Source organism: Artibeus jamaicensis, unplaced genomic scaffold (genome assembly GCF_021234435.1).
Source record: "Artibeus jamaicensis isolate MK-2021 breed Jamaican fruit bat unplaced genomic scaffold, CSHL_Jam_final contig_1410, whole genome shotgun sequence".
Lineage (NCBI taxonomy): Eukaryota > Metazoa > Chordata > Mammalia > Chiroptera > Phyllostomidae > Artibeus > Artibeus jamaicensis.
This window is the reverse complement of record NW_026521281.1, coordinates 1,524,070-1,774,772: the sequence shown is the minus strand read 5'-3', so window position 1 is coordinate 1,774,772 and position 250,703 is coordinate 1,524,070. Positions and strand designations below refer to the sequence as shown.

Genomic DNA, 250,703 nt, shown 5'->3' with positions numbered 1-250,703 from the left:
GGATGCTTGAGTAAGCTTGGGGGGATTTGAAGGGGCATCAGAGCATGCTATGGAAATATTGCCTATTAGGTATTTCTGAATACTTCACCCAGCTTGGGGGAGGGGCCATGGGCAAGGGGAAGGGAAAATCAGGGTGCAGTGGAAATAGAAAACACACCCAAATCAGCTTGACAGGCGGGCAGAGGAGATGGGTGGTGGCAGGTAAGAGGAAGGACATGGTGAGGCACGACAGAAATTCAAAAGGTGTGACTGTGAGAAAATTCTTGGTGATGTGACAGGGGGTCTGAAAATACTCCTGGAGTAGGGGCAGAGAGTAAAGAGGGAGACAGACACAAAAGGCAAAAGGCGGCACGGACTTCAGAGGAAGGGCGTCCTTCGCTGAACCATTAAGGTTATGTCAAGGGAAGTGGAGAGAAAGAAATGAGACGACGGGGAAGAGGTGAGCAGGGTCTAGAACATCAGAGGGTGGGAGTCATGGCTGCGTATAATGAGAACACAAATGGTTAATAAAAATGAAAATCCTGGAATAAGAAAAATGGCTCCTCCCAGCAAAGCACAGACGGAGTCTTGGATGAGGCAGAGACAATACTTGAAAAGGTGGGCCATCTCTGAAAGGTAACCTGGCATTTCTGTCAGGAATGTCAGGTTTGTGAGGGTGTACAAATTGTTGTAAAAGTGCAGTGTGTGTGTGTCCAGGGGGTAGGGCAGAATTAGCACTTTGTCTCCTTCAGCCAGTGTGGTACATACAGGGGGCTGTCTGGCAGGGTGGTGGTCCATGGCATATACTAAGTCATGTGGCATCAGGTTTCTTCCCACTTCACTGTACCAAGGAGTAGTCAATGCATTCGTTCTCACCTCACGGTACCTAGGAGTTCCATGCCCTTCCCATCCATTCTATCACCAGGGCCTTTGGAAGACTCTGCCTCGCCCTGCCGCAAGTGTGGGGATGTGGGAGTCATCCCTCGCACTCGATTCGGCTACAGGCAAGGAACACACGCAGGGATCCCTGGACACCCCCAGACTGACCGCATTCAGCTCTGGAATCAACACTTGCTGAACTAAGTGCACTCAGTAGGAAACACCAAGGAAGGGTACCTCCCCTAGCTTCGTGGGGCTCAGAGGAGCAGCTGTCCCATGCAAAAGAGTGGCCAGGGTACTCTGCTTCCAGCCTTGGGCAAGGTAAAGTCCCCCGGGGGCCAGGGATGGCTAACAAATGACTCTGGCAAAGGCTCAGAGACCCATAGCCATACAAGCCTGCGAGTAAAGGAGGCTACACACAGAAGTAGGAACTACGACCTCTCAGCAGCTTCCAACCCATTCAGCCACCAAGAAAACAGAGAAAGCCTTCTATGATTCAGGCAGAGTGACAGAAGCTGGGCTGCAAAAAATCAAAAGGACCATGTCTGGCCCTGCGGGGGCCATATTTGTCAATACCACCTCCAGAGGTAGTCAGGTGTGAATCTGAGGCTGAGGTCACCCAGGGGCTTTCCTGACTAGGGCCCCGGGGCGGGGGGGGGGGGCAACGGACCTCTCCTAGACAAGACCCTGAGTGCATTCCATGCAAATCCAGAGGGCTTTCCTATAGGCCAGCCTGCGGTCCCTCTCTGCCTGCCAGTGAACTCACAGGGTCTCTGTTTTCAAAAGACACTGGTGAAGGCAGTGGCACAGGTCTCAGTAAGCCCCACTGCAGCCTCAAGCCCTCTGGGGGACAAGGCTGACTTTCAATTCTGCCCCTTTCATAGGAAGAGGCTCATCATAGAAGTCAGACCCCTCCAGCACAGTCACTTAGGAAGTAAGTGAGAGGCCTACACACCAGGGATGCGGTGAGCCTCTCCCCTGTCCCGAGGTCCTGCCACATACTATTTTCTGCCAGGTCAGTAACATTACACCCCTTTCCCCGCAATTTACAGGAGGCACCAGCTAGCTCAGGGGAAGAAATAATGTCCTTCTAGAACCTGTCAGAAGCCATGTTTTCTTTGGCTCTGGTGGGGAATATCTGTCCAGTGGTCTAGAATGGTTATTTGCTAGTGGGAGTCCAAAAGCTTAATCCAGGTAGAGAACCAGCACAAAGGGAGAAAGGCTGGGAGAAGATGCCAAGCTGCACTGTAAAGCGATGGCTGCTGGAACTGGGAGGGCTTCAGGCGGGAAGCTCCACAGAGCAGCACAAAGGACTGGGTGGCCTGGCCTGACCCAGCCAGAAAGCAATCCGTGCCCCAGGCTCATTCTCCCCCTACCCCCTGGCCTGGAGGTTTAGTGTCTCCCACCCCCTCCCCAGCCCCAGCACACTGAACTGGTAGTGCAAACAGTTAACTTTCATTTGATTAGCTCAGGACTAAACAAGGGCTGGCTTTCCAGTGGCCATAAAATGGATGACGGGGCCCAGGGAGAGGCAGATAAAGGGGCTTGGGGAAGGCGGCGAGAGGAAGAACATTCATTGTTTCTCTTCCATAAATCCTTGGAGCTTTGTGCAGTACCTAGCAGGGACACCTGCTGGCCTCAGGCAGGGAGCCTCTTGCTGTGGAAATCAGCAACCTAAGCTGCCCCCACCCACCACCCAGCAGTTTCCACAAAGTGAGTTGAAAAGCTGCAGTTTTCCTTGGCCAGCATTCCTCCTGAGCAAATGGAGTTTCTGGGTCCTAGAGCCCCCCAGGTGTTTAGGAAGCTCAGGAATACAGAGCCCTGAAGTCCCCAGTGCATAGCAAGACTGGCAGCTGCCATTTGCTGCTTGCCTAAATTGTGCCAGACACTTTGATGGCTGTTTTCACGCATTGTCCCTAACTTTTGCAGCAGTCCGGCACAGTAGGCCCCACCAGGCCAAGTTTGCAGAGGACGAAACTCAGGGTCAGATGACAGAAGCAGGTGGCTAGCGTCACCTGGTTGGTCCCTGAAGCCTTGGACATGAACTCGGGGCCAACCAAGCCTGAAGCCAGCACTCTTTTACGAAGACAGCAGGCTGCATCACCAGGACCCCTGGGGCTCCTCCCAGCCTTTAGGAAGACTTCTGCCTTCAAACTCCACCGCCACCCAGGGTCCAAGTGAGAAAGAGCATGCTGGGCTGGGGTGCGGAGGCTTGGGAAAACAAAGTTAGTGATCCATGCGGGGATTACATGTGCATGTCCCTTCACACTGATCTGTCCCAGGCCTCACCACCAGGTATCCTTGAGGGGTTGCTATGTGTGGGGCCAGAATTTCCTTGCAAGACGAGTGTGTCTCTCCTGTCATGGCACATTGCCCAGAAACTTGGCCACCCTGAACACTCCACCAGTCCTCGAATTCTGGGCCCCGGCTATCGCACAGCGGATCAACTGCACAGCAAACTCTCTGGGCCTGTGACATTGTCCGCTGGTCACATTTTCGATCCAGAAGGTACCAGGGGCCAGCAGAGAGCTTACCTTGGGCCAGGTAGAGTGCCTGCGGCAAGACGCGGGCCCTGAGCAGTGGGTATCAAAAAGATAGGCTGAGGGGTGTCTTCCTGGGGCCCATCGTTGTGGCCTTGGCCTTAGCAGTCAGGGGCAGAGTGGACCTTAGCCCTGGTGAAGGGCAGGTTTGGATTCTGCCTGGGCCTACTCGGCCACTCCTGTGAGGTGGGTAGTGGCCAGGATCCCTCCGTCTCCTCGTTTTGGCAGAAGCACAGAAATGCAGCTTTCTGAAGGAGATGACTTTGCCATAGCGGTGGTGTTGGAGAATAGCGCTAGGTATGAAGGTGTGCCGAGCTCCGTATTCAGGTTACTCCAGGGCTTAGAATCCGTGAGACAGTTAAACACCAAAGAGCATCAAAGAAGAATAACGCCTTGGTGGAGCCATCCAAGGCTCAGAGGAAAGGCTGTGGAGGAAAAGTGGACCCTGGGCCTGTATCGCCCAGCAGGCATGACGCTCACACAGGGGAGTGTAACGTGGAAGGTGGAGCCCATAGCTAGCTGGTGAAAGTCAGGCCTGGTCCTCGACGGGTCACATTCTGCCTTGGCTTGTGACCAATGGAAGACATCCTTGCAAATGTCAGCACAAAGGAAGCGATACGTGAGAAGTGCCTGAAATCCCCCCTGTAACTCTGACCAAGGAGGCTCTTGATTCATTCTTGGCCTGCAAAGTCTCCAAAATAGCTGGGTCCACGTTATTTTGGATTTTGAGATTATCTAACAAGCCACCCATTCACTCATTCGACACGGGTTTTCAAAGGTCTATTTGTGCCTGCCAGTCACGGTTCCCGTTGCCTGGGAAACGTATATGAACAGATCGCAAGCTCCGTTGCATGGGAACAGCAAATAAAAGGTAAACCTTTTCAACACCAAATGACACAGGGCCTTAGAAGGTGGCGAGCACTCTGGTTGGTTGCAGTGGGAGTAGTAAGGCCGCAGAACACAGAGAAAGGTGCGCTGGAAATCCCAGGAGAGAAAGGGAGTGCTAACTTCAAAGCTAAAGGGTGGTCGGGGTGGTCCTCACTGGAGGGGGGGCACTTCAGCTAAGAAAGGAAGAAGGTGAGGGGGTTCACTTTACTGCTATATCAAGGAAATAGTGTTCAGGCAGAAGCACCAGTGAGTGCCAAGGCTCCATGGCCCAGATGCATCAGGTTTGAGGAATGGTGGAGAGGCCGGCGTGACAGACGTGGTGTGAGCAAACAGGACCAGAGATGCAGATGAGGTCAAAGCGATGAACAGAGTCGCAGGTTATGTTGGGCCTCATAGGCCATTTTAAGAAACTTGGCTTCTGATGGCAAGGGAGTGTAGGGGGCAGGAGGAGGGAGGCAGGGAGGGATGGAGCAGAGGAGTAGCACCATGTGACGTACCTTTTGACAGGATCACTTTGGATACTTACTATATTGAGAATATAAGAGTGGAAGCAGGCAATGGTTGGGGCAGGGAGACCAGTAGGAAGCTAGAGCTTAAGTCCGCCTAGACACGATGCTCATTTGCCTGGTCCTGGTCACAGTAGATATGGTGAGAGAAGTGCTCAGTTTCTGGATATACTTTAAGGTTGACTCAACAGAATTGCTGCTGGTTTGGATGTGGAGTGTCAGAGGAGTCAGGGATGACTCCAGTTTTTTTTCCTCAAGCAACTGCTAGAACGGTATGACGGTCCACTGATATGGAGGAAGGCTGTGGTTAGAGTAGATCTTGTAGTTGGGAGTGGGGGTCAGGAATTCAGTTTGGACATGCCGAAGTAAGTGAATGTCTCTTTGACCCTCATGTGCATGGAAGAGCAGCTGTGTACAATTCAGTGGTGTAGCAGTCGGGAATTTGGCTGAAAGGTGGTGCCTAAGAAGCCATGGGACTGCAGGTGGTCAGCTAGGGGGTGAGTGTACATAGGGAAGAGCAGAGGAGAAGAAGGTCATGGACAGTTGCCTGCAGCATAAAGGCATCAGGGAGAAGATGGGGCACCAGCTGAGGAGAGTGAGAGGTGTCACCAGTGCTAAGGACAGGGAGTGAAGTGCCCTGGGAGCCATGTGAGGCAAAGTGTATCAAGGGAGAGCCGGTGGTCAGCTATGCACAAAGGGCTGATATGAGGTGAAATAAGGGAGAGGGGGGAGAAGCGACCACTGGACTTACTGAGGCACAGGTCCCAGGTGACCTTGATGACTGAGCAGCTTCATGGGAAGGTTGGGTGACAAAGCCCGCTTTGGACAGTTTAAGAGAGACTGGGAGGAGAGGAGCCAGCAAGTATAGACATGTCTTTAGAGGAGCTTTGCTGCAAAGGGGAGGAGAGAACTCAGGCAGTGCCTGGTGGAGGAAGAGGCAGTCAGGAAAAGATTTATTTCAGATGGGAGAAATAGCGTTGTGCTGGAAGGAGGTGCTCAGTGGAGAGGAGTGAAATCAACAGCACGGGGCAAGCAGAGAGAATTGTTAGAGCAGTCACTGTGAGTTAGCAGAAGGACACTTGGGCCTCGCATGAAGAGAAGGGCTACAGCATGCACAGGGCGTGGCAAAGCACGTCCTTACTGGATCGTGGGGACGTCACCCAGGCTTTCTGGGCCCCCTGATCACCTCTAGCCCAGGTCTGGCACCTGCACATTTGGTGTGCCTCCATGTCTGTTGAGCATCGATTATGTGCCAGGCACACCTCAGAGCCCCTTAGTCACATTTCATACTCCCCACGAGTCAGTGTAGGTTATATGGCGATCCCCATTTTGCAAGCTAGAGATGTGCTGCACGAGGAGGTCAGAGGGACGGGCAAGGGCACTTAGCCTAAAGGTCCCAGCAGCAAAGTTTCGAGCCCAAACAGGCTGATTCTCAAGGCAGACTTAGAAGCACAGGCTTGGACTTGCTGGCAACTCAACGCATGCAGTTACGCTCCCTGCCCCTCACCACTGGTCACAGGCCTCCCCACTGAACCACAGCTGCTTCCAATGGCCGTGCGATAGCCCGTCTGCATGTCTGAACACCTGCCTCAGGGGTGTGCATGGCCATGCCAGAACTCCATAGAGCTTCAGGGCTGGGGCTCTATGTTGGGTCTGAGACTGAGGGTGGCAAGGCCCCCGTGATCTTGACTTGCTCAAACCAGACCCCCTCCTCTGGAGGCTGGCCCAGCTCCATGGGGACCTGACATCCCAGAACCACAAAACTGTCCTCTTCTTGACTTTCAGAACATGCTTCTCACAGGAAGGCTCATTGCCTGACCAAGCCAAGACAGGAATTCCCTGGGAACATTAATAACTCTGATCACATTAAAAGGCACTGTGCCATTTGGGACACTATTCACTAGACTGCTGGGGACAATCTCTTGGTTCACCTTTCAGGGCTTTCTCCCAGGCTTCATCCTGTTGTTCATCCACTCCCTACCACAGCTGTCTGGCAAAAGATCCCATCTGCTACCCCCTGGAGCAAGAGCTTCACTCTGAGGACAAGGCCCATCTGCAGGGGAAGCCAGAGGCTAAATAGATAAGTCCTGCACTGGACTGGGTCTCAGGTTACAGGGTCCAGGCCTCTCCCTGGAGACGAATGATCACGTGGCTGATCCGAGCCAGTGGGAACCAGTTCCCATTCCCTGAGAAAGAAAGGAAGAAGAGGTCTCTTGGGGGCCATCAGAGACCCAGATTTGGACGGCGGCTTAGTTTATAGATGAGCTCTTGCAAGGCGCCCGCCCACCTTCTACCCACTCCAGTAGCCCTGACCCAGCAATGGCGATCAAGGCCTTAAGGTGCCCAGTCCTCCACAAGTGGACATTTAGGATCATCTTGCTGTGTTGTCCACTCAAACAGTGCTTTAGCGAACATGCTCGAAACTGTGTCCCTCCTTCCAGAGAAGAGCTCCTCCGAGATGCTCCCCAGCCCTGTGGCAGCGGCTGCAATTCGGGCTATGACTGAGCTGATCCTGAGGCATTACTGCCCTGTTTGAGGCTGTGAGGTGGCGAGCAGCCACCAGGATTGTGTCATAGGCACTTTTGAAATCCTGACAAAATAAACAAGTTCTGGTCCTGGCTGGAGTGGCTCAGAAGACTGACTGCTCCTAAGAACCAGAGGGTCACAGGTTCCACTCCCAGTCAAGGCACCTGCCTGGGTTGCAGGCCAGGTCCCCAGTAGGGGCTGTGTGAGAGGCAAGCACACATTGGTGTATCTCTCTTTTTCCCTCCCTCCGCCTCTCTCTAAAGATCAATCAATAAATGAAACTTTAAAGAATAAATAAACAAGTTCTGGGCACCAGTGGAGCAGCAGCTGAGGTAAACTATGCACGTTGAGTGGGAACACGCTGGTCCCGAACCCAAGGAGTCTACACAACAGCTTGGGGGCCACCTAGTTCACATTATCTAACTGGTGTCAGCTTCCGTAAAACCACTGAAACCAGGAATGGTGCTTCCAGCGTTAAGGACGCCTGGTGGAATTCAGTCAGCTGATGGTCACAAAACCCTTCAACTGCTGCTTCTCAAACCATCTGTGGCTAAGGACGAGTATTTGTTCTTTACCAGGTCAGCCACTCACAGATCAACACACTTGTACAACGTAAGGAAAACAAAACGATAGAAACAAGAAGAAGGACAACGTACAGGTCCTCTAGACGTGTTTGAACATCATAGAGACTCTCACCACATGCTATGGAATTCTGAACATGAACTCGCAGATTCTGTACATACAAGTGCCCCCCCACACACACACACAGACTGTGGTTTCATCCCTTCTGCTCTGGCACACCGCCTGGCCTATCAGAGACGTTCAACTGGTGGTTACCATGGCAAGGGGATTCTTGCGCAATATGGTCCTGAACGTGAAGATGATTCCATGACAAGAAATTGCCAGGAAAAAGAAGAAATACCAAATAATTCGATTGCTGACAAAGTGTCAAGAGTTGTGTGCACAGGAAGTGGTAGGACAGGAGCTTAGCAAAGAAGCCACCACAGGGTTGAGACTTCTGCTGGGCCTTAGCAATCAAGGAAAGATGAGACTGACCTGGTTGCTTTTCCTTTCTCATGAGTGTCAGGAGCTTCATGCTCATCGCACACATTTCTGCAAGCCCTGAAAGCATGAAGAGTTTGGGAACTATTTGGCCTTAATTCCAACACGCAGAGGTTACCTGCGCTAATATTTTGTGGGTGTACTTTCAATGTGTAGGCAAGAAGATAGTAATAATGAATAAAGTAGAAATGGTAATAACAGCTATATGTATGTGTGTATATACTGAATGCCATGGACACATATTTCTAAGCATTTATATCCGTTTTCTGTGTATTGATACAAATATGTACCATGATTCAGAGTCCCAGTCTATTATGACCGTTGACCTCATCGGCCCTCTTGGCAAAGATCCCCACAGCTGTTGAGTCTGGGAGTCCCAAAAGGGTGACGCGAATTCCCATCAAGACGTTTCTGTTCATTACAGTCTCCCACGAGCAATTGGCAGTCCCTGAGAGAGTTTCAGTGGAGCCTCCAAGGTAGGGTGATGATGACTCTGCTGATGTGTCCCCAAGCATTTGATACAGCTGCCAGGGCCCAGATGCCAGTGCCGAGCTGCATTTTGTGTGGAGGTGAGTGGCCCAGCCCTGTCCAAAACCCGGTACAGAAATGTGGACTCCAAAGCAGCTCTGCCAAAGCCACACTGCCCCTCTCAGAATACCAGTCGCCCCTGCCCGTCTGACCCAGGTTGTCTGCAAACAAGTCTCCCATCCCGACACAGTCAGTGCACTACCAGAATGTTAAAAGGTCTAAACTTCGGATCCGGGCGGTTTGCAGAGCATGTGCCCCTGTGTGCCCACACACACACAAGCCCCTACTCTCACACATCCACGTATTACTGCCTTGCTGAGAAGGAACTGCCTGGTTGTGGAGGGAACAGTTATCATAGCTGCCCCTTTCCACAGGTACCCGGGGAAGTTCAGAGGAACTGGCCGCTCCCAAACCCTGGTCTCCACACCCTTGATGCAGAGGAATCCCCTCACGCCTCAGCTCATACAGGACACAATTATCATTTGCCTCAGGGGACTGTCCTAAGCGGCAAAAAGAAAAACCAAGCATTGAGCAAAATAAGACCCAACAAACATCGAGATAGAATTGCTCTTTGTCTCAAGGCACATCACCACACTCAGTCCACATATCACCTTAGGCTGGTGAACTTCTCAGCCACACACAGTGGGGACTTGGCGTGGGGCTAGTCCATGCAAGTTGGATCCTCAGGCAAAGGTTAAGTGAAGGGTGGCACCAGACCCTAGTCTGTGTGTTGGGGGGGGGATCTCCTTTTCCTCAGAATCTGTTTCCTTTTCTGCTCTTTGGAGGGCCACCCCGCCCCCACTGCTTCTCTGTACCTGGCCTGCAGCACATCCTCCTGTCCACTGCCATGTCTGATCTTTCTTCTGGGCCACCCCTCTTACCCTAGTCCCTGAGGCCACTCACAGAAGCCAGGGTATCATGGGGCTGCTGTAGCACCATCACGCTTTCTCAGGACATGGGTTGCTCTGTGCTCCCAGTCCTGGAAGACTGTCTGACTGTCCTTTCTTGTGTGTGCTCCTCTGACCCTGTTGACCCTCTGATTCCCTTCCTGTTTCAATAGCCCCACCTCTCATTCTCAGCGGATTGATGAAGGAGTTCTCACAGGCATGCCCTGGGCTCCCAAAGTGATGAAATCAGCTTCCTTTCCGGCAGGCAGGTGACATCTCCACCTTGCCTCTGAGGTCATACAGATAGGCATCCACCTGTCTGTACAGATGCGCACAGAAAGCCCGTGCTCACAGGCAGCCAGGTGTTCCGACCCCCCTAGATGACCCATTATCTCAATCTCCACTACCGAATATGTGCTAACAGGCTTACATTCTCAGGCAGGCAGACACAGACCCCAGGGCACACACACAATCATGGGCCCACTTGCTATATGTACACCCCACAAAGACCTGACATACACTTCCAGGCCAACAAACATGCCTAAAACATGCACAGGCACCTTATACTTACAAGGGGACACACAGGCACACAAATATATACACACGTGTGCACACAAGGACAGAGAAACTCTCGGGGGGTAATGATGCCCAGAAACACCCCTAAGTGCACACGTACCTAGAAACCAACACGCCTGACAAAAACAAGTAGCAAACTTAGGGGCTGTCGCTTCTCTCGTCATTTCCTAAAGCAGAGAAGTCAAGGTTGGACTGGCGGCTAAGAGTTCCTTGTCCATATCTACCCCCCAGTCTCACCCCAGCTCTGGCAGACTACAGAACGTGCTCGTTTCTTAACAAGCACATGGGTAGGAAACAATATCCTTCCCTGTACCACAGGTTCACAAGTGCAGACCTTACTGCCACTGACATCTCTGCACAGCACGAGAAAGCCTTGGGTTGGACACACATCCTGGTGCTTGGGGATGGAGGTCTTGGACCCTCGATCCTCAGATTGGTGGAGCGAACCAGCAGGCCGTCAGGTATGGTACTAACTTCCTGACTGTGGGTGGGAGCCCCTGGAGCCGAGGAACCATCAATACTTGCACTGACACAACTGCCTTTCATGCTCTAACACAGAGTTCCTATTTGGTGCACACACACACATGTGCGTGCACATAAATACCCACACCCTGCTGCCAACAACCTGGTCTATGATCAGCCAGTTTCCCAGTCCCCGTGGGTCGGGGCTGCTGGTACTACTTACATCCTTTGGGAAAGATTGGGACTTGGCATCAGAAGGTTTGACTACCTCACTTTCACTGGGCTGTGAGACAGTGGACAAACCTTGCAGGTTTTTGAGTCTCAGCATCCTCAGCTGCAGGGTGGGTGTAAGAATGATAATGCCTACTCAGTGAGATGGCTAGGCAGATTAAATGAGGGCCGGTGCCTGCCACTGCCTTGTAAAGTGCAACCGGGAGATAGGCAGATATTAGGAGTCCCATCATTGCTAAAGATAAAAACAGATTAGGGCCCTGGCTGGTGTGGCTCAGTGGGTTGAGCACTGGCCTGCAAACCAAAGGGTCGCGGTTCCATTCCCAGTCAGGGCACATGCCTGGGTTGTGGGCCAGGTCCCCAGTAGGGGGCGTGTGAGAGGCAACCACGCTTTGATGTGTCTCTCCCTCTCTTTTTCCCTCCCTTCCCCTCTCTCGAAAAATAAATAAATAGAATCTTTAAAAAATAAGTAGGAAAGAGTACTATGACACTGGTCCACATTCCCACCAAGGTAGGGGAAAGAGCCTGTCTGTGCGGTCTGATTCCTCTGGAAAGCATGGCAGAGTCTGTGGCCAGAGGATGAGTCCAAGGGTCAATCCTCTCACCATCATTTTACTGGAATGCAAGCTGCTCCAGGTCAGGCTTTTTTTTTTTTTTTGCTTCATTCACTGATATAAGCCAGGTGCCTAGAGTGGTGCCTCGGGCATATTCAACAGTCCAAAAATTCTAGGTGGGTGAGTCAATGAGCCCTTTTGAGCATCCGGTGAAAAAAGATGTCAATGAGAGTGATAAGAATAAATACTTTCCAGGTGTTGAGGTATTCCCACCAAGGAAGCTGAGAGCAGAATATTACCTCACTCGTGTGTAGATGAAGGATATGGAAGGGTTTCAAAATATCAAGACCACTGAAGCTGAGGGGGCCCTGCAATGAATCATTCTCCTGAGGGTGGATTGCACAACAGCAGGACCAGGGATGTTGCTAGGAGGCTCTGAAGGTGGTATGGGATTCTCCCCCCACCCCATCCTGGGACAGATTCTTGAATGGGGAAGGAATGGGAGATTCACAGCTGCAGCCGACAGTAATTGAGCACCTATGGTGTTCTGGGTGTGTATTTATATTATAAAATGTCACCCTCACCACACCCCTACTGATAAGGTTTATAATGCCCCATTTTCCAGGTGACGAGCCTGGAATTCAGAGAGGTTGGATGGCTTACAAAGGCCCATGAGAGATTTCCATTTAGGTGGCAGACCGAAGATTTAACATCGGGTCTCTCCACGTCCAAAATATGTACTTTCCTCTTAAATCTTAAATGGCACCGCCCTCCATTGTCCGAGAGCTGCTGCAAACTGCTAATGTAGGATCTGCCAGTTTTTAGGTGAACTTTGAAACCATGAGAGGGATTTAGACACAATAAATGGATAGGGAGGCACATTTTCACAGACTATCTATTAACAAAACCTCAAACTGGAACACGGTATGCTCCGTTGTGCAAAGACTACTTCTTGGTTTTCAAAAAGAATCCTACTTTGCCAGTACACACTTCAGTGGGCACTGAAGGTAGACAGGGGATGGCTGCTTCCGGTCATGATTAAAGATTGGTCAGGCTCTTCCAGCTCGGCCGCTTCATCTCAGGCAGTTAAGGGGTCAGTTCAAAATTCTACTTCTCCTTCTCGTCTATGAAATGACGCCTGGGGATTGGAGGGAAGGGTGTGGCTTACATGATACTGATACAGTGGCAGTACAAAGAGTCCCTCAGTCTCAGTGCTGTTCGTTGGATTCTGTCAGTGTGGCTCTGCAGTTGGAGTAGTTGTTTCTTACTGGACTGTCCTCCCGCTAGACTTGTGGGCGGGTTCCCTTGAGGTTGGTTGCAACTCAGAGTTGACTCCAGTGTGGGTGCCCAGGGTAATATTCATTACAACAAGGACCTCTGGTCTTTTTTCCTTACACATTGTGCTGGGTTGAGTAGCATGCTCCCAAGAGTCATGTCTATCTGGCACCTGAGAGTATGACTCTATTCTGGAAAGAAAGCCTATGCTGATGTAATTAGTTGAAATGAGGCCATGCTGGACAAGGGAGGACCCTAAACCCAATACAACTGTTGTCTTCATATAAAATAAAGGACACACAGAGACACAGGTTGACATGAAGGAGCACAGCATACAAGGACGGAGGCAGAGATTAGAGCAATGCATGTGCCAGCCAGGGAACACCAAGGATGGCGGCAACCACCAGAGGCTACGGAGAGCAAGGAAGTGTGGGCTTACCAATAACTCGCTTTGGACATCTAGCCTCCAGAACCACGAGAGAATATGTTTCTGTTGTTCTGAACCACCCAGTTTGTGGGACTTTGTTACAGCAGCTCTGAGAATCCAATACATGCAACCAGCAATCAAAGGTTTTGAGCACAGAACTCCAGTGTGTGTATATTTAACTTAGCATTTATATGATGGCGACACTATATTGGTAGGAGTATGTAATGCTCTTCATAAAGCATACACTAAAATTAGAAGTTGAAAAGGATGTGATAAAAGTAAACATGCTTAGAATTTCTAGTATTTTCTTCCTACACCTCAATAGCTCTTACCCACCTCATCCTTGTGCACACCCCACTTTGTAGACCAACGTGCTCCAAGATCTGTTCATCCAAGTTGGAGTGACTCTGGTGTGCTCAACAACAAACACTAAGCTCTCTTCAGACCCTTACACGAGGCTGCTGACATATTTTCGACCTCCTCTAAAGCAATGGCCGCTGTGGGAAGGTTCAAGAGTTCAGGGTCTGAGCTCTCCAAATCCCCTCCGAGTAAAGCGTCTCCACAGATGGCAAGAAATCTTTTGTTTTCCAACAGTCGTACTGGTCCCATTGCTGTTGGCACGTGCCAACTCTTTGTCCAGCTTTCCCATCCGTCTGTAAGGACCACTTACAGGAATTGTCAGAACATAATATCTGGGCACATATATGTTAACTAGTTGTCTCTTCTCTCTCCCCTTCCCTTCCCACACTTCTTCTGAGAAAAATAAACACTTCATTTGGCTTTTCTTTCTAAGAGGCAATGACCTCATTCTCCTATATGCCAAGTCATCCTTCTTCCCAAGGCTGCATTGTGCACTTCCCCTCTCACCCCAGGACCCTTAGGACTGTTGGGAGGCAAAATACTTATTGAAAAACTAAGGACAAATTCTTACATATGTTACTTCAAACTAGTGCCCCGTCATACAACATTGCTTCTGGAAATTACACCATGCGGAGAGAAGCAGATGGTGTGACTATCTCTTGGATGGAAAGTATTAAGATGGCACTGCTCCATGCTTGAATATAATTCAAGAAGAGGTGGCAGGAAGCCCCAGAAGTGAAGGTGGTAACAGATACACCAGGCTCCAACTGCCACTATTATTTCCTGGAGAACCCAGTAGGATCCTCATGGACTGGGTCCAAGGAATCTTTATTTCCTGGGAATATGCAGGGACATGTTTAAGAATCTTCCCTCTTGAGTAAAGAAGAGCAACCTTTCCAAGGGCTCCTGCCAAGATTTACCACAGTTCTTCTGGAACACTTCTTACTGGTAAGGAAGGAAAGTGACTGGGACAGTTCCCAAGACTGGCGTGTATGCTTGCAGGTCAAAAATCGGTGAGGAGAGATGAGTCCTAATTCCTATGAATGGAATGTAGAATAGGTGCCCATCCACAATGATGACAGAAACCAGGGCACATCTGATTGAGGATCTTGGCTTCCATTTACTTTCTTATTTTTCATGAATGGGTAAAAGTTACACCCATTAAGCACATTGAAGCAAACTTTTAAAACAGAATAAAGAAGGCAGGTATGACCCAAAAGCTGCCCAGACCCAACCCTCTGGCCAGGAAAACCACGAGTGCCATTGTGCCCCAGCCGAGTTTCTCAACTAGGACCCCCTTTGTTTCTCCAGTCCTGGCAAGAAGTGAGCAGATGATATTTTCTTCAACAAAGAAGTGGCCCGGAGAAGACGAGTTGGGAAAGGCACTGTACTAAGAGCTCCCAGGCAACATATCGACCACCTGCAATATGTGGAACTCTTAGGATCCTAATTTGACCAAACAAATTGTGTAAGTACATTTAGGAGACCAACTGGGGAAACGGAAACGTTATTGGGTAGCAGATGCTGTTAAGTTAGTATTAGTCATTGCCTTGAGTGTGATATTGTACCATGGTTATGATAAAATGGGTCCTTCTCTATTAAGGTGTGTTTCTGGATGATGAAATGATGCTTACACTTTGCTTCACGGTACTGCAGAAAAAAATGTGTGTATGGGATATACTGGAAGCACAAATTGAAAAAATTTAATGATTGTTGAAGTTGATGACTCTTGAACTTAATGGGTACAAGGGAGTGTATTATATACACTATTCCTTCTGCTCTTGTATGTTTGAAATTTTCCATAATAATAATAATAATAAATGAAATACTTGAATTACTAAAGGGAACATGGGGGCAAGAGGGGAGGAACAGAAAAATATCAAATACCCACATACATGGGAACACAATAGCAAGTGAAATGTGAAAATCGCTGTGAGCTCTCAGTCACATATTCATAGATGTCATGCCAAGATGTCACTGCAGATTCAGGCAGATATAAGCCATCCTTAGCATCCTTAGACAAATGGTGCTGGAAGTGACCCTGCAGTTTGAAACAAAGTTTATTTACCCAGGAAAGAACATTGGAACAAGGGGTGATCTTCCCACTTTCTTAAACATGCGTATTTCTTTTTCTAAAACAAATATATTTTATTGATTGTGGTGACAGTTGTCCCATTTTTTCTCCCCTTTATTTCCCTCTGCCCTATACACCCCCCACACACATACACCATCATTTCCCCACCTTAGTTCATGTCCATGGGTCATACATATAAGTTCTTTGGCTTCTCCATCTCTCATACTACTCTTAACCTCCCCCCTGTCTATTTTGAACCTACCATTTATGCTTCTTATTCCCTGTGCCTCATCCCCCATTCTACACCCTCCTCCTCCCCATTGATAACCCTCCATGTGATCTCTATTTCTGTGAGTCTGTTCCTGTTCTAGTTGTTTGCTTAGTTCATGATTGTTTGTTTTAGGTTTGGTTGTTGATAGTTGTGTTTGTTGTCATTTTACTGTTCATATTTTTTGATCTTCTTTTTCATAGAGAAGTCCCTTTAACATTTCTTATCATAAGGGCTTGAGGATGATGAACTCCTTGAATTTGACCTTATCTGAGAAGCACTTTACCTGCCCTTCCATTCTAAATGAAAGCTTTGCTGGATAGATCAATCTTGGATGTAGGTCTTTGGATTTCATGACTCCAAATACCTCTTGCCAGCCCCTTCTTGCCTGCAAGGTCTCTTTTGAGAAGTCAGCTGATGGCCTTATGGCCACTCCTTTGTAGGTAAGTGTCTCCTTTCCTCTTGCTGCTTTGAAGATTCTCTCCTTATGTTTCATTGTGGGTAATGTAATGATGATGTGCCTTGGTGTGTGCTTCTTTGGGTCCAACTTTCTTGGGACTCTCTGAGCTTCCTGGACTTCCTGGAAGTCTATTTCCTCCACCAGACTGGGGAAGTTCTCCTTCATTATATTTTCAAATAAGTTTTCCATTTCTTGCTCTTGCTCTCCTCCTTCTGGCACTGCTATGATTCAGATGTTGGAACGTTTCCAGTTGTCCCAAAGGTTCCTAAGCCTCTCCTCATTTTTTTTGAATTCTTGTTTCTTCATTGTGTTCTGGTTGAATGCTTCTTTCTTCCTTCTACTCCAAACCGTCAATGTGAGTCTCGGTTTCCTTCCCATCTCTGTGGGTTCCCTGTGCATTTTCCTTTATTTCACTGTGCATTTTCCTTTATTTCACTTTTCATAGCCTTCACTGTGTCCTCTATTTCTTTTTTTAAATTTTTATTTTGTTGATTATGCCATTACAGTTGTTCTATTTCCCCCCTTCATTCCCCTTTTACCCTGCATCCCCCACCCCCACCATTCTCTCCCTTTCGTTCATGTCCATGTATCTCAAGTTCTTTAGATTCTATATTTCCCATACTATTCTTGCCCTCCCCCTATGTATTTTCTACCTACTGTCTATGCTACTTATTTTCTGTACCTTCTCTCCCCTTCTTCTTCTCCCACTCCACTGTTGCTAACCCTCCATGAGATCTTCATTCCTATGTTTCCACTCCTGATCTAGCTGTCCTCGTAGTTTGCTTTTGTTTTAGATGTGGTTGTTAATAACTCTGAGTTTGCTGTCCTTTCACTGTTCATATTTTTTTATTTTCTTTTTTTTAGATAAGTCCCTTTAACATTTCATATAATAAGGGCTTGGTGATGATGAACTCCTTGAATTTGATCTTATCTGAGAAGTACTTTATCTGTCCTTCCTTTCTAAATGAAGGTTTTGCTGGATAGAGCAATCTTGGATGTAGGTCTTTGGATTTCATGACTTGGAATACTTCTTTCCAGCCCCTTCTTGCCTGTAAGGTCTCTTTTGAGAAATCCGCTGACAGTCTGATGGGGACTCCTTTGTAGGTGACTATCCCCTTAGCTCTTGATGCTTCTAGGATTCTCTCCTTCATTTTAATCTTGGCTAATGTAATTATGATGTGCCTTGGTATGTTCCTTCTTGGGTCCAAGTTCTTTGGGACTCTCTGAGCTTCCTGAATTTCCTGAAAGTGTATTTCCTCTGCCAGGTTGGGGAAATTCTCCTTTATTATTTGTTCAAATAAGTTTTCCACTTGTGGCTGTTCCTCTTCTCATTCTGGTACCCCTATAATTCAGATGTTGGAACGTTTAAAGATGTCCTGGAGGTTCCTAAGCCTCTCCTTTTTTTTAATTCTTGTTTCTTCATATTTTCCTGTTTGGTCATTTTTTCTCCTTCCTTCTGGTTTACTTTCTTGATTTGAGACCCAGTTTCCTTTTCATCACTATTGGTTTCCTGTGCAATTCCCTTCATTTCAATTAGTGTAGCCTTCCTATGTTCCTCTAATTTGTGACTAAAATCAACCAGTTCTGTGAGCATCCTGATGACCAGTGTTTTGAACTGTGCATCTGAAAGTTTTGCTATTTCTTCGTTGCTTAGAGTTATGGGCTCTGGGGCTTTGAGATCTTCTTGAGCCATTTTTGGTCTGTTTCAAGCCCGTTAGGTATGAGGAGCGAGCCTTAGGGGCGGGGCGGGGCCACCAGGGCGAGGTCCCTGGGTTGTGATGCTGTATGTGGGGGGCGGGGTCAGAGCGGGAAAATGGCGGCCCTGTCTGCTGATGCCTGTCGCTGGGGCCCTCTGGGACCCCCTCAGTCCCATTTCACTGCCCACTCCCTCGCTGGTCTATCTGCTCAGGAATGTACCACCACAGTCAACGTGCCGCCCAGCGCCCTCACTGGATCCTCAGGTCGCTCACTGTGTCACTCACTGGGGTCACTCACTGGGTCCATCCTTTGCAACCACACACCTGGGATCTGTGCACCTGAGTCCGTCTGACCTAGTTTTCTTGTGCAACCCCACTCTGCCAGCTGCTGGTTTCGCCCCTCTTACCGGTCAGGCTGAAGCATTTGTTATCAGACTTCCAAAAAGTTCAATTTTCTGTGTTCTGGCTATGTTTTCTGTTGCTAATATTTTGTTGTCTAAACTTGGTCATGTGAAAAAACACGGCATCTCCACCTATGCCTCCATCTTGGTGGAAGTGTTTCCTCTATTTCTTGACCATACTCAACTTTTTCTCTGAGCATCCTGATTACCAGTGTTTTGAACTCTGAGTCTGATCAGTTAGCTATCTCTTCATCGCCTAGTTGTATTTTTTCTGGAGCTCTGATCTCTTCTTTCATTTGGGATATATATATATATATATATATATATATATATATATATATATATATATATATATATATTTTGTCTCCGTGTGCCTGTTACATAGTATGGGGCTGTGCCTTAGGTATTCACCAGGGTGGAGCAATCCGGGTCTCAGTGTTGTGTTGCTGCATGTGGGGGAGGGTTCCAAGAGGGAACAATGCCACTTGCTCTGCTCTCAGCTGGCTTTCATTCACTTCCTCTGCAATCCACAAGGAAATTGGGCTCTTTTTGTTCTGATTCTTTGGTGTGTGGTTTTGTGTACATTCTAGCACCCTGTAGTTCTCTCCCATGAACTCTCCTGTGTGGCTGGGAGTTTCTCCCACCACCTCAACTTTCACAGGTTTTTTTCAGTCAGAGGTTGGAGGTTTTATTTCTCCACACAAGAGCCCTGGGTTGCACTGTCTGTCTCACTCCCCAGTTGTCCCTCCCAGTTTATCCACATGCAAATGTGCCACCACCCACTCTGCCAGCTGCTGCCTTGCCATCAGTCCTCTCCACCCCAGCTGCCCATCTTCACCCCTTCTACAGGTCTGAATGAATGTTTCTTCTTTAAGTTCTTGCTTGTTAGTCTTGCATACAATTAGATTTTCTGGTAGTTCTGATTATTCTTTGTTTTCAAAATTGTTTTGTCCTTCTTTTGGTTGTGTGAGGAGGCAAAGTGTTGCCTGAACCTCCATCTTGGCAGGAAGTCCAAAGTTTATTCAAAAGCTTTTTCCTCTGTGTTGAATGAGTGTTAGTCTGGGAACTCACACTGAAGATTACAAATGCTGAAGTTGCACATTCAAGTCACATCACTCAAAGTGCTAATATGATGCCTGATTCATTAATGTGAACCCCAAATCATGCCCATCAACATCAATAGTCAGGGCAAAACAGCTCAACAATTAGGGAAGGTTGTAATCCATGTGGTATCCATTTGACACCAAAAGCACTGTTGCTTTCAGCCCTTGTCTTGGGAGCTGCTCTAAAAGTTCTGTACTTCCCCCTCTTCCAACCTTGTGCACAAATCATGAAATTCAGGACTTTTCATGTCCCAGAAACAGGTTCCCCAAGACACGGGGTCTTTGGTGCCAAAATAAGGATACACCTGGGTCAATCAATTGGTTGATTGTCCTTCAACTATTTCAAAAAGCTTTGTAAAATTTTAATTGGAATGTGAACTTTGAAAGGCACACCACCTAAAATAACTTATCAGATATTATTGTGTTTGCTTGGGAGAATGAAGTTAATGACAAAATACTCAGGTGAACATCTATTGGATTTGAAAAGATGTTACCAGAGTAATGGTAGAGAGTCTGGAATGTTAGCTCACCTGTCAGGTAATTTCACAAATGGTTTAGTTTTGCAGTAAGTCATTATGTTCAATCACGCGTGGCAAGTGCATAAAAAGAAGTAAATATTCAAAAGTCTTTTCCCAGTAAACTTTATGTTTACCAACCTACTTCAAATAACCATCAGAGAAAATTAACACTCTGGCAAACTAGATGTTGAAATAAAAACAGGATGAATACTTGGACCACAGAAACCTCTCTGTAGGGACAAAGGTGAAAAAGAGTTTAGAAGTAATATCAAACAATGCCTACACACTGTAATAGATATTGGCTGTTAACCTGTAATTTATTCAGGAGGCAACAATGAATATATTTGAATTTTTCACTTAAATGCTGATGAATTAATTGATTTGAAAGACCATACCATTTGCAAAGTATTTTTTTTACAATTCAATAACATTTATTATACCTAATTTGACAGTCATAGTGAAAATCATACCTCTGTTTTATCATTTCCAGCACATATGTCACAACCATTTCCAACTCCTTAGGGAATTTTAGAAAATTTCAGCTCAAATATTAGAATTAAGGATGACAAGCACAGCCAGCACTAAAGAAGCTACATTCTACATTAAAAAATGTACAAATAATTAACTAAATAAAAATTTTAAAATATGTACAAATATTGATTCCACAAATACTTTGGTGGAAAACATAAATATTATAATTATTGTCAGTGGCACAAGAAGGGGTCACAAATCATGGTGGCAGAGCTCTCTCTAGGTGATATCTGATAGTGCCTGCAGGAGAGCCAGTGCTGATTAAACACACACATTGAGTGTTTGGCTGTCTCAAGTTCACTGGATTGCTGATGGGCATGCTGCATACTCTGCAGGAAATTCTATGAAGACCTGATGTGAGGAGGCCAGACATGTCACTATCAGTTTTACTTCATCATCATTGATGATTCTGAAGACTGTGTCCACAACTATCTTATACTCCATGATGGGCCAGATGTTAATTCTCCATTATTTGGACTGTATTGTGTCACAGATACTAAATAGCAAAATATTTTTAATATCATCTTCACATGTACATGGTCTCATGTTTCTTTCCCATGCAGGCTCTCATTTAGAGGTGGAAGGGATTCTGGCAATCAGAATAAATTCAGTTTCTTCCTCATCTTCTCGTTAGAATATCTCCTATTGTATTTCTCCATTTTTAAACATTTTGAGTGCCCAGGACCACTGGTTGGCCCACTCTGTATGAGCTGGATGGTAAAACAAGCAAGAAGCTCCAGTGTTACATGACAACCCTAAACCATTTTCTTTTCCTTTCCTCCTGCCAGCCCCACCTCAGAGATTGCCAATGATTAACAGACTTGAGGCTCCTTCCATTTGCCATCAGAATCCACCAGACCTATGAAAATCAAATGCTCTGAATTTTCAGGGAAAGGTCTGATTACATCTACTTTTATAATTTAGGAATTGCAATTTGTTTAATGTGTGGACAGAATAGATACAATATTTTATGTATTTGTGAGGACTCAGGCCTACATTCAGAAATCAAACTAAAGTAAAAAAAGAAGGACATAAAATCCTATTTATTATATGATTTTTAGCCATCTAAAACATACATATTAACAGAACATAAGAGTGACACAAATATATTGCAATACAAACAATGGGAATTTATGGTGACAAGGAAATATTCAACTATCTTTCTTCTTTCTTTGTTTCTACAACTTGTTATTATGTGCCTATGTTATATTTTCTTTTATTTTTCACAGTGAGAAGATATTTTATTACCCATGTATTTATGAATGGGTTTTGGGTTTTTTAACCTAAAAATTAAAACCTTGTAAATTTGTATTATAAAAAAATTAATAAAGACAGGTTAGCTACTCATTGCTAATAAAGTTGATCATTCATTTATAGAACAAATGATCACCAAAAACTCACAGAGCACTCTATAAATGTGACTTCACTGAGCTACAAACCACCTGGACAAGGAAGGAACACAGCACCCCTGAGGGCTTAATGAACCCTCCTAGGATAGGGGAAGGAGAAAGCAGCCTGGATTCCAGCTTTCTTATCCCAATCCCACACCCAGTTTCAGCTTCTGGACCATAGGGGCCAAGTCTTTGAAATATGATATCCCCTTGGAAGCACTTCAAGTCAGCCTGCCTGGAGGCCTCATCCCCAGATATTCACCAGGCAGGGACCCAGGAACCTGTCTGTGTGAGTTGGAGAAAAATCACATCTCTCACACTCAGAGGTTGAGGAGGACTGGCCTCCCTCCTGTCTCTTTTCCTGTCCTACACTCCAGGCAGTTAACCTACTGTTGAAGGAGGAACTCAACAGACTGGTCCAGCTATGGAACTCAAGCATGGAATTAGTCCAACAAGATAGCTTCTCTTCAGTCTCACAATTTAATATACCCCCTCCAACCCATCCCCTTCTGTCATTGTGTCCTGGTGCCCTGCATGGAGCAGGGCTTTTGTGTCTGGCAGCATGGGTGTGGATTGCAACCCCATGTATCCAACTTTCCTTAGCTGTGAATTAAAATTTTATAGTTGAGGACACCTGGTGGTGCTGTGAGGACTTCCAGAAATGAAGTATGGAAAGCACCTAGCTCCAGTAGGCTTCCCCTGCCATGAGTGGGATTTATCTGTTATTGGTGGTGCCAGAAGTCGTGATGTTGGTCACAGACGCAGCACCAGAGGCTGAATCTCAGACCACGTTGTGACTTTCAAGAACACTTCCTTGGCAATAAAAAGGATACGGTGCTCTGTTGATCCCTACACACACACATCCATACATAAGCACTCTTGCCACACTCACATACACATATAGACCCACACACATGCCCGCACACACCCACATGAGCAAAGAGCATTGTTCCCTCATGCAGTACCACAATGCAGCAACATGGGTTGCCCTGCCCTGGCGGATACCTAACATTCCACCCCTTACTAAGTAACAGGCACATGGAGACAAAGAAAAAATATATAGCCCAAATGAAAGAAGAGATCAGAGCTCCAGAAAAAATACAACTAGGCGATGAAGAGATAGCTAACTGATCAGACTCAGAGTTCAAAACACTGGTAATCAGGATGCTCAGAGAAATGGTTGAGTATGGTCAAGAAATAGAGGAAACAGTGAAGGCTATGGAAAGTGAAATAAAGGAAAATGCACAGGGAACCTAAGTGACGGGAAGGAAACCGGGACTCACATTGATGGTTTGGAATAGAAGGAAGAAAGAAGCATTCAACCAGAACACAATGAAGAAACAAGAATTCAAAAAAATGAGGAGAGGCTTAGGAACCTCTGGGACAACTGGAAACGTTCCAACTTCTGAATCATAGCGGTGCCAGAAGGAGGAGAGCAAGAGCAAGAAATGGAAAACTTATTTGAAAATATAATGAAGGAGAACTTCCCCAGTCTGGTGGAGGAAATAGACTTCCAGGAAGTCCAGGAAGCTCAGAGAGTCCCAAGAAAGTTGGACCCAAAGAAGCACACACCAAGGCACATCATCATTACATTACCCACAATGAAACATAAGGAGAGAATCTTCAAAGCAGCAAGAGGAAAGGAGACACTTACCTACAAAGGAATGGCCATAAGGCCATCAGCTGACTTCTCAAAAGAGACCTTGCAGGCAAGAAGGGGCTGGCAAGAGGTATTTGGAGTCATGAAATCCAAAGACCTACATCCAAGATTGATCTATCCAGCAAAGCTTTCATTTAGAATGGAAGGGCAGGTAAAGTGCTTCTCAGATAAGGTCAAATTCAAGGAGTTCATCATCCTCAAGCCCTTATGATAAGAAATGTTAAAGGGACTTCTCTATGAAAAAGAAGATCAAAAAATATGAACAGTAAAATGACAACAAACACAACTATCAACAACCAAACCTAAAACAAACAATCATGAACTAAGCAAACAACTAGAACAGGAACAGACTCACAGAAATAGAGATCACATGGAGGGTTATCAATGGGGAGGAGGAGGGTGTAGAATGGGGGATGAGGCACAGGGAATAAGAAGCATAAATGGTAGGTTCAAAATAGACAGGGGGGAGGTTAAGAGTAGTATGAGAGATGGAGAAGCCAAAGAACTTATATGTATGACCCATGGACATGAACTAAGGTGGGGAAATGATGGTGTATGTGTGTGGGGGGTGTATAGGGCAGAGGGAAATAAAGGGGAGAAAAAAATGGGACAACTGTCATAACATAATAAAATATGTTAAATTAAAAAAATTAAAAAAATAAGAAATAAAGAATACATATGTAGGTATTTGATCCATTGATAGATAGGCAAGCATGTGAAATGACACTGTACAAGTATATTCTTTGCAGCTTTGGTTGCAGTTAACAAAACTAGAAAACAACCAAATTATCTACTTTAATGGAACTGGGTAAAATTATCAAGGTAGGGATATTATGCATCTATTCAAATATACAGCAGCCCTTTAACGTCCTTTTAAAAAAGTGTGCTTTATCTGGTGTGGCTCAGTGGATTGAACACAAGCCTGGGAACTGGTGTCGCAGGTTCGAATCCCAGTCAGGGCACATTCCTGGGTTGTGGGTCAGGTCTCCAGTAGGGAGTGCTTAAGAGGCAACCATACACTGATGTTTCTCTCCCTCTCTTCCCCTCTCTAAAAAGAAATAGCGTGAAAAAATCTATAATTACCACACTACCTTTCTTAAAAGAATGATCTGTTAAATGAGTATTATATATATTTAAGGTATAGAACATAATGTGTTGATTTGGATATTGATTTGTACTACAAATTAACGTATCTCTTCAATTACCATTTGTGTGTATGTAATAAGAGCACCTGTGTCAGCTGTCAGCAAATTTCCAGTATTTAATGAAGTTTAATTAATCATGGTTATCAACTATAATAGATCTCCAGACTTATACATCCCACACAAAAGTGTAATTTTGTAATTATTTGTGTTCCGATGTGGAATACTTCTTATGACACATTGTTTGTTAAAAAAACCCTTTGAAGCACAATGTTTATTATTGCTGCCACTTGTGTTAAAAATAACTAGACAGTACTCATTTGGATTTGTATTTCCATAAGGTAATTCTGGAAGTATACACATGAAAACTAATAAAAGTGGCTATCTCTGGCATGGAGAAGATGGAAAATGGGGTCAGGGAAGAAAACATTTCACTACATACAGTTATGTCCATTTTGAATTTTCTGCCTGTGCATATTATCTACTTAAAATACAATTTTTCAAACCTGGTACATTAAATAATCTGCTGCTTCTTAAAATTAAACAATTCAGTAGATTTTCACATCAAGTGTATCTACTCTTAGTTTTTACAGAATATTACACTATTGAAAAGATGATACAAAGTACATTTTTTTCACAATGCTATGAGATGGACCCAGCACTAGTTCATTTGTGATATTATATCTCTTTTACTCTCCCAGAATTCCAGAAGATTCATTGTTCTTTCATTTAACATAAAAGTTTAGATAATTGTCCAAAATTGGTGACCTCTTAATTTTGCATGTTTTTGCTTTTTTAATTTAAAAATCTTTATATCTTAGATTCAAAATATTGTACTCATTGGCAACTTCAACAAGAACTAACACAAACTGAAAAGAGAAAATCAATGTGAAAGAAAATTAGTAGTAGCAGTTATGTACTTTAAGGATATGAAGTAGTGACTTGCTTTAAAGCACTGAGTACTTCATAAAGAATGGAAAACAAACCTGCACTTGCTACCATGAGACAGGTCAAACCTGTAGTCAATAAGCACAGTGGATGTTTCTCAGATGTCACAGTAATAGGATATCCATTTAGCAGAGGTCAGCATGACATGTAATGATTTATGTGACAATTTACATCATTACTTTACCACTACTCACAGGTACTATTATATATACTTACTGACATGTAAATATTTCAATATTTTTTTAAAGTATGGTTATCAGTGTGTACTGTCTGTATAGAAACTCCACATTCTTGCCCTTCTGCTGAGTCCCCAGGGAAGCACCTCTCTCAGAGTCTCTGCATAGTCAGACCTGAGGGAACTCTCCAGATATGGCTCTAGCATTCTTAGTACTCCCCTACTGGGACATGCAGTCTATTGGCTTCTTCTGTGAATGAGGTTTCCTGACTCCCTCAAATACTCAGTAATTAACTGAGAATTGTGTGGAAATGGTGTAAACTGAGCACATGCCCCAATTATATGCTACGCTATGAAGAGGTAAAGCAAATAAATGATAAGGAGGCAGAATATATAGCCCTATGTCAAAAGTTCTGGAGGCTCCAGGACCAGCACTCTTGGTTCTCATCTGTGGGATCTTGGGTCAGTGTGAAATGATTCCTCTGTTTTCCCAACTGTAAGGTGTGAATAACAATGTCTACCTTGCACCACAAGTAATAGAATACATTTTAATGGGTGTAGAAAGAAGAGCACATAATATGCACTTAATAGATGCTTTGTAATAATGCACTTGCCCACTATGCAAAGTGCTCAGGGCATTATGAAGCAAAAGCAATCAGAAAATGGAATTCAGAGAGGTCTGTGCAAATGGATGGGAAAAAGACCTATCTTTATTTTTATTTACTTCTCACTTAAATCGAGCATGCTCTGCAATTATGAACCTAGGCAAGAGACCACAGAAATATTAGTATTACATGTGACAATGTCACCAATAAAAATTTTCATTTTGCATAACACTGTTTCACATTTCTCAAAGTATTGTATTGTTTATGCCCATCACTACTTTGAAATTGTGGTAGTTACATCAATCACTAGATACTGTTATTTATTGGGTTAATAAGTACATGTTATCAAATCACAATATATTTTTAAACATTTAAAACCACATTTCAGTATAATAAATGTTATAATCATATACATTTACTTTTATACATTTATTTAAAAATATTATTATCTTAAGGGAACCACAGGCTACATCCAGGTGTCAAAGGGACCCAAGGAGCCAAAAGTTTGAGAAGGCCTATGCTTAATGTTTTGAAATGGGAATCCATGGGAAAGGAAAGGAATTGGGCTGACATGCTGGGTGTTTTCACATGTTATCATACAGACAGGAACAATACAGAGGCTTCTGTGGTTGAGACACTAGAACCATGAAGAGTACAGAGTGAAGTTGAGGTTGGGTATATTTGGGGGGTGGGGGAAGTTGAAATAAGTTGGGCATCTTTTGCACTTTAAAAAACCAAGAGGCCAAGCCCTGGCTGGTGTAGCTCAGTGGATTGAGCGCGGGCCTGTGAATAAAAGGATTGCGGTTCGATTCCCAGTCAGGGCACGTGCCTGGGTTGCAGGCCAGTTCCCAGCAGGGGATGTACAAGAGGCAACCATGCATTGATGTTTCTCTCCCTCTCTCTTTCCCTTCCCCTTTAAAGATAAATAAATAAAATAAAATAAAAAAACAAAAAACCCCACAAGAGGCCAAAGGAGTTATCATGGGCCAGTGAGCTGGCTAGGAATTGGATACAGGGAAGAAGAAGAGAAGTAGGGATCCAGAAGGGGAGGGGCCAGAGGCTGGTAGGCAATGTGAGTCCCAAAAGACCTGAACCTAGTCCACAGTACTCTCCCTGCAGACCTAGTCAGGAGCAGACAATGGCTGCAAGTCTGCCCGTTGGAATGCTGGCCCCAGAGAAGTGAGGTGATTGAGAAGTGGCCCGGGTTGGAAGAAAGGTGTTGCATAATGTTGCAGGGGACCTGTTTTAAAGGTCCTGAGGCATCAGGAGTGCAGAAGCAGGATTTTTCCAGTTCTTCCCTTTCCTATTCCACTCCACCCCCAAACCTGCTGCGGTTAGAAAACCATAAGGTCAGATGGCCTTGACCCGTGGTTCTTAATACATTAACCCACAGCAGTGGCTCTCAAAGTCCAGTCCCCATATCAGAAGTACAAGCATTGAGCACCAGCATTAGCAGGTAAATAGTCACAAATTTAAAGTATTGGTTGGGCCTCACCCTAGTTACACAGCGAGCAAATGACTGAGTCAGCATTTCCATCTAGGTCTGCTAATCCAAAATGAGCAGCTCTTTTGTTAGCTGTGGCTCAGCAAATGCCCTTGTCTTAAAATTTTTTAAGGTATTTTTCTATATAAATTAGTCTACAATTCCAAAAAGCTTTTCCTCTGGCACTTCTTTTGTAATTGAAATATTTTATTGTTTATGCTGTTACATTTGTCCCAATTTTCTCTCATTGCCTCCCTCCACCCAGCCCTCCCCCCAACTCCCATACTCAATCTCCACACCATTGTCAACGGGTCATTCATGTATGTTCTTTGACTAATTCCTTCACCTTCTTTCAACTAGTCCTCACCTTTCCTCTTACAGCTTCTTACAGCTGTCAGTCTGTTCCATGTTTCTATGCCTCCAGTTCTATTCTGTTCATTAGCCTATTTTGTTCATTAGATTCCATTTATAAGTGAGATCATATGGCATTTGCCTTTCACCAACTGGCTTATTTCACTTAGCATAATAGTCTCCAGTTCCACCCGTGCTGTCACAAAAAGTTAAGAATTCCTTCTTTTTTTTTATCGCTGTGTAGTGTCCCATTGTGTAAATGAACCACAGTTCTTGGACCCATTCATGTACTGATGGGTAGTTAGGTTGTTTCCAAATCTTGGCTATTGTAAATGGCACTGCTATGAGCATGGGGGTGCATAGGTTCTTTTGAATTGGTGATTCAGTTTTCTTAGGGTGTATTCCCAGCAGTGGAACCACTGGGTCAAAAGGTAGTTCCATTTTTAATTTTTTGAGGAAATTCCATACTGTTTTCCACAGTGGCTGACCAGTCTGAATTTCCATCAACAGTGCACTCAGGCACTTCTATATGATTAAGATTTGGACATGTTTTCTAGTAACACTTCTACAGGACATCTTTTTTTTTGTGGGTGGTCTTTTCATGCAAGCATCCTTTTGTTGAAAAATGGGTCAGTGTTAGGAGAGGGTGAGGGACTGGACTAGGGTCCAAACTGAGGGATGCTTAAAGAGGCTGAGTCCAGCAGGGTTCTGCCTGCGTAGTGCTACTGTACTCTGAGGGACCACCTCCAGATCTGGGGGATCAGAGAAGGCCTCCTGAAGGAGGTAACACTTGAGTTGGGTATAAAGCAGGGGAAAACCAGGAGGGAGACCAGATCCTTGCATATGGGTCCAGACTGAAGCCAACTCTGGGGATACAGTTGGAGCAGAAACTGTTGGGTGACTTCCAAGTCATCATGGGATCCTGAGGACTTGTTTCCTCTCCCTGTTGTAGCCCTGGGAGCTCTGCTGTCAAGAGGTGAAATGAAATCACAAGGTTTGACCTGGAGGGAGTAGGCCACAATGTGGGGGCGATGACTGGCTCTTTGTCAGGTAGGGGTGGCACTCCCAACCTGAGTGGGACTCCCAGGGCCACTGAGTTTTCCTTACCCCACTCCAAATTTCTGCCAAAGGAGGACCATTCAAAACAAAGCTAAAGAACTTATGACACATGGACATGAACTAAAGGGGAGGGAATTTGAGGGGAGGGGGTGAGCAGGGTGGAGGGGAATGGGACAACTGTAATGGCATAATCAATAAAATATATTTTAAAAAACCCAAAAAACAAAGGGTAATTCAGCTAGAGGGAAGGAAGTCAGGGAGGTAGAAGGGATGGCCCCTCTAGCTGTCAGAGGTCTTCACCTTCCCCTGTGTCACCTACCCACTCAGTAGCAGAAAGGTATGCCATTTCCTCCTCTGATCCTGCCTCCCCTCAAAGTCCTCCTGAGCTTCCACTGGTGACTCCATTTCTCCTTCTCTCACTTACTACCACTTTCTGTGTGTGCTACTCTACTCTCTGGTAGGATTTTTCTAAATCCCACATCTAAATCACTAATGTTTACACAGGTCCAAGTTTCATGGTGTTGGAAAACCCTGCTGTCCTTGTTACAATTATTTTACCAAAAGTCCTTTGAAAACTCCAGAGGAGGAAAAATCAATGTGTCAAAAGGCACTGCAGTTTGATCGCATTGTTCCATCATTTGAGGCTCTTTCTCAAGTCTCCTGTACTGAAAACTTACCTGCATCCAGAGAAACTAAAAATTCTACCCTGAAAACAGTAAGCCTTCTTTCTGTTATGAGGTTGTGGCAGTTAGAACCAAGAAAGTGGAAGTGGCCTTTCCAGTCAACTACATGACCCTTAGCTCACTTAGCAACCAACTATCTGTGAACTGGAAACCTCATTAGGATTCCAAGTTGCCATGAGTTTATGGTAAGAATGCCTAACAGGTCAAACCAGCTCTTTTCTGACTTGAGGAAACTGAGTTTTAAAGATGATATGTAGCTTGCTTAGTTTGCAAACACAGCTACTAATGATTTCTTTTTAAATATGAGAATTGCTCTCACCTCCCAGGGAAATGTTCCTGAAAATATATTCCTCTAGAGACACATTCCTCTAGAACCTCTCAACCTATAGCCATTCTGGGCTATGCGGCAATTATGGTGTTTCTTCCTTCCAAGATCACTCTGAAAATTCATATAGATTGACTCTCTTTGACCTCCTAAAATCACTGACATCCATTTTAGGAAGGCACCTACAAGATGCCACTCTTGGGCCTGAGAAAACTGAATCCAAATCCTGAGGTTTAGAAACATGGTGCATAACTGTCCTGGGAAGATTAAATGTATCATTAAACATTCTCAATGATAAGCAGAAATATTCTCGGGATTGGACAGGGAGGGCAACAAGTCCTGGAAGTAGCAGTTTTATTACCGGGGAGAAATTTGCCTGTTCCTCAGTTCTCATCTCTCACAAGAGACAAATTCAAGTGAGAGATACATATAGTGGAAATGGGATAGCAAGTTTATTTATGAAATACATAGAAACACAAAACTGCAAGCAGGCATCTGGCTAGTCTGAATGCCCCACATGTAGAGAAAATAAAGTTATTAAGTTTGTTTCATACGCTTTAGCCAAGGCTAAAAGTGGGCACTCAGCTAATGAGTGCACCAACTATTGGGATTCAGGGGTCATGTGTCTTAGTCAGCTTCTAGATCCCCCTTCCTTCTTCCCCTTTTAAACCTTGGGAATAATATACAGCCACAAAGCCTTTCTTTCTCAGCTAAGTAAAGGTTCTTTGTCTTAGTGAAATTGCTACACAGGATCTCTTTCCCAGCACAGTCTCAAGGACTCCCCTCCTCCTGCGCTATCCCTGCTTGTGACATTCGGAACTCCTGGCAATCTTATCCAACCAGGCTCAGGACTGCTGATTCAACGGGCATGTCTCCCTCCTCCTCCCCGACTTAGTTTACTCCCTATCATATCTAACAGTTTCGTGGGGGTTGTGTCCTTGGATTTGTTAAAAGGAAAAATCTGAGCTATGAATTCCTGGAGGTTACCAACTGTTTTACTCTGCATCTATCACAGCACAATGTAGCACAGTAGTACAGTTAAAGGATCCGGGTACATTTGTTGATTGCATGCTTAGGTATATGACCTGCTTAGCAGGGATAATCCAGTTAACTGAGCAATAAGTTTGAGAGAGTTTCAAAAGAAAGAAATGTTCCTTTCTGCTATACTTTTAAGTATCAGGCATTATGCTATAGGCTAATTATAAGGTGGGGACTGAAAAAGAGAGATGTAAAAGATAAAGTTTGTCATAAAGATCCTTTAGTTTATACATAGCGATTTAGTGTTCATAACCAATTAGGATTATTATTTCCATTTTTGTTTAGCAAATGATACAACTAAGGCTCAGAGAGGCTTAGTGTTTTATCTGAGCTCACACAGCTAGCAAGTTCCCGGGTCTCTCCTGAAGTCCTTGCTTATTCTTCCTTTCCTCACATTCCAGAATAACATTCCTCTCTCCACTTAACTCCTAGATATTCGACTCTGATGGGTCCCTGAGGGATTCCTGCCAGGCAGTTGCTATCTCTGCACCCTTCCCTCCTCCCCACCCCACCCCCCGGAAAGAATCTTTTTTTCTGCGGAGCGCCGGCCTGTAGCCAGGTGAGGCCAGAACCTCCATTTCAGAAGCTTCCTCTAGAATCCGTCGCTGTGGTTACTTCCAGTAGAATGTTTCAGGAAGAGGTTTGTCTGCGCGGGACAGCAGCGCCATTCATCACTACAGGAGGGCAGAATCCGGGGCTGGGGGCCGCACGTTGAGAGGGGAGGGGCCAGGGGGCGGCCCCCTTGTGACCAGCCCTGAGGAGAGGTCAGGAGAGAAGGCTGGCTGGCTGAGGAGCGCCTGGACAGCAGCAGCTGGTGACGCTGTGAATCACGCGCCTGGGGCCCAAGGTAACCCAGACCTTTAAACGAACAGTGGGGCTGGGGGCTCTGCGGGGGCGGGAGCGGGAAGGGACAGGGATTTTATGAAGATTAAACACTGAAGATGGGGGCGGCGAACGAGTGAAAGGCGTGTGAAGGATTCCGAATTCTCGGAGGAGTCACAGGGAATGAGGGTGCTGAAGCAAGAAGCGAGGTGTGAGAGGGAACACAAGCGCGAAGGAGCGTGAGAGGGCGCAAGAGTGTGGCTGACCAAAAGACCTCTTGGAGGTGGGGGTAGAAGGTGGAACACAGCCCCAGAAGCATAGGTAAGGTGGGAGCAGGGTGCCATTTTCTTTCCCGAGTCCATTTTCCATAGGTGGCCCCCTTTCAGCCATTTGTAAGGTAAAATATTGACCCAAGTGTGTTTTAGGATATAAGGAATTAACGTCAGAGGAAGCTGTACCAAAGTGAGGCTGCTAAAGGCTCAGGAAAGGCAGTCAGAGGGTGGCGCCTTTTTTAAAGATTCCATCTCTTTGCACCCTAAAGCTCAGGCCGTACCCCCGCCTCCACCTTTTCCACCCTCCTTCGGTCCCCCCATCCCGCCACTCCGCACCATCCCCCTCCACCCCGGGCACCGTCCCATCGCCTTTAAAGCAGGTAACCGCCTCCATCTGTCCTCACACTAGCTTGGGAACCTCTGAATAGAGAGGGTGGAGTCTGCCGCGTCCGCGGCTGAGCTTAAGGGCTCGTGGGAGGGTCCCAGGGCGCTAATGGCCCTCCGTGGCTATGAAGCTAGCCAGATCATTCACCGCAATCCCGTCTCATTCCATCTACAGTTGCAGCTCGATTCCAGACGCCTTTCTCTGCCTGGCGGTGAGCTGATGGCCCAAATTCGAGAAGCTTCCTTGCCCTCCGCCTCTTTGGTCTGCTGGAGCTCGTGAGGTGGGGGAGGAGCCTTGCCAGAGGAGGCGACTGAGAAGGCGGGGGAGATGGAGGACGAGGAGGCAGCGGAGGGGGCGGCGAAGGCTCCTGCAGGCCAGGAAACTGAGGAGATGAAGCTGGAGCCATCACAAGAGCGTAAGCCTGTGCCAGAGGAGAACTTGACGTGGAGCAGCAACTGCGGAGATAAGAAGGTGCTCCCTTCAACGCCCCCTCGCTGGCAGAGCAGCTCCTTGTCCCTTTGCCCACGCCGCAAGCCCCGCCCTCGGCCCCAGCTCCGTGCCCGCTCCCGAGGCCCGCCCGGGCCTTCAGCCCCACCCCCGACCCCTCCCCATCTTCCCCCACTACCGCTGCGGCTCCGGCCCTGGCGCAGACCTCTGCGTAGATCCCGGCAGGCGCCCAGGCCCCCAGCGCGGCAAAGCTGTTTTGGTGACATAGGCAGTTCTGGGGATCGAAGTGGCTTTGGGGACTGGCTGCTGGAGGTGGAGTTTGATCAGGGTCCAGCAGGCTGCTGTCATGTGGAGAGTTTTAAAGTAGTGAAGAACTGGCAGAAGAACCTTCGACTCATCTACCAGCGTTTCGTCTGGAGTGGGACCCCAGAGACTAGGAAGCGTAAGGCAAAGTCGTGCATCTGTCATGTATGTAGTACCCATATGAACAGACTCCACTCTTGTCTCTCCTGTGTCTTTTTTGGCTGCTTTACTGAAAAGCATATTCATAAACATGCAGAAACAAAACAGCACAATTTAGCTGTAGACCTCTATCATGGGGTTATATATTGCTTTATGTGTAAGGATTATGTATATGACAAAGATATAGAACAGATTGCCAAAGAAACAAAAGAGAAAATTTTGAACTTATTAATTTCCACCTCAACAGATGTTTCTCAACAACAGTGTATGGAATCAGGTGTTGAAGAGAAGCAATCAACCTGTGAGTTAAAGGATCAGGAGCCAAAATTGGTGAAGCCCAAGAAAAAGAGGAGAAAAAAGTCAGTCTATACTGTAGGCCTGAGAGGGCTAATCAATCTTGGGAACACCTGCTTTATGAATTGCATTGTCCAGGCACTTACCCATATTCCTCTACTGAAAGATTTCTTTCTCTCTGACAAGCACAAATGTATAATGACAAGCCCCAGCTTGTGTCTTGTTTGTGAAATGTCTTCGCTTTTTCATGCAATGTACTCTGGGAGCCGAACTCCTCACATTCCCTATAAGTTACTGCACTTGATATGGATCCATGCAGAACACTTAGCAGGGTACAGGCAGCAGGATGCCCATGAGTTCCTTATTGCAATATTAGATGTGCTGCATAGACATAGCAAAGATGATAGTGTTGGGCAGGAAGCCGGTAACCCCAACTGCTGTAACTGCATTATAGATCAAATTTTTACAGGTGGCTTGCAGTCAGATGTCACATGTCAAGCTTGCCATAGCGTCTCCACCACAATAGATCCATGCTGGGACATTAGTTTGGACTTGCCTGGCTCTTGTGCCACATTCAGTTCCCAGAGTCCAGAGAGAGCTGACAGCACAGTGAGTAGGAATGACCACATACCAGGAATCCCCTCACTCACTGATTGTCTACAGTGGTTTACAAGGCCAGAACACCTAGGAAGCGGTGCCAAAATCAAATGTAGTAGTTGCCAAAGCTACCAAGAATCTACCAAACAGCTCACAATGAAGAAGTTACCCATTGTGGCCTGTTTTCACCTAAAGCGGTTTGAACATTTAGGCAAACAAAGACGAAAGATTAATACTTTTATCTCTTTTCCCTTGGAGCTGGACATGACTCCATTTTTGTCCTCCACTAAAGAGAGCAGAATGAAAGATGGCCAACCACCAACAGATTGTGTGCCCAATGAGAATAAGTATTCCTTATTTGCAGTGATTAATCACCATGGAACTTTGGAAAGTGGACACTATACCAGCTTTATCCGGCAACAAAAGGACCAGTGGTTCAGCTGTGATGATGCAGTCATCACCAAGGCTACCATTGAGGACTTACTCTACAGTGAAGGATATTTACTGTTCTATCACAAACAGGGTCTAGAGAAAGACTAGTCTTATCAGACCACTTACCAGAACAAAGAAAGAGAAATAAATAGGCAAGGATCCTGCCGTGAAACAAACCTGCCTACCTATACAACAGTGAGCACCTCTTGAAATATCACAAAAACCTCCTGAAATGGACAATGACAACAGCACCTATATTACAATTGGTACCTTGATATAAAGAACATTTTACCATGGCCTGTGGGAAAAATGAATACTAGCTAGTGACCAGCCTTAAATGGGAGGAGGGAGGAGGGAGGAACGGTTGAAAATGGTCACATATAGCATAATTAAAATGTTTTAGGTGGGGAAATTGTGAATAGAGATGTTTTGGCGCTACTATGTCATTTGTTCTACAAAACTATTGTGATATTGTGGGAAATTGGGGTATTCGTCAGCAAAAAGCTTCACAATTGGTGTTCCAGCTGTTGCTGACCTACTAGTTTAGGAAAAAAAGATAGTATTTTGAAAGAAAATTTTAAAAGCTTTAAAAGGAAAACTTTTAACACATTTTTTATTTTAAAACAATGTTTTTAAATGTTGAAAAATTTTAAGTTAGATATTTTTAAATGTTATACAATTGAAGTTTTTTAAATTTAAAACTTCAAAATTATTAAAATAAGACTTAGAACATTTTAGAAATTCTTAGTTCTAAAAAGGTAAAATGAATAAAACAAGGAAAAAGATTAAAAATGAAAGTTTACTAAATATTAGAGAAATTCACCTTTAAAATTCAAAAGTTATAAAAGAAGGAAACTTAAAAGTTTAAATGAAATAAAATGTTAATATAAATAAATACTAAAATTAGAGCACAAAATATGTTGAAAATCATAGGTTAGCAAAATTCATGAAAGTTTATTAAGAAATAAATTTTCAAATAATAAGAATGGAATAAAAATTTAAATTTAAGTTTAGAGAAAAGTTTTAAAAGGGATGTTTAAAACAATTCAAGACAAAAATACAAAATTTATTAAAAAATTTAAAATGTAAAAATCTAAAAAGGATTATTAGAGAACAGAGGATTTAAAAATATATAAAGAACTTTAGACAATTTGAGAGATTTAAATAAAAACCTTAATATTTAAAAAGGATAAAAAATTAAAACCATTAAAAATAACAAATAAAATCAAATGGAAAAGTTAAATATATTTAAATAGAAAAATGCTAAAATTAAAAAGCTTAAAAGTGTTTTTTTAACTTAAGCATATGAAAATACGGGTATGAAAGAAGTAAGTGGAGGAGACAGGAATAATAAGACAAAGGTGTTTGTAAATATATATTTTTGAGTTTTATGTTACACATAAACAGAATTTTGTAAAAAAATGGACATTATAGTAACCATCTTTTTACAATTAAGTTGTGAGTTCACTGCAAGGCCTCAACCCTAGCCCGCCTTCCTCTTCTACGTTCCACACCCCATCTGATTTCCTGAAGGAAGTAGAGCTATTTCTTAGGCAGAATCAACAGCATCTGAGAAAGATGAATATAGTAGGGACTCTCTCCCCTTTAGAATTACAGTCGTACAAATTATTCCCTTCTGAAGAGGGGCTTTTGACAATTTAATGGCTTAGGGATATTAGATTACAACTGTGAAGCTCTAGCCTTGGTGTTTGAGCCCGGTGGCCTGATTGAGGAAGTAGCAGGGTTCCTTATTTTAGGACCTCCTACCCTGCTTTCCCTCTTCCCTCTCCATGGAGAAACAAGACCTTTAAGTTTCCACAGTAGAGCTATGGGTTTGTGCTTGACTATTCTACTTACTCCTTACTTTCTCTTCCCTCTTATTCCATCATTCATGTCTGGTTCCCTGAACCCCTCATTTACCTGACGTTATCTACATCTCTTGAGTCCCAGCCTGTAGGACTCCTTCACTGTTTACTTGGCGGCTTCTATTCCTCCTTCAAGATTCAACTCACAAGTGACTTCTCTGGAGTCTTCCCTGAATTCTGTAAGCAGGTATTAATTGGAAAATTGTTTCTCCCTTACCTGTGTAATCCCTCTCACAGTGCCTCCAAAGTACTTTGTCTGTGAGTACCTCAGTGATAGTACTTATTCTACTGTGATTCTACTGCAGCTTTGTGATTGTCTGCCCCTTTGCACCAAGCATTCTGAGAACTGGGGCCAAGCCTTATTCATTTCTGTGTTAATAAATTGTTGTTGAATATGGAGATGAGTTCAGTTATTTCTGCTATTCACACTCAGTACTGTGTTCTCACCCATTCATCTATCACGCCCTCATTAAGTGCCCAGTGCTCTAATACAGTGTGATCAGTGTTGTATTTTCCTCAAAGACAGTGTGTCAAATACTACTCAGCTTCAGGGAGTGGCTTAAGAGAGGAGGTACTCAGTGAGGAAATAACCATGTTGTATGTTGAGAGTCTCAGGTACAGTGCAAGGAAAAGAGCACAGGCCTAAGAATTGGTAGTCGTGAGAGATTGGGAGGGGAAAGGGAGAAGCAGCTGAAACACAAAGCCGGGTTCTTTGGTGCATGTGTCACAACACTGCCCCTCACCAGTGTCTTGTAACTGTGTACCACATCTCTCTTCATGGTGTACCATGTTTGTTTATCTTCCCAGGAGAACATACCTAACCATTTCACATTGTTTTATAGCACACAGCACAGCATGACTCTGTGTAACAGAAAAGTGATGTGTGGCAGCTGTGTTTTGAGGAGACCTGTAATTTGCTTAGCACTGTAGTCCTTTGTAGTTTCAGTGGGTTTAGCAGTCACTTTGCCTTGCTCCTCACACCCCTCCTAAGAGTTGAGCATATCACTGGTACTAGGCCAGATTAGAGTTCTCAATTCCTCCACTTCTCCACCCACATTTCCCACAAGAGTGATTCTTCTGAGGATGGCCATAGGACCCAACAGGGTCCTGTGCAATCAGAGTTCACTGCTAAATTGGATATGTATAGACACTGGGAGAAAGTAGAATTTTGCTCCTTACCTCTGCTCCCCACTCCACACCCCATACTGGAGTCTCTAGGCTAGGATGGCATGAATTTGGGACTCTGAGGGGTCGACATCCAAACCACAAGGAGAAAAGTAGAGTTGGATGGGGAGAAAGTCTGGAGAGCATCATTTGAACCTCGTGGATCTAGCTGTTCCTGAAACCCCAGAGTTCTCAGTTATGTGAGCCAATAAAGCCCTTTGTTTTGCTTAAGTTAGAGGCGGGATCCTGTCACTTGCAGCCAAGGATTTTGAACATACTAGCTAAGCTATATGGTTATTTGGGTGCATCCTGTTTTTAAGGCCACAAAAGTGGAAAAGGTAAGGAAGAGTGACCTCAGACTCCATCGCATAAGATTGACAAGTCAGAGCACATCTGTGTGTGTCTAAGAAGTAGGTGTTAGCCACTGACCTGTGGTAGGTTTCAAACCTTACAGCAATGACATAGTATTCCCAATTAAAGAGAGAAAAGTGCAATAATGTTTCATGAGTACCAAGGCACTGTGGTAACTGCTTTACCTCTACTACCTCTCTGAGTCCATATAGCAATCCTGAGACACAATCATGACTGAATATACTTCTCAGATTGGGAAAAGGAAACAGAATGAACAAGTAATTTGCTTCAGTTCACTGTAGTAGTTTAAGTAGTAGAGCAAGTATTCAAACCACAGTCCCCAAAGTTCATGAAGTTTTCATTACAATCCAGTAGAAATAATACATTTTTTTTTTGCTTTTCCTCATGTTGCTATGGAAGAGAGCACATACTAGAAGGATGCAGAAAGCAGACAGCTTTTCACAAATCCGGATGCAGATAACATGGAATGAGAGACCTATGAACTGGTATCACATAATTACCCATGCTATAGGTGAATGTGCATCTATGCCAATGGCTGATTTGGATAGTCACATCAGGCTAAAAGACTTTCCTAAGGATACCCAGGATGGATGAGGCCAAAATCCTTCTCCATTACTAAACAGCATCACTCAATGCCTTATATTTGGCAGAGCACCAAGACCTGGTTGTCAGACATCACCTTCTTACTGTCTGTGAAACCATCACTTCTCTTATTACACTGGATTTCCTTTCTTGCTTCAGCATTATGGTTGGTACATTGATTGTCACTTTCACCACTCATATTCCATCCGGTCTTCCAGGAGTGCCCACAATAACAGCCCCTCAACCACAGATCCATCCCAACTGCCTGATGGGGAGCAGCTTGCCTATTAGGTTTTGGTTCCTAGGTGATTCAATGTTGATTTACAATGTCCAACTTCTGTTGTTTCTGCACTACCTTCAGTTCCTTAATATTGAGTCCCTGGCAAACACAGTAGTAGCTACTATGGGCCATGGATGTAACTATGTGTCTGTAAATCTCTCAGGTCTACTACAGTATAGGGTAAGTACTTACCCTAAACTTAGGGTAATGTGCTACTGAATGAATGCATGAATGAATAAAAAATAAATACTATCCTACCCCCAGCTTTAGTAGTTGACTTAATTTTCATTTCCCTGAAGGAAAAATATGCATAAGAATGCCTGGATTACCCCCACCACCTATATTAACACACACTGTCTCTATCCATCCTCCTCACTTTTACTGTGGTTTCAGAGAAAAAAAGAATCCTACAACTTATCATGTGCCTATGTTATATTTTCTTTTATTTTTCACAGTGATAAGATATTTTCTTACGCATGTATTGGGATTTTATAGCTGAGGACACCTGGTGGTGCTGTGAGGACTTCCAGAAATGAAGTATGGAAAGCACCTAGCTCCAGTAGGCTTCTCCTGCCATGAGTGGGATTTATCTGTTATTGGTGGTGCCAGAAGTCATGATGTTGGTCACAGACGCAGCACCAGAGGCTGAATCTCAGACCACGTTGTGACTTTCAAGAACACTTCCTTGGCAATAAAAAGGATACCGTGCTCTGTTGACCCCTACACACACACATCCATACATAAGCACTCTTGCCACACTCACATACACATATAGACCCACACACATGCCCGCACACACCCACATGAGTAAGGAGCATTGTTTCCTCATGCAGCGCCACAATGCAGCAATGTGGGTTGCCCTGCCCTGGCAGATACCTAACATTCCACCCCTTACTAAGTAACAGGCACATGGAGACAAAGAAAAAATATATGGCCCAAATGAAAGAAGAGATCAGAGCTCCAGAAAAAATACAACTAGGCAATGAAGAGATAGCTAACTGATCAGACTCAGAGTTCAAAACACTGGTAATCAGGATGCTCAGAGAAATGGTTGAGTATGGTCAAGAAATAGAGAAAACAGTGAAGGCTATGAAAAGTGAAATAAAGGAAAATGCACAGGGAACCTAAGTGACGGGAAGGAAACCGGGACTCACATTGATGGTTTGGAATAGAAGGAAAAAAGAAGCATTCACCCAGAACACAATGAAGAAACAAGAATTCAAAAAAATGAGGAGAGGCTTAGGAACCTCTGGGACAACTGGAAACGTTCCAACATCTGAATCATAGTGGTGCCAGAAGGAGGAGAGCAAGAGCAAGAAATGGAAAACTTATTTGAAAATATAATGAAGGAGAACTTCCCCAGTCTGGTGGAGGAAATAGACTTCCAGGAAGTCCAGGAAGCTCAGAGAGTCCCAAGAAAGTTGGACCCAAGGAAGCACACACCAAGGCACATCATCATTACATTACCTACAATGAAACATAAGGAGAGAATCTTCAAAGCAGCAAGAGGAAAGGAGACACTTACCTACAAAGGAGTGGCCATAAGGCCATCAGCTGACTTCTCAAAAGAGACCTTGCAGGCAAGAAGGGGCTGGCAAGAGGTATTTGGAGTCATGAAATCCAAAGACCTACATCCAAGATTGATCTATCCAGCAAAGCTTTCATTTAGAATGGAAGGGCAGGTAAAGTGCTTCTCAGATAAGGTCAAATTCAAGGAGTTCATCATCCTCAAGCCCTTATGATAAGAAATGTTAAAGGGACTTCTCTATGAAAAAGAAGATCAAAAAATATGAACAGTAAAATGACAACAAACACAACTATCAACAACCAAACCTAAAACAAACAACCATGAACTAAGCAAACAACTAGAACAGGAACAGACTCACAGAAATAGAGATCACATGGAGGGTTATCAGTGGGGAGGAGGAGGGTGTAGAATGGGGGATGAGGCACAGGGAATAAGAAGCATAAATGGTAGGTTCAAAATAGACAGGGGGGAGGTTAAGAGTAGTATGAGAAATGGAGAAGCCAAAGAACTTATATGTATGACCCATGGACATGAACTAAGGTGGGGAAACGATGGTGTGTGTTTGGGGGGGTGTATAGGGCAGAGGGAAATAAAGGGGAGAAAAAATGGGACAACTGTCACCACAATCAATAAAATATATTTGTTTTAGAAAAAGAAATACGCATGTTTAAGAAAGTGGGAAGATCACCCCTTGTTCCAATGTTCTTTCCTGGGTAAATAAACTTTGTTTCAAACTGCAGGGTCACTTCCAGCACCATTTGTCTAAGGATGCTAAGGATGGCTTATATCTGCCTGAATCTGCAGTGACATCTTGGCATGACATCTATGAATATGTGACTGAGAGCTCACAGCGATTTTCACATTTCACTTGCTATTGTGTTCCCATGTATGTGGGTATTTGATATTTTTTCTGTTCCTCCCCTCTTGCCCCCATGTTCCCTTTAGTAATTCAAGTATTTCATTTATTATTATTATTATTATGGAAAATTTCAAACATACAAGAGCAGAAGGAATAGTGTATATAATACACTCCCTTGTACCCATTAAGTTCAAGAGTCATCAACTTCAACAATCATTAAGTTTTTTCAATTTGTGCTTCCAGTATATCCCATACACACATTTTTTTCTGCAGTACCGTGAAGCAAAGTGTAAGCATCATTTCATCATCCAGAAACACACCTTAATAGAGAAGGACCCATTTTATCATAACCATGGTACAATATCACACCCAAGGCAATGACTAATACTAACTTAACAGCATCTGCTACCCAATAACGTTTCCGTTTCCCCCAGTTGGTCTCCTAAATGTACTTACACAATTTGTTTGGTCAAATTAGGATCCTAAGAGTTCCACATATTGCAGGTGGTCGATATGTTGCCTGGGGGCTCTTAGTACAGTGCCTTTCCCAACTCGTCTTCTCCGGGCCATTTCTTTGTTGAAGAAAATATCATCTGCTCACTTCTTGCCAGGACTGGAGAAACAAAGGGGGTCCTAGTTGAGAAACTCGGCTGGGGTACAATGGCACTCGTGGTTTTCCTGGCCAGAGGGTTGGGTCTGGGCAGCTTTTGGGTCATACCTGCCTTCTTTATTCTGTTTTAAAAGTTTGCTTCAATGTGCTTAATGGGTGTAACTTTTACCCATTCATGAAAAATAAGAAAGTAAATGGAAGCCAAGATCCTCAATCAGATGTGCCCTGGTTTCTATCATCATTGTGGATGGGCACCCATTCCACATTCCATTCATAGGAATTAGGACTCATCTCTCCTCACCGATTTTTGACCTGCAAGCATACACGCCAGTCTTGGGAACTGTCCCAGTCACTTTCCTTCCTTACCAGTAAGAAGTGTTCCAGAAGAACTGTGGTAAATCTTGGCAGGAGCCCTTGGAAAGGTTGCTCTTCTTTACTCAAGAGGGAAGATTCTTAAACATGTCCCTGCATATTCCCAGGAAATAAAGATTCCTTGGACCCACTCCATGAGGATCCTACTGGGTTCTCCAGGAAATAATAGTGGCAGTTGGAGCCTGGTGTATCTGTTACCACCTTCACTTCTGGGGCTTCCTGCCACCTCTTCTTGAATTATATTCAAGCATGGAGCAGTGCCATCTTAACACTTTCTATCCAAGAGATAGTCACACCATCTGCTTCTCTCTGCATGGTGTAATTTCCAGAAGCAATGTTGTATGACGGGGCACTAGTTTGAAGTAACATATGTAAGAATTTGTCCTTAGTTTTTCAATAAGTATTTTGCCTCCCAACAGTCCTAAGGGTCCTGGGGTGAGAGGGGAAGTGCACAATGCAGCCTTGGGAAGAAGGATGACTTGGCATATAGGAGAATGAGGTCATTGCCTCTTAGAAAGAAAAGCCAAATGAAGTGTTTATTTTTCTCAGAAGAAGTGTGGGAAGGGAAGGGGAGAGAGAAGAGACAACTAGTTAACATATATGTGCCCAGATATTATGTTCTGACAATTCCTGTAAGTGGTCCTTACAGACGGATGGGAAAGCTGGACAAAGAGTTGGTATGTGCCAACAGCAATGGGACCAGTACGACTGTTGGAAAACAAAAGATTTCTTGCCATCTGTGGAGACGCTTTACTCGGAGGGGATTTGGAGAGCTCAGACCCCGAACTCTTGAACCTTCCCACAGCGGCCATTGCTTTAGAGGAGGTCGAAAATATGTCAGCAGCCTCGTGTAAGGGTCTGAAGAGAGCTTAGTGTTTGTTGTTGAGCACACCAGAGTCACTCCAACTTGGATGAACAGATCTTGGAGCACGTTGGTCTCCAAAGTGGGGTGTGCACAAGGATGAGGTGGGTAAGAGCTATTGAGGTGTAGGAAGAAAATACTAGAAATTCTAAGCATATTTACTTCTATCACATCCTTTTCAACTTCTAATTTTAGTGTATGCTTTATGAAGAGCATTACATACTCCTACCAATATAGTGTCGCCATCATATAAATGCTAAGTTAAATATACACACACTGGAGTTCTGTGCTCAAAACCTTTGATTGCTGGTTGCATGTATTGGATTCTCAGAGCTGCTGTAACAAAGTCCCACAAACTGGGTGGTTCAGAACAACAGAAACATATTCTCTCGTGGTTCTGGAGGCTAGATGCCCGAAGCGAGTTATTGGTAAGCCCACACTCCCTCTGAAGCCCGTAGAGGAGGGTCCTTCCTTGCTCTCCCTAGCCTCTGGTGGTTGCCGCCATCCTTGGTGTTCCCTGGCTGGCACATGCATTGCTCTAATCTCTGCCTCCGTCCTTGTATGCTGTGCTCCTTCATGTCAACCTGTGTCTCTGTGTGTCCTTTATTTTATATGAAGACAACAGTTGTATTGGGTTTAGGGTCCTCCCTTGTCCAGCATGACCTCATTTCAACTAATTACATCAGCATAGGCTTTCTTTCCAGAATAGAGTCATACTCTCAGGTGCCAGATAGACATGACTCTTGGGAGCATGCTACTCAACCCAGCACAATGTGTAAGGAAAAAAGACCAGAGGTCCTTGTTGTAATGAATATTACCCTGGGCACCCACACTAGAGTCAACTCTGAGTTGCAAGCAAACCTCAAGGGAACCCGCCCACAAGTCTAGCGGGAGGACAGTCCAGTAAGAAACAACTACTCCAACTGCAGAGCCACATTGACAGAATCCAAGGAACAGGACTGAGACTGAGGGACTCTTTGTACTGCCACTGTATCACTATCATGTAAGCCACACCCTTCCCTCCAATCCCCAGGCAATATTTCATAGACGAGAAGGAGAAGTAGAATTTTGAACTGACCCCTTAACTGCCTGAGATGAAGCGGCCGAGCTGGAAGAGCCTGACCAATCTTTAATCATGACCGGAAGCAGCCATCCCCTGTCTACCTTCAGTGCCCACTGAAGCGTGTACTGGCAAAGTAGGATTCTTTTGAAAACCAAGAAGTAGTCTTTGCACAACGGAGCATACCGTGTTCCAGTTTGAGGTTTTGTTAATAGATAGTCTGTGAAAATGTGCCTCCCTATCCATTTATTGTGTCTAAATCCCTCTCATGGTTTCAAAGTTCACCTAAAAACTGGCAGATCCCACATTAGCAGTTTGCACCAGCTCTCGGACAATGGAGGGCGGTGCCATTTAAGATTTAAGAGGAAAGTACATATTTTGGACGTGGAAAGACCCGATGTTAAATCTTCGGTCTGCCACCTAAATGGAAATCTCTCATGGGCCTTTGTAAGCCATCCAACCTCTCTGAATTCCAGGCTCGTCACCTGGAAAATGGGGCATTATAAACCTTATCAGTAGGGGTGTGGTGAGGGTGACATTTTATAATATAAATACACACCCAGAACACCATAGGTGCTCAATTACTGTCGGCTCTAGCTATGAATCTCCCATTCCTTCCCCATTCAAGAATCTGTCCCAGGATGGGGGGGGGGAGAATCCCATACCACCTTCAGAGCCTCCTAGCAACATCCCTGGTCCTGCTGTTGTGCAATCCACCCTCAGGAGAATGATTCATTGCAGGGCCCCCTCAGCTTCAGTGGTCTTGATATTTTGAAACCCTTCCAATCCTTCATCTACACACGAGTGAGGTAATATTCTGCTCTCAGCTTCCTTGGTGGGAATACCTCAACACCTGGAAAGTATTTATTCTTATCACTCTCATTGACATCTTTTTTCACCAGATGCTCAAAAGGGCTCATTGACTCACCCACCTAGAATTTTTGGACTGTTGAATATGCCTGAGGCACCACTCTAGGCACCTGGCTTATATCAGTGAATGAAGCAAAAAAAAAAGCCTGACCCCGAGCAGCTTGCATTCCAGTAAAATGATGGTGAGAGGATTGACCCCTGGACTCATCCTCTGGCCACAGACTCTGCTGTGCTTTCCAGAGGAATCAGACCGCACAGACAGGCTCTTTCCCCCACCTTGGTGGGAATGTGGACCAGTGTCATAGTACTCTTTCCTACTTATTTTTTAAAGATTCTATTTATTTATTTATTTTTCGAGAGAGGAGAAGGGAGGGAAAAAGAGAGGGAGAGACACATCAAAGCGTGGTTGCCTCTCACACGCCCCCTACTGGGGACCTGGCCCACAACCCAGGCATGTGCCCTGACTGGGAATGGAACCGCGACCCTTTGGTTTGCAGGCCAGTGCTCAACCCACTGAGCCACACCAGCCAGGGCCCTAATCTGTTTTTATCTTTAGCAATGATGAGACTCCTAATATCTGCCTATCTCCTGGTTGCACTTTACAAGGCAGTGGCAGGCACCGGCCCTCATTTAATCTGCCTAGCCATCTCACTGAGTAGGCATTATCATTCTTACACCCACCCTGCAGCTGAGGATGCTGAGACTCAAAAACCTGCAAGGTTTGTCCACTGTCTCACAGCCCAGTGAAAGTGAGGTAGTCAAACCTTCTGATGCCAAATTCCAATCTTCCCCAAAGGATGTAAGTAGTACCAGCAGCCCCGACCCACGGGGACTGGGAAACTGGCTGATCATAGACCAGGTTGTTGGCAGCAGGGTGTGGGTATTTATGTGCACGCACATGTGTGTGTGTGCACCAAATAGGAACTCTGTGTCAGAGAATGAAAGGCAGTTGTGTCAGTGCAAGTATTGATGGTTCCTCGGCTCCAGGGGCTCCCACCCACAGTCAGGAAGTTAGTACCATACCTGACGGCCTGCTGGTTCGCTCCACCAGTCTGAGGATCGAGGGTCCAAGACCTCCATCCCCAAGCACCAGAATGTGTGTCCAACCCAAGGCTTTCTCGTGCTGTGCAGAGATGTCAGTGGCAGTAAGGTCCGCACTTGTGAACCTGTGGTACAGGGAAGGATATTGTTTCCTACCCATGTGCTTGTTAAGAAACGAGCACGTTCTGTAGTCTGCCAGAGCTGGGGTGAGACTGGGGGGGTAGATATGGACAAGGAACTCTTAGCCGCCAGTCCAACCTTGACTTCTCTGCTTTAGGAAATGACGAGAGAAGCGACAGCCCCTAAGTTTGCTACTTGTTTTTGTCAGGCGTGTTGGTTTCTAGGTACGTGTGCACTTAGGGGTGTTTCTGGGCATCATTACCCCCCGAGAGTTTCTCTGTCCTTGTGTGCACACGTGTGTATATATTTGTGTGCCTGTGTGTCCCATTGTAAGTATGAGGTGCCTATGCATGTTTTAGGCATGATTGTTGGCGTGGGAGTGTATGTCAGGTCTTTGTGGGGTGTACATATAGCGAGTGGGCCCATGATTGTGTGTGTGCCCTGGGGTCTGTGTCTGCCTGCCTGAGAATGTAAGCCTGTTAGCACATATTCGGTAGTGGAGATTGAGATAATGGGTCATCTAGGGGGGTCGGAACACCTGGCTGCCTGTGAGCACGGGCTTTCTGTGCGCATCTGTACAGACAGGTGGATGCCTATCTGTATGACCTCAGAGGCAAGGTGGAGATGTCACCTGCCTGCCGGAAAGGAAGCTGATTTCATCACTTTGGGAGCCCAGGGCATGCCTGTGAGAACTCCTTCATCAATCCGCTGAGAATGAGAGGTGGGGCTATTGAAACAGGAAGGAAATCAGAGTTCAACAGGGTCAGAGGAGCACACACAAGAAAGGACAGTCAGACAGTCTTCCAGGACTGGGAGTACAGAGCAACCCATGTCCTGAGAAAGCGTGATGGTGCTAGAGCAGCCCCATGATACCCTGGCTTCTGTGAGTGGCCTCAGGGACTAGGGTAAGAGGGGTGGCCCAGAAGAAAGATCAGACATGGCAGTGGACAGGAGGATGTGCTGCAGGCCAGGTACAGAGAAGCAGTGGGGGCGGGGTGGCCCTCCAAAGAGCAGAAAAGGAAACAGATTCTGAGGAAAAGGAGATCCCCCCCCAACACACAGACTAGGGTCTGGTGCCACCCTTCACTTAACCTTTGCCTGAGGATCCAACTTGCATGGACTAGCCCCACGCCAAGTCCCCACTGTGTGTGGCTGAGAAGTTCACCAGCCTAAGGTGATATGTGGACTGAGTGTGGTGATGTGCCTTGAGACAAAGAGCAATTCTATCTCGATGTTTGTTGGGTCTTATTTTGCTCAATGCTTGGTTTTTCTTTTTGCCGCTTAGGACAGTCCCCTGAGGCAAATGATAATTGTGTCCTGTATGAGCTGAGGCGTGAGGGGATTCCTCTGCATCAAGGGTGTGGAGACCAGGGTTTGGGAGCGGCCAGTTCCTCTGAACTTCCCTGGGTACCTGTGGAAAGGGGCAGCTATGATAACTGTTCCCTCCATAACCAGGCAGTTCCTTCTCAGCAAGGCAGTAATACGTGGATGTGTGAGAGTAGGGGCTTGTGTGTGTGGGCACACAGGGGCACATGCTCTGCAAACCGCCCGGATCCGAAGTTTAGAGCTTTTAACATTCTGGTAGTGCACTGACTGTGTCGGGATGGGAGACTTGTTTGCAGACAACCTGGGTCAGACGGGCAGGGGCGACTGGTATTCTGAGAGGGGCAGTGTGGCTTTGGCAGAGCTGCTTTGGAGTCCACATTTCTGTACCGGGTTTTGGACAGGGCTGGGCCACTCACCTCCACACTAAATGCAGCTCGGCACTGGCATCTGGGCCCTGGCAGCTGTATCAAATGCTTGGGGACACATCAGCAGAGTCATCATCACCCTACCTTGGAGGCTCCACTGAAGCTCTCTCAGGGACTTCCAATTGCTCGTGGGAGACTGTAATGAACAGATACGTCTTGATGGGAATTCGCGTCACCCTTTTGGGACTCCCAGACTCAACAGCTGTGGGGATCTTTGCCAAGAGGGCCGATGAGGTCAACGGTCATAATAGACTGGGACTCTGAATCATGGTACATATTTGTATCAATACACAGAAAACGGATATAAATGCTTAGAAATATGTGTCCATGGCATTCAGTATATACACACATACATATAGCTGTTATTACCATTTCTACTTTATTCATTATTACTATCTTCTTGCCTACACATTGAAAGTACACCCACAAAATATTAGCGCAGGTAACCTCTGCGTGTTGGAATTAAGGCCAAATAGTTCCCAAACTCTTCATGCTTTCAGGGCTTGCAGAAATGTGTGCGACGAGCATGAAGCTCCCGACACTCATGAGAAAGGAAAAGCAACCAGGTCAGTCTCATCTTTCCTTGATTGCTAAGGCCCAGCAGAAGTCTCAACCCTGTGGTGGCTTCTTTGCTAAGCTCCTGTCCTACCACTTCCTGTGCACACAACTCTTGACACTTTGTCAGCAATCGAATTATTTGGTATTTCTTCTTTTTCCTGGCAATTTCTTGTCATGGAATCATCTTCACGTTCAGGACCATATTGCGCAAGAATCCCCTTGCCATGGTAACCACCAGTTGAACGTCTCTGATAGGCCAGGCGGTGTGTCAGAGCAGAAGGGATGAAACCACAGTCTGTGCCTGTGGGGGGGGGGCACTTGTACGTACAGAATCTGCGAGTTCATGTTCAGAATTCCATAGCATGTGGTGAGAGTCTCTATGATGTTCAAACACGTCCTAGAGGACCTGTACCTTGTCCTTCTTCTTGTTTCTATCATTTTGTTTTCCTGACGTTGTACAAGAGTGTTGATCTGTGAGTGGCTGACTCGGTAAAGAACAAATACTCGTCCTTAGCCACAGATGGTTTGAGAAGCAGCAGTTGAAGGGTTTTGTGACCATCAGCTGACTGAATTCCACCAGGCGTCCTTAACGCTGGAAGCACCATTCCTGGTTTCAGTGGTGTTTACGGAAGCTGACACCAGTTAGATAATGTGAACTAGGCGGCCCCCAAGCTGTTGTGTAGACTCCTTGGGTTCGGGACCAACGTGTTCCCACTCAACGTGCATAGTTTACCTCAGCTGCTGCTCCACTGGTGCCCAGAACTTGTTTATTTATTCTTTAAAGTTTCATTTATTGATTGATCTTTAGAGAGAGGTGGAGGGAGGGAAAAAGAGAGAGAGAGAGAGAGACACCAATGTGTGGTTACCTCTCACACAGCCCCTACTGGGGACCTGGCCTGCAACCCAGGCAGGTGCCTTGACTGGGAGTGGAACCTGTGACCCTCTGGTTCTTAGGAGCAGTCAGTCTTCTGAGCCACTCCAGCCAGGACCAGAACTTGTTTATTTTGTCAGGATTTCAAAAGTGCCTATGACACAATCCTGGTGGCTGCTCGCCACCTCACAGCCTCAAACAGGGCAGTAATGCCTCAGGATCAGCTCAGTCATAGCCCGAATTGCAGCCGCTGCCACAGGGCTGGGGAGCATCTCGGAGGAGCTCTTCTCTGGAAAGAGGGACACAGTTTCGAGCATGTTCGCTAAAGCACTGTTTGAGTGGACAACACAGCAAGATGATCCTAAATGTCCACTTGTGGAGGACTGGGCACCTTAAGGCCTTGATCGCCATTGCTGGGTCAGGGCTACTGGAGTGGGTAGAAGGTGGGCGGGCGCCTTGCAAGAGCTCATCTATAAACTAAGCCGCCGTCCAAATCTGGGTCTCTGATGGCCCCCAAGCCACGTCTTCTTCCTTTCTTTCGCAGGGAATGGGAACTGGTTCCCACTGGCTCGGATCAGCCACGTGATCATTCGTCTCCAGGGAGAGGCCTGGACCCTGTAACCTGAGACCCAGTCCAGTGCAGGACTTATCTATTTAGCCTCAGGCTTCCCCTGCAGATGGGCCTCGTCCTCAGAGTGAAGCTCTTGCTCCAGGGGGTATCAGATGGGATCTTTTGCCAGACAGCTGTGGTAGGGAGTGGATGAACAACAGGATGAAGCCTGGGAGAAAGCCCTGAAAGGTGAACCAAGAGATTGTCCCCAGCAGTCTAGTGAATAGTGTCCCAAATGGCACAGTGGCTTTTAATGTGATCAGAGTTATTAATGTTCCCAGGGAATTCCTGTCTTGGCTTGGTCAGGCAATGAGCCTTCCTGTGAGAAGCATGTTCTGAAAGTCAAGAAGAGGACAGTTTTGCGGTTCTGGGATGTCAGGTCCCCATGGAGCTAGGCCAGTCTCCAGAGGAGGGGGTCTGGTTTGAGCAAGACAAGATCACGGGGGCTTTGCCACCCTCAGTCTCAGACCCAACATAGAGCCCCAGCCCTGAAGCTCTATGGAGTTCTGGCATGGCCATGCACACCCCTGAGGCAGGTGTTCAGACATGCAGACGGGCTATCGCACGGCCATTGGAAGCAGCTGTGGTTCAGTGGGGAGGCCTGTGACCAGTGGTGAGGGGCAGGGAGCGTAACTGCATGCGTTGAGTTGCCAGCAGGTCCAAGCCTGTGCTTCTAAGTCTGCCTTGAGAATCAGCCTGTTTGGGCTCGAAACTTGACTGGTCGGACCTTTAGGCTAAGTGCCCTTGCCCGTCCCTCTGACCTCCTCGTGCAGCACATCTCTAGCTTGCAAAATGGGGATCGCCATATAACTTACACTGACTCGTGGGGAGTATGAAATGTGACTAAGGGGCTCTGAGGTGTGCCTGGCACATAATCAATGCTCAACAGACATGGAGGCACACCAAATGTGCAGGTGCCAGACCTCGGCTAGAGGTGATCAGGGGGCCCAGAAAGCCTGGGTGACGTCCCCACGATCCAGTAAGGACGTGCTTTGCCACGCCCTGTGCATGCTGTAGCCCTTCTCTTCATGCGAGGCCCAAGTGGTCTTCTGCTAACTCACAGTGACTGCTCTAACAATTCTCTCTGCTCGCCCCGTGCTGTTGATTTCACTCCTCTCCACTGAGCACCTCCTTCCAGCACAACGCTATTTCTCCCATCTGAAATAAATCTTTTCCTGACTGCCTCTTCCTCCACCTGGCACTGCCTGATTTCTTTCCTCCCCTTTGCAGCAAAACTCCTCTAAAGACATGTCTATACTTGCTGGCTCCTCTCCTCCCAGTCTCTCTTAAACTGTCCAAAGCGGGCTTTGTCACCCAACCTTCCCATGAAGCTGCTCAGTCATCAAGGTCACCTGGGACCTGTGCCTCAGTAAGTCCAGTGGTCGCTTCTCCCCCTCTCCCTTATTTCACCTCATATCAGCCCTTTGTGCATAGCTGACCACCGGCTCTCCCTTGATACACTTTGCCTCACATGGCTCCCAGGGTACTTCACTCCCTGTCCTTAGCACTGGTGACACCTCTCACTCTCCTCAGCTGGTGCCCCATCTTCTCCCTGATGCCTTTATGCTGCAGGCAACTGTCCATGACCTTCTTCTCCTCTGCTCTTCCCTATGTACACTCACCCCCTAGCTGACCACCTGCAGTCCCATGGCTTCTTAGGCACCACCTTTCAGCCAAATTCCCGACTGCTACACCACTGAATTGTACACAGCTGCTCTTCCATGCACATGAGGGTCAAAGAGACATTCACTTACTTCGGCATGTCCAAACTGAATTCCTGACCCCCACTCCCAACTACAAGATCTACTCTAACCACAGCCTTCCTCCATATCAGTGGACCGTCATACCGTTCTAGCAGTTGCTCGAGGGAAAAAAACTGGAGTCATCCCTGACTCCTCTGACACTCCACATCCAAACCAGCAGCAATTCTGTTGAGTCAACCTCAAAGTATATCCAGAAACCGAGCAGTTCTCTCACCATATCTACTGTGACCAGGATGAGGCAAATGAGCATCGTGTCTAGGCGGACTTAAGCTCTAGCTTCCTACTGGTCTCCCTGCCCCAACCATTGCCTGCTTCCACTCTTTTATTCTCAATATAGTAAGTATCCAAAGTGATCCTGTCAAAAGGTACGTCACATGGTGCTACTCCTCTGCTCCATCCCTCCCTGCCTCCCTCCTCCTGCCCCCTGCACTCCCTTGCCATCAGAAGCCAAGTTTCTTAAAATGGCCTATGAGGCCAAACATAATGTGCGACTCTGTTCATCGCTTTGACCTCATCTGCATCTCTGGTCCTGTTTGCTCACACCACGTCCGTCACGCCGGCCTCTCCACCATTCCTCAAACCTGATGCATCTGGGCCATGGAGCCTTGGCACTCACTGGTGCTTCTGCCTGAACACTATTTCCTTGATATAGCAGTAAAGTGAACCCCCTCACCTTCTTCCTTTCTTAGCTGAAGTGCCCCCCCTCCAGTGAGGACCACCCTGACCACCCTTTAGCTTTGAAGTTAGCACTCCCTTTCTCTCCTGGGATTTCCAGCGCACCTTTCTCTGTGTTCTGCGGCCTTACTACTCCCACTGCAACCAACCAGAGTGCTCGCCACCTTCTAAGGCCCTGTGTCATTTGGTGTTGAAAAGGTTTACCTTTTATTTGCTGTTCCCATGCAACGGAGCTTGCGATCTGTTCATATACGTTTCCCAGGCAACGGGAACCGTGACTGGCAGGCACAAATAGACCTTTGAAAACCCGTGTCGAATGAGTGAATGGGTGGCTTGTTAGATAATCTCAAAATCCAAAATAACGTGGACCCAGCTATTTTGGAGACTTTGCAGGCCAAGAATGAATCAAGAGCCTCCTTGGTCAGAGTTACAGGGGGGATTTCAGGCACTTCTCACGTATCGCTTCCTTTGTGCTGACATTTGCAAGGATGTCTTCCATTGGTCACAAGCCAAGGCAGAATGTGACCCGTCGAGGACCAGGCCTGACTTTCACCAGCTAGCTATGGGCTCCACCTTCCACGTTACACTCCCCTGTGTGAGCTTCATGCCTGCTGGGCGATGAGCAGTACAGGCCCAGGGTCCACTTTTCCTCCACAGCCTTTCCTCTGAGCCTTGGATGGCTCCACCAAGGCGTTATTCTTCTTTGATGCTCTTTGGTGTTTAACTGTCTCACGGATTGCAAGCCCTGGAGTAACCTGAATACGGAGCTCGGCACACCTTCATACCTAGCGCTATTCTCCAACACCACCGCTATGGCAAAGTCATCTCCTTCAGAAAGCTGCATTTCTGTGCTTCTGCCAAAACGAGGAGACGGAGGGATCCTGGCCACTACCCACCTCACAGGAGTGGCCGAGTAGGCCCAGGCAGAATCCAAACCTGCCCTTCACCAGGGCTAAGGTCCACTCTGCCCCTGACTGCTAAGGCCAAGGCCACAACGATGGGCCCCAGGAAGACACCCCTCAGCCTATCTTTTTGATACCCACTGCTCAGGGCCCGTGTCTTGCCGCAGTCACTCTACCTGGCCCAAGGTAAGCTCTCTGCTGGCCCCTGGTACCTTCTGGATCGAAAATGTGACCAGCGGACAATGTCACAGGCCCAGAGAGTTTGCTGTGCAGTTGATCCGCTGTGGGATAGCCGGGACCCAGAATTCGAGGACTGATAGAGTGTTCAGGGTGGCCAAGTTTCTGGGCAATGTGCCATGACAGGAGAGACACACTCGTCTTGCAAGGAAATTCTGGCCCCACACATAGCAACCCCTCAAGGATACCTGGTGATGAGGCCTGGGACAGATCAGTGTGAAGGGACATGCACATGTAATCCCCGCATGGATCACTAACTTTGTTTTCCCAAGCCTCCGCACTCCAGCCCAGCATGCTCTTTCTCACTTGGACCCTGGGTAGCGGTGAGGTTTGAAGGCAGAAGTCTTCCTAAAGGCTGGGAGGAGCCCCAGGGGTCCTGGTGATGCAGCCTGCTGTCTTCGTAAAAGAGTGCTGGCTTCAGGCTTGGTTGGCCCCGAGTTCATGTCCAAGGCTTCAGGGACCAACCAGGTGACCCTAGCCACCTGCTTCTGTCATCTGACCCTGAGTTTCGTCCTCTGCAAACTTGGCCTGGTGGGGCCTACTGTGCCGGACTGCTGCAAAAGTTAGGGACAATGCGTGAAAACAGCCATCAAAGTGTCTGGCACAATTTAGTCAAGCAGCAAATGGCAGCTGCCAGTCTTGCTATGCACTGGGGACTTCAGGGCTCTGTATTCCTGAGCTTCCTAAACACCTGGGGGGCTCTAGGACCCAGAAACTCCATTTGCTCAGGAGGAATGCTGGCCAAGGAAAACTGCAGCTTTTCAACTCACTTTGTGGAAACTGCTGGGTGGTGGGTGGGGGCAGCTTAGGTTGCTGATTTCCACAGCAAGAGGCTCCCTGCCTGAGGCCAGCAGGTGTCCCTGCTAGGTACTGCACAAAGCTCCAAGGATTTATGGAAGAGAAACAATGAATGTTCTTCCCCTCTCGCTCGCCTTCCCCAAGCCCCTTTATCTGCCTCTCCCTGGGCCCCGTCATCCATTTTATGGCCACTGGAAAGCCAGCCCTTGTTTAGTCCTGAGCTAATCAAATGAAAGTTAACTGTTTGCACTACCAGTTCAGTGTGCTGGGGCTGGGGAGGGGTGGGAGACACTAAACCTCCAGGCCAGGGGGTAGGGGGAGAATGAGCCTGGGGCACGGATTGCTTTCTGGCTGGGTCAGGCCAGGCCACCCAGTCCTTTGTGCTGCTCTGTGGAGCTTCCCGCCTGAAGCCCTCCCAGTTCCAGCAGCCATCGCTTTACAGTGCAGCTTGGCATCTTCTCCCAGCCTTTCTCCCTTTGTGCTGGTTCTCTACCTGGATTAAGCTTTTGGGCTCCCACTAGCAAATGACCATTCTAGACCACTGGACAGATATTCCCCACCAGAGCCAAAGAAAACATGGCTTCTGACAGGTTCTAGAAGGACGTTATTTCTTCCCCTGAGCTAGCTGGTGCCTCCTGTAAATTGCGGGGAAAGGGGTGTAATGTTACTGACCTGGCAGAAAATAGTATGTGGCAGGACCTCGGGACAGGGGAGAGGCTCACCGCATCCCTGCTGTGTAGGCCTCTCACTTACTTCCTAAGTGACTGTGCTGGAGGGGTCTGACTGCTATGATGAGCCTCTTCCTATGAAAGGGGCAGAATTGAAAGTCAGCCTTGTCCCCCAGAGGGCTTGAGGCTGCAGTGGGGCTTACTGAGACCTGTGCCACTGCCTTCACCAGTATCTTTTGAAAACAGAGACCCTGTGAGTTCACTGGCAGGCAGAGAGGGACCGCAGGCTGGCCTATAGGAAAGCCCTCTGGATTTGCATGGAATGCACTCAGGGTCTTGTCTAGGAGAGGTCAGTTGCCCCCCCGCCCCCCCCGGGGCCCTAGTCAGGAAAGCCCCTGGGTGACCTCAGCCTCAGATTCACACCTGACTACCTCTGGAGGTGGTATTGACAAATATGGCCCCCGCAGGGCCAGACATGGTCCTTTTGAGTTTTTGCAGCCCAGCTTCTGTCACTCTGCCTGAATCATAGAAGGCTTTCTCTGTTTTCTTGGTGGCTGAATGGGTTGGAAGCTGCTGAGAGGTCGTAGTTCCTACTTCTGTGTGTAGCCTCCTTTACTCGCAGGCTTGTATGGCTATGGGTCTCTGAGCCTTTGCCAGAGTCATTTGTTAGCCATCCCTGGCCCCCGGGGACTTTACCTTGCCCAAGGCTGGAAGCAGAGTACCCTGGCCACTCTTTTGCATGGGACAGCGGCTCCTCTGAGCCCCACGAAGCTAGGGGAGGTACCCTTCCTTGGTGTTTCCTACTGAGTGCACTTAGTTCAGCAAGTGTTGATTCCAGAGCTGAATGCGGTCAGTCTGGGGGTGTCCAGGGATCCCTGCGTGTGTTCCTTGCCTGTAGCCAAATCGAGTGTAAGGGATGACTCCCACATCCCCACACTTGCGGCAGGGCGAGGCAGAGTCTTCCAAAGGCCCTGGTGATAGAATGGATGGGAAGGGCATGGAACTCCTAGGCACCGTGAGGTGAGAACGAATGCATTGAATACTCCTTGGTACAGTGAAGTGGGAAGAAACCTGATGCCACATGACTTAGTATATGCCATGGACCGCCACCCTGCCAGACAGCCCCCTGTATGTACCACACTGGCTGAAGGAGACAAAGTGCTAATTCTGCCCTACCCCCTGGACACACACACACTGCACTTTTACAACAATTTGTACACTCTCACAAACCTGACATTCCTGACAGAAATGCCAGGTTACCTTTCAGAGATGGCCCACCTTGTCAAATATTGTCTCTGCCTCATCCAAGACTCCGTCTGTGCTTTGCTGGGAGGAGCCATTTTTCTTATTCCAGGATTTTCATTTTTATTAACCATTTGTGTTCTCATTATACCCAGCCATGACTCCCACCCTCTGATGTTCTAGACCCTGCTCACCTCTTCCCCGTCGTCTCATTTCTTTCTCTCCACTTCCCTTGACATAACCTTAATGGTTCAGCGAAGGACGCCCTTCCTCTGAAGTCCGTGCCGCCTTTTGTGTCTGTCTCCCTATTTACTCTCTGTCCCTACTCCAAGAATATTTTCAGACCCCCTGTCACATCACCAAGAATTTTCTCACAGTCACACCTTTTGAATTTCTGTCGTGCCTCACCATGTCCTTCCTCTTACCTGCCACCACCCATCTCCTCTGCCCGCCTGTCAAGCTGATTTGGGTGTGTTTTCTATTTCCACTGCACCCTGATTTTCCCTTCCCCTTGCCCATGGCCCCTCCCCCAAGCTGGGTGAAGTATTCAGAAATACCTAATAGGCAATATTTCCATAGCATGCTCTGATGCCCCTTCAAATCCCCCCAAGCTTACTCAAGCATCCCTTGGTTTGTCATAGCACCCTATGATGTCCTCTTTTTTGTCCCAACCCCAAGGCAGGTCCCATTTGCTTTTCTCTATTTTCGTGGCACCCCGTGCTCATTCCTGCTATAGCACTTACCACACTGCCAGTTTACATATTTGTGTCTCCCGTGTAATCTAGGACATTCTTTAGTGCCGAGGACTGTGTGCTAAGGAGCATTTTCAGAATGTACACTGGTGCTTCACACATACCTGGTGGTCAATAAATGAATAAGGTGTCTTCGTCATTATGCTTTTTTTCCCCTATATTTTGCAATAACTTAGGAAAATCATGGGAAATGTGAACCTTTATACAAGAAACATTATGAGGGTATAAAAATTACACAGAAATAAGCTTAATTTCTCTCATTTTATGTCATTTAAGGCCATATTGTTTTATTATTCTTCAATTCAAAATTCCAAAGGCCAGTATCTTCAAATACTATGTAGGATTTACTTTATAGTATGGAATACAATGAAAATATTGTTTTTATTCAAAGCCGATAAAATGCTTATGGAGAATTTCAACCTTAAAAGCAAGTCCAGTTTCCAAAAATTGTTAATTAACATTAATAAAACTTATGAGGGAACTTTGAACTTTAAGCAAAAATTTGTTGAAGAATACAGGCTGCAAAACTCCAGAAATTAAAAGGTAAATACCTTTATCATGCAAATAATACATAAATCCTTAAATTATGCACACAACCCTTATCATAAATTACAGCTACATTATTTTCTCCCCCTCTTCTTTCCCTTTTTATGTCAGTAGTACACCTTGCCTTGTGAGAATTCTGGTTGCCTTTCTTCACCAAATGAGTTATATGAACTGTCTTCACTACCTGCAGGGTGTGTTACTGGTACTAGCACTGAAAGCAGAAGTGAAATTACATCTTGCTCAGGCACTGGCAGGGACTTGAATTCTGGCAAGGACTGGGGCATAACTTAGTGCTCTGGCTTGGCCCTAGCTCTGGCTTCCATCTGTTTCACAGTTCCACAGTATTGTGATGGTTAGTCCCAGGATTCTGTATTATGGACTTTGGCCAGAAATTTAAAATGTTCATGTGCTGTACTCTCAGTTGGCTCTAGGTCCCCAGAAGAATGTATACTTCCCTGGACTGCCATGGTTTACTGGTTTATACCACAGGTACACTTGCCATACAAACTCTTGGGTGATTATCTTCTTTAGTTTCCTAACTATCCATACTTCTGCCTCAGCTGCACTGCTAACTTGTGCAGAACCTCTCAGGTGAAGTTCTCTTTAGCACACATGTCCACCATGAAAATGATGTCCAGCATCACTGTTAGGAAACCTTTTCTAAAGCTCTTCTGGCATTTGATGTTATTTGGGGTCCTTGTGATTTCCCCGACCCTCCAGATACTCCAAGTGTTTGAGATTTTTTGTTCCTGAGAAATGCCTGAGGCTTCTGAGGTGGTAGAAATCTCTGACATGCTGGGTTCCTCTGAGATACCAGGAGCCTCGGAGGTGCTTCCTGGTACTTAAGGCTTTCAGCATGATCGGGGCCTCTAAGGTGCTGAGCGTCTTTATGCTGGTAGAGACCTCAGAGGTGCTTGATGCTTTTGATACACAGGGGCTTTTAAGGTGGCAGGGATCTTTAAATACTTCGGATCTCTGAGATACTTAGAACCTTTGAGGTACTGACTCTGAGCTGTTTGAAACATTCAATCTGTGAAGGTCCTTCAAGTGACTTGAACCCCCAGACATGTTGGGGGCCTTCAAAGATTCTAAGGGCCTTTAAGGCGTTGAATACCTCAAAGATGCTGGGAGCCTTTAAGGTCTCTGGAGCCTCAAAGATACACAGGAATTTCGAGGGTTTGGGGGCCCTCAGAGGTTCTTAAGTCCTTAGAAACTCTTAGGGCCTCAAAGTGCTGTGACCCTTTGGGGGGGTCTCAGCTTTCAAGATGCTTGCCACATACCCAAATGTCACAAGTTTTATTTCCAGTCAGAGCACATGCCTGGGTTGCAGGCTCTATGCCTGTCCCTAGGTGGGGCACTTGCAGAAGGCAACCACTCAGTGTTTCTCGCATTGATGTTTCTCTCCCTCTCTTTCTCCCTCTCTTCCCTTCTCTCTAAAAACAAAATAAATTTTAAAAAGGATGCTCGGGGTCTCAGAGGTGCTGGTTGCCTCTGAGGTGCTAGAATCAATTGATAGATGCTTGCATATGCTTGGGTCCCTTGAAGTGCTGGAACCTGTGGATGCATTTTGACCACTGGAAGTGCTTTGGGGCCTCCCAGTCACTCAGATCTTGTAAAGTGCTTGGGTCCTCCAAATTGCTCAGATCCCAGGAGATGCATGAAATATCTGAGGTGCCCAAGCCTTGTGAAATATTAGGAGTCTGAGAAATACAAGGGCTCTATCTTCAAGAGGTGCTCTAGGTTTGACAATTATGCCATCTGTGAGAGCTCATGCAGTCTTGTAAGTTGCCATGACTCCCTTGAAAGAATTGTCCCCAGAATTTGCTTGGGGCCCAAGATTGGGCTAGAATCCACATGATACAAGCAGTCTCAGATGAGCTCTGGCCCCATGGATTACCATTAACTCTGGGAGTTCTAGGACCTCATTGAGTGCTTATGCTCCACCAGTTGTTAGAGGTCTGCTCGGTGTTTGGGACACTCCAGGAGTTCCATATCTCCGAGGGATTAGGTCCCCAACGAGTACTCACACCTTCCCAAATTCTCAGGCTCAGCAAGGTACTTGTACCCTTCTAGGTGGCTTGGTCCAGTCAGGAAGTTGGAGTCCCCCAGACATTGGCCTCTGCCAAGCTTTGGAACCCTTTCAGAGAGCTGAACCCCATCAGGAGATACTTAATCCTTGTGAAAATCTCAGCCTCCACTAGGTATCAGGACCCCAGTTCATGCTCTTAGTAGGGCTGGGGCAAATCAAATAGGGACACAGGGTCTCCAAGTTGTTTAACATCACCAAGGTGCTTGGGCTGAGGAAGGCTGTGGAGGTCCTGGAAGCCCTTGGCTGTTGTGAAGCCATGAGATTTATATGGCTGCTGGCATCTCAGATCTCTACCACACCCTGTGAGCTGCAGTGAGGCTCACTATTCTGTTCTTAAAAGCTCGTGTCCATCCAGGCAGTGATTGGGGGAAGGGGGTTGCTCAGGCAAGTTGGAAGGGTGGACACAAATTACAGTGACCTAGGAAGCAGGAAAGACTAGTACACTATAGAGCAGCATTAGAAACTTGTCTTAGGCTGAAACTGCTCTCACTGATTTTACCACTTCTTCTATGACTACTGTCACTACTTTCTCAACCATAGCCTCTGTCCCTCTACCTTCCCTACCTCTGCCACCACAGCTGCACCCATTTTTGCCATCACTTCTACTGCTGTGGACAATACTGTTCCTGTCACAGGGCAACAAGGTACCACATTTAGCTCTTACATGGCTAGCTCCAATGAAGCTGCTTCCTGACTAACCATGACTGCCTCCAGCCTTCTTGATTTCCATCCAAGAAACCTTCAGCAAGAGACTTCCCCTCCAATGCTTCACCTGGCCCTACTTTCAGTAAGTTCCCTTGGACCCCTGCAGAGGAAGTCGGGCTGTCCATTTTTGCCAGCTTTCTAGGGCAGAGGAAATAGGAACAGGCAGTCAAGTGGGGAAGAGTAAGTAGCAAAGAGAAGGATAGGGGACTGTAGGCCAAGGGAAAATGAATGGGTGCAGGTCCTTGCATTCTATAATTAGGAATTGGCTTGTCTTGGGAAAGACTGTATCTCTACCCCATTCCACATAAGGTAGGCTGGGTATTAGAGGGAGGTGGGAGAGAGAGAATACACATTAAATGAGAGTGTATTCATAGCAATAATCATCTCTCCTTTCCTATCATGGTTTACAGAGCACATTCATTCACTTGACCACTTTTCAGAAGGAATTTATGTGTGTACTAATTAATTCAGGGGCCCATTTAAGACAGATAATATGGTGATAAGAGGAGACAGAATTACCAAAGAAAACAATGTGTAAAAGGTGCAGAGCCTTTAAAGTGTTATATATTCACAGAATTATTAAATGGGGCACTGACTGGATGGGACTTGCATTTGTACAGCCTTACAGAGGAGCAGACTATTGTTTGGCAGGTCACTTAGGAGGCAATTAGAATAAGAGGAAAGAGGGAATGAAAATGAGCCTTAAAGTGGTTACTATGGTGATGAAGAGGCAGAAAAGCATTTTAAGGGTGATGCCTGACAGGCTTAGAATCTGGGAAAAAGTAGTAAGTAGGGAGAAGGTGTAGGAGTGTAGGTTGGCTCTAAGGTCCCTAGACTTCAGTCTATCCAAATACCTGATTTTTCTCTTTCTTTCTTTCTTTCTTTCTTTCTTTCTTTCTTTCTTTCTTTCTTTCTTTCTTTCTTTCTTTCTTTCTTTCTTTCTTTCTTTCTTTCTTTCTCTCTTTCTTTCTTTCCTTCCTTCATTCCTTTCTTCTTTCTCTTTCTTTTCTTTCTTTCTTTCTTTCTTTCTTTCTTTCTTTCTTTCTTTCTTTCTTTCTTTCTTTCTTTCTTTCTTTCTTTCTTTCTTTCTTTCTTTCTTTCTTTCTTTCTTTCTTTCTTTCTTTCTCTTTAATCTGAATGTAATTCAGAGCATATTCTGGACTTTATCCACTCCAGGTTTTTGCTCACTGTTTCCACTGCCTGAATTGCCTTTCCTCTCAGCTCTGAGTATCTAAATTCCATCTGCCGGCTCACAGGCCTTTCTGTCCCTAAAGTTTGTCTTGGTCTGACCAAAAGGGCAGTGAATCAATTTTTGCTCTCTTGAGAAAGGAGTGTTTAGGGCAAGGACTGTGCATCTTTCTTTAAAAAAGTTTATTGAATTTATTTGAGTGACATTGGCTAATAAAATTATATAGGTTTCAAGTGTATAATTCTATAATTCATCATCTGTATATTGTATTGTGTGTTCACTACCCAGAGGTAAGTCTCCTTCCATCACCATTCATCCTGCCTTTACCCTCTTCCACTTCTTCCCACCCTCCTTTCCCTCTGGGAATCACCATACTGTTGTCTGTGTCTGTGAGGTGTTTGTTTTTTGGTTTTTGGTTTTTGTTTTGCTTAATCCTTTCACCTTTTTCACCCAGCTCTTCAAATTCCTCCTCTCTAGCAGGGTCAGTCTGTTTCTATTTTTGTTTATCTGCTTGTGAGCCTCCCTATCCTCATCTTTAACGTGAGGTCAATTAAGGAGCTGGTCTCACAGGATTGTGAGAATTAAATGAGATAATGAGTGAAAAGCACTTATCACACAGGAAGAACAGCCTTTGCCACTCAAGGACTTTCAGCAACGTGTGAGAGTGACATTTAACAAATGCACATGGGAGGAATACATGATGGAAAAGATTTTGCACATGTTTTTAGCTTTTAACATGTTAAAAGCAAGTGAATACTCTTTACCAATTTTGCTGGAAAAAATTAAATGCTTGCTTGTCAGGACTCAAGAGTAATCCTACTGAGGGAAAGATTCTTGTCTAGCCCGTTGATGTCTCCCAGCCCCTGGTAGAGTTTCTGGAATAAGTTCTATGCTTGGCAAACTAATTCTTGGGTGGGGCAATGTGACCTGTTTGGAAAGCAGAATGGCCAGCTGAACTGCACCAAACGAGGCCAAGTTCTCTATACCTGTGTAGAAGGGGGATGCCTCATATAGAGGCATGGGTGCTGAACTCAGACCTAGGAATGTGAATTTTGGCCCAGCCTGTGTCACTTACAAACTCTTTGACCTTGATTATTTTCCTAGCCTCTCTGTCCTCTGCAAAAGACAAAAAAAAAAAAAAAGAGAAGTCTAATAGCTCCAGTCTTGTCTTTCAGGTTTGTTGTGAAGCTCTCTGGGAATTTAACAGCACATACCAGTGACTCCGGGTTAGAGCAGATTCCTTTGAGTTCAGCTTTTTTTTTTTTGGGGGGGGGGTCGGCGGTTAGATATTTGTTTTATGTTTGCTCTTTGTAAATCTGTGTGCCTAGAGGACTGCAAAATTACCTGTTATTTCAAATAGCTTCTCCATCCTGATGGGATTTTATGGGAATATAATGCAGGAAACGAATTTTCTTCCCAACAGTCACGTTCTAACTGCAATGTTCTTTATATCCAGAGGTTACTGATGCCTCCTGCTGGGGAAGCCTAGTCATAATCCAGTCTGGGGCAGTGCATGCTTGTTGCTGCATTGCCTCTGCTCACCAACCAGCTGACTGAGGATAGGAGCCATTTCCCAGTTACTGCCTTCGTATTGGTAAACCTTTATTTCACTCCATAACAAGGACAAGACAGCTCTGCAAAGCACCCTGAGTACATCAGAGCCTTTTCTTAATAGTATACAACCTAGGGCTATGGCTTTCAAACCATTTCCTCAAAGGAGTAATCAGAAACAGGTTTTAATTTGTGTGAGCTGCTCTCAGTGTTCCCAAAAGCTAAACAGAAATCACATTCATATTAGGCCACAGAGATTACTAGTCTATAAACACCACGTATTTAATAGCCAGAACATCACAAGGCATGTTATTAACAGGAAAAAATCATAAAACCATGCCCTGGAACATTGTGATGACAGAACTGTTTGAAGTAAGTAGCACATGACAAAGCAAGGGCAACTGGTTTGCAAGAGCCCTGTGAATACAAACAAAGGAGGGAAACTAATGTTGTGGTATACTATGTGCCCAAACTAACCTCCAAACTGGACTCTTTACAACTTTAGGTTACCAATGAAGTTAGAGAAAGTGAACTCTCTTACTTAAGGTCATAACACTGCTGGTGAATGTGAACAGCTGGGTTTATATCTTCAGATCCAAGCCCTGGTTTCTGCTATCACATACCTCACAGCTGCTCCAATTGAGTGCATGTTTGGTGGTACAAAGAAAGTCAACATGCAAGGAAATGGTTTTGCTCACTTCCGATAGGAACAGAAGAAAGACAATAAAAGGGTCAGATTTAGAGAAGAGCAAGGCAGGAGGGCATTAGTCACCTTACCAAGGTTTTCATACTTAGTTCTGCCCCCTCTAAATTGTCTCATGTCCAGCATGTCACTTAACCTTTCTAAGCCTCAGTTTCTTAATCTGAGAATGGGTATATATCACAGTGGTATTGTGAAAATCAAATGGAAATGCTCATGCAATATAGTGCAGGCTGAAAAATTCTCCCCAGACTCCAAAGATGTCCACATCCTTTGCCCATAACCTATAAATATGTTGTCTTATACTACAAAAGGGAACTTCACAGATGTAACTAAGTTAAGGATCTTTAGACTCAGAGATTGTCCTGGATTATCCATGCTTTCCCAAGGTAAACACAAGAGTCATTTTAGGAGTGGGGTAGTAGAATTAGAGTCAGTTAATGATGTGAGGATAGAAGCAGAGATCAAAGAGGAGAGAAGATGCTAAACTGCTGGTCTTGTAGATGCAGGAAGAGGATTTGAGCCAAAGAATGTAGGGGCCTCTAGAAGCTGGAAGAGACAAGGAAATGGGTTCTCCCCTAGAGCCTCCAGAAGGAATGTAGTCCTAGACACATTTCAGAGTTCTAACCTCCAGGACTGTGAAAAAATAAATTTGGTTGCTTTAAGCTACTAAATTTATGATACTTTGTTGCATCAGTAAAAAGAAACTAATGCACAAGGTATAGTTGTGACTCACAATAAGGAATGCCTAATTAATAAGAGCCATGATTATTATTAATGTGGATTTATTGTAATGCCATATTTTCAGTGAAAGTAGTGGGAAAGATTAGGGTGGGATACAAGATTAGGCTGGATAACTTGACAGCAGTTCTTGTGGGTGTTCTTCCTTGAGACTGTCTGCTAACTCACCAATCCCAGGCACTGTCCTGTCTGTATGTCCAAGTTTCTATAGACATTGATCTCACCATTGCCACAGCCACCACCAGTGGTAAGTGCTGGGAATGATATAGGGAGGGAAGTGCAGGAATCAGTTTCACACTACCCTTGCTGCAATACACTAATTGACCACCTTTTAGTTACCTGTGGGCTCTGTTCTGATTCCAGCAAACATCTCCCAGAGTATAGATCACTCTTGGCCCAGTCACCTCATTTGCAACATTTGTACACATTGTGGAACACAGCTTACTCAAACAAGTGTGTCTGACCCCATCTGCTGTCCTCCTTTCAGGGACTCCTTACTATTACCAGTCTACAGATGATTCCTCTGAATTATTTCAGAGTCCAAGTTCAGACTTACTTTATAACTTCCAAGAATTAGGGTCTTGCGAGGAAGTCTGTAGCATGTGCATTTTTACTGTCATAAAAGAAAAGTCCTGTGATAAATTTTGAGGTTTGTTTTCTGGGTTTTAGGATAAATTTTTTTTCACTGAGAATATACTTCAAACTTAGGGAAAAGAATAAAAATTAATATTACAAAGACCTACATAAGTAGTGCTCTATGTCTCAAACTTAAAAATTAAACCTTACCTCAACCTATCTTTTACTTTATGGATATGGTCAGGCCTTCTGTTTACTTCTGCCTAGATCTCATGCCACTCTCTCTTCCTCACTGAGATCTGCTATCATGAATCCAGTGATTATTATATCCATGGAGAGTTATACATATTTTCTAGCTATTTCTGTGCCCATACATATTATGTAAGATATATACTATATGACCCAGCAATTTCACTTCTGGATGTTTATCCAAAAACACCAATTGAAAAAGACATATGCACCTATATATTCATTGCAGCATTATTTACAATAGTCAAAATATGGAAACAACCTAGGTATCCATTAATAGATGAGTGCATAAAAGAGACATGGTGCATTTATACAATGGTAAATTATTCAGATATTAAAAACATTGCCATAAAACATCACCATTTGCAACACCATGGATGAAGGTAGAGAATATTATGCTAAGTGAATTAAGTCAGACAGAAAAAGTCAAATGCCATGTACTTTCACTTATAAGTGGAATTAAAAAAAAACAAAATAACTCAACAAACAAAACCAAACAGAAACAAACTCATACATACAGAGAAAAAACTGATGGTTGCCACAGTGGTGGGGGATGAGCGAAAAAGGGGTTGAGAAGTACAAAGAGCCAGTTATAAAGTTAGCCACAAGGATATAAAATACAACATGAAGAATATAGTGAAAAATATTTTTATAATTATGTATTGTTCCACGCAGGTACTAGTCTTATTGTGATAATCACTTCATAAGTTATATAAATCTTTAATCACTGTGTTGTACACCTGAAACTAATACAATATTGTATATGAACTATAAATTCAAAATAGATTTAAAAACCTTTCCACAAGATAGGCCTAGGACCATATGGTCTCACTGGTTAATGGTACCAAAAGCTTAAATAAAAATAACACCAGTCCTTCACAAAGTCTTTTATTTCCTTTTCTTTTTTTTTTATTGTTGTTCAATTAGAGTTGTCACATGTATTTCCCTGTTGCTCTCCCCTATCCCACACTCCCACTCCCACAGTCAATCCCCTGTCCATGGGTCCTCTATACATGTACCTCAACTTGCCCACCCCCTTTCTTTCCCCTATTATCTCCCTCTTCCCTCCCCTCTGGTCACCATCAATTTGTTCTTTCTTTTTGTGCCTCTGGTTCTATTTTGTTCATTTGTTTTGTTGATTAGGTTTCACTTATAGGTGAGATTATATGGTATTTGTCTTTCACCACCTGGCTTAGTTCACTCAGCATAATATTCTCCACTTCCATCCATGCTGCCATGGAGGCTAGGACTTCTTTCTTTCTTTTTTTTTTAAATTTACTTTTTAAGTATATTATATTGATTATGCTATTACAGTTGTCACGTTTTTTCCTCCACTTTATTGCTTTCTGCTATGCACCCACCCTCCCTCCAGAATTACCCTTTACTTCATGTCCATAGGTCATACATATAAGTTCTTTGGCTGCTCCATTTCCTGTGCTATTCTTAACCTCCCCTTGTCTATTTTGTACCTACCAATTATACTTCTTATTTCCTGTACCTATCGCCCTATTCTCTCCCCATACTAACCCCACTAGTAACCCTACATGTGATATTCATTTGTGTAATTCTGTTCCTGTTCTAGTTGTTTGCTTAGATTGTTCTTGGTTTTATTTTTAGGTTCAGTTGTTGGTAGCTGTGTTTATTATTATTTTATTGCTCACAGTTTTGATCTTCTTTTTCTTAAATAAGTCCCTTTAACATTTCATATAATAAGGGTATTCGCCTCCTTCTTTCTTTCTGCTGTGTAGTATTCCATTGTGTAAATGTACCACAGTTTCTTGATCCATTCATTTACTCATGGGCACTTACTCGTGGGCACAGCTAAGCTGTGCCTAGCACTTGGCTATTATAAGTTGTGTTGTTATGAACACTGCGTGCATAGGTTTTTTTGAATTGGTGATTCAGGATTCTTAGGGTATAATCCCAGCAGTGGAAGCACTAGATCAAAAAGCAGTTCCATTATATTTTGAGGAAATTCCATACTATTTACCACAGTGGCTACACTAGTCTGCATTCCCACCAACAGTTTACTGTGGTTCCCTTTTCACTACAACATCACCAGCACTTGTTGTTTGTTGATTTGGTTATGATGGCTATGAAGTGGTATCTATTTTAATTTGATCTCTCTGATGGCTAGTGATGTTGAGCATCTTTTCATGTATCTCTGGACCCTTCGTATGTCCTCCTTATAGAACTGTCTATTTGGGTCCTTTGCCCACTTTTAAATCAGATTGTTGGTCTTCCTGGAGTGGAATCGTGCAAGATCTTTATATATTTTGGAGACCAAACCCTTGTCTGAGGTATCATTAGCAAATATATTTTCCCATACAGTTGGTTCCATTTTCATTTTGTTGATATTTTCTTTGGCTGTGCAGAAGATTTTTATTTTGATGAAGTCCCATTTGTTTATTCTTTCCTTTATGTCACTTGCTCTAGAGGATATATTGATGAAAATATTGCTGCATGGAATATCTGAGATTATCATCCTTATGTTGTCCTCTAGTACTTTTATGATGTTGTGACTTACATTTAAGTCTTTTATCCATCCTGAGTTTATTTTTGTGTATGGTGTAAGTTGGTCAGTGGTCGAGTTTTTTTTTTTTTAATGTAGTTGTCCAGATCTCCCAACACCATTTGTTGAAGAGGCTATTTTTACTCCATTTTATGCTGCTGACCCCTGTGTCAAATATTAACTGACCATAGCGACTTGGATTTATTTCTGGGCTCTCTGTTCTGCTCCATTGGTCTGTGTGCCTCTTTTTATGCCAGGCTGTTTTGATTACAGTGGCCTTGTAATATAGTGTGATGCCAGGTATTGTGATCCTTCCTACTTTGTTCCTCTTTCTCAAAATTTCTGCAGTTATTCAGAGTCATTTATGGTTCCGTATAAATTTTTGAAATGTTTGTTTTATATCTGTGACATATGTCATTGTTATTTTAATAAGAATTGCATTGAATCTATAAATTGCTTTGGGCAGTATGAACATTTTGATGATGTTGATTCTTCCAATCCATGAACACAGTATATGTTTCCACTTATTTATATATTCATTAATTTTTCTCTTCAGTGTTTTGTAGTTTTCTGATACAGGTGTTTTATCTCTTTGGTTAAATTTATTCCTAGGTACTTAATTTTTCCTTTTTCTATAGTAAACAGGATTAGAATAAGAAACTAGAGAATGGCAAGATGGCATAGGAGTGAATGGAAGTCACATTAACCTCCTCCCAGGACCAATCTGTAATTACAACTAAACTGTGGAGAAATCACCTGGGACAAACAACTGAACAATAGGGAGACACAAGCCTTATAACCTTGGACAGACAGAAGAATCAACTTTAGCACAACCTGACTGGTAAGGACTGTGGTGGAGACTCAAGAAGGCTGGGTGGGAGCCCACAGGCAGCAGAACCAGATGGTTAATTAAATTGCAGGTTATATCCCCCTGAGAAGACTCTCACAAACAATGGAAAAACTAAGACACACACACCAAAGAAAGGAAAGGAGAAATCCTCATAAATAATGCTAAATGCAATAGAGCAAGTCTACTATCAGATATTTAGTTCAAAACAATGGTTATAAGAAAGTTCAATGAGTACATTGAGAATTACCAAAAACTATGGAGAAATTATGAGGGACTTACTGCAAACTATATCAACATGTAAAAGGAAATAGAAACTATCAACAAGATCCAAGGGGAAATGAAGAAAACAACTTCTGAATTTAAGAACACAGTAGAAGGAATCAAAAGCAGGCTAGATGAAGCAGAGGATCAAATCAGGAAGCTGGATGACAAGGCAGAAAAACACTCCCAGAGAGAACAAGAACAGAAAACAGACTCAAAAGGAATGAAGAAAGTTAAGGGAACTTCAAAACAACATGAAACAGAATAATATGCATATAATAGGGATACCAGAAGGAGAAGAAGAAGACCAAGGGACAGAAAACATGTTTGAAAAAGTAATGAAGGAAAACATCCCTAAATTGATGAGAGAAAAAGTCACACAAGTCCAGGAAGCACAGAGGGTCCCCCCAAAATAATCCAGTTGGATTTCCACCAAGATGGAGGCGTAGGTGGACACACTGTGCCTTCTCGCACAACCAAGTTTAAAAACAATGTTTTACCAACAAAAACGCAGCCAAACCACAGAAAATTGAACTATATGGAAGTCTGACAACAACAAACCCTTCAGCCAAACCGGTGACAGGGGCAGAGCCAGCAGAAGAGCAGGGTCAGGCAGGAAATATCCACCGGACCAACCCAGGTTCATGACCCAGGTGTGCTGGCAGCCATGGGTGGATCCCAGGTATGGAGTAGCAGGCAGCCCCACTAAGGGCCCAAGGCAGTGGACCCACTGAGGGCTGACCACGGTCACACATTCATGCGCAGATAAACTGGTGAAGGAGCGAGCAGTGAGACGGACTGCGCAGACCCCAGAAGCGAGAAGCAGCAAAGGGGGCCGCTATTGTACCTCTCTGACCCTGCCCCCATATACAGCGTCACAAACCAGCGACCTGGGTGGCCCCTCCCTGGTAAACACCTAAGGCTCCGCTCCACTCCTTGTATGTAACAGGAACGAACAGATCAAAACATGGCTTAAGAACATCTCAGAGCCCCACAGCCCATAAATCTAAGCGACGAAGAAATAGCCAAACTTTCAGATGCACAGTTCAAAACACTGGTGATCAGGATGCTCACAGAACTGGTTGATTTTAGTCACAGATTAGAGGAACATATGAAGGCTAAACTAATTGAAATGAAGGGAAATACACAGGAAACCAATAGTGATGGAAAGGAAACTGGGACTCAAATAAATGGAGTGGACCAGAAGGAAGAAAAAAATGACCAAACAGAAAAGGATGAAGAAACAAGAATTCAAAAAAATGAGGAGAGACTTAGGAACCTCCAGGACATTTTTAAACCTTCCAACATCCGAATTATAGGGGCACCGGAAGGGGAAGAGGAACAGCCACAAGTGGAAAACTTATTTGAACAAACAATAAAGGAGAACTTCCCCAATCTGGCAAAGGAAATAGACTTTCAGGAAATCCAGGAAGCTCAGAGTCCCAAAGAAGTTGGACCCAAGAAGAAACACACCAAGGCACATCATCATTACATTAGCCAAGATTCAAATGAAGGAGAGAATCCTAGAAGCAGCAAGAGATAAGGGGACAGTCACCTACAAAGGAGTTCCCATCAGACTGTCAGCAGATTTCTCAAGAGACATTACAGGCAAGAAGGGGCTGGAAAGAGGTATTCCAAGTCATGAAATCCAAAGACCTACAACCAAGATTGCTCTATCCAGCAAAACTTTCATTTAGAATGGAAGGGCAGATAAAGTGCTTCTCAGATAAGATCAAATTCAAGGAGTTCATCATCACCAAGCCCTTATTATATGAAATGTTAAAGGGACTTACCTAAGAAAAAGAAGATAAAAAATATGAACAGTGAAAGGACAGCAAACTCACACTTATTAAGAACCACACCTAAAACAAAAACTAAGAGGACAGCTAGATCAGGAGCAGAACCATAGAAATGAAAATCACATGGAGGGTTAGCAGCAGGGGAGTGGGAGAAGGAAAAGGGGGGAGAAGATACAGAAAATAAGTAGCATAGATGGTAGGTAGAAAATAGGGGGAGAGCAAGAATAGCATGGGAAATATAGAATCTAAAGAACTTGAGACACGTGGTCATAAACTAAAGGGGGGGAATGGTGGGGGAGGGGGTGTGCAGGGTGGAGGGGAATGAAGGGGAGAAATAGAACAACTATAATGGCATAATCAAAAATATATTTAAAAAATGATAATCCAAAGAGGCCTACTCTAAGACACATCATAATTTAAATGGCTAAATTCCAAGGTAAATAGAGAATCTTAAAGGCAACAAGGGAGAAGCAGAAAGTAACCCCAGGAAACCCCTCAAAGACTAGCAGGTGACTTCTAATCAGAAACACTACAAACCAGAGGGAATAGCAAGAAATATTCCAAGGAATGAAAAACCAAGGCCTGGCCCTGGCTGGTGTAGCTCAGTGCATTGAGTGCAGGCCTGCAAACCAGAGGATCGTGTTTCAATTCCCAGTTAAGGCTCATGCCTAGGTTACAGGCCAGTTCCCAGCAGGGGATGCATGAGAGGCAACCACATATTGATATTTCCCTCCTTCTCTCCTCCCCTTCCCCTCCAAAGATAAATAAATAAAATCTTTAAAAAGAAAAACAAAGGCCTGTATCCAAGACTACTACTCTGTTCAGCAAGGGTCTCAATGAAAATGGAAGATGAAATAAGGAGTTTCCCAGTGAAAATAAGGCTAAAAGAATATACCTCCACCAAATCAGCAATGCAAGATATGATAAAGGGATTTCTTTAAGATAAGAAGAAAAAGAGTGAGGGAGAGGAACACAGGTATGAAGAGAGTAAAATGGCAATGAATAAGTACCTATCAACAATAACCTTAAATTTAAATGGATTAAATGCTCCAATCAAATACATAGAATAGCTGCATGGATAAGAAAACATGACTCACACATATACTGCCTACAAGAGACCCACCTCAGAAAAAAAGTTTTAGACAGTCTGAAAGTAAAGGGTTGGGGAAAAATATTCCAAGCAAATGGATAGGGGGAAAAAAAGCTGGGGTAGCAATACTTATATCAGACAAAAGAGTCTTCTTTAAAACAAAGGCCATGAAAAGAGACTTGGAAGGACACTTCATAATACTCAAGGGAAGAAACCATCAAGAAGACATAGACATTCTAAACTATATGCACTGAACATAGGAACACCCAAATATATAAGGAAAATTTTGTAGTACTTTAAGAAAGATATAAACAGCAACACAAATATAGTAGGGGATTTTAATACCCCATTATTAAAATGGATAGATCTTCCAAAAAAATATGAACAAGGATACTGCAGCATCGAAAAATGATGTGGATCAAACTGACTTAACTGAACTTTACTATATAAACTTTCATCCCAAAGAGGCAAAATACACATCCTTCTCAAATGCACATAGAATATTTGAGAAGATAGACCACATGATAGGACACAAAACCAGCCTCAACAAATTCAAGAAAATTGAAATAATATCACGTATTTTCTCAGGCCACAGGGTCCTGAAATTGAAATCCAACCTAAAGGAAAAATTAAAAAAAACAAACAAACCTTAAACTCATGGAGATTGGATAGCATGCTATTAAACAATGAATGGGTTAATAATGAGATAAAGGAAGAAATAAAAAATCTTTCTGGAAACAAATGAATATGAACACACAACAGTCTAAAACTTATGGGACACAGCAAAGGCAATCTTGAAAGGGAAGTTCATAGTGGTACAGGCCCACCAGAAAAGATAGAAACATTACAAATAAATAATCTAACTGGAAAAATACAAGAACTGGAGGAACAACAATAGACAAAGCCCAGAGCAAGTAGAAGAAAGGAAATAGCCAAGATCGGAGCAGAATTAAATGACATAGAGACTAAAAGATCAATTCTAAGGATAAAAAAATCCAGGAGCTGGTTCTTTGAAAGGATAAACAATATCAACAAGCTTTTAAGCAGACTCACCAAGAAAAAAGACAGAAGACCCAAATAGACAAAATCAGAAATGAAAGAGGAGAGATTACAACTTATAGTGTAGAAATACAAAGGATTGTAAGAAATTACAAGGAAGAACTATATGCCCCTGGCTAGTGTAGTTCAGTGGATTGAGCACGGGCCTGCGAACCAGACAATCGCGGTTCAACTCCGGGTCAGGGCACATTCCTGGGTTGCGGGCCAGTTCCCTGCAGGCCAATTCCCAGCAGGGGACGCACAAAAAAGGCAACCATACATTGATGTTTCTCTCCCTCTCTCCTTCCCTTTCCCTCTAAAGATAAATAAATAAAATCTTTAAAAAAAAAGAAATATATGCCAAGAAATCTGAGAACCTATGTGAAATGGAAAAATTCTAGAAAAATATAATTATCCACAACTGAATGAAGAAGTAGCAGAAAGCCTGAAGAGACCAATAATAGCCAATGAAATGGAGGCAGTATTCAAAAAACTCCTGGCACACAAACACCCTGGACCAGAGGGTTTTACAGCAAAATTTTACAAAACATTTAAGGAAAAACTAACCCCTATCCTTCACAGACTATTCCAAAGATCTAAGAAAACAGAAGACTTCCAAACTCTTTTTATGAAGCCAGCGTCATCCTAATCCCAAAACCAGATAAAGACACAACAAAGAAAGAAAATTACAGGCCAATGTCAATATCACTGATGAACATAGACACGAAGATCCTCAACAAAACATTGGCAAACTGCATCCAGCAATACTTTAAAAAGATCATACACCATGATCAAGTGGGATTCATCCCATGGATGCAAGGATGGTACAACATTCACAAGTCAATAAATGTAACACATCACATAAACGAAAGGAAAGATGAAAATCACATGATCCTGTCAATAGACGCAGAAATAGCATTTCATAAGGTACAGCACCCATTTATGATAAAAACACTCAGCAAAGTGAGAGTACAGGGATCCTTCCTCAACATGATAAAAGCCATATATGAGAACCCTACAATCAACATCACACTCAACAGGCAAGAAGTAAAAGTTTTCCTAATGAGACCAAGAACAAGACAAGGGTGTCTGCTTTCACCACTTCTATTCAACATAGTATTGGAAGTCCTAGCTACAGTGATCAGACAAGAAAAAAATATAAAAGGCATCCAAATTGGAAAGCATGAAGCAAAACTGTCATTGTTTACAGATGACACGTTAGTGTACATAGAAAACCCTATAGACTCCACCAAAAAACTAATCGACTTAATAAGTGAATTTGGCAAAACAGCAGGATCAAAGCCAATATTCAGAAATTGAAGGCATTTTTATATACCACCAACAAAATATCAGAAACAGAATTCAGGGAAAAAAATCTGCAACAAGAAAAATTAAGTACCTAGGAATAAAACTTACCAAGGAGGTGAAAGACCTATACTCAGAAAACTACACAACACTGAACAAAAAAATTAAGGAAGACACAAATAAATGGAAGCATATACCATGTTCATGGATTGGAAGAATCACTACCATCAAAATATCCATACTACCCAAAGCAGTTTATAGATTCAACACAGTCCCTGTTAAAATACCAATGAAATATTTCACAGATATAGAACAAACATTTCAAAAATTTATGTAGAACTATAAATGACTCTGAATAGCTGCAGCAATTTTGAGAAAGAAGAACAAGGTAGAAGGGATCACAATACCTGACATTACACTATATTACAAGGCCACAGTAATAAAAAAACTTATGCCAGTAGTCTGGTATTGGCATAAGAACAAACACATAGGTCGATGGAACAGAATAGAGAGCCCAGAAATAAATCCATGTCTCTATGTTCAATTAATATTTTACAAAGGGGGCAGAAGCATAAAATGGAGTAAACATAGCCTCCCCAACAAATGGTGTTGGGAGATCTGGACAGCTACATGCAAAAAAATTAAACTCAATCACCAACTTACACCGTACACAAAAATAAACTCGAGGTGGATAAAACACTTAAATATGTTATAACATAACATTCTAGAGGAGAACACAGGCAGGAAAATCTCAAATATTCCATGCAGCAATATTTTCACCAATATGTCCCCTAGAGCAAGGGACATAAAGGAAATAATTAAAAAATGGGATCTCATCAAAATAAAAAGCTTCTGCACAGCTAAAGAAAACATCAGCAATTGAAGAGAGAACCGATATGGGAAAATGTATTTGCCAATGATACCTTGAGCAAGGGTTTGATCTCCAAAATATGTAAAGAACTCAGATGACTCCACTCCAAGAAGACAAACAACCCAATTAAAAAATGGGCAAAGGACTTGAACAGGCACTTCTCCAAGGAGGACATACAAAGGGGCCAGAGACGTATGAAAAGATGCTCAGCATCTCTAGCCATCAGAAAGATGCAAATTAAAACTATAATGAGATACCACTTCATGCCAGGTCAAAATGGCCATCAATAACAAATCAACACACAGCAAGTGTTGAAGAAGTTGTGGAGAAAAGGGAACCCTAGTGCACTGTTAGTGGGAATGCAGACTGGTGCAGCCACTGTGGAAAACAGTATGGGATTTACTCAGAAAACTAAACATGGAACTGCCTTTTGACCCAGCAACTCCACTGCTGGGATAACACCCTCAGAGTCCTGTAACACCAATTCAAAAGAACCTATGCACCCCTAGTTCCATAGCAGTGTTGTTTAAAATAACCAAGTGCTGAAAACAACCTAAGTGCCCATCAGTAAATGAGTGGATCAAAAAATTGTGGTACATTTACACAATGGAATGCTACACAGCAGAAAGAAAGAAGGAATTTGTACCTGTCTCAATAGCATTGATGAAACTGGAGAATATTACACTAAGTGAAGTAAGCCAGGCAGTGAAAAGACAAATATCATATATCTAACCCATAAATGGAACCTAATGAACAAGCAAGCAAAATAGAACCAGAGACATGAAGAACAAACTGACAGTGACCTAAGGGTGTAAAGAAGCGGGAGTGACTTAGTCAAGGAACATATGTGAATGACCCATGGACCTGGACTCCAGGGTACTGATTGACTGTGGGAGACAGGGGTGGGGCAGTGGAGTGTAATGGGATGAAAATTGGAACAACTGTAACAGAACAACAATAAAATTTTCAATAAGAGATAATTTCACCATTGAGAATGATGCTAACTGTTGACATGGCATATATGGCCTTTATTTGTTGGGTTACATTTCTTCTATACCTAATTGTTCAGAGTTTGCATCATCAATATATATTAAATTTTGTCAAATACTATTTCTGCATATAATGTTATAATCATTTTTATATTCATTTTATTAATGTGATATATCGCATTTAATGATTTGTATATGTTGAAATATCCTTGAATCTCAGGGATGAATCCTACTTGATGATAGTGTATGATCCTTTTAATGTGCTGCTGAATTTGGTTTGCTAGTATTTGTTGAATTTTTTGTATGTATGTTCATCAGGGATATTGGTCTGTAGTTTTTTTTCTATAGTGTTCTTATCTGGCTTGGTATCAATTTAATAATTGCCTTGAATATTATTTTGAGAGTGTTTCTCTTTCTTCAGTTTTTTTCTTGGGAGAGTTTGAGAAGGATTGGCATTAATTCTGTAATTGGTAAAATTTACCAGTGAAGCAATACAGTTCTGGATTTTTATTGTTGTTGGGAGGTTTGAAATGATTAATTTGATCTCCTTACTCATTATTAGTCTATTTAGACTTTTTATTTCTTCTTGATTTAGTTTTCATAAATTGTATGTTTCTATAAGTTTATCCATTTCTTCTAGATTGTCCAGTTCATTAATATATAGTTGTTCGTAGTACCTCACATGCTCCTTTGTATTTTTGTGATATCAGTTGTAATGTTTCCTCTTTCATTCATAATTACACTAGTTTGGGTCCTCTGTTTATTGTTTGCTCCTTTTTTAGTTAGTGTAGCTAAGGATTTGTCCATTTTGCTAATCTTTTTAAATAACCTACTCAATTTTGTTATTTTTTTGTACTCTGTTTCATTTTTTCTGCTTTAATTTTTATTAGCCTCTTCTTACTTTTGCTAAATTTTGGCTTAATTGGTTCTTTTTCTAGTTCCTTTAGGTCTTAAGCTGAGCTGTTTATTAGATATATTTCTAATTCCTTCATATAGGCATTTATTGCCATAAGCATTCTGAGCAGACCTGCTTTTGCTGCATCCCGTAAGTTTTGATGTACTATATTTTCATATCTGTTTGTCTCAAGAAACTTATTTATTTTCCTTTTATCTTGTGATCCATTTGTTGGTCAGAAGTGTGTTGTCTTCCATATATTTGTGATTTTTCAGTTTTTTTCCATTACTGATTTATATTTTTATGTCATTGTAGTCAAAAAAAGATACTTGGCTTTCTCTAACCTTTGCCACACAGAATTGTTGATATATTATCTGATTTAATCATCACAATATACCTATGAAATAAATATAATTAATCAATTTAATAAATGAGGAATAGGAGACACAGAGACATTAGGTTACAGACTACACTTCAAATTGTTAATGAATAAGCAAACCTGGTATGTGAATCTAGGTGTACTTGATGGCACAGATCTTATTTTTACCACTAAACTGTAAAGCTTTCTGACATCTGGCATTCTGGTTATTTTAAAAACAAAAAAATATAAAGAAAGAAAACAGTCAAAAGTAGAAGGATTAAACTTTGTGCAGAGACTAGGATATTCCGTTGCCAAGAGGCACAGCTACATTTGACTGGAGACAAAATGTGTAGACAGTATAAAGAGAAAGTAGTTGGATGATGAATGTGATTGCTAAGCAACAGTTTATGAAATCCAGGGAAACCATGGCAACGGAACACTGTGGTCCCAGCCATGCACTTAATTTAACATTCAAGAGTAAAAGCACAGTTATTGGAAACATCTGGTAAAAAAAATCAGGAGGGCTTTGGAAATATAAAGCATCATTATCATCATTATTTTTGTTGCTATCACTACTGCACATGAAGAAAATAATCCAAGCAACTTCAGTGCATATCAAAAAATAAATGGTCACAGACTTTTAGAATTAAAAAATCATTGCCACATATAGAAAATGTAGGATTTTCTCTACTATCACATTCTCTGGTTATTTTTACATACGAAAGGTATTGACATCTGCATGTTTATTTTATATGCTTCATACCTAATGAATTCCTTATTTTTTTAAGTTTAATCACTAATTCTCTGGAGCAGAGTTTCTCAATCTTGTAACTACTGGCATTTGAGTCAGGTAATTATTTTGTGTGTGGGTTGGGGATGCTGTCATGTAAATTGTTGGATGTTTAGCAGCATCCCTGGCATTTATTCACTAGGTTCTAGTAGTAACCTACACTCTCCAGCTGTGACAACAGAAAATTTCTGCAGATGTTGTTAAATATCCCCTGTTGGAAGGGACATGGGATACTGGTATTGTGTCAGTTAATGAATGAATCAATCATTTTTCTATCTCTTTATTCCCTCTCTCTCCTCTCTCTCTGTATCAGGTCCATCCTCCTTCTCTCCCTCCCATTCTCCCCTATCACTTCTTTTTTAAAAATCTAGGCATTTTGGTTCCTCAAAAATAATTTTATTAAGAGTTTGAAAAGTCATAATTCTTATTCTTTTATTTATTTTACTTTTTTGTTTTTATTGATCTGTCTAATCAAGGACACTCACTACACAATTCTACTTGCTTTTTCAAAAAACTGTTGTTCAACTACACTTGTCCCCATTTTCCCCCCACTGCATCCACCCACAACTCCCACACTCAATCCTGTTTGCTGGCTTTGACCATGGGTCCTTTATACATGTTCCTTGATGACCCTTCCCCTTCTTTCCCACATTATCTCCCTCACCCCTTCCCTCTGGTTACTGACAGTTGTTTTTCTTTAAGATTTTATTTAATTATTTTTAAAGGAAAAGGGAAGGAGAGAGGGAGCAAAATATCAATGTATGGTTGCCTCTCATGTGTCCCCTGCTGGGAACTGGCCTGTAACCCAGGCATGTGCCCTGACTGGGAATCGAACCATAATCCTTTCATTCACAGGCCCATGCTCAATCCACTGAGCTACTCCAGCCAGGGCACTGACAGTTTGTTTTTTATTTCAGTGTCTCTCATTGTATTTTACTTGCTTGTTTGTTTTGTTCATTAGGTTCCACTTATAGGTGAGATCATATGATATTTGTCTTTCACTGCCTGGCTTACTTCACTTAGTGTAATATTCTCCAGTTTCATCAATGCTATTGAGACAGGTACAAATTCCTTCTTTCTTTCTGCTGTGTAGTATTCCATCGTGTAAATGTACCACAATTTTTTGATCCATTCATTTACTGATGGGCACTTAGGTTGTTTCCAGCACTTGGTTATTTTAAATAACACTGCTATGGAACTAGGGGTGCATAGGTTCTTTTGAATTGGTGTTACAGGACTCTGAGGGTGTTATCCCAGCAGTGGAGTTGCTGGGTCAAAAGGCAGTTCCATGTTTAGTTTTCTGAGTAAATTCCATACTGTTTTCCACAGTGGCTGCACCAGTCTACATTCCCACTAACAGTGCACTAGGGTTCCCTTTTCTCCACAACTTCTTCAACACTTGCTGTGTGTTGATTTGTTATTGATGGCCATTCTGACCTGGCATGAAGTGGTATCTCATTGTGGTTTTAATTTGCATAGAAAGAGTTTGGGAGTCTTCCATCTCCTTGGATTTGTTGGAATAGTCTGTGAAAGACAGGGGTTAGCTCTCCCTTAAAAGTTTTGTAAAATTTTGCTGTGAAATCATCTGGTCCAGGCTGTTTGTGTGCTGGGAGGTGTTTGTTTGTTTGATTGATTACTGCTTTGATTTCATCAGCTATTATTGGTCTGTTCAGGCTTTCTTCTTCACTCAGCTTTGGGAGATTATATTTTTCTAGAAATGTATCCATTTTATTCTGGTTTCAAATTTCTTGGCATATAGTTGTTCATAGTAATTTCTTATAACCCTTTTTGTATCTTTGTGGCATCAAGTTGTAATCTCTCCTCTTCCATTTCTGATTTTGTTTTTTTGGGTCCTCTGTTTTTTTCTGCATAAGCCTGGTTAAGGCTTGTTGATTTTGTTTATCTTTTCAAGGAACAAGCTCCTGGATTTATTGATCTTTTGAATTGTTCTTTTAGTTTCTATGTCATTTAATTCTGCTCTGATCTTGGTGTTTCCTTTCTGCTATTCACTCTGGGCTTCGTTTTTTGTTTTTTTTTTTGTTTTTGTTTTTGTTTATTTTTTCCTTTTTTCATTCTTCCAATTCTTATACATGTAGGGTTAGGTTGTTTATTTGAATGTTTCTGTCTCTTTTAGGTAGGTCTGTATCTCTATGAACTTCCCTCTCAGGACTGCCTTCACTGTGTCCCATAGGTTTTGGGCTCTTGTGTGTTTATTTTCATTTGTTTCCAGAAAGTTTTTGATTTCTGCCTTTATCTCATTGTTAACCTATTAAATAAAGATATTATTTAATAACATGTTATTCAGTCTTCATGCATTTGAATGTTTTTGAGTTTTTTCCTTGAGGTTGGTTTATAGTTTCAAGCCATAATGATGTGAGAAGATGCTTGATATGATTTTAATTTTCTTGAATTTGTTAAGGCTTGTTTTGTGTCCTACCATGTGGTCTGTGTTTGAAAATATCCCATGTGCATTTGAAAAGAATGTATATTTTGTTTCTTTAGGGTGAAAGTTTCTGTATATATCAATTAAGTCCATGTGACCTATAGTACTATTCAATGCCACAATATACTTGTTGATTCTTTGCTTGGAAGATCTATCCATTGTTGACAATGGCATGTTAACATCCCACTATGGCCCTGACTTGTGTGCCTCAGTGGACTGAGCGGCAGCCTGTGAACTGATGGGTTGCTGGTTCAGTTCCCAGTTGGGGCATGTGCCTGGGTTCTAAGCCAGGTTCCCACTTGAGGAAATGTGAGAGGTAATGGCTTGATGTTTCTCTTTGTCTCCTTCTTCCTCCTTTACCCTCTCTCTGAAAATAAATAAATATAAAAAAAATTTTAAATGCCCTACTATGAGTGTATTGGTGTTGATATTTTTCTTTAAGTCCTGCAAGATTTTCCTTCTATACTTGGGTGCTCCTATGTTGGGTGCATATATCTTTACAAGGTTTATATCTTCTTGATGAATTAGTCCCTTAAGCATTATGAAGTGTCCTCCTTTATCTCTTTTTATGGCCTGTGCTTTGAAATCTATTTTGTCTGACATAAGCATTGCTATCCCAGCTTTCTTTCATGTCTGTTTGATTGGAATATTTTTTCCATCCCTTCACTTTCATTCTGTATAGATATTTTGTTCTGAGGTGACTATCTTGTACACATCATGTATGTGGGTCCTGTTTTCTTATCCATTCAGCTACCCATGTCTTTTGATTAGAACATTTAATCTATTTATATTTAAGGTTATATTTGATAGGTACTTATTCATTGCTTTTTTTTTTTGCTCTTGTATCTCTGTTCCTCTCTCTCTCTCTCTCTCTCTCTCTCTCTCTCTCTCTCTCTCTTTCTTCATCTTCTTAAAGCACTACCTTTACCATCTCTTACGATGCTGGTTTGGTGGAAATGTATTCTTTTAGTCTTTTTTTTCTGTCTGGGAAACTCCTTATCTCACCTTCCATTTTAAATGTGCACCTTGCTAGGGAGAGTAGTCTTGCTCACAGGCCTTTGCTTGTCAGTACTTGGAATATTTCTTGCCATTCCCTTTTGGCTTGTAGTGTTTCTGTTGAGTAATCAGCTGATAGACTTATTGAAGATCACTTGTATGTTATTTCCTGCTTCTCCCTTGCTGCTTTTAAGATTCTCTCTTGGTGTTTAAATTTAACCATTTTAATTATGGTGTTTCTTAGAGTGGGACTCTTTGGGTTCCTCTTGATTGGGACCATTTGTGCTTCCTAGACTTGCATGACTTATTCTCTCATCAATTTAGGGAAGTTTCTGTCATACTTTTTCAAATAGATTTTCATTCCTTTGCTCCTCTTCTTGTCTTTCTGGTACCCCTATGATACAGATATTATTACATTTTGTATTGTCATGCAGCGCCATTAACCCCTCTTTGTTCTTTTTTAGCCTTTTTTATTTTATTGCTCTGTCTGGGAACTTTTTTTCTACCTTGTCCTCGAGCTTGCTGATTCGATCCTCTGTTTCATCTAACCTGCTTTTAATTTCTTCTACTATGTTCTTCATTTCAGATATTCCCTTTTCATTTCCTCCTATCTCTCTTATTGATAGTTTCTATATCTTTTTCAATGCTGATGTAGTTCTCAGTAAGTTCTTTGAAGCTTCCCTGGAGTTCTTTGAAGTTCTCACTAAGCTTCTTGAGCATTCTTATAACCATTATTTTGAACTTGATGTCTGATAGTTTGGTTGCCTCAATTTTGTTTAGTACTCTTTCTGGAGCTCCCTCCTTTCTTTTTGATTGGGTGTTGTTTCTTTGTCTCCCAATTTTAAGTGACTCTTCTTGCTTGTTTCTGCATGTTAGATTGATCTGCTTTGAGTCCTTGTTTTCAAGGTATGATATTCTGTGGTAGGAGACCAGTAGGGCTCAGTGGTGCACTCTCCTTAATCACCTGAGCTTGATGATCTTTATGTCTTTATGTAGGCTCTGACCTTTATGCCTTTTATGTAGGCTCTCTGGTTGTAATTTGGTTTTGGTTGTTGTTCGCTCATCCTTTGCTGTTTTTTTCTCTGGCTGAGTGACTAAGAGTCACTCTGCCTTCCTCATCTTTTTTTAAAGATTTTATTTATTTTTAGACAAAGGGGAAGGGAGGGAGAAAGATGGAAACAACAGTGTGTGGTTGCCTCTCACGCACCCCCTACTGGGGACTGGCCTACAAGCCATGTATGTGCCCTGATCTGGGAATTGAACCTGCGACCCTTTGGTTCACAGGTTTGCACTTAATCCACTGAGCCACACCAACACAGGCCCCTCCGCATCTTATATACTGTTGTACAGGTGCTGCCGGAACAAAAATCCAACAGCCCGGGAAACAGACCCACACCCACAAAAATAACCTGCACTCACTATTACACTATCAACAGCAAATGAGCCAATGTTAGTAAAGATATAAAGAGTTTCCGACTATTATAAGAAAGGGAAAATGAGTATGAATCGACTAACTGAAAGAAAAGATATTTTGTGTGGGTAGAGGGAGGGGCATCAATAAGTGTAGGGAATAGAGACAAGGCAAAGCTGGAAAGAAGATAAAATTTACTTCATAACTAATAAGAGGCAGTGGGAAGATGGAATGGAGTGAAAGAAGGGTGGCATATAGTATTAGGTTATATCTTTCTAAAGAAAAAATATATATGTATATATTTAATGAGAAAAACATATATTTTTTCATATATATATATATATATATATATATATATATATATATATAATTGCAGAAAAAGCTCCACCACAGAAACATCAACGACCAACGAGCTATGATTTATATAGGTGGGATGAGAATAAGAGGGCAAAAGGAAAGACAGAAGAGCTTAGATGTCTACAGGAAAGAGAAGTTATTTTGAGAGAATAGAGGGAGAAGGAATACTAAGGTTTAAGATGAAAACCTGGCTAAGTCGTGGAAAAACTAATGCTTAAAACAAAATAGGAAGGGGCAGGAGGAAGGCAAAATGGAGTAGAAGAGGGGAACAGTGAAACTTGAGATTTGAAATACAGAGATAGTCACTATCTAGAAATAAGATTGAAGAACTATAACAACAACCACCTTGTCCACAACCTACGAGCAAAGATTGATAAAGGCCGAGAAAGAATAAGGGTATTTTAAGAACTAGAGAAGGAATGTGAGATGACTAATGACAATCACAAATGGTTCCGAGAGGGTAGAGGGGGAGCAATAGTAAGATAGTGGAATAGAAACAACTCATAGCAAAGGAGAAAATAGAACTTACAACAAATATATGGAGAGGGAGGTAAGAGGTAATATGGAATAAGAAAAGGAAGAACAATATGTGAGATTTGAAATAAGCTATATTATAAATCCTGGTGCCATATTATACCCAAACTCGAAGGATATGAAGTGAATGTTAAACAGCTTTGCAGGAGAGAAGATAGCATCTTATGCCTATCTCTATTTTCTCTGCTCTGATGGGTTTAGTAAATTGGGGCCGAAGGAGCTGTGTAGCTCATAGTGTCTAGTGAGTAGTGTCTGGCAAAGGGCTCTTTATCAGCACATTTTCTTCTTCCTCCTACGGCAATATCTGCAGCAGGAAACTCCTGAGCCTGGCCTCCCTAATCTGCCAGGCCAATCTCCCCTCCCTCAGGTGGGGGTCGGTTTGCCTATCTTTGAAAGACTTCCTGATTGCAGCAAGTCTCCCTCAGGCATTCACCTTCTGCCTTTCAAACTGTCTCCCCAGGAGGTTTGGCTTGAATATTCCACTGTGAGTTGCCCTCTTTGCTAGTGCCATGCTGGGTCAGATCTTGTGTGACTTTTTTCTTCAGCAAATTAGTGAAGTTTTCAGTTATTATTTCTTCAGATAGGTTCTCAAACCCTTGCTCACTATCTTCTTTTTCTGGTATTTCCCTGATGAGGATGTTGTTACTGTTCATGTTGTCCAAAATGTTTCTTAAATTCTCTTCATTTTTTTAAACTCCTTTTTTCCTTTTACTGCTCTGCCTGGGTGTTTTTTCCTACCTTGTCTGCCAAACCATTGTTTCTATCCTCTACTTCATTTAACCTACTGTTTATTTCTTCCAGTGTATTATTTATTTCAGACATTACATTTGTTATATCAGACTGGTCCTTTTTTTATGGTTTCTATGTCTTCTTTCATGTTGTTGAGTATCCTTATATCCTTATAATCATTACTCTAAACTCTATCTGATGAATTGCTTGCCTCCATTTCATCTAGTTCTTCTGGAAAAATCATTTTTTGTTTCATTTGGGGTCTATTTTTTTGTCTTCCCATTTTGGCTGCTTTGTATTTTTTGCCTTGGTTGTTAAACTAATCAGCCAGTAAACTAATTACTTTGATAATCTAAGTGAGCTTTAATCAGCAGACTGGCTTAAATACCACAAGGGGGGGCAGAGTATTTTCTGCAGGTGGGGCTATTGCTTCCCCTTAGGCTGATGCCATTCAAACAGTGCTCTAAGAGAGATGGCTCCTGCAGTATGGGGGATGACTCAGCACAGGGATCCTGGTGGCTGTTCCCTCAGTTCTCTCCCGAGAGCCACCAGCCCCAGACTCTCCTCAATCATCCCTAGTCCACTCTGCCCTCCCTTTATTGGCATGCAGGGTGAGTGGCTACTAATGAATTTTGTGCTCTGGCCCTTTAACAGGCTCTCTGTGTCTCCAGCCCTCTCTCCCTGGCAGAGAGAAACCCTGCCTCTTTTTATAGCTGGATGTTATCCGGGTTCCTTTCCAGCACTGGTACTGTAGGTTGGGGAGCCCAAGTTGGGGTTTAGACCACACACTTCTCAGGTAGAACCCTCTGGCCACTGAAATATCCCTTTAGCACTTCAGCTGCTGCCTGTGGGAGCCCAGCCAGCCCCCTTGCATCTCCTCTGCACTCACCAGTCATTTTGTGCAGAAGTAGTTTCTTCTATCTGTCTGTAGCTATAAGGCTTCTGTACAGCTAGTGTTCAGTTGGTTATTCAGGATGATTTTTCTATAATTTAGTTGTAATTCCAGATTGGTCCTGAGAGGAGGTTAGTGTAGCTTCTACTTACTCCTCTGCCATCTTGGATCCAATCTCCAATTTTGTTTATTTTTTAAATGTTTTTAGGTTTATTGGGGTGACATTGGTTAATAAAATTATATAGGTATCAAAGTGAACACTTCTATAATACATCATCTATATATTGCATTGTGTGCTCACCATCCAGAGTCAAGTTTCCTTCCATCACTTTATATTTGACCCCCTTTACCCTTTACTACTTACCTCCCCCACTCATTTTTCCCTCTGTAACCACCATACTATTATCTGTGTCTATGAGTTTTTGTTTGTTTGTTTCTCTTATTTGTTGCTTTCAGTTTTATATCGCACATATGATTGAAATAATATGGTTCTTGACTTTTTTCCATTTGATAATTTCACTTAGCATATTTTTATGACCCATCTATGTTGTCACAAATGGCAGTATTTCAGCTTTTCTTTCTTATTCTGTTGTACGGTATATATGTACTATAATTTCTTTAGTTTACCATATATGGAAGGTCAAAATTTTTTGATAGATAACCAAAAGAAGGATTGCTGTAGCATATGGTAACTTTGTTCTTAATTTTTAGAGGAACCTCCATAGTGTTTTCCATGGTGGCTGCACCAATTTATATTCCCATGAGCAGTGTATGAAAATATCGTTTTCTCCACATCCTTACCAACACTTGTTTATTGATTTATTGATAATAGCTATTCTGACAGGTGTGAGGTGATATTTCATTGTGGTTTTAATTTGTATTTCTCGGATAATTAGTAAAGTTGTGCATCTTTTCACATATATTGGCCATCTGTATGTCCTTTTTGGAGGAATATCTGTTCAGGTCCTCTGCCCACTTTTAAGTGGATTATTTGTTTTCCCTTGTTGTTGGGTTGTATGAATTCTTTATAAATTTTGGATGGTAACCCCTTATCAGAGATGTAACCCCTTATCAAATATGTTGTTTGCAAATATTTCTCTCATTTGGTTGCTTGCTTTTTGTTCTGATGGCAGTTTGTTTTGCTGTGCAGAAGCTTTTGGTTTTGATGTAGTCCCATTTGTTTATTTTTTTTAAATAATTTTATTTATTTATTAGATTTTATTTATCTTTAGAAGGGAAGGGAAAGAGAGAGGGAGAGAAATATCAATGTATGGTTGCTTCTCATGTGTCCCATGCTGGGGACTGGCTCCTGCTGGGAACTGTCTTGCAACCCAGGCATGTGCCCTGACTGGGAATCAAACCACGATCCTTTGGTTCGCAGGCCTGTGCTCAATCCACTGAGCTACACCAGCCAGGGTAACCATTTGTTTATTTTTGCTTTTACATCTCTTGCTTTTGAAATCAAATTAATAAAATCCTCTTTAATACTAAGGCCCATAAGTTTGGTACCTATGTTTTCTTCTATATATTTTTTGTTTCAGGTCTTATATTTAGGTTTTTTATTATGATATCCTTTTCCTCACCCACAGCCAACTTGTCCATTGTCCTCTACACAGACTCAAATTCTCTCCATTTATTAACACCTTCAGATAGAGTGCTCAAAAGAATTTTATAATTTTCTTTTTCTAAGTTTTCCACAATTTCCATTAAGGTTTATCAATATGTTATTTAAAGAGTTATTTAAATCCTCTTTCCTTTCTTAGATAAACAGTCATATGCATTAAAATCAATAGTGTTATTTGTCAGCTAGTAACACAGTGTTTATTTCTCATAGTTTTTACAGTATGTTTTTATATTTGCTTAGGGTTCACGTCATTACTTTTATTCTCTTCCAAACAATACTTGTTTTGCCTGTTTTTTGTTGTTGTTTATTTTCTTTTTTAAATAACAATATTAATGTTACTATTAATAAGATTACTGAGTGATTTTTCCTTTTCTCTCTCTTTTTTTTATTGTTGTTCAAGTACGATTGTCTCCATTTCCCCCCACTGTTCCTCCCCACCCTAGCCACCCCACATCTCACTCTCAATCCTTTTGTTGTTTATTTTATATTCTAAATAATTACATTTATGATTAGAAAAAGGACAGTAAATGATTGCATAAATGTGCTTGATGTAAAACTGTATAGAGAGCATGAACTCAGCAGTATAAATTATACATATATCCACAGCTGCGCATAAAGACAAATAAAGGATTGAAAGAAAAATGTTTACTTCCCCTTTCTCTCCCTAAAAATAAGCAAATAAAATCTTTTTAAAAATATGACAAGAATTCATAGATTATCTTTAATCATGTGAAGTCAATTTTACTACATACGCATCTATTAATGAGTTGGATGATGCCTTGGCTAAATGTATTTTCCTGATACCAGTATTTAAAATCATCCTTTGTCTTTTAACCAGGAGGTTTTTATACTCTGGTACAATACACCTTTTGCTATATATGTATGATAGATCAGGCAAAGCCAACTGGACTCAGTGTCAAATATTATATTTCAGCAATTTTGGAAACAAAGAGAAAAAATTGTAAAGATTTTATTTATTTATTTTTGGACAGAGGGGAAGGGAGGGAGAAAGAGAGGGAGAGAAACATCAATGTGCGGTTGCCTCTCGTGTGCCCATCCCCAGCCCATGTACATGCCCTTACTGGGAATCAAACCAGTGACCCTTTGGTTCTCAGGCCAGTACTCAATCCACTACCCACACTATCCAGGGCAGAAAAAGAAAGATCTTCTCAATCACAGAAGATGTGGAAAATGGTTATGTGTGAATGCTATGTTGGTAATTCTTCTTTCTTTCCTTTTTCCTTTCTTTCTTTCCTTCCTTCCTTCCTTCCTTCCCTCTCTTTTCCTTCTTTCTCTCCTTTCTTCTTCTTTTCTCCTTCCCACTCTCTTCTCTTCTCTTCTCTTCTCTTCTCTTCTCTTCTCTTCTCTTCATCGCTTTCTTTCTTAAGTATGGTCAATGTTCATATAATTATATATATGAGAAAACTGAAGCTCTAAAGTCTAATGGCAAAATAATGGGGTAAATAGGCGGCAAATTTCCTCAACAAGTTTTGTAAACTCCCACACCCATTGGACAGAACTAAGGGAGCAGTTGGCTCTCCCCAAGGGGATAATGAAATAAGGTTACTGAAGCACAGACAAAGCAGGTGGATGTTCTGCACTGCTTCAGTGAAAAGCTTAAATGACCTTTAGTGTACAAATGGTAAAATTCTAGAAATGAAAGCTACCACCCTATTTAAGCCCTCCATCATTTCTTCCTTTGTTACTAAAATAATCTTTTACCTGCTTCACCCCAAACCCTTCCATTCTTGCCTTTTGCCATCTGTTCTGAGAAAGAGTTTGTTTCCATACCTGCCATCTCTGTTTTCACACAATAAATGGAGTTTAAAATAATCCTCATGCCTGGATGACATTCAGGCCTACTGAATCAGAATCTTCAAAGATGAGTCCCTGGGAATTTCTCCTTTTGAAATGATCAATATTTGAGAGGAAGAGATGATCAGAGCACACTCCCAAGGACCTCTCATCTACTCTAGGAAGAACAAGATATCAACCAAGGACCTACTGGGCATGCAGAAAACCTAAAAGGCCAGGGTTGAGGTATCTGGGCACCATAAAGCTTGGTTTTCAGAAGCAAGCAAATTAATTCATGTAAAGCACTTAGCACAAGGCCTGGCCACTAAGATATGTTTGGTGAATATCAGCTGCAATTACATTAGCACAGTTCCTTCCCCTTAAGGAGCCAGGCAGCATAAAGACTTGCTCACCAGTGGGACCCCAATTGGATTTGTAGGCAGTGGCCTAAAATGGTGGGATTTGTAGAGCACTAACCAGATGCCACTGCCTCAAAATCCCTTCTCCAACCCTAAATGTCACAATACCACATCTCCAGTTAGAAATTCCCTCTTCATAGGATAAATGGAAAATATGTAGCACTTGTTCTGAGGACCCCACCTCCTGCAAGCAGAGTAGCCATCACAAATGAGGCACTCTGTCCCACTGAACCTAGATAGAACCTCAGATAAGGCTTCTTTACATGGTACTCTGGGCACAAATTGCCAAAAGATCTGAGGTGACCTAGGAGTTTTACAACTTTGTTCCCCAACTTATAGATCCTTTAAAAAATCAGATTTTATTTCATAGTTATTTATCACTGCTTATAATATATTTATATTGAAATATTTATTGAGATAATTGTAGATTCACATGCAGATGTAAGAGATTATACAACGATATCTCATATACCCTAAGGCACCTCCAAGGGTAACATCTTGGAAACTGTAGTACGATCAAGATATTAACATTAGTATTGTTTTTTTTAAAATAAATTTATTTTTTTTAATTAATTATGCTGTTACAGTTGTTCTATTCCCCCCTTCATTCCCCTCCACCCTGCCCCCCCAACCCCACCATTACCCCCCTTTAGTTTATGTCCATGTGTCTCAAGTCCTTTAGGTTCTATATTTCCCATACTATTCTTGCCCCCCCCCATCTATTTTCTATCTACTGTCTATGCTACTTGTTTTCTGTACCTTCTCCCCCCGTCTCCTCCTCCCACTCCCCCTTTGCTAACCCTCCTTGAGATCTTCATTTCTATGTTTCCACTCCTGATCTAGCTGTCCTTTTAGTTTGCTTTCGTTTTAGGTGTGGTTGTTAATAACTGTGAGTTTGTTGTCCTTTCACTGTTCATGTTTGTTTAACTTCTTTTTCTTAGATAAGTCCCTTTAACATTTCATATAATAAGGGCTTGGTGATGATGAACTCCTTGAATTTGGTCTTATCTGAGAAGCACCTTATCTGTCCTTCCGTTCTAAATGAAAGTTTTGCTGGGTAGAGCAATCTTGGTTGTAGGTCTTTAGATTTCATGACTTGGAATATTTCTTTCCAGCCCCTTCTTGCCTGTAAGATCTCTTTTGAGAAATCTGCTGACAGCCTGATGGGGACTCCTTTGTAGGTGATTGTCCCCTTACCTCTTGCTGCTTCCAGGATTCTTTCCTTCATTTTAATTTTGGCTAATGTAATTATGATATGCCTTGGTGTGTTTCTTCTTGAGTCCAACTTTTTTGGTACTCTCTGAGCTTCTTGGATTTCTTGGAAGTCTATTTCCTTTGCCAGATTGGGGAAATTTTCTTTTATTATTTGTTCAAATAGTTTTTCCACTGGTGGTTGTGTCTTTCCCCCTTCTGGTACCCCTATAATTCGGATATTGGAGCGTTTATAGATGTCCTGGAGGTTCCTAAGCTTCTCCTCATTTTTCTGAATTCTTATTTCTTCATTCCTTTTTGTTTGATGATTTTTTTCTTCTTCCTTCTGGTCTACTCCATTGATTTGAGTCCCAGTTTTTTTTTCATCTCTATGGTTTTCCCGTGGAATTCCATTCATTTCCCTTAATTTAGCCTTCATATGTTTCTCTAATTTGTGGCTATAGTCCACCAGATCTGTGAGGAAGCTGATGACCAGTGTTTTAAACTGTGCGTCTGAGAGATTTGCTATTTCTTCGTCACTTAGATTTATCTGTGGGGCTTTGAGGTCTTCCTGCAACATTTTTGGTCTGTTCTGGCCCTTTAAGTGGGAGGAGCGGCGCCTTGGATTCCCAGGTCGCTGGGTTGTGACGCTGTATGTGGGGGCGTGGTCAGAGCTGGGAAATGGCAAGGCGCCGCCGCCGGTCCAAGTGCTCACTCCCTCACCCGCGTGCAACCAGGCAACCTCAGTCAACTCGCTGCCACCGCCTCCCCACTGACTCCTCCGTAGTTGCTCACTAGGTCCAATCCTGGGTTTGGAACCCGTGCGACTGGATTCGCGCGTCTGGATTCCGCGCCGGGTCGACTCCTTTGTAACTCCTCACCTGACGCCGGTTTCGCCCCTTACCGGTCGGGCCGAAGAATTTGTTGTTAGCGGACTTCCGAAAAGTTCAGTTTTCCGTGTTCTGGTTGTGTTTTCTGGTGCTAATATTTAGTTGTCCCTCAACTTGGTTGTGTGAGGAGGCAGGCACATCCACCTTAAACCTCCATCTTGGCGGAAGTCCATTAGTATTGTTAATTACTAAATTATCCACCAAGTTATTAACATTAGTATTGTTAATTACTAACATTAACATTTGTTAACATTAACATTAACATTTGTTAATTACTAACAAATTATTAATATTAGTATTGTTAATTACTAAACTATCCACCAAATTATTCACATTTCCCCAGTTTTACTTGTACTCGTTTATGGATGTGTGTATATGTATGTGTGTAGTTTTATGTAATTTAATCAGATATGTAGGCTCATGTATCTATCACCACAGTGAAGACACTGAGCCATGTCATCACCACAAGCATCTTTCTTGATGCCTTTTTGTAATTACAGACATTTCCCTCCCAGTCCCCAACCCCCATTCCTAATCCTTGGCAGCCACTAACTAACCTGTTTGTCATTTCTTTAATTGTGTCATTATGAGAATGTTATATAAATGAAATAATATGGTATGTAACCTTGTGGTTTTGGCTCTTTTTATTTAGATAATTCCCTGACAGCGCATCTAGATTATTGTGTGTATCAATAAGTAATTCATTTGCATCACTGAATCATATTCAATGGTGGATGTACTATAGTTTGTTTAACCATTCACCCATTGCTTAACTGTTTCTAATTTTTTTTGATATTACAAATGAAGTTGCTATGAATATTCATGTAAAATAAATAGATAGATAGATAGATAGATAGATAGATAGATAGATAGATAGATAAAACCGTTCAATAGGAGATTCTGATATACAACCAAAGTAGAGACTCACAAGCAGGCACTCCATTTCATCTTTCTTGATTTTTTCCCAGTATATCCTATTTTATATAATTTAGAAATATCTTTTATCTTAAACCCAGTTTTTTATCATCTGTGTATCCAGATGGAGTTAGATATGGAAGGAATGGGGAGAAAAGTGGAGTATGAGAAAGAGATTGAGTACCTGTTTTATACTAACTTCCCATGAAAAATAATTACAGATGCCTTTTAAAAAATAACTGTAATAAGATTTCTCTGAGCTCTTGGGTTTTTGATGGTTTGAGGCAGACTGGGTATCCAGAGCATGATGAAACATAGCACCTGAAATCCAGAAGAAATTACTTCACTCGGTTGCTTTTCATTCAGGACACCTCAGGAAAAAAAGGCATGTACAGCTCCCCTATTTAGATGTCAGACTGTAGGAACTTTTGCAGTCTCCCAATCAGAGTAAACCAAATTTAACTTGCACCAACAATGTACCAAAAGTCTCAGCCACTGTCTTGGCCCTGATGTGATTTTGCCTCCTAGTCCCTAGATTTCCTTTGGCTACTGTGCTAGGATATAATATTCTGGACTTCTCTGAACACCATTTGATTTGAACTCTTACTGTAATTTTCAGTCAATATATACTCTCAGAACTCTCTCTCCCAGTCTCTCTCTCTCTGTCTGTCTCTCTCTCTCTCTCTCTCTACACACACACACACACACACACACACACACACACACACACACACACGAAATTAAGCCATGGACTTGTCAGGCTTATATCTCTCTAGTCTATATTCCAAAAATCCTTGCTTGGCTCCTCAGTACCTAAGACTATTTCCATGATTCATAAGACAGGTTCAGGAGATGGCAAGGGATATATAGTAACCAGGCTTTTAGACATGTCCAGAAAGAGAAAATGAATAATACTCTTTAGGTTTTCACCATAAGGTGCCCTCATCTATAAAAGATTAGGTAGAAATGAGGCCACTCATTTATTTGATATTCCATATAAAGATTCTATGAACAATTCTAGTAAGAGCTTCTTGCATAGGGATCCTGCAGCAATTCTGAGATACTGCTGAGCATAGAGATGGCCAATAAGAGAATCATCCCACAATGCTACAGCTTGGTGTTTCCTGCTTTTTCGACACAGCTTTTCAGATGCACACCTAGGCACTTGATTGGAAAAGTCAATTTCAAGAGGAAAGAGGACAGACTTCTTATGCAGGAAGTTCATCCCATATGGGAAGAGCTGCCTTGTAACAAGGATGCAAAGTTGGCAATTATCTCAGCAACCTCACACCTTTCTAAGGACCATATATTTCAGAGCATCTCGCCAAGAATCTATGTGGAGTGCTATAATGGGACATCCCACCAGTCTTTCTTGGCTCCTATACAATGAAGTATCTTAATGAGACCTCTTTTGTTAGTCTGTGAAAAGCTCTGTAAAGATACCATATACCCAACCAATTGCACATTAGTAATGTTTAGATGAAATGAACAGTGCAAATTATTTCATACTTAGTAGTGTTCAATAAATATTGATGCATACAAGTTCCTACCACCCTCTTCTTATCTCCTCTACACACACATACACACACACAAATTCTACTCAAACGTGTTTTTTGTTTTCTATGGAAAATCCTCCAGTCTTAGAAGAGATTACAGACATATATAAATACCCCCTTTTTGCTCCCTTCTTAAACTTTAAGGGCAGCTCACTTTAAATTATAAGGTCTCTGTGGAGATCACATGATTATAACCCAGTTGACATCCATGTGAAATTTCTGAAATCATTTCAGAGTATACAAGCAGAGAATGGTTTGTATTAAAATAAGTTTAACTTAGACTATCAAAAAGCAGCTGCCACAGAACAGAATCTATTTTACCATCAGAAGAATATTATGGCCAGTGGTAGATTACCTGTTTCAACTCTGTAATCAAGAACTTTAACAGGCTTATTCAACTGTATATCTGGAAAAATACAGATACTAGGCTAAAATTGTGTTAACAACATTGAAATGGAAAAACTGCTCTGAGCTGCCTGCAGCTGTCGACAGAGTACAGTCTACGTTTTTTACACTAGGGGCAGCAACATGTAAGGAATAGTACTGTCCTCCCATGACATTGCCAATAGACTCTGATATTTCACCCAAAACAAATACATATTAATTAGACATGGAAAGACTGATATTTTGGGACCAATTTTCATGGATTTGAGGAGGACCTCTAGGGAAAGATATTGATTTGTGTGGTATGTAATTTTTTGCTTTAAAAGTGAGTTAAAATGATGCCTTCTTTGCCTCTCAGCATGAGACCTGGCAGCATGGGGCCAATTAAGAGAGTAGAAAACAACAAAGGCAGGATTCAAGGCCATTCCACAGAGTGAGTTTCAACTAAATTTCTTAAACATCCCTGTTTATTTTTCTGTGTTTTTATTGTGTATGTAAAAGAATTATAAGGATAACTGAGTCTGTGATTGTTTGGCTAAAACCCATCTTCCAGGTAACTCATGTACTGCTTTCCATGGGGGCTATACCAATCTGCGTTTCCACTAACAGTGCATGAAGATTCCCTTTTCTCCACACCATCACCAGTGCTCGTTTTTTGTTGATTTATTGATGTAGTCATTCCTACAGGTGTGAGATGATATCTCATTGTGGTTTTGATTTTCATTTCTCTGATGATTAGTGGCACTGAGCATTTTTTCATGTGTACTGGCCATCAGTATGTCCTCTTTAGAGAAGTGTCTATTCAGGTCCTTGAATTGTTTATGGGGTTTTTATACTGAGTTTATAAGTTCTTTATCAATTTTATATATTAACCTCTTATCAGATGTATCACGGGCAAATATGTTCTCCCATTCAATGGGTTGTCTTTTCTTTTGTTGATGAACCTGGAAATCATTATGCTAAGTGACATAAGTCAGACAGAGAAAGGCAAATACCATGTGATTTTACTTATATATGGAATAGAATGAACAAAATAACACACAAAAGAGAAACAGACTCATAGATAGAACAAACTGACAGCTGTCAGTTGGGAGGGGGTTACTGGGCTGAAAAAGTGAAAAAGGTGAAGGGATTAAACAAACAGAAACCCTCATAGACACAGACAACAGTATGGTGATAACCAGAGGGAAAGGAAGGTGGGAGGAGGTGAAAGAGGGTAAAGGGGGGATGAATGGTGATGGAAGGAGACTTGACTCTGGGTAGTGAATACACAATAAAATGTACAGATGATGTATTATAAAATCAAACACCTAAAACCTATATACTTTTATTAGTCACAGTCACCTAAATAAATTTAATAATTTTTATACCTCCATAAGGTCTTGCATTTTGAATAATAATTTTGTTTTTATCTCACAAGCTGAGGAATCAAGCATATTCAGCTTCAGTTGCCTTGGTAACCAAACTCTGTTTCTTGTCCAGACTTCTGGTCATAAAAAGAGAGAAAAGGAAAAACAAAGAATGGGGGAAGAAGGCCAGAAAATATTATATCTTACCTCCCTTGCCTTTCCGTACCACACTCTAATAATTCTCTGCCTCTGTCTGTTTCTGAAATATAAAATAGAATTCTTGTCACTAATTGTAGAAAAAGGATCCATACTTCCTTGCTCTCCTATTCCATTGTGTCTACTGAAATAAGTGAGGGCAGAGAAGAAATTAGACCCATGGAAAAGACGGGGGCCAGCACTACTCCTGGAATTCCTAAGTGGCAAGCTTTCCAGAACCTAGGCTCTCAGCACTCCCTTCAGTACTTCCATATTGCATTCTAAAGGAAGGCTTTTTTTCTGGAGACCTGCCTTCACCTTCTCCAGTCAGCATTGTGTTCTCATTCTAAATCATTCCCACTGGGATCCATGCCGCCATTCCAATTCCACTATGAATTGGGATCCGTGCCACCTCCCATTCTGCTATGAACCCTCCCATAATTTTTCCCACTTTGTGGTCCTTATCACACTCAGAAGAGGCTTTCTAGTAATCCAACTATGTGAGATAAGCTTCAATGCTAGCAGACCCCAAATATATGCCCTCAGACTAGCTCTGTAGTCCTGGCCTCAAGATTCTTTATTTCTGGATTCTAGTTTTTATTTGCCACGAGGTTCAAGGATACACTCAAGTCCTTTCTTCTTTGTCATAAAAAAAAAAAACCCTCCTGCCCTTATAGGGGTCTGGACTTCAGAGCCTCCAAATTCTCTCTCATGCCTCCCTCTCCTTTCTTACCACCAGCTTTCCTACTTCCAGCCCCCATAGGGCCTCAAGGGGGATGCAGGATAAGGATATCACTGCCAACATTCTTCCTGTAGTATATGTGTTCATTAAAAGATGTATACAACCCTGGCTGGTGTAGCTCAGTGGATTGAGCACAGGCCTGTGAACCAGAGGATCGCGCTTTGATTCCCCGTCAGGGCACATGCCTTGGTTGCAGGCTAATTGCCAGCAGGGGATGCACGAGAAGCAACCATACATTGATATTTCTCTTCCTTTCTCCTTCCCTTCCCCCTCTAAAGATAAATAAATAAATAAAATCTTTAAAAAAATAAAAAATAAAAGATGTATATATAACTATTCAAGGTATGTAATTACTAGTAGCTCTAAGATGAAAACTCCTCAAATATCCATCAATAACAGAGTAGATAAATTAAATATAATATGTTTACACAATGGAAAACTACATCTTGATGAGAATGAAACTATCACAACACCTAGATGAATTTCATAAACATGTTTAGCTACAAGAAACCACACACACAAAAGTACATACTATATGATTTTACTTATACACAGTCCAAACACAAACAAAACTAATCTGTGGCCCTAGAATTCAGGATAGAGAGAGGGTAAAATTTTTAAATGAAAATGGAGTAGAACTCCTAGGATGATGGTGCTGTTATGTTAATGTATCTCTATCTTGGTTACTACACAAGTATGCCGAATTTTTTCAAATGTATTGACCTGTACATTTATGGTTTGTGCATATATATATATATATATATATATATATATATATATATATTTAAATAAAGGTTTTGGAGCCCTGACCAGTATGGCTCAGTTGGTTGAATATTGTCCTGCAAAGTGAAAGGTTGCCAGTTCAATTCTGTCAGGCAACATGCCTGAATTGCAGGTTCAATCCCCAATTGAGGTGCTTACAAGAGACATCTGATTGATGTTTCCCTCTTGCATCATTGTATCCCTCCCTCTCTTTCCACCTCCCCCTCTCTCAAAAAATAAATAAATAAAATCTTTTAAAAATCCAATTTAAAAAGATTTTTGAAAGAAAATAAACATGTAAAATGCAAATGACAAACTAAAAATATTTGCCGCACTTTGGAAATACACAAAATAAAATTCATTAATTTTTTAATTTAAATTATTTGGGTAACGTTTGTTAGTTAATAACATTTATAAAGTTCAGGTATATAATTACACAATATGACATCTGTATACTCTATTGTATGCACACCACCTGAAGTCTAGTCTCATTCCATCACCATGTATTTGACCTTGTTTACCTTCTTTGTTCTCTCTCCATCCCCCTTCTCTGGAAACCACCTTTCTGTTATACGTATCTATGTGTTTGCTTTTTCTTTTGTTGTTTGTTTTATTTGTTCATTCAGTGCTTTTTGTTTTATATCCCACGTGATTGAATTCATATGGTTCTTTTCTATCTGATTTATTGCATTTAGTAGTTTTCCTTCTAGATTCATCCATGTTGTAGCAAATGGCAAGAATTCATTGTTTTTTATAGCTGAGTAATATGCCATTGTGTATATGTACCACTTTTTTATTCACTCATCTATTAATGGACACCTAGGTTGTTTCCACATCTTGGCTATTGTAAATGATGCTGCAGTGAAAATAGAGGTGCATATATCTTTTCAAATCAGTGTTTTCATTTGCTTTGGATAAACACCCAGTAGTAGAATTGCTATAAAATATCAATTTTGGGGTTTTTTTGTGGAATTCCATAGTTTTTTACAGTGGCTGCACCAGTTTTAAGTCCTACCAATGATGTACTAGGGTTCTTTTTTCTCCAAATCCTCACTAACATATGTTATTTGTTAAATTTTTGCTAATAGCCATTCTGACTGGTGTGAGGTTGTTTCTCACTGTGGTTTTGATTTGCATTCTCCTGATGATTAGTGATATTGAGAATCTTTTCATTTGTTTGTTGGTTGTCTTCATGTCTGCTTTGGAGAAATATTTTTTCATGTCCTTTGCCCATTTTTTATCAAATTGCTTTTTGTTTTGTTGTTATTATTTGAGTTGTATGAGTTCCTTATATACAGGGTCTGGCACAAACAGTACCCCTTTTATTACAAAATCTTTTATTACAAAATCATAAGCATGTAATTCTGTAATATAACAATATTACACTTAAGCACACCATATGAAATTTTAGGTGAAATGTTCAAATTAAAGCTATAAATTATTATACCCATATTATTACCCCAGCAACCACATTCAAGCAGGTGTTACTTCTGCCGGACCCTGTATTTTGGATATCAACCCATTATGAGATAGGTCATTGCAAATATTTTCTCCTATGAAGTAGGATGTCTTTTTATTTTGTTGGTAGTTTCTTTTGGTGTGCAGAAGCTTCTTGGTTTGATGAAGTCCCATTTGTTTATTTTCATTTTTGTTTCCCTTGTTCCAGGGGACATATCCATAAAAATATTACCAAGACATGTCAAATAGTTTACTACCTATTTTTTCTTCTAAGAGTTCTATGGTTTTAAATCATAGAACTCTTGATTTTCATTTATGTCTATGGTTTCATATCATAGAACCCTTGATTTTCATTTATGTCTTTAATCCATTTTGAATTTATTTTTGTATATAGTGTAAGAGAGTGGTCCAGTTACATTTCTTTTTGCATGTATCTGTCCAGTTTTCCAAACATCACTTGTTGAAGAGACTGTCATTTCTCCATTGTATTCTCTTGCCTCCTTTGTCATAGATTAACTGACCATATAAGCAAGGGATTATTTCTGGACTCTCCATTTTGTTCCATAGAACTATGTGTCTGTTTTTGTGCCAGTACCATACTGTTTTGATTATTTTAGCTTTGTATTATAGTTTGAAATCAGGGAGCATGATACCTCCAGCTTTGAGCTTCTTTCTTAAGAATGCATTGGCTATTCACGGTCTTTTGTGATTTCATATAAATTTTAGAATTATTTTTCTAGTTCTGAGAATAACACCAATAGTATTTTGATAGGGATTGCACTGAATCTTTAGAATGCTTTGTGTAGTATGGTAATTTTAACAATATTAATCCTTCTAATCCATAAGCACAGTATATCCTTCCATTTAGTTGTGTCTTTAATTTTTTTCTTTAATGACAGTTTTCAGAGTACATGTTTTTCACTTTCTTGATTAAATTTATTACTTGGTATTTTATTCATTTTGGTGTGATTGTAAATGAGATTGTTTTATTAATTTCTCCTCTGATCATTTATTATTAATGTATAGAAATATGACAGATTTCTATATTTTAATTTTGTAGCATGCTACTTTACTGAATTCATTTATTAATTCTACTGATTTTTGTATATGGTCTTTATCAAGCTAATGTAGTTCCCTTCTATTCTTAATCAGAACTTTTGTCATAAATGGATATTGGATTTTGTCAGGGTTTTTTTTTTTTTGTTAACATCAATTAATACAATTATGTGGCTTTATTTCTTTATCCTGTTGTTATGGTGGATCACATTGATTGATTACTGAATATGAAATCATGTTTGCATACCAGGAATAAATCCCACTTGGACTTGGTATATAATTTTTATTATAAAGTGTTTTGATTTGATATTGTTAAATGATGGTCATTGGCACCAAGTCAATGCCAACAGGAATCCTCAATTTGGAGTACTGTGAAGAAGTAAACTTTATTCATTGCAAACAGCTCAGTTGTGATACATCACAGTTGCAGAACATCATTGTTGTGAAACAGCTTCATAGTGTTATGGTTCAGTTATGATATAGCAGGGCTCTGGGATCATCCTGTTCTTCATCTCCGCCACTCCTACCAGCCTGGATTTGGCTTCTTTTTTATATCCTTAGTTGTAGAACTTTTATTCTGCTAGATTTCAGGTGGTTCTGAATGATGGTTGTTCTGTAGTTTAGTTGTAGTAATTTTGATGTGGTTGTGGAAGGATGGGAGTACTGCATTTACCTTACTGCCATTTGACTGGAAGCCCAGAAAATTAGGGTTTATTCTTTGTGTTGTATATTTTAGGGGTTTTGACAAATGTACAATGACATGTATTTACCATTACAGTATCAAACAAAATAGTTTTATTGCCTTAAAAATCCCCTGTGCTTGAGTGACTCATGCCTCCCCCACCTTCAAATTCCTGGTAATCACTGATCTTCATTTTGATTTCATAGTTTTGTCTTTTTGATCATCTTACAGTTATAATAATAAAGAGGGAACTTTTAAAATATTGGCTTCTTTCACTTAGCAATATGCACTTGAAGTTCCTCTGTATATTTTTGTAGTACCATAGCTCATTTCCTTTATAAATTAATTATTGGGTTGGCCAAAAATCTGTTTAGTTTTTTCCATAAAATAAAAGACACATTTTTCATTTTCACCAATGACTTTATTGATTTAGATATTTCAAGTGTGTCAGCTATCTCCCGTGAGGTGTAACATTGATTGTTCTCAATTAATGTCTCAATTTGATTGCTAGCAATTTCAATGGGTCTACCCAACCATGGAACATCATCCAGTGAGAAATTTTGTTCAAGGTGTTTTAGCTGTATTTGGATGACCTGATTCCAAAGCCCAGTAAGTTCATTTTACTACTGCAGAGGAAAAAAAGAAAGAAATTGAGAGGGGAGAGCCAATGTTGAGGGAGAGAGGAGGTAAGAAGGGACTATATAGGGTTTTATCTCTAACAAGGGCCTTAGATAACTTTGAGCAGGGCCAAGCCAGCAGTAGGCAGGGTGGGTGGAGCCAAGCCAAGGAGGAAGGGATAAATACCAGGTCCTGACCCATAGCACCCTCCCCGTTGTGTCGTTCGTTCGTCCTCAGTGCAGGGCAACAGGTAAGAGTCACTTTCAGTCTGGAGCCCTCTTTCTGGTCTGTCTTCCCACCTCAAAGCTGCACGTGCCAATTCTCTGGCCTGTCTAGATCTGACTTTGTTTCTTAGAATCTGTCTCTCTGTTATTTTCTTTCTTTTTGCCCTATGTATTTTCCTGCTTTTCATTTTCAGCTTTCCTTTGTCTTTTCCCCCTTGTTTCCTCTCCTTTGTCAGTTTTCAAGGTCAGTCTCTGACACGCTAGCTTTCTCTTATTTTTTCTTCATCTGAGTTGTCTGTATCCCCTCTCTCTCTCTCTCAATCTCATGCTTTCCATCTCTTTCTTCTTTCTGTATCTCTCAGTCTCTGTCTCTCTCTTCCTCTCCTTTTCTGTTCCCTGAAAAGACATCTTCATATTTCTTCTCACTTTGACTCCTTAACTCTGCTTGGCTGATTGCAGAGATCAATGAGTCAGATAGTAGGGGGGCAGAAGTAGGAAGAAAAAATGAAGAGAATGTGGAGATAATGGAAATAATGAACTGTGTAGGGAGAGATAAATGTGAAGGAATTGAGAGATGAATAATTAACAGAAGTAAGGAGGAAAGGGCGAAAGAGGAATATTGTGTCACTGAAAGGGCTCTATGCTGAAAGTCAATAGATTTGTATTCTCACCCTAATTCATTGTGAGACCTGAAAAGAGAGCTGGTTGGTCTATGATTTCCACAGCCTCTTTGAATTTTGATTTTATGGTCTACTAAATTTTTGTTTCTAAGAATTTCTGATTCTCTGCTTCCAGTTATCTAAAATTCTCTATGATCTTCCATGATGGAGAGAGGGTGCTGGGAAGGGAAATAAAGCCTGATGCTTCCAATTCCTGAGATGAAGTGAATGCATCTATTTCAGACCTGATTCTTACAAAGCAGGCCATTAAGGGGAGAGGGAGCAAGGAATGCCAAAGTTAGTAGTTTCTGGCTCTCAGCTGGAGTAAAGTTGTGGTTGGCCTTCTGCTATCTGGGATTACAGATGGGCTGCTGACATGAGCGAGGATCTTAAGGTGCAAGGAAAACCTTCTAGTCATTTGACCCCAAATTTTACCATTATCTCTATGAATAAAAGCATTGTTTTAAGAATACCCCTGGCAAGGACTGCCACACAATGGGTGTATAAGTTAAGTGGTAGAATGAATGAATGTTTACCAGTGCCTGAAATTCTGCTTCAGTTAGAAATCTGTTCCTTTGGGAAAGGCATTGATCACAGGTCAAAATCAAGTATCCCAGAAAGAGACCTCCTAGTGCAGCAGAGGACATTGACCTCTGGAGTTGGCATCTCAGTCAAGAGTACATGTAGTAATATTTGAATCATAGATCCACAGTAGTTAAGTTACTAGGCTCTATAACCAGATTGCCTGGGTTCAAATCCAGGTTCTTCTATTTAGTAGCTCTGTGATCTGGACTGGTTATTTACTCTTTTTGAATCTCAGTTTCCTCATCTTTGAAATAAAGTTGATATTAGTGTCTACCTCACAGGGTTGTCACAAGGATTAAATAAGTCAATGCATGTGAAGCTTTTCTAACAATGAGTACTCTGTGAGTGTGTGACTATTAGAATCTGATGAAAATCTATGAAGTTCTCTAGTCTAATCTCTGTAGAGAAACTGAGGCCCAGAGATGGAAAGTACAGGGCCCAAATTCATATAGTAAATTCTAACAGATAAGAACAAGAATCAGGATTGAGACAAGAATCAACTTTGCAGACCTAGTCTGGTGTATTCATAATGTAAATTCCTTTGGCTGTACCTTTACTTTCCCTACACAGGAAATGTAGAAAATAAAAATAATAGCTAACAGTTTTTTGGTATTTACTATGGGATAGGCACTCTTAATATATATTTTATATAGATTATCTTACTGAATCTTCATCCCTGTGAAATAGAACATCCTTGTTATTGTCTACATTTTACAGAGCAGAGATGTCATATTTCTAAGGTCCCAGAGCTAGTGAGTGGTAGAGCCAGGATTAAAAAACAAATAGTCTTGCTCCAGAGGCTGTGTTCTTAATATCCTAAATTGCTAAAAGTTTACTTTTATTCAACTTGACTCACTCCAGTTCAATGACAGGTAGCAGGATGGAATGTAAACAGAGCCCAAGGTAACTAGACTATAAGGTTATGGGTCATAAAAATGGACTGGCAGAGTGAGGCAAGATAAATTCCAGGAAAGAAGTATAAGAACAGAGAAAATGGAACTGAGGCTTGAAAGAACATGATAGTTCAACAAATTCCAAGAAGTAGTCTATATTTTTCTAGGTCTATGAGAACAATGTGGCCAAAAGCCCATTAGAGGTGATGAGTATATTGTACCTCTTCCATTTTTATAAAGGAGATGAGAGTAGGCCTTAATCCACCCTCATCTAAAAGTGGGACTTGACTTTGCTTCCAATCTCTGCTACTTTCCTTACCATTACATGCCCCACTGTTGTCATAACTGTCAGTGTTTATGTCAAAAAGGAGTTTCTAGGAGCCAGAACCTAACCATCTGTTTTGCCTGCCTCTCCCTGGGTTACCCACCCCTCCTCACCACCAATAGCCAGCGTCAGCCCCAGCCAGATGCCCAGAGGTGATTCTGGAAAGGAGCTCCCTTTCTCTCTCACACCCTGGTCTCATCTGGTCAGACCTCAGTGGCGATAAACTCTGGGAGCTTTATCTGCATTCTGCAGGCCCAGCCTCAAGTGCTTTAACCTTCGCAGGCAGGCAAGGAAAAGAAAACTCATACCTCCAGATACGATATAGGAATTGGATCCAATTCATTACCTACCATTCAAGGTAGGTATAAATACCTTACATTTGACAGCTAATGAAAGCTGAGACCCAGAGTTGGGAAGTGACTTTTCAAGAATACTCAATAGGGAGTTGGGGAGTTGGAATTGAAATAAAAAAAGCTAGAATTTATTGAAACTATGTGCCAGGCACTGTCTTCAAAGGCTTAATATGGTGAGCTTCATTTAGTTCTTTAAATACCCTCTTGTCCTTTCCCAATTTCAGGACCCACATGCCCTGCCCCCGATACTAACTTTTGCTCATATGACAGCCTGTGAGAGTTGGAGGGAGGATGCTTTTTCTTTGGGGTGTAAAAAGGGGAAGAGATTGCTTTGTGAGTTAGGGAGAGCATGCTTGCTTTGTGAGATCTGGAAGGGAGGGGTGTTGCTTTGTAAGAGGTGAAGGAGGTTGCCATATGAGAACAGGGCCACGAGTTCCCTCTGTTCATTCGTCCCTCATAACATAAGACTCTATATCTAGTAGCACCTTTAGTGCTCAGTTGCTGTCCTGATGGCGCCAGGGCCTTAGTCTTCCCACATTCTTTCATATCTCTCCTGTTTGCCTGTCCCATATCTTGTCTTTTGATCCACTGATGTTGGATATCCAGTTTGCCCTTGTCTTTTAATCTGTTCCTCCCTCTTGCTCTTTCTAGCGGTCTTTCTCTGAGTATCTCTCAGCCTTCCTTTATCCCAACCCTTAATCCACCTTAGCTACCTCTTTGTCTCTATCATTTGACCTTGTCTCTACTCCCTCCTGTCACTATCTCATCTCCCTCATCAGGGCAGAGCCCTTCTTCTCCTAACTCCTCTGTTGCTCTCCCTGACTCCCACAATCTCCCGATGCTTTTCTCCTTCATATTTATGCCTGACTGACTCTGCCACTGCTAGATTCTCTCCATTCCTGCTCTCAGTTTTCTGAGTCTATATATTCCTGTACATTCCTTGATCTGATCTCACTTTCTCTTCGTGTCCTTCTGTCTCTGCCTCTACCTCTTCTTTCTCTCTCACTAATATCTCTCCTCCTTCCCTCCCTCCCTCATAATACCTTCCTCCCATTTTCTCTCCACTCTTTGTTTCTCTCAGCTCATTCTTTTCCCCTATCTTGTATTTCCCATCATCCTTTTGTCCTCTGTTTCTCTGGAACAGTCCACCTCTCCTTTTTCTTATCTGTACCCTGCCCCTTTCTCTTCTGGCTTTGATCTCTTTCCCACAATTTCTGTACTTCTAAATCCACTACTGCCACTCTACCTTTGTTTTCTCTCACTTTCCTTCTTTTATCTTTCCTATTTTTCTTTTTTCCTGAGTCTTCCCCTACTCTCATCTTTTTTCTATTTGAGTCCGTGTTCATTCATTAATTTACTTCCAGATTCAACAAATACTTATTGAATACCTATATGTACATTTGGGTTTTTCTTTGTTTGCTTGCTTGTTGTTTATTGAATTTATTGGGGTGACATTGGTTTCTGGTTTCTCTTTAAGGATCTTCTCTCTGTCCCCTTTCTTTCCTCTGTGTTAGTCTCCATCTCTTTCATTCACCCATAGACTTGTTTCCCAAACTATTGGGTATTGCTTTTACCTCTTTCTCTATCTGTGCTTTTCCAAACTGCAGAGGCAAGTCAAAGAACAACAGAATTCCAGTCTTGGGGAACAGCTTGGAATTCCAGGTTCTGTAGGACCTAGAGCCTGCTCTTTTGTCCTATTCCCTGAATGTACTTAAGATGGTGTCTGTGACTTCAAACTCATTCTCCTTCTCTGCCTGAGCCTGCTCAGGGAAAACTCTGGGTTGAGGCTCACAAGCCCTGGTCAACCATATCTGTGTGCATTGTCAGGTTTAATCTCCACTTGTATGAAGCCAATATTCTTGGCCTTAAGTGTTGATTTAAAGGTTCAGTAGGTTATCAGTTCCCATCCTGCCATACATAATCACACTTCGTGATTCTCTGCATCACAGAGGGATCAGTGGCAAAGTCTGAATCAGAATTCAGGCTTTCCGACCTCCAGTTGGAACTCTTTCCTTCATATATTTGTTTAACAGTCAGTCTCTTCTTCCTTTCTGATGCCCTATTGGTACATTTTAAAAGTGGGAAAGTTCTTACCCTGAAAGGACAATAAGGACAAGCACTGGGTCAGAAGCTAAAGGCAAAGGATTAAACACAGGAATGACCTTTAGCTTTAGGCCAGGTATTCATAATGGGATCTCATCTCTTCCACATCTTCTGCAGGACTTCGGGATCAAGATGGTGGCAGCAGCCATATTGCTACAGCGCTGCCCAGTACTTGCCCGTGGCCCCTCAGGCCTCCTGAGCAAAGTGATTAAGACTCACCAGTTCCTTTTTGGTATTGGATGCTGCCCCATCCTGGCCACCCAAGGACCTACCTGTTCTCAAATCCACCTTAAGGCAACCAAGGCTGGAGGAGGTAAGAAGGGGCTACTGGAAAAAGTGGAGAATGTCCTAGAGACAAGATTCCAAGTCATACTATTCATCATCGCTTAATAATTGGTAGGGGTTATGTAAAAAGTGTTAAAGCAGAATGAGATGGCCTAAAAATATATTCTGGGATCTGACTTCTGCCAGTATCTCTAAAGTCTTACTCTTTATGCCTCTCATACTCTATCTATTCCAGTCATTCTGAAACTATTTAAAATTGCCTGTTATCTCAACGTTCTGAGCCTTTGCTCCTGTCAAATGATCCTCTTCCATATTCTTTACCAGAGTATCCCATATTTCTCATGAGACATTTAACTTGTGCTTCATCTCCTTTGCACAGCCTGCATAGACATACAGCCAGTCCAATTCCAATTCTGGATCATGTGTCTTCCCTATTCTAGACTTCCATAGCATAAGTCCTCTCTCCCATCCCAGCACTGTTCATAATGTATCTTCAGTGTGTGCCATTACTATCAGTTTAGGGGTTCCCATAGCACCAGGACCAGGCTCATCCATCTATGTGTCTCTACCATAGCTTAACATGGCACTTTGGGGTACAGTAGGTTTCAGTAATAATTGTTATACTGAACTCATGGTTAGAAATGCACTACCATTTACTTTCTTACCTTCCATAGACTCTCCATCTTGGGCCAAGAGCCACTGTCCCTTCATGCTCTCAGAACTCCAGGATGGGAAGAGCAAGATTGTGCAGAAGGCAGCCCCAGAAGTCCAGGAGGATGTGAAGACTTTCAAGACAGGTTGGAGTCAAGTTCCATATCATCCAACCTCTACTCCTCACACTTGAACTCACTTCACTACACTCCTGAGCTAGGCTAATCTAAGGACAGTTAGTATGCATCTCAGGATGGGGAGTCCAGTTTTTCCACAGGAACCATGGTAGGCAATAGCTTAGACCAGGCACTGAAGCTCATCCTTCCCAATACATATACATAGATAGGCAATTAATAGTCACTTTTGGCCATTAACCTAAAATGAGATTCTAGAGTTCTTCCTCTTCTCTCTCAGTGGATAAATGGGTCCCAACAGGATGAGATCCCACATTTAAGCAATACCAGTCTATGACAATCTGGATTTACATGGAAGAGTAAGTGTTAGAACCAGGTACATACTATACAATGATACGGAGTCCCAAGTCAACTCAAATGGTACTGATCACTCAAGATAATCACACTTGAGACATGATCACATTGTTGACATCTTTCTTAGGCCCTTTTGGGATATCATTATGGGTAAAATTTTCAAAATTGAATTTTAATGACATTCAGAAAAGAAAAGTAAGATACATATACTGCCCTGTATCTAACTCTTGCATGCAAGACCCAGACTGACTGCCCCAGTTACCTCACCCAAGGGAAAATTCTAGTAGAGAGAAGTGTGATTCACCTTATGGAAGGTTTCCTGACACAGGAGTCTCCGCCTGAGTAGATGAATAAGTGCTCACTTTGCAGAACTTTTTTTTTATTCTGCAGAAGGCTTATCTACTTTATAAACTTGAACTATTGTATGCTCTTTTGAGTTAAAAAGGACAACAAATGCTTTCTTTGCACCCCCCCCCCCACACACACCTTCATGGCTAATGAATCCCACTCTCCCTGTCAGACCTGCCCAGCTCCCTCAACCAGCCTGAGGAATCCATTCTCCAGTTCCCAGGAGCCACAGCAAATTTCAGAGAAGGTCACATACCTGCTACAGAACAACACGACTTCTGAATGTGTTGAGGTAGAAATATGGAAGGAGTGCTGAAATGGTTTCTGACACAGTAGAGGAAATGGCAAGGAAGCACTATGAAACCAAAGGGAGTCTGAGTTTAAATTTTAATGCTGCACTTGCTGGACCTGCGTGCTTTGGCAAGTAATTCACTTCCTTTCAGTGGATTATAACACCTGCTTCTACAGGTTACATGAGGAAGAAATAAAATTACATTTATGGACATTTTTCTAGTTTTATATGAGGCCTTATTAAATATTACATTTATTGTTATTATTTCTTTTTCATGCTTCTTTCAGAAATTCTTGTCCTTCATAGAGAGCCTTTTCCCTCTTTCGTGTGTGTTTATCACCATTTTCATAATGGAATTTGTTTTATTTCTCTAATATAAGAGGAATATGATTCAAATATAAAATATTTTCTATCAGATACAGGAAAAGTATAAAGAGAGAAATTTAAAATCATAATTCTACTATCCACCATTATTTTTTGCAATATTTTCTTTCAGATATTTTTCCATGACTAAACACACACACACCTACAGACCTCCTACATTCTCGTCTACACATATTTTTATTAGGAATATGATTTTATTCTACCCACAGCTCGTTACTTTTCTTTCTTTACTTAATTATGTCTCATGGACATCATTCCATGTCTCTAAACATAGAGCTGCATACTAATTATTAAGAATTGAAGTTTTTTCTGTAGCATGGATACAACATCATTCAGTTAATCAAACACCTATATTTCAGACTATTGTTTCTAGTTTTTGTGCATATTTTTCCAGTTCATATTGTTTGCTGGTGTTACATACATAAAATGTACCCACATAGAATATATAGTATTATTTTAGACCTACTATGAATATACTTCAGATAATTTATGTACTCTTCTATTGGGTTGCTTCCAATTTTTCCTGTTACAAACAGTGGTGAAACAAACCTCACTAACTGTACCTCCTCATGCATGTAGCTTAGTGTTTCTCTAGGATAGACACTAAGAGGTAGAAATTCTCGGGGTGTAAGGGTATGTACATTTTCAATATTAGTCAATACTGCCAATTAGCCCTCCAAAGTGTTGTACCAGTTACCAGAGAAAGTATCTATATTCTCACATTCTCTCTAGCAATTGATAATATAAAACTTTTAACTCTATCAGTTTGATAGGTGAAAATGTGTTTATACAGTTTGATTTTTCCCTGATTAAGCATATTTTTCTACATTTATTAAATTCTCAGTTTATATTTTTTGCCTACATTTCTATTGGGTTGAAAATTTTTCATAGCAGTCTTTCAACTTATAAAAAATAAATTCTGGATATCAGTAACTTTTCTGTTAAATGTACTACAAAGTTTCTCTAGGTATGTTGGTCTGTACATTTTAACAACTTTTTAATACATATTTCCTAATATACCTGCAGCAAAACATGTTACTAGTGTACACCCCTACCTCATAAGTTACTATCAGCAACAATCATGGTTTCTGGCTCATATATAGAGTTCTGGAGTTTAACAAGTTCTTTGGCATGTGTTATTTCAATTTATTCTGAAAGTAGGGCTGCCCCATTTTGCAATGGTAGTGGTTAAAGTAATGGGCTCTAGATTACTTACTTGTAGACATCTTACTTGTTGTATGACCTTGGTCAATTTACTTAACCTCAAAATAAAATGTTACCTAACTTCTCTATGCCTTGGTTTCCTTTAAAATGAAGATACTAATAGAACATTCCACATAGGGTGGTTGTGAGAAATAAATAAAGCAATAGGTGTAAACTTCATAAAACAGAACAACATGTAATAGACAGCAATTAAGTGCTGGCTATAATAACATGATCAAATATTAGTTGTTATTATTATTAGTACCACTACTACTATTATTTTAGTCATAACAATACTATATATGCCAGATATTAGTTTGGGGGTTTTACATTCTGTCTTGCATGAAGGTGTTATTAGCCTCATTTTACAGATGAGGAAATTAAATCTAAGAGAGAGAATTCATGACTTAAAGTCATACAAGTAGGAAGTGGCAGAGTAATTACTTGAAACTAGATCTGTCAATACTCTTTCCACTGAAACTGAAAGTAGTGATTCCAGTAGGGAGGCTTCCACACTAACCTCAGAAAAAGAAATGAGTTCATGCCAGGGGTAGAAAGCCTGAGTGAATTATAAATAAATTATTGAGTGAATGAGTGAGTAAGCAAAGGGATGGTTGAATGAAGTAGTGGAGAGTTACTATGTCCCTGCAAGTTCTTAACTGGTCAAATAAAGGGATAAATGTAAAGAAGATTAGAGAAGTTAAAATCAATAGCATACATGAAGTATGGACTAGCCAGGAAGTGATTTTTAAATGAATTCTTTTCATCCCCATCTCTATTCCTGCAGGAAACCACGTCTTTGGTTATGAGCAATTTTTCAGGGACAAGATCATGGAGAAGAAGCAGGACCACACCTACCGTGTGTTCAAGACTGTGAATCGCTGGGCTGATGCATACCCCTTTGCCCAACACTTCCCTGAAACATCTGTGTCTGCAAAGGATGTGTCTGTCTGGTGCAGTAATGACTACCTAGGCATGAGCAGGCACCCTCGGGTCTTGCAAGCCACACAGTGAGTAGTAGTGTCTGGGACATGAGCTCTGGGGATAATCCAGAGAAGAGTCAAAGCCACATGTGGAAAGAGAAAGCAGAGCTGGAAGTGGAAACCTGAGTTCCACCAACTACTCCTGCTGTACAAGGCCCTCCAGCATATTTAATCCTCAGATATGATATGAACTAAGTCAGTCAACAAACCATATTTTCTAAACTCTTGGTTGTCCAGTGATATAGACAATAGGATGAAAGGACAAGCAAGCCCACTGTCCCTGAGCTCTCACTCTGGCTGTAGAGTGAGTATTTCCAGAGATGGTATGTGACCTCTAGAAAATCTTCCAAGCTGCTGAAGCTCAACCTACCTTCTCCCTCCATTCCAGAGTGCCTGCAGCCTAAAAAGGAGGGTTCGTGCCCCCCACCCCATTCCTGCCCTCTACTTGGCCACTTAGGACACAGCTCACTCAGGACCACTAAGTCAACATTGACCCCAATTGAGGAAGAGAACCTACTCAGTTCCTAAGTGTCTGACAAGGATTTCCTCTCCTCTTTGTCTCTCCTCTGCTTTTTTCCTGACTAGGGAGACCCTGCAGCGTCATGGAGCTGGAGCTGGTGGTACCCGCAATATCTCAGGTACCAGTAAATTTCATGTGGAGCTGGAGCAGGAGCTGGCTGAGCTGCACCAGAAGGATTCAGCCCTGCTCTTCTCCTCCTGCTTTGTGGCAAATGATTCTACTCTTTTCACCTTGGCCAAGATCCTGCCAGGTAACCCTAAGGCCTAAGCTTTTTTCAGGGCTGGTATCGTGCACTACAGCGTACAGTCTCACTGTCTTCATCACTCCTTCCCTCTATTCTGAGTCACTTGCTCCCGTTGCCATTCTTTTTTACCTACCTTGCATATCCTCAACATTCACTGGTCGACTATACCCCTCTCCTTTCTCCTCTTCCATACAGAGGCTAAAGACCGTTATTAAGAAATGTTACCCAACTTTGCAGAAGAGTAACACAATAAATTTGTCAGCCCCATTCAACTGGGCTCTTAATTCTCACAAACAGTCATTTTATGTCTCCAAATCCACTTTTTAAAACTTTCTTCCCTCTTCTAAAACCTGTGACTACCTCCTCCTTCACTCTTAGTAAATAACCTTATATCATACATCACAAAGAAAAAAAGAAGCCACCAGATAGGGACTCCTTTAACTTATAGCCACCAAACCTACAAATCTGTCTAATTGTTCATCTATTCTTTCATTCTTTTCTTTTACACATTGAAGGTATATCCCTCCTGCCTAAAGCCAATCCCTTCTCTTGTACACTGGATCCTGTCTTACCACTCTCCTACTCTCTAGTCAGTAACATCCCACCTTCCCACTCTCCCACTTTCCGGTCAATAATATCCTCAACTCACATGCCTGTCATCCTTCCATCATACCCCCAAACCTAGATGAATATAACTTTTCATCTTCTCTGTCAATCTTGGGCTGATGTAATTGCTCAGATGGGAGTTATTAAAAATTTATAGTCCCCAACTTATAACAGCTTCTCTATGCTCTCTGGCAATCCTGTTTCCATGGTCAGTTCTCCAAGTCTCCAAGGAAGTTTTGCCGATCTTCATTCTCAGCTCTTCTACACCACCACTTCACCCACATTAGCATCTCCACATGCCCTCTCCTCGTTCTTCTCTCCTGTTACAGTGGAAGAGATGCCCTTTTCCTTGTTGACAAATTCTGCTGCTGGTGCTCTTTGTCCCATACCCCTCTACCCCCTCAAGAACTTTGATCTATAAAGTTCCTTCTCTCCTATATCTTCAGCCTCTCCCTTTCTTTAAACATATTGAAGTCTCTTGCATCTCACACACAAAAAATTCCCCTCATTATGCTCTAGCTACTGCCCTACCCTTTTCCTCCTTTTAACTGGCAAACTGCTTGAGAGAAGTCTCCATACTTAATATGCCTTCCTCAATTCCTGCTGATTCTTTATTTAGCACACTATAAACATAACAACTGCTTCTCAGAAGCTTTTTCTAAGATTACACATGACCCCAACTCAGTCCAACATCCTTTGAAATTTTTTTAATGAATCTCCTCCTCAATCATTACAATTCAACTTCTTTCATTTCCACTGCAAACATCCTAGCCTAGACCAATTAAATTTCTTGATTTCACCTTTGCCCTCCTGCAATCCGTTCTTCACATCAGGCAGAATGATATTTTAAAAACACAAACACAGCCCTGGCTGGCGTGGCTCAGTGGATTGAGCGCGGGCCTGTGAACCGGAGTATCGCGGTTCGATTCCCAGTCAGGGCACACGCCTGGGTTGCAGGCCAGTTCCCAGCGGGGGACTCAAGAGAGGCAACCACACATTGATGTTTCTCTCCCACTCTTTCTCCTTCCCTTCCCCTCTCTCTAAAAATAAATAAATAAATAAAATATTTTTTAAAAAAACCACAAGCACATTTTTGTTACTCCCCTGTCCAAAATCCTTTCACAGATCCCCATTGCCCTTAGGACCAATTCTAAATTCTGTATCATGACTTCTGAAGCCCCAAATAATCTGGCCTCTACTTACCTCTTAAGCCTCATTTTTGATACCCCTTTTCTCATTCTTTCATTCAATAATATATTCGTTTATATATTCATTCGCTCACTTGTAAATGAGTTATGTTTATTCATCCATTTATTCAAGAAATGCTTATTGATCAGCTACTGTGTACCTAGCCTTATACTGGGTATCAGGAACAGAAAGATAAAAAAGATGTGGTTTCTGCTCTTAAGAAATTTCCAGTCTACTTCTTTGTAATAGGTTCACCAGGAAATCATGCCTGATTTCCTCAAATAGAAGTCATACCTTGCTCTAACGAAATCCACAGTTCCTTGATATTAGTGCAGTTTGTAGGCCAGGATTCAACTACCTCCACCGACTTCCCCCACTCTACCTGTCCTTCCAGTATTTCCCAGTAAAAAGTCCTACATTCCTCAGATTCTAGAGAAAGGTCTTCCCCTCTCTGGACTTTAGCTTCCTCATTTGTACATTAAAGGAACTGGATTCCATGGTCATTAATGGTCCTTTAAGCTATCATGTGCCACGAGTTTATTATTCAAACTGTGAAAGTCTGATAATTATCCACCTTGTGAGCAGAGGATTGCTACCTGGAAAAGGTGGGATTTCATCTGGACTAAGAAGAATCTAGCATTAGTACAAATCGACAAGTATTCTATGGGATCAATTCCTTTCTAAGGCTTGATATTATGTCTAAGAAAAGGAACCTAGGCCCTGTCCTCAGGAAACTCTAGAGCTTCTTGGGAAATGATTTAAATTTCCTCTACTTGAAGAAAGTCAGAGGCCAGACTAGGGTTCGAAATGACCACAGGCAAAGTTGTGGGGTCAGAATTTTAGTAAAGGGGAGTTCTTCCATGGAAGCAAGAGGTCATGAAAGTTTCCAGAGGAGGAGGAAGCAGAGCAGGGTCTTCAAAAGAAGGAAAGGGATTTTCTTCTACCCCTGCCAGGTCAGTCCTGAGGTTAAAGTGGGAATTCTGGGACAGAAACTTATGAACTATGCATCTGGTTCCTCAGGGTGTGAGATTTACTCAGATGCAGGCAACCATGCTTCAATGATCCAAGGTATCCGCAACAGTGGAGCAGCCAAGTTTGTCTTCAGGCACAATGACCCTGACCACCTGAAGAGACTTCTAAATAAGTCCAACTCTGAGACACCCAAAATTGTGGCCTTTGAGACTGTTCACTCCATGGATGGTATGTATATGCGTGAGTGTATGTTTACTAACATTGGTCTCACAAAAACCATGATGATAATGATAACAGCTAACATTTACAGAGTGCTAATTACATGCCAAGCAAAATCATTAGTATTTTATATATATTAATTTACTGGATCTTCACAATTCTATGGGGGTAGGTGCTATTATTGTTTCTGTTCATTTACATGAGGGAAGTGAGACACAGACAAATGAGGTAACTTGCCTAAGATCACACAGCCAGTAAATGCCAAAACACAGAGGCAGCTATTACAGTGATGTTACAGATTAAGAAATTAAAGTTCGAACACAGCTCTCAATTTATCTTTCCTGACTTTAGTAATTGGTGCCAGAGTGATGTAATTTGCACCCTAGGATGTATGATTCCAATTCTGTCACACAAGGCTCCCTCCATGATAAATGATGTACACACATCAATTATCTCAGTGTCTAGCTTCTGCAATGGAAAATTTGACAAATTATTGCCTGGAAGTTTTTTCAATGTCCAGTATGAAGCATTGGAATCAAAACATGTGTTTACATCAGAGAGATCTGGGTTCAAATCCCACCTCAGGCACTTACTGGCTCTATGACCTTGGATAACTCTTTAACTCTCTGAGCCTCAGTTTACCCAAAGGTAAAATATCTGGTTATAAGCATTAGAGATGATGAGAGTCATTCCATTTATTATGATCTAAGTAGAAATAAATGATCTTTACACTCCTACTTCATTTTCCCCCCAACTGAAGCAATGCCCAAATCATTTTATTGTTGGCCCTCTTGAGCAGAAATCCTGTTTTAGACCACACCTTCTAAAGTGAAGAGCTTCTCACTTCAATTCAATTTGTTACTTTTCCAATGTACACAAAAGAGAGTCCATAGTATCCTCTGATTTAGCCAGCATATGTGCCATCTGCATTGTATAATGGTAAGGCAGAGAAGTCTGTGCAACCAGACTACCCATTTCCAAATCCCAGCATGACAACTCACCTGCCATGTATAATGTGCTCCCATGTATAGTTCACACCCACGTTTTTTGCCCAAACTTTCGGAAAAAAATCTTTCATTTTAATTTTTTAATTGAATTAAATCTAATTATTAGGATTTTTTATTATAAAAGAATTTTAGCATTTATTTTTTAACATTATGGTACAAAACATTGATTACAGAAATAGTTACAAAACACAAGAACAGATACAAGGCATTTCAGGTTCTACCCATGTATAATGCACATCCTTATTTTTCCCTCAAAAATTTGGGCAAAAAGTGAGCATTATACATGGCAAAATATGGTACTTAGCTTGAGCAAGTTTTGTAATGGTTCTGTCTCAGTTGCCTGATTTGAAAAATGGAGGTGATAATAATAAAGTAGCTGTGAGAATTAAATGAATTAATATATGTAAAGAACTTATGCCTTGACCAGTGTAGCTCAGTTGGTTGGGTGTCATCTCACAAAGCAAAGGTCACAGTTCAATTCTTGGTCAGGGCACATGCCTGGGTTGCAGGCCAGGTCTCCTGGTTGCTGGGGGGGGGTGGGGCAAGTGCAAGAGGCAACTGATTGAAATTCCTCTCTCACATCGATATTTCTCTCCTTTTTTCTCCTCCCCTCCCCTCTCTCTATAAGTAAATAAATAATATCTTTTTCTTAAAAAAAAAAACAAGTTGTTGTGCCCACTCCCACATTTCTACAACTAGCAATAAAGTAAAAACAATCCCATGATTATATTTCTACTACGGAGATTACTCTAACTCACTATTTCTCTAGTGGAAACTGTGTTAGGACCATCTTTACATTTGCAAGAGAATGGTTTCTTTTTTTTTTTATGGAAACTGTGTAAACTGTCAATCGCAGGGCAGAGTTTCTCCCATTGAACTGATGCTTGAGCCATCACACTGTCCCTTTTGTCTTGGGCTATACCTCCTGCTGTTGTTCCCACCAGTTGCTCACATTGATCCTAGCATGGAGTTCCTGTTTCCACATGAAAAATTTCGTATGTATTCTAGCTCTCTACATCTCAGTAGTTTCCAGGAATGGACAAGGTATAGGTTGTTATATATGCAGAGTAGCCAAAAAGTCTACAAATTGGATTCACGACCATTTGAAAACCTTATAAACAACCGTAAACATAGAAGATGTCTAGAATAACATGGAGAAATGGTCATCTGTATGGAAATGGAGAGGACCTTACAGATCATTTTTAATTCACTCTCATTCAATAGATTGAGACTAAGTCTGTGTGTGGAGAGGTCCCCTCATATAAAAAATTGAGAGAGATAAGAAATACACTCCCACAGAGACACAGAAAAGACATAGACAGAGACACAAAGAAACACAGAAAGGGACACAAAGGTATAGAGAAAGAAAGTCTGAAGCAGAGAGATAGTCAGAGAGGTAGACAAAGGGACACAATGAGAAACAAGTGAAGGAGGGAAGGGGTGGGAAAGAGAGACAGAGAGACAAAGAGGAAGGAATGGGAGGGGAGACAGAAAAATAAGGCTGAGACAGAAAAATAGAAGTATCGAAACAAAGATGGAAATGGCCACAAAAACAGAGATAGTGATAGAAAGACAGAAACAGGGAGGACAAGTGAAGAATAAATATATTGACAGGGTTGCCAGTACCTGGCTGAGGGAATGAGTGGGATCTGAAATTAGGACTACATTAATCTGGAGTAAAAGGTGACTTTTAAAAAACAAATATACACAGGCTAGTGCCAACTCTAAGTGGATATACACATACTTGCCGGGTGGAAAAGGAAGCAAAGAGAGGCTGGAAAGTGGCATAAACAAGAGAACATATATTGTCAGAATAAAGTAAAAATAGAAAAAAAATAGAGAAGCAAGACTTGATCATAGCCTGAAGAAGGGGGGCGGGGAGAGAGACAACAAGTTTCAGTAGCAGTGAAGTGAAGGTAGTCAATACATATAAAGAAGTTTGAAGTAGTCCCAAAGTAGTCGTGGGTTACAAATTCCACACTGGAGTTGGAAGTGGGGAAGGGTTATGATATCTCTATTCCTTGACTTTGCTCAGGTGCCATCTGTCCCCTCGAGGAGTTGTGTGATGTGGCCCACCAGTATGGAGCTCTAACCTTTGTGGATGAGGTTCATGCTGTAGGACTGTATGGTTCCCGGGGCGCTGGCATTGGGGAACGTGATGGAATTATGCACAAAATTGACATCATTTCTGGAACTCTTGGTGAGTGAGTGACTTGGACTTGCCTTATGTACAATCTAGAAAGGAGGCCCTGGAAAGATCCTTTACTACCTCCTCCCCAAAGCTGTGGGCACTATTTGAGTATAGTTCACAGTTTCAGGCTATAAAACTCTTGGACTCCCTCACTCCCTCTTCTCTAAAGAGTTGCTGAAAAAATCTGGGTTTTTTAAGATGACCCCTCAGCTAGGCCAAATAGCCAGGTTCTACTCAGTAAGTGGAGAGTTGTAGTTCTAATCTCCTTTCCCATTCAACCCCAAGCTTCATCTTAGCTTCACTTTTGGGCCTAACCAGTTTAAGATCCCCACCCAGCTCCTGCCTATCTAGTCACTGCATATGGCAGGCCTTGAAAGTCCTATCTTGAAGCAGCAGAATTATCAGTTCTTGGTGATAATAATTCTCCTGTCTTGAACCAGAGGCCTGGGAAGGGAGTCTAGAGCTCCATCTTCTGGCGTCTAGAGCCACAGCTTCTGGTGCACCTCTTTTTGTTACCTGGGGCATGATCCTGTTCTTTTGGGGACTGATAATAGGGTCTGTGCATATCCTCCTCCTCCTTGTTTCCAGGCAAGGCCTTTGGCTGTGTGGGTGGTTACATCGCCAGCACCCGTGACTTGGTGGACATGGTGCGTTCCTATGCTGCTGGCTTCATCTTCACCACTTCACTGCCTCCCATGGTGCTATCTGGGGCTCTGGAATCTGTGCGGCTGCTCAAGGGAGAGGAGGGCCAAGCCCTGAGGCGGGCCCACCAGCGCAATGTCAAACACATGCGCCAGCTACTAATGGACAGGGGCTTTCCTGTTATCCCCTGTCCCAGCCACATCATACCCATCCGGGTGAGAGCCCCACCCTTCCCATTGCCCTCCCTTTCTATCTCTTCTGGAAACCTTCCAATACCCAGCAAACTGACACCAGCTATTGTTGATGCTTTCTTGTTAACCATTTGTGAAACGTTATCAGACATTCTGAATTAATCAGTCTTCTTTTCCCATTCATTAGCTATTATGTCATCCCTATTAGACTGTCCTGACCCTCACAATATTGAGTTTTCATGATGTATACATAATTCGGTGTTTTTCAAACTGTGCATCAAGACCATTTGTGAGTCATAACATCATCTTAATAGGTTATGACTAGCATTAACAAGTATTTCTTGAACATCCATCCTCTTAAAGAAACTGCCTGTTAATGAGCCTGTAAACTATGCATGATGAAAATTCTCGTATATTACGAAGGAATGGCCATTGGCTTACTTATCGCACCCATGATACAGTGGCTATAAATATAGTTGCTTACAAAGAAAACAATAAAGAAAATGTTGAAGTACATCGCATATAGTTAGGATATTATTTCATGGGAATTTTCAGTTTTATATGATTATATGCACATGTATGTATGTATGTATGTATGTGTATATATGCATAGTATGATCATGGCATGAAATGTATTCTTACTAAGAATTGAAGTTAGAAAACCTAAAATCAAAAGCCATGAAACTAGCTGGTATTTTGAATTCTCAACTACATTAGAGTATTTACTGGCTTTAAAAATGAACTGTGACTTCTTTCTTAAACAACATCTATTTGTGTGTGTTGGTAAGGGTGTAGGGAGATAATGTTATGTGGCTGATTTATGGATGAGAAAAAAATAGTAACTGCTCTTTGGATCAACCCAATATTCCCTTGAAAGACTGCTTTTGTAAATATCTTTTATTTTTAATTAACCCAATGTCAGCATCCCAGAGGGGGCTTAAGGGTTTTGTCTTCTTATCCATGACCACCCCAAATTAACATATGAGCTAAGTAAAACCAGTATGTTTGCTCTACAAACACCTTTAAGACAAGATCTCTAACACCACTTCCACTCCACTCCTTAAAATTTGATTGCTGCCTCTAAGCAACTTCTTGATAAATATTCTGGAGCTGCTACTAAGCCCCTTATGAAAAAATTATGTCCAAAAATTCAGTGCTGTCCCTTTATCTTGTTTCCTCCAACTGCTTCATGAAGCTAGTAATAGTGGGGCTAGTGTTGCAGATACTGACAGGCTTTTCTTGTGAGCCCAGGTGGGTGATGCAGCACTGAACAGCAAGATCTGTGATCTCCTGCTCTCCAAGCATAGCATCTATGTGCAAGCCATCAACTACCCAACTGTCCCCCGGGGTGAGGAGCTGCTGCGCCTGGCACCCTCCCCCCATCATAGCCCTCAGATGATGGAAGACTTTGTGGGTAAGTTCTTGACATTGTTGCCTATAGTACTCTCCCTCCTTTCAGCCTCAGGATTTGAGGAAGTTCAGAGAGAATGGATGCCACTCACTTTAAAAATATATTTCTGAAACATCTAATATGTGCCAAACTCTATACTAGGTTCCTCAATGAATGAGAAACAGTCCCTAGACTTGTAGGGCTCCAGTTTGGTTGAGGAGGCCATAGCAGACACAAACAATTATCTCAAGGGGTTCAGCAAAGACAGTGAATGTGGACAGTGAATGGGAACAGAGAGGAGGGACCTGATTCAACATATGCGATGTGAGACAGGCTTCCTAGTGGAGATGACACCCGAGCTGAGTCTTTCAAGGTGAATGGTACTGGACCACAAGAAGAAAGATGGTGTGGAGGGGTATTCCTAGTAGAGGGAAGAACATTAAGAAAGGCAAGGGGTGGGTGAGAAGCAGCCTGGGATAAATCAAGAACAGCAGCAGGTGGTACAGAAATGGAGGACAGTAGGGAGTGGGAAGGGAGTGTCAATCTATGAGTCTATAAAGACAGCACAAAACAGGGCCTGGATGGAGAGATTTATAGTGTTCACTGAATAGCTTTGTTTTTATCCTGAAAGATGGCAGGTTAGTCAATTCACCTAAAGCTTGTTGGATTCCTACAGGAAGCAGTTTTTAAGCACGGGGCCTGACATACAGAAGGTGTTCATTTAAGGTCTGTTGGGTGAAAGACATGTAGGTAGTTGACGGTTTAGCAGAGGAAACAGGCATAGGCATGGATTGTACTAGTCTAGTGTGATAAGCTACAGCGCACTGGGAGCTGGAGAAGGAGTGCTTGTTTATGGCTAGAGAGAGCAGGAAGGGTGAAATTAGGGAGCTCTGTGTGCGGGGAAGTCCTTGTGTAGCACCTCGAAGTGTATGTGGTGTGGTATAAGGACATTCCAGAATAAGGGAATTCCATCAGCAACGACCCAGAGATAGGAAAACAGAGAGCATGCAATGGCATCAGTCATTCTGCTTGTCTGGAGCACAGACAGTATGAGAGTTCAAGGCGTGCAAGATAGGTAGTTGCCATTCACTCACTCATTGATTAAAAACATCAGATAATGTTAGCCAACAGTTATTAAGTATCATGTGCCAAGTACCATTCTAAAAACTTTACTTGTATGAACTCATCTAATCTTCATGGGGTAGAGATGATTATTATTAGCATTTCCATTTTACATATGGGGAAACTGAGGCATCCAAAATATATAGTAATTGGCCTAAGTCACACAGTTACTAGATTTGAACTGGGGAGTTTGTATCTACTGCCATGGTTATAAGCACTCAGGCTACTGCTTAAGCTGATGACCCAGACTTTTGGAGCTTTGCCTCAGTCCTCTCTGTTTACCTAGGCTTCCCTTATAGAGCTCTAGGCACCCTCAGTTCACTGAGTGTCCACTTATGCTGGGCTTTTTCTGGAAAGAAGTATGAGTGGTATCTACCATGGCTCTACAAGTCTTTCAAACTTACAGCCAAACCATCTTAAAATCTTGCAAATGTTCTCTACAATCTCTCTCAAATCTGTTCTCTTGTCTCCATTTATAACTTTTAAATCCTTATCAATGTGATTTCTTCCTAATTTATCTGCTTCTGTCTTGCTTCCTTCTAATCCGTTCTCCATTCTGACCACAGAGGGATTTTTTGTAAACATCTGACCATGTAGCTACATAGCTCCCTTGCTTAAACCTCTTCATGTTTCTTTATTTATTGTCTGGAGCAGAGTAGTGGTCTCCAGTGGGAGGGAGGTATGCAAAATAATCCATAGGGTGAGGGTATTGGAACTTTTTAAAGGTACAGGTTTATTACTTACAAGTCCTGGAAACTAAACAGCATACCTAGGCTTTCATGTTTACTTTTTATCTTAAAAATTTGGAATTAAGCATTCCTGATTTGGATCTTTAATATATAGACTGACAATGATACATGTAAAGAGTATATAAACAAACATACATAGATAGGAAGTACATGCTAAAATGTTTATACTGATAGAATGTATAGTCTGAAACTTGGAGACTACTGGTCTATAGAACAGTCAAAGCTCCCTGGAATGACATTCAATGCCTTCAACATCATGATCTCTGTATCTTCACCTCTTCCCCCACATTAATTTTATTTCTACAGCTGCACTGAATGACTTGTAGCTCCCTCATTTTGCTCTATTCCCTTACCTCTGGGACTTTGATAATTAACGCTTCCTTCTAATTGGAATGCTCTCCCTCAAACCGTTCCTCGGACTTACTTCCTTTCCTTTCATCTTCTTGGCTTAATCAGGTATCCTTTCATTCTTTCAACAAATATTTATTATAGAGTACCCACTGTGTGCTAGACACTGTTCTAGGTGCTGGGGATTCAGTAGTAAACAGAACAGACACAAAAATCCCTATCCTTCTGGAGCTTACATTCTGGTGGAAGGAAGTAGTCAAAAAACATTTTAAAATAAGTAAATTACAGTTGACCCTTAAACACAAGTTAGAATGGTGCCAGTCCACTTATGTAGATTTATTTCAATAAATAAAGTGGGGCCTTGACCAGTGTAGCTCAGTAGATTGCGCATCATGTTACAAAGTGAAAGGTCGCTGGTTTGATTCCTAGTCAAGGTGCGTACCTAGGTTGTGGGTTCCGTCTCAGTTGGGGTGTCATACAAGAGGCAACCAATCAACGTTTCTTTCAAACATTGATGTTTGTCTTCCTCTTTCTCCTTCCCTTCCCCTCTCTGTAATTTTTTAAAATTAGTTGGCCCTTTGTATTCTCAGGTTTCACACCTGTGAATTCAACCAACCATGGGAAAAAACAGTATTTTTGATTACTGGTTGGGAATCCACGGATGTAGAGGGCTGACTGTATGCATTGTTCTACACTATTTTATTCAAGGGACGTGAGCACCCACAGATTTTGGTGTCCATGGGAGATCCCAGAATCAATCCCTTGTAAATACTGAGGGACTGTAATTAAGTTTGGAGGGAGTCAAATGTTATACGTGAATTTTTGACTGTGCAGGGTTCAGTGCTACTAACTCACACGTTGTTCAAGTGTCAAATTGTACATAGCCTGGTAGTTCTAAGCACTATGAAAAAAATAGAGCAGGATAGGAGGGATGGGAAGTGATAATGAGGTGAGGGGGACAAGGGCTAGATTGGAAGAGGGTTGTAGCATTAAATAGTGTTAAGGATAGAGCTCATTGACATGACACTTGAGCAAAAATGTGAAGGTGAAGGAGTTAGCTAGACAGATATCTAAGGGAGGATCATCCCGGGCAGAGGGAATGGCCTAAGAGTAAAGACCCTAACACAGGGTCTATATATATATATATATATATATAAATACAAATTATATATTTTATATATATATATAATACAAATCCTTTTGTATTTGAGGAACAATGAGTGTAGATTGAGTGGTGTAGAGGGAGATAGAAAAATGAGGACTGAGGGGCAATATGGGCCAAGGTATATTGTAGGGTATTGTAGGCCATTGGAAGGATTTCGGCTTTATCTCTGAAATGGATAGTGTTTTGAAGGATTTGAGCAGAACAGTGACATATCTAACTCAGGTTTTAACAAAATTGCTCCAATTTGTATGTTGAGGATAGACTGAAAAGGAGAAAAAGTGAAAGCAGGGAGAGCCAATGGGGCTATTATAAAATTCCATGTAAAAAATGGTGATGGCTCATGCCTGATGATAGCATTGGAAGTGATGAGAAGTGGTCAGATTTTGAACACAGAGCCAATGATATCTGCTGATAGATTGGATGTGTAGTAAGAGGAAGAGAAAAATAAATGGCTCTAAAATTTATGGATTGAGCAATTGGAATTGCCATTAACTGAGATGGGTAAAGCTCAAAGTAGAGTAGGCTTTGGTGGAGGGTACGAAGGATCAGTAGCTCAGTTGTGTTCATGTTAAGTTAGAGATGCTGATTTGACATGGGAGATATAGGAAGGCAACTGAATATACAAGTATAGGATTCAAGAGAGTGGTCTGGGCTGGAGGTGAAAATTTCAGAATCATCAGCATAAAGATGGTCTTTAAAACCATGAGAATGGATGAGATTTCACAGGGAGCGATCATTTAAAAAGCCGTGGGCAGAGCTGTGGCACACACCTGAGGCACTTCTGACAGTGGGATCAGGTTCTCTCCTCTGGGTTCCTATCCCCTCCAGGACACTCCCCACTCCAGGCTCCCAGGTCACAACAATAACACTGTACAGTTACCATCGGTATTGTTTTCCTCCCCAGGCTAGGAGTTTCCAAGTAGATGTATTCATTTCTTGGGCCACAGCACGTCCTGTACTTACAGTGTGGTCCGGGCCAGGCCAGTACGGCTATAAACTGTGTCAAATAGATGCTTCCAAATTTTTTACACATCACAGGACCCATACACAAATAGTAACATTCATAACACACAATGGCACAAACCAGGAGCTACTTCTGGTTCTAAGCCATCTCAATGGATTCAAGGGATCTGTATTTTGGCACATCTGTACTGTGATATAGGGATTAAGAAAACCTAGTCTAACCAATTCTTTCCCTCTTCTCCTCCCACTACCTTCAGAGAAGCTGCTGGCAGCCTGGACTGAGGTGGGGCTGCCCCTTCAGGATGTGTCTGTGACTGCCTGCAATTTCTGTCACCGTCCTGTGCACTTCGAGCTCATGAGTGAGTGGGAACGCTCCTACTTCGGGAACATGGGCCCCCAGTATGTCACCACCTATGCATGAGAAGCCAGCTGCCTCAGAACCCCACCCTATCTGCATTCCACTCGGGGCTGGGCCTCTTCCTGTCCTCTGCTTTGTTGTGTGCCTCTGGCTGACTTGAGTCTGAAAACAAATAAAGAGCAAACTGCAGCATTTGTAGCCCTCTGTTGGTCAGAGAATAAACTGCACGATACCTGACTCTAAGACAAGTGGCAGAGCCATCAATAAACCACGGATCGCTTGTTGCTCTGACCACCCAAATTTACTGACAGGAAAACTGAAATCCAGAAAGATGAGCAAAAACCACAGAGTCAGTTGAACAAAGACCTGAGACACATGGCAGGTTTATTTGAAATGGCTCTTACCCAGTGGTTTCAAGAAAAATCCAGGGATTGACTCACTGGTCAACCTGGAAACCTGAGCCTCAGGTAATCCCTGAAGCCAGGAGATAGAGTCAGCTCCCACCAACTACCCGGAAGAGAGTAGTTCACCAAACGTTTGGAGATATTTTCCAGCAGAAGGGATGGATGCCCTCTTCAATCCATTATCCTCTTTTGTTCCCATAACACCTTATAGAACAAGACTTACCAGCACCATTTTACAAGCTGAGAAACAGTCTTGACCATAGCAAGCAACTTGCTGAAGGCAATGCTCCCAACCTTACCAGTTCACAGCACAAAGAAAACATTTGTATGGCACATTTGGGTGAACTAATGATAATACTTGCCTAGGAAGCAAGCTCTCCTGACCCTTGTGCAATTCTTGACCCTGCCTAGCAACTCTAGAGCTGACAGACTCATTTCTTTCCACCCTGTAAGCCATTTATGGCAGCTGTTAAGACATACCAGCTGGGAAGTGCTGCTTTACGGCTGCACAGCCCACCTGAGCTTTCTGTCACACCACACCCACCTCCCTTGCTAAGCCAACCTCAGCAGTGCAGGAAACCCTACAATTCAGCAGAGCCCTTTATGGTGAGCACCACTCTTCCTTCCTATCTTCTTCCTGAGTTATATCATCAGGCCACAGGCAGTTAGCAAACCCGGTGTTGAGATAACATTTCATGGAGCATATCCAAAATGTTCAAATGACATGGTGCACTAAAACACAGACAAAGGCTTTATTTAGCCACACATACATTTCCCAGCAAGGAAGGAAAGGGTTTTAAAATGTCCTGGGGCAAGTGGTTTCTGTGTACTTCTTACAGGAAGGTGGGAAGCAGGGTGGAGGCCTACGTAGCACCATTAAGGCACAAGAAGTGCACCAATGAGGAGACAGGCAGGAAGAGGGGACTTAGAGGAAGAGACACAGAAGGATCCTTGAGGAAGGTGAAGGGGGAGGAGGGAGAGGGGAAGAGGTGACAGCTTAGGAAGGTGCTAACCTCAGATCATGCCCAGGGTTGACCAAGCCACAATCCCTAGGCCTGGGCTGGTTCAGCTGGGCCTGCCCCAGAGGAAAAAGTTGCAGCGGGAAGAAGGGTCAGTGGAAGGACCCTGGGGCCTGGAGCACATGTAGAACTGGCGGCCCAAGTTGGGTCCTGGCTTCTTCACAGTTCGCATCACACATGGCTCCCTATGACCCCCACAGAGGGGTGTGGGCAAGGGGCCCCCTAGCACAGACTTCCAGAATGAGATCTGTACCTCCTTCTCATCCTTGGACTTTGAAACCTTGGCCTGCCCCTCCACCACTTTGGCCATCACCTTGTCTTCTGGGGTCTTTGGGGTCACAAGGGTGCCCAGGCTAGGAAGCTCCAAATTAGGAGAAGCTTGGGGATGGCTGGAAGATGGCTGGAAGTAGCTTATCAGTTTCTTTTGGCCTCTGATGGAGCCAGCCTGACTTGCCCGAGGCCTGGCTGAGCGAATGCGGGCTTTGTTTTGGCGCATCTGTACTTGGGTTTGATTGCTAAGCTGCTGTGTTGACTGCTTGCACACAGAATCTTGTTTGAGATGAACTAGAAAGTGAAGGATCTTGAGCTGGGTGCCTGAAAACTCGGGGAGGAAGCGGGTGCAAAGAGATGGACACTGTTTCGCTGGCACAGAGGATACGCTCAAGACTGCACCCACAGGGCAATGGTCAGAGCCCATCACCTCAGGCAGCAGGAAAGAGGCCTGGAAGGTATCTATGACCAGGGTCCTATCCCCCAGCACATAGTCAATACGGGAACCATAGTTCAGACGGCGGGCACCAGTGAGTGTGGACCAGCAGGTGAAGGCCCCTTCCTGCTTTGGGTGGAAGTAGCGGTAGCTATCAATAAAGGCCCCTACGTGGTACCCAGCCTGGCAATCCACGTTACTGAGCAAGCCATCCATCCATTTGCGTCCTGGGTCCTCTTCAAAGTTTTCCTGGAGAAGGGGAAGGAGAACGAAGAGAGAGGCAGAACTAGATGCCTGGAACTAGAAGGGACTGACTACTTCATTTTACAGATAAGAAAACGTGGTTGTTCCCAAGACTACTGCTCAAGATCACACAATCCAGCACTGGGATTCAATTTCTATCCTTACTGATACGTTGTTTGCTTAATCAAAGCAATCCTTAGAACTGCTCATGGAAAGAATGAAAATTAGAATGTTCAAAGTGGCTGCCATTAGAAAGTAGGAATGGGGCCTGGAGTTAAGATTACTGCTGCCCTTTTATTTAAATACTCTGGCACTATTTGTCCTATTTTTGTGTTAGAGCCCTCACTGACCATCCCTCATTCCTGAACTGACAGGCTGCAGGGATCCAGGTCTGAATACTTCTTTTGACTCAGCTCCCCAATTCATTCATCCATCCAATCCACCCACTCACTCATTCAATGCAACGAATGATCAAAGAACACCAATTATGTGCCAGCTATGATGCTAGGGACAAAGTGGGAACCTGATCTCATTCTGGGGACCAATGAGGCTTTTAGGAGGTGATCTGGAGCTGAAAAGTAAAGGCTGAGCAAGACTAACCCAGGCGGAGGGTGTTACAAATTGAGAGAACAGCCTCTGTGACAGGCCTGTGAGGCATGGGGACGCCATACCTGAAAATCTGAAGGGAGACCAAACTGGGGGCCAGAAAACCAGCAGGAAATGACTATTTTAGTTCATGCAAGCAAGGGTTGATGGCCACTTAGACTAAGGTAGTACCAAAGACAGAGAAAAATGAAATTAAGAGATGATTTGGAGCTATACTCTATAGTACTTGCTGATCAACTAAATATGGGAAGGGTGGCGGGGGGAAGAAGCACAATGCTAACACAATCCCCAGGCTTCCAGTGAGAGCAACCAAAGAGATCACAGTGCTCTTTTGGGAGATGTGGGAAGTAGACATATTCTGCTGGTTTTCACAGTGTTTATCATGTGACCTGGTACTATTAGTTCTCTTGTCCTGAAAGAAAGAAGGTAGGAGGTGCGCTTAGATCTAGAAGAGTTCTGAACTAAGGAGGGAAGGCAGAAAGGTCTATGACACTATCACAGGAAGCAGCAAGAACAGCCTAAGTAAATGCCTAATGAGGAGTAAGGCAGCAAGGGACTAAAGGCTCATACTCTGCAGTGTACACCCCCGTGCCCAGCACACCGCCACCATTATCTCATTTCTGCTCATTTATGTTTACATGGGTCTTCCATAAACTAATCAAAAAATCTTCCTACAGCATTTTTTGAGCCAAGCTCAATGCTGAGCTGAACTGTACCAGCATAAACTACTAATCCCCCCCACAACTCATAATAAGGCAAGACAAGAAAGCCTTATAGATTGTGGAGCAGTAGTTCTCAACCCTGACTGCACAATAAAATCAGCTTGGGAGCTTTTAGAACATACTACTACTGGCAGTTTCTGATTTAAATCGTCAAGATATTGATATTTTTTGCAAAAGCTCCTTGTTCTGATGTGATGTCAGGTATTGAGAATCATTGGCCAAGCGGGACTCGGAAATAAGAGGTTCATACAAGAAAGGAGAGAAGCCAGGTGATGACCACCAATTCAGGGCATAGTGAGAAAGGCCAAAATCAGAATAACTTTTCAATGGGCAGAGAGAAGATGGCCTGGCTAGAGTGGACAGTGTGTAAAGATACTGAAGATAAAAACAAAAAACAAAACAAAAAAACAGATACTGGGCACACAGCAGAAAGAGCCTTGAGAGCCAGGCCTAGATGTTTTTTCTTGCATCACAGAGGTAACAGGGAGGTATTGAAGGTTCATGAGCAGGAGACATTGTATTAGGAAAATGATCAAGGCAATGTGATGTTCAAGGCCCTTGGAATCTGGCTCCCAAAGGAGCCCCATCTCCTCCCACTCATCTCCCTTCCCACATCGCCCCCTAATAGGAATGGGACCTGCAGTTCCCTAAGCACACCAAGGAAATTCTCAATGTGCACCCTTTCCTCATGCTAGAATCCTTTGCTCTCCTCGCCCCAAAGCTCTATTCTACTCATCTTTTAAGATTCAGACATTTTCAGATACCTCCCCGGATACCCAGGCTGGCCCAGGAATCCCATTTCTGAGCTCCCTAGTTGCCTGGACTGCCATCTCTGCCTCTGCCTTGAAGACACCATTCTATAATTGGCTGGTCATGTGTCCATAGCCTACCGCCATGCTGAGAGCTCTGTGGGGCCAAGAGCGCAAACTGAGTGGTAACTGGGTCCCCAGGAGGTGACTCAGGGCTAGGCCACAGGTAGGGTCAGTAATGTCTTTTGAATGAATAAACAATCCTCTGTGCTTTGAGAATAATATTTCAAACTAAATTCAGCTTTCCCATGAAAGGAAGCTGCGCCTGGCCCATAAAACCAGCATTAGCTGGCTGGCTAAACAGGACCATGGTCAGGAGTGAGGTCAGGGCCCTGGAGGGAGACTTACCATGTTGACTGCATCCCAGTGGTCGATGCGGTGGTGGGCCGTGTTCAGGTCACCCAGAATGATCACATGGCTGGAAAACACAATGGTGGGATTGTTGAGTGGACATTCAAGAGGAAAGCAGGAGTCTTAGCCCACCTACTTTCTCCCAGGCTCAAGAGCTCAGGCCACCTCCCAAATTGAGGCCAAGGTGAGAGCCAGCAGCAACTTGTAACCGCCTACCTCTCCAATTTTATCATAACGCTGCTCCTTTTACTCTTGAGCACCCTGATTCTGATCTCCAAAGGTGACACTGTTCCATTTGACATGACTCTGACTGATCTCTCTACCTAATGGTATTTTTCTGGTCCTTCGAAGGTGAACTCAGGTACCATTTCTTCTAGGAAGCCGCCCTTGTTACTCTAACCCACCCTCACTTTCCTGTCCCTCCCTGGGATAACACTTACCATTTGCTCCCAGGAACTTTACATTCCTCATCCCATTTCATCCTTAAAACTATTCTGTGAGGTAGGGACTCATCCATTCATTTGACTAAAGAGAAAACAGAGGCAGGACTGGCCTTGGGACTTCCAGTGAGTATAAGGAGGAGCCAGGACTGGTGCTCAGAGGTATCTGAGTAAACACCCATACTTGTGTCACTTTACCTGTTCCTCACAGCTCTACAGAGCAGAGACTGTTCTGGTAGGCATGCTGGTATCTGTAACCAGGCTGTGAAAAACCTCTAAAGACAAAGATCCCATATCCCTTCCAATGGAGCTTGACACAGGGCTGGGCACACAAGACAAACTCAAGGAAGCCTTGTTGCCCAGGTTTGCGGTACCTGCCAGCTGCCAGGAGGGCTTCTGCTCGGATCTGCAGCAAGCGATAGAAGCGCATCTTAAAGGCCAGCCGCTCAGGCTTCCCAGGATCGACGTGGGGGCAGTACACGTTGATTAGGGTCAAGATCTTCTCCTTCCCTTCTCGTGTACTGGGAAGAAGAGACCCCCACCCCCAGAGAAAAAAAAGTCATTTTCAAGCCTCTCCTTCCCACACAATGTGGCTTTCACTTCATGTTATCTGTGAAATGGGTGCAAAGGTGACAGAAAGACATGAATGAGCTGGCATGCACGGGACTTGGGAACTGACTATGGATGCAGCAAGTAGAGGGGCATCTAGGATGACACCCAGGTAAATCAGGTGAGATTGTTGCCATTCACAAAGATAGGACACACAGAGAGACAGCATCTTGGGGCAATGAGTTCAGCCTAGGCTAAGTTGCCTTTGGCTGTGGTAACAGGAGAGCTGGACCTCCCAGTCCTCACTGTAGAGATGGAGAACTCAAGGCTCAGAAGGGACATGATTCGCCCAGGGTCATGTAGTGAGTAACCCAACTAGGACGAGAGTCCAGGAAAGGCAAATTTGGAAAGATATAAAGGCTAGCCTCAGAATCACCAGACTCAAAAGAGTAAAACCAGCAGTGCTCAGTGACAGGGGGAGGTGGGCTATTACCAGATCTTATGCTGTGTAAGCAGGGCCCGGCCCTCATTATCCAGAGCCCGAAGCTCCTCTTGGGTGAACTCATCCATGTTTCCATAGCAACCCACATCCCCATTCTGAGTGGCAAGTAGGCCACTAAGGCCTTCTTCAGCAGCCACTGGCATAGCGCTGTCCTTACAGAAGGTGGCCACACCTGGAGACAGACAGGGTACTCTGAGCAGGCCTGGTAGCCAACAGCCTGTTGCCCCCATACAAGTCACCTGGTTCATTTTCATTAAGTGTGCTGTACTGACACCTCTCCCAACACAAAGACCATTTATGGCTCCCTAGAACCTGGGGAAACTCTACTCAAACCCTGAAATCTCAATCCTGGCATCTACAATGGCTAATGTTCTAAGTGTTGTACACAAATGCATGGTAAGTGTTCAACAAGTGTTAGTTATTATCATTATCTTTATATTTGCCCCAGGAGGTAGGAATTATCCCCATTTTCCAGCTGAGGCATAAAGAGGTTAACTTGCCAGAGGGTACACAGCTAGGAAGTCAGCTAGGATTTCAACCCAGGTGGTCTGGCTCCAGAGCTCATACAATTAGCCACCACACTATTGTGCTTCTGAGGTCCAAAGCATAATTTCATACATAAAAATTTACACATAATTTTATGTGGCTTTAGCTCTATAGACTACAATCCTATGATTCTTATTACCTTCTAATCCAATATTAAAAACCCTTTACCCCTACTTACTTTTATCACTCAAGTTCCCCAGAAACCCCCATTTACCAGAATAGCCACTCCGGTTGCGGCTGAAGCTGAAATAAGAGTTATAGCCTTCAATGATAGCTAGGGGCTCTGTCAGCACATCCCCTGGGGAAAAAAAAAGATCATGTTAGAGATAAAACTAAGACCCAGGACACACAAAGGCCCAAATTTACAGATGTAGGTTAATTCCTTGTACACCTCAGTCAGAGTTGAAAAAGAAACTGAAGTATCTTAGAGGAGGAGCTAGAAAGGTGGAGACTAGAGAGGTAATTGATATCAGAATTAGAAACAGGGGGGAACTATTGAATGTAAGGTGGAGAATTTGGTGGGAGGGAGGTGACTAGGTGACAGGAGGGAGCTGGTGGTGGGGAATGGGGATATGGGAGAGGGAACTGAGAATCTGACCTGGGAATAGGAAAAAGGAGAGGGACCTGAACTGGAGATGGGAGGAAAAGTAGTTAGGGAGTCTCAGAAGGCAGTGTGTGGGGAGGGAAGGAATCAGGAGAGTGAGCTGGGAGTGGGAGATGGGTGGGAGGGAGAGGGAATTAGGAGGACTAAGCTTGGGATGGGACCTGAGGTATAAATGATGGGAGGCTCTGAGCTGGGGAGGAGAGATGGGAGTAGAGATAAGGAGAACAAGGGATCTGATCTGTAGGTGTAAAAAGGCAAAATTAGGGAGTCCAATCTGGAGGCAAAGATGGCGTGGCAATGAAAGGATCTGTGCTGGGGGCAGGAAGGAGGAATTGGGGAGTCTGGGGGAATTATAGGGGCTGACTTGGGGTGGGAGAATGAGTGGGAATTAGAAGATCTGAGCAAGGCTACAGGCTGCAAGGGAGAGGGAATTAAGGTTCTGCTGAGGAAAGACGAGTTGGGAATTAGATCTAGGTGAACTGAGAAACAGAGGTTTAAAGGGGAGAGAGGATCAGGATTCTGAACAGGATCTAATGCAGAGGTGACAAAGACAAGGCCCATGGGCCAAATCCCGCCCTCCATCTTGTTTTATCCCACCAGGCGCCTCGTTTTTACTTTGCAGCAGCGTGAGCTCTCGCTTAACTGTTAAGGAGTAGTCACATTTATACAGCCCTAAAATTACATTCGGCCCTTTGAAAGCAGCCCCGAAGCTGATGTGCCCCCCCTCCCGAAAATGAGTTTGACACCCCATTAGACTCTAATGGGAGGGCTCTAAAGACAAAGTGAGAAAAGATGGACCAGCGGGCAAAAGTTAGCAGCAACGGGAAAGTATGGTAGGGGGGTCCTGGATTCTTGAGCGCTCACTGGTCACTTTGGTTTCCTGAAGACAGACGATGTCAGCATCTAGCTTGTCCAAAATGCGCGCCATTGCCATGGCGGTACAGTTGTTGGGCTCCTCGTCTGCCACCCCTTGCCGAGGGCTCCGGATCCCATTAATGTTCCAGCTCACCACGCGCAACATTTTGACAACCGCTAACGCCTCTCAGCTGGCGGGGAACCAGGTACAGGAGAACGCCTGGACGCTCCCCAGTCCGCCAGGACAGGCCTTCCGCCCGCTCCTGCGCTGACGTTCACCAGCGTGCCACGGAAGGGTGGAACGCACGTGAGGCGGGGCTTCAAGTTCCTCAGTTCCCATTGGCTGGAGGAGGCGGTGCGGACTCCGTGGAGGAATGAATGGCAGGGAAAAAGGCCTTCACTTGGTCTCCTCCTCCTGCTGCACTTTAGCCTATGCATCCTAGTCTGACGGCGTTTCTGCTCGCTCAAAAGTTCTGTTTGGGTTTCGAATTAGTTACAAATGAAATTTCGCCACTTTTTAAGTGAATAAACGTTGAGCGGAAGCGCGCGCCCACTGAAGCCCCGCCCCTAATGTGGCCACCGGCCCCGCTAGTGAGCAGATGGCTGCCGCGGGGTGGGGAGGGGGGCGGGGCTCAAAAGGAACAACACCGCCCTCGGAGGGAAGACGAAGAAGGGCCCTAGTGGAAACAAGACTTGGAAGAGGGCCTCTAGTTTTATTGGACGGGGGAAGTGGGCGGGAGGAGGCTGTTTCAAGCCTGCCCTGCAGTTATTTGTCTTTAGCCTTACAGCATTAAGGACGGGGCTTGGCAAATACATTCTCTTGGCTCCATTTCTGAGATAAGTAAAATTGAGGCCCAGAGAATTTAAGTGGGCTACCCAAGCTCCAAAACAGCACTATCTCTCAGTGTAGCCTATCCCTCTTCCAAATGCATTATCTCATTTCATTCTCAGAACAACCCTTTAAGGGGTATTAAGGCTAAGAGAGGTGGCGTGAATTCACTCCAGTGCCAGAAAAGCGATAGAGCCAATTTTCAAACCCTATCTTAATCTGCTCAAGAAATACTGTCTGGAGTCAGTTTTTCCTAACTACACACCTCCCCAGTTGGATCTTTTCCTCCAGGCCCCCACGGCACTCTATAGTGGGTCCATTCTGTCACTGCGCTTATCACCTTGCACAGCTACCACTGATTTCTAATTCTGTCACTAGACGCTAGCGACTTGAGAGCAATAACCAGTCTGATTCATATTGTTAAGCCCATTTCCTAATATAAGGGATAACATATACTACAGGATTCAATAAGTATTTGTTGAATAAAGTAAGGAAAATAGCAAGAGCACCAACAGGTTAATGACTTTTCAGAATACAAAAATAGAAATAATAAACCTACCCAATGTCCAGGAAAAGCATAACTTTCCATCCTTAGGTTCCTCACCCAGAATTGCAGCATAATTATTTTCCCCCCAGAATTCTGTAGCCTTAGATTCATCATCTTCAATATCTGCTGAAAAGACCCAAAGATGCTTTTCCTCCTGGAGGACTTAAAGGTTACCTTCCAGTTGTTGCCATCAGAAGATAGCTTGCGATTATAATTTAAAATTTGGTGCTTTGAACTTTTTCATGCTCTGGTGGTTATTGGTTCAGGATTGAGTCCCAGGAGTGGGATAAGTGGGATAAAGGATATGAACCTCTTTATTGCACTTACTTCATATTGCCAAATCACTTTCCAGTAAGAGATCGTGCCTACTCACCCTGAAGAACAGTCGGAAACTGAGCCCCAAGGAAATACAGATCTTGCCTGTCTCAGTTGCTGGTTTTAATTTCCCCTTTCTGCAGTGGCTTGTTAATATTAGTTCTGACCTTTGGGGCAATGTGAACACATGGTTAGCCTGAAGAGAAAAGGCTCCGGGTGGCTCAGGAACTTCTTTGGCAACTACAACAGCTGATATTTCAACAAAGCACACACACACACCTCTTACCAAGGATACTTCCCCAGCCTTCCCAGGAAACCAACCAAAGGCTCCAGGCTCCCTCTTTGACGCCACCCACTGGACCCATTTGGGGATTCTAAATAGAAGAGGACTGACTGTGTTTTGGGATAAATAGCGATGGAAAGAAAAACCTTTAGGAGAGCAGGTAGGTGAAACAGAACAAATGAGTTACACAAATCCAAATCTGTCCTTTAGGCTGTCTGGAAAGTTTTTGGGTTTGGTTTTCATTTGTTTGTTTCTTTGTTTGTTTTTGCATAGGTGGTCACTTGAAGTGTGCATTAAGGCTGTGAGAAAGTTAGGGGAAAGATAATACCTATATCCAAATATCTATCTATCTACCTATCATCCTTCTGACCTGTCTTTGTGGGACACTAGCCCAATGGGTAGTTCCCTAGCGCTTTCAGAAGTCTCTCTAACTTGGTCTACTTCAGTTTTAAATAACCTGAGTGATAGAGATTTTATCTCTTTCCCCAGTGTATGAGGTAGGGCTGCTTTGCTGTGGCACTGGAACAAGCTTTTTAGCTTCTCTGGGTTTCAATAGCCTCCTCACTAAAATGGAAATTGGAGTCTTTAACCTATTCCCTTAGAGGACTTTGTAGAGGTGAAGAGGAATGGAAGGACAGGAACCGATGATCTTTGTAGATATTTCAAGACTTCTATGCTCTGCCTGTCATTAGTGATCCTGACTTTTCTGTAGCCTCAGCATGCAGTACCACCCACAACCCTCTAGTTGCTCTTCTCCCTAGTGACTATGGTCTGTGAAGCTACACCTAGACCTAGAATGCAGCAAGCTTGGATCCTAGGCATGGGGCTGACAGTAGTGGAGGGTGGTGGACCAAGGAAGTGGCTAAGGAAGAAATAGATCCTAGACTGCTGCCACAGAAGACCTGATAATTACATATAGGCACCTGACCTGTAAGCATGTGGTCAGTCTCCCCTCTCCAAATGCATTCACACCCACACAACCCAAGAATTACCAATAGGGAGACCCCATTGGTGATTTTGCTACCCATCAATCCTGTCTTGATACTGCTTTTAATGGGATTCTCTAACAAACCTCGTACTTTGGGAGGATGATCAGGATCTTTGAGGAAGTCACACCAAATGCTTTTCCTCCCCAGAGTTAACCCCATTTTAGAATTTGTGGCTCAGCTTTTGGTATTGAGTGAGTCTCTGGTACTGAGTGAACCCTTGTTCTTTAACCAGTTAATTGGACCTTTTCAGGGAAGATGTCCTTCTTTTATGTATTCTGGTCTGCCCCATTCAAGGCTGAGAAATTTTCTAGATGCCACCTTCTATCTTCAACCAAGTTAGTTCCCCTACCCAGGGTCCTGCATAGCTCTCTGTATAATATTTACCTTGTTAAATGGGGATTATTTTCCTAAAAGTTTATCTCATCTAGGGCAAAGAGGTGTTTTAAAGTATACAAACACTCATTAAGCAAGTGTCTCCTCTGTGCCAGAGCCTCAACTGGACACTGAAAAAAGAGATCACAGATAGCTGAGATCCAGTTCTCATTCTCAAGGATTTCACAGTCTAGTAGGGAAGTAGACCAGTGAAACACAGGTGGATACTTGCTGAAACAGATGGAAGGATATAGACAATATGAGAACCAAAGACAAAACATGTCCTGATAATACAGGGAAGCTTTTCAAGAGGAGGTGAACATTGAGCCAGATCTTGAAGAGTGAGTTGTATCTCGCTGAGAATGGAAGGGAAGAGAAGGCATTCCAGGCTAAGCAAAGGCCCAGAGGCAAAAATTAGTGCATGGCATGTTTTGGGCCCAGTGAGTCAGCCACCATAGTTTAAGCATGGGGCTCTAAAGAGATACATACTGGAGAGGTAGGTTGGGGCTTGACTGACAAGAGCCAGGCTCAGGCCTCTCCATAAAGCTTGTTTAGTTCTCCTACTTCTGGGACCAGAAATGTTAACAGTGGTAAAAATAAATCAATAAATAGCCAATTTCAGGCAGTTTTAAGATGAGTTTTCAAGACTGGATCCTAGGCTTATCATTTCAGCCTGCTAGCTCCCTATATCATATTTCCCAGTGCTAAAATTATCTTTCTGCCTCTTGGCAGGATCATAAGGACAAAACTGTAAACAGAAGAGGGTTCATGTGACTGGCTTGATTACCTTGGACAAGCCCCTCCCCCTCTCTAGACCTCAGTTTCCCTGTGAGGCTAGGGAGAATGTTTGTAAGGAGCAACTAGGATAATAAATATGTTGCTGCTTTGGAAAGCATACATTTAAAGAGTTATTAAGATTAAATTAGCAGAGTGATATTAATTAAGAGACTTATTAGGATTTAAGAGAGTTATATGTCTTTCAAAGTCTAGTTCTGAGAATAAACGTTCCAAGCTAAACTGAAAGACCACATTCTTTTTTTTAAATTTTATTTAATTATTTTTCAAGTACAGTTTTCTGTCTATTTCTCCCATCCCTGCCCATCCCACCCCGTGCTCCCCACCTCTCTCCCATTTCCACCCCCCTTAGTTCTTGTCCTTGTGTCCTTCATACTTGTTCCTCCAAATCCCTCCCCTTTTTTTTCCTTAAATTCCCTTCCCTCTCCCCTCTGGTCACTGTCCCCCCATTCTCTATTTCAGTGTCTTTTGTTTTTATTCTGCTTGCTTGTTTGTTTTGTTGTTTAGCTTCCTGTTAAAGGTGAGATCATATGGTATTTGTCTTTCAACACCTGGCCTATTTCACTCAGCATAATGCTTTCCAGTTCCATCCATGTTGTTGCAAAGGGTAGTAGCTCCTTCTTTCTCTCTCTGCTGCATAGAATTCCATTGTGTATATGTACCACCATTTTTTGATCCATTCATTTACTGACGGGCACTTAGGTTGCTTCCAGCTCTTGGCTATTGTAAATTGTGCTGCTATGAACATTGTGGCGCATAGGTTCTTTGAAATTGATTTTTTGGGGTTCTTAGGATATAATCCTAGCAGTGGAATTGCTGGGTCAAAAGGCAGGTCGATTTTTTATTTTTCTGAGAAAATTCCATACTGTTTTCCATAATGGTTGTACCAGTCTGCAATCCCACCAACAGTGAACTAAGGACCCCTTTTCCCCACAACCTCTCCAACATTTGTCGTTGGTTGCTTTGTTTATGATGGCCATCCTGACCGGTGAAAAGTGGTATCTCATTGTGGTTTTAATTTGCATCTCTCTGATGGCTAGCGATATTGAGCATCTTTTCATGTGTCTCTGGATTCTCTGTATCTCCTTCTTGGAGAAGTGTCTGTTCAAGTCCTTTGCCCATCTTTTAATTGGGTTATTTGTCTTCTTAGAGTGGAGTCATGTAAGTTCTTTGTATATTTTGGAGATTAAACCTTTGTCTCAGGTATCATTGGCAAATATGTTTTCCCATACAGTTGGTTGTCTTGCTAATTTAATACTCTTTTCTTTAGCCACACAGCTTTTTATTTTGATGAGATCCCATTTGTTTATTCTTTCCTTTATATTCCTTGCTCTAGGGGACATATCAGTAAATATGTTGCTGCGTGAAATATCTGAGATTTTCCTGCCTATGTTCTCCTCTAGGACTTTAATGATTTCACGGCTTATATTTAAGTCTTTTATCCACCTTGAATTTATTTTGGTGTATGGTGTAAGTTGGTGCTCAAGTTTCATTTTTTTGCATGTAGCTGTGCAGTTCTCCCAACACCATTTGTTAAAGAGGCTATCTTTACTCCATTTTATGTTACCGCCCCCTTTGTTGAATATTAATTGACTGTAGAGAGTTGGGTTGATTTCTGGGCTCTCCGTTCAGATCCATTGCTCTATGTGCCTGTTTTTATGCCAGTATCAGGCTGTTTTGATTACAGTGGCCTTGTAACACAGTTTGGTATCAGGTATTGTGATCCCTCCTACTTTGTTCTTCTTTCTCAAAAGTGCAGCTGCTATTCGGGCTCGTTTATGGTTCCATATAAATTTTTGAAGTGTTTGTTCTATGTCTGTGAAATATGCCATTGGTACTTTAATAGGTATTGCATTGAATCTGTAAATTGCTTTGAGTAGTATGGACATTTTGATGATGTTAATTCTGGAAGACCACATTCTTAAATCAAGCTAGATTGATTAATTAACCAAAGAAAAGCCCTGGACTGGGAGAAATTCAGTGCTCAGTGTTCTAGTCCTGACGAGGTGACTTATTTGCTATAGAACTTTAGGAAAATACTTCCCCTCTCTAGGCCTCCATTTCCTTACCTGAGAGGGTTGGATGAACAATTTCTAGGAGGCTTCAAAAACCCAAAAAAGTAAAAGTGAATTCATCTTTCTAGTTGATTGGGAGTAGTTCTTTATTTATTATAAATGTTAATCCTTTGTCATAATGTTGTAAATTTCCTTTACCAAGTGTTTCCTGTATGCTCAGCATTACCTTTGCCAAAGAGATGTTTGACCATTTACTTCACAAAGGGGATCACAGTGTTAGGTGATATATATATTGAGTATTTCCCAGGTTGCTTTTCATGTATTAACATGTCGAATCTTCAACAATCATAAACAGGTAGGTACTCTTACCAGATTTTAAAAACTGAAGTACTGAGAAGTTTGCCTTCTGCCCTGGGTCTCAAAACAAGGGTCACAAGTCAGATTCCATTTGGGTAGTATGGGTGCAAGAGCCCATTGCTCTTAATCACTGTGATCCACTGCTTCAGGATATCCATTTACATGGGCAGGCTGTGAAATGTATTGAAAGTTTGGTATGATTTATACACAACAACTGGAAGGAATCTAACCCTTGCGTAGACTAGGACACTGAGGATGTACTTTAAGGGACTTCTTAAAAGGCAAAGTGTATCTAAGAGCATTGGAGGGTAGGAACAGGAGATATCTACCCCCAAGAGATTGCCCCTGTGTAACCCAACTCAGTGGAATAAAGTTGATCTTTCTGGTAGCCAATCAACAGAGGTTCACCAGGGGGTGGGGAGGTTGCAAAATAATGAAGTAAGAGAACACTTGGGCATCTTCCAGGTAAGTTGTACTTTTAGATGAGGTCCACACATAAAAGCTTCAATACAACCAGGGGAAGAAAGAGGGTAAAGTAGAGATCTCAGGGTGGATGTCCTACTTTGAGTCCATTGCTTCCTGCTCCCCATACTCAGCTTGCTGCAGCTTCCTTTCTAAACCTCCATTCCTATGGCTTGGCATGAGGAACTTTAGCCAGGTTCTGAATAAGGTCCCACCTGATAGCTGCTGGCAGTCATGTGGGCAGTGCTTGCCATCTCTCCCCCAGCAATGGCTGCACTCATTCCTCTTCCTAGAGGTGTCAGGTTTACTCTGATTTATTTAGCCTCGGCTGAAGAGAACATAAGATGATTGAATAGTGTCCATCTCTCCAAGAGTGCCTCAGGCAGCGCATTTTAAGAGGAGAGGGCGTCCATTAGGAAAGGCAGAAGAATTCAGGGAAAGACAAGTGTTACAATGCCGTTTTGTAGGGGAAGATGGTCTGGTAAGGCAGTGGATCTTCCACTTCCAGTTTGGGCCTTTGACTGCTAAATCAAAATATTTCATTCTTCATTAGGGGCTATGTATGTTTGTACTTGGGAACCTTGCATTTCTGATGTGTATCTCAGTTTCCAGATGGAAACTTGACATTCTACTAGGGCCTGTATTTTATTTCAAAGCTGTGAAAGCTACTGAGACCTACTTCCAACACCTTTGCCTCCCCACCCTACACAGGGTGTAAGCACATGATCTTTGGTCTTTTATTTGCATACTCTAATAGTCCTGTCTTCATTGGAGGGAAGTGGCTCGGCTGTCTTGCTGGCTACCCTCCTTTGCTGGAAGGAACTTATCTCCTATGTACACAGCTCTTAGAGTTCAGAGGCCTCTGCTGACCTCTGCCCAACCTCTCCCTCTCTGCACTCAAGCCCTCACTGGTACATAGAAGAGCAAAAGCAGGCAAGGACTAGGAAAAAGGAAAGGAGGCTGGAGACAGGCTGCCAGAGGGTTCAGAAGCCAGCTCATCTCCCTGTCCCAACTCTGTCCACCTGCTGCTGTGGCCACAGCAACAGAAGAGGCAGTTAGCAAGACGAGAAGTCCCAGTCCATAAGGCCCGGTATCTTATAGACAGTGGTGTTATTAGCTCTGACACCTAAGATGTCTCAAGATATGGAAGAACTCACCCAAACCAGGTTGCAGAAGATCTGGATTCCACACAGCGGCGGCAGCAGTGGGCTGCAACGGAGGAGGGGCTGTAAGTGGGGTTTGCTTCCATAGGCTTCAAGGTGGTGGTGGTAAAGTGGGTATAGAAAAAGAGCAAAGGCGTGCCCCCCATCCACTCCTGCCCCAACCTGAACATTGGAATAGATGAGCAGCTAGATAAAGTAGCTGTAAGATAACAAGAGGCTAATGTCAGAAAAGGTAGAGAAAGAATGAGAGAAAGACAAAAAGAGAGAGATAAAGACAGAAGAAATGAGGATTGGGTCAAGATCATTTAATCAGAGGAATTTTTGCCTAGGAACTTTTATTCCTCCTTTCCAGCTTATTTAGAATGCTTCTTGTTTGAAATTTGACATTTCTAGTTTGGAACTGTTCAGTGCTTAGCCTAGAATGTTCCATTTTGGTGATCTCAGTGAAATGTTTGGAAATTGGTCCTGTCTGATAGTGCATGGATATGATAAGGTGATGGTTCCTAGAACCGTTTCTTGGGGACAGATGCTGGGTACACAATAGTACCATGTCATTGGTCAGTATTGCTCCTCCCCTTTCTCAAGACTCTTCTAATAAATCTATACCTGACTTGGTTGGGAAAGGCTGGGTGTCCTATCTCCTGCATTGTGTTCTTGGCACATATGGACACTTGCTGCTCTCCCTAGAGAGAGAGAAGACACTCAGTCTTCTTAGGGACAGCCTGTTTGTGTAATGTTCACTTTGAATATTCAAGAAAAAGAAGGGGCAAAGGAGAAGCAAATGAAACTTGTAAAAATATTTTTTGAAAACTGCAGTATACCATTTCCCATAGATAATGGGGGACAGTTGTGAACCAAGGTACTTACTTCCAGCACAAGGATTATGGCCTGAGAAGCCATAAGGTGGGCAGAGATAAAACAGCTGTGGAAGGCTGGACTGAGACAACTCAAGGACAAGCTGACCAAGCCTCCACTATGCTAATGCTACAGAAGGTCCAGGGTCATGTCTAGTCAGAGCAGGGGGAGAGGTAGTTGCTTAGAGGATCCAGGAAGATGTGGGATGTTAAATACAGTATGTAGTATATAGGGTGTAGATGGAGGAAGAAGAGAAAGAGAGGGAAAAACCTCATGTTCTCCTTTCTCCTCCTCTCCACCGGCAGTTTTACTCACTCATTTGGAGATCTAGGAACCTGGATGAGACAGAATTACATCTTACTCTCATCCTCCCGGACACTCTCGATCCTTTCTAAGGGACTGTTGGGTTGAGCTGGCATGCAGGCAAGCCTCTATGAATACCTGTGTTCTCCAGAGTTAGGGTCCTTATATTTCTGGGAACCTTTTTCAGGTTGGAGAAATAATATACATCAATCACCTAATGCAGTCTCTGTCACATAAAGGATGCAAAATAAATATGTGCTCACTTTAGTTCTGAGCCTCTCTTTCCTCAACTGTAAAACAAGATTAATACCTAGATTAATACCCTCCCATATTGTTGGTATTGTTGATTCAGTGATTCAGATGCTCTGGATTTAGACTGCCTAGGTTTGAGTCCCAGCTCCTGCCTCTGTGACCTTGGACAAGTCTCTTAACTTCTTTGTGCTTCCATTTGCTCATCTGAAAAAGAAGTTAGTAACAGTGTTGTTGTGAAGATTAGATAGCTAAAGTATATAAAACCCTTAGAAGAGTGCCCAGCTTATAGTAAGCACCTAATAAATGTTATTATTTAAATAAGAAGGTGGGTGTGTGGTCTTTTTCCCATCATATCCCCAGCTTCAAGCCCAGAGCATGGCATATAGAGATGCTCAGTAAAAACAGTGACTCTGTTACTTTCACTCTGCCACTCACAATAGCGAAGCATGGGGCTTTGTGTGCGCAAGGCTAAGGCATTGATTGAATTATGTCAGACCACAAATGCAATAAACTTGCCACATCCTGCCTGAACAATGTCCACCTAACTTTTTTTTTTCACCATTGAGTTTCACCATTGAGTAAATTTGCTGTAGATTTTTGTAGATACCATTTAACAGGGTAAAGAAGTTCAGTTTATCTTTCAAAAAAAAAGAAATTCAGTTTCTTCTTAATTTGCCAATAGGATTATTTTGAAATGAGTAGATTCATTTATTTATTAATGACTTTCTGTACCCACTGAGATGACGTGTTGGTTTTATACTTTAATCTGTTAAGGTGAATCACATTAGAGTTTTTCTATTGTGTTGAACTATCTTGCAGTCCCATGAAAAATAAAAACTGCTTGGATTTAGTTCATTAATTTTTTCAGAAATTTGGGATTTGTTCATAAATAAAATTGGTCTGTAATTTTTTTCATTCTCTATTTCTCTATTCAATTTTGGTGTCATAAAATGAAGTGGGAACTATTTCCTTTCATTCTGTGTTATGACAGAGGTGGTCCAAGGAGCTATTTGTTCTTTAAATATTTGGCACAATTTTGAGGCCTGGTGTCTTCATAAGAAGTATTCGAACTGATATAATATTTTAAATAATTATTGAATCACTCCAGTTTGCTATTTCTACTTGTCAGTTTCGTTAAGTTATGCTTTTCTAGAATTAATTCTATTTCACACCACTTTTCAAATTTGTTTGCTTAAAGTCCCTCTCTATATTTTTTAAAAATTTCTGTTGTATTTGCAGTTATTTCCAATTTTGTTCTAATATTATTTATTTGTGCCTTTTCTTTTTTCTTCCTGATCAATCTTTCCAGAAGTTTGCTACTCTTATAAGTTTTTTAAAAATACTTGAGTTTTGGCTTTTTGATTCTTTCTGTATATCTTTGTTTTCTATTGAACTTTTTCCCTTATCACTATCCTACTTCTTTTGTTTTCTTTTGATTTATTCTACTGTTCTTTTTTAACCTCTGGAATTGGATGCTCAGTTCATTAATTTTCAGACTTTCTTTTATTAAATATAAGTATCTGATGCTATAATTGGCCTGCTAAACAGAACTGTTATTCCACAGGTGCACAATTGTATGGTCATATGAATTGTAAAATATTTCCAGAAAATTAAGTAAGTGAGCATGGCTCCAGGTTTCTTAGCTTCCCTGCCACTTAGTCAGTTGTCCCAATCATCTCAGTGCCTTTTCCAGGATGGCTGGGCCTTACTGCTTATCATCTTGCAACTAAAGGGTTAATTTCTAGCATAGCAGGAGGCCTCCTGTAATCTCTGCCAGACCTTGTGCAAGGCAAGCTTCTGTTTTAACAGATCAGTGCCCTTTCTATTTCCAGTCTGATTTCATTCTCTTCACAGAACAAATTTTGTACGATTTTAATTCTTTGAAATCTACTGACATTTGCCTTACGATCCAACTGTTAGACTCTAACATATGAAAGTTTTTGGTGAATGTTCCATGAGCACTTGAAAATAATGTACATTTTAGAGTTCAGTTCACTGTAGTATATACTTAAGTTGTATTTGTTTATCTAGTACAAAGGCTCCATATATATTTTTCTGTGGCTATGGCTGCTTATTGATATGCAAGTTTGATTAATGTTTTCTTGTGACTATGTAATTTTGAAGCTTTGTAAATAATTACACATAAGTTTAGAGTTGTTATACCTTCCTGGCAACTTGAAGATTTTATTGATGTATAAGGAGCTTATTTATTTCTGGTTTAATATCATTGGTATTTGGCCCTGCAGCAGTTTATTTCCAATATTAATAAGCATACATTATTTCTATTTAGCTTAATATTTGCCTGATATATCTTTTCCTATACATGTTTAATTTTTTAAATAGAAATATAATTTACATACCTTAAAGTACCATTTTAAAATGTACAACTTATCCCTGACTGGTGTGGCTCAGTGGATTGAGTGCAGACCTGCAAACCAAAGGGTCGCTGGTTTGATTCCCAGTCCAGGGCACATGCCTGTGTTGCGGGCCAGGTCTGCTGTGGGGGGCATGCGAGCAGCAACCATACATTAATGTTTCTCTTCCTGTCTTTCTCCTTCCCTTCCCCTCTCTTTAAAAATACATAAATAAAATTTTTAAGAAAGTACAACTTAGTGGTTATTAGTATATATTTTAATATAAACTATATTTTATTATTTATGCTATTACAATTGTACCACTTTCCCCCCTTTACCCCCCTCAACCAAGCACTCCCCACTCCCTTGCTCCTGAGATATCCTTCATGACTTTCACCCACTACACATGGGTATGGGACCAACCCGTTCTGCATCTCCACCCTTCTTACTAGTCTCAATGTAGTTTCTTCCTGAATTCTGTAAGTTGTAGAACTTCCATTCAGCTGGATTACTGGTGGTTCTGAATGATGGTTGTTCTATAATTTAGTCATAATTTTGATGTAGTTGTGCAAAGAGGCAAGCCATGTTTACCTACCCTGCCATCTTAGCTTTCTTGGGTGTGAGTATGTTCACATGGTTGTATAGCATCACCACAAATTCCAGGACATTTCATCACCCCCAGAAGAAACCACATACCTTTCAGAATTATTGCAGATTCTCCTTCCCCCCCAGCCCCTGGCAACCACTAGTTTACTTATTGTTTCTGTAGATTTGCCTAGTCTGGACATTTCATATAAATGGAATCAACCCTTTTGTACTTGGCTTCTTTCATTGGGCATAATATTTTTAATGTTTAACCATGTTGTAACATGTATAAGTACTTCATTCTTCTTTTTTTTAATTTTTAAAAAAGATTTTATTTATTTATCTTTAGAGAGGAAGGGAAGGAGAGAAAGAGAGAAACATCAATGTATGGTTGCTTCTCGTGAGTCCCCTGCTGGGAACTGGCCTGCAACCCAGGCATGTTCTCTTGACTGGGAATTGAACCGTGATCGTGTGGTTCACAGGCCCACACTCAATCCACTGAGCTACAACAGCCAGGGCTTGTTTTTTTTTTAATTTTTATTTTATTGATTATGCCATTACAGTTGTTCTATTCCCCCCTTCATTCCCCTCCACCCTGCACACCCCTACCCCCACCATTCCCCCCTTTAGTTTATGACCAAGTGTCTCAAGTTCTTTAGATTCTATATTTCCCATACTATTCTTGCCCTTCCCCTATCTATTTTCTACCTACCATCTATGCTACTTATTCTCTGTACCTTCTCCCCCCTTCTCCTCCTCCCACTTCCCTGTTGCTAACCCTCTATGTGATCTTCATTTCTATGTTTCTGCTCCTGATCTAGCTGTCCTTTTAGTTTGCTTTTGTTTTAGATGTGGTTGTTAATAACTGTGAGTTTGCTGTCCTTTCACTATTCATCTTTTTCATCTTCTTTTTCTTAGATAAGTCCCTTTAACATTTCATATAATAAGGGCTTGGTGATGATAAACTCCTTGAATTTGGTCTTATCTGAGAAGCACTTTATCTGCCCTTCCATTCTAAATGAAAGTTTTGCTGGATAGAGCAATCTTGGTTGTAGGTCTTTGGATTTCATGACTTGGAATACCTCTTTCCAGCCCCTTCTTGCCTATAAGGTCTCTTTTGAGAAATCAGCTGACAGTCTGATGGGAACTCCTTTGTAGGTGACTGTCCCCTTATCTCTTGCTGCTTCTAGGATTCTCTCCTTCATTTAAATCTTGGCTAATGTAATGATGATGTGCCTTGGTGTGTTTCTACTTGGGTGCAATTTCTTTGGGACTCTCTGAGTTTCCTGGATTTCCTGGAAGTCTATTTCCTTTGCCAGATTGGGGAAATTCTCCTTTATTATTTGTTTAAATAAGTTTTCCACTGGTGGCTGTTCCTTTCCCCCTTCTGGTACCCCTCTAATTCAGATGTTGGAGCGTTTAAAGATGTCTTGGAGGTTCCTAAGTCTCTCCTCATTTTTTTGAATTCTTGTTTCTTCATATTTTCCTATTTGGTCCTTGTTTCCTTGCTTCTGGTTCACTCCCTTGATTTGAGTCCCAGTTTCCTTTTCATCACTATTGGTTTCCTGTGCACTGCCATTTATTTCAATTAGTTTAGCCTTCATATGTTCCTCTAATTTGTGACTAAAATGAACCAGTTCTGTGAGCATCCTGATCACCGGTGTTTTGAACTGTACATCTGAAAGTTTTGCTATTTCTTCGTCACTTGGATTTATGGGCTCTGGGGCTTTGAGATCTTCTTGAGCCATTTTTGGTCTGTTCGCGTCCATTAAGTAGGAGGAGGGGAGCCTTAGGGGCAGGGCAGGGCCTCCAGGGCGGGGTCACTGGGTTGTGACGCTGTATGTGGGAGAGGGGTCAGAGTGGAGAAATGGCAGCCCTCTCTGCTTCCTCCCACCGCTGGAGCCTGCTCAGTCCCATCTCACTGCCCACTCCCTTGCCAGTCTATCTGCGCAGGAATGTGCCACCACAGTCAACCCGCCACCCTGCCGGTTTCTCACTGGGTCCACCCGTTGCAACCCCACACCTGGGATCTGCGTGCCTGAGTCCGTCTGACCGAGTTTTCCTGTGCAGCCCTGCTCTGCCAGCTGCTGGCTTCGCCCCTCTTACCGGTCAGGCTGAAGAATTTGTTGTTATCAGACTTCCGAAAAGTTCGATTTTCTGTGTTCTGGCTGTGTTTTCTGTTGCTAGTATTTTGTTGTCTCTAAACTTGGTTGTGTGAGAAAGCACAATGTCTCCATCTATGCCTCCATCTTGGCGGAAGTGACTTGTCCACTTTTTGTTATAGCTATCTTGAGTGTATATAAAATTTCTCATTGTGATTCTAATTTGAATTTCATTAATTACTAATGATATTGACAATTTTTGTGTATTTATTGGCCATTTCTATATCTTCAGAGAAATGTCTATTCAAATTCTTTGCCCATTAAAAAAATTAAGTTGTCTTTTTATTTGTGTTGATTTGTAAGACTTCATTATATATTCTGGAAACTATATTCTTATCAGATCTATAAATTGCAAATATTTACTACCATTCTCTTGGTTATCTTTTTATGTTCTTAACAGTATCTTTTGAAGCACAAAAGTTTTTCATTTTGATGAAGTGCAATTTACATATAGTTTTCTTTGTTGCTTTTGCTTTGAGTGTCATGTCCCAGAAGACATCTAATCCAAAATCACAAAGATTTATGTATATTTTTAGCTCTACATTTAGGTCTTTGACCCATATGGTATGAGTTAGAGGTCTAGTTTCATTCTCTACATGTGGATAGCCAGTTGTCCCAGCACCATTGGTTGAAGATTAAATAACTGAATTGTTTTGGACCTTTTATGTAAATTAATCAACCATTAATTTGAGTTTATTTCAGGGCTCTCTGTTGTATTCCATTGGTTTATATGTCTATCTTTATGCCAGCGCCACACTGTATTATTATTGTTTTTCAAATCATTTTCTAAATTGGGAAGTTTTAGTCCTCCAATTTTATTCTTCTTTTTCATGATGATCTTGGCTCTTCTAGGCCCCTTAAATTTTCATATGAATTTTAGAATCAACTTGTCAATTGCTGCAAAGAAGTCACATGGGATTTTGGTAAGGATTTTCTTAAATCTGTAGATCAACAAGTATCAAAATCTTAACAATTAAGTCTTAAGTCCATGAACATGGGACACTGTTCCATTTATTTAGGTCCTTTCCCACCCCCCTCACCTGAGGATATGTTTCTATTGATTTTAGAGAAAAAGGGAGAGAGAGAGAAAGAAACATTGATGTGTGAGAGAAACATACATTGGTTGCCTCCTGTATGAACCCACAACTTAGATACCAGTACCAATGTGCCCTGATTAGAAATCAAACCCACAACCATTTGGCTGATGCTCCAACTGAGCCACTTGGCCAGGGCCTCTTTTATTTATCTTCCATTATGGATCAGTTATTTTTTAACTTTACTTTTATTGTTGACACTATTTGCTCACCTCCTCCCAATTCCCAGCACCCCTTCCCTCTGTCCATCATGTTTTGTAGCTTTTCAACATCATTAAAATCATGTTAGTCATAATAGAATTTTTTTGTGAATTCCTTGGGATTTTCTGTGTATATGATCATGTCATCTACATATAGAAGTAGTTTCATTTCTTCCTTTCTGCATGTGTTTTATTTCTTTTTCTTACCTTATTTCCTTAAGTAGAACCTCTAGTACAATGTTGGAAAGATGAGGTGAGAACAAGCATTCTTCTTTTATTCCTGATTTTAGGGGATTACATTCAATCTTTCACCATTAAGTGCCATATTAACCATGGGTTTTTCATATATGTCCTTTATTAGATTGAGAAACTTCTGCCTGGCTGGTGTAGCTCAGTGGATTGAGTGCGGGCCTACGAATCAAAGGATTGTGGTTCGATTCCCAGTCAGGGCACATGCCTGGGTTGCAGGCCAGTTCCCAGCAGGGAACTCAGAAGAGGCAACCATACATTGATATTTCTCTCCTTCTCTCCTTCCCTTTCCCTATAAAGATAAATAGATTGAGAAACTTCTGAAGTGTATTACATTACATGGTTTTCAGAGATCTAACCATTCTTGCATTCCTATAATAAAGCTAACTTGGCAACAGTGTATAATCTTTTTTATACTTTGCTGGATTCAATTTCTAGTATACTGTTAAGGATTTTTGCATCTATATTCATAACATATTGCTCTGTAATTTTCTTTCCCTCTGATATCTTTATCTGTATTTGGTATCACAGAAATACAGGCCTCAAGGAATTATGTGGAAAATATTTCCCTCCTCTTTTATTTTTCAAAAGAGTTTTTGAAGAATTGTGTTACCATATTTTTTAGACTATAAGATGTACTCCCCCCAAATTTGGTAGGAAAATGGGGGTGCATCTTGTAGTCCGAATGTAGCGTACCTGGCTTGCTGTGGGGTGGGGGAGCAGTGGCCTATGTTATTTATGTTATTAAACACTTTACTAAATTTTTGCTTCAAAAACTTTTTTTTCCTATTTTCCTCCTCTAAAACCTAGATGTGTCTTATGATCCGGTGCATCCTACAGTCTGAAAATTTTGGTAATTATTTAAATGTTTGGTGGACTTCATCAATGTATTCATCTAATCCTGGACTTTTCTTTGTGCCAAGCTTTTTGGGGTTTTTGTTGTTATTGTTGTTGTTATTATTCAATCGGTCTCTACTTGTTACAGAGCATTTCAGTTTTCTTCTTGAGTTCATTTTGAAAGTTTGTGTTATTCTAATAATTTGTCCATTTCATCTAAGTCATCTACTGCATTAACATATAGTTGCTAATAATAAATACCTCCATATAATTCTTTTTATTTCTGTTGTCTCAAGTGATTCCCTTATTTCTGTAAGATCAGTAGCAATATTTCCTCTTTCATTTCTAAATTAATTAATTTGAGTTTTCCCTTTTTTTTCGTGGTCAATTTAACTGAATTTTGTTGAGTTTGCTAATCTTTTTACATGTGACCTTAGCCAAAAGGCTGAGAAGTGATAGCAAATCTTTTTAATAAACCAACTTTTGGTTTTATTCATTTTTTCTAATGCTTTTCTATTCTCTAGTTATTATATCCTTCCTTCTGGTTCATATATTTGTGACTATATGAACCAGAGTTCACTCTGATATTAATTTTTACTTTCACTCCATTGTGATTGGAGATCATACTTTATACGATTTCAATTCTTTTAAATTCATTGAAGCTTGTTTTTATAACTTAGAATATAATCTATCCTGGAAAATACTCAATATGCACTTAAGAATAATGTGTATTCTGCTGTTTTGGGTTGGAGCAATTTATAGATATCTATTAGGATTATTTTTTGGTTAGTGTTTTTAAGTCTCTATTTCTCTGTTGGTCTGTGTAGACGTTCTATTCATTATTAAAAGTGGAGTATTGAAATTCCAACAACTGTCATTGAATTGTCTATTTATTCCTGAATTGTATCAGTTTTTGCTCCACATATCTGGGGACTCTGTTCATAGGCATATATATTTGCAATTACTATATGTATTGATGGATCAATTCTTTTGCCATTATAAAAGGTGCCTACTTCTTTCTAGCAATATTTTTATCATCTAATTCATGTGATATTAGTATAGCACTCCAACTTTCTTCTAGTTGCTGTTTGCATGGTGTATTTTTTAAGTTTTTTTAGCTTTCAGCCTATTGTATCTTTGAATCCAAATTTTAACTTCCACAGAAAGCATACAGTTACATCTCGTTTGGGTCTTTTAAAAATCCAATGAGATTCTTTCACTTTTTGATTGGATTGCTTAATCTATTTACATTTATTGTTGTAATTGATGTCATTGAATTTTTAAATTTTTTAAATTACACTTGATATTTAATATATGTTTCAGGTGTACAGCATAATGGTTAGACATTTATATAACTTACTAAGCAATACCCCCAATAAGTTCTGCACATACCTGGCACCATATATAGTTATTACAGTATTATAGGCTATATTCCGTAAGCTGTACTTCACATTCCCATGACTATTTTGTAATTGCCAAATTGTACTTCTTAATCCCTTCACCTTTTTCACCTAGTCCCCAAATCCCCTCCCATCTGGTAACTGTAAGTTTCTTCTCTGTATCTATGAGTGTGTTTCTGTTTAGTTTATTTGTTTTTTTAGATTCCACATATAAATGAAATAATTAATGTGGTATTTATATTTCCCTATCTGATATACTTCACTTAGCATAATGCCCTCTAGGTCCATCCCTGTTGTCTCAAGTGATTTTATTATTTTATATGGCCAAGTTTATATATATATATATATATATATATATATATATATATATATATATATCACATCTTCTGCATTTGCTTTTTGATTAGAGCATTAGAGCATTCAATTCACTCACATTTAAAATAATTATTGATAGTTATGTAGTTATTGCCATTTTATTAATTGTTTCTAATTGTTTTTGTAGGTCACCTATGACCTCCACCAAACACTGAAAACTACTGACCTGTTCCATTTCCTATAATTTTGTATTTCTCAGAATGTCATATAAGTGGAATTATATCATATATCAGTTCTTAGATCTGGCTTCTTTCTCTTAGCATAATGCATTTGGTATTATCCTAGTTGTGTGAATCAATGGTTCACTTAATTGCTGGATAGCATTCTATTTTATTAAAGGATATCTTATATGTTTCTAGTATTTAGAAATTTTAATAAGACTATAAACATTGTCATATATATTTTTGTATAAGTTTAATTTTTCAATATATATCTTTTCCTTAATTTTTCCTATATATCTTTCATTCCTATTGGAAGTGCTAGGTTATATAATAATCATTTGTTAAATTTTATGAGTAACTGCCCAACTGGTTTTCAAATGCCTGAACCATTTTATATTCCCACTAGGAATGAATGAGAGTTCCTTTTGTTCCACATCCTTGCCAGCATTTGATATTGTCATATATAGATATATAATATACATAATAAAATTTAGCTGTTCTAATAGTTATCTCATTCTGTACTCATTCCAGTTTCAATTTGAATTTTACTAATGACTGATAATATTGAACATATTTTAATATGATACTTTACCATCTGTATAGGGTTGGTGAAATATTTTTTCAGATATTTTGCCAGTTTTTAAAATTACATTTTCTCTTTTTTAAAGTTTTTTAAATTTAATTATTGTTCAAGTACAGTTTTCTGTCTTTTACTCCCATCCCATCCCACCCCCCCAGTGCTCCCCACCTCCCTCCCACTTCCACCCCCCCTTAGTTGTTGTCCATGTGTCCTTTATACTAGTTCCTGTAAATCCTTTTCTTTTACTGTTCAATTTTAAGTGTTCTTTACATATTCTGGATACAAAAGATTAGTAATTTGCAAATATGTTCTCCTAATCTGATGCATTTATTTTCATTCTCTTAACAGTGTCCTTCACAGGTCAGTATTTTAAATTTTTGTTGTTTAATTTATTAATTTCTTCATGGATGGTGCTTTTTGTAATGTATCTAGCAACTCATTGCCAAACCCAGTATCATGCAAATTTTCTTCTATGTTTACTTTTAGAAGTTTTATTGATTTATATTTTATATTTAGGCCAATGGTCCATTTTGAGTTACATTTTGCATAAGATAAAAGATATATGATTATGTTCATTTGTTTCATATGGACTTCCAATTGTTCTAGCGCCATCTGTTGAAAAGACTCTATTTTCTCCAGTGAATTGCCTTTGTCCAAAATCTGTTGACTACATTTGAGTGGGTCTATTTGGGGGCTCTCTGTTCTATTCCACTGATCAATTCGTTTATGCTTTTGCCAATACCACATTATCTTGAGAAAACTAGTCCCCCCTTATCTGCAGGGGATACATTCTAAGAATTCCAGTGGGTACCTGAAACTGCAAATAATACTGATCCCTATATATACTATGTTTTTCCCTATACATACATGCCTATGATAAAGTTCAATTTATAAATTAGGCACAGTAAGAGAATAGCAACAGTAATTATTAATAAAATAGAACAATTATACAGTATACTGTAATGAAAGTCATATGAATGTGGCCTCTCAATCTCAGGATATCTTATTGTACTGTACTCACCCTTCTTTTCCTTATGATGATGTGAGATGATACAGTGCCTCTGTGGTGAGGTAAAATGAGGTGAATGACATAGGCATTGTGACAGAGGTAATCTTCAAGATAATTTCATATTCGTAGTATTTAGCAATTTGATTATTTTGTGTCTGAATGGATTTTATGGTTTTATCCTATTTAGTATTTACTCAGATTCTTGAATCTCTGAGTTTGTTTTTTTCATCAACTTTGGAAGTTTTCAGTCATAATTTCTCAAATAATTTTTTAGGCCCTTCTCTTTCTCCTCTCCATCTGGAACACCAATAGCATGAATATTAGCCTTTTTTTTTTGCACAGGCCCCCAAATTGCTGTTCTTTTATTTTTTACATTTTATTTCTCTGTTGTTCATATTAGATGACTTCTAATACTGGATCTTTGAGTTTTCTGACTCCTTTCTCTATCATTTCTTTTTTAATTGTTGTACAATTACAGTTGTCCACATTTCCCTCCACCACCACTCTCCCCTGCCCTACCTACCTCCACCTCCCACATTCAATCCTCCTCCCTCCCCCATTGTCTTTCTTCATGAGTCATTTATACATGTTCCTTGATTTGAGCCTTCCCTTTCTTTGCTCCATTATCCACCTCCCCCCTCTTCTCTGGTCACTGTCAGTTTGCTCTTTATTTCCATGTCTCTGGTTCTATTTTCCTCTCTTGTTTGTTGTTGACTAGGTTCCACTTACAGGTGAGATCATACGTTATTTGTCTTTTACTGCCTGGCTTATTTCACTTAGCATAATGCTCTCCAGTTTCATCCATGCTGTCAAGAAGGATAGGAGCTCCTTCTTCCTTTCTGCTGTGTAGTATTCCATTGTGTGAATGTATCACAGTTTTTTGATCCACTCATTTACTGATGGGCACTTAGGTTGCTTCCAGCACTTGGCTATTATAAATTGTGCTGCTATGAACATTGGGGCGCATAGATTCTCTTGGATTGGTGTTTCAGGATTCCTAGGGTATAACCCCAGCAGTGGAAATGCTATGTCAAAAGGCAGTCCCATTTATCATTTTTTGAGAAAATTCCATACTGTTTTCCATAGTGGCAGCACCAGTCTGCATTCCCACCAACAGTGTACTAGGTCTCTTTTTTCTCCACAATCTCATCAGCATTTGTTAGTTGATTTGTTTATGGTGGCCATTCTCACCAATGTGAAGTAGTATCTCATTGTGGTTTTAGTTTCCATCACTCTGATGGTTAGCGATGCCAAGCATCTTTTCATATGTCTTTGGACCCTCTATATGTCCTCCTTGGAGAAGTGTCTGTTCAGGTCCTTTGCATTTTTAAATTAGATTGTTTGTCTTCTGTCACTGAAGCCATTCAGTGAGGGGGTTTTTGTTATTGTACATTTCAGTTTTATCTGCCTTCAATATTTTATTTTTGCCTGATTTTCTGCAGTTTGAATTTTACATGCCAATGTGTTCTTTTTAAATTTTTATTTATCCTTCTTGGTGTTCTGTGAGATTCTTAGTTCTCTGGTTTGATATCAATCACTAATTTGGGAAGATTTTGGCAATTATTTTTTCAAATATTTCTTCTTTCCTATTCTCCTTCTGAAAGTCTAATTATACATGTATTACACTGTTTAATAGTGTTCCAAAGTTTTTAGCTTTCTCATTTTGTTTTATTTTTTTTACTCTTTTTTAATCTCCGCATTTCAGTCTGTATAATTTCTATTGATCTATCTTCAAGTTCAGTGATTCCACAGCAGTGTCAAGTCTGCTGGTGAGCACATGAAAGGCATTCTTCAGATCTGATACTGTTACTATTTTTCTATTGTATTTACATTTAATTATTTCTTATACTTTCCATCCCCCAGCTGAAATTACCTTTAGCATCTTGCATGCTGTCTACTTTTTCAATAAAGTTTTTAACATAGTAGTCATAGATATTTTAAATTCCTTGCGTCATAATTCCAGTATGCATGTTTTAACTAATTCTGGTCATGATGATTTGTCTATTCAGACTTTAGTTTCTTCTTGCCTCAATTCTTTCCTTTTTGCTTCTCTCTGGAGACAATTTATCTCTTGCATCCTTTAAAGATATAGTCCATTATTACCTATTTTATTTGTTGTTGGTTTTTTTTTAGTCTGGTAGTGGGAAATAGGGGACTAAGGACATTTTATGCTATTCTGATTCAGCCTAACTCTTAGACAGGCTTATCCCGAGTCTTAGAGGTGCGACCTTCCCAAGTGTTCTGCCCCTCCTCTAAATATAATGGTGGGCTTGGCACATATTCCTGCTCCTCCTGCATTAGAACATTTTTTTTCCATTTTTCTTCTCCAGCTGTATAGCGTTTCCACCAGTGCCTTCAGTTTCTGTTGTCCTTCCTTCTGCAGATTAAAGCTTATTTTCCTTAGGGGAGATAGAGAAGTTTGATCTGGGCAGAGTTTCAGTGGTGTAGCCACTCCTCTCTGCCAGCAGCAATGAATTTCCACCAGTGCTCTCATGCTAGAGTTTTATTGTCTTTCCCCATGATGATTAAGGCTTTTGTTCCATAGGATATGTAGGTAGAATGGTCTGGTTTTGTTTCCATCCCAAAGCTAGAACTACGAGATATCTTTCTCAGGATTCTTCTCAGTCTTCCCTATTAGCACTTGGTACAAATCCTAAAGGAAAAGTCTGCTAGAGGATGCCAGACCACCTATGTCTGCAGCACCCAGGGTCTTCACATTCTTACCCTAGCCCACAACCAACATTATGCAATTCCTTAATCATCCTTAGCTGGATTTCTTATGAGTTTATATGTTGTTCAGTAGTATCTGTGAAACATAAATATCTGGGCACTGTTGCTCCCTGCAGATGCTTATCTCTACAGATTTTGGATTAACTGTTTGCACTGCAGTCTCAGGGTTTTTATTTTGTTTTGTTTTTATGAATTCAAGAGAAGTCAATTTGCAATTGGGTTTTTTTTATATATAGTTATAATGGTGGGAGAGAAGGTCCTTCTAATTCTACATCCCTGAAATGATACCAGAAGATCATGTGAACCTGGAGATAAGCTTTTGAGGCCCTGTTTGTCTTTCAGCATCCATACCCCAGTTTACCAATTCCCCCACAATGGTGATTATGGTGGGTTTACCAGCTCGAGGAAAGACTTACATCTCTACGAAGCTCACCCGATATCTGAACTGGATCGGAACACCAACTAAAGGTAAATCTCTGAAACCTTTTGTTATACAGCCCCCTACAGGCCACTGTCTGAAAACACAGTAAGGTAGCAACCCTCAGAACGGACAATGCCCTGAGTGCCAGGAAAGTCTCAATTATTAACAGAATATGTACTATTACTGCTACTGCTACTGCTACTGCTACTAATACTACCACTACCACTACACTCCTAATGAGTTTTAAAATTTCTTGGGGACATACACTGTGCTCAATCCCATGCTAGGTAAGAAAACTAGTACAATTACATTTCTTTCCAGAGGAGCTCCATTTTTGTAAGACCTCAAGACAATTCTATGACCAGGATATTATTTTTATTGCAATTTCTATTATTATCATACCAATATTAATATTTTTATTAGCATTATCATCTCTTCACACCCTTAAGGTTTTCTTCCAAACTTAGCAGCATGTGGAATCAAGGACTCTGAAGCTGCAGCTAGGAGGGACCCAGAGCATTTTCACTAAAGCTGGGCATCTTAGCTCACCTCGTCCTCTTGGGTCCAGAAGGCGTCTGCTCTCTCCAAGCCTCTCCTTAGGTCTAAGCCTGTCCACTCCCCCTCCCCAGCCGGAAGTGGTCCTGCCTCATTCCGCCTCCAGAGGGGTCTTCGTCCCTGCCTGTCAACCTCCTTCCTGCTCCCTGCTCCCACCTTTCCGTTCTCCTCCATATGGTCTCTTTTGTGCTTACTACCTCTTATTCAGCAATCAGTCCCTCTTATTATCCGGTTGAAGCGTCTGTCCCCCCACCGTGCATCCCCGTTCCTATTTGATTCCTCTGGGCTCCCACACAAACCCTACTCTAATGTGCCTGTTTCCTGTCTGCTCCAGCCCACTCCATTCTCACAGAGGCTCTCACAGTCATATTTCAAAGCGCAAAGCTGGCCATACCTACAGTCTCCAAGGGATCTCTGGGCCTTGAGACTTAAATGCAAGCTGCATCGCCTATTGTTCAAGGCCTTCCACAGTCGGCCCTTGCCAGTCTCTCAGAGGCCTTGGTCACAGTCCATGACTTTACCATTCCCCAAACGTGTTCTGCCTTGTGCCAATGCCACACCTTTGCTCAAGCTGTTCCTCTACCTGCAATGTCTTTGTTCCCCACTCCAGCCCCCCATGCCTTCCTCTAAAAGGCCTGCCCTCCTCAAAGGTCTAGTTCAAAGGCTGCTTTCTCCAAGAAACCTTCTCAGGTCACCCCAAGTTAATTAGTCTTTTCTTGCCCCTTACTTTGTTGCATGGTTCTGTCAGAGTGCTTGACAAACTGGGCGAGAGCTCTCTGTTTACTGGTTTATTCTCTGTCCTCCTATCTGCTGGATTCTGACCTCTTTGAGAGTCTCATCACGCAGATATGGTTTAGCTCTGCCCCAAAACTCACATCTGGCTTCACAGAGTGCGCATCAGAAAATATTTATTGGTTGAATGAATAAAATACTATATTACCTCTTTGCTTATTATCCCCTTTCCTTCCCTTCCCTCCTCTCTGGTTTTACACCATTACAAATGAGAAAGTGTGACCTAGAGAGGGCAAATGTAGATTTTCTATTGTGATACAAAAATATATAATAATATTGGACTATGTTTCAAAAAGCCCAAACTAGTTCTGACTCACTGTTGGACCCTTGGTGATTGATTTTACTCCCTGAATCTAAGTTTATCTTTCCAATGGAGTAGAACATGAAAAGGGTTGGAGTTTGTTATAAAATAGAATAATGAACCAACCACCAGCTTTGGAGCCAAATAGCCCTGGGCTTGAATCCTAGCTCCTCGGTAATTGGGAATGTTAGTTACCATCTCTGACCTTCAGTTTTCTCACTTGTAAAATGGGAATGGTGATTCTCACTTTTCAGGATTGTTGTAAAAAAAAAATGATCCGGTAGCCATAATTTGAAGCTTTGTAAGCACATTATATAGCTACAAATTATACCTTATTCTACCTCCCTCTAAAATCCCTCCCAACTAGGATATGGGTATTGTTGTTGTTGCCACTGAGATCTTCCCAACCTCTTCACAAGTGTTCCCTGCTTTCAGTGTTTAATTTAGGCCAATATCGAAGAGAGGCAGTTAGCTACAAGAACTATGAATTCTTTCTCCCAGACAACCTGGAAGCTCTACATATCAGGAAGTAAGTACCTAACATTTTGAGGACCTGTGCTGCCCACTGGCTGAGGGAGGGCTTTGTTCAGATGATGAGAGACTAAAGCAGAGGCACAGGGTTAGCAAGGAGGCCCTCTAGATTCTCAAATGGTGGTTTGGATAACTATCTTACCGAAAGCTTGTTTCAAGTCATAGCTATCCCCTGCTTAAGAACTTTAAACACTCTCCTACTTCTGACAGAAAAGAATGGAAATTTCCCAGCCTAGCCTTTGAGACAAGAGTCCTAGTTTGGCATACTGCAGTGTGTCCAACCTCATCCATTCAATCTCAAGGTCTCTTTCCTCTCCAAGACTCTGAACACTTTTTAAAGAGAGCCCGTGTCTCATTAGAACCTCGAAAAGAGTAATCACTAACTAGATTTTTTCCAAAACCATAAAACATTGCCAATATCATATCTGTGCGTATGCTGTTACCTGTGCCAGGAATGCCTTCTACTCCACAGATCATATACTCAGGCTCTAATTGGGTTCAAGAACCCATTCAGTTCTATTAACTCAAGGGTTGGAGCCTTTAATATTATGCTGTGTCAGTCAATTTTTCCTGGGTATGCCACTTTATATCTGCTCCTAAGATATACATACACACAGATCCACTGTCACCTGTGTGGCCTGTCCGTGCTTGTCATGTGTAAATATTTACTAGGTGAATAATATAATGTAGGACATATGAGAGATGGTGCAAAAGATACTGTAGAAAATTTAGAGGATCCAGTCTTGGGAATAAGTCTTGTCTGGGTTTTTTTTCTCTCCATCTTTTTCAGGCAATGTGCTTTGGCTGCCCTTAAGGATGTCCATAACTATCTCAGCCATGAGGACGGTCGTGTTGCGGTAAAGCAATTTGCATTTTCCCTGGGATTTCTGCCGGGATGGAGAACAGATAATATGTATTGAACATTTACTATGTTCCACACATTATTCTAAGTACTTTGTACATATTAATTTAATCCCATTTTACCCCATGAGGAAGGTATTATAATTATTCCCCCATTTTATATCCCATAAGAATGACACACAGAAAGATGAAATAATTTTCCGTAATGGCATAGTAGGTATGTGGCAGAACAGAACTGAAATCCAGGTTGTTTCGCTCCAGAATCTATACTTTTAGCTACTATACCTACCACTCCACTCCCAAGAATTTGGCAGGACTACAGTAGAATTTTAAACTAAAATACAAACTTTTTAGTTAAGATTTATCTAAACATCTTAGTCAGTTTATTCTCATAGACACCCTGGAGATAGGATTTGCAAATTCTAAAAATGAAAAAAGATCTTCAACTATGCAAATTATCTCATCTAAGGTGGTGAGGATAGGGAGTTGTTTCCTGTCCTTAAAGAACTCCGAAGTGATAGGGAAGGAGGAAGCCTCACCTAGGAGTTGAGAAATCAGTTCTATGTCTCCTCTATCAGCAACTCTCAGAGACTTGGTTAAGGCAAATCCTTCCTCTAAGGCTCAGTTACTTCACCTGTATAATGACCCTACTAAAAACCCACAAATGTTTTCTTGCATTATTATTCCTATAGAGCCTGCTACACTTTTGGGTAAATAGCAGGGCTCAGTGAGTGCTTGAGAAATTGATACAAGCCAATTCCAAATCCTTGCTATCCTTCATCACCCAGTCCAAGTTCTATCCCCTTCTGGTAGCTCCAATTAGCTGACCACAGGGATGGTCAAGAGTAGGCATTCTATCAGCACCAGACTCACAGCAAACCAATCTCATCATCTGCCTCTAGGTTTTTGATGCCACCAACACTACCAGAGAACGACGGTCAGTGATTTTGCAGTTTGCTAAGGAACATGGTTACAAGGTACAGTTACACTGCTACTCTTATCTAGAACCTACTTATCCAGGCATAAATCCTAAAGAAAGGCAAACCAGAGGATTCATAGAGTCCAGATCAGCTACCTTAGGCTCAACATTTTAATTTGGTTGATAAGGCTTTCCAGATAATGTTTAGAAGCAACAAAACAGAACAGAACAGGAAAGGAAAGGTGCCATATTAGGCAATGGAAGATGATTACTGACAGGCTGGCACTGTAAGGGGAGGATGAGGAAAAAGGAGAGAGAACCACTACAAAAAGCATGTGAATTAAAAACCAGTAAATGCAGCAAAGGAAATCATTATCAAAATGAAAAAACAACCTATTGAATGGGAGAAGATATTTGTGATAGATCTGATAAAGGGTTAATATCCATACAAAGAACTCATACAACTCAACATGAAGAAAACAATCCAATTTAAAAAATGAGTAGCAGACCTGAATTTCTATTTCTCCATAGGAGACATACAGATGACTGATACACATATGAAAAGAGGTTCAACATCACTAATCATCAGGGAAATTAAAATCAAAACCATAATGGGATACCACCTCATACCAGTCAGACTGGCTATCATCAAAAAGCTAACCAATAACAAGTGTTGGTGAGGATGTGGGGAAAAGTGAACTCTCATTCATTGTGGGTGGGATTGTAAATTGGTGTAGCCACTATGGAAAACAATAGAAATTCCTTAAAAAATAAAAATGGAATTGCCATATGGCCTAGCAATACCACTTCTGGGTATGTATCCAAAGAGGGAAAAAACACTATTCAAAAGAAAAATTTATTGCAGCACTATTTACAATAGCCAAAGCAACCTTGGTGTTCATCAGTAGATGAATAAAGAAGATATGATAGAGAACAATTGGGTGCTTAGAAAGCCATAATGTTCCAAAAGGAATGTGTATACCCTCGTATACATATACACATATATACACACAATGGAATATTTCTTAGCAATTAAAAGAATGAAATCTTGTCATTTGCAACAATATGATTGGACCTAGAGGGTTTTGTGCTAAGTGAAATAAGTCAGACAAGAAGAGACAAATACCATATAATTCCACTTATTTGTGGAATCTAAAAAATGAATAAATAAAACAGAAAAAGACCCAAAGATACAGAAAATAAACTTATGATTGCCAGAGGGGAGAGGGGTTAAGGAGATAGGTGTAAAAGGTGAAGGGGAATAAAAACATTGTATTTGCAAAAAGAAAGAAAGAAAGAAAATAACTACTGCTTTAGAAAATGATCATTTTAGCTGAATTAATTGGGTGAATTAGCATCAGGAAAGTTGACTTCAGGTGCAATGGTATCAGATGAGCTAAATTCCCACCACTACCTTAGCATGCTACTTACAAAATGTTATCTATCTCTCTTGGAGCCTTATGTCTAAGAACCAAATTCATTTTATAGACATTATTTACAAGATCCTACTTTTTAAAAAAACAGCAAAAACACAAAGCAATAATCTTGAACCATTCAATTTAGAGCCAATCCGCCTCATAAAAATCAGAATCCTAAAGCACCACTGTATGAAATTATGTTGTCAAAGATGCTCTGGGGATGACTCAGAAACATTTAGAAGGGGTCAAACTATGATTGGCTCCTATCAAATACAATTCCCTGCTAAAAAATATCTCTTTTGTTTCTCTTATAGGTGTTTTTTATTGAGTCCATTTGTAATGACCCTGAAATCATTGCAGAAAACATCACGGTAAGGAGCCCAAATTACCCTTCCTTCTTACTTTGCCTCAGGCTTGGATCATGCCTTAAAATATCTCTATGAGGTTAAAGAAGGCATTCTTTTCCAGGATTCCCTTCCCACATTCCATAGGAAGCATTCCTTGATGATTGTGGCCTACAATTTTCCTATGAGATTAAATGAAGCCAATATATATAGAGTTATTAATATGCACCAGGTACCAATCTTGACTCATTGATTTTTTCACAACATGCCTGTTAGGAATCATTTCAGTGTTGGCAACAAGAAACTGAGGTTCCAACAGGGTGAGTTGTCAAGGGTTTATACAGCCAGAAAGAGGTAGAAATGGGACTGGCCCTCAGGTTTGGCTATCTGCCTCAAAAGATCTTTATTCTGCCTCATAATTCATATCAGAACTATCATGCCTCTTAGATTTTAGGCATGTGGTCTAGAACTAGATCACTTAACACATTTTATTCTTCTTTATTTCATTAAATTACTGGAGCTCAGAGACAGAAGAGACTTTAAAAGTCGTCTACAGGCCCTGGCTGGTGTAGCTCAGTGGATTGAATGCAGGCCTGTGAACCAAAGGGTCACTGGTTCAATTCCCAGTCAGGGCACATGCCTGGGTTGCAGGCCAGTTTCCAGCAGGGGATTCAGTAGAGGCAACCATAAATTGATGTTTCTCTCCCTCTCTCCTTCCCCTCTAAAGATAAATAAATAAAATCTAAAAAAAAATCATCTACAACCCTTCATCAGATACCTGAAATCTCAGGTAAATGTTTGTCTGCATTTTTTCTTCACATAATTTGTGACAAGAGGCTCATTGCCTTCATCAAATACAGTCCAATCAAGCTGAAATCTACCTCCTTGTAATTCCCACTCATTGGTTCTATTTTTGTCTCTAGCAGCAAAGAACATGTCTAATCCCTTTCTTTCCTCTTCACCTATCCATCTATCCACCCATTTATTGATTCAACAGAAAATGAATCTAGGAATAAAGTAGGTGGTAAAAAAAAAAAGAAAAGAAAATGAATCCATACACCCATGCCAGGATATTCCAGGTATTAGAGACATAGAAATGGATAGAGAAGAGTCTTGCTCTTTTTAAAAAGATATTTATTTATTTATTTATTTATTTATTTATTTATTTATTTATTTAAGAGAGAGGGGGCAAGGGAAGGAAAGAGGGAGAGAAACATCAATGTGTGGTCGCTCCTCACATGTTCCCAACTGGGGACCTGGCCCACAACCCAGGCATGTGCCCTGACTGGGAATGAAACCAGTGACCCTTTGGTTCACAGGCCCACATTCAATCCACTGAGCTACACCAGCCAGGGCTAAGAGTCTTGCTCTTGAGCTCACAGTCTTGTAAGAGAGCCTGGCAAATTTATAGACATAACTCTGTGAGATAAATGCTAAGATGAGGGATTAAAGGAGGTTTGAGGACCTAACCTTACATCGGAGGGATAGGGTGTATCAGGAAGTCTTCTTAATGAGGGTAATAGCTGATGTGCACCTTGAAAATGCATAGGAATTTGGCAGGCAAAGAATGGAAAATCAGGGAATAGCATGTAAAGGAATAGGGGAACAATGGGAGAGGAGGATGAAAAAAATTATTTTGGGCCCAATCATGACAAATCATGAGTCACTTGCTAAAATATTTCATACTCTGTCCTAAAATATATGAGGAAATGTGAAAAGTTTTAAGCAAGGGAATTCCACGGCCAGATGTGCATGTTAGAAACATCCTTCTTAGAAAACCGTACTTAAATAACAATAAAAATATTGAAACAACAACCACAACAAAGAAATATTCTTCTGGCTGCTGGTATGGGGAATATGTCAGAAATAACAAGACTTTACACAGAGTGATCAGTCGCAAAGCTATCATGAGCATCCAGGGAGGAGAAAATGAAGGCCAATTAGATATTTAGAAGATATAGTGGAGAGGATTTTGATGCCTGCTGAGAGGTGGGGAATGTTAGAAAGGGACACATCTATTATAAGATGACTTCCAGATTTCTTTAGCCTCAGGTAACTGAGTGGATGATAGTACCACTCACTAAGCTGAGTGGAAATGGTAGGTATTGAGGGAATTGGAGATACTAGCCCTTCAAAAATCTAAACCCAACATGCCATGTTCTTCCAGCAAACACTTGATACATTTAAGCCATCGTGACCCCTGGCCAAGGTCTTCTTCAACCATTTCTGACATCACAATTTTCAGCCCTCTTTTTTTTTTAGAAGTTTTAATTTTATCTTATTTATAAACATTCTTCTGAAACATTGTATACTATAGAACTGAATATAATGTAGCATGCCTTGTTTGACCACACAGATACATAAGTAATGAGAATTACACAATCCGGATTTTCAATGGATTCATTTTGTAAACTTAAGCAAGACCCTTTCTCCAAGTTTCAATTTTGTCATTTTTATTATGAGGTATGTTGTACTCAATGATCTCTAAAGACCCTTCCTAAGGGCACTGTCAGAGTCTCTGTCTCCCATGGTCCCTCTGTCCTTCTCCCTTCTCCCAGCAAGTGAAACTCGGAAGCCCTGATTACATACACTGTGACCGAGAAAAGGTTCTAGAAGACTTTCTAAAAAGAATTGAATGCTATGAACTCAATTACCAACCCTTGGATGATGAAGTGGACAGGTAAGAGCCCAGAACCCCAAAACCCAGGTCTGCATCCTTAGCCATGTTTTGATGTCCTGTAGGACCTAAGGAAATTTCCTCCCTCTCTTGGCCTCAACTTTTTTATGTGTAACATTAGGGAGTTGGACTTGATGATTTGTCTTCAAGGATGCTCCTAGTTCTACTTATCAATGAGGTGGTTATTCTTTGATGTGTGAGGTGTTCATGAGAAGATTGAAGGAGTGCTTTCCTGAGCAATACAGACAGATCAGGGACCTGACCTCAGGGTGAGGGGGCAGGGGGAGCCTCCCTCCTGTCTTTACTGCTATTATTTTTTGAAAAGTATTCTTTACCCGTGGATGATACTTCAGTTTTCAAACATGTTCATCTTGTTTAATTGAATCCCCTCTTTCAAATAGAAGAGACTTAAATAGGCCTTATGATCATAAATTTCAAAAAGAGGAAATTGAGTCTTAGCTGAAAACACTTGTCACAGCTCCCACCATAACTCAATAATAGGGCTGGAGTTCTAACCACATATTCTGTCTCCTAGCCATGTCTCTTATTACAGTACTCACATATACCTCTTCAATCAATAAGTATTTGGTCCCTCTTGGCTATGGTATACATAGGGAGTATAAATAAGGGCAAGAGAGGTGCATTCTATCCTCAGGTAGCTTCCATAGTGCCTTGCAATATGGGAAGACACATGAAAAACTTGAAATTTTTATTCAAAATACCGGTAAATACAGGACAGGTGTCAGCTGACAGTATAGGGAAGATGTTAAGTTTTAGATATAAGATATTCCCAGAACCCTACTCTCTTTCAAAATGGGTTGTGATGAGAAGAGACTCACATCACTCAGACTCTTTGGAACCTAAGTGAGAAGGGTAAGGAGGTTTCAACAGTCAATACTACACTAGGAAGTTTAAAGAATATCCTTCCAGCTTTGTCTAACTGAAGTCTTAAAAGGTGAGCATTGTTACTGCCTTACTCCTCAAATTGGGAAATCGAGACCCAGAGTAGGGAAAGGGCTTACCTAAGACCACACAATGAATCAGTAGCAGAATATATACTCAAACCTTATCTTCAGACTTCCAGCCTGATTCTTCATTTCTCAAATCTCGATATCATAAGTGTCACATGAGGCTTAGACACTTAGTGCAAGAGTCAGGACCTTATGTACAATTGTGAGGATTGTTCTTTGTGCATGGGCATTTAGGTCAAGTGTGCACTTACTTCTCTCACCAAGGCATGTATGCTGGAGTGGGGCTGTTTCTGCCCTAAGGAAAGTGATACCTTTACAAATTTCCACAAAAGCACAATAAGGGCTAGCACAGTATATGGTGGAAGAAGTTGGAAGGAGATGAGCTCAGGGGAAATAATGATATTGAGAAAGCCCCTAGCCTTCAACCTGTTCTCCTGCAGGTGCTCAGATGTTTGATGAATCAGTTTGGGCATGAAGATGAATGATTATGAGGGTTGATTTTATTTAATCATTTTTTTTCCATCAGAAGACAATTATAGTCCATGCCTCAGGGCCCATCCCTAATCTTTGCCCTAGGAACCCAAAGAAGAAAGGTCTATCCCTGCTCTAATAGAATGAGCACCACTTGGTTGGGGAAGACAAGGAGTATGCAGTTGATTAAAATAGTGGGAATGATAGAAGTGTGCTGGAGGAACACAGAGGAGGGGACCCAGCCCAGCTCAGTGGAAGAGGTCTAGAAGAGCAAGTTTACCCAGTAGGTAGACTAGATGTGTTTAGGGCACCAGCAAGGCAGAGGCTACCAAAAATAAGAAAATAATCTTGAAATATTTTAATATTTTATATTTCCAGCATCAAGTTAGTCAAAATGGAAAAAAAAATGAAACCAGGACTTGGTATAACCTCCTCATACTATAATATACTTTATAACTTTATTTAAATTTTACATGGTATGTATGGGTATTAGTTGCTGTAATACTTTTGGTGTGAAGCATCTCTGATCCTGGACCAAATAAGTCTTCTAAAGAGAGTGAGTGTACTGGCTCTTGAAGGATGAAGGCATAGGACTTCAACTTTGGAGACCAGGCAAGGAACACTTTTTCAAGTGAAGACGATAGCACTTCATAGTGGCCTAGTTAAATCTGAATAAGGGTAGAGGAGTACAGAGACTATTCCAGCAAAGGCATAAAGGCTGAACTGAAATAAAGAAGTTATGAACCATGAGCATGGAATAGTGAGGTTAGGCCAAGTGGAACCAGTATGTGAAGGCACCTAGAATATCAGACTAAGCTGAGGAATTTGGAAATTCTCCTAGATCCACCAAGAACCTAATGTCAAGAACAGACAGTAACCATGCAACAATGCTACATCATCTATTTTCTAATCCTAAGCTCTGAGAGTCCTTGGAGAGGATGACCTTAGGCAAATCGCTTCCTCTCTCTGTTTAACCTTCCTCTCTGTTTCACCTTCCTCAACCATAAAACACAGATAATGATCTCTACGTTCTAGGATTGTTATACAGAATTATGTACTTGAAAGTCTTCATTCCCTGCCAGAAGCCCCCAAAATGTTCAGCAAATATGAATGCCCTATGGGAACCATTAGACATGAATGATAGGAATGAGCATGATGAGCATGGTGCAGATAGAAATGCCTTCTTTAGGGGCATCAGAGAAATTTTCTGGAACCAAACCCATCAGCCACTGCCTTACCTGCCTTGGGTTAGTGCAGCTATTTCCATTCACTGGGTTTTGTTACTGTCCACACAGGGCTCCTGGTGCGTCACCCCATTGCCCCAGCCTCCCCCACCTGTTTACAGGGATCACCCTGAACTCCTTACAATCAGACAACTTAGGAATTAATGCCTGGCACAACAAGTGCCTCATAAGTCTTGCTCCATGGTTCTAGTCTTCTGATTAGTCAATGTCCCCCATTTTGAGCTCTCTGCAAAGAGGTTGTTGAATAATTTGATTATAATTCTGTTTATAGTTGTCAGTTTATGACAAATCACAGAACTGAGGTGATTAAAAAAGAGCTTTAAGCAAGGACCACAAGTTTCCCACTGATGCTGTAAAACATCTGTGTATTCCCACACCCCAGCACATGGCACATCTTAGAGTAAGTGACTAGTGACTGTTTGGAGAATAGGTGTTGAGCACTGATCATGAATTTCTAAATATGTATTTCTACCTGGCCTAACTCCCAAAGGGCAAGTGCTGAGTGCTCAGCCCAAGCACAGTGCACAGAACAGACAAGGGTGTGTGTGCTGACTTCATGGAAGATAGGGAAACAACCCAAGTCACTCTCCTTTTTGAGTAAGAAAAGAGACTTACACAGAGACACAAGCACACAAAGACATAATCTGGTAACTGCTTACAGAGTGTCAAGTACAATATGTCATAGCATAGGTTCAAAGAACAGAGAGGCAGAGCTTGGCTCATGACTTGAAAGAGCAAAGGAGTGGACAAATCTGAAACTGCCAATGAGATGTTGGAGGTATCCAGGGACACAGAGGATTACCTCTTCTCACTGAGAATGTCAGGAATGTGAACCACATTAAAGGGAACCCTAGATGCCTGGAGTGTGATGAATGAAGGTGAAAAGACAACCTGACTCAAGTTGAGACTGAGAAAAGGAGACAGAGGGAGATGGTAGCAGGCAGTGAGTTCCTGAAGGTGGTCAGGAACCAAGTCTCCAGAACAGGTTCCCAGAAAAAGACAAAGTATGGCATCTTGTTACAGGGAAGGTAGGTGAGAGCTGGGTTATGGAGGAGGCTGGAAGTCGAGTATGTGTTGGGGGTTTCTCTTGGGATTAGTCTCTTCACCTTCAGCCCCTGAACTTTCCTTGCTCTTGCTTGGACTGACCCAGCCACCTGTCCTACATCAAGATCTTCGACGTGGGCACACGCTACATGGTGAATCGAGTGCAGGACCACGTCCAGAGCCGCACAGTATACTATCTTATGAACATCCATGTCACACCCCGCTCCATCTACCTATCCCGGCACGGTGAGAGTGAACTCAACCTCAGAGGCCGAATTGGAGGTGACTCTGGCCTCTCAGCTCGGGGCAAGCAGGTAGGGAGGGCCCTGTGCACTGAGGCACACTGAGGCTGAGCTAAACTAGGTGGGCCGTGGGCGGTGGAGTGGCCACTGCCTCTGTCTTGAGGTTGGGGGTACTCAGTAACAGGTCACTCCCATTCTTCTGCCCTGTCAGCCACTCAGTCTTGACCCATGCTTGAAAGGGTATCATGTGCCCACAGGAGCTGCGAGTCTGAAAACTTGGTCCTGGCACTTCAGGCCTGCCTAGATCTGGCTGCTCTTCCAGCCCCAGTATGATGATCTCCCTTTGCCCCTGCCTGACTTGTCCCTCATCTTACTGACAACTGTGTGCCTTCACTTGTGCAGTTTCCTCACCTAGGCTGCCTTCCTTTGTCAGCTAGTGGCTATTACTTGCAGTCAGCTGTGCTGAAGTGCCCCATCCTTGAATCCATCTTTTCCTCCATTACCCAGGGCTGATGTTACACCACCTCTACCCCACTGCAGGCCATCACACTGTCAGCACTTATCTCTCACCAGTTACTGTTTCTTTCTTCCCCTACCTCCCATACCACCTTGTGAAGTGTAGTTCCTGCTCCCCAGTCTGGTCCAGGAAGCCTTCTCCTGTCCTCTCCTGCCCCTAGACAGGTCACCACATCCTGGGATCTATCTATCCCAGCACTGGCCAAACTCTGACTCTATGGCATGAGCTCCTTCTATCCAGACAAGCATTATGGGTGCTGGTTCAATAAAGGGACATATCCTCCCCAGGCTGACCCTCTTCCTGGGCTTGTTAGCACAGGTCCTTGCTGGGGGAATTCACTTGGGGATGGGACAAGTGGGAAGTGGGGTACAGGATATAGGGAGCACCCTCTTTTATTTTTGTTATTTTTTCAATCTTTTTTTAATTTAAGAAAGATTTTATTTATTTTTAGAGAGAAAAGGGAGGGAGAAACAGGGAGAGAAAAATCAATGTGCAGTTGCCTCTTGAGCACCCCCTACTGGGGACCTGGCCTGCAACCCAGGCATGTGCCCTGACTAGAAATCGAACTGGCGACTGTTTGGTTTGCAGGCTGGTGCTCAATCCACTGAGCCACACCAGCCAGGGTGGGAGCACTCTCTTTTATGGGACACTTGTGCACAGTCATAGTGCCATCTGCTTTCATGTGTGTGATCTCATTTGATCTTTGTGGCAGCTCTGCGAGCTAGGCAGTACTGTCACCAGTTTATGGATGAGGAGGCTTAGCTCCAGACAGGAGCAGAAAGCAGCCCCAGGTCACACAGCTGGAGCCAGGACTGAAAACCTGGCCTTTCTGCCTGCCCCTCAGCATCCCCCACTGCAGAGATGGCAGTGCCACAGGCAAGGCACCTCACCAGCAGCTGTGTCCTCATGGCTCCCTTTCTGTTGCCTTCAGACTGCCAGCTTCCTCTCGAGGTGGACCCTGACCTCTGACTCTTCACCTCTCCCACTCCTTAGAGCAGAGTCAGAGGCCACCAGAGGCATCAGTCCCACCTCATGGTACCACCCACAGCCAGGGGTCTCCTGGTTGGGGCTGACCCCGGCCTTGCCTGCGTAGCTCAGCACCCAATTTGGACATGTGGCCATCTGCAAATGGCGCACTTCCCTCCACACAAATGCGGGCATGTGCACGCACCACCTGGCTCAACCTCAGTGCTCATGGGCACAGTGCACTGTGTGATTTCCCATGGACTGTCACCCACATCGATCACAGCAGCTCCTACCTGCTGTGTGCCAGGGAGTGCTCTGGGGGCTGCCCATCCACTCTGATCTGCACGCACAGTGAGCAGGCTGGGAGACCTCGTGCTGTTCACATCTTACAGGCAGGAGATCCAAGGCCAGAGCAGCTCAGGGACACATCCCAGGCACATGGGGACTGTGTAAGGGAGCTGGAGCAGTTTATCCCCATCACCTACCTCCCAGCCAAGGGCTCCTTCCACCAGAGCACACTGCCTGCTGACTCAGAATCCACCATCAGGATGTGTGTACGCAATGCCCATGTTTCTGCATCTAAGCGTGTGCCCGTGTCTCTGCATTTGTGCAATGTTCCTCACGCACCATCTGTGACTAGTAACATGCCTATACACAGAAGGAGAGTGAATCCCTTGTTCACCTGGGCTCCCACAGCCCTGTGTGGTTTCTCTTGGTGCTGTTGTTGTTTTCCTCCCTGCACTGATTGTGTCTTGAGAACAGGACACCCTATTACCCATCATAGGTCCACATACACTCAGTACATGTTCGAATGCTCTGAGGACCTGGGTACCAGGACACCTACTAAAGCAATAAGAATTTGAAGGATCAATGAGAAATTCCCCCAAATTGCCACCATACCACATCCACACCATATTCTGAGTACCCAGACACTAGGAATCCCTGCTCTTGTGGTCTAGTGTGTTTCCAGCACCTACATGACCTTATTCCCAGGTCTGTCCGTGTAAGAGTAGGCCACATAACAGGAGTGTTCACCCCTAGGTGAAGGGGTGGCCAAAGGATCGGTTTGTGGATCAGGGGGAATTGGTGAAGATATAGGGTGGACAGGACTTGGTGATGTGACTGGATTATCTATAAACATCTATGAGTGGTGGGATAGAGACAGGAAGAGAAGGGAGGTAGACTGCTGGTAGAGTGCCTCCATTTGTCCTCTTGTCCCAGTCTCTACAAATGTTATAGGTGGACTGTTTGTACAAATGAATAACTGAGTAGAGTATTCAGTAACTAAGCATCAGTGAACAAACATACACACATATACACACAGAAACACGCATACTCTTTTCTATTCTCTTGGGAAACAGTATAACCTTTTTATAAACCGGAAATATTTAAACTCTGTATTCATGCTTGTATATCATCTTTCTACCATTTGTGACAGATCTGAACTTGTTCTCATGGCTACCCTGTATTCTTTTATCTTTTCTTTCTCCCCTCCTCTCCTCAACTGTACCCCCACTTTACAGTATGCTTATGTCCTGGCCAACTTCATTCAGTCCCAGGACATCAGCTCCCTGAAAGTGTGGACCAGCCACATGAAGAGGACCATCCAAACAGCTGAGGCCCTGGGCGTCCCCTATGAGCAGTGGAAGGCCCTAAATGAGATTGATGCGGTGAGATATAGGGGCATGGATTTCCTGGTGGATGGCGGGACTTGACTCTGGGCTTATACCCTGGATTGCCTCTGTTTTGACCTCTATGGTAACCTAATTAATTCAAGAAACATTTCTTAACAACCAGCTATGTGCCAGACACCATTCTGTATGCTAAGGATCCAGTGAAAGCTAGAACAGAACAGACAAGTTTCCTTTCCTCTTGGGGCCCAAAGGCAGACAGTAAATAAGACACTGCATTTCATGTGACAAAGGATTGTGACAGGGGAAGTACAAGGGACTGTGGAGGCTCAGAAGGTTAGGGTGCTCCTGACAAGATGTGGAGGTTTACAAGGAAAGCTTCCTACATGAAGCTAGAAGTGAGAAAATAAACAGGCAAAATGGGCTGGGAGTGAGAGGATAAATTTAATTTCAGTGGCAAGGAACAGCTCATGTGAAGGCTGAGAGGTGAGAAGAGAGCATGGCATGTACAAAGAACTGAGGATAGAATAGCAGAGAGGTTGGGGCTGTGGTTTTAAGGGAAATAAGGGAGAAATGGTTGGAAAGGAAGGCAGCTTATATGGCTTTATATCATGTTGAGGGATTTGGATGCTGCCCTCTAAAAGGGAAGCCACTGATGTGGTCTAAGTCAAGGAGGAGTGGCTTGAACGTGATTCACATTTTTTCAAACTAAAAGACCACTCTGCTCACGTGTGGAGACTAGGTAGGAAGAAGGCCAGGACGAGCATGTAGACCAGTATGAAGATGGCTGCATTAGTCCAGACAAGAGGTGAAGGTGGCATTGGAGATGAAAAGAAGAAGAAAAACTTAGGAAATATGTCATCTGACCCTCATGACATGGCAATCTCTCTTCAGTGTCAGGTTTTCTCATGAGCTCTTTGAAAAGGCATTGTTTCCTCTCCATTGTCTCACCTGCACTATATATATGCTGACATCAGGTAGCAGTGCTCAGGTTATGATTGTTAGACCTTAGAGTAAAAGCTTCAACACAGGTGTAGATAACTTGAATGTAGGTAGGTTAACTTGCTTCTCTACTAAATATACCTGTACAAATACAGACAAGTATGTGTCTATACACACATACATACATAAATATGCACAGTGATACACATACTTAGAAAAGGTATATAAAGCATTGTTCTAGATATCACATGCATTTGCTATAAAATGCACGCAAGAAACTATGTAAGTGTTTCATCATAAGAGTACATTTAGGCTTTGTTTCTAGCACATATGTGATGTAAACATTTATTGGAAACTTTGTTTCAACACTGGGGTGGTACTGGAGATGGAGATTAGTTCCTGTCTTCACTGAGATTTGGGGCTAAACAGGGCAGACAGATAAATACACAAAGGAGTACAGAACAGTGTGGGTAATACAGCCTCTGATGGGCTACTATAGGCGCACAGATATCAGAGCAGGGCATCTGGCTCAGCCAGGATCTGCCTGGAGGAAATGATGCCAGTGTTAACTTGGAGAGTTAATATTGAGCCAGGTAGAGGAGATCAGGAATAGTATGCCAGGCAGAGAGAACATCTTAAGCAAAGAGGGTATTGTGTATATGTGGAACTGCTAAAGTTGTAGCAATGGAAAGTAAGAGGGAGGGAAAAAGGAATAGGTTTGAGAGAATTTTAGGAGGTAGAGTCTTAGCAATCCATTATGAGGGGGTGGATCAGGAATAAGCAAGAATTTAGAATGATGACTAGGTTTCTGGTTTGTTTTCCATGATCAGTAATATATTAATAATTAGTTCCATTGATTGAGTCTTTAAAATGTGCTCTGTACATCCTGTACTAGTCTCTTTTGCACATACTACCTCTGATAGGCAAAATACTTTTGTGAGGTAATGTGATTCTCCTCATTTTGCAGATAAGGAAAATAAAATTCAAAGAGATTAGGCAATTTTCCTTAAGTCAATAGGGAATCAGTGACCATTTCCACAGGCAACAGGTTCCCAAAATGCTTCAGAATAGAAAGTTGAAGCCAATCTAGAAGGACCTTGGGTATTCCATAGGGCACACTTTCTCTCATGGGCACACTTTCTCTCATGAGCACTGCCAGTTGGAGAAGTTTGACAATGCAAAGTTGTTTGTGGGCTGGGGAAGAGGTGAGCCTCACCCCTAAAGGAAACCTGGTAGATTGCTCAAAAGACAACAGCCAGAGCCTGCTGCTCTCCCTATAGGAAGGTCTAATCCTTGGAATCCACACAACCAGAAGGAAAACATAAACCCAATATCACTTTCCTACTCCAGCAGCAGCCATCTCACTTCTGGAGACTTCTCAGTGGACTCAGAGCTCTCATATGCTCTTGAGGAACAATCTCTGGCTCCCGATTTCTTCTTTGGGTGAGGAGAGTGTATCTCCCCTGGGTCCACTCAAATCAATAGGGATTTACTAATCTTTGCCTTCTGAGATCTCCATAGATAGCTGTTTCTTTATCTGCCAGAGATCCTAGAGCAGAGGCATGCGCAGGAAGGATGAGAAATGTTATAAAATGGGAGAACCCTGCTGTGGATGCACAAACCTGCATACACAGTCACAGACACACACTCCATGTATGGTTACAGTCACAGACATGCACTTCACACACACATGGACTCAATAATCAGATACAGGCCATCTCTCAGACACATCTACCAATAACACCTACACTATATGCATGCACACATACACATTTACAGACACACCTAAAGATACATATAGACACATTCACAATCACCATAGACACATGCTGTCTTTGCATATTTCTACATCACATGAACACATAGAGGCATACCATAGACAAATACACAGTACAGACACACAGCCTCAAGCATATTTTACCACAAATTCACACAAACCTCAGACATAGGCACACATATGGTCACACATATACACTAGAAACATAACCAGGGACATACAGATTCACAAATACACATGCCACAGATACAGAGACACACATGGAAAGACATACCATAGAAACAACCATGCAGGCACATTGTCAGATGCTCAGACACCCTGTACACAAACAATTACACAAGTACACCACATATAATGAGATAAATACACAAACACAAATCATTGGTCCCTCAACATACCACAGGTATACACCATAAACATGCTGCATCCACACATGCAAAGTCACAAATCCTTAAGCCCAAATATTGATAGAAATCCATACATATATGTAAAATGTACACCTACAAACATATTAGGACAATCACATGACACATTACAGAGACTTACCGTATACTCATCCTGAACACACCTATACACATGCTCTCACTCTCACATCTGCACAGCCACACACCTTGTGCACACACACTCAGCAGGCACAAACCCAGAGCTGTGTTCACAGAAACCTAGGTGCTACTGTTCTACCATCGTTTTGCCTCAAAACTATGCTAAAGGCTGTGTGGATCTCACTTTGTGAATATTTTTGTCTCCAAATAACTTTTCTCAGGGTGTGTGTGAGGAGATGACCTATGAAGAAATTCAGGAACATTACCCTGAAGAATTTGCACTAAGGGACCAAGATAAATATCGATACCGCTATCCCAAGGGAGAGGTAAGGTTTGAAGGATGGGCTGATTCATAGAACTCCTCCCCAATGTCTCCATTCCAACGGTTAGGTTCCATAGTTTCCTAGATTGCTTTAGAAACAAGATAAAGCATATTTTTCAGTAACTGCCATCTCACAAGGCACATAATTATCTGGCCCTTGGATGTCTCAGATTCTTGCCTATAGGCAAGAGATTCCTGTTTTAAAAGCTACATATTTGCCTGCTTATTTCCTCTCTGCTTTTAGGAGGACTCACTTTATTGTAGACTTTGTCTCTAGTATCCTTTCACTAAAGGAACTTAAAATAGTTAAACATACTCTAATTTCCTGACATTTTATTGTCAAGTTGTCTAAAGCGCCAGCCTTTCTGGGCAGTGGGTTAGAAGCCAAATGAGCAATGGCTAAAATTTTAACCTACTTCTTTGGCACCACATGAACCAGACCTGATGGTCCCCTATCCCCATTTGAGGTAAATCCTCATTGCTTTCTACCCAGCCTCCATTTAGACAGTTCTATATTTTAGAGTATTTATTCATTGTATTCCATTTCTGATACAAATTCTTGGGAAGAATTATCAGAAAGGGTGGATATCAGAGAAGATAAAACAATTGATATCCAGTGTGAAAGCATTTTCACATTTTTATCTTCATCCTTAGAAATTACATTATAGCCCTGGTTGGTGTGGTTTGGTGGATTGAGTACTGGACTGTGAACTGAAAGGTTGCTGGTTTGATTCCCAGTCGGGGCACATGCCTGGGTTGGGAGCCAGGTCCTCAATAGGGGACACACAGGAGGCAACAACACATTGATGTTCCTCTCCCTTTTTTCCTTCCCTTCCCCTCTCTCTAAAAATAAATAAAAATAAAATATTTTTTAGAAAAGGTCTTGATCTGGGCTCAGTCCTAGATGATATTCTGGGTATAAAATTGTAGTTTGATGGTTGTTTTCTCTCAGTACCTTGAAGATATTATCTCTACTGTTTTCTACCATCTAATGTGGCTAAGAAGTCTCTTATCAGTCTAATTGATGTTCCTTTTCTCTTGGCTGTTTTCAGGGTCTTTGTATCTTTATTGCTTTTAAGTTGTTTTCTGACATGTCTAATTATTAATTTATTTTCATTTATCTTGCTTGGGTTGGGATCCTGATCTGTATATTGAGAGTCTTCATCAGTTCTAGAAAAACTCTTAGACATTATATCTTTAACTATTCTTCTCTCACATGGTTCTGTATTATCTCCTTCTGGAAATGCAATTAAATGCATTAGTCCTGTCTCTGTTCTTAAGGTCTACTTTTTTTTTCTTATTTTTTATCTCTTTGCTGCAACTGGAGTAATTTCTTCATCTCTGTCTTCCAAATTCCTATTTCTTAAGTTGTATCTAAACTGTTTACTCCATTCATTTTTTCAATTTTGATGGATATGTTTTGTGTCTACAATTCTATTTAGTTTTGTTTCAAATCTACATCATTTATTTGGTAGCAGCTCATTTCTTCTTTACAATTTTTTACTCCCTCTTTTATTTATTTAAAAATTTTAAAGATATTTGTTTTATATTTTGCATTATTTATCTTAAAATTTTAAGGTTCCCTTCTTGGGGTTTTTTTCTGCTTATTTTCACTCAAGATAGTTTATTTTTCTTGCATACTACGTGATCTTCAGTTTGGCAATAATTTAACTGTGGGAATCCCATGCAATGTGAGTTGAGAGAGTCCAGATAAAATTTCTATTTGCTTTTTCCAAACTCTTCTGGGTGCTAACAAATGGAAATCACTTCTTATTAAAATCTCAACTTAACATTTTCTAAAACACATGGAGAGTGTAATGCTCAACCACAAACCCACTGGAGGGTAGATTTGTGGTTGTACATTCTTACAGGAAGCATTTCCTAATTTTTTGTACTAAGAGTCAAGCAGACACAGATACATGTTCTTATTGTTTCTCTTTGCCTATATATACTCTTTTTCAGTTTATACTTTTATTGTGGATGTAGTCCTCTGAGATTCTCAGGTTTATTTGAGAATTTCAGTTGCAACTCTCTAACTTGTGCATACCTAAGGCCTTGTCTCCTGTCTCTATAAGGTTTTAAAAACTCAAGTGTCTTGTACAGCATGATTGATAAGTGCCCTCAGGGTAGTTGTAGCTTCCACACCCACTTATCACTCCTTCCCCCCAAGGTTTTATTCATTTTGGAAGCCTATATTTATTGATTTTATTTTTTGTTTCTTATTGTATTTTTCTGTTACCATTTACTCCCCTTATACCCCCTTCCTCCCACAATCACCACTCTGTTGTCCATATCCATGAGTCCTTTTTCCATTCTGCTCAATTGCTTTACACCCTAATCTCCCCATAGGTGTCATCTGCTCTCTATCTATGAGTCTGCCTCTGTTTTGCTTATTAGTTCAGTTCATTAGATTCCACATGTGAGTGAAATGCTATGGTATTTGTCTTTCTCTGACTGGCTTAGTTCACATAGCATAATGTTCTCCAGGTCCATCCATACTGTCACAAAGGGTAAAACTTTCTTCTTTTCTACAGCCAAGTAGTATTCCATTGTGTAAACATCCCATTGTTGTTTTATCCACTCATCTAGTGATGGACACTTGGGGTGCTTCTATATCCTGGCAATTATAAATAATGCTGCAATGAACATAGGGGTGCTTATGTTCTTTCAAATTAGTGTTTTGGTGGAACTCTATGATGATTCCTTTTTTTTTCTTGAAAAGTTGGCAGTACAGGCATTTATTTTATCTAGCTTTTATAGGAATTTTTGTAGTGGGAAGTTTTATTATTGTTATTGATACCTAGTTGAATATATTGATTTCTCCTCCCATTCAATAGATGACAAACCAAGACCCTAAGAATGTAGTGAGTTGCCTAAGGTCATACTGCTGAGTCAACAACTGAACTGGCACCACAAACAAGTTTTCCTGATTCCTAGTCTAGAGTTCCTCTCCTATGGACAAATATGCCTCATGTCCCTATCTTACTCAAGTATTTTTCTTATTTTTAGTCCTATGAGGATCTGGTTCAGCGTCTGGAGCCAGTTATAATGGAGCTAGAACGGCAGGAAAATGTACTGGTGATCTGTCACCAGGCTGTCATGCGGTGCCTGCTAGCCTACTTCCTGGATAAGACCTCAGGTACCACTGTTCTCTCTGTTCCTGGCATGGGGAGTTGGGTGTGATTTGAAACCCTGATACTAGCAAGTGGTGGTTTATGTCTTAGTAGTTAAGAACACAGTATTTAGGATAAAGATGCTTGAGCTCAAGCTCTTGCTCTATCACATACTAGCTTTGGCAAATTACTTTAACCTCTGACCTCAATTTCCTCATCTGTAAAATGGGGAGAATAATGATAAAGTTTGAATAAATCAACATTTGTAAACAACTTAGAACAGTTCATGACACATAGCACAGGCTACATACATGTTATCTGCTATTATTATTATTATTATTATTATTATTACCAATCTGAGCTAATGTCTTCAAAGCCAGCCTTTACACTCTACCTCAATCTGGAAAAGCTGAGGCAGTATTTTTCTGAAGCATGCTGTCATCAGGTGGTAATGGACCTTTTGTGGCCTCATGATTCTGATTACAGGTTTCTATATTTGCTGTAGAGGTGATTTCAAGATAGTGTTTTCATTTTTAAAAATTTAAATGATTGTTTCTTTTCTAAAAAATATCTAAACATTATAATTTACAGAGTATTTATGCATTGACTACATATACTGAATCACAAACTAGGGCAGATGGCCTGGCAAGGGACTGTTGTGTCACCCTCAGGTGTGAGATTACACTTGTGATGTGGATGCTACAGTATTAGCATCTCCAGGACACTGTGAGGGTGTGTGAGGACAGAGCAAAGCTATATTTGAAGTGAACAGTGTTTGAGGATTTGCATCATTTCTATATTGTTAGTTTCAAAATCAAGGACACTTGTAATATGGAGTCATCCAGAATTGGAACCCAAGGAACTTGAGAACTTGACATTGGACAAATCATTTCCTCTAACAGGCCCATACTCCCCTCACTGGAAAAAAGTGATGGGGGCTGGGGTAGGAGAGTCCTTGTGTTACCAGATTTCTGATATTGTCCACATATCTACTGCTTGGTGTTCTCTTTGAGACTGAGGTGAGCGCTGTAACCCAGCTGTGCAGATGAGGAGAGAGAGGCTCTGAGAGGTGAAGTGCCTGACTCTACCTAGGTCATGAGCCTCGGAAGGACTGACAGGGACATTGATCCCAGATAAATTCTAGATGCGTTCCCCACCCTCAGATATGCATGGAGTGTGTCAGCAGCAGGTGCGTGCCCTGTTTGCACACTCCTTTACCCACCTCCTACCTGCTTCCATGCGCGGGCCACACCAGCTGCTCACAGCTGCCCTGGGAGCTGAGCCAGGCAGGCTGAGCGCATGCTCCTACCCCTGTTACCCAGGTGAGGAAACTGAGGCCCAGAGACATGAGGTGGCTAAGAGTGCTGGTCCACTGGACCACAGAGCTGGGGCGCCCTCAGAGTAGCCTAGTCCAATCCCATGCTGTGAGAGGTGGGACCTCGAAGGGCCAGAGAGAGAAAAGGCAGGGCCAGGCCACTTGCGCAGGCGGTGGCAGAGCGGGGTCAGAGGCCTCAGGCAAAGTGGGGTCCCTACCGTGAGTCTGTTCTGCCCCGCCCTGTGCGGCAGGAGGAACAGTAACGCCCGCAGAGTATCAGCGAGGTGGGAAGGAGACAGTGCACCAGAGTGTGAGGCCCAGGGCCTGACGGAGATGGTGACAAAGATGAGGAGGCGGAGCAGGATGGATGCCCAGGAAAGTGCCGACACAGTTGTCTCCGGGGCCTGGGAGGGCATCGGCAGGGCCCTAACCTGTGTAGGAGGCACCTCGGGGCCGGGAAGCCATGAGCCGAGCGGTTCTGGCTTCCCGAAGGGAGATGGGGAGTGGTACGGGCAGTGTGGGAGGGCGGGCCACTGGGTGTCATGAGAGAGTGCTGAGTGCGGGGGTGTCACCCCCAAGACACCGTGCGGGAGCCCCTGGGGGCAGGGGCAGCGGCCTGCAGTGGGCGGAGCACATATCTGAACTCAGAGGGTTCTGGGTGCCAGGCCCGGCGCTGCCTCTTCCCAGCTCTGTGCCTCAGAGTGAGTGTCCTGACTCTCGGAGCCTCCCTTTCCTCATCTGGGCACTGGGCCCCATCATCCTGTCCCCGCGGGGATGTCGGGTGACAACATGTAGGAGGCCCATAGAAGAAAGGGCAAGGGAATACTCGCAAAAATGTATGCATCATAGTCAATGACTGGACACGAGGGAACTGAGGAATGCTTGTGGGTCGACAAGAGCCAGAGGAGTCAGAGGGCACAGGCCCAGCCGGGGGCGAATGCTGTGGAGCTGCCCGGGGACCAGCACACCTGCTCCGAGGGCCTCCTGCACCGCAGGTTCTCAGGAAACGCGTGGGGAGAGGCCATGTGGGCCTCTGTGGCCCGGGAGCCCGTGGAAGGCGCGGGGCTGGGGCGGGGCTGGGGGGAGGTGGGAGGCCTGCCTTGTTGTCCAGGTTGCCCTGTGGCTGAGGACGTAGGCCACCTCCAAGGTGACCAGCCTGGCCGTCCTGGGGGACCCACAGTCTGGCTGCATTCCCCAGGGCCCTCCGGCCTCCTCCCTGCTCTCTTCCTCCCTGCCCACCCTGCAGGGTGCAAGGCAGTGGACCCCTGGGGGGACAACCATGGAGAAAGGGTGTGGACAAGGGAAAGTGCTGAAAACCTGTAAGCCTGGGAACTTGGTGATCTCCCCAGCACCCTGTCCCTGATTATCACCTTCTCTTCCTTTCCAGATGAGCTGCCATATCTCAAGTGCCCTCTGCACACAGTGTTCAAACTCACACCTGTGGCTTATGGTAAGAGCCTCCACCTTCAACTGGGAAAAGGCATTACAGGCCATAAGGATGCCTCTAGTGCATACCATTTGCTCAGTAGTCATGGTGGAGGTTTCTTGGGTGGGGAGTTGGCTGCTAGTAGAGGTAGGACTGGTGGTGGCAAGATGAGAATGAGGAAAACTGGGATGGCCTCTAGCCCCACCTTCCTCTGTCTCTTCGAGAGCACTGAGCACAGAGCACCAAGCTTTAGCTGGGGTGGGATATCCCCAAACAAGACCAGAGGAACAAGTGTATGTTGGGGCCAGATTTAAGATTGGGCTTAAAGGCTAGCTGGGCACTTTAGATTCTCTCTTGTGGCATTAGTTAGCTGTGAATTGTTCATGGGCAGGGAAGGGACAGTCTCAGATCTCTTCTGGACTGTGTACAGGGCAGCTGGTGTACTGAAGGTGAGTAGAGTGGAGTAGAGTGCCCGGAGTAGAGTGCAATCCAGAGATGAAGTTTTACAGAGGGGGTTTCCGCAGGCATTGGGCCTCCTCTGCCAGCCCCAGGCCCCAGTGATACCACCTTCCTCTTTCTTCAGGCTCCCCCAAACTCCTTTGTAACATTCCACACCTTGGATGTTGCCATAACCATTGTCCTCTAAATAAACTTTACCTGGGACTGATGGTCCCAAGGCAGTGGCCCCAGGACTCTCCCACAACTTCACCACCTGACTCACCTTGGAGGACTCACAGAGCTCCGTCATTATATACATTAAATTGCTGTCTCACAACCCACAAGAGTTGGGGGGGGGCCCAGAGATGATCTTTTTTCATCTTCCCATTGACAGTTGAGCAATGGAGGCTCAGAGAATGCTGAGACTATTAGGGGAAGAGCTGGGAGGCCTTCCCATGGGCTGCCTCTTAGGCCTGGTGTTGTCCCCACACATCACGGAGCTGGTCCAAACTCCCACCCCACAGGGAAGTCACAACTGCACACAGTGTGGAGCGGGGGGTGTGGGTGGTGATGGAGGTGGTCAGGGATGACACCTCAGGGAAGACCTGTGCTTTCCTTGGGGGTTTATGGATGGATGGGTTCTTTTTGAGGCTGCAAACTGGAGTCCATCTACCTGAATGTGGAGGCTGTAAACACACACCGGGAGAAGCCTGAGGTAAGTGAGAGACTCTGTGGTTAAGTGGACATATGGCAAAAGCACCCTCCCGCAGTGAAAGGCCACCCCAGTTCCACAGACATTGGGTGTTTCACACCATCAAGTAGGCAGCCAGCGCCCAGAAATGCTGGAATCACAGTCCAGACTTGGAGGCACGACGGAGATGCAGGGCTAGAGCAGCCCCTGCCAAAAGGCCCCAGGCTGAGATTCCCCAGGACTGGCCTGGGAAAAAGGTCAGAATCCGGGCTCAGCTGGAAGAGAGCATAGCAGTGAGGACAGCAGACCAGGAACGGGTTGGGGCTCCACACTGCTGTCTCCTTCCTATTAATGTTGGGCTTTCTCCTCTCAGAATGTGGACATCAACCGAGAACGTGAGGAAGCCCTGGATACTGTTCCTGCCCACTACTGAGTCCTCCCCAGGAGTCCAAACTACCTCTTTCCTCACTGTCTTACACCTTTAGAAGCTTCTATCCTTATTCTTCTTCTACACTGAGAGGACCTTGGATTTGGCCTCACTGAGAGAGTCCTGCTTTCAGTGAAGATGCCCTCAGCATTTCTAGAACAGGTCTTGATTTCTAGGTACAACCAAGGAGCTGTCTAGCTCTGGATGAAACGTTTTATCTTAATTTGTATTCTCTGATCAATGAAAACTTCTCTTGCTGCCTTTTAGAGGGGGCAGATGGCCATTGTGAGGCTTCTGTCACAGGATCTTGTTGAGATCCTGACCCTGTGAAGTGGCTCGGTGGAGATGTGGAATGGGAGAGAGCTTCCTGGCAGAAAGAGGTCTGAGGTAGCATCTCCAAAAGTGAGGTAGGAGATAGATTTCTGTAACTGCTTATTAGCCTTGTTCTTTGGTGGGAGGTATGGCTGGGGGCATGACACCATCATCCCTATACTCAGAGAAGCTGTACTTGGACCACTGTACTCCTCTCTTCTCCAATTCTTGCTGACATTATGAGTGTTATCATTGTCCACATAAATAATCCAAACAATACTTTGGCCTCCCAGCCCCCCTCAACTTCACTGATTACCCATTACATGAACATTGACATCATGTAGACTTCTCCCCAGTCTGACTTCTTAAATACTACTGTCTGACCACTGACCTCTAGTCTTTACAACTTCCTGTGTCATCCACAGGATCCCTAGCAGCATGCCTCCTACACAGCAGGCATGCACATAGTATGTGCTGAAAAAAACACTCGTTCTCTCACTGCATTTATCCCTTTGCCCTTCCATCACAGCCACCAGTAACCCAAACCTTGTATAACCCACATTGCTTTTTTTTGGGTTGCTGATCACTGCTTGAAGAAAATCTCCATTGATCTGCTTCCACAGCCACCCTTAAATCCTGTTCAAAGTCAGGGTCTTTGGCTTTGAAAATCCACCCTCTATTTTCTGGCACTCTATTGCATCCCACCTTCTCAGGGATGCACTACTTCAGTCAATTCCTGACTATTCCTTTTCTACCTGCTGTCCTTCTCTATTGGCTCGTGCCCCCATGGTCTATAAAACGTGGTAGGGTCTCTTTCCTATCCTAATAAAACCCTCCCTTGTTTCTGTGTCCACTTCTAATGACCTCTCTCCTCCTCCCTCCATTCTTACAGAAACATCTCAAAATGAATCTATAATTACTATCCAGAACCTGCTCCCTCTGCATTCTGTTCCAGGCCTTCCACCTTCACATCTTTGCTTTAAGCTATTATTCCCTTTCTGCCATGCTTTGCCCAGGTCTCTATCCCATTGAAGTCATACTTGCCTTTTAGCCCACCTTCTCTCAAGAGCTATGCTGATCTTTAGCTCCTCTGTGTACCCATAATATCACTCACAACAACCTAAGAACAATTAAAAAAAACTCCAATTCATTTTGCAAATTTAATGTAACTCTGATACCAAATATGACAGCACACAAAAAGCAAACAATAAAGCAGGATTGGCAACCAAATTTTTTCTATAGCATGCCAACTTCAGCTGATTGGTAGTATTTGCTTAGACTGCTGGGTGAACAAAGATTTCAAGGATGTACCTTGGCTCCACGAGAAGGAAGGACTGCTGCAACTCATTAATGGTATCTGTAAACATGGGAAATAAACCTGAAAACAAAACACCAAAAAGGAACATATTTTAAGTACCAAATACACTGTTTTCTCATACTTCTTTATTGTCCTCATCTCCCCACCCTGCCCTCCCACCTTGGAGATTCTTATAACATCTCCCACCACTTATATTAATACCCATGATCCTTAGCTGTGGAAATGCTGTAATTACCTGAAACCTCTCTAGCCATAGGAGAAACTACAGGCACCAAGGCTGATGACTCCAACACCAAAGACAGCACCGTTGCTCAGTCCACCGCTGAAGCCAGCACTGCTGTTCAGTGCACCACTGAAGCCAACGATAAAACTGGGTCCACCGTTGAAGCCAATGCTGGTGCTGGAACCACTGCCAAAGCCAATGATGATACTCAGTCCTTCATTAAAGCTGGTATTAGGCCTACCACCACAGCCATCACTGATGTTGAGACTACCACTAAAGCCAGCCCTGGTGCCAAATATGCTGCTAAAACCAGCATTGGTGCCCAGTCCACCACCAAAGTCATCATTGGAGATCAGTCCACCACTGAAGCCAGCACAGGTGCTTAGTCCACCACCAAATCCAGTGTCAGTACTTAACCCATTGCCAAAGTTAAAACCCACACTGGTGCTAAGCCCATTAACAAAACTAGCACTGGTAGCTCCACTAAATAAAGCAGGTGCTGATGCCAGGAGGGCCACCAAAGCATAGACTGGTGTTAGAAACATTGTCAAAGCAGAGGCTGGTGCTGGGACCTCCACCAAAGCCAATGCTGGTGCTAGGAGCAAAGCCAGTGGTGGAGCTAAGTGCTCCACTGAAGTCAGCACTAGTACTGAACACACCACCAAAGCCAGAGTTCATGGTGGGTGCACTACTAAAGCTGTTGCTAGTGCTGACAGCACTGCTGAAACCAGCACTAGTGTTGAGTGCACCACCAAAGTCAACCCAGGTGCTGACTGTACCACCAAAGCTACCACAAGTACTGGGAGAGCCACTGAAGCAGATGTTGGTGCTTAGTATGCCACCAAAGTCAGCAATGGTACTGGAAGAGCCACTGAAGGAGACACTGGTGCTGAGTATGCTATCAAAACCAGCGCTGGTACTAGGAGAACCACCAAAGCAGACACTACCAGGGAATGTGCCACCAAAGCTGGCACCAGAGCTGGGAGGGCCACCAAAGCAGATTCTGGTACTGAGTGTGCCACCAAAGCCAGTGCTGGTACTAAGTATGCCACTAAGAGTGCACTGGTGCTGGGTGCACTGCCAAAGCTGGCACTGGTAATGAATGCACCACTGAAACCAGCAGTGGGGATCAGTGTGCCTCCAAACCCAGAGCTGACTCCACCACTGAAACTGGTCCTGCCACAAAAGCTAACACTGGCTCTACCACTGAAATTGGAGCAGGTGCTGGGTGTGCCACCAAAACTAATGCCACTTTTGTCACCAAAGCCACCAATGGGACTGCGTGCACCACTGAAGCTAATACTAGCACCATTGTGTAAGTTAGCTCTGGTGATAGTTCCTCTGCTGAAGTTGATGTTGGTGCTGGCATATGCATTTTCTTGGGCTCTAGCCTCAGTTTCAAATGAAAATGTGCTCCAGGACTGAGCATCATTGCCTAACTCTTCCTTTGTTAGGTACTGTTAGGTAGTCTATATCCATGTCATCCCAATTCCTGGGCCCAGCCACAGCTTCCTCTCCAATTCCCACTTGAGCTCTTGCCTCAGCCCTGCCCTCAGACTCAGCCACAGCCACAGCTGCAGCCTGGACCTCCATCTCCACTGCCTCCCGGTACTGAGCAGCCCAGTCCTTGGGGCCTTTCTTCTGCACCTGAAATGGGAGTGATAATCATTATAAGGAAAATAACATTATAATGATGTAGTAAGTACATATTATGGGATTTGTATCAAACCAATAGCAGTATATTTTAAATTTTTTAGTTTCTGGGGCTCTATTATGATGGGTTAGTCTTGAGATCCAATTTCAGCTCTAGTAACTTAGGTGCTGGGTGACCTTGGATAAGTTACTTAACCTCAAGGAGCCCATCTTCATCTGTAATATGGGAAATGATAAGAGAGTACATATATATTGTGGATTAAATGTTGTGTCCCTCTCCCAAATTGGTATGTGGAAGCACCACCCCTCAATATGACTGTTTTTAGAGATGGGGCCTTTATGGACGTGAAATGAAATGAAGTCATAATGGTGGGATTCTGATCCAATGGGATTAGTGTCCCCAAAAGAACAGATTCTCTTCCCACCATGTGAGGACATAGCAAGAAGGCATCCATCTGCCAGCCAGGCAAGATGCTTCACCAGAAACTGACACTGCTAGAGCCTGATCTGGGACTTCCAGCCTCCAAGACTATGAAAAAATAAATTTCTGTTGTTTAAGCCACCCCGTCTATTGTGTTATGACATTCTGAACATACTAATACAAAATATGAAGAATGAATGAAATAAAGTAAACTTTATGTTGAGCAGCATCCTGGGACAAAATGAACTTCCACATATTTATATATGAACTGCAGGCTGCACTGTACGTGCCCATCCCTGTACATAACTTGCCCTAATAAGGGGTAATCCCTACCTTTAATATACCAAGTCAGGGCAGGCGTCCTATTACCTTGCAGGCAAACTCCAGAACTTTCATCTTGCTGGTCTCATGGTAGAAGCACAAACCCCAGAAGAACTCATATTCAGGTGGGCTGCTGTTGGGGACCCTCTTGTACTCCAGGTACCTTGGAAAGGAAATGAAACTTCATTCTAAACAAACAAATCTGTTGTCAAACCACTGGATACCAGTGGCAACCTCCTTCAAACAAATACTAAACTAGCTCCTGGAGAAAGACTTCCAACACCCTCCTTCCTCAGATTCACTTCCAAACACAATTCATGGTCTTGGCCTCTAATATGAAGCCATTTCCCATTGGCTATGTGCCAGGCAGTCACTTGGTACTGCAGGGGAGGCATGTATAGGGCATGATGTCACAGGAAGGCCAAAGTATCCTGCCACCTGTGAGGAGTAAACCCAAGTTCCTGTTGGGTGTGTTGTAAACAGAGGAGCCATTCTTCAGGCACCCTGCTCTGAGCACACCCTGAAATAAAGCCCTTGTGTTTGCTCTGGCTCAGCCCTTGGAATGGTTACCCATGGGAATTGTGGACAGGATGCCAAAACCTGTAAAGCTAGTGTAAGGAAAGGGCTTATCAAGCACTTTTTGAACAAGACCAACATACCCAGAACACTTAAGGGACTGATAATGCCCCAAACCACCACTTACTTCTGCTTCACAAACTCGTCTGTGATGAGTTTCCTCACTTCCCCAAAGAGCAAGTGCCTCACCCTGACAAGGGGAGAAATAATCCATGAATAGAGATCAGAACTTCTCAGATGAGGGCAGAGGCATTTCCTAACATGGAAGAGAACTTTCTAGCACACGTGGCTATCTTAATGAAACCAGAAAAGTAGTAAACACATACATGGTCACTAGAAGCAGGCAGCTGAAGCCAAATGGCTCTTTGTCAGGGATGCCTCTGAGTGTCTATCTTATATCCCATCTTAGAATAGAAAGGGGACATAAAGAAGAGAGGAAGCTGGGAGTTCAGGACCATTTCCCCATCCACCCAGCTAAGAGCCATGGGTCCTCTATCCAGTCCAGCGCCCCAGCCCACTCCACCAGACCACCAGGCTGATGCAATCCTGGGACCATCCTCTCTTGCCAAAGGACAACACGGACAGCAAGCGCTGAGAGAGCCCAATCATACCCAGGGCGCAGCCCCAACTTGTGCAGCACCTCCCAGATGACAGCTGCAAGGGGGGCAGAGGAGATAGGGACAGAAAGTGAACACGTGAAGTTCCAACAGTGGCTGCCCATTCAGCTGCATGCCCAGCCACTCACCCTCACTGGACCGATTTCCATTCATGAAGATGATGCTAAGAAGCACCATGAGGAGACCCAGCTTTGGGGAGTCCTTGGTTCTAGGGGAACAATAGGACAAAGAGGTTTATGCCCCTCAGCCATCTGCAGAAAACACACCAGCCAGCTCACTAGGCTAGCCTCTCCCAGGTTCCTCAAGTATAGGACAGTTCTGCCCAGTCTATGTTCCCAGCTCTATGTGAACTTGGGCAAGACACTTACACTCAGTCTCCTACTCAGCAAAATGGGAGAATCACATCCTCCCCTCCCCAGGTCGCCAAAGAGGATGGAAGAAATCCTAGCAACCTGGCATGACTCAGGCACTCAGTCAGTATGAGTCCCTTCTTTCTCTCCCAGAACCCTCAGCCACGAGAGAATTCTGGGCACAGCCCGCTGGTGATCCTGCCCATTGAGCATCATGAGCCACCCACTCCAGAAAGCCCTCCCTTGAGAACCACTCCCCCAAGGCCAGCAGGAAGGGACAAGCAAGGACAGGTCTGCTTTCCTGGGAAGCTTCCCGACAGACAACCTGACAGCAGGAATGCCCCATCCCAGGCTCCTACACCCTTCAGTCAATCATAACCAGGCACCACGTTTGTGTGGGAGCTAGGCACCACAACTACATGTGGGAGCTAGAACAGGGGCTGTTCAGGTCCTGTCTTTCCTGACTCGCCAAGAGGGTATGGGGAGAGAGGACAGAGATGGGGGAGTACCAGGGACAAAAGCAGAAGCCTTCCTCCCACCCCAGCCCTTCCCCAGCTTACGTTCCCAGGATGCCTGCGGAGGATTCCTGAATGCTGATGAGAATATACACACTACTCTGCTTATCAATTTCCTTCAGATTGACTTGAAACATCTGCCAAGTAAAAGAATAACCTGTGAGATTATGAAAGTCAGCCTCTGTAATGAGCTTCCTGAGCACCCAACAGCTTCCTGAGTACCTAGGGTGTGTGTGTGTGTATGTGAAATCAGTGAAATAATGCACATGAAGTACTTATCTATGAGGCCAGCACACCGCAAACAGGCAACAAATGTGCTATTATAATCAACACCAACCTTGTAATTAGTGGGAATGTAGGCAGACAGAGAATGGGGAATGGAAGGAAGAGGTGAGCATCTGAAATGCATTCCAGGGCATGTCCAGAAGCAGACAGAAGCCAGCACTAAGTTGGGTGGCTTAAGTCTTAGCTGTGCCCTTACCACTGACTTGTTGTGTGACTCTTGGAAAGTCTGTGCACCTTCCCTAGCCACCATCTGCTCATCTGCATAGTGAAAGGGCAGAAGGTGTGAATCTCTGTGGTCCCCACAGAAGGGACATTTTACACCTTTGTTCAGTTCAAGGCTTTGCCATCGTGCCCATCTCCCGGGTCTACCTTCACCTTTTCCAGAGTGCAGCTTGCTCGTTCAGTGATCTCTGGGAAATATTCATCATATTCTTGGATGATATCCTTCAGCATGTCTGCAGGAGGGGAGAGATGGAAGCAACTGGGCTTAGATGGGGCGAGAGAGCAGCAGCCCTATGCTAGCCCTCTGGGGTCAGTGTAGTCTGAGTCTTAAACTGTGTTCAGAGGGAGATGCCATTAATACAGTGTGAGGAGAGTAGGGGAAGGCATATGAGAAAAAAACTAAGCCACAAAGGTAAACTATTACCCCCAAGCCATGATGGAGAGGGGAATGGAGAGCACAGAGAAGACAGTTGGTATTATTCTACCTGAGTGCTTGATGGGGATCCTTGTCTGGTCCTTAACCAATAGATATTTCACCAACTTATTTGCCTGGGAGAAAAAGAATACATGTGGAAATCTCAATATGTTTTCAGAAAACTTGGAAGAATGACAGAGAAGAGAGAAGGCAAAGAAAAGACCGAGCAGCATAGGAGTCTTAACCTTTCTTGCAAAATGGCCACATCTCGGGTGGGTAGAGACCTCTGGCCCCAAGGGATCCACCTGTATTTATGGCCATCTCTCTCATTCCCATACACATGCTTGAACTGCATCATCAGAAAGAAGGAAGGTCCAGAGTCACTAGGTGAAAGAGATGCCTCTGTCTCCTTACCCTGGCTCCTCCTGAAAGTCCCCTAAACCCTCCCTTTACTGGGTCCTGACTTTACTTTTGGCCACCCTGAGTCATTGAGGTGTCTTTCACCATCTTCCAGGCAGGAAATTCATTTCCTTGCTAGGAAAGGAGCAACCCAAAGGCAGGGCTTGGAGTTCCTCTTCTTCTTTTGGCCACCACTAACTCTGCTAGCTGTACCCTTGGACAAGTCTCTTCTTCTCTCTGTGACTCAATTTTCTTAGCTGTAAAACTGGGACCTGTGATCCCTAGCTGGCAGGTGTTATTTTCAAAACATAAAAACATAGCCTGTGTGACTGTACCCAACACAAAGCCTGGCACATGGTAACTACTATGTAAATTAAATATACACTGCATTATACCCAGGTTGTAGCTAAGTGTATGGATGTCTTATTTCCCCACCAATCTGTGAAATGCCAGGGAGCAGGAACCATGATACATCACATTCTTCTAAGCATCTCTCACAGCCTATCTGAAGACAAGGACTGTCTCAGAGTAAAAACGCTCAGTAAAATTTTACAGAATAAATGAACAAACTCGGAGGATAGGAATAAAAAACCAAATGCAAATTTAAGGGTGGTGTTATCAGACATCTCACCTTTTGGTTCCTCTTGCCCTGGGTTCTGGTTGTGGGCTCCAGACTCAGCTGAGCCAGGTAGTCATCTGCCAGGGCCTGGACAGCAGCAGCAACCTGAGTCTCAAGGGTACTTATGTTGGTCTGAGAGCTGGCCATCTTGGCCTAGGCTCCTTGGCCAACAATTTGAATCTGGATTTCAGCTGCCCAGGCCTTGGTGGCAGCCTTCTAATCCCTAGGCTCTCTCTGGACTGAGAGGGTGGCTGTTAGGGCTTGGTTTGTGACCATTTGAATGACAGGTTGGGCCTCAGGGATCTTATAGGCCAAGTTTATGCCATTATTGGCAGCCGTCTTTCCTTTGGACTTTTTTGGTCAGACAGCTGCTGCTGAGGTCTCAACCTGCCTGATATCTCTCTCAGTGGTGTTTGGGGCCCCTAGGAGCTTGGTGTCAGTATTCTTGCCTTTAACAGTTGCCTTCTTGGCTTTGGGGGCTTTCTTAGTTTGAGTGGAGGCTGCTGTGGCCTGGGTACATTGATAATTGGACCTCGGGTGGTAGTTGCATGGGTGCAGTTTGAAGCCAGTGAGATCTCAGTGGCACTATATATGGCTGTACTGGTGGCCTTCTTAGCCTTTGAAGCTTTCTTAGGCTTGGTGAAGGCCTGGGAATTTGCTGACTCACTGGCAAATGTAGTCTGGACAGTCTGTTGGATGACTGGTAGGTTTAGGGCCTTCAAGGGTGACTTGATCTATGTAGTGACACTCTCACTGCCAGTTGGAGATTGGGGCCTTCGGGCTGCCTTAGGAGTAACTCTCTTTGTCTTGTTGGCTTTCTTAAGCTGAGCGGTGACTGAAGAAGCCAGAATATTGGCTGCCTCTATGGTAGCTGAAACCTGCTTGATCTGGGGTTGATTGGCAGTTTTAAAGTCTGAAAAGGTATTTTAGGCTTGTTGATGGTAATCGCATTGGCAGATGGGAGTGGAGGGGCAGCAGGTATTGTCTTAGTAATAGCCTCCTTTTAAGCCCCCTTTTAGGCCTTCTTGGCCTTGCTTTTCTTAGGCCAGTTGGCCAGTGGTGGGCCCATAGCCAGGGGGTCCTTTGTTGCAGCCAAGTGGGTATGCATCAGCAAGACACTGTCCTCTTCAGTGGTCTCAGGCTGTACATCTGGAGGGAACTGAAGCCCCAAGCTCCCAGGGGGAGGCAGAGTGCCCTATACACTTATGATTACGACCTGCTCATCCATCTGACCTCCCTACAGCCCACCCCTTTCCATGAAGTTCTTCCCTTTGTCTCGGTAGTGATTGAAGGGAAGGGTGAGGGAACAGGGAGAGAGCAAAAGAAGACTCATAATATATTTATTTTCTGCTCTTCCTCCACCGTGCAAGGAAGGACTGAACAAGCTAGGCAGAAAATTATGCCACTAGAGTGGTAGGGGACTCGAAGCAAGAAGTGAACTCAAGATGGGGCAGCTGGCCTGGCAAGAATGCAGAGAAGCCTCACCTGGAACAGGGGCATCCTATAACCGTAGTTATTTCTCCTATCCATTTTTCTGGGAAGCCAAGTAACAGCTGAACCTGAGGGGAAGCGGTCTGAGCTAGGGGAAAATGAGAGGGAGGGGAAGATTCATCAGACTTTCTGAATTAGGGAGAAACCTCATCTAACCTTGGGCCAAAACACTTCAACTACTGGGTTCTCATACCTAGAAACCCAGACTATCTGGTTTCTAAACTCTACCTCCTCCTGCTTCGAAGAAACCACAAGACAGTTCTACCAACCCGCTCCTTTACCCTACACAAATCTTCTACCGCAACTCAATACTGCGCATGCGCAACGTTCAGAGCCTCGCCCATCCCCGGACCTCAATGCGCAAGCGGCTTTGGTGAACTACTCTGTTCTACCACCTCTATCCCACACGCTCCACCCCCTTCAACATCTCAGCTCACTCCAACACCGGCCCCCTCCCACCGCTCTGCAGCACCTCTCCGCACTTCCCCTTCATTTTAATATGCCTCCTCCCTCTGCTCTGCAGTAAATCCCTGCACAGCCCCTTCCCCAAAAGCAATCGCCCAGGGACCAGTCCCAACCTTTCTGCAACACGGATACCTCACCCACAAAGCTAAAGGTATTACGCGTTTGTGTGTTCCTTGTTCCCCAAATCTACCAGGTTCTGTCCCTTCCCTTTTCAAACCAGAACCTACTGCGTATTAGCCCCTCTTTTCGCCCGTCTGACCCGGCTCCTTGCAGTTGTTCAAATGTTCAAAAGGCATTCTGCCTCATCCTTTCTCCAAGTTCTCAACCCTACTTTCTGGCCCAAATCATCGTGACATCTTTTTTTCTCCAGGCTTAAGGATTCCTGTCATCGCTTATCTCCCTCCATAATGGGGTTCTGCTCTGTCCCTTCTACCGCCTGAATTATTTCTTGATCTCTCCTTTCTGCAATACCAAATAAGTCTGTATCCATCCTTTCTGTTGCCCATATCTTTCCATACAGTGGCCCAAAGGAAATTCTGCCTCCTAATTTCTCCCTTGCGAACCGGATCCCGACACCTCTAAACCCAACCACTTAGATGCTGTTAGCTCCCAAACGCCTAGCGGGTTTTCTTCCAAACTTAGGGGTGTGAGGAATCAAGCTGGTCAAAGCTGCTGACCGGAGGGCGCCACGGTTTACACTAAAGCTGGGCATCTTAGCTCACCTCGTCCTCTTGGGTCCAGAAGGCGTCTGCTCTCTCCAAGCCTCTCCTTAGGTCTAAGCCTGTCCACTCCCCCTCCCCAGCCGGAAGTGGTCCTGCCTCATTCCGCCTCCAGAGGGGTCTTCGTCCCTGCCTGTCAACCTCCTTCCTGCTCCCTGCTCCCACCTTTCCGTTCTCCTCCATATGGTCTCTTTTGTGCTTACTACCTCTTATTCAGCAATCAGTCCCTCTTATTTTCCGGTTGAAGCGTCTGTCCCCCCACCGTGCATCCCCGTTCCTATTTGATTCCTCTGGGCTCCCACACAAACCCTACTCTAATGTGCCTGTTTCCTGTCTGCTCCAGCCCACTCCATTCTCACAGAGGCTCTCACAGTCATATTTCAAAGCGCAAAGCTGGCCATACCTACAGTCTCCAAGGGATCTCTGGGCCTTGAGACTTAAATGCAAGCTGCGTCGCCTATTGTTCAAGGCCTTCCACAGTCGGCCCTTGCCAGTCTCTCAGAGGCCTTGGTCACAGTCCATGACTTTACCATTCCCCAAACGTGTTCTGCCTTGTGCCAATGCCACACCTTTGCTCAAGCTGTTCCTCTACCTGCAGTGTCTTTGTTCCCCACTCCAGCCCCCCATGCCTTCCTCTAAAAGGCCTGCCCTCCTCAAAGGTCTAGTTCAAAGGCTGCTTTCTCCAAGAAACCTTCTCAGGTCACCCCAAGTTAATTAGTCTTTTCTTGCCCCTTACTTTGTTGCATGGTTCTGTCAGAGTGCTTGACAAACTGGGCGAGAGCTCTCTGTTTACTGGTTTATTCTCTGTCCTCCTATCTGCTGGTTTCTGACCTCTTTGAGAGTCTCATCACGCAGATATGGTTTAGCTCTGAAACCTCAAAACTCACGTCCTGCTTCACAGAGTATACATTGGAGTGAAATATTACATTACCTTTTCATCTTCGCTTCCTCCTTTGCTATTTATCCTCTCTCTGTTCCCATTATGTCTTCCTTTCTCCTATTGTATTTTTTCAGTTTTTTCATTAAGCTATGCCAAAATCCAGTTCTATTCCTGAACTTTCCTAATACATAATACAATCAGCAGTCTTTTGAAGTCAATTTGAGGTTGGATTTTATATTATGTGCAGGCAAAAGCATACTTGCACAATAATTTGTACCAAGTTGTTACTGGTAGGGGCTGCAACAGAAGATACAAGTTAAAAAAAAAAACTGTAGAGCCCTGGCTGGTGTGGCTCTGTTGGTTGGAGTATAATCCTGTAGCTCAATTCCTGGTTGGGGCACCTACCTACATTGCAGGTTTGATCCCCAGTCCCGGCTCATAAAATCCCTGGTCTAGACATGTATGGGAAGCAACTAACTGGTTTTTCTCCCTCAGATTGATGTTTCTCTCTCTCCCTTCCTGTCTCTCTAAAAGCAATGAAAACACATCCTCAAGTGAGGATTTTAAAAAATGTAAAGTATGAGAGTATGTTGGCTAGATCTACACTTCCTCAAGAAAGTTTCTAAAAAAATAATAAGCTGTATGTGAGACTGGCTAGAGAGAAAATCAACTAGCATGTAATTATGGAAATGAAAATTACATAAAACAATACTTTTATCTAACTAATAAAAACCAAAAAAACCTTTAAATCTAAAAAAGGAAAGATTGATAATATATACTGTTGGAGAGAGTATGAGTATCTCATTGAGTATATGTGCTGGTATACATTTGTCCAACTATGTTATCTGGTAAAATTAATGATGAATATAACCTAGAACCTAAAATCCCACTACTAGGTAGTATACAAGAAAACTTATTCCTAAGGATCTATGAAGATGAATGTTTATTAAAGAACTATTTGTACTAGAATTAGAAGGCTTCCTAAAATTTCAAAACAAAGAAACAGGCAATTTGATTAGTAAATTGTGGCATATTTATTCAGTGGGATACTACAACAGTTAAAATATATATTAAGATGGATATTTACAGCCCTGGCTGGTGTAGCTCAGTGGATTGAGCACGGGCCTGTGAACCAAAGGATCGCAGTTTGATTCCCAGTGAGGGCACATGCCTGGGTTGCAGGCCAGTTCCCAGCAGGGGATGCACGAGAAGCAACCATACATCGATATTTCTCTCCTTCCCTTCCCTTCTAAAGATAAATAAATTGTAAAAAAAAAGATGAATATTTACATACTGATATGTTCAGTATGAAATGATTTATATAAAGTTTGAAAACATGCAAAATTTTATTATATATAGTTATGGATATAGACATATATAGTATGAAAACATGCACAGGAAGGGCCAGGTAAATGGAATTTAGAAAGAGGTACACAAGTGTCTTTATCTCTAAAACGTTCTACATATTCAATAATATATAAATCAAGTAGTGCTTAGTAGACACTGTGCTGGTATAAAATGGAAGTGAGAGATTGTTCTCATTAGTTGATTTCTATGCCATACTGGTCTTTAACTATCTTGAGTATTGCCCCTGGAAACCTTATAAAATAGTAGGATTTTATAAGTATAGAGAGTGGGTTAAAAAGTCTTCATTATGTTATAATCTGTACATTAGTGCATCTTAAATATTTCACAGTGAAACCTAAAATTCTATTAAAAGACATAAAAGATGACCTGAGTACATGGAAAGATATATCACATTTATGAATAAAATAATTTAACACTATAAACATTTCAATATCTCCCAAATTTATCTATAAGTTGAGTGTCATCTCAGCTAAAATCCTAGCAAGATTTTTTAAGAGGGCAACTAGACAAACTAATTCTAATATATATCTAGAAGGATAATAATACATATAGTTAAAACAAATTTGGAAAAGAAAGCAACAGTGATGGAATCTCCTTACCAGATAAAAAGAATACTGAAAATACATACTTTTTATTGTTGTTGACACTCTTACAGATGTCCCTTATTTTCCTCCCTCTTGCCTCCCCTCCACCCAGCCCCTGCCCTGCCCCCAGCCTTCACCACATTGTTGTCTGTATCCATGGGCTATGTATGTATGTCTATCCATTCTTTGGCTAAATTCTTCTAGTGCCCCCAACCCCTCCCTAAAAAGTGTGCTATTAACACAATAACAGATTAATAACTTATTATTGGGACCGAGTAGATAATCCAGAAACAGAGTCATGTTACAGGGATACTTGACTTATGGTAGAGATAAATCACGGAGGGTTTGATAGATTAGGTAAGAAATGGTGCTGGGGAAAATGATCTCTATATATGTAAAAAATAAGTTTTTATTTCTATATCTCACTATATACAAAAATTTTAAGTTTTAAACACTTACATGAGAACATACAACTATAAAGTCTTTGAGGATATCTTTATTATAGAAAATATATTATGATTTTTGAGTTGGGAAAGAATTTGTTAAACCATATTCAAACAGCACAATCTGTGATGATAAAATGTATGAAAATGCACCAAATTTAACACTATTTTCAGTGGAAATAGATAAAGAAAACTGATGGATACAAGACAGGCAGAAAATTGCAATGTCTCTAAAAAATGACTGATACCTAGCATACATAAAGAATTCCTGAAAACCAGCAAAAAAAATGATGCACAAAATCTTTTTTCTGCTAGAAAAATTGAGTATAAAATAAGTCAGAACTATCAATAGACATTTCATAAAAGTATATAACTTAATAATTAATAAATATGTGGAGAAACACCCATTATCACTGGCAATCAGGTAAATGCAAATTTTAAAAATAAGACCAAGTCAATATCTATGAAATGGGGAAATTAGCAAATCAGATAATGTAAGCTGATGGTGAGGATATAAAGAAATGGGAACCTTCAGTTACTTCAGTTGAGAATATATACCAGTAAAGTCATCTCAAAGAGCATTCTGACAGTATTAAATGCAATGTAGAATCCATTTGCACTGTAATTGAGCAGTGCTACTCCAGAGAAGCTCTCTTAGGCTGATCAAGCCACATGTATTGTATGTTTATTACAGTATTAATTGTGATGGTAAAAAGTTAGGGCAACCTAGGACTGTATAATCATGAAATATATATGTAAAATGTTGTATGAGCATTTAATAGAATCTTATGCAATGGAAATACAGAATCAAATATACATATAACAACATGGAGAGTTATCAATGTAATGTTAAATAAAAGAGTACTAAGTAGAGTAAGATTTAAAATATAGTGCCCTTGGGAGACTCCCCTTTAAAATATCAGTATAAGCCCCCCAATAGACAACCCTTCTCCATTAATTACATCTATAAACTCTGAACACAATATTTTTTAAATTCTATTTTATTTATTATGCTGTTACAGTTGTACAGAGTAGATAATCCCCTTTGACTTCTCTGTTTCCTATACCATTCTTCTGTCCCCATCTATTTTATGCCTACCAATTATGCTTCTTATTCCCTGCACCTTTCCCCCTATTCTTCCCTTCCCCCTCCCCACTGAAAACCCCCTATGTGATCTCCATTTCTCTGATTCTGTTCCTGTTCTAGTTGTTTGCTTAATATTTGTTTTGTTGTTGTTGTTATTATTGTTTAGGTTCATTTGTTGCTAGTTGTGATTTTGTTGTCATTTTACTGTTCATAGTTTTTGATCTTCAATTTCTTAAATAAGTCCCTCTGATATCATATAATAAGGGCTTGGTGATGATGAACTCCTTTAACTTGACCTTATCTGGGAAGCACTTCATCTGCCCTTCCATTCTAAATGATAGCTTTGCTGCATAGAGTAATCTTCTATGAACATCCTTGCCTTTCATGATTTCAAATACTTCTTTCCAGTGCCTTCATTACTGTAAAGTTTCTTTTGAGAAATCAGCTAATAGTCTTCTGGGAACTCCTTTGTAGGTAACTCTCTCCTTTCCTCTTCATGCTTTTAATATTTTCTCTTTATCTTTAATCTTGGGTAATTTAATGATGATGTGCCTTGGTGTGTTCTTTTTTGGGTCCAGCTTCTTTGGGACTCTCTGGGCTTCCTGGACTTTTTTGGAAGTCCATTTCTTTCACCAGATTGGAGAAGTTTTTCGTCATTATTTGTTCAAATAAGTTTTCAATTTCTTGCTGTTGTTCTTCTCCTTCTGGCACCCCTATAATTCAGATATTGGAACATTTCACGTTGTCCCAGAGATTCCTCAGCCTCTCTTCATTTTGGGATTCTTGTTTCTTCATTCTGTTCCAGTTGGATGTTTATTTCTTCCTTTTGTTCCAAATTGTTGCTTTGAGTCCTGGTTTCCTTCCTGTCACTGTTGGTTCCAAGAATATTCTGCTTTATCTCACTTTGGGTAGTCTTCATTTGTTCTTTCATTTTTCAACCAAGCTCTGTCAGTTCTGTGAGCATCTTGATTACCAATGTTTTAAATTCCACATCATATAGGTTGTCTATCTCCTAATCATTTAGCTCTTCCTCTGGAGTTTTACTATGTTCTTTCATTTGGGCTATATTTCTATGTCTCTACACACCTGTTATGTTGCAAGGAGGTGTGGCCTTAAGTATTCTCCAAGGCAGGGCAACGATCTTCGCTGCACTGTGGCTCTGCTTATAGGGGAGGGATCCAAGAGGGAACAATACAACTCATTTGCTGGGCTCTAGCCCAACTTTCCAATAAACTCTCATGTGAGACTAGGAGTTTCTCCCACCATGGCGACCCCTGCTGTAGTCCACAGTCAGCTCTGAGTCTCAGTGTCCCATTCAGCCAGTCCCACCTGTATGGTCTGCTGCCTTGCCACGGATTATCTCCATCCACCTATCTGCCCACCTCTCTCCTACCAGTCTGATTGACTGTTTTTTTAATTCCTTGATTGTTGGAGTTCCATGCAGTTTGATTTTTCTGGCCCTTCTCATTGTTTATTGTTTTTAGATTGGTTATTATTCTCCTTTTGATTGTGCAAGGAAGCAATAGGTTTCTACCTATGCTTCCATCTTGACCAGAATTGAACCAGAATTCCGGTTCAATTCTTTGTCCATAATCACCAACAACCTGGTTACCTGTGCCCACTTGAGACAATTTTGCATTTCCAACAACTGTGCAGGGGTTTCAATTTCTCCACATCTTAACCAGTATTTGTCTTGTTTCAAGATTTTATTGATTTACTTTTAGAGAGGGGAAGGGAGCAAGAAAGAGATGGAGAGAAGCATGAATGTGTGGTTGCCTCTTGTGTGCCCCCTACCAGGGATCCAGCCCGCAACCCAAGCATGCACCCAAGATTGGGAATCAAACCAGTGACCCTTTGGTTCTCAGACCAGCACCCAATCCACTCCAGCCAGGGACATTTGTCTTTTATGTGTGTGTATAATAGCCAGCCTGACAAGTGTGAGGTAATATCTCATTGTGATTTTGATTTGTGTTTCCCTGATGGCTAGTAATATTGAGCATTTCTTCATATGTCTATTAGTCATTTGATGTCTACTTTGGAAAAAAGCCTATTCAATCTTTAAGGGTTTTTTACTGTTGAGTTGTGGGAGTTCTTTGTATATTTTAGATATTAATCCCATAAGGTTTGCAAATATTTTGTCACATTTTTGTATGTTGTCTCTTCACTCTGTTGATTGTTTCCTTAACTTGCATTCTTGAAATGAAATTCTCTTGGTCATGATGTATTATCCTTTCCATATGCCATGAGACTGTTCAACTTGCAAGTAGTTTATTTATAATTTTGCATGTTCAGGAAAGTTAATAACCTATATTTTCTTTACTTGTAGTATTCTTCTCATGTTTTGGTATCAGTAAATCTGGCCTCATAAAACAATTTGGAAAATGCTTCACCTTCATTGTATTATCAGAAAGAGTTTACATAACATAGGTAAATAAATTTTTCTTAAATGTTTTAAAGATATTACCAGTGCATACACCTACATTTGTTTTCTTGGAAAAAATAGAGTCAGTTAAACATTCAATCTATTTAACATATAAAGAATTATTCACACTTTTATTTTAACCTTTTGTTTTTGGTAAGTTGTATTTTTTAAAGAAATTGTATCATTTCATTGAAGTTGCCAGTTCTATAAGCATGAAGTCATTCATAAGTACTTTTTATTCACTTACTTTATTTGAACTAAGTAAAAGTTATATTTTAGTCTATAATTTTTATAACTTTGATAAATACACATGGTAATGTAACTCAAAAGAAAGATACAGAACAGTTCCATCACATTTAAAAAAACTCTTGTATTGCTCTTTTGTGGTCAACTCCTCCACCCATCCCAAGTCCTAACAATGACAGATCTGTTTTTCAATAACACTGGCTTTTCCTCAAAGCCATATGTTTGGAATAATGTAGTATTTATCCTTTTTAAATATATATTCTTTCTTTTAGCATGACATATTGGAGATTCATCAATGTTGCTGCATGTGTCAGTAGTTTGGTTTTTTTATATTGAATAGTATTCTACTGTATGGCTGTATTACAGTTTATTTATTTATTTATTTACCAATTGAAAGACATTGGAGTTATATCCAGGTTTTGGCAATTATAAATAAACCTGCTATATTTGTGTACAGGTTTTTCATGTGAACATGAGTTTTCATTTTTCTAGGATAAATACCTAACATTCCAGTGGATGAATGTACTATGGTTTAATCATTCATCATAAGTTGAAGTACATTTGAGTTGTTTCCTTTTAATTGGTGATTATGAACAAAGTCAATAAAAACATTCCTTTACGAATTTTCATGTGAATTTAAGTTTTGTTTTCTATTGGAAAAAAATATCTTAGGAATAACATTTCTGGTTTACAGGGCAAGTTTATTTCAAAATATATTTGAAACTCCCAAACTGCTCTCCATAGTGGCAATAATATTTTGTATTCACATGAGTGATATGAGAGTTTCTCTTGTTTTGTATTCTCACTAGCACTTAGTATTGTGAGCTGCATTTTACTTTGGTTTTGTTTTTCTAAGACATTTTAATAGATGTATACTGTATCTTATAATTTTAATGTGCATTTCTAAAATGATTTTAAAATGACATATTCCAGAATGTGCACTTAGGAAGAATGTATATTCTAAAAAAGGATCCAGTATGGTATCAGAGTATGTGGAAGCTACATTAATCTCCTCTTAGTGCCAAACCACAATTACAACAAAATTATAAATCAATCAACCAGAATAACCGACTGAAGACTAGCTGAACAGAACTTGCATAACCATGGATCCACAGAAGAAGCCACATAAAGACTACTAGGAAGGGCAGAGATGCAAAAATGGCTGGCTCCACACACCCACAAGTGGTGGCTGAAAATACAACGGTCCCCCTGAAAAGAAGGGGGTCTCAACCCCAAACTGGGATGTCTGGCACAGAGCACCAGAGCCAGGAAGAGGAGACCACATAATATCTGATTATGAACATAAGTAGGGATTCTCTCTGTCAGGGAGAAACAAGACTCTGCTAGAAACTAAGGCATCCTCTTAAAGGGTCAGTGCAAAAACTCTTCTTATCAACAACTCACCTGGGGTTCTAGCATGTGGAAAATGAGTCAGAGATCATTGAGGCTATACAGAGAAAAACTGGGCTTTGTGGCCTTGAGGCAAGAACTGGAGGGTCAGCCAATAAGGTCCCTATGCTTAATTTCTACCACACATTGACAACATACACCATCTTCCCTGGGTCAAGTACCACCCTGAAGGAGTGCACTACCGCTGACCTTTTGCCTCCTGGTCACCTTGCCCTGGAAAGCTCACACCCTGCAAAAAAATTCAGCTGGCTGCACCCATATGGGGCCCACCGTGTATTCTTTCTTGGAGAGCATTTGAAGAGATCCTGGAGGCCTCAGGAATTGTCAGAGACTTGGGAAGAGACTGAGTTGTGTGGCTCTGGAGGAAGGGCCATTCATCCCCATCCTGTGTAACTCAACAGTGCCACACAAACAGGAGACCTACTAGCCTCCTCTTTTTGACTCTAGGTGACCCCAACTTGCTGAGCTCCTGCCCTGCAGAAAAGTCTGCTGGCTGTACCCTGTTTAGGCCTGTGGCATGATCTTTCTTAGAAAGCACTTCAGGAGATCTATGCAGTCTCAGGGATTATTGGAGACTGCTGTAGGAAAGACTGAGTTATTTGACACTGGAGCAGCGGCCATTTCACTCCCCTAAACACTTAACTAACACCTTTTCCCACAGGAGATTCACTATCCCTGCCCTTGTGAATACCAGTGGCCCTGTGCTGTTGAGCTCATGCCTTCTGGAGAGGATTGCAGGCTGCAACCAGTCTGGGCCCACTGTAAAGAACTGTTCTGAAAGGGTCTCAAGGAAAAACAGGCAGCCTTAGAGGATGGCAGAGCAGCTGATAGGCAGAGACAGATCTTGGGGTGCCTTCAGCCTATTTTTGACCTGACTCCAGGTTTGGAGCTAGTGAAAGCAACCTTTGTACACAGCTGGACATGTTCCACATGCACTCAGACACAATAAAGGCCGCCATAAACTGCAGATTGCTTGGTAGCTCCAGACAGGTAGCCCAAGTCTGGTTACAGGCTGCATCTGACACTGACCTGCACCAGAGTCCCTCCCAAGAAGCACCAGAACCAGTACAAAAATTGTTAAAGGGACTTCTATAAGAAGAAGAGAGAAACATTACAGACTTCTGGCCAAAATGGAGGTGTAGGTAGATACACTTTGCCTCCTCAGACAACCAAAAGAAGGATAACAAATTTCAAAACAAAAAATAACCAGAACTGACAGAAAATTGAACTGTATGGAAGCCTGACAACCAAGGAGTTAAAGAAGAAATATTTATTCAGACTAGTAGGAGGGGAGGAGATGGGAAGCTGGGGTGGTGAGGACTTGCGGCAAGATAGTAGCTGGTGGACCAGGCCTGCAAAGTAGAGGATGGCAGACCGGGCTGTCCCACATCTGTGTGTGGATAAATGGGAAGGAACAACTGGGAAGTGAGACAGACTGGGAAACCCAGGGTTCCAGCATGGGGAAACAAAGTCTCAAAACCTCTGTGTGTAAGAACCTCGAGGGGTTGTGGTCAAGGAAGGAACTCCCAACTTCACAGGAGAGTTCATTGCAAAATACCACAGGGTCCTAGAACATACATAGGACCACCCACCCAGGAATCAGCACCAAAAGGGACCAATTTGCTTGTGGATAGAGGAGAAAGTAACAGAAAGCCAGAGGAGAACAGAGCAAGCCACATTGTTCCCTCTTGGACTCTGCCCCCACATACAACTCCAAAACACAGCAACGAGCATTTGCCCTGCCATGGTGAATACCTAAGGCTATGAACCTTACTATGTAATAGGCACACTGGGACAAAAAAAATATGGCCCAGATAAAACAACAGATCAAAGCTCCAAAAATAGAACTAAGCAATGAAGAGATAATCAACCTATCAGATGCAGAGTTCAAAACTGGTAATCATCATGCTCACCGAAATGGTACAGTATGGTCACAAAATAGAGGAAGAAGAGAAGTCTATGAAAAGTGAAATGAAGAAAAATATACAGGGGACCAACAGTGAAGGGAAGGAAACAGGGCCTCAAATCAACAACTTGGAACAGAAGGAAGAAATAAACACTCAAACAAAATAGAACAAAGAAGCAAGAATTCAAAAAATAAGGAGAGGCTTAGGAGCTCCCAGGACAACTTTAAACGTTCCAACATCTCGATAAAAAGGGTGCCAGAAGGAGAAGAGGAAGAGCAAGAAATGGAAAACTTATCTGAAAACATAATGAAGGAGAAGTTCCCTAATCTGGCAAAGGAAGTAGACTTCCAGAAAGTCCAGGAAGCTCAGAGAGTCCCAAAGAAGGTGGACCCAAGGAAGTACACACCAAGACACATCATAATTACAATACCCAAAATTATAGAGAAGAAGACAATCTTAAAAGCAGCAAGACCCTGGCTGGTGTGGCTCGGTGGATTGAGCACGGGCCTGCGAACCACACGATCGCGGTTCGATTCCCAGTCAGGGCACATGCCTGGGTTGCAGGCCGGTTCCCTGCAGGCCAGTTCCCAGCAGGGGACGCACAAGAGGCAACCATACATTGATGTTTCTCTCCCTCTCTCCTTCCCCCCCTTCCCCTCTAAAGATAAATAAATAATAAAATATTTTTTTTAAAAAGCAGCAAGAGAAAAGGAGACAATTATCTACAGAGGAGTCCGCTATCAGCTGAAAGAAGTAAGACTAGGAGTGAGACAGTCAGCTGATTTCTCAAAAGAAATCTTGCAGGCAAAAATGGGCAGAAAAGAAATATTCAAACTTGTGAAAGGGAAGGGCCTACATCCAAGATCACTATATCCAGCAAAGCTATCATTTAGAATTGAAGGGCAGATAAACTGCTCCCCAGATAAGGTCAAGTTAAAAAAGTTCATCATCACCAAGCCCTTATTATTTGACATTTTAAGGGGACTTATCTAAGAACAAGAAGATGGTCAAAATTATGAACAGTAAAATAACAACAAACTCACAACTATCAACAACTGAACCTAAAACAAAACAAACAACTAGACAGGAACATAATAATAGAAATGGAGATCACATGGAGGGTTTCAGTGAGGAATGGGAGGGGGAGAATGGGGGAAAAGGTACAGAAAATAAGAAGCATAAATAGTAGGTACAAAATAGACAAGGAGAGGTTAAGAATACTATAGGAAAGGGAGAAGCCAAAGACCTTATATGTACATCCCATGGACATGAATTAAGGGGGGGGGGAATGCTGGTGGGCAGTGGGGTGTAGAGCAGAAGGGAATAAAAGTGAGAAAAACATGGCACAACTATAATAGCATAATCAATAAAATGTTCTAAAAAAGAAAAATTATAAAGAGTAACAGTAATAGACATGCACCTGTCAATAAACACTTTAAAAGTAAATGGATTGCCCAGCACAGCATCCCTGCATCAGATGGTGGAAGGGCTGGAGGCTCACTCACGGCATCCAGTTAGGGTCGAGCAGATCTGAGTTACCACTCACCAAGATTAGAAATCCCATCGATCCACTACCCTGCCTCCAGGGCGGCCTCAGTGGTGGAGAACTGCATGAACTACCAGCAGGGGACCCCCGACAAGGTGTTTCAGATGCAGACAGTCCAACAAGCCAACATGGAGGATATTCCAGGACTAGGACAAAAGTTTGCTGTAAGTTATATTATCACCAAGCCCTTATTATATGAAAATTTAGAGGGACTCATCTAAGAAAAAAAAAGATTATCAAAATTATGAACAGTAAAATCAAACAAACAACTATTAATAACTAAACCTATAAAAAACAAGAAAAATACCTCTGGGACAAATTTAAACCTTCCAATATCTGAATCATAGGGGTGCCAGAAGGAGAAGAGGAAGAGAAAGAAATTGAAATCTTGTTTGAAAACATAATAAAGGAGAACTCCCCTAATCTGGCAAAGGAAATAGACTTCCAGGAAGACCAGGAAGCTCAGAGAGTCCCAAGGAAGTTGGACCCAAGGAAGCGCACACCAAAGTACATCATAATTACATTACCCAAGATGAAAGATAAGAAGAGAATATGAAAATCAGCAAGAGAAAATGAGACAGTTATGTACAAATGAGTTCCCATAAGGCTATCTGCTGATTTCTCGAAGAAACCTTGCAGGCAAGAAGGGGCTGGAAAGAAGTATTCAGAGTCATGAAAGGCAAAGACCTACATCCAAGACTACTCTATCCAGCAAAGCTATCATTTAGAAGGGGAGAGCAGATAAAGTGCTTCCCAGATAAGGTCAAGTTAAAGGAGTTCATCATCACCAAGCCCTTAAGCTATGAAATGTTAAAGGGACTTATCTAAGAAAAAGAAGATAAAAAACAAGAACAGCAAAATGACAATAAACTTACAACTATCAACAACCAAACCTACAAAGACAAAAATGAACTAAGCAAACAACTAGAAAAGGAAGAAATTAACAGAAATGGAGATCACACGGAGGGTTATGAGTGGTGAGGGGGAGGGCAGAGAATGGGAGAAAAGGTACAGGGAATGAGAAGTATAAATTGTAGGTACAAAATAGACAGGGGGGAGTTTAAGAATAATATGGGAAATGGAGAAGCCAAAGAACTTATATGTATGACCCATGGACATGAACGAATGTGGGGGAATGATGGTGGGAGGGGGGTACAGAGCAGAGGGGAATAAAGGGGAGAACAAATATGGGTCAACTATAATAGCATAATGAATAAAGTATATTTTAAAAAACAATAGCCAACATTTGGAAATAGCCCATGTGCAATAGTAAATGAAAAAAGCTGTGGTATATTTACAAAATGAAATACTACTTGGCAATGAGAAAGAAGGAAATCTTACCTTTTGTGACAGCATGGATGGACCTAGAGATTATTATGCTAAATCAAATAAGCCAGGCATAGAAAGACAAATGCCATATGATCTCATTTATATGTGGAATCTAATGAACAAAATAAGCTGACGAACAAAATAGAAATAGAGATATAGATTCATGAAACAGACTGAAAGCTGTTAGAGGGGAGGGGGGGCTGGGAGACTAGGTGAAAGAAGATGAAGGAATTAACCAAAAAACATAAACACATAGCACATAGACACACAACAGTGTGGGGATAGCCAGAGGGAAATAAGATGGGGGCGAGGTGGAGGTGTAACAAAGGGTGGAAAATGGAGACAGAAAAAGACATTACTTGTGGTGGACACACAATACAGTGTTTTGAGTTATACACTTGAAACCTGTATGGTTTTACAAACCAGTATCATCCCAATAAATTCAAATAAGTAAATAAATGAATAAAAGTCTGTACACGGTGGGGGGGGAAACAATCAAAATAGAAATACCGTATTTTTCTGATTGTAAGACACACATTTTTACCACATTTTAAAAAATATTTTTTATTTATCTATTTTTAGAGAGAGGGGAAGGGAAGGAGAAAGAGTGGGAGAGAAACATCAATGTGTGTTTGCCTCTTACGTGGCCCCCACTGGGGACCTGGCCCGCAATCCAGGCATGTGCCCTAACTGGGAATCGAACTGGCCACCCTTTGCTTCACAGGCCCGCACTCAATCCACTGAGCTACACCAGCCAGGACCCACATTTTAAAAAAATATTTTATTTATTTATTTTTCGAGAGAGGGGAAGGGAAGGAGAAAGAGTGGGAGAGAAATATCAATGTATGGTTGCCTTTCATTTGTACCCTACTGGGAACTGGCCTGCAACCCAGGCATGTGCCCTGACTGGGAATCGAACTGCAATACTCTGGTTCACAGGCCCGCGCTCAATCTACTGAGCTATGCCAGCCAGGGCTTTTACCACATATTTTGCTTCAAAAAATTTTTTCCTATTTTTCTAAAACCTAGGTGCGTCTTATGGTGTGGACCCCAGATGCACCTAGGTTTTAGAGGAGAAATATAGGGGAAAATTTTTTGAAGCAAAAACTGTGGTTAAAAAAACCTGTGTCTTATAGTCCCCAAAATATGGTAAGCTCATTGATATAAAGAAAAGACTTGATTTTCAAAGGGGAAGAGTATGGGGGGCTGGTTTAATAATGTGGACATATTGAGAAATACAAATTGATAGTAACAGAACAGTAATAATGATATAGATCTCAGCATAGGAAATATAGCCAATAATATTATAATAACTATGTATGGGGTGAGTTGGGTACTTTTCTAAAAAATATATTTTATTCATTATGCTATTATAGTTGACCCATATTTGTTCTCCCCTTTATTCCCCTCTGCTCTGTACCCCCCTCCCACCATCATTCCCCCACATTCGTTCATGTCCATGGGTCATACATATAAGTTCTTTGGCTTCTCCATTTCCCATATTATTCTTAAACTCCCCCTGTCTATTTTGTACCTACAATTTATACTTCTCATTCCCTGTACCTTTTCTCCCATTCTCTGCCCTCCCCCTCACCACTCATAACCCTCCGTGTGATCTCCATTTCTGTTAATTTCTTCCTTTTCTAGTTGTTTGCTTAGTTCATTTTTGTCTTTGTAGGTTTGGTTGTTGATAGTTGTAAGTTTATTGTCATTTTGCTGTTCTTGTTTTTTATCTTCTTTTTCTTAGATAAGTCCCTTTAACATTTCATAGCTTAAGGGCTTGGTGATGATGAACTCCTTTAACTTGACCTTATCTGGGAAGCACTTTATCTGCTCTCCCCTTCTAAATGATAGCTTTGCTGGATAGAGTAGTCTTGGATGTAGGTCTTTGCCTTTCATGACTCTGAATACTTCTTTCCAGCCCCTTCTTGCCTGCAAGGTTTCTTCGAGAAATCAGCAGATAGCCTTATGGGAACTCATTTGTACATAACTGTCTCATTTTCTCTTGCTGATTTTCATATTCTCTTCTTATCTTTCATCTTGGGTAATGTAATTATGATGTACTTTGGTGTGCGCTTCCTTGGGTCCAACTTCCTTGGGACTCTCTGAGCTTCCTGGTCTTCCTGGAAGTCTATTTCCTTTTGCCAGATTAGGGGAGTTCTCCTTTATTATGTTTTCAAACAAGATTTCAATTTCTTTCTCTTCCTCTTCTCCTTCTGGCACCCCTATGATTCAGATATTGGAAGGTTTAAATTTGTCCCAGAGATATTTTTCTTGTTTGCTTTTTTTTTTTTTGTCTTGTTTCCTTATCCATTCAGTTATCCTGTCTTTCCATTCAGTTATCCTGTCTTTCCATTCAGTTATCCTGTCTTTTGTTTGGAGCATTTAAGCCATTTACATTTAAGGTGATTATTGACAGTTATATATATAGTGCCATTTTATTTTTAGACTTTGCTTTGCTTTTTTTCCCCCCTTTCTCTTTTCCTTCTTCTTTTTTTTTAAGATTTTATTTTTTATTTCTTTAGAGGGGAAGGGAAGGAGAGAGGGAGCGAAACATCAATGTTTGGTTGCCTTTCGTGTGTCCCCTGCTGGGAACTGGCCTGCAGGGGACCAGCCTGCAACCCAGACATGTGCCCTGACTGGGAATCGAACCGCGATCTTGTGGTTCGCAGGCCCGCACTCAATCCACTGAGCTACACCAGCCAGGGCCTCTTTTCCTTCTTCTTAAAGTAAGCCCTTTAACATTTGTGACATTATTGGTTTGGTGTTAACAAACTCCTTTATCTTTTTGTCTGGGAAGCTCCTTATTTCTCCTTCAATTTTAAATGACAGCCTTGCTAGGTAAAGTAGTCTTGGTTGTAGGTCCTTGTTTTTCATCACCGTGAATATTTCAGGGCACTCCCTTCTTGTCGGAAATGTTTCTGTTGAGAGAGCAGATGCCAGTGTAATTGGCGTTCGCTTGTAGATAATTACCTGCTTTTCTCTCACAGCTGTTATTGATTCTCTTTATTTTTTTAGCCTTGTCATTTTAATTATGACATGTCTCGGTGTAGGTCTTTGTGTCCAGGTTGTTTGGGACTCTCTAAGCTTCCTGGACTTGTGCGACTTTTTTCTTCAGCAGATTAAGGAAGTTTTCAGTTATCATTTCTTCAAATAGGTTCTCAATCCCTTGCTCATTCTCTTCTTCTGGTATTCCCATGATGCAGAATTGTTACCCTTCATGTTGATGTTTCTTAAGCTCTCCTCACTTTTTAAAATTCTGTTTTGTTTTTGCTGCTCTGCCTGATGATTTTATTCTACCTTGTCTTCCAAATCACTGGTTCAATCCTCTGCTTCATCTAACCTGCTGTTTATTCCTTCCAGTGTATTATTTATTTCAGATATTGTATTCTTTATTTCTGACTGATCCTTTTTTATGGTTTCTAGGTCTCTTTTCATGTTGTTGAGTATCCTTATAATCATTACTTTAAACTCTCTACCCCATAAATTGCTTACTTCCATGTCGTCTAGTTCTTCTTGTGAATTTTTTTGTTCTTTCATTTGGGGTATATTTCTTTGTCTTCGCATTTTGGCTGCCTCTTTGTATTTTATGCCTTAGATATTAAACTAATCAGTCATTAATATGATCAGGTGTTCATATAATCAATCTGTAATCAGCCGTCAGAATTAAGTACCACAGGGTGGGGCAGAGTAATTCCTGAGGGTGGGGTTATTGCTTCCCTTCAGGCCAATACCATTGAGAGAGGAGTGCTCTGGCTGAGAGAGGTGGCTCCTGTGGTGTGGGGGATGAATCAGCACAGGGATCCTAATGGCTATTCCCTCAGTTCTCATCCCAGAGCCTGCAACCCCAGACTCTCCTCAAACATCTCTAGTCCACTCTGCCTTCCCTTTATTGGCACCCAGGGTAAGTTACTGAAAATGTAATTTTGTGCTTTGGCCTTATAAAAGGCTCTCTGAGTCTCTAATCATCTCTCCTTGGCTGACAGTACTCCTGCTGCTTTTCACAGCTGAATGTTAGCTGGGTTCCTTTATGACTCTGATGCTGTAGGCTGGGGAGCCCTGCATGTGATTCAGACCCCACCCTTCTCAGAAGGAAACCCCCTGGCTGCTGAAATATCCTTCTGGCACTTTAGCTGTCATCCATGGGAGTCTAGTCAGCTCTATGGTCTCTCCTCTGTACTCCCTACCAGTCACATTGTACTGAAGTATTTTCTTCTGTCCATCTGTGGTTATAAGGCTTCTCTCCAGCTAGTGTTCAGTTGGTTATTCAAGATGATTTCTCCACAATTTAGTTGTAATTTAAAATTGGTCCAGGGAGGAGGTTCCTGTAGCTTTCAGTTACTCCTCTGCCATCTTGGATCTCCAATCCAGTTGGGTCCCTGAAATATCAGGGGGAGCAGTCTGCAAAGTACATGATTTGTCTAAGCACTGTACTGTATGTGTGAAACTAATATAGAATGATATTGCATGTAAAGTTTAATTAAAAAATAAAAACAAGAAGGAAAGCAAGAAAAACACGTGTTCAGCTATCATTTGGGATATTATTTTAGAGGTATAATTTATGTCAAACTTCTTGATATTGTTGTTCCAATAACCTATATCCTTACATATTTGTTAACTAATTGTTTCATTAGTTACTCAAAAAAAATGTTTAAAATCTCTGGTTTTATTGTAAATTTATATTTCTATCAATTTTTGTTTAATATATTTCAGAACTGTATAATGACTGCATTCAAATTCTAAATATTTTCCACTTGAATGTATTCCTTTATAATTATCAAATATTCTTTATATGTGGCAATATTTCTTAATTCAAAGTCTTTTTTGTCTGACAATAATATAAACACACTAGTTATCCTTCTAGTTTCAGCTTTTTTATGTCCTTATGTTTAAGGTCTATCTATTTTTACAAAAACATATAATTAAATGCTTTTTTGGTCACAAGGTAGTTTTATTTACTTGAAGCAAGTAAAAGAGACAGGAGATTCACCTCCAAAGCTCTGCTGTTATTCTTGAAGTTGGATTTAGATCTAGAATTTTATCAAGCAGGTCATAAGCTTCATCAGATGCCTTGTCCCAGCCTTCTAGATTGGTAGTATATGCATCAAAACAACCCCCACAGCCATTTCTGTTCCCTTTATATAATGGATTCCCAGAAGGTTGTGCTTGAGGTGTTTTTGTATGAGGTGAGAAGCTTTATGATCAGTCTTTTCTGAAAAGTTGGGTCATGAGAAGCAGGCTCTCATATATCACTTGTTAATTTGGGAGTGTTAGAATCTATACCACTGAGCATGTCACAAAGTCTTCTCAAGTATTGGTACTGAAACTTCTTTGCTATACCATACTGATTTGCCAAAGGTTTTAGCAGCCTGGCTAGTTTCTCTGGATACACAAGTTGTCATAATTTGAGCCAAAGACATTAAATCATTCCTTGCTTTATAAAATGGATATTATACATTAAGCAAAGTAAGAAATAATACACCTGTAAGCCACATGTTAATTGCTGTAGTTTGATTGGTGCACTTTGTAAAGACCTCTGAATCCTATTGTACCCACCCTAGGGGTAAACTGTTGCTGCCTTCAAAGGCAAATACTGCAAACTTTACCTGTTGCATAACAGTCACATAGGTCAGGCTAGCAGGGCAAGGACTGGTAGTTTTCTTCATCACACCACTATTCATACTTTTTGTAGAAACTGCCTTCCATTTTGTTGCTAACTTTCTAGATAATACTATACATCCACAGGCTTTCACTGCCTCACAAGTTTCACACAGGGCTGTCATGTGAAATGGAACTGTATACAGTATATTGAAATTTCTTCCTCTGAAAACAGCACCAGGAAGACCTGCAGATCCATCCTTTCCACCTTTGCCTTGTTTAATCTGAATTTGTGTATTTCTGCAGGGACTTTTAACAGAAATTTTTGTGGTAGGCTGGTGATCCAGCTCCTTAGGTGCTGCTTGGCCACAGTTCTATCACTTTTCATACTTTCCATGAAGTGAGCTCTACTTATATTTAATATGATAAAGACATGGTTTATTTTAAGTAATCCTTCTCTGTCTTATTTTGGTTAATTGGAATGGTATGGTTCCACTTTATATTGCTAATTAGAATTTTAGTTATATAATGTATTATTGTTGTTCTCTTTACCCAATATATTACAATATGCATTCTTGCCTTATTATACTCTACCTTAACTTAGTAGTTTAATCACTTCCCAGAGAATGAAAGAACCATAAAACCATAGCTCATTTACGTCCTTTATGCACTTTACACTATTGCTTTAATATCTTTTCTTGTACATGCTATAAAAATAGTGTTGCAATAGTCAGTGTTCTTTTATATTTACATACATACATATTTTTTCAAGAAAACTTCACTCTTCCCTATAATTCTCTTTATCCAAATTGGCTCATTTTATTTTACCTTAAAGAACATTCTTTGATATATTACATAGTTTGAGGAAATTAAATTCTGTCAGTACTTGTCTAAAAACATCATTGTTTTTGAAGCACATTTTTCTTGGGTACAAAACAATACCTTGGGTTATTTTATTTCCTACCTACTTAAAAAAAACCCATTCCAGCCCTGGCCAGTGTGTCTCAATTGGTTGGAGCAAAGTCCCACACACCAAAAGGTTGGGGGTTCGACTCCTCACTAGGACAAATACCTAGGTTGCGGGTTCCATCCCCACTTGGGGTATATATAGAAGGCAACCAATCAATGTTTCTCTCTCACATCAATGTTTCTCTCTATCTCCCCTTCCCCTCTCTCTAAAACATCTATAAACATATTTTTGAAAAGTAATTCCATTGCCTCTAGTTTCCATAGTTTCTTTTCAAAGTTCATTTATAAGATGTATTGTTGATCCCTAAAAGATAACACTTCTTCCTCATAATGCTCTTGATACATTTTCTTTCCATTTTTTCAACAGTTTACAAAAAGTGTACTTAACTGTAATTCTTGTTGTTTTCCCTAATTGGTCATGTCTCAGCTATTAGAATATATTTCATCATTTGTCTTTCTGCCACGTTTCTAACATTTTAATATATTATTTTCATTATTTTAGGTATCTTCCTCAGGTAAGAACCTTTCTAGAGATGTGTTTTTCAATTCACTCAAAATGTCTTCTAAAATTGAAAATATATAATAACTGAAATTAAGTATTTACTATATCAATTTAACAGTACACTGTACGAAGGAAACAACAATAGTATGGGTCAGAGGCTTAAAATCATTCTCAACATAAGATACTTAGGCTTAAATATTTGGAGCTTTCTGAGGTTAAAGGAACCTAACTTTACAGAGTTTTAATGTCCAATAACTTTTTGAGGACTCTAACTTAGGCCCAGGCGGATAAAATCCAAGGGGGAGGGATGATAGGGTCTATGGCCCCAGGAAACCAATGTTTCAGCAATCTCTGCTTGCTAAGATTAAAAAAAAAGAGGTAGGGAAGGTCCCGGGTTTCTCATTACCTGCTTCATCTTGGTACCAAACATGGAGCCGCTCACGTCAATAACGAACACCACGTTTTTCTCAACAGGTGGAAGGCCTCTGGGGGCAAAGAATGAATAAAATAGCCGTCGTAAATCTGGACAAAAGAAATGAAACCACAAGAACTGTGAAAGCTGGTCTAAACCAGGTCCCCTCTTATTCTCCCACACAACAAACGGCTCTTTTCCTTCCTAGGCCTTATCACTGTTTCTAGTTAGATTGTTTCTTCCATGTCCGTCTCCTCCACCAGAACTGTGTCTCTTCTGTTCAGACTGTCAGTCTAGGACCTGCCCCAGAGCTGTGGAGACTGGCTTGGGGCCCAAGGCTCCAAGGAGCAGGATCTCTGTAATATGTGAGTTCCTGTCCATGAGAGCTGGGCTCACACAGTCCAGGGGCCCCTAGGGACATTTTGCCTGGGCTCCAGGAACTGTAACTATTGTTTTAACCTCCCTCTATAGAGTGAGCCTGGGGCCCAGCTCCATTGCTGCCAGGGGCTGGGAATTTGCAGGGCCTCCCTCTCCTCTTCAAACCTCCTTTCTGCTGTTGCTGGGCAGACCAGGGAGGGGAGGAGGGAGCAGAGGCTGAGGGAGCTGTTTGTTCAGAGGGGATTGGTTAGACCAGGTGCAGATGCCTAAGGCTGTGGGGGATGTGATTGGCTGCTGCCCCCTCCTCCTCCTGCGTGTTCCCTCTGCTGAGCCTGGGGGCTGGGGCTGCTGAGGGAAGGAGAGGGGGAGCTGGGAGGGCCCCCAGGACCAGTGTCAGCTCAGCCTGCAGCTGCATGGGCTTGCTGAGGGTCTGAGCTGCCCAGTAGACTCAAGCTGGCTCTGCCCTGGAACAAACAGCTTCTTGCCCTCTCTGCCACTCAGGCACTCTCTCATCACCAGGCTGGACACACTATCTCCTGCTCTCACCGGGGATCTCAGAGGACTCTGGAGGCCATCTGGGTCCCCCTCCAGCCCAGCCTTTGAATGAGTTGGCAAGGGCCTGTGCGGACTCTGTCTCTACTTTCTCCTGGCACTCTACAGCAGTTGCCAAAGGCCTGGGTCCACCACCCCGCAACTGCCCAGGCCAGAGGCAGAGGCCAGCAGTCCTTCTCCTCTGTTCCTCCCCTACCCGGGTGAGTGGGAGCCTCCAGGAAAATCACATCCCTGCCTCTCTGTGGGCCCAGGCTCGCCAGTGGCCCCACACCTCCCATCCTGTAGGTAGGAGGCATGACCCATGTCCCCACCCTCTCACACTGGCCTCAGCTGTCATGCCCTCCTACTCTCAGAAGTGTCTCCTTCCCTTCCTCTTGAGGACAATGAAGGCCACCAGGCCATGTTCCTTGGTCTGGCCACCCTACCCTTGCTCAGGTCCCGTACCTCTTCTCTCTGCTGAAAGACGAAAGGGCCCCGTGTACCCCTAGCCTCCAGCACCTTCTCCACCAGTCGGGCCCTGCCCTCCAGCCCAGCCCACAAACCACACAAGGTCTTCTTTAGAATATAAGCATGGGGTGTCTTTTCCAACCACTAAGACAAAGCCCATTGATCCCAATACCACCCGAACTTCAAGCCAGCTTCTCTCCTCCCTGTAGCATGCCATGGTGATGAGGTTGGCACCTTCAAGGCCCTTCTAATCTCCACTCCTCTTTCCACAACAGACTGCGTCCCACCTCCACCACACAGTGACCCTTTCCTCCCTGAAGGCAACAATGACTAGTCGGTTTGCAAACTCAGTGGGTCTGTTTCAGTTCTCATGGAACTGCACCACCCTGACGCATTTCACAATGGACTATTACTTCTGCTTTCTTCACGAACCTTTGCCCCTGCGATTGGGAGATGGTAAACTCTCCTTATTTTCTACCACCTCTCTGGTCCATCTCCTTGAGTCTGTTTCTTGGCCTTCATTTCCCCCCCTCCCCCTGTCCCTGAAGCAGTGCTTCCTGATAGTTTGGAATCATGGCATGCAAGAAAATGATTATGTTTGTGTAGCACAATGGAGAGACGTGGTGGGAATTTAGAGCTCTGAGCAGGCTGTGAGCAGTTGGTGGGGCTGGATACCCCGAGGGCTGCAGTCAATAGCTCCTCGAGTGGGAATCTCAGGCCTCAGCAACTGCCCTCCTAGATCTGCTCTTCTGGCCCTATGCCTCTTCCCCGAGTCCTCTGGCCAGCTCTCTTGGCTTCAGCTGCCGAATCTCCACTGGCAACTTCACATCTCTTTCTCCAGTCCAATGTTTTCCACTCTTCCTGTGTAACAAATGCATATGCGCTCACCACTGGACCTGTTCCCTTAGATGTCTGAGGCGGCTTCCAATGGATCCTGCCCAGGCAATAAATTCGTTTTCCACTCCCCATCCCGCCCTTGTGTGCCTTTGTCACAAGGAACCGCTATCCACGTGGTCACTCCACATACAAACCCGAGTGTCACTCCTGAATGCTCCCGTGCCCCTCCTTCCCACATTCCACCAGCCGCCCACTCCTCCTGCTTTGACCTGCTGGATATCTGAGGTCCACCCCTCCTCTCCAACCCAAACTCACAGAGTCCAAATTCAGGACTTCTCTCTCCCCTGCGTCCCTGCTTCTGTTGCGGCCCCTTCCACTCATACACCTTTGCAGCTCCTGCTCGATGTGGCCTTTCTAAACACAAACTTGTCATGTCATCCCCTCTCTTGGCTCCCTCGTCCCCTTAAGACAAATAGCACAGTCTTGTCATGAGCCTGCAGCACTCACAGCCTTCGGTCTCACCTCTTACCCTTTCTTGGGCCTGAAATCAGGGCTTCAGAAACTCTGACCCACTTGTACTTTCCTACACGCCCCTGGATATCTTCAGCCTCCCTTCTTTGTGTCATGCCGCCCTCAGTTTGCTAGAATGCCTTTGCTCTCTCACAGCCCCACCTGGACTTCCTGCAGGGCACCTTCCTGGGCCACCTTCCCCCCTCACCATGGCTTCCATCATAACTCGTGTTGTCACTGAAGGAGCACTTCTCATCTTGTGTCAGTAATGTATCTCTGTGTTTCACCTGGAGACAGTGAATAGGACCTGCGTGTGACTCACTGCAGGTTTCTGGCACCAGCTGGCAGTGGGCGTAACACACACTAGCTTCCCAGGCAGTCCTGACTGACTGAATGAAGGGGTGCATGTGCTGGCCTTTGAAGAATGGGTATCCTGGAGTCGGAAAGGTAGGTGTTCCCCTCACCTGCCCCGGGGGTTCTAGGTGGGGGGATGCAGCAGTCAAGACATACAGTCAGTGGGAGTCTGGGTCATGTTAGTTAATGCCTACAATGCCACCTGTTCTCCCTGCTTCTCCACTCCAGGCAGTAGTGAAAGAGGTAAAAATTTAAGAAGCACATCAATACCTTGACACATGCCCCACAGAACAAACACTAGGTCAAGGCCCCTGCTGCCACCTACTGGCAGGGTACCCTCAGCTCCTATTCTGAGAGGGCAAATTGCTTTTATTTCCCCTACACGGCAGGTTGCAAATGCCAAGCCCTGTGCCTCTGCACATGCTTTCTCCTCTCTCTGCATGGAATCCCCACCAAGCTACCTGCCCAGGTGGAGGCAGACTCTACTCATTTTTCCCATGTTAATTGGAAGGCCGGCCCCTCTAGGAAGGCCTAAATAAAAACCCTCCTCGGCGATGTCCGCACATCACCCATTCCAGATTTACACACACACACACTTGGGACGTTTTATGACTGTTGAGGCTCTATGTGCTTGGCCCCTCAGGGCCACGACTTTGTGGAGGGAGAAGGGGGTTCTGTGTCCAGCTCTTCTCTAGTTCTCAGAGTCAGTGGGGACAGGACTGAGCTCGAGTAGGTCTGCTGGGTGGAAATGTGCCCACATGTGAATGAATGAGTGAATAAGCACCTGAGGAGAGGAATAACCAACGCACTGTATTAGAGAGAAGAGAGAAGAATTGTGGGTGGGGTGTGGTCATGAGGGAGATGGCATTTGAGCCAGGGTTTTAAGGACAAGGAGGAGACTGACCCGTGGGGAAAGGAAGGAGAAGATGTGCACGGGACAGCTGATAGTATGGGCGAGGGCTCACACAGAGATGAATGGCAGGTTCCGGCGTTTGGGGAGAAAGGTGTGTGGTATGATGCGGGGTGGCAGCCGGATGGGAGGGTCACTGTGTGCTGGAGGCAGTGAGAGGTGTGGCAGAAAAGGCTGGCTTGCGCCAGACATCTCAGGCTGCTGTGCCCTGGTTCCCATTAAGCCAAGGGTCTTGGATCAGTGCTCTACTCCTTGGTAGTGTAAGACTCCTGCTTGTCTATCATGAGCGTGGGAGCTCAGATTTTAAGAAGTGCTTGTTTAGGCAGATGGCTCCAATGGGGCAAAAAGAGTTCTTGAAATGTGGAGGTAGGAAAAAAGTGCGAGAGAAGATCAGAGTGTCAGAGCTGCAGAAAGTGTGAGAGGCCATGGGTGTGAGAGACCTATGACTGGCCAGTAGTTTGCCTTCCAAGAGGACTGGTGAAGAGTGGGCTATGGCTGGACTCCACTAGGAATGGATTCATTTGGAGCTGGATTCAATTTTGACAGTTCCAGGTCCCCAACCCTTTGGGGGAACACAAGTGCCTCCCCACGTGTGAAGTCATGAGTCACCACACATCTGGTCGGTGTGCACTAGGCCTCACTGATCCCCAGGGAAAAGGAATTGAGCAGCTTGGCGGGTAGATTGTTGCCCCAACCCGTGTGGCTACAGAGCTCATGCCCTTTGCATTCCCCCGGCCGCCTCACCTGCACATCTCCAATGATGTCCTCCATGACGACATCGTACTGGACCACAAAGTCGGCCATGATCCCCGAGCTGGAGAAGGCAGACTGGTCTTGCAGTGTTGGGCAGAAGGTGACTCGGACACAGGTCTCTCCCCTCTCGATTCTGGTCGATGGGGGCAAGTCAGCCTCCCCTGTATTGGCAGGAAGGGTTGGGGTGGGATGGTATGGCGGGCTCACTAGCAGAAAGCCAAGCAAGGGGACATCAAAATGAGCAATGTCTAGGGAGGTTGAGAAGTAACCTCAGCACCACCTACTGCTCCTCTTGCCTGCAATGTCCTTGCACCTGCCCCAGTGCCGTGCTCCTTCCTCTCCAAATCCTGAAACCAACTCTGCCTGCTCTGCCTCTTCCAGCAAGCCCACCCAGTCTGGCAAACCCAGCCCTCCCTTCAGCTCCCAGGCTCTGGCAGTCTGACCCTCCTGCACAACTATGTCCTGGCTCCCTTGCCATCCATCCTGATGCCCAGGGCCATGTCTCCAGGTGGAACAGCAGCCTGGCTTTCCTGCCAGGGAGGCCTTGTGTTGTGTGTCATGGAGAGAGCCAGACACACAGACAGGATCTAGGTTTCCTCTTGTGCCCCTTCCTGCTGTGGGGAGTTGCAGTCTGTCCAGGTGCTCCTGTGGGATAGAATTTCATGTGTTTTCTTCCCCCTGTGCCTCTGACTGTCAGAATCATGTGTGTGAAAATTCCTTTTAGTGCCTCATGAAAACACAGATGAATTTCTGGCCCCGGATGTTTGTTGAGCTGGCCATAAGATCAACCCCTCTGGAATTTCAGTGCAAGACAAATGTCTGTTTAAACATGCCTCTGTGCCTCCTCTTTCCCCCCAGAAAATGGAAACTTGGGAAGTCTGCCATCCCCACCCCTTTCTGCTACAGCTGTCAGGAAGCTTAGGGGCAAACTGAGGCCCCATACTCTCTGAGGAGCCTGCTTACATACATTCCCTTGACTTCCTTCCTTTCAGAGGTCTTTGTTCTGTTTTTATCCCCACAGGATTGGCTCTACCCTCTGTTTTAACCTTTAAGGAGCGGGGGGGAGGGAGCTGCCATTTTTAGCTTAGGGTGTAAGAGTGCATCCTCCAAGGACTGGGGCTGCCTGTGAGGCCCCGGAAAATTATTTACATTCGCTAAGCCTCAGTCTCCCCATCTGCGGTACAGGAACAGAAGGAGCTCCTGTTGCATAGACAGCCTTTGTGGGGATTAAATGCAACTCCATGTAAAGCATCTGGCACCATACTTGGCTCGTAGGAATTGCTCAATGATTCTGAAGATCACAGTTGTCATCAATTCTTCATACTCTGCACCAGTGATTTGCAAGGAGGAATTTTCTCAAATTCTCACCATGGTCCTGGGCCACAGATGGCATGTCCTCATTGCACAGATGGGAAAAGTGAGGCAGACCATCTGAGTGATTTGCCTGCACCCCCACCATAGAGGGAAGGTCAACACTGGGACTAGAACCCATGTCCGTATGTCTGTCTCTCCTCTGCAAGTACCACACTGTCACTCTGGGTTACCAGGGTCAGATTAGGCAGGAACTTTAAGCTCAACAGCTTGGTGAGGGTGGCTTCATGACCTGGGTGATTTCTCTGTGCTTGTCCACTCATGTCTCAGAGGAGGTGGGTAGGCCAGGTGAGTGGTTCTCTGACCTGGTCAGACCTCACGTTCATCTGCACACTGCTCATATACAGGTCCTAGGGCCACTCCCTGACCTACCGAGGTGGACTCCAGAGGGTAGGGCCCAGGGATCTGTATTTCTTACACAGTGATTCTGATGTAGCCAGTCTGGCCTTCCAACTCCTCTAGTTGGAATCTGAGCAAGGCTGGCAGCCAGGACATCTCCCAGTCTCACGGTGCTCGAGAAGACATCCTCCAGGACATCCTGCCCTGTATACTGTCCTCCCACTGCCCTTCCATTCTGGGGGGGATTCCAGAGGGGGGCCAGACTGGGCCAGTGTGGCTTCCACAACACTTAGCAGAATAAATAGGGAAAGTTTCACAGAGCAACTCAGTCTGTCATCCCTCATTCGCACTAATTTACTGATTCATTCATGCAGTTACTTATATTATTGTACATTCACCCACTCTTCTCTTTACTCACTCACTTCCTTTTACACTCACATTCACTCTCCGTGTCAATCAGAATGCTCCCCAAAACAGATGGCACACTCTATGAGTAATGTGAAGATAACTAGAAAGACATAATTGTCAGAGGTGTGAACAGGGTTAAGGAAACCCACAGGGGTTGGGTATATCCCCAAGGACTGCATCAGCACAAAGCCATTTCTACCCCAAGAATGGAGGGGTGAAGGAGAGGGAGCAGTTGTAAGAAAGTGGCCAAATTTATAACCATGGGGGAGGGAACTTGGGAACTTGGACACATCCAAAGCACAACCCAGTAGATAGGGAAGTGTGGGAATACATAGCCCAAACTCTGACAGTGAACGAGCCAATGCCTCTTGTTGGCAGAAAAAAGAGCCAAGATGATACAATCAACAAAAGTCAGCCTCCTGGGGCACAGAATGGGATGGACATGGGTGGACAGAGGGTCTAGATGAGCAAATGGGGAGGAACAAAGAGACACCAACTTCAGCCCCAAGCTGCACTTGCTCTTGCTTGTGCAGGATGCTGGCCCACAGCAAGATCTGTGACGAGGGCAAGCAGTACATAGTGACCCAAGCGCAACACCGCAGCAAGAGACACAGTTTACTATCTCAGGAATATCCACGTCATACCCCACTCTGTCCATGTATGATGGCACAGTGAGAGTGAACACAACCTAAGAGGCTGCATCAAAGGTGATTGTGACCTCTCAGCCCAGAGACAGTAGGCAAAGAGAGCCCCGTGCCTCTGCTCCACAGTCTAGTACAGGAAGCTGTTCCCTCTCCTCTCCTGCCCCCAGGCAGGTCACCAGGCCCAGGGCTCCATCTCTCCCAGTACTGGCCCAACTCTGACTATATGGCATGAGCCCCTTTTGTCCAGCCAAGCTTTATGGGTGCTGCACAATATGGTGCTGGCTCAATAAAGGGACACATGCTCCCCCAGGGTTCAGCCCTGTACCTGGGCTTGTTAGCACAGGTTCTTGCTGGAGGGAACTGCTTGAGGATGGGACAAGTGGGAAGTGGAGTGCAGGATAGAATGAGTACCCTCTTTTATGGGACACTTGTGCACAGTCCCAGCACCATGTGCTTCCACCTGTGTGGCCTCATTTAATCTTCGTGGCAGCTCTGTGGGCTGGACAGTAGTGTTACCAGTTTATGGATGAGGAGGCTGAGCCCCAGACAGGAGCAGAAAGCAGCCCCAGGTCACACAGCTGGAGCCAGGACTGAAAACCTGGCCTTTCTGCCTGCCCCTCAGCATCCCCCACTGCAGAGATGGAGGTGCCACAGGCAAGGCACCTCACCAGCAGCTGTGTCCTCGTGGCTCCCTTTCTGTTGCCTTCAGACTGCCAGCCTTCTCTCGAGGTGGACCCTGACCTCTGACTCTTCACCTCTCCCACTCCTTAGAGCAGAGTCAGAGGCCACCAGAGGCATCAGTCCCACCTCATGGTACCACCCACAGCCAGGGGTCTCCTGGTTGGGGCTGACCCCGGCCTTGCCTGCGTAGCTCAGCACCCAGTTTGGACATGTGGCCATCTGCAAATGGCGCACTTCCCTCCACACAAATGCGGACATGTGCACGCACCACCTGGCTCAACCTCAGTGCTCATGGGCACAGTGCACTGTGTGATTTCCCATGGACTGTCACCCACATCGATCACAGCAGCTCCTACCTGCTGTGTGCCAGGGAGTGCTCTGGGGGCTGCCCATCCACTCTCTGATCTGCACGCACAGTGACCAGGCTGGGAGACCTCGTGCTGTTCACATCTTACAGGCAGGAGATCCAAGGCCAGAGCGGCTCAGGGACACATCCCAGGCACATGGGGACTTTGTAAGGGAGCTGGAGCAGTTTATCCCCATCACCTACCTCCCAGCCAAGGGCTCCTTCCACCAGAGCACACTGCCTGCTGACTCAGAATCCACCATCAGGATGTGTGTACACAGTGCCCATGTTTCTGCATCTAAGCGTGTGCCCGTGTCTCTGCATTTGTGCAATGTTCCTCACGCACCATCTGTGACTAGTAACGCCTATACACAGAAGGAGAGTGAATCCCTTGTTCACCTGGGCTCCCACAGCCCTGTGTGGTTTCTCTTGGTGCTGTTGTTGTTTTCCTCCCTGCACTGATTGTGTCTTGAGAACAGGACACCCTGGCACTCGGTACTGGCTTTAAAGCCTGCAGTTACTAATGCGTGTTTGTGGACTACATGTACATGCCTTAATGAGTTGCGTGAGTGTCTGACAGATTGGGATGCTGCATTGACCCTCCAGAGAGCCCCAACTGGAGAATCAAAGCGCAGGCCTCTACAGTTTGGGAGAAAAGCCTTGCCCTTTGCCCAGTAACTACTCCTCTGGAGAAACAATTCCTGGCACCTGATGATTAACAAAACTGAATTACTGTCCCTGGTAAACTTTGAATGCCTAACCATGTGACCCCAAATGACTATGCTACCTGAGCTGCCTGGTGATCCTGATCCTGGTGCCATGTGACCTACCAAGCCATAAAGTTGGGCAGGCAGTAACAACACTCCATCACCAAAGGGTGGTGGTTTAACCAAAATCAGTGTGGAGCAGGTCCTCAAAGCCCAAGTGAGCTATGGGAGGCTCATGCTCCCATAGCACCTGCTCCTGCCGCATTGCTTTCTCTCCCTCAGCTCACACATAGGTCCTTGTGGCAAGGTCCCAAATAACAAGTCTACTGAAGAAGAAAAAAAACCCAGGAGTGTGGTTTGCAGATGGTGCTGCATGGTAGGCAGGAGCTAGCTGGTCACTGACAGCTGCTGTGTTACGGCCCCACTCAGGTGCGAGTCTGACGGGACGTAAGGAAGGGAAGTCTTCTGAGGAGGCGAAATTCAGAGGCAAGCATCTGGTTTATCTCTATCCACAAAGTGACCTGGCCAGGGACACTGATCAATAGCAATGAACATTCTGCCAGATGATCAGGCTGGGAAGGAACAATATTGGAGAACTGATAGCAATAACAATCATGCAACAATATTTAAAGAGCACTTATTATGTACAAGGCGCAGTCTAACATCTTCATCTATATATATAGGAGGAGTAGGCGAATGGATCTCTCGGGATGGGCTGAGTGTGAGAATATTTGTGTCTCATCTAAATGTTTACCGAGACAGGATGGGCTTCCTTGCTCTCACGTTCTCTCTGTCTCTCTCTTATGAGAGAGGAGCATGATAATCCACCCTGTGGAAATCTGTCAATAGACCAGTGCTTGTTTGATGAGTCAATGATCAAAATTGCCATAGTAGAAGGGGCGAGTGATACAGAGGGGTTCAACACTGCTTCACTTAGGTTGACTAGGCTACCAACACTGCTGAGTGGTCAATTTCTCCACAGCAGAAACCGCATATGTCACCATTCCCTGGGGATACCAGCAAGTTCTCAGGTGACAGAAGAATTACACTGGACCCTTTCCATCACGGAGTGGGCATCAGTCTATCCTTTCTAAAACAATCACATGTTCTTGGATGGATTTGCCTTCGCTGCCTGCAGTGCTTCTTACCATCATCCTCAGATTTTCTAGTTGCTTTAAACCCTTTATACACCATTTAAATATCCCACATAACACAGTGGGAGCATCAGGAGAAGACTAAAGATTACATTGCAGGGAAGAAATAGAAGCAATGTTTTGAAGACATGTATAACAGGTGCTTCATCAGCTCGAAGACATGAGTGTGAAATAGCCAAAGCTTGGTTCTCAAAAGGTCTCTGAATCATGAGCAGTTATTTGGGCAAGTGGGTCCGGACCTTGTCATGAGACAGGTGGCAGGGAAAAACCAGTCACAATATTTTCTCTAGCAACAAACGAGATCTGGAAATCAGGAGGAACTGAAGCGTACCAAATGGGTGATGCCAGTCAAAAGGCGACATGGCCCAGAATTGGAGTATTCCAACCAGGCCTCAGAGATGTGGCATATCCATATGTGAAAAGGGGGGTTTTGAATTTATGTGCAAGGGAAAGTAGACTATGGTGAATATGTGAATAAAAATAATGTAAGGAGACAAGCAATAATGATCATAGTTAATGACATTATATACCTGAGTTACCAGGCAAAAGAGAAGCATAGAGTGGACCATTCTTCTTTGGCCAGTGTTGCGTATAGTCTCATTTCTAAATCATGTATAGTCTCTATAGATTCTAAGGGGAAGAATTAAAATATTCCTTTACGTATAAAAGAAAAACATCCACCACAATACACTTTACAAACTGTTGAAATATCTCGTACAATATTTTTTCTGGTCAGGAAGACATTTCACAGTGGAAGAGGCAAGAATAATCTAATGACTATGGGCTTCTTTGTTCTCACATTCTCTCTGTCTCTCTCTTATTTTCATTCACCTCATCTTCACCCTGTTAGGGAATATAATGTGTGAATAGTGGTTCAATGTGTAATTTAATTCATAATTTGTAGCATATCTAGAAGAGATGGCAATGTAATTGGAAGAAGAAAGGATATTACCCCCCAATTTCTGAAATTGGAGCTAGAGATAGTAGGTAATGAAATTTGAGGGTGATCTTTTGGAGAAAGGGTGAATGATAATTACGTGTGGGTAAGTAGCATTATATTGGATCAAGGCATTTTTTCCCCAGGGGAAAAACACATTGTTTTGGCAATTAGGTATTTGTTTTATCTCTCTTTCTTTAGGTATTAGATATTAGCTATTTAGGTTTAGGTGTTAGGTATTTTCTCTCTCTCTCTTTTTATTGTTATTCAAGTACAGTTGACTCCATTTGGGATAGGTCATCAAGGAAGATGTATAAAGGACACATGGACAAAGCCAAAGGAGCATAGGATCAAGGGTGGGAGGTAGGGATGGACTAAGGCATTTTTATATTTTTTAATTTTATTTTTCAATTACAGTTGACATTCAATATTATTTTATGTTAGTTTCGGGTATATACAATTGTGGTTGGAGAATTATATAATTTACAAAGTGATCCCACTGATAATTCAAGTACCCACCTGGCACCATACATGGTTACTAAAATATTATAGACTATATTCCTTATGCAATACTTTACATCTCTGTGACTACTTTGTAACTACCAATTTGTACTTCTTAATCACTTCACCTTTTTCAACCAGTCCCCCAAACACCCTTCCCTGTGGCTCCCATAAGTCTGTTTTCTGTATCTATGAGCATCTTTCTAAGTTTGTTCATTTATTTTCTTTTTTAGATTCCACATATAAATGAAACCATATAGTATTTGTCTTTCTGTCTGACTTATTTCACTTACTGTAATACCCTCTGGTTCCATCTGTGTTGTTGCTAATGGTAAGATATCATTCTTTTTATGGATAACTAATATTTTATTGTATAAATTACCACTTCTTTATCCACTCATTTATTTACAGGCACTTGTATTGCTTCCATATCTTGTCTATTGTAAATAATAGTGCAATGAACATAAAAATGCGTATATCTTTTTAAATTAGTTTTGGGTTTCAGATATATACCCAGAAGTTGAATTGTTAGATTATAAAGTAGCTCTATTTTCAATTTTTTTCCGGATTCTCCATGTTATTTTCCATAATGGTCACACCAATTTGTATTTCCACTAACAGTGCACAAGAATTCTCTTCTCTCCAACACTTCTTGTGAATTTTTGAAAATATTTTATTTATTTATTTCGGAGAGGGGAAGGTAGGGAGACAGAGAGGGAGAGAAACACCAGTGTGTGGTTGCCTCTTAGATACCCCACACTGGGGACCTAGCCCACAACCCAGGCATGTGCCCTAGACTAAGAATCAAACTGGCAACTCTTTGGCTTGCAGGCCAGCACTCAATCCACTGAGCCACACCAGCCAGGGCTGTTTGTGGATTTACTGATAACAGCTCTGAGCTGATAGCTCACTGTGGTTGTCATTTGCATTTCTCTGATGATTAGTAATGATGAGCAACTTCTCATAAGCCTACTAGACATCTGAATGTTCTCTTTGGGGAAGTGTCTATTCAGGTCCTCTGACTTTTTTGTTGTTGTTGTTTTTGGTTTTGGTATTAAGTTGTATGAGTTCTATACAAATTTTGGTTATCAACCCCTTATAAGATGTATCACTGATGAATAGCTTCTCCCAATCAGTAGGTTGCCTTTTTGTTTCATTGATGGTTTCCTTTGCTGTGCAAAAAAATTTTTTGGCTTGATGTAGTCCTATTTCCTTTTTTTCTTTTGTTTCTTTTGCCAAGAAGATATGTCAGGAAAAAAACATATTACCAAGAGAAATGTCAGAGTTTTTACAGCCTGTTTTCTTCTAGAATTTCTATGGTTTCAAGTCTTATATTTAAGGGTTTTTTAATCAAAACTTTGGCATGATTTAATTTCAGGTCACCAATATTGTTCTTACTATATCAGAAAGTTCTGGCTACACTGCCAAGACCAGGTCTGCCTAATTTGACTTAAGAGTTTAATATGAACATTAGAAGCTCACGCTACCACAAAATGAACACTCAAAGGTAATTTACAGTGTCTGGCGGGAATCTCTATGTTTCCAAGCACATAATTTTCATATTATGTAATTCAGATAGGATTCAGATAGGACTCTCACTGAGTCAGTAAGAGTCCTAAGTCCTGTCATTTTTACATTTTTTATCTTTATTGTATTTCCCACTACCATTTAGTCCCCTTATACCATCCCCAGCAATCACCACACTGTTGTTGAGTCTTACATTTATGTTTTTAATCCATTCCAAGTTTATTCTTGTATGTGGTATAACAAGGTGCTTCAGTTTCACTTATTGGCATGTATCTGTCCACTTTTCCCAATACAATTTGGTAAATAAAGTGTTTTTATCCCATTGTATGTTTTTGCTTACTCTGTATAGACTGATTGACCGTATAGCTGTGGGTTCATCCCTGAGCTCTCTATTCAGTACCATTGGTCTATGTATTTTTATGCCAGTACCACACTGTTTTGATTACTATAGCCTTGTAGTATAGTTTGATATCAGGTAGTGTGAAACCTTTACTTTGTTCATTTTTCTCAAGATTGCTTTGGCTATTCAGGGTTTTTTCAGGTTTCATATAAATTTTTAAAAATTATTCTAGTTATATAAAATAATGCTATTGGCATTTTGATAGGGATTGAATTGAATCTGTAGTTTGCTTTGGGTAGTATGGACATTTTAATGTTGTTAATTTTTTCTATACATGACCATGGTATATGCTTCCATTTGTTTGTATCTTCTTCAATTTCTTTCTTCAGTGTCTTATAATTTTCCAAGTAGACGTCTTTTGCGTATTTGGTTAAATGTATTCCTAGGGATATTTTGATGCAATTGTAAATAAAATTGTTTTTTTTAATTCTCTTTCTAACAGTTATTATTGGTATATTAAAATGCAACCAATTTCTGGATATTTATTCTGTATCCTGCTACTTTACTTAATTTTTCAGTTATAGTAGTTTTGGTGGAATCTTTAGGGTTCTCTATATATAGTTCCATGTTATCTGCAAATAATGAAAGTTTCAATTCTTTATTTTCAATTTGGAATTTAAAGTCTCATTCTTTAAAAATGAGACTTCTGGCCAAGATGGAGGCATAGATAGACACACTATGCCTCCTCAAACAACCAAAATAAGGACAACAACAATTCAGAAACAAAGGAACAACCAAAACTGAGAGAAAAATTGAACTGTATGGAAGTCCGACAACTAAGGAGTTAAAATAGACACATTCATCCAGACCAGCAGGCAGGGTGAACTCTGGTGGCCGAGCCAAGAGGGGTAGTGGCACAGGAAGCGGTGACACCAGGCATGCTAGGCACCCCGGGCTCACAAGGCAGCACCGGGCAGATCCTGGACACCCAGGCGGCAACTGGCAGACCCTGGGTGTGGGGTGGCAATGGGCAGACCCAGTGAGGTGGTGACTGAGAAGCGGGGCATGGTGAGCAAGGTGGCTGCCTGACCTGGCAGTGGTCCCACATTCACCCGCAGATAACTGGGGAGCAAGACAGATCGTGCAACCCAGGGTCCTAGCACCGGAAAATAAAGCCTCAAAACACCGACTGAAAACACTTGTGGCAGTTGAGTCACAGGGAGAGACTCCCACCCTCACAGGAAATTTCAATGGAGAAATCCACAGGGTCCTAGAACGCACACAAGCCCACCCACATGGGAATCAGCACCAGAAAGGCTCAGTTCACTTGGGGGAAGCAGCAGAAGGGACTGAGGTGCAACAGAGAGTGGAGCAAACCACCATTTTTTTTACCTCCCAGACCCTGTCCCCACATACAGTCACAATCCAGCGACTTGGGTTGTCCCACCCTAGTGAACACCTAAGGCTCTGCCCCTCATACGTTACAGGTGCAAACAGACCAAAACATTATGGCTCAAGCAGAAAAACACCTCGAAGCCCCAGAGCCAATACTTCTAAGCAACCAAGAGATAGCCAACCTATCAGATGCACAGTTCAAAACACTAGTGATCAGGATACTCACAGAACTGGTTGATTTTAGTCACAAATTAGAGGAACAAATGAAGGTTAAACTAATTGAAATGAAGGAAAATGCACAGGAAACCAATAGTGATGGAAAGGAAACTGGGACTCAAATCAATGGAGCGGACCAGAAGGAAGAAAGAAACATTCATCCAGAACACAATGAAGAAACAAAAATTCAAAAAAATGAGGAGAGGCTTAGGAACCTTCAGGACATCTTAGGAATATCCCCCAGGACATTCCAACATCCAAATTATAGGGGTACCAGAAGGGGAAGAGGAAGAGGAACAAGTGGAAAACTTATTTGAACAAATAATAAAGGAGAACTTCCTCAATCTGGCAAAGGAAATAGACTTTTAGGAAGTCCAGAAAGCTCACAGAGTCCCAAAGAAGTTGGATCCAAGAAGTAACACACCAAGGCACATCATAATTTCATTAGCCAAGATTATAATGAAGGAGAGAATCCTAGAAGCAGCCAGAGATAAGGGGACAGTCACCTACAAAGGAGTTTTCATCAGACTGTCAGCTGATTTCTCAAAAGAGACTTTACAGGCAAGAAGGGGCTGGAAAGAAGTATTCCAAGTCATGAAAGACAAGGACCTACATCCGAGATTGCTCTATCCAGCAAAGCTTTCATTTAGAATGGAAGGACAGATAAAGTGCTTCTCGGATAAGGTCAAGTTCAAAGAGTTCATCATCACCAAGCCCTTATTTTATGAAATGTTAAAGGGACTTATCTAAGAAAAAGAAGATAAAAAACAAGTATACTAAAATGACAGCAAACTCACAATTACTAACAACCACACCTAAAATAAAAACAAACTAAGGAAACAACTAGATCAGGAGCAGAACCACAGAAATGGAGATCACATAGAGGGTTAGCAACAGGGGAGTGGGAGGATGAGGGTGGGGAAAGGTACAGAGAATAAGTAGCATAGGTGGCAGGCAGAAAATAGACAGGGGAGGGCAAGAATAGTATGGTAAATGTAAAAGCTAAAGAACTTAAAACACACGGACATGAACTAAAGTTGGGGGGAATGTGGGAGGGAGAAGGTGTGCAGGGTGGAGGGGAATGAAGTGGGGAAATGGGACAACTGTAATAACATAGTCAATAAAATATATTTATTAAAAAGTGAAGAATTTACAAATCTTTACTAACTTTCTCTTCCTTTTACTTGTCTGCTATGGCTAAATCTTCGAATACTATGTTTAATAACAGTGGTGAAATGGACATCCCTGTCTTGTTCCTGATCTTTTCTTAAAGACTGAGCTGAAATGTGGGTTTTCAGACCCTTTTTAAAAGATTTTGTTTATTTATTTTTAGAGACAGAAAGAAGGGAGAGAGAAGGAAAGGAAGAGAAACACCAATGTGTGGTTGCCTCTCACGTGCCCCCTACAGGGGACCTGGGCTGCAACCCAGGCATGTACCCTGACTGGGAATCAAACTGGTGACCTTCTGGTTCGCAGGCCAGTGCTCAATCTACTGAGCCACACCAGCCAGGGCTTGTTCCTGATGTTAAGGGAAATGCTTTTGGCTTTTGCTTATTGAGTACAATGTTAGCTGTGGCTTTGCCGTTTCTGGCCTTTATGTTGAGGCATGTTTACTCCATTCCCACTTTGCTGACAGTTTTTATCATTAAGTGTATGCTGGATTTTGGCAGATGCTTATTCTGCATCTATTTATATGATCATGTGAGTTTTATTTTTCATTTTGTTTATATTGTGTATTACATTAATTGATTTGCAGATATTGAAACAGCCTTGTATCCAGGAATACATCCACTTGATCATGGTATATAATCCTTTTACTGTATCACTGAATTAGTTTTGCTAATATTTTGTTGAAGATTTTTGAACTTATATTCATCAGGGATATTGGCCTATAATTTTCATTTTGTTTTAAGATTTTATTTATTTATATTTACAGAGAGGGGAAGAGGGAGGGAGAAAGAGAGGGAGAGAAACATCAATGTGTGGTTGCCTCACATGCACCCCTACTGGGGACCTGGCCTGCAACCCAGGCATCATTGAACCAGCGACTCTGGTTTGCAGGACAGAGCTCAAGCAACTGAGTCACACCAGCTGGAGCTCATTTTCTTTCTTTTGTAATGTCTTTGTCTGGTTTTGGAATCAGCACAATGCTCACCTTATAAATGAACTTTGGAGTCTTCCCTTCTCTTGGATTTTTTGGAATAGTTTGAGGAGAGGTGTTAGTTCTTTGAATGTTTGGTAAAATGCACCTCTGAAGCCATTTGTGGACCAAGGTACTTTAAAAGTGTATGTTTGGGCACAAGATTGTTATCTAATTTTTTCTCACAATTGGTCTTTAGTAAAGACCTTTAGTCTTTAGTAAATTGGTCTTTTCTCACAATTGATTGGTCTTTAGTAAATATTTATTTTATCCTCTTTCCTCCCATCTCTCTCTATCCAGCATTCATTCTATGTTGTTTTATTCAGTCCAGGTAAAGCATTATTATAATGATTGCATTCTCTACATGGAGGTGAGGGAAGAGATTGGGTATCACCCCTGAGAGGGTAAAAATTGGTTCTGGGCAAGAGGAACAAAAAATCAGCTATGGTTTGTGGCCCTCTAATTTCAACCCTACCTGACAAAACCTTATTCTTTAGTATCTAATTTGTCTAATTGGGTATCACATGAGCAGCAATGACACTGAGGTCATGAAACATACAAAAATGTAAGCCAGATCAGAGTTATAAAACCATGGCAAATAGATGACCATGATTGGAAGACTTTTCAATCCATCATTTATTGTCACAGTCATATGATGAGAAGTGGCCTACATATATCTACTGAATGCCACTGTCTTTATGTTTGATCCTCAGTGCTTTTATGTGCTATTTGTGTATTTTGAAGTAAATGAAAATGCCTTATATTTAATTCAAGTTATTCAACCCATTGGTATGTCAAATACTGAAGAGAAAAAATGTGGACAATACATAAATATCAGCATCTAGTTACATCATTAGCAACACCTAGAAGTTCACTAAAATAATTTTTATGAAGGTAATTTAAATTGCCAATTGTTTTACTTTTCTTGAAAGTAAGTTTTGAATTTTTTAAATTTTTTGTTAAAATTTAAATTCAAAATTTAAAATTTGAATTTTTAATAAAATTCTGATTATACAGCTATTATCATTCATACCTATATAAATTGCACCACACAGGTATATAAAAATCATTAATTTCATACTTTACAATGTATATAATTTACATTTAAAGTTGCTCAGCAAATAGTTACAAAGTTAATGGTCATCAACTTTGTAAATTTTTTTTTAATATTAAATTTTATTTAGTTACTTTTCAAGTACATTTTTTTTATCTATTTCTCCCATCCCACCCCCCCCCCCCCGTCTCCCCCCCTCCCTCCCATTCCCCCCCCCCCAGTCCTCATCTCTGTGTCTTTCATACTTGTTCCTCAAAATCCCTCCCCCTTTTTCCCCTTAAGTTCCCTTCCCTCTCCCCTCTGGTCGCTGCCCACTTGTTCTCTATTTCAGTGTCTTTGTTTTTATTCTGTTTGCTTGTTTGTTTTATTCTTTAGCTTCCTGTCAAAGGTGAGATCATATGGTATTTGTCCTTCAATGCCTGGCCTATTTCACTCAGCATAATGCTTTCCAGTTCCATCCATGTTGTTGCAAAAGGTAGTAGCTCCTTCTTTCAACTTAAACATTTTAGTCATTATTAACCCTGTATTGAATTTTTAATTTTTATGTATAACTCACAAATATAGTTATTAAACAGATATACAGTATATCTATGGTATTGAAATTCCATGATGGGTAACCAGTAGGACAAAAAGTCTCTACAAGGGTCTCTTAGGAGTGAAAATGAAAAATAAGTGGAGAAACAGCTTTAGGGGCTCCTCCCACTCCTAGCTAAAATGCATAATACAATCTAGAATTACTTGGAATTTAATTTATATATTTGAAGACTGAAAATTGTGGGAGTTCATTCATCACAACAGTATCCTACAAAGTGAAAAAATGGCAAATGAACTGGAATTAGTACCCATTTCCCCTGCCACTTCCTCTTCCTCTGGCCACTCTCCACTTGCCTATAACCAGACTTAAACTTTTTCTCCCTGCCCCAAACACCCTCAGTCTTTATACTTGGGAGTGAAGGAAAGCCAACTCCTTGACTATCAAATTCTAGGCCTTGTAATACGGGAGAAGAGGTGGGGAGCTCTGGAAGCCCAGCAGACTGTGGAGGGAAGTGGGAAAGGAAGAGTTCTTCATGACTATGATTCACTCTTATCTCTATCCAACATTTTAAACTCAATTTTTATTAGAATATCACAGGCCCCAAATGTGTTGTCATCTCTCCATATGCCCTATCCATTCCATTTTCAGATGGCCATCACCTGGGAACCTGAGGGGAGCTTTGGGCATGGTACCCACCCACTCGAAACTCCTTTAGTCCTAGGCTGCCTTTGACCTTATCTACCTCTCCCAGGTACCACCCAGGCCCTGAGAACATCATGGCCTGTGGAATTAATGAAAGAACCTCTGCTTCCAGTGAAGAACACCTCATCAATGAAAGCAGCTGTTTATGACCACCGGTGAAGAGCTGCCTTGCTCTGGTAGAGCCTTGTTTTCTTTTTAATCCAATTCCCTGTGCAATAAACATCGTTCATTTACTGCTTATAGAGTCTACATGAGGTGAGAGACAGCCTTTGTCCATAGGTCTGCCCCAGTGATTAGGGGTCTGGTAATACAGGGATTAGATGGTGAGGGCTTCCTGGTGAGAAAACCCCAGGGAAATACTCCCTAAAATAGGGCAAAGGTGGATCTCTGCCTGATGGCCCTGTGCCTCAGTGGGAAGTGTACCTACAAGAATACCTTTAATGACACAAGATGAATTTGGCACCTAGCTCACAGTGCTCCTTTGTACCTCAATTTCTGCCACCAACCCAGGTGATTTTATTGTCCACATTGATAATGCACAAACACCCTTGCCTCCCAGGCCATTGGCCCCTCATCTCCAGAAAACCTCATCTTCCCTCCCCTTCAACCCAGAACCATTGTCTTCCGAAATACAATCATCCCACTACCTGACTAGTCCTTAGTTCATCCTTTTCGTTTTCTCAAAACCCTCCCAAACTTCTCAAATACTGCCAGATGTGTAGCAGGAACTTGGAATATTCACTTAACATTTTGCCCTGTTCAAGGACCACTGAGATTACTGCCCACAAACCACTGCACTATAACCCAATCTGTTAAAATCTCATCTTCCTCCCCAAGTCTGCTGGGGTCCCATAGCCCATCTCTTCCCTGAGTACCTACAATGCGTCCGGCACCACTGACAGTTAATGAAGATACTCATACACTCACTGCTCTTGGTCTTGTGTCCTTATTCCGGAATGAAAACCTTGGAATAAACCAACACTAACACTCATCTTGGTTCATTCGTTACGGAACACCTTGCCATGGGTCTCCCATGCAAGGGTTTTTGGGAAGGGTCTCCCAAAAATCATGGGCTACATTCTCTGTTGGGGCCTCCCCACTATAAGACATCCTTCCAGTCCAAGTCCTTTCTGAACTTTCTCCCAGGCCTTCCCTTCCCATCTCCTTGGGGACTGGGCTGCATGAGTCAGTCTTTAACATCTCCTTCTCTATTGGTCTCTGCCTGCTAAAGGTTCCCTCTCCTTTCCCCAGAAAATCCCCACTTGTTCCTGTATCTTCCTTTAGCTACCTACCTCTGTCTCCTTCCTATGTCATCCCAATTTCTCAAAAGGAGTCTATACTTGACGTGCCGTTTCCTCTACCTCTGCTCTCTGCTTCACTTACCCACCTCAGAGATCTTCTTCAAAGTGTGTTTTCTGAGCCTACAAGCCCCATGACTCCCCAACCTACCACAATCCTGCCTGCTCTGTAGGCTAGAATGAGCCTCTACCTATCCCAGAAAGGCATGCTAATCTCATTCCCTTGAATCCAACAATGTCACCTCAAAGTAAACATACACTGAGGTGGAGACTTTTCCCATTTATTTAAAAATGTATCACTCAAATGTGACAGCCCACCAAAAAAAAAGCAATAAACTCAGAAATGACAAATAGATTTAATGTAGAGTGTCAGCTTCAATTGATTGATAGTGGCTGCCTAGAGTGCTGTGTTGAGTACGTTTCTGAGGCTGCACCCTGGCATGAAGAGAAAGACAGCTGGAATTAGCAATATCTGAAAACACAAGTAAAAGAAAATTAGGAAGTCAATTGATATCCATCGAACAGGAAGGAATACAATGTCAAAAGCAGTGTTTTCCCACACTCTCCATTTGGTCCTCTGACCTTGGCCTTCCTATAACCACCCAGCTCAGAGCCCTGGTTGCCCTAACCAAATCTAAGTAGATACCTGAAATCTCACTTGTAGGAAAAACCACAGGCACCAGAGCTGCCACTGCCGCTGGCACCAGCTCCACTGAGGCCGGCAAAGAGCCCAAATGTGAGAGTGGTAGTCAGGCTGCCACTGCCACCAAAGCTGCCAGTGGCACTGGCACTGGCGCCAGTGCCAGTGCTGGCACCACCACTCTCCTGGGCTTTGGCTTTAGCTTCAGCTCCAGCCTGGATCCGGGCTTTGGCCCAGGGTCCAATGTCAGCTTCATCCCAGTTGCAGGGCCCAGCAGCATTTTCAGAGCCAAGCCCAATGCCCATTCGAGCTCTGATCTCTGCTCTCGCCTTGGCTTCAGCTGCAGCCTCAGCTGCAGCCTTTATATCCGCTTCCATTGCCTCTCGGTACTGAGCTGCCCATTCCTTGGGATCCTTCTTTTGTACCTGAAACAGAAATAAGGACCCTCAGAAGGATGAGACTCTGAGAACTGAGTACCTCCTGTATTCTAGGTAATATGCTACATGCTGTATACAATAGTAATACAATAAATACTTCTAGCAACTACATACCTAATATTCCATCCATGTCCTGACACTAGCTCTATGACTTCAGTTATATCACTTAACAACTTCTCTGAGCCTGAGTTTTCTCATCTGCAGTAGGGCACCAACATATTAGTTGTAAGGATTAAATGAATCACCTAAAGTGTTTGGCACATTAACAGAAGCTTCAGAATGTTCATATGCAAGCTGCAGGCTGCTTTGCACATAGCCAGCAATGGCTAATCCATGCCCTTGATATGCCAAGCTTAGGCAGTCCTCCAATTACCTTGCAAGCAAACTTGAGGACTTTCATCTTGCTGGTTTCATAGTAGGAGCGCAGGCCCCAGAAGAACTCATACTCAGGGGGATTGCTATTAGGGACCCGGGCATAGTCGAGGTACCTTGAAAAGAGAGATTCAAAGCCTTTATGTCTGACCACCTGTGGCCCAACCATGCATAGACTAGACAGACAACAGGTAGCAACCTCCCCCATTAAATACTGCAGCTTTTCTTCCAATATTGAGCCCTGTCCCATTGGTCCTGCCCAGCAGCCATGTGAAGGTACAGGGTTGATACATGTAGGGTGTGTTTGTCCACGGTATGGCCACAGGTTTGTGCCCCTTGTCACAATGACCCCTGGATTCCTGTCGGGTGTGTTGCAAACTGTGGGGCCACTGCTTCGGGCCCCCTGCTCTGAGCACACCCTGCCACAGCGTCTTTCCTGTGGCCCGGCTGAGCCCTGGGGCAGCCCACCACGGAAAAGGACTGTGAAGGGAAGAAACGGTCCGCCAAGAGCTGCGTACTTCACATGCGCCCCGGACCCTGTGAGTGCGCATGCGTTCTCCAGGACCAAGGACTGGCTAGGCCCTGGCCAGTGAGTCAGGAGGGCCTGGCTCCAGGCCTGAATGGGCCCCTCACCAGCAAGGACCATGTTCACACTTCCACTCTCTGAGTCAACAAGTCTAGCAACTGAAAATGAAGATGGGGTGACAGCACCTATTCTGCAGGGTAGTTATGAAAATGAGATGAGATATACATGTCAGGTCCCCAACATAGTAGCTGACTGCCTACAGCTACTATTCTATGACATTCTTAAATTGAAATTAATTGCTATGAACCAACACATTAGGGCATGAATCTAAAAATGAATCTTTCACTTGCTACCTGTGTAACCACTCTGAGCAAATAACTTCACCACTCGTGAGCCTCAGGTTCCTCACATATACAATGCTAGTGATGCCAACCCCTTCCCCACTGCAGAATGGTTCCGAAGGCATATGTTACAGCACATGTAACAGATCAAGAAATACCTGTTGTTTCCTGTCACCACCTAAAAAATGAGCTACCGCCTGTATACACACACACACAACCACACATGCACCCATTATAGCTTCATCACTCAGTTCTAACACAAGCAAAATGTATAGCACATACCAACACCAGACAGACACTTACTTCTGCTTCACAAACTCATCAGTAATGAGCTTCTTCACATCCCCAAAAAGTGAGTGATGTATCCTGACAGCAGAGAAAAATAAATACATGAATAAATAAATAAATAAAGTCAGGACCATGACACTTCCCAGATGTGTGCAGAGGCATTTCCAACATGGAGAGGGGGTTTCCAGCACAAGAGGGAAGCACCACAGAAGCTGAAGAGAGACAGTAAGCTCAAGGGAGCAGAGAGGTTAGGACCACTTCCCCATCCACCCAGCTAAGAGCCATGGGCCCTCTACCCAGTCCAGCGCCCCAGCCCACTCCACCAGACCACCAGGCTGATGCAATCCTGGGACCATCCTCTCTTGCCAAAGGACAACACGGACAGCAAGCGCTGAGAGAGCCCAATCATACCCAGGGCGCAGCCCCAACTTGCGCAGCACCTCCCAGATGACAGCTGCAAGGGGGGCAGAGGAGATAGGGACAGAAAGTGAACACGTGAAGTTCCAACAGTGGCTACCCATTCAGCTGCATGCCCAGCCACTCACCCTCACTGGACCGATTTCCATTCATGAAGATGATGCTAAGAAGCACCATGAGGAGACCCAGCTTTGGGGAGTCCTTGGTTCTAGGGGAACAATAGGACAAAGAGGTTTATGCCCCTCAGCCATCTGCAGAAAACACACCAGCCAGCTCACTAGGCTAGCCTCTCCCAGGTTCCTCAGGTATAGGACAGTTCTGCCCAGTCTATGTTCCCAGCTTTATGTGAACTTGGGCAAGACACTTACACTAAGTCTCCTACTCAGCAAAATGGGAAAATCACATCCTCCCCTCCCCAGGTCACCAAAAAGGATGGAAGAAATCCTAACAACCTGGCATGACTCAGGCACTCAGTCAGTATGAGTCCCTTCTTTCTCTCCCAGAACCCTCAGCCACGAGAGAATTCTGGGCACAGCCCGCTGGTGATCCTGCCCATTGAGCATCATGAGCCACCCACTCCAGAAAGCCCTCCCTTGAGAACCACTCCCCCAAGGCCAGCAGGAAGGGACAAGCAAGGACAGGTCTGCTTTCCTGGGAAGCTTCCCGACAGACGACCTGACAGCAGGAATGCCCCATCCCAGGCTCCTACACCCTTCAGTCAATCATAACCAGGCACCACGTTTGTGTGGGAGCTAGGCACCACAACTACATGTGGGAGCTAGAACAGGGGCTGTTCAGGTCCTGTCTTTCCTGACTCTCCAAGAGGGTATGGGGAGAGAGGACAGGGATGGGGGAGTACCAGGGACAAAAGCAGAAGCCTTCCTCCCACCCCAGCCCTTCCCCAGCTTACGTTCCCAATATGCCTGCATCAGTGGGCTCCAAGGTGCTCAGAAGAATGTACAAATGGTCATTCTTATCAATTTCCTTCAATTGGATCCCAAACACCTGTGGATGGAAAGGAAAGCTTGTGAGATCACAAGATTCAGCTTCTTGGGCATCCCACAGCTCCCCATGTACCCAGCGATCTGTGTGTTTGTGTGCACGTATGTGAAATCAGCTAAGGCATGTAAAGTACTTAGCTGTGAGACCAGCACACAGCAAATAGGCAACAAATATGCTATTGTTATCAACATCATCCTTGTGATTAGCAGGAATCTAGGGAGGTTGCAGATGGTGAATGGAAGGGAGAGGTAAACACCTGAAATACCTTCCAGGACATATCCATTAGTGGATAGGAGTTAGGACTAAGTTGGAAGACTTAAGTCCTAGCTGTACCCTTACCACCAACTTGTGTGACTCTTGGCAAGTTTACACACTTCCCTAGGCCACTGTCTTCCCATCTTCAGTGATGGAGCTAGCATAGTGAGTCTCTGTGGTCCCTCCCCAAAGAGACATGTCCACCTTTGTTCCCCATTACATCCACCCCCAGGGCTGCCCCTTCACCTTCTCCAAGGAATAGCCTGCTCGTTCAATGATTTCAGGGTACACATCAGTATATTCTTTGATGATGTCCTTCAGCATGTCTGCAAGGGGAGAGTGTTGTGAGCACCTGAGCTGAAGTGAAGCCAGGTGGTCCCCATACCCAAACTACAGACAGACCCTTTGCCAACTCTGCTGTGGGTGACATAAGCAGGTTCTGAGCTAATGATCAGAAACACTAGTACTGCCAAATTAGAACTTTGGGAGGGCAGAGGTAGGAGCATAAGAGCAAGTGCTCCCAACATATAAGGGATAGGACGAGGGCAGTACTAAGTGGGGAGAGTTTGTAGGACTCTACCTGAGCGCTTGATGGGAATCTTTGTCTGGTCTTTAACCAACAGGTACTTCACCAATTCATTTGCCTGAGAGGAGGAAAAGGTGTAAAGATCAAAATATGTTTGCAGAAGCTTTGAAAAGACAGCAAAGAAGAGGGCAGGCAAGGCAGTGCACAGGGCAGAATGGAAAGGACTGGGTTCTTACCCTCCCTTGCAAAAGGGCCACATCCCGAGATGGTGGTGCTTCAGGCTCTTGGGATGACTGGAGTTTGGCAGCTCTACGGCGAGCCTTGCCCCTACGGGCCTTAGGTGATCTCAGGGAGAGCAAAGCTCTCCTGGCCCAAGCAGCCAACCGAGTCCTCGATGCCCTACGGGCCCAAAATGCAATGGGACCTCTTGAAGCCCTGCGGGCCATTGAGGCCATTAGGGCCTTTGAGACCCTTCGACCACCTGTGGTTGCAGAAGCCTGACTCTGATCACTGCTGCCATCCTCTTCCCCATTCATATTCTTCACCTGCATCAACAGAGAGAAAGCACAACAGCACCAGATGAAGCAGATTGCCCTTTTCCCTCACTCTATCTATCCCAGAAACCTCCTCTAATCCAACCCCTGAAGTAACAACTTAATTCACTAGATATTGGCCATGTTGAATATTAGGTTTGTCTTTCACTGAGTTTCAATCACAGAACCAGACCAGGAGCAACCCAAAGGTAACTTGAGGCTTCTTCCTGTTTCTACCCCTGACTGCTTGTACCAACCTGGACAAGCTCATTCTACCCGTCTGGGACTCTGCTTCCTTCTCTATGAAACTGGATTATTTTCAGGATTTAAAAGGTAACTTATATGAATGTGCTAGCTCAAAGCTTAACACATAGTAGTTACTATGTAAGTATAAACCATGTTACATTCAGATTACAACTATGTGTATCCTTGTCCTATCTCCCCAAAAATCTGTGAGCTCTCTGAAGACAAAAATTGCATCACATTCCTCTTAGTTTCCCCCACAGCCTTGATGAACACAGGAAACTTTCTAAATGTTTGCAGAACAGATTAACCAGCTAAGAGAAGAGGAATTGAAAGGCAAGGATGGTTATTGCAGAAGTCTTACCTTTCGGGCTTTTTTGGCCTTGACCTTGGGTCGAGTATCCTGATTCTCCTGAGTCTGGGTAACTGTACCCTCAGGCTCAGGTTCATCTGCCGGAGCCTGAGAGGCAGCAGCCTCCGTCTCCACGGCCTTTGTACTGACTTTCTTATCAGCCACACAGCTAACCTTTTTGGTCTCAGTGGCAGGTGCTGTCACAACCTGAGGGTCAGTATTCTGTATCTTGGTGTCAGCTGCTGGAGTCTTCTCTTCAGCTGACAAAATCTTGGTATCAGTCAGCTTAGTGGTAGGTGAGCCCTTAGTGGCAGCTGCCTCCTGAGCTTCTGGGGTCTTTGAGACCTCTGTGGTCTTTGAGACCTCTGTGGTCTTTGAGACCCCTGCGGCGTTAGACACCTTCACAGCTTCTGAGACCTCTGGTGCCTTAGAAGCCTTTGGTGTCTCTGAGACCTCCAAGTTCTGGGTCACTGTCAATACGGTCTGCACCTTCAAGTCGCTTTCCTTTTCTGGAGTTTCAGCCTGCAAGAGAAAGCAGGGAAGCTCACAGAACTTCTCTTCACCCACAACTGGGCAAACTGCTCCAAAATTCCAGGCTTTTATTTCTCGGACCAATATGAACTCTTCCATTCAGCATGCTCTGACTACCTCAGCCCAACAAGGCCTCCCCTTCCTCTGAGCAGGAACTGATGGCAAAAGAGGGATGAATTCCCTCCCTCCCTCCCTCCCTTCCTCCCTCCCTCCCTTCCTTCCTTCCTTCCTCCCTTCCTTCCTTCCTTCCTCCCTTCCTTCCTCCCTCCCTCCCTCCCTCCCTCCCTCCCTCTATTGGGGTGGGGGACACCCAGGCAGGGAAGTGGATGGATAAGGATGGGAAGGGAGGTGGGGCAGCAACAGGGGCTGGAGAGGAAAAGCAGCTAGAGAGAGGACAGAAGGAGGCTTTACCTGGAGACGGGTTGGACCCGTACCAATCTCACTTGTGTCAGACATGTCTCAAGTTGGCCTGGCAAGAGCTGAGCCTGAAGGAGAGAAGGCCTGGGTCAAACCACAACACGTCCTCTCTCCTATTCTGCCTTGAGTCTGATTCTTACCTTCACTTGGTCCCCAATCCCAAACCCCTCCCCCACCCCAACGACTGTGTTTTCAGATTCAGTAACCCGCAACGTCCAGGTCTCAATTCTCTGCAGCCGCACCCTCCTCTTCTCCAGGAAGATGTGCCAGCGCGGCAGCTGAGGACCCCGCCCCTTTTCCCAGTGCACCCACCCCCCAAAGCCGCAGGTCGACAGTGCGCATGCGCGTCCGCTCAGGGCCCATCTCAGCCCCGCCCGCTTTCCCAGCACAAGCCCTTTCTTTGATGTCCACCGTGCACATGCGCATTCAGCAACTGGCCCGACTTGGTGCGGGCCCCTCTGCACGCCTTTCAAGCGATCCATAGTACGCATGCTCAATAGTCGCGGGCTCAGTCCAACACTCTTTTCCAATACACGCCTCTGTCCAGGTCCGCAGCAGAACTAGGTCCCGCCCCCTCCCCATCAAGCCTCCTTTTCAAATTTTCTAGGCGTCTGGTGGTCTTGGCCCCTCCCCTACTCACACCCACCCAAGTCTACAGTACCGCCAGGTGCCGCCCTTTTTCATAACACGCCCCCCTCCAAACAAGCAAAGCAAATCTTGGTTCTGCCCCTTCCCTAATACACCCCCTCCTCAAATCAGTATTGAGTTAGTGATTCCATCTTGGCCCAGCCAAACTGGGTCCAATCCCCTCCCTTCCCAGCCGGATAGATCCAGTATGATCCGGTCCTTTGGACAGGTTTCCTCTAGGTCCCAGAGGGTGGGGCCGACCCCTACCAGGCTTCGATACACTGCTGGATCCCGCTGCTGCTCACCTCGTCCTCCTACTATATAGTAGGGTGCGTCCACTCCCTCCAAGCCCCTCCGAAACTCGGAGACTGCCCTCCCCCCCCTCCAGGCCGGAAGTGGTCCCGCCCCTTTCCGCCTCCCTAGGGGGCCTCGGTCTCAGCTAGTCTGCCCTTCCCCCGCTCCCCGCTCTTCGTTCCTTATACCCCCTCCGTATTCCCTCTGCCTTGCTTCCTGCTCCCTATTCCCCCAACGCATTTCCTATTTACCCCACAGAATTTCCTATTCCCCTTCTTACATCCTCCTCCATGTTACCTATGCACACCCTCCCCCCAGTATTCCTTAACCCTTCTCTGCATCTCATATTTTCTTTTCTGGATCTCCACTTCCCCTCAGTATTCCCCTTCATATTCCCTGTCCGCCATCCAACATGCCTGTTTCCCCGTTTTTCTCCCCCTTCTCCTCCGCTAGTCTCTGCTCCCTAGTCTGTACAGCCTACTATTCTCTAAGACCTCCTGATTGCCTACATCCCACTCCAGGTCACCTCTTCCCCAGCTGCAGTGGTACAGTTGTAATTGCCCACCTGCCTGGTTACAGGTTGGAGGGGGCTGGAACCACTATCTGGCTGCCAGGAAACCCCAATCTCAGCTTCCCTCACCTTGTCCTCGAGCGAGTCTGGGATTCGTCTGCCCTCTCTCAGTCCCTCTCGAAGTCTCAGCCTCCTGGACTAGAGCAGCAGCCAGCCCAACCCAGCCCAGCCCCTTTCCGCAGCCCCCTGCCACCCCCCTTCTCCTTCCTCGGGGGTGGGGCAATGAGGCCCCGCTCAGGGCTGTCTGACGCCAAGCTCGTGTTTATGCCACTGTACCAGACTCGGTCTGAAGCACTCCCAAACAAAACCACCTCCTCAAAACGATTCATTCATTTAATTTATTTATTTTTCTATCTTTATTCTTATTACAAAGGTAATGCGTTGTTGTGAAAATTCAAATAATGCAGAAATATGTAACATACCAATGAGAGGCCACCCTTATCTCACCCCCAGAAATAAGCACTACTAACATTTTGATATATGTTCTTCCAGATTTTTTTCTATTCATATACTAATTTGCATTTTCTGCCCACAAACCGTACACTGTACCTACTGCCCTGTGACCTGGTTTTATTCCACTTATATATTCTAATCGGTTTTCATTACTGCACATTTTTCTTGAGAGTTGCATAATCTTTTCTTGTACAGCTGTTTCACAATTTATTTAACCAATCCAGGATACATGGACATTCAGATTGTTCCCGTTTGTTTCTTACTATTACAAACAATGCTACAAGGGGCAGCCTTGTATCTTTATTGGGCTTTTGTTGTTGTTGTTCTTGTTGTTATTTATGCCGTTTTTTGCTGACTCAAATGCCGCAAAAAAAATCTTCTTCCATTTTGATACAAAATGTGTCAACTTACTTTGAAAAAGATACATGGAATAACATTCCCAGCAACTAACATCTCACATATGTTTATGTGTCACATATATAACAAATATTTGTCATGTTATTTATGATAATCTTTGCTATACAAAAGGGTTTAATTATTATGTAGAGAATGTATCAGGTTTACCTTTATTACAACTGGATTCTCCTTCATGCTTAGAGATGCTTTCTACACTCTATATTATAACAACCTCTGTTTTATTCCAAGCACTTTTTCCAGCATTCTTTTTATTACTTTTTATTGAATTTATTAGGGTGACATAGGTTCATAAAATTATATAGGTTTCAGGGATACAATTATATAATACATCATCTGTATATTGTATTGTGCTTTCACCAATCCAAGTCTCCTTCTATCACTATTTATCCCCCCTACACCTTCTTCTACCTCCCCTCGCCCTGCTTTTCTTCTGGCAATCACCATATCAATCCTTATAGAAAACCAACTTTGGAATGATCTATGATTTAAATGTAAAAAAATAAACCATAAAGGTACTTGTAATAAACATAGGGGTGCATCTATTTATTCCAAGCACTTGTATGGCTTTATTATTTACATTCAAATGTTTGATCATTGCAAAATTTGTTTTATATAAGGATTCAGCTTCATTCTTTTCCAAAATCAGGCTCTTATCCATTTCCAAATTAGTCCATCTTTCCATCCCCCCATTTATTTGAAATGGTACGTTTATCTCATAAATGCACATAAGTACTTCACAGCCCCTCTTTTTCTTCCAGTTCTAAGTACCCCAAATTCCCATCTCTTCCAAATCATGGCAACCCTTAAATGCCAAGATAAGGACTTTGGTCTTGATCCTGAGTGCACTGAGAGATTATTGAAGGGTTTTAGGCTTAGAATGACATAGATTTATGTTTTAGAGAGAATATTCTAGCTGCCTAATCCATAAGGAGCATGGATCAGACTATTTCCTGGAAAGAGGGAGAGTGACATCCAGATAAGCAATGATTATGGTTTGGCCTAGAGTGGGAGCAGTGGAGTTGGTGAGAAGTAATTGAATCCAGAAGGCATTAAAGAGATAAAAAGCAGCTGGACTTTATGAATAATTGGATGTGGAGAAAGGGGTGAGGAAAGTGTCAAAGGGAACTTTTGAGAATCTGACATGAGAGATCAAGTGTTTGGATGGTAACCCCTTTCATTGATATAAAGAATACTAATGTAGGGAGAGCTGAGCATTGATTTTTAGGTATTTGTGGCACATCCAAGTGGAAATGTCCCACAGGCAGTTGAATATACATGTCTGAAATTCAGTAAAGAGGTTTGGCCTGAGGTTATAGATTTAGGAATCCTCAGTATATGCATGGTTCTTTAATCTATGGGAAAGGGCAAGAGCACCTGGAAAGAATGTGGAGCCCCAGCTGTGGCCCAGGGAAGAACCCTGGAGACCAGCAGCAACTACAGCATAGGTGGAGAGAAAGTAGCCCATGAGAGAGACAGATAAGTAGTTACCAAGGAGAAAGGGAGAAAAGCATGAGGAAGTATGGTCACAAAACAAAGGGAAAAGAATGTCTCAAAAGGAAGGAGGGGTCAGTAGTGTTGAATGCTACCAAGAAGTGAAAAAATGTCTAGGCATTTTAACAGTCACGTGATGCTCTGGTCTCTGGTGACCTTGGAAGGGATAAGTTCAATACAGAGATTTGTAGCATAGATTGCTGATGACCACAATATCCATTCTCCTTTTCTTCCTTAGTAATAGAACATCTGACTTTTTGGTTGGACACATAGCCCCCTCATCAGTTTAGAATTAAACTGATGAGGACATGGGTCACACCTTAAGGATAGTGGAGCAGTAAACTAAAAAGAACCTGGATCTCAACTTCTGGTCAAGATGGCAGCATAGGTAAACATGGCTCACCTCCTCGCACAACCACATCAAAATTACAGCTAAACTATACAACAACCATCACTCAGAAATGTCAGAAACTGAGTTGAATGGAAGGCTGACAACTATAGAATTAAAGAGATCACATCCATCCAGACTGGTAGGAGGGGTAGAGATACACAGTGGGCTGATCCCACATCCATGTGTGGTGGATAAAGATTTAGAAGGGATATATATCTGAGAGGGAGGAGTCCCAGCCTCAAACCAGGCCTCCCAGCCCAGGGTTCCACTGCCAGGAAGATAAGTCCCCATAACTTCTGGCTGCAAAAACCAGTAAGGATTGAATTGGTGAAAGAAACTCCTGGAGTCCCAAGCAGTAGCCTTTAAAGAACCTACACATGGACCAACCCAGGTTCACTCCCTCTGAGCCCCAGCACCAAGGTAGCAGCTTGAAAGGCTCCAGTGGCATACAGGGAGAAACTTAAGTGTATGGCATCAAGGTGGGAGCTAGAGGACAGCTTTCTCCCAGACAAAAGGTAGGCAAAGACCATTGTCCTTTTTCTGAACCCTCCCTCCAGAGAGCCATAAAACTGGCAGGCAAGTACCAAATCTGAGACTCCATCAACCTGGCTAACACTGTTTGCCCCACTCTGGAGGTCCCCTGAGGCTCCATCCCATCCAGCTTATGGGCCCGGGACTAGCAGCAACCAGCCTGAAGTCACAGCCTGACTTCACCTGGGAATCTCCAAGCCCAGCACAAGTAGCAGCCATCTCAGATTGCTTCATAGCTCATGCAGGGTGGCCCCAGGCAGAACACAGGTGGGGGGTGACATTGGCCTGTACCACCAGGGAAACCCCAGAGCCTGTGCACCCAGTGGACAGCTACAGTCCACACTGGAACACCACCACGCTGCCCCTGCACAGCTGATCCTCCATGGAGGGTAGAGATTGGTGGTGAGTGTTCATAAAGAATCCTTGCACCTGACTGGCCTGGATAAATTCCTCCCATTAACTTGCCAACAGCAACGAAGGCTCAATTACAAGGGGGCGGTACTCAGCCCACATAAAGGATGTACCTCGAATACCAACATGGATGATAAAACAGGCTGTGCCACTGGACCCTATAGGACACTACTACATTAGGCTATGCTACCAAAACAGGCAGTCATAGAAGCTTTGCTTACCATTTTTGGACTATAAGGTGTACTTTCCCCCCCAAATTTGGGAGGAATAATGGTTGTTAATGCTGCTGTTGAGTTCTGTTTACATTTACATTGGTGAAATATTATGTTTTTATGTTATTAAATATTTTACCACATTTTTTGCTTCAATTTTTTCCCTATTTTCCTCCAAAACCTAGGCATGTCTTATGGTCTGAAAATACAGTAATACACAGAGACAAACACAAGGACACTGCCAGATAAAGAAAATGGCCAAAAAAGATCAAAACTCCAGAAAAAGAACTAATCAAAATGGAGATAAGCAACCTATCAGATACAGAGTTCGAACACTGGTTACAAGGATGCTCAAGGAATGTAATGAGGACCTCAATAGCATAAAAATATCCAGTCAGATATAAAGGATACACTAATTAAAATAAAGAACAATTTACAGGGAAACAACAATAAAGTGGATGAAGCTGAGAATCAAATAAATGATTTGGAACATAAGGAAGCAAAAAACAACCCATCAGAACCACAAGAAGAAAAAAGAATTAAAAAAGATGAGGATAGTATAAGCAGCCTCTGGGACAACTTCAAGCATTCTAACATTTGTATCACAGGGGTGTCAGAAGGAGAAGAGAGAGGGCAAAAAAAAAAAAAAAGGAAATCTATTTGAAAAAATAATGAGAGAAAACTTCCTAATTTGGTGAAGCAAATTTCCATGTCTGGAAATAGACATGCAAGTCCAGAAGCACAGAGTCTCAAACAAGATGGATGGAAAGAGGCTCACTCCAAGACACAGCATAATTAAAGTGCCAAAGGTTAAAGATAAAGAGATAATCTTAAAAGCAGCAAGAGACAAGCACATAGTTACCTACAGGGGAGTTCCTATCAGACTGGCATCTGATTTCTCAAAAGAAATTTTGCAGGCTAGAAGGTATTGGCAAGAAATATTCAAAGTTATGAAGACCAGGAACCTATAGCCAAGATTGCTTTACCCAGCAAAGCTATCATTTAAAATCAAAGGGTAGAGAAAGAGCTTCCCACAGAAGGAAAAACTAAAAGAGTTCATCATCACCAAACCATTATTGTATGGAATGCTGAAGGGACTTATAAAGAAAAAGAAGATCAAAACTATGAACAATAAAATGGCAATAAACACATTTTTATCAACAATTGAATAAAAAAAACTGAGTAAACAAGAACAGAGACAGAATCATGGATACTGAAAGCTTTTTGATAGTTGCCAAACGGGAGGGGGGTATGGGGGAATGGGTGAAGAGGTGAGGGGATTAGAAGTACAAATAGGTAGTTACAGAATAGCCATGGGGATGTAAAGTACAGGGTAGGAAATGGAGTAGGCAAAGAACTTATAGGCATGACCCATGGACATGAACAATGGTGTGGGGACTGCCTGAGGGAGTAGGGGTGCTAGAATAGACCTGGCTGGTGCGGCTCAGTGGGGTGAGCATAGGCTTGTGAACCAAAGGTTCACCTGTTCAATTTCCAGTCAGGGCACATGCCTGGATTGCAGGCCAGGTCCCCAGTGGTGGCTAATGAAAGGCAACAAATCAATGTTTCTCTTTGTACATCGCTATTCCTTTCCCTTCTTTCTCCCTCCCTTATCCTGTCTCTGAACATAAATAAATAAAAACAATCTGGATCTCTATTTCATAGTTCCACCCTACCAGTTTTGAACTGCATAATTCTGGATTTCTTTTCAGTGAGATAAATACATGTGTATCTTATTTAAACCATCGTTGTATGGGAGTCTATGCCA

The 250,703-nt window shown here is 42.8% G+C and overlaps 6 protein-coding genes, 2 non-coding genes and 1 pseudogene across 15 annotated transcripts; 3 read left to right on the top strand and 6 right to left on the bottom strand.

Moving 5' to 3' along the window:
• Positions 1 to 33,398: 33,398 nt before the first annotated feature.
• On the top strand, positions 33,399 to 35,936 carry USP51 (ubiquitin specific peptidase 51). The gene is made up of 2 exons (XM_037153760.2): positions 33,399 to 33,960; positions 34,744 to 35,936. Exons 1-2 carry the CDS (start codon positions 33,399 to 33,401, stop codon positions 35,409 to 35,411), a joined length of 1,230 nt encoding a protein of 409 aa, XP_037009655.2. The 3' UTR covers positions 35,412 to 35,936.
• Positions 35,937 to 101,969: 66,033 nt separating this feature from the next.
• Positions 101,970 to 125,659, top strand: ALAS2 (5'-aminolevulinate synthase 2). 2 transcript variants are annotated; one of them, XM_037153712.2, is made up of 10 exons: positions 101,970 to 102,069; positions 107,079 to 107,274; positions 107,921 to 108,043; positions 111,400 to 111,622; positions 112,181 to 112,365; positions 115,174 to 115,353; positions 118,387 to 118,551; positions 119,131 to 119,399; positions 120,627 to 120,789; positions 125,370 to 125,659. In XM_037153712.2, exons 2-10 carry the CDS (start codon positions 107,094 to 107,096, stop codon positions 125,531 to 125,533), a joined length of 1,653 nt encoding a protein of 550 aa, XP_037009607.1. In that variant the 5' UTR covers positions 101,970 to 102,069; positions 107,079 to 107,093; the 3' UTR covers positions 125,534 to 125,659. The 2 variants fall into 2 exon arrangements, with proteins under 2 accessions (XP_037009607.1, XP_037009608.1); XM_037153713.2 differs by lacking the exon at positions 101,970 to 102,069 and adding an exon at positions 104,782 to 104,863.
• A 940-nt stretch (positions 125,660 to 126,599) lies between these two features.
• On the bottom strand, positions 126,600 to 134,104 carry APEX2 (apurinic/apyrimidinic endodeoxyribonuclease 2). 2 transcript variants are annotated; one of them, XM_037153715.2, is made up of 6 exons: positions 133,836 to 134,104; positions 132,582 to 132,665; positions 131,813 to 131,993; positions 131,145 to 131,291; positions 130,328 to 130,397; positions 126,600 to 127,848 (listed from the first exon to the last, which is right to left on the bottom strand). In XM_037153715.2, exons 1-6 carry the CDS (start codon positions 133,990 to 133,992, stop codon positions 126,940 to 126,942), a joined length of 1,548 nt encoding a protein of 515 aa, XP_037009610.2. In that variant the 5' UTR covers positions 133,993 to 134,104; the 3' UTR covers positions 126,600 to 126,939. The 2 variants fall into 2 exon arrangements, with proteins under 2 accessions (XP_037009610.2, XP_037009611.2); XM_037153716.2 differs by lacking the exons at positions 131,813 to 131,993; positions 133,836 to 134,104.
• A 1,775-nt stretch (positions 134,105 to 135,879) lies between these two features.
• On the top strand, positions 135,880 to 188,065 carry PFKFB1 (6-phosphofructo-2-kinase/fructose-2,6-biphosphatase 1). 3 transcript variants are annotated; one of them, XM_053667593.1, is made up of 14 exons: positions 135,880 to 135,960; positions 157,442 to 157,567; positions 159,604 to 159,697; positions 160,490 to 160,556; positions 161,463 to 161,537; positions 163,212 to 163,268; positions 165,800 to 165,921; positions 169,755 to 169,962; positions 172,897 to 173,043; positions 176,487 to 176,591; positions 179,597 to 179,726; positions 182,403 to 182,465; positions 183,530 to 183,594; positions 183,944 to 188,065. In XM_053667593.1, exons 1-14 carry the CDS (start codon positions 135,933 to 135,935, stop codon positions 184,001 to 184,003), a joined length of 1,347 nt encoding a protein of 448 aa, XP_053523568.1. In that variant the 5' UTR covers positions 135,880 to 135,932; the 3' UTR covers positions 184,004 to 188,065. The 3 variants fall into 3 exon arrangements, with proteins under 3 accessions (XP_053523568.1, XP_053523573.1, XP_037009563.1); XM_053667598.1 differs by lacking the exon at positions 135,880 to 135,960 and adding an exon at positions 139,580 to 139,670; XM_037153668.2 differs by lacking the exon at positions 135,880 to 135,960 and adding an exon at positions 141,563 to 142,018.
• Positions 185,874 to 194,999, bottom strand: LOC119055470 (trophinin). Its single transcript, XM_037153667.2, is given in 14 exon segments — positions 185,874 to 186,341; positions 186,343 to 186,905; positions 186,908 to 187,316; positions 187,318 to 187,497; positions 188,294 to 188,408; positions 188,949 to 189,011; positions 189,433 to 189,475; positions 189,567 to 189,646; positions 190,349 to 190,440; positions 190,964 to 191,043; positions 191,296 to 191,359; positions 192,256 to 192,330; positions 193,729 to 193,822; positions 194,922 to 194,999. Coding segments are annotated over 13 exon segments (2,277 nt in total). The 5' UTR covers positions 193,774 to 193,822; positions 194,922 to 194,999.
• Positions 188,639 to 188,767, bottom strand: LOC119055539 (small nucleolar RNA SNORA11). The gene has a single exon (XR_005083713.1). It is a non-coding gene; the product is annotated as a small nucleolar RNA SNORA11 (small nucleolar RNA).
• An 18,127-nt stretch (positions 195,000 to 213,126) lies between the features above and the next one.
• On the bottom strand, positions 213,127 to 221,854 carry LOC119055481 (cell division cycle 7-related protein kinase-like; annotated as a pseudogene).
• A 15,140-nt stretch (positions 221,855 to 236,994) lies between these two features.
• On the bottom strand, positions 236,995 to 245,194 carry MAGED2 (MAGE family member D2). Of its 4 annotated transcripts, none has more exons than XM_037153755.2 (13): positions 245,099 to 245,194; positions 243,532 to 243,605; positions 242,602 to 243,111; positions 241,698 to 242,006; positions 241,516 to 241,579; positions 241,182 to 241,261; positions 240,589 to 240,683; positions 239,807 to 239,886; positions 239,673 to 239,715; positions 239,277 to 239,339; positions 238,108 to 238,222; positions 237,304 to 237,722; positions 236,995 to 237,129 (listed from the first exon to the last, which is right to left on the bottom strand). In XM_037153755.2, the coding sequence occupies exons 2-12, from the start codon at positions 243,574 to 243,576 to the stop codon at positions 237,312 to 237,314; spliced, it is 1,815 nt and encodes a 604-aa protein (XP_037009650.1). In that variant the 5' UTR covers positions 243,577 to 243,605; positions 245,099 to 245,194; the 3' UTR covers positions 236,995 to 237,129; positions 237,304 to 237,311. The 4 variants fall into 4 exon arrangements, with proteins under 4 accessions (XP_037009650.1, XP_037009653.1, XP_037009651.1 ...); XM_037153758.2 differs by having other exon boundaries at positions 236,995 to 237,092; XM_037153756.2 differs by lacking the exon at positions 245,099 to 245,194 and adding an exon at positions 244,470 to 244,557.
• LOC119055541 (small nucleolar RNA SNORA11) lies at positions 238,396 to 238,527 on the bottom strand. The gene has a single exon (XR_005083715.2). It is a non-coding gene; the product is annotated as a small nucleolar RNA SNORA11 (small nucleolar RNA).
• Positions 245,195 to 250,703: the final 5,509 nt, after the last annotated feature.

Coding starts and splice junctions, on each gene's coding strand:
- USP51 (XM_037153760.2), top strand. CDS start 33,399: ATGGAGGACGAGGAGGCAGCGGAGGGGGCGGCGAAGGCTCCTGCAGGC. Junction 33,961..34,743: donor GACCCCAGAGACTAGGAAGC/GTAAGGCAAAGT, acceptor AAATTTTTACAG/GTGGCTTGCAGTCAGATGTC.
- PFKFB1 (XM_037153668.2), top strand. CDS start 141,922: ATGTCTCAAGATATGGAAGAACTCACCCAAACCAGGTTGCAGAAGATC. Junction 160,557..161,462: donor ATGAGGACGGTCGTGTTGCG/GTAAAGCAATTT, acceptor ATCTGCCTCTAG/GTTTTTGATGCCACCAACAC. Junction 161,538..163,211: donor CTAAGGAACATGGTTACAAG/GTACAGTTACAC, acceptor TTTCTCTTATAG/GTGTTTTTTATTGAGTCCAT.
- ALAS2 (XM_037153712.2), top strand. CDS start 107,094: ATGGTGGCAGCAGCCATATTGCTACAGCGCTGCCCAGTACTTGCCCGT. Junction 111,623..112,180: donor CGGGTCTTGCAAGCCACACA/GTGAGTAGTAGT, acceptor TTTCCTGACTAG/GGAGACCCTGCAGCGTCATG. Junction 118,552..119,130: donor CATCATTTCTGGAACTCTTG/GTGAGTGAGTGA, acceptor CCTTGTTTCCAG/GCAAGGCCTTTGGCTGTGTG.
- APEX2 (XM_037153715.2), bottom strand. CDS start 133,992: ATGTTGCGCGTGGTGAGCTGGAACATTAATGGGATCCGGAGCCCTCGG. Junction 132,666..133,835: donor TCAGGAAACCAAAGTGACCA/GTGAGCGCTCAA, acceptor TTTTTTCCCCAG/GGGATGTGCTGACAGAGCCC. Junction 127,849..130,327: donor ACTGGGATGCAGTCAACATG/GTAAGTCTCCCT, acceptor CCCCTTCTCCAG/GAAAACTTTGAAGAGGACCC.
- MAGED2 (XM_037153755.2), bottom strand. CDS start 243,576: ATGTCTGACACAAGTGAGATTGGTACGGGTCCAACCCGTCTCCAG. Junction 242,007..242,601: donor AGGCCAAAAAAGCCCGAAAG/GTAAGACTTCTG, acceptor CTGTTGATGCAG/GTGAAGAATATGAATGGGGA. Junction 239,887..240,588: donor GATGCAGGCATATTGGGAAC/GTAAGCTGGGGA, acceptor TTGTTCCCCTAG/AACCAAGGACTCCCCAAAGC.